At 40.0% G+C, this 288,358-nt stretch overlaps 8 protein-coding genes and 1 long non-coding RNA gene across 14 annotated transcripts; 2 read left to right on the top strand and 7 right to left on the bottom strand.

Annotated features, from left to right (window-relative positions):
- Positions 1 to 8,081: 8,081 nt before the first annotated feature.
- LOC133973513 (adhesion G protein-coupled receptor F5-like) lies at positions 8,082 to 20,316 on the bottom strand. 3 transcript variants are annotated; one of them, XM_062411428.1, is made up of 19 exons: positions 20,113 to 20,316; positions 19,854 to 19,925; positions 18,445 to 18,492; positions 17,761 to 17,820; positions 17,158 to 17,241; positions 16,078 to 16,190; positions 15,939 to 15,997; positions 15,603 to 15,745; positions 15,305 to 15,517; positions 14,853 to 15,062; positions 14,609 to 14,761; positions 14,358 to 14,536; positions 13,529 to 13,693; positions 12,011 to 13,411; positions 11,882 to 11,923; positions 10,539 to 10,598; positions 10,292 to 10,358; positions 10,123 to 10,215; positions 8,082 to 8,217 (listed from the first exon to the last, which is right to left on the bottom strand). In XM_062411428.1, exons 1-18 carry the CDS (start codon positions 20,234 to 20,236, stop codon positions 10,145 to 10,147), a joined length of 3,264 nt encoding a protein of 1,087 aa, XP_062267412.1. In that variant the 5' UTR covers positions 20,237 to 20,316; the 3' UTR covers positions 8,082 to 8,217; positions 10,123 to 10,144. The 3 variants fall into 3 exon arrangements, with proteins under 3 accessions (XP_062267412.1, XP_062267411.1, XP_062267414.1); XM_062411427.1 differs by lacking the exon at positions 8,082 to 8,217 and having other exon boundaries at positions 8,576 to 10,215; XM_062411430.1 differs by lacking the exons at positions 8,082 to 8,217; positions 18,445 to 18,492; positions 19,854 to 19,925; positions 20,113 to 20,316 and adding an exon at positions 18,143 to 18,199 and having other exon boundaries at positions 8,576 to 10,215.
- A 2,093-nt stretch (positions 20,317 to 22,409) lies between these two features.
- On the bottom strand, positions 22,410 to 25,644 carry LOC133973895 (receptor-type tyrosine-protein phosphatase H-like; the record flags this gene model as incomplete). Its single annotated transcript, XM_062411975.1, has 7 exons — positions 25,592 to 25,644; positions 24,778 to 24,932; positions 24,349 to 24,609; positions 23,843 to 24,103; positions 23,337 to 23,426; positions 22,831 to 23,091; positions 22,410 to 22,663 (listed from the first exon to the last, which is right to left on the bottom strand). Coding segments are annotated over exons 1-7 (1,335 nt in total), but the record flags the coding sequence as incomplete, so codon positions are not given.
- A 152-nt stretch (positions 25,645 to 25,796) lies between these two features.
- On the bottom strand, positions 25,797 to 30,229 carry LOC133973894 (receptor-type tyrosine-protein phosphatase H-like; the record flags this gene model as incomplete). Its single annotated transcript, XM_062411974.1, has 9 exons — positions 30,213 to 30,229; positions 29,101 to 29,255; positions 28,672 to 28,932; positions 28,166 to 28,426; positions 27,660 to 27,920; positions 27,154 to 27,414; positions 26,725 to 26,985; positions 26,219 to 26,479; positions 25,797 to 26,050 (listed from the first exon to the last, which is right to left on the bottom strand). Coding segments are annotated over exons 1-9 (1,992 nt in total), but the record flags the coding sequence as incomplete, so codon positions are not given.
- A 4,642-nt stretch (positions 30,230 to 34,871) lies between these two features.
- Positions 34,872 to 42,891, bottom strand: LOC133973893 (uncharacterized; the record flags this gene model as incomplete). Its single annotated transcript, XM_062411973.1, has 13 exons — positions 42,840 to 42,891; positions 42,611 to 42,775; positions 42,210 to 42,359; positions 41,718 to 41,888; positions 41,480 to 41,524; positions 41,245 to 41,385; positions 40,759 to 40,923; positions 39,721 to 39,749; positions 36,808 to 37,048; positions 36,382 to 36,639; positions 35,877 to 36,137; positions 35,371 to 35,631; positions 34,872 to 35,125 (listed from the first exon to the last, which is right to left on the bottom strand). Coding segments are annotated over exons 1-13 (2,193 nt in total), but the record flags the coding sequence as incomplete, so codon positions are not given.
- Positions 42,892 to 45,872: 2,981 nt separating this feature from the next.
- On the bottom strand, positions 45,873 to 47,495 carry LOC133973514 (uncharacterized). The gene is made up of 5 exons (XR_009924573.1): positions 47,398 to 47,495; positions 47,270 to 47,321; positions 46,731 to 46,883; positions 46,486 to 46,650; positions 45,873 to 46,019 (listed from the first exon to the last, which is right to left on the bottom strand). It is a non-coding gene; the product is annotated as an uncharacterized LOC133973514 (long non-coding RNA).
- An 18,932-nt stretch (positions 47,496 to 66,427) lies between these two features.
- On the bottom strand, positions 66,428 to 109,137 carry LOC133973892 (uncharacterized). Its single transcript, XM_062411972.1, has 29 exons — positions 109,085 to 109,137; positions 107,907 to 107,961; positions 100,383 to 100,434; positions 97,154 to 97,306; positions 96,912 to 97,076; positions 96,259 to 96,411; positions 94,277 to 94,441; positions 93,011 to 93,151; positions 91,621 to 91,791; positions 89,722 to 89,892; positions 89,218 to 89,358; positions 87,827 to 87,997; positions 87,323 to 87,454; positions 85,973 to 86,137; positions 77,009 to 77,062; positions 73,407 to 76,667; positions 73,004 to 73,116; positions 72,865 to 72,923; positions 72,525 to 72,670; positions 72,227 to 72,439; positions 71,659 to 71,868; positions 71,415 to 71,567; positions 71,164 to 71,342; positions 69,806 to 69,970; positions 68,288 to 69,688; positions 68,159 to 68,200; positions 66,816 to 66,875; positions 66,575 to 66,641; positions 66,428 to 66,498 (listed from the first exon to the last, which is right to left on the bottom strand). Exons 1-29 carry the CDS (start codon positions 109,135 to 109,137, stop codon positions 66,428 to 66,430), a joined length of 8,082 nt encoding a protein of 2,693 aa, XP_062267956.1.
- A 5,326-nt stretch (positions 109,138 to 114,463) lies between these two features.
- tnfrsf21 (tumor necrosis factor receptor superfamily, member 21) lies at positions 114,464 to 154,335 on the bottom strand. The gene is made up of 6 exons (XM_062412052.1): positions 153,751 to 154,335; positions 145,404 to 146,079; positions 140,953 to 141,525; positions 128,874 to 129,139; positions 119,703 to 119,967; positions 114,464 to 117,373 (listed from the first exon to the last, which is right to left on the bottom strand). Exons 1-6 carry the CDS (start codon positions 153,775 to 153,777, stop codon positions 117,144 to 117,146), a joined length of 2,037 nt encoding a protein of 678 aa, XP_062268036.1. The 5' UTR covers positions 153,778 to 154,335; the 3' UTR covers positions 114,464 to 117,143.
- Positions 154,336 to 168,916: 14,581 nt separating this feature from the next.
- On the top strand, positions 168,917 to 223,229 carry cd2ap (CD2-associated protein). Of its 4 annotated transcripts, none has more exons than XM_062410795.1 (19): positions 168,917 to 169,256; positions 181,113 to 181,270; positions 186,518 to 186,695; positions 189,360 to 189,460; positions 190,185 to 190,311; positions 190,988 to 191,166; positions 193,406 to 193,493; positions 193,927 to 194,021; positions 195,658 to 195,756; positions 196,807 to 196,860; positions 199,883 to 199,919; positions 201,689 to 201,751; positions 207,440 to 207,590; positions 207,896 to 208,005; positions 209,753 to 209,868; positions 211,887 to 211,970; positions 215,923 to 216,200; positions 217,241 to 217,304; positions 220,087 to 223,229. In XM_062410795.1, the coding sequence occupies exons 1-19, from the start codon at positions 169,253 to 169,255 to the stop codon at positions 220,126 to 220,128; spliced, it is 2,028 nt and encodes a 675-aa protein (XP_062266779.1). In that variant the 5' UTR covers positions 168,917 to 169,252; the 3' UTR covers positions 220,129 to 223,229. The 4 variants fall into 4 exon arrangements, with proteins under 4 accessions (XP_062266779.1, XP_062266781.1, XP_062266778.1 ...); XM_062410794.1 differs by having other exon boundaries at positions 168,918 to 169,256; positions 209,750 to 209,868; XM_062410797.1 differs by lacking the exon at positions 195,658 to 195,756 and having other exon boundaries at positions 209,750 to 209,868.
- A 30,343-nt stretch (positions 223,230 to 253,572) lies between these two features.
- Positions 253,573 to 278,901, top strand: opn5 (opsin 5). Its single transcript, XM_062411945.1, has 6 exons — positions 253,573 to 253,690; positions 267,761 to 267,880; positions 275,482 to 275,652; positions 276,560 to 276,894; positions 277,002 to 277,246; positions 278,645 to 278,901. Exons 1-6 carry the CDS (start codon positions 253,573 to 253,575, stop codon positions 278,709 to 278,711), a joined length of 1,056 nt encoding a protein of 351 aa, XP_062267929.1. The 3' UTR covers positions 278,712 to 278,901.
- Positions 278,902 to 288,358: the final 9,457 nt, after the last annotated feature.

Below are 288,358 nucleotides of genomic sequence, written 5' to 3'. Positions count from 1 at the left end.
ACCAAGACAGGCCAAAGTGAACAATATTAAGACCAACATGATGTTTAACTTAGGACATCAATTGTTTCACCATTGAGATTTAGGCAAATTTAAAACACTAGGGGGTGCTAGATAAGTAAAAAAACATCCAGATTAAAAGTTTTTTTCAAGTTTAAAAGTTATTATAAACGGAAGTACTAAGATGTATGTACCTCCTGGGGGCTTCATTACATTTTTTTACATTACATTACATTTAGCTGACGCTTTTGTCCAAAGCGACTTACATTTTTTAGAACACTCAGCATTTATGAGGGGCCATTTTAGGGGTTCAGTATCTTGCCAAGGACACTTAAGGATGCAGATGGGAAAGAGTGGGATTCGAACCGGCAACCTTCTTGTTGCAGAACACCCGCTCTATCCCCTAGGCCACGCTCTCCCTTCAAAAATATTTAGTGTGCAAGTAATCTTTAATTTCAGCTCTTCAATCCCACCATCCACTAGGGATGAGGAAGAGCAATGGTGATAGCAGCATTGTGGCACAGATGTAATACTATTAATACTTTTCTTCTTCTTGAGTGAAAAAGAAAACCTGTGCTGTAGGTGAATCTGGTCCAGGTTGTACTCCATTATGTTAACCAGCCTGAAGTTGCTGACCTTCCCCATGTCGTTGATGCCAATATGAGAGATAAGGCCTGCTTTGCTATTCCTCGCTGGGAGTAGTAAAATGGGAGAAAAGGGCAATTCCACGGTGGCCCATCGCAGCCGAACCAATGTATCACAAATCGGTGTGTTTTCGAGTTTTCCTCAAGGTGACTCTGAGAGCCTGCACCAGTGGATGTCCAACATGAGGAGACAGAACAGGACTCCAACAAGACTGAACACTGAGTGTCATAACTTATGCAGTGACTCCAGGTACATACTTGTTTTCATACCTTACAAACAATCAAAGCTAAAATAATGTGGAAGAACTCCATACTGCATCGTCTTGGTAGTGCACTGTTTAATTCAAATACAGAGTTGAATATCCACAGAATTGTTAGGACAGAAACTTTGTTCATAAGTAACACTTCCTCTACTATAATGCCATACTTCGATGTTTCCTGTCATTTTATTAGGTCCGGACGAGCCTGAAAGACACAGCTGTGCTGACTGTGTTGTCTCTTATGGGGAATTAGAAAAATAAAACAATTGGTTTTTATCTAAAGTATATCAAATCAGATTGTGAAAGATAATACTTTTTTTTAACAACCATAATGAATATAGAAATTAAATCTATTATCTATGACACTTAGCAATGATTGCCCACTCTAAACAGTTGCAAGCCATCTTTAGTTGAGGGAGAAAACGTGTTGGGCAGATGAAACTTGTGCAGGTCGTCCTCGTGTTGACCAGCCTGAAGCTGCCGATCTCCACCATGTTGCTGCTGAGGACAGATCCGGTGCTGCAGTGCTTCATCTAATGAAAAGAAGAAACTCACTATAAAATCTCTTATGCTGTGTATGTTCCAGCAAAGACTGGTTCTTACAGTTTATTCTGTGTTCAGCACCACAGATTTCAGACAAAACCGATTTACTGGGCTCTGGGTTTGTACCCTCATGGTTGAATGCACATATTGTAAGTAAGTTTGGATCAAAGTGTCAGCCAAATGAAATGTAATGTACTGAAAGAAATGAAACATTGTACAAATAGATAACATGTCTTTCTACCTCATCTGTAATATTCAAGGTGATAATCTCCCACAGAGCTGTTGATAACAGTCCACACCCGGTCTCTCCACTTCCCTCAGTGTGAAAACGTAATTATATAATTAATATGAGAACTGTTTACAACACTGGTGTGTGGAGATTATAATCTGTCTAATTCACTGTTAAATTCCATAAAAGGCTAAAGAAACGAGGTGGCAATAGTAATGGAGGATATACCAGCCTGTAGCAGAACATTTGTGAAACATAGTTACTATCACATGAACATTTGTGAAACATAGTTACTATCACATGTAGCGTATTGATATTAACTAATTAAATTAAAATCAAGTCACAACCAAACAACTCTGTAGTTAACTTGCTTCAATCTGTTCATTAGACGTGTTAAATAAACGGTAATTATTATAACAATTGCATATTAAAAACCACTTGAGGCATGTTAGCATATGATTATGATGATAGATAAAGCAATAGGTTTTGTTGTGTAGTTTCAAGGTTACTTACCTCTAGTGAGTTCGTAAAGATCGCTACCAGCCGGAGCAACTACAGCACAGCGCTAACCTGTTAGCAACGTCGGGTAGCATGTAGCCTAGCTCCTTAGCCCTGAGCTAACCTGGAAACGCTGAGCTCCGCTCGGCTGTCAGTCTTCACTCGCGCTCCTCCTCCTTGCCCATTGATTCGTTAGCCAGGACCGAGGAGGAGTAAGCACCGGCAAGATGGCACCGGGGGAACGCCTCCTACTAGCCTCATTCTCACTCTGCAGAAACCAATGGGTGACGTCACGGACCCTCCGTCCATTTATGTGCTGATACAGGAGACCCACATGCAGGGTCTGTAGGCGGAGAATTTAAAGTGGGATGGGTAGGACGTATATTCCATAGCTCATTTTCGAGTAAACGTAATGGTGTTTTGATTTTGGTTCACAAGAATGTAAGTTTCATTTTGTTAAAACAAACTAAAGATGCAGAGGGAAGGATTATCTGTGTGGAAGCAGTGGTTGAGGGGGTGCCTCTTGTATTATGCAACATAGATGCACCTAATAGGGGAGATCCCAACTTTTTCCACGAGGTAAATAAATTACTGGGAGATACTGAGGGTGAAATTGTCCTAGCTGGGGATTTCAACGAAGTTATGGATCCAATACTGGATAAGAGCTCATTCAGACCTCCTCTCATGACCAAGGAGAGAGAAGCCTTACATATGTTGAGTAGAGATGTAGGACTAATGGATATATGGAGGCTGATAAATCCAAATGTAAAGGATTTTACTTTCTTCTCCCACTGCCACAAAACTTATTCTAGAATAGATTTCTAGTACTTCCTTGGCAGATAATGTGGCTAACTGTGACATAAAAGCAATCTCCCTTCCAGATCATGCACCGGTCGAGTTGTTTATTAAGGCCAATCTAAAAACTGAAAGGAGATGTAGATGGACACCTTAACTTTTAATAAGACAATAGGAGAAGATTTGAAAAGCTTTTTTGAAATCAATATTGGTAGCACTGAAGATATAACTACTGTGTGGGAAGCCTCAAAGGCATATATGAGAGGAAAATTTATAGCACAAGCCGCTAAAAAGAAAAGAGAGAATGTTACCAGGATTAAAGATTTGGAGAAGGAGATAAAAGAGAAGGAATTAGACCTATCGAAACACTTTTCTAACGGGAAATTTCAAGAACTTTGTAAGCTTAAATACTCTCTACATGATATTTATAATAAAAAAGCAGAATATGCTCTTTATAGACTGAAAACAAACTTTTATGAAGGTGGGGGAAAAATGGGGAAATTATTAGCCAGACAGTTGAAGGAAAAAATCTTTCTAATACCATACCAGTTATAAAACAGGGGGGTGCACAATTTTTTGATGCTAAAGATATAAATAGAATATTTCAACAATATTATGAGAAGTTATATACATCCTCCATGTCTCCTAGTGCCCCACAGGAAGATATGGAACAGTTTCTCCTTAATATAGACGTACCCAGGCTCCCACCTCAGGAGGCAGCTGATTTGGAAACAACTATAACTTGGGATGAAATAAGGAAGGCAATTTTTTCAATGAAAAATGGGAAGTCACCGGGTTATGACGGGCTACCAGTAGAATATTATAAAACATTTGCAGATATTGTTATACCGGTTTTACAGAGGGTGTATCAAGAGATATTTGATAAGGGTCGTATATCTCCAACTTTTAATGAAGCGGTAATCTCACTAATTCCCAAAACAGGTAAAGATGCAGCAGATCCCTCCAATTTCAGACCTATCAGTCTGCTCAATCTTGATTGTAAGATTCTCACAAAAATCTTAGCGACACGTTTACAATTGGTTTTACTGAGCATCATTCATTCCAGTCAGTTTGGTTTTATGAAAAATAGAACTTCAACTGATAATGTTAGACTCTTGCTACACCTAATGTGGCTGAGTAAATCCCAAAATACTCCTATAGCTGCTTTCTCCCTAGATGCAGAAAAGGCCTTTGATAGGGTGGAGTGGCAATTTCTGTTCTCCACCCTATCTCATTTTGGTTTCAACTCCAACTTCATTAAATGGATAAAAATGCTGTATAAAGAACCCAAGGCGGCAGTGAAGACAAATGGAATAATCTCTCCCTTCTTTAATCTGACCCGGGGAACTAGACAGGGATGTTCATTGAGCCCATTACTGTTTATCATCTTTTTAGTGATTTTAGCAGTGTCTGTTAGAGCACACACTGGGATAAGAGGTGTAAGGGGAGGAGACAATGGATATAAATTATTAGTATATGCTGATGACATTTTAGCAGTAGTATCCGAACCTTTGACTTCGCTGCCACATCTGATGGACACCATCCAATCTTTTTCAAAATTTTCAGGCTACTCCATCAACTGGAGCAATCCGAGGCAATGCCTCTCTCCAAGTCATGTATTTCATCTATGGTGGAGAAGTTTAATTTTAGATGGGTACGACAGGGAATGAAGTATCTTGGCATCAAACTTCATGAGGATATAGACGAAATAGTGGCACTTAACTTTAACCCTTTACTTCAAAAGATGAAAATAAACCTTGATAAGTGGGGAGAACTAAAACTGACATTGTGGGGGAAAATGTATGCTATAAAAATGATAATTGCCCCGCAATTCAGTTATGTGGCAATGATGATACGGATCAATATACCATCCACCATCTTTAGACAATTGGATGATAGAGTAAAACATTTCTTATGGGTTGGAAAAAGACCACAAATTAAATTGAGAAAGTTATATGCACATAAAGAGAAGGGAGGGCTGGGCCTGCCAGATCTTAGATGGTATTATTTAGCTTTTGAGATGGCTAAAATAGCAAGGTACTGGCAGGCTGCAGAGGGTGGGACAGCTTGGATGAGGGAAGAAAAGGAAAATATGCTCGCCTTTCCAACCAATAGAAGTATTGTCACAAAGAAGGTCTAACATTACAAATCCAGTACTTTTACATTCAAGGGATGTTTGGGTCAAAGTACATAAAATGTTTAAACTTACACATACTCTACAAAGATATTCATCATTGTGGGATAATCCCGATGTCTGCATTGGGAAGAAAGCCATGTATTGGAAACAGTGGCACGCTAGAGGTTTAAACACCATCAATGATCTATTTGAAGATGGAGTGTTTTTGTCACATGATAAGCTGTTGCAGAAATTTGATTTGGTGGGAAACGATCATTTTTGGAAATTTTTGGAATGAGTTGCATTACCTCGAAGCCATACAATATTACCGATAATATGATGAGCGATTATATGAAACTTCCACTCAGAAAACGAAAAGCCTCACAATTTTATAAAATTGCTAATTCTTCTCTGGGCACTGACTCTGACCAGTTAAAGATGATTGTGGCAGAGGGACCTTGGTGGAGAGATTAATAGTGATAAATGGGCAGGACTTGTGGCTGATTGTGTTAAATATGTGAGAGAGGCAAGGGGAAAACTTACACATTATAAGGTATTACATAAATACTATTTCACACCATCCAGACTGTATAGGATGAAACTATTGGGTGATGATCTGTGCTGGAAATGCAAGGAGGAAACTGGTACTTTCCTCCACTGTATGTGGGAATGCGTTTTGATTAGACCTTTCTGGACTCAGATTCTAAATATTTTAAGTAACTGGCTTGGAGCAGAGATTCCCCTAAGTCCAGAGCTCTGTTTACTGGGGGACAAGTCTCAATTACCCAATATCACCAAATATAATTTTTCTGTTATTTCGGTGGGTACAACAACAGCTTGCGGAGTTATCTTAAGACATTGGAAGGTGTTGTGCAATAGTAGGTAGACTTGACGTTGGCTAATTATTAATAATCATGAAATATGATAATATTATTTATTAAAAAAATTAACCCTAACTTATCGTAGAGGGGCACCACCCTGGTAACAGGAACCAACGAGTCAATCTATAAATATCTGTGTCATAATGATAAATGTAAAATCAATAATCTCAATATTTAATATTAATAATTATTTAATTAACAGTGAAGGCTGCTAAGTTCGAGCACAGGCAATCATAATCCAGCTGCAATCACATACATATGCACAAATAATCACAGACTAGAGATACTTTAATTACAAAAGCATTTATTAAAGGGGAAATAAAGTTATAATGTTATTCAATGATTCATCATTTTAACAAGCTCCGATATTTCAAAGATAAACACAGCAGCAGCACTCATCACAATTCAGAAAATACATGTAAAACCGGCGGTCTACCTATGTATGTCTGTCTCGGTGTGTGTGTCTGTCTGTGTCAAAGTGTCTCTGTGTGTGTGTGTCTATGTGAAATAAAGTTAGTGTTATTTAATGATTCATCATTTTAACAAACTCCCATATTTCAAAGATAACAACAGCAGCCGCTTATCACAATTTAGAAAAACACATGTATTCATCTATGTGTATCTGTGTGTGTGTATCTGTCTGTGTCTATCAATGTGTCTCTGTGTCTGTGTGGGTGTGTGTGTGTGTGTGTGTGAGAGAGCGAGAGAGAGAGAGAGAAAAAGAAGGGGGCGTGGCGATGACGCAGTCACGTGGTGACATCACATCTAAGATGGTGGCCGATCATGATTTGTGGAATCAAGGCCTAAAAACTCTCAAAATGGCGAATTCACTACAAAACAAGATGGCGGAGCCGTTATGAATTTAGAGCCAGAATGGGAGGAGAGGGAGAGAGGAGGCGTGGCAATAGAATCAAAATGGTGGTTTAACTTGCGTTATTCAAAATGGAGTCTATGTTAATGACACCATGTGGCCGGAGCTCACGCTGGTGGTCGTCACATGAATTACACCAAGGGATTTTCAGACAAAGATAATTCTTTGTCTCTGCTTTGGCGTTCGGCCGCATGGCTTCCAGATGTGTCCAGCCTCTCTGAATATAGATTTAACTATGTTACATGAACTGTATTCTAAATACAGATCGGATGTGTGTATAGGTCGGTTTAGAAGGAGAGAGAGAGAGAGAGAGCATACAAGGAGAGAGCAAACATCAGAAACATCGTCAGAGACAACTTCTAGCAAAGCAGGCAGTCCAGTTACGTGAGATTTATCTTTTAACAGATGTAAATCTCCGCACAATATCTCTGACGGTAACACGTTAAGAGGAAGCGCCGGTTTGTTACCGCGCGCTTCTCAAAAACACAGTATACAAAGGAACCGGATGTGACGTCTCGGCCAGCCGTGTAGCACGGATAAAAGCAGATCAGCGATCTACAAACAAACATACTATTGATGTCTCAGTGGTTTTATTCTACCTGAGAGGTCCTGCCTCCTTGAGGTGCTGGTCATGGGATGATGCTGGCTTTAAGCCAATTGAGTGTCAGAGTTGGACCTCAGTGGGCGGGGCTTGGAACTCAGCGGGGGTCCTGAAGGCTCTTCAGGACATTTTCCAACCACCAGGGGGAGATTCTCAGGGCTGCTGGAGAATGTTTTCCCTCCAAAAGTTTTACAATCCTCTGTCCTCACCGTCGGCTCCAGTGTCTGGTGCTCAGCCTCTGGACTGTGGCCCAACAAAGGCGCCAGAAATTCCACAGGTGAAAGAATGGGTATGTGCAATGACTGAAACTGCATCCTATGAATGTATGCTTAGTAGATTGAGTGATGACAGGGAGGAGGGGGTGAACCCTTGGGACAGGTTTTGGAATTACATAAAGGTAAATAATGATCCCCACTAGGACCCTGGTTTTATTGTTTTGCTGTGTTTTTCCCAAGTGGGATCCTGTAGTACTGTATACCTCAGCAACATGTCTATATGATGTATGCTATATCATGTATGGTGGTGTGTGCAGGTATGCAATGAAGGTATGAGCGGATATCATTATGTACTCACTTTGTTTTGTAATAGCTGCCTATTTTTGAGACAAATATATGCGAAGTCTGATATTCAGCTCCATTACTCATCCAAATGTACAAACGTTTTATTTATAATCCAAAAAAGATTTTTCCTTGCCCGTACAATCATCCTTCCGCCAAAGGGGGAAACACGCCTTCTCCCGAACTGCCACATCTGCCTTTGGCTCGCTGAGCTTGCATGCTCCTCTATTGACAGACAATGGGAGTGGACTGTCAGTTTATATTCTAGCACGTTTTCCTCTGTTTGAGATTAATTAGCAAGTTAAATTATTATTTGATTTACGGATATTGTCAGCGTGTTCGTTTATCCCAAATATGAGAAGAGCCGGTCTGGTCTAATTCAAGTATTTATTAGAAAGTAGTGCTGTCAAAAGATTAAAATATTTAATCACGATTAATCGCATTTATGTCATAGTTAACTCAAAATTAATCGCGATTAATCTCAAATTTGTATCTAGTCTTAATGTCCCTTCATTTATTTGTTCCCCATCATTTTTTTTTTTTTTTTAATGCTCTATCAACATGGACAAGTGGATTGGCTTGCTTTATGCAAATGTTTTATTTTATTGAAAAACAACAGTCAGGCCTCTCAAACAGACAAGCAACAAAATAACAAACAAACAAAATGCACAACAAGTGTCGGCCCACTTTGAAACAAATTAAACACAGAACTGTTTAGGGCTATTTGAGTCCTCCCCATATTTGTGGAAAATGTATGAAATAAGAAATACCCTGTTTTTAAATAAATAAAAACATATAGCTGCAGCCTAATAGCTTAAAAATATATATTTTAGTTGGCGAAATATTAAAACAAAAAGCGAGAGCAGGTCAGACCTGAGGCAAACACAGATACTGAAGCTCAGTAGAAACCAACTGCAGCTTCTGCTCTGATCAAGAAGCTGAGGCGCTGATCTCTGATCAGCTGAGACCAGAGAAACTCTGTGTTTTCACTGTTTCCATTGTCAAGAAGCAGTCAGTCACTGAGCTCTGATCTCACTGTTTCTCTCTGAGCGAGTGCGCGGGGGCAGGGGGCGGGGCTACGGTGCGCTATCTGGAACCACTCACACACACACACACACACACACACACACACACACACACACACAGAAACACACTCGCCCACTCCTTGTACTTCATGACGGCCTGATACGATGATGTTTTAAAAAATTACTGTGACTTAGTCAACCACCAACATGCAAAAGTGTGTGTCACACGGCGAAAGCGTGAGAGTTGGCAGCTCTGCGTTAATCTCGCGATAACGGCGTTAAAATGGGTTTGCGTTAACGCCGTTAATAACGCGTTAAACTGAAGGCACTATTAGAAAGCAATGAAAAGTTTAACAGCATAGCTATAGGCACTCATGCGAAGCCTCAGCTAACATGAACTAACATGAACAGGTCAAAAATACTTATCTCTGAGTGACAGGTAAAGTCAACATGTGGAACTTCTACTCGCTTCAAGCCATTAACAGGAAGTCTGGATGACTCTTTTAACATTACTCTGTAATAATCTGTTTTTATTAAATAATGTAGATATCTGTACAATGTTAATTTACAACATATTTTTACAAACAGGAACAAATATTTAGAAGGCAAAAAGCAAAAAACTTTGAGCAAAAAACTGTGTCCAAATTGTTATACTTTTGAGGGAATATTCAAAAATGTTTAAAGAATAGTGCCCATTGATCTCTAAACTATTATCTGATTTTAGCAAATCTATCAGTTTGATTTAAGAGCAATACCCAGAAGGACAACATGAGGGCTATGTGCACCAACATATCCATTTTTTAAATAAATAATTAGTCATGGGTGTTAAGAATGTAAAATAGTTAATAAAATTAGTATCTGCACAAGCAGGAGTATCCAGTGGGTAGTAAATAATTATTCACCAATGATGCTCTGGGGATTAAAAAAATTATTAATTATTTTACATTAAAAATGTTTGAAGGAATGTCACACTGAACATTCCTTCAAGCATTTTTAATCTTTTAAAACCTCACTATTTTGTTACTGATTTCATAACTTCTGTTTCTGACTTTACAGAAAATTCATTATATCTTATAGATATTTTGAATGATCAAACAAATGTTACCTATACAGCTTGTAGCATTGATTCATATATTACTAAATGACTCCGTTGCACCGCTGCTGTTTGTGTTTGTAGCTTGTGAAACGTGGTAGACATCTGAAAGACAAACACATTGTTGATAAGACAACACATTCAAATAAGCAGTAAAGCTGCTAAATGTGAAAAAACTTACTTCTTCTTCCTAGTAGTCTGCCAATAAAATTATTTCCACTCAAGGAGGAAATGCCAGCACCTGTACTCTAACATAGAAACAAATAAAATGTAAAGTCATTGAAGAAAATATATGCTCCAAAATGTAACAAATTCTGGAGCATATCAGTTCTGTAGATTCAACAACATTTGGGATGCATTGAAATCCAGAAAACCTGAAAACATTCTAAGCATTTGAAAAGCGAAAAACGAAAAAAGTCAACACTTACCCTCGTAGAATTAGAGCCAGTGCTTGTTCGAGGTGATTTCCTTCCGAGGAGAGAACGAGTCTGCAGGCAAAATCAAAACGATGGCAATGCCAAAATTAACAGTATCTAGTTATCAGTTATGCTAATACTTAAAGGGATAGTTCACCCAAAGATTGGAATTGAAACAAGGTCATTTACACTGTGGTTTTAGCCTTAATGTCTCCATGTGATTCATGCATGAACGTGGCTCCAGAGGAGGATAACAGAAGACATTAAGGCTAACAACCTGGTGTAAATGACGCCAATTTGGGTCAAATTTGAATGTTGGGTTTTTACAGACATTTGGATGACAACACAGGAGCAGTATGGAGGCATATTATGTTTATTTCTGTTGTGGAAGTGGTCACCAGTTACTTCAATTCTATTCGATTTGGGTACAAGGATGTAGCCATGACACCCCTCCATTGTCATAGTGGTGAGTAGATAAGGATTGAATTTCAATTTTTGGTCAAACTTTCCCTTTAAGAGCAGTTAGAGATTTTTACTTGCCAAAAGTATAATGAAAGGATGGATAATACTATATGTATATGCGCATAAAGTGTGTGCTAAACAGCCATCACAAAAAAGTGTCAGAGCATGAAACGATTTATAATTACAACCTGTCAATGTTGTTGATGATGTATCATGGTGCTGATAAATGGATTGTTGAATTTCTATGGTGAACACCGCCATATTCCCAAAGCTAATCTAAATGCCCACTGCCTGTAACACTATACTTTGTGTGCAGAAACAAGAATAGGAGGTGTAAAAATTACCTGAGTACAAGCTATGGTCTTAAAGGCTCAGTGTGTATTATTTAGTGTCATTTAACATTGAAGCTGCTTATTGCAACATATCCCTTTCAAAACATTTAGGAGAATATACGGTATCTTCAAGCATTATTAAACATGATAGGGATTGGATTGTCTTTTCTGGGCTACTGTAGACATTTGGAGGTACAACATGGCTGATTTAGACGTAATGCTTAAATAACAAAAACACAAGGACACCGTGTTTGCCCAGAGAATGTATAGAGTTGAAGATAGAGTGGTATAGATCTTCTGTGAATAATGGTATGTGTACACAGGAGGTGCTTTAGCCTTTTGTAACTAAACAGCTTTATCTAAAACAACCTGTGGCACAATGCCCTTGTATTGGTTAACTAGTTATACACGCACAAATGCAACATAGAGGCCTGTTATAGGATTCAAATTAAAAAATCACACATTGCCAAAAGGTGCTTCTCCTCTGCTAACATGCTGCTAATGCTACCTCCTGTGTACACATGCTCGGATATATTATTGGCTATTACAAAATCAACATACCTTTGAATCGAGTAGTACCCCAAACAATAAAATGAAGAAACCCTGAGAAAAATCAGACATTCACATTTCATAATGATCAATATGAAAGAGCACAAAAGCAATGCCTTGAAATTCAGTGGTTGTAAATACCTGTAGTGAATTGAAGAATGCAAAGGCATAATGGATTGCTTCATTTGTGGATGACACCATGGTTCCCACACCCAAACCCCAGGTCAATCCAAATAAAGGAGTCAAAATGACCAGACATCTCGTTATGACCACCAGCGTGTTTTTCTCATCAGATTGTGCAGCGTCTCCCACACCTCTTTTCAGCATTTTGTATAAGACCCAAATTACAATTAAAATGTTGATGAAAACTATGGTCAAGGCCGGTATCACCATGGCCAGGAGAGCTTTTGTCTCAAACCAGTTCAGCCAACAAGCCTCGGATTTCCTAATGTACCCATTACCTGGTGCTGTGACAGCAACAGTAATAACAGCTATAATTAGAGGACAGCCGTATCCTAAACAGAAACCAATGGCCAACATGATTGACTTGGACATGTACGAGAAGACCATGACCGTCCTGTAAAAGAGCAAAAGGCCTGACACGAGCATCCAAAAGAAAAGAGCAAGGTAGAAAAAATGCATAAAAAATGTTGCCGTGCTACATGGTCCAAGAGGAAGTTCGTAGTCCCCCCCTGGGTTTTCAAGGGGATTGTTTGCTATAGAGGCACCAATGATGAAGCAGATATCAGCAATCAACAGAGACAGGGCGGTATTTACGATGGAAACGTGACGCATGAAGGCAGTGCTATTCCTGGTAATTGCTTTCCAAACATACCCTTCAATAACTAGACATATAACCAAGCTTGCCAGTGATATTCCAACTCCAACATAAGTGATTATATCCAAGGCTTTTCTTAGAGATGGAGGGATGTCCGTTGCCATCAGAATTGAGAAGGAGGTGAGGTGGTTACAGCTGCAGGTTACTATGTTGTTTATGTCGGAAACAAACTTACATCCCTCATCATCCCAAGCACCAATATTGTCAAAGAGTGTGAAGTTCCAGAAGACGCACTGCGGGTGCATTGTCAAGGAGCTGTTCAGCTTGTCGTAGCTCAGAAAGACATTCTGAACCTTCACATTTGTTTTGACAAGCAACACGGCTGCATTGATGGCATTATCACTGGCAGTTTCATTACTGGTGGTATTGAAGGGGCTGACGTCAAAGGTGGAGTTTCGTGTCGGCATAACAATATTAAGGGTTGAGAGGAGGATGGTGGTAATATAAACATTGCTCATGCTGTTTGTTGTAATGTTTAGGACGATGCTGGAGTTCAGGTCAGCCATGAAGAAGTCATCAAACGTCATTCTGTTTAGCAGGATCCGTGGAGTCCTTACGGAAAACTCTCCTTGCAAATCACTGGAGAGACTCTCCAATGAAGCCAACAATTTCGAGCTGGAATTGCTGGTCTCATTTGCATTCAAAATTACCCAAGACTCTCTTGAATCTTCACCTATGATGACATCAACAGTGTCTAGGATATTCTGTAGATCAGAAGACAGGTCTCTGTGAAAGTCCACCCTCATCAAAATGTCAAATATTGCATTAGATTAAATAATACACATTTACTAAAAGAATACAAAGTGTAAGGTTAAACTTACCTGCATGACGGTTTCATCGACAGCAGTTGAAACATTTGCAACAGTGTTTAGGATGTCAACAATAGCTGATATGGTTGCAGTTGATTTTTCAATGTTCTGTTTTTCTTTCTGGACAGCTTTACTTATCCTCCCTACAAAATCTGGCACTCCCTCCTTGTCCAAAGTCTGAAAGAAAGAAAAACTGCTAAAGCTTTTGACACAAACATTTTTGTGAATTGGAAGGGATAAATATTTTCTATATTCAGATAAATAGAACAAAAAATATGTGTGTGTGGGTGTATAAGTGTGTGACCGAATCAAACCAAACACAAAGATCAATCAGGTTTTAGTAATTTGGGATTAGTGTTGGTATAATCCTGAAACAGCTGCGGTAATAATAAATTTAGTGGAAATGTGAGTGAGTTGTAACTCCACTTCACTCCCAGACACTGACAGACACACAGATGAGAGAAGCTGCAACTAGCTAAACGTTGGTGACATTCTTAAAAGAACTCACAGGTAAACGCAATCACCTTATCAAGGTCAGCAAAATTATCTACATCATGTTTATATATCGTACGATTAGTCTATATATACAGGTTTAATCCATCATAACATTTTCTAAATATCAAGACACAAATTTGGGTGTTCAAAGACTGTCTTAAGGAAACGGTAATATGACACATGCGTGTTGAGAGGGCTGTTGATCATTTAAGTAAGATGTTGGAACTTGTCTAAGTTTAAAAACAACCTGCATCCTGTGAATCAAAATGAGCTCCGCAACCCCTAAACAAAACATCAGTATCATAAGCAAATAGGAAGCAGTTTGATGGATCAGTAGCTCACCTACCTGTGACTCAATCAGTAATTCATTGATTTCTATTACAATGCAGGTGTCTTCGACCAGTTTCCACTCGCCCGTTTCCTGGCATTCCGCCAGCCTTCTTCCTACTTGACCTATATCACACTCAATGCTTGTTCGGTCTTCTTCAAGACCTGTCCCATACTGAGTGTCATTGCATCTGAAATCTGATAGAGTTCAATAAGCGATTAATGATAAAGAGAGGAAAAACAGCGAACAAATTGTGTAGTTGCTCTTACTCTCTTTGAAGATCGTCATTGTCGATGTCATTTCATAATTTGATGGGTTATCCACCCTGCATGTAAAAATTATTTGATCTTCCCCTGAACCACTGCAGCTTTCTAATTTGTAATCATGCTTGATGCAGTTGTCGTCTTCACCGGTAACAGAATCTGAAAATTGAAGTGTTGTTATAAACTTTTAATATCTTTCAAAAAATCCATAGCATGGTCGGAATGAGGAGTTTCCAGCATCAGTCCTTACCTGAGGTCAACTGGTCTTTGCCTTGAGACCACTTGATTGTGTAGGGACGCTGCACACAACACTTGAGGGGTTGTATCTGTCCAGTTACGCATCTAACATGAAATTCACTCCTGAGACGCACAACAGGAGCTTTTTTGATGTTGCCTTCCATTACAATTCCTTTTTGCTGGAATTCCAGGTTGTTTTTGTTTAGAGTACAACTGTAAGGTCCTATGATCAAGAGAAAAAGATATCACTGAACGCATTATAAAAACAAAAGAAAAAAAATAAAAATCTAAATGGTAATACTCCATATCATTCAGGAAGAGAGCATGCCAGGTGGGACTGGACTTACTTTACCAACCAATTTGATCAATGATGCAGTAGTAGCGAATACAATTTGTATAAGTTGATTATACGTTTAAGTTTATTGTTTCCTTATTAGTTAAAAAATTAGGCCAGCTCTGACTTACCACTATCAGCAGGAATCACTTTCTTAACTTCAAGCATTGACATAGAGTTGGAAGTAGTTATTTTAAACCTTCCACCGTCTTTAATTTCCTGTCCATTAAATGTCCATCTGGAACTGGAAATTAGTCCCACGCTAAAGCTATCTGGAGGCTCACACTTCAGGTACAGGCTGGCACCAGTGTAAGTGAGCTCTGGAATGATGATTGAAGTTGAACCTTTGGATAAATCAGAGTTGAACAGTCAAATTCATCTAAGTTAAACAAAAGTAGTAAACTACTACTACTCATTTTTCATACTTACTTTGGTAAATTGCAGAAACTGCGCCAATGACAGGAGCAATGCGACTATTTATTGCTTTACGGAAGTTTTGATTTTCAACCAAGATTTGATCAAAGTCAACTTGTGTCGTTTGAAGAACATATTTTGTAATAATGCTTCCTTCGCTGTAAGAACAGAAAAGCAAAGATGTGATGTTGGGTTTATCTATACATTTTAAGGTCTTGACTTTCTATGTAAATGCCTTAAGATAATGTATATTAGGATTTGGCGCTTTACAAATAAAATTTAATTGAATGTGGAGTGGGCTTTGACTTTGGCTTCTCAATTTTTGTTAATGCTTGAATTCCCACACTGTACCTGAATACTGTCACAAAACCTCCTCTATATCCTGGGATTCCTCCATACTCCTCAAGTATCTATTGGAGAGACATGGCAAGTGATAAAATATGAACTGGAGATGACAGTTCACATTGAATAGTGTTAACATTAGACGTACCACTGCATCGATCTGTGACTTCAAATCTTTGTAGACGGTACTTGATGTATCACTTAATTCTGGTGTGTAATCCTTGTCTAATCTCATTGACATTTCGACTTTGAAAACTGTTTCTGTGAAAAGTAGATGAAAAACATGAGCAAAGCTACTGATTAACATTTCATTTCTTGCAATGCAAAGACACGGATAAACACAGGAACCTTTTTAAAATATGTTGGTTGTTCTAGAACGAAATAAGACTCATTGTATTATTTAGATGCAGGGCCAGTGCAGCTCAGTGGTACAGTATCATACAGCTGTTTATCTCAAAATTACTCATATCCTTTAATACAATTTATTTTCTGCAGCAAGTGACAACTGGCCCTTTGTAAATGCAATTCAATAAATGAGCAGGTAGCTGAATATTCCTCTTTTTTCTTAGTAAAACAAACATGCAAATACTTAATGAAACGTGGGAATAATTCATGCTCAAATTATTACTTTCTTGATTCTTGTCGTCCTTGGTATGTACCCTCAGGGTTGAATGCACTTATTGTAAGTCGCTTTGGATAAAAGCGTCAGCTAAATGTAATGTAATGTAATGTAATCTGTTCAATTTTTCAACCATTCAAATGCTGCATTCATCCATTCACACGTGCATTAAGAGGCGGTGGTCTAGTGGCAGAAACTTGGACTATGGGCAGAGATGGTCTCTGGTTCGTCTCTGGTTTGACTTCACGGAGAGACAACAAAAGACGAACCTGGATTGATCTGTCCAAAAATCCAAGAGTCTCCCTACCCTGTCTAGTGCCCCTGAGCAAGGCACCTTACTCCCCCAACATCTGCTCCCCGAGCGCCGTACATGGTCGCTCACTGCTCTGTGTTTCCTGCACCAGATGGGTCAAAAGCAGAGATTAAATTTCCCTATCTGCATGAGTTGCTTTTTTTTTTTTTCACACTTCATTCAAACACTGGGGAAAATTGGGGTTCATTGTCTTGCTCAAGGACACGATCAAATGCATACTGAAGGAGCCAGGGATTGAACAGCCAACCGTCCAGTTAGTGGACTACCCGCTCATGTCACTTGTTTATAATACACACCTGTTATGGCTTTGGTGGTTGGTGTTAAGAATGCTGTAGTATTCCTAGTTGTTGCAACAGTTGTTGCAACAGTTGTTATTGTTACTATAACAAGGAAGTTAAAAAGACAGCACGACAAGAAACATTATTAAAAAAATCTGTCACAGACTGAATCGGAGTGAACATGGCTAAAACGGTCTTAAATGTACTGAACTGACATTCACAGAAAAAAAATACACAGCAGTGAGTGTTGTTACTATGCACATATTCCACACTACTTTTCATTTTGACTGTTTTGAATTTTAACAATGACTGACTCATTATTTTACATAATTTGTATATTAAAGCGATAATTTAAATGTTGTTGGTGTTGTTATAACTATGGTGCCCACTTCAATTTGATGCAACTGTGGAGACTGATAATTTTATAATTATCTGTACAATTATGTGTTAAACTGGAAAACAAAATCGGACAATTTGACATGTTTTAAACAGCTGTTCAAGAATTATCCTCTCCATTCTTTTAAAAATGTACTCAGTTGACGGTGGAGGGTGAAGTTATATGTGTTGCATTCAAATGTGTTGTAACAAACAAAGAAGAGTCATCTTTTCTCAAACACTCACTTTGCACAGGTGTTGTAGCTGTAGAAGTGTTCATAACTGTTGTAGCAACAGGTGATGAATCTGCAAAAAACAACTCATTTATAGGAACTTTTGGACATTTGCTAGAGCAGTTTCAGTGTAAAAAAAATGACATTTTATTTTAATGACTATGTTGTTCAAACTCAGGTGACTAAATGTATTTTTTAACAGTTAGTTGTTACAACTGGTGTTGTTGGTACTGTTGTGGTGTTAAAATCTGTTGGAGCAGATGTTGAATTAAAAGGACATTTGAAAACCAACAACTAATACCAGTTGTCAGTGTTGGTAAAAGTAAATCCGATATAAGAGGATATACTACAGCTGAAAATTTAGGGCATTTTTAAAATTATAAAAAATCACTGACTTGTTACAGTTGGTGTTGGAGCTGTTGTCGTGGTCATATTTGTTGTAGCAAAAGGTGTGGAATCACATAACACATAAATTATTCATCCTCAGATTATTAAGTGTAAGGTTTTCGCCAAGTTAGGATATAGCCATATAATAAATGCCAACTATAAATTGAACACTAACCACAATGTATTAAGAGAGACCACTATTACCATGATTGTTCATCCATACATTCACGGAGCTTCTCTTTATTAAGAACACTGCACTATTACTGAGTTGAGCCTTTGTTGCTGGAACAGGTAGTTGTTGAATACTTACTTGTTACTACCGTTGTTGATTTGACTGTTGTGGAGTTAACATGTGAATCTGGGGGGAAATGTACAATTAATTATATTTCACTGTGGTTAAGACAAATGTCAAGTTAAGTTAAATCCATAAAGATTACTGTAGGATTTTAATCAGTGTTTTCCCTTACATCAAAAAAATAAACACCACTTGATTTTGGTGACGGTACAATCTATAGAATGAGGATAATTTACAGATTATCCAAATATTAAGGACATTTTGGAAAAGTGCTGTGAACTTATTTGAAAGCAATGACTGGTTACAGGTGTTGTTGCAGCTGTTGTTATGTTCATGTGTTGTAAGTGTTGAATCGGCAAAGATCATTTTACAAACATATAAATGTTTTATGAAACATGGGAATAATTCATGCTCAGATTATCTGTTCAATTTATCAACCATTCAAATGCTGCATTCATCCATTCACACATGCATTAAAGAAGCTCTACTATATGATGCATTTTTTCTTACACACCACATTCACACACTGGGGCAAATGGGGGTTCATTGTCTTGAAGGACACGATTAAATGCATACTGAAGAAGCCAGGGATTGAACAGCAACTGTCCAGTTATTGGACGACTTCATGAAGTCAAACACGGCCCCCCTTGTTATAGCATAGTGGGACACTTACTTGTTACAGATGTTTTACATATCTGTCATTTTCCCAAAATACTATAGAAACCAATGTTTAAATGGGAGATATCATGCCCTTTTTACCACAAGTTGATATGGCTCCTTGGGGTCTTAATGAAATGTCTGTGACATATTTTGGTCAAAATATCACAAGGATCATTTAAAACAGCACTCCTCAGATTGACCTGTTTTGAGTGCCTGTTACTTTAAAAGCTAATGAGCCAGCTCCCCCCCCTCCACGAGATTTGAAGAACGCCCGGATTTTGGGCTATTCATTTCCTCCGTAGAAATATGGCTACTGGAGACGAAGATACAATCTTGCAACCATATCGTTTTGAGCCAGAGTCAGGCGGGCTGAAGCCTACCTGCGTCGGTAGACATGCCACATACACAAAGTAACGTGTAGAAGCACTACAAAAGTGGAATTGTCGTAATATGTCCCATGTAAGTCTAGATCACTTACAGCATTTCACAGCATGTTTACAATAGTCTAAAATTACAACATAAATTATTTGTTTTTTCATTTTCAAGCATATATGTATGTTGAACTTGGTGAATTGCTCTTTTGTTGGATGTCATGTGCACAGAAACTTTATTCAGTGCTTCTCCTAGTTGTGTGTTAAGGGGCCACAGACAGCACCTTGCTGAGTACCCCGGGGAAGGAGGGGGTAGGTGCGGTCGCAAAGCGTATGCAACATCAAATGGCAGTAATTATTGTGTTCACACACATACTTCATTATAATACCTACCTGTTATGGCTTTGGTGGTTGGTGTTAAGAATGCTGTAGTATTCCTAGTCGTTGCAACAGTTGTAGTTGTTACTAAAACAAGGAAGTGATGAAAAACGAAAAGACAGCACGACAAGAAACAATATTCAAATACAATTTTTATCTTCAAGGAAAAATGCCTGATCAAAAATGCGCTCTAAATAACTTAAAAAGTTAGATTTAACACAGTGTCGTGTCCTGGCTTTAATTTCCCGGCTTTATAACAGAAACTGTCTCTTACCAGTGAATGCAGAGATGCTCACTCCACTGCTTCTGACGTTTTCAGACACGGTGAAAAGAGTGAAGTTGTATTTTTTCCCATTTGTGAGTCCTGAGGCTACATGTGTAACTGGTTCGTTTCCCATTTCAGCATTGACGTTTATTTCTCTGTCACTGGACACAAGTACATATGTGAGGATGTTTTCCACTTTTTTCCACTGCAGGGTGACACTGGTCTCATTTTGTCCCACTGATTTAAAGTCCTCTGCATTAGGAGGAGCTGGAAGAAAGCAAAGAGAAATTAGTCCTTGTAAATTTATAGTGCATGTGTCTCTATTGAAAAATCCCTGATCTAAAATGCACACTAAATAACTTACTTAATTTGATATTGTACAGAGTTGTGTCCTGGTTTTTGTTTACCGGCTTTATAACAGAAAATGTCTCTTACCAGTGAATGCAGAGATGCTCACTCCACTGCTTCTGACTTTTTCAGACAAAGTGAAGAGGGTGAAGTTGTATTTCGTCCCATTTGTGAGTCCTGATTTTACGTGTATAACTGGTTCGTTTCCCAATTCAGCATTGACCTTTATTTCTCCGTCACTGGACTCAAGACCATATGTGAGGATGTTTTCCACTTTTTTCCACTGCAGGGTGACACTGGTCTCATTTTGTCCCACTGATTTAAAGTCCTCTGCATTAGGAGGAGCTGGAAGAAAGCAAAGAGAAATTAGTCCTTGTAAATTTATAGTGCATGTGTCTCTATTGAAAAATCCCTGATGTAAAATGCACACTAAATAACCTAAAAAATTAGATTTTGTACAGAGTTGTGTCCTGGTTTTTGTTTGCCGGCTTTATAACAGAAAATGTCTCTTACCAGTGAATGTAGAGATGCTCACTCCACTGCTTCTGACGTTTGCAGACACGGTGAAGAGAGTGAAGTTGTATTTTGTCCCATTTGTGAGTCCTGAGGCTACATGTGTAACTGGTTCGTTTCCCATTTCAGCATTGACGTTTATTTCTCCGTGACTGGACAAAAGTACATATGTGAGGATGTTTTCCACTTTTTTCCACTGCAGGGTGACACTGGTCTCATTTTGTTCCACTGATTTAAAGTCCTCTGCATTAGAAGGAGCTGGTAGAAAGCAAAGATAAATTAGTCCTTGTAAATTTATAGTGCATGTGTCTCTATTGAAAAATCCCTGATCTAAAATGCATACTAAATAACCTCAAAAATAGTATTTTGTACAGAGTTGTTTCCTGGTTTTTGTTTGCCGGCTTTATAACAGAAAATGTCTCTTACCAGTGAATGCAGAGATGCTCACTCCACTGCTTCTAACTTTTTCAGACACAGTAAAGAGGGTGAAGTTGTATTTTGTCCCATTTGTGAGTCCTGATGTTACGTGTGTAACTGGTTCATTTCCTATTTCTGCAGTGACGTTTGTGTCCAGTCCGTCACTGGACACAAGAACATATGTGAGGATGTTTTCGACTTTTTTCCACTGCAGGGTGACACTGGTCTCATTTTGTCCCACTGATTTAAAGTCCTCTGCATTAGAAGGAGCTAGAAGAAAACAAAGAGAAATTAGTCCTTGTAAATTTATAGTGCATGTGTCTCTATTGTCGATAGGTTGTATTTTAGTCTTCTGATTAATAGGAACCATTGTGCCTTTAAATACATGCAATTTTTATTTTCAAGGAAAAATGCCTGATCTAAAATTCACACTAAAAAAACTAAAAAAATTGATTTTGTACAGAGTTGTGTCCTGGCTTTTGTTTTGTTGCTTTATAACAGAAAATGTCTCTTACCAGTGAATGAAGAGATGCTCACTCCACTGCTTCTGACGTTTTCAGACACGGTGAAGAGAGTGAAGTTGTATTTTGTCCCATTTGTGAGTCCTGATGTTACGCGTGTAACTGGTTCATTTCCTATTTCTGCAGTGACGTTTGTGTCCAGTCCGTCACTGGACAAAAGAACATATGTGAGGATGTTTTCCACTTTTTTCCACTGCAGGGTGACACTGGTCTCATTTTGTCCCACTGATTTAAAGTCCTCTGCATTAGAAGGAGCTAGAAGAAAACAAAGAGAAATTAGTCCTTGTAAATTTATAGTGCATGTGTCTCTATTGTCGATAGGTTGTATTTTAGTCTTCTGATTAATAGGAACCATTGTGCCTTTAAATACATGCAATTTTAATCTTCAAGGAAAAATGCCTTATCTAAAATGCACACTAAATAACTTACCAAATTTGATATTGCACAGAGTTGTGTCCTGGGTTTTGTTTGCCGGCTTTATAACAGAAAATGTCTCTTACCAGTGAATGCAGAGATGCTCACTCCACTGCTTCTGACTTTTGCAGACACGGTGAAGAGAGTGAAGTTGTATTTTGTCCCATTTGTGAGTCCTGAGGTTACGTGTGTAACTGGTTCATTTCCTATTTCTGCAGTGACGTTTGTGTCTAGTCCGTCACTGGACACAAGAACATATGTGAGGATGTTTTCCACTTTTTTCCACTGCAGGGTGACACTGGTCTCATTTTGTTCCACTGATTTAAACTCCTCTGCATTAGGAGGAGCTGGAAAAAGCAAAGAGAAATTAGTCCTTGTAAATTTCTAGTACATGTGTCAGTATTGAAAAATCCCTGATCAAAAATGCACACTAAATAACCTAAAAAATTAGATTTTGTACAGAGTTGTGTCCTGGTTTTTGTTTGCCGGCTTTATAACAGAAAATGTCTCTTACCAGTGAATGCAGAGATGCTCACTCCACTGCTTCTGACTTTTTCAGACACAGTGAAGAGGGTGAAGTTGTATTTTGTCCCATTTGTGAGTCCTGAGGTTACGTGTGTAACTGGTTCATTTGCTATTTCTGCAGTGACGTTTGTTTCTAGTCCGTCACTGGACACAAGAACATACGTGAGGATGTTTTCCACTTTTTTCCACTGCAGGGTGATACTGGTCTCATTTTGTCCCACTGATTTAAAGTCCTCTGCATTAGGAGGAGCTGGAAGAAAGCAAAGAGAAATTAGTCCTTGTAAATTTCTAGTGCATGTGTCTCTATTGTCGATAGGTTGTATTTAAGTCTTCTGATTAATAGGAACCATTGTGCCTTTAAATACATGCAATTTTAATATTCAAGGAAAAATGCCTGATCTAAAATGCACAATAAATAACTTACCAAATTTGATATCGTACACAGTTGTGTCCTGATTTTTGTTTTGTGGCTTTATAACAGAAAATGTCTCTTACCAGTGAATGCAGAGATGCTCACTCCACTGCTTCTGACGTTTTCAGACACGGTGAATAGAGTGAAATTGTATTTTGTCCCATTTGTGAGTCCTGAGGTTACGTGTGTAACTGGTTCATTTGCTATTTCTGCAGTGACGTTTGTTTCTAGTCCATCACTGGACAAGAGTACATATGTGAGGATGTTTTCCACTTTTTTCCACTGCAGGGTGACACTGGTCTCATTTTGTCCCACTGATTTAAAGTCCTCTGCATTAGCAGGAGCTGGGAGAAAGCAAAAATAAATTTGTCCTTGTAAATTTCTATTGCACGTGTCTCTATTGGCGATAGGTTGTATTTTAGTCATCTTATTAATAGGAACCATTGTGCCTTTAAATACATGCAATTTTAATATTCAAGGAAAAATGCCTTATCTTAAATGCACACTAAATAACTTACCAAATTTGATATTGTACAGAGTTGTGTCCTGATTTTTGTTTTGTGGCTTTATAACATAAAATGTCTCTTACCAGTGAATGCAGAGATGCTCACTCCACTGCTTCTGACGTTTGCAGACACGGTGAAGAGAGTGAAGTTGTATCTTGTCCCATTTGTGAGTCCTGAGGTTACATGTCTAAGTGGTTCATTTCCCATTACTGCAGTGACGTTTGTGTCCAGTCCGTCACTGGACACAAGTACATATGTGAGGATGTTTTCCACTTTTTTCCAGTGCAGGGTGACACTGGTCTCATTTTGTCCCACTGCTTTAAAGTCCTCTGCATTACGAGGAGCTGAAAGAAAGCAAAGAGACATTAGTCCTTGTAAATTTCTAGTGCATGTGTCTCTATTGTCGATAGGTTGTATTTTAGTAATCTGATTAATAGGAACCATTGTGCCTTTAAATACATGCAATTTTTATTTTCAAGGAAAAATGCCTGATCTAAAATTCACACTAAAAAAACTAAAAAAATTGATTTTGTACAGAGTTGTGTCCTGGCTTTTGTTTTGTTGCTTTATAACAGAAAATGTCTCTTACCAGTGAATGAAGAGATGCTCACTCCACTGCTTCTGACGTTTTCAGACACGGTGAAGAGAGTGAAGTTGTATCTTGTCCCATTTGTGAGTCCTGAGGTTACGTGTGTAACTGGTTCATTTGCTATTTCTGCAGTGACGTTTGTTTCTAGTCCGTCACTGGACACAAGAACATACGTGAGGATGTTTTCCACTTTTTTCCACTGCAGGGTGACACTGGTCTCATTTTGTCCCACTGATTTAAAGTCCTCTGCATTAGGAGGAGCTGGAAGAAAGCAAAGAGAAATTAGTCCTTGTAAATTTCTAGTACATGTGTCAGTATTGAAAAATCCCTGATCAAAAATGCACACTAAATAACCTAAAAAATTAGATTTTGTACAGAGTTGTGTCCTGGTTTTTGTTTGCCGGCTTTATAACAGAAAATGTCTCTTACCAGTGAATGCAGAGATGCTCACTCCACTGCTTCTGACGTTTTCAGACACAGTGAAGAGGGTGAAGTTGTATTTCGTCCCATTTGTGAGTCCTGAGGTTACGTGTGTGACTGGTTCATTTGCTATTTCTGCAGTTACGTTTGTTTCTAGTCCGTCACTGGACACAAGAACATATTTGAGGATGTTTTCCACTTTTTTCCACTGCAGGGTGACACTGGTCTCATTTTGTCCCACTGATTTAAAGTCCTCTGCATTAGGAGGAGCTGGAAGAAAGCAAAGAGAAATTAGTCCTTGTAAATTTCTAGTGCATGTGTCTCTATTATCGATAGGTTGTATTTTAGTCTTCTGATTAATAGGAACCATTGTGCCTTTAAATACATGCAATTTTAATATTCAAGGAAAAATGCCTGATCTAAAATGCACAATAAATAACTTACCAAATTTGATATCGTACACAGTTGTGTCCTGATTTTTGTTTTGTGGCTTTATAACAGAAAATGTCTCTTACCAGTGAATGCAGAGATGCTCACTCCACTGCTTCTGACGTTTTCAGACACGGTGAATAGAGTGAAATTGTATGTTGTCCCATTTGTGAGTCCTGAGGTTACGTGTGTAACTGGTTCATTGGCTATTTCTGCAGTGACGTTTGTTTCTAGTCCATCACTGGACAAGAGTACATATGTGAGGATGTTTTCCACTTTTTTCCACTGCAGGGTGACACTGGTCTCATTTTGTCCAACTGATTTAAAGTCCTCTGCATTAGCAGGAGCTGGGAGAAAGCAAAAATAAATTTGTCCTTGTAAATTTCTATTGCACGTGTCTCTATTGGCGATAGGTTGTATATTAGTCATCTTATTAATAGGAACCATTGTGCCTTTAAATACATGCAATTTTAATATTCAAGGAAAAATGCCTTATCTTAAATGCACACTAAATAACTTACCAAATTTGATATTGTACAGAGTTGTGTCCTGATTTTTGTTTTGTGGCTTTATAACAGAAAATGTATCTTACCAGTGAATGCAGAGATGCTCACTCCACTGCTTCTGACGTTTGCAGACACGGTGAAGAGAGTGAAGTTGTATCTTGTCCCATTTGTGAGTCCTGAGGTTACATGTCTAACTGGTTCATTTCCCATTACTGCAGTGACGTTTGTGTCCAGTCCGTCACTGGACACAAGAACATATGTGAGGATGTTTTCCACTTTTTTCCACTGCAGGGTGACACTGGTCTCATTTTGTCCCACTGATTTAAACTCCTCTGCATTAGGAGGAGCTGGAAGAAAGCAAAGAGAAATTAGTCCTTGTAAATTTCTAGTACATGTGTCAGTATTGAAAAATCCCTGATCAAAAATGCATACTTAATAACCTAAAAAATTAGATTTTGTACAGAATTGTGTCCTGGTTTTTGTTTGCCGGCTTTATAACAGAAAATGTCTCTTACCAGTGAATGCAGAGATGCTCACTCCACTGCTTCTGACTTTTGCAAACACAGTGAAGAGGGTGAAGTTGTATTTCGACCCATTTGTGAGTCCTGATGTTACGTGTCTAACTGGTTCATTTGCTATTTCTGCAGTGACGTTTGTGTCCAGTCCGTCACTGGACACAAGTACATATGTGAGGATGTTTTCCACTTTTTTCCACTGCAGGGTGACACTGGTCTCATTTTGTCCCACTGATTTAAAGTCCTCTGCATTAGGAGGAGCTGTAAGAAAGCAAAGAGAAATTAGTCCTTGCAAATTTATATTGCATGTGTCTCTATTAGCTATAGGTTGTATTTTAGTAATCTGATTAATAGGAACCATTGTGCCTTTAAATACATGCAATTTTTATTTTCAAGGAAAAATGCCTGATCTAAAATTCACACTAAAAAAACTAAAAAAATTGATTTTGTACAGAGTTGTGTCCTGGCTCTTGTTTTGTTGCTTTATAACAGAAAATGTCTCTTACCAGTGAATGAAGAGATGCTCACTCCACTGCTTCTGACGTTTTCAGACACGGTGAAGAGAGTGAAGTTGTATCTTGTCCCATTTGTGAGTCCTGATGTTACGTGTGTAACTGGTTCATTTGCTATTTCTGCAGTGACGTTTGTTTCTAGTCCGTCACTGGACACAAGAACATACGTGAGGATGTTTTCCACTTTTTTCCACTGCAGGGTGACACTGGTCTCATTTTGTCCCACTGATTTAAAGTCCTCTGCATTACGAGGAGCTGGAAGAAAGCAAAGAGAAATTAGTCCTTGTAAATTTCTAGTACATGTGTCAGTATTGAAAAATCCCTGATCAAAAATGCACACTAAATAACCTAAAAAATTAGATTTTGTACAGAGTTGTGTCCTGGTTTTTGTTTGCCGGCTTTATAACAGAAAATGTCTCTTACCAGTGAATGCAGAGATGCTCACTCCACTGCTTCTGACGTTTTCAGACACAGTGAAGAGGGTGAAGTTGTATTTCGTCCCATTTGTGAGTCCTGAGGTTACGTGTGTGACTGGTTCATTTGCTATTTCTGCAGTTACGTTTGTTTCTAGTCCGTCACTGGACACAAGTACATATGTGAGGATGTTTTCCACTTTTTTCCACTGCAGGGTGACACTGGTCTCATTTTGTCCCACTGATTTAAAGTCCTCTGCATTAGGAGGAGCTGGAAGAAAGCAAAGAGAAATTAGTCCTTGTAAATTTCTAGTGCATGTGAATCTATTGTCGATAGGTTGTATTTTAGTCTTCTGATTAATAGGAACCATTGTGCCTTTAAATACATGCAATTTTTATTTTCAAGGAAAAATGCCTGATCTAAAATTCACACTAAAAAAACTAAAAAAATTGATTTTGTACAGAGTTGTGTCCTGGCTTTTGTTTTGTTGCTTTATAACAGAAAATGTCTCTTACCAGTGAATGAAGAGATGCTCACTCCACTGCTTCTGACGTTTTCAGACACGGTAAAGAGAGTGAAGTTGTATCTTGTCCCATTTGTGAGTCCTGATGTTACGTGTGTAACTGGTTCATTTGCTATTTCTGCAGTGACGTTTGTTTCTAGTCCGTCACTGGACACAAGTACATATGTGAGGATGTTTTCCACTTTTTTCCACTGCAGGGTGATACTGGTCTCATTTTGTCCCACTGATTTAAAGTCCTCTGCATTAGCAGGAGCTGGGAGAAAGCAAAAATAAATTTGTCCTTGTAAATTTCTATTGCACGTGTCTCTATTGGCGATAGGTTGTATTTTAGTCATCTTATTAATAGGAACCATTGTGCCTTTAAATACATGCAATTTTAATATTCAAGGAAAAATGCCTTATCTTAAATGCACACTAAATAACTTACCAAATTTGATATCGTACAGAGTTGTGTCCTGATTTTTGTTTTGTGGCTTTATAACAGAAAATGTATCTTACCAGTGAATGCAGAGATGCTCACTCCACTGCTTCTGACGTTTGCAGACACGGTGAAGAGAGTGAAGTTGTATCTTGTCCCATTTGTGAGTCCTGAGGTTACATGTCTAACTGGTTCATTTCCCATTACTGCAGTGACGTTTGTGTCTAGTCCGTCACTGGACACAAGTACATATGTGAGGATGTTTTCCACTTTTTTCCACTGCAGGGTGACACTGGTCTCATTTTGTCCCACTGATTTAAAGTCCTCTGCATTAGGAGGAGCTGGAAGAAAGCAAAGAGAAATTAGTCCTTGCAAATTTATATTGCATGTGTCTCTATTAGCTATAGGTTGTATTTTAGTAATCTGATTAATAGGAACCATTGTGCCTTTAAATACATGCAATTTTTATTTTCAAGGAAAAATGCCTGATCTAAAATTCACACTATAAAAACTAAAAAAATTGATTTTGTTCAGAGTTGTGTCCTGGCTTTTGTTTTGTTGCTTTATAACAGAAAATGTCTCTTACCAGTGAATGAAGAGATGCTCACTCCACTGCTTCTGACGTTTTCAGACACGGTGAAGAGAGTGAAGTTGTATCTTGTCCCATTTGTGAGTCCTGATGTTACGTGTGTAACTGGTTCATTTGCTATTTCTGCAGTGACGTTTGTTTCTAGTCCGTCACTGGACACAAGAACATACGTGAGGATGTTTTCCACTTTTTTCCACTGCAGGGTGACACTGGTCTCATTTTGTCCCACTGATTTAAAGTCCTCTGCATTAGGAGGAGCTGGAAGAAAGCAAAGAGAAATTAGTCCTTGTAAATTTCTAGTACATGTGTCAGTATTGAAAAATCCCTGATCAAAAATGCGCACTAAATAACCTAAAAAATTAGATTTTGTACAGAGTTGTGTCCTGGTTTTTGTTTGCCGGCTTTATAACAGAAAATGTCTCTTACCAGTGAATGCAGAGATGCTCACTCCACTGCTTCTGACGTTTTCAGACACAGTGAAGAGGGTGAAGTTGTATTTCGTCCCATTTGTGAGTCCTGAGGTTACGTGTGTGACTGGTTCATTTGCTATTTCTGCAGTTACGTTTGTTTCTAGTCCGTCACTGGACACAAGAACATATGTGAGGATGTTTTCCACTTTTTTCCACTGCAGGGTGACACTGGTCTCATTTTGTCCCACTGATTTAAAGTCCTCTGCATTAGGAGGAGCTGGAAGAAAGCAAAGAGAAATTAGTCCTTGTAAATTTCTAGTGCATGTGTCTCTATTGTCGATAGGTTGTATTTAAGTCTTCTGATTAATAGGAACCATTGTGCCTTTAAATACATGCAATTTTAATATTCAAGGAAAAATGCCTGATCTAAAATGCACAATAAATAACTTACCAAATTTGATATCGTACACAGTTGTGTCCTGATTTTTGTTTTGTGGCTTTATAACAGGAAATGTCTCTTACCAGTGAATATAGAGATGCTCACTCCACTGCTTCTGACGTTTGCAGACACGGTGAAGAGAGTGAAGTTGTATCTTGTCCCATTTGTGAGTCCTGATGTTACGTGTGTAACTGGTTCATTTGCTATTTCTGCAGTGACGTTTGTTTCTAGTCCGTCACTGGACACAAGAACATACGTGAGGATGTTTTCCACTTTTTTCCACTGCAGGGTGACACTGGTCTCATTTTGTCCCACTGATTTAAAGTCCTCTGCATTAGGAGGAGCTGGAAGAAAGCAAAGAGAAATTAGTCCTTGCAAATTTATAGTGCATGTGTCTCTATTAGCTATAGGTTGTATTTTAGTAATCTGATTAATAGGAACCATTGTGCCTTTAAATACATGCAATTTTTATTTTCAAGGAAAAATGCCTGATCTAAAATTCACACTAAAAAAACTAAAAAAATTGATTTTGTACAGAGTTGTGTCCTGGCTTTTGTTTTGTTGCTTTATAACAGAAAATGTCTCTTACCAGTGAATGAAGAGATGCTCACTCCACTGCTTCTGACGTTTTCAGACACGGTGAAGAGAGTGAAGTTGTATCTTGTCCCATTTGTGAGTCCTGATGTTACGTGTGTAACTGGTTCATTTCCTATTTCTGCAGTGACGTTTGTTTCTAGTCCGTCACTGGACACAAGAACATACGTGAGGATGTTTTCCACTTTTTTCCACTGCAGGGTGACACTGGTCTCATTTTGTCCCACTGATTTAAAGTCCTCTGCATTAGGAGGAGCTGAAAGAAAGCAAAGAGAAATTAGTCCTTGTAAATTTCTAGTACATGTGTCAGTATTGAAAAATCCCTGATCAAAAATGCACACTAAATAACCTAAAAAATTAGATTTTGTACAGAGTTGTGTCCTGATTTTTGTTTTGTGGCTTTATAACAGAAAATGTATCTTACCAGTGAATGCAGAGATGCTCACTCCACTGCTTCTGACGTTTGCAGACACGGTGAAGAGAGTGAAGTTGTATCTTGTCCCATTTGTGAGTCCTGAGGTTACATGTCTAACTGGTTCATTTCCCATTACTGCAGTGACGTTTGTGTCTAGTCCGTCACTGGACACAAGTACATATGTGAGGATGTTTTCCACTTTTTTCCACTGCAGGGTGACACTGGTCATATTTTGTCCCACTGATTTAAAGTCCTCTGCATTAGGAGGAGCTGTAAGAAAGCAAAGAGAAATTAGTCCTTGCAAATTTATAGTGCATGTGTCTCTATTAGCTATAGGTTGTATTTTAGTAATCTGATTAATAGGAACCATTGTGCCTTTAAATACATGCAATTTTTATTTTCAAGGAAAAATGCCTGATCTAAAATTCACACTAAAAAAACTAAAAAAATTGATTTTGTACAGAGTTGTGTCCTGGCTTTTGTTTTGTTGCTTTATAACAGAAAATGTCTCTTACCAGTGAATGAAGAGATGCTCACTCCACTGCTTCTGACGTTTTCAGACACGGTGAAGAGAGTGAAGTTGTATCTTGTCCCATTTGTGAGTCCTGATGTTACGTGTGTAACTGGTTCATTTGCTATTTCTGCAGTGACGTTTGTTTCTAGTCCGTCACTGGACAAAAGAACATACGTGAGGATGTTTTCCACTTTTTTCCACTGCAGGGTGACACTGGTCTCATTTTGTCCCACTGATTTAAAGTCCTCTGCATTAGGAGGAGCTGGAAGAAAGCAAAGAGAAATTAGTCCTTGTAAATTTCTAGTACATGTGTCAGTATTGAAAAATCCCTGATCAAAAATGCGCACTAAATAACCTAAAAAATTAGATTTTGTACAGAGTTGTGTCCTGGTTTTTGTTTGCCGGCTTTATAACAGAAAATGTCTCTTACCAGTGAATGCAGAGATGCTCACTCCACTGCTTCTGACGTTTTCAGACACAGTGAAGAGGGTGAAGTTGTATTTCGTCCCATTTGTGAGTCCTGAGGTTACGTGTGTGACTGGTTCATTTGCTATTTCTGCAGTTACGTTTGTTTCTAGTCCGTCACTGGACACAAGAACATATGTGAGGATGTTTTCCACTTTTTTCCACTGCAGGGTGACACTGGTCTCATTTTGTCCCACTGATTTAAAGTCCTCTGCATTAGGAGGAGCTGTAAGAAAGCAAAGAGAAATTAGTCCTTGTAAATTTCTAGTGCATGTGTCTCTATTGTCGATAGGTTGTATTTAAGTCTTCTGATTAATAGGAACCATTGTGCCTTTAAATACATGCAATTTTAATATTCAAGGAAAAATGCCTGATCTAAAATGCACAATAAATAACTTACCAAATTTGATATCGTACACAGTTGTGTCCTGATTTTTGTTTTGTGGCTTTATAACAGGAAATGTCTCTTACCAGTGAATATAGAGATGCTCACTCCACTGCTTCTGACGTTTGCAGACACGGTGAAGAGAGTGAAGTTGTATCTTGTCCCATTTGTGAGTCCTGATGTTACGTGTGTAACTGGTTCATTTGCTATTTCTGCAGTGACGTTTGTTTCTAGTCCGTCACTGGACACAAGAACATACGTGAGGATGTTTTCCACTTTTTTCCACTGCAGGGTGACACTGGTCTCATTTTGTCCCACTGATTTAAAGTCCTCTGCATTAGGAGGAGCTGGAAGAAAGCAAAGAGAAATTAGTCCTTGCAAATTTATAGTGCATGTGTCTCTATTAGCTATAGGTTGTATTTTAGTAATCTGATTAATAGGAACCATTGTGCCTTTAAATACATGCAATTTTTATTTTCAAGGAAAAATGCCTGATCTAAAATTCACACTAAAAAAACTAAAAAAATTGATTTTGTACAGAGTTGTGTCCTGGCTTTTGTTTTGTTGCTTTATAACAGAAAATGTCTCTTACCAGTGAATGAAGAGATGCTCACTCCACTGCTTCTGACGTTTTCAGACACGGTGAAGAGAGTGAAGTTGTATCTTGTCCCATTTGTGAGTCCTGATGTTACGTGTGTAACTGGTTCATTGGCTATTTCTGCAGTGACGTTTGTTTCTAGTCCGTCACTGGACACAAGAACATACGTGAGGATGTTTTCCACTTTTTTCCACTGCAGGGTGACACTGGTCTCATTTTGTCCCACTGATTTAAAGTCCTCTGCATTAGGAGGAGCTGGAAGAAAGCAAAGAGAAATTAGTCCTTGTAAATTTCTAGTACATGTGTCAGTATTGAAAAATCCCTGATCAAAAATGCACACTAAATAACCTAAAAAATTAGATTTTGTACAGAGTTGTGTCCTGGTTTTTGTTTGCCGGCTTTATAACAGAAAATGTCTCTTACCAGTGAATGCAGAGATGCTCACTCCACTGCTTCTGACGTTTTCAGACACAGTGAAGAGGGTGAAGTTGTATTTCGTCCCATTTGTGAGTCCTGAGGTTACGTGTGTGACTGGTTCATTTGCTATTTCTGCAGTTACGTTTGTTTCTAGTCCGTCACTGGACACAAGAACATATGTGAGGATGTTTTCCACTTTTTTCCACTGCAGGGTGACACTGGTCTCATTTTGTCCCACTGATTTAAAGTCCTCTGCATTAGGAGGAGCTGTAAGAAAGCAAAGAGAAATTAGTCCTTGTAAATTTCTAGTGCATGTGTCTCTATTGTCGATAGGTTGTATTTAAGTCTTCTGATTAATAGGAACCATTGTGCCTTTAAATACATGCAATTTTAATATTCAAGGAAAAATGCCTGATCTAAAATGCACAATAAATAACTTACCAAATTTGATATCGTACACAGTTGTGTCCTGATTTTTGTTTTGTGGCTTTATAACAGGAAATGTCTCTTACCAGTGAATATAGAGATGCTCACTCCACTGCTTCTGACGTTTGCAGACACGGTGAAGAGAGTGAAGTTGTATCTTGTCCCATTTGTGAGTCCTGATGTTACGTGTGTAACTGGTTCATTTGCTATTTCTGCAGTGACGTTTGTTTCTAGTCCGTCACTGGACACAAGAACATACGTGAGGATGTTTTCCACTTTTTTCCACTGCAGGGTGACACTGGTCTCATTTTGTCCCACTGATTTAAAGTCCTCTGCATTAGGAGGAGCTGGAAGAAAGCAAAGAGAAATTAGTCCTTGCAAATTTATAGTGCATGTGTCTCTATTAGCTATAGGTTGTATTTTAGTAATCTGATAAATAGGAACCATTGTGCCTTTAAATACATGCAATTTTTATTTTCAAGGAAAAATGCCTGATCTAAAATTCACACTAAAAAAACTAAAAAAATTGATTTTGTACAGAGTTGTGTCCTGGCTTTTGTTTTGTTGCTTTATAACAGAAAATGTCTCTTACCAGTGAATGAAGAGATGCTCACTCCACTGCTTCTGACGTTTTCAGACACGGTGAAGAGAGTGAAGTTGTATCTTGTCCCATTTGTGAGTCCTGATGTTACGTGTGTAACTGGTTCATTGGCTATTTCTGCAGTGACGTTTGTTTCTAGTCCGTCACTGGACACAAGAACATACGTGAGGATGTTTTCCACTTTTTTCCACTGCAGGGTGACACTGGTCTCATTTTGTCCCACTGATTTAAAGTCCTCTGCATTAGGAGGAGCTGGAAGAAAGCAAAGAGAAATTAGTCCTTGTAAATTTCTAGTACATGTGTCAGTATTGAAAAATCCCTGATCAAAAATGCACACTAAATAACCTAAAAAATTAGATTTTGTACAGAGTTGTGTCCTGGTTTTTGTTTGCCGGCTTTATAACAGAAAATGTCTCTTACCAGTGAATGCAGAGATGCTCACTCCACTGCTTCTGACGTTTTCAGACACGGTGAATAGAGTGAAATTGTATTTTGTCCCATTTGTGAGTCCTGAGGTTACGTGTGTAACTGGTTCATTTGCTATTTCTGCAGTGACGTTTGTTTCTAGTCCATCACTGGACAAGAGTACATATGTGAGGATGTTTTCCACTTTTTTCCACTGCAGGGTGACACTGGTCTCATTTTGTCCGACTGATTTAAAGTCCTCTGCATTAGCAGGAGCTGGGAGAAAGCAAAAATAAATTTGTCCTTGTAAATTTCTATTGCACGTGTCTCTATTGGCGATAGGTTGTATTTTAGTCATCTTATTAATAGGAACCATTGTGCCTTTAAATACATGCAATTTTAATATTCAAGGAAAAATGCCTTATCTTAAATGCACACTAAATAACTTACCAAATTTGATATTGTACAGAGTTGTGTCCTGATTTTTGTTTTGTGGCTTTATAACAGAAAATGTATCTTACCAGTGAATGCAGAGATGCTCACTCCACTGCTTCTGACGTTTGCAGACACGGTGAAGAGAGTGAAGTTGTATCTTGTCCCATTTGTGAGTCCTGAGGTTACATGTCTAACTGGTTCATTTCCCATTACTGCAGTGACGTTTGTGTCCAGTCCGTCACTGGACACAAGAACATATGTGAGGATGTTTTCCACTTTTTTCCACTGCAGGGTGACACTGGTCTCATTTTGTCCCACTGATTTAAACTCCTCTGCATTAGGAGGAGCTGGAAGAAAGCAAAGAGAAATTAGTCCTTGCAAATTTATAGTGCATGTGTCTCTATTAGCTATAGGTTGTATTTTAGTAATCTGATTAATAGGAACCATTGTGCCTTTAAATACATGCAATTTTTATTTTCAAGGAAAAATGCCTGATCTAAAATTCACACTAAAAAAACTAAAAAAATTGATTTTGTACAGAGTTGTGTCCTGGCTTTTGTTTTGTTGCTTTATAACAGAAAATGTCTCTTACCAGTGAATGAAGAGATGCTCACTCCACTGCTTCTGACGTTTTCAGACACGGTGAAGAGAGTGAAGTTGTATCTTGTCCCATTTGTGAGTCCTGAGGTTACGTGTGTAACTGGTTCATTTGCTATTTCTGCAGTGACGTTTGTTTCTAGTCCGTCACTGGACACAAGAACATACGTGAGGATGTTTTCCACTTTTTTCCACTGCAGGGTGACACTGGTCTCATTTTGTCCCACTGATTTAAACTCCTCTGCATTAGGAGGAGCTGGAAGAAAGCAAAGAGAAATTAGTCCTTGCAAATTTATAGTGCATGTGTCTCTATTAGCTATAGGTTGTATTTTAGTAATCTGATTAATAGGAACCATTGTGCCTTTAAATACATGCAATTTTTATTTTCAAGGAAAAATGCCTGATCTAAAATTCACACTAAAAAAACTAAAAAAATTGATTTTGTACAGAGTTGTGTCCTGGCTTTTGTTTTGTTGCTTTATAACAGAAAATGTCTCTTACCAGTGAATGAAGAGATGCTCACTCCACTGCTTCTGACGTTTTCAGACACGGTGAAGAGAGTGAAGTTGTATCTTGTCCCATTTGTGAGTCCTGAGGTTACGTGTGTAACTGGTTCATTTGCTATTTCTGCAGTGACGTTTGTTTCTAGTCCGTCACTGGACACAAGAACATACGTGAGGATGTTTTCCACTTTTTTCCACTGCAGGGTGACACTGGTCTCATTTTGTCCCACTGATTTAAAGTCTTCTGCATTAGAAGGAGCTGGGAGGAAACAAAGAGAAATTAGTCCTTGTAAATTTGTAGTGCATGTGTCTCTATTGTCGATAGGTTGTATTTTAGTCATCTTATTAATAGGAACCATTGTGCCTTTAAATACATGCAATTTTAATATTCAAGGAAAAATGCCTTATCTAAAATGCACACTAAATAACTTACCAAATTTGATATTGTACAGAGTTTTGTCCTGGTTTAGTTCCGTGGCTTTATAACAGAAAATGTCTCTTACCAGTGAATGCAGAGATGCTTACTCCACTGCTTCTGATGTTTTCAGACACGGTGAATAGAGTGAAGTTGTATTTTGTCCCATTTGTGAGTCCTGAGGTCACGTGTGTAACTGGTTCATTTCCGATTTCTGCAGTGACGTTTGTTTCTCCGTCACTGGACACAAGTACATATGTGAGGATGTTTTCCACTTTTTTCCACTGCAGGGTGACACTGGTCTCATTTTGTCCCACTGATTTAAAGTCCACTGCATTAAGAGGAGCTGGAAGAAAACAAAGAGAAATTAGTCCTTCTAAATTTATAGTGCTTGTGTCTCTTTTGAAAAATCCCTGATCTAAAATGCACACTAAATAACCTCAAAAATAGTATTTTGTACAGAGTTGTGAACTGGTTTTTGTTTGCCGGCTTTACAACAGAAAATGTCTCTTACCAGTGAATGCAGAGATACTCACTCCACTGCTTCTGACTTTTTCAGACACAGTGAAGAGGGTGAAGTTGTATGTCGTCCCATTTGTGAGTCCTGATGTTACGTGTGTAACTGGTTCATTTGCTATTTCTGCAGTGACGTTTGTGTCCAGTCCTTCACTGGACACAAGTACATATGTGAGGATGTTTTCCACTTTTTTCCACTGCAGGGTGACACTGGTCTCATTTTGTCCCACTGATTTAAAGTCCTCTGCATTAGAAGGAGCTGGAAGAAAACAAAGAGAAATTAGTCCTTGTAAATTTATAGTGCATTTGTCTCTATTGTCTGTTGGGCAAGAGTCCCTACAGAACTAACCATGTGGTAGGATCCACACACAATGGGTCGTAAAAGCGTGGCCTTTGAGCCAAGATGAAGCCAGCTAAAGTCTCCCTCTAAGATCCAGCACGGAGATTGTATCTTCTGGTGTTAACTTAATCCCTGGGGTCTCCCCAGAAACCCCTGCTCTGCTCCTGGCCCCTCCCACTCTCCTTTGACCTCTGACACTCAATTGGCTAAAAGCCAGCATCATCCCATGACCAGCACCTCAAGGAGGCAGAACCTCTCAGGTAGAATAAAACCACTGAGACATCAATAATCGCTGCCATTTTTACCCTGCTCTGAAGACATCACGAGGCCCCTTCGGGGCCTCCCAGCTGTTTTAGTTGCTAAAGGGGGTAACCTTAACTTCTAGTTTATCAGCCATTTTCCCTGCTCTGAAGACGTCAACAGACCCCTCCGGGTCTTTCCAGATGATTTAGTTGCTAAAGGGGGCAACCAGAGTTATTTTCTTTCATTTCTTTTATTTTCTTTTATCTTAAGTTTGATCTTACTTTGATAGAGACTATTTTTGTTTTTAACTTGAAAAGGCCGTGCACAGGAACTCACTCGCTCGCTGGCCGAGCTCAGAGACTTTCTTTCCAAATCCACAGCTGCGTCAACCGCTGCTCATCCCTGCAGAAGAGACGAGGCCGAATTCCGTTCCAAGAGCAAGAGAATTCGCTCTATTTCGGCCCAGCGCTGACCTCCGTTGCAACCACGAGACCCACCGGAGCACCGCTTAAGAGGCCAGGACACTGATTTGTTTTCCAGGAATCCGCCCGCTCGCTCGCATCCTGAAGTTTAACGACAGATTCACTGGACTTCCGGGAAATCTGCGCCCCACGCGCAAGCAACACCGCGGAGGTCACAGTAAGAGGCTTTATTGTCTGGGCAGAGACTAGTTTAAATACTTAGCGTGTCATTTGTTTGATTGTATGTTTGTTTGTAGATCGCTGATCTGTTTTTAGCCGTGCTACACGGCGGGCCGAGACGACACATCCGGTTCCTTTGTTTACTGTGTTTTTGAGAAGAGCGCGGTACAGAGCCGGCGCTTCCTTGTTGCGTGTTACTGTCAGAGATATTGTGAGGAGATTTACATCTGTTAAAAGATAAATCTCACGTAACTGGTCTGCTTCGCTGGAAGTTTGTCTCTGACGATGTTTTGAGAGCTTTCCTGATCTCTCTCTCTCTCTCTCTCTCTCTCTCTCTCTCTCTCTCTCTCCTCCTAAACCTGTTTTTACACACGTCCCGACCTACATTTATACATTTCATGTTACATGGAGAAATCTAGATTTAACGAGCATTTATACATCTTGACGCCATTCGGCGCCAAAACCACGAGATAAGTAATCTCTTTGTCTTAAAGATCCCCTTTGTTAAGGTCAGTGACCGGCAGCCATTTTGCTTTTCGCAACGTGGCTTCACTAAGGTAACCTCCATCTTGAAAGTACATGAATGTAACATCACCTTGAATTCGGCCAGAAGACGTCACCACGTCATTACGCCATAGCCACTCCCCTTTCTCTTTCTTACACACACACACACACACACACACAGACAGGCAGACACACACAACCACACACACACATAGATACTCCGTATTACATGTGTGACAATTGTGATAAGTGCTGCTGCTGTTACCATCTTTGAAATATTGGAGTTTGTTAAATGAAGAATCATTGAAATAACATTAACTTTATTTCCCCTTTTTAATAAATACTTTTGTAATTAAAGTATTTGTATTTCTGTGATTATTTGTGCATATGTATGTGTATAAAGCTGGATTACTATAGCCTGTGTTCGAACTTAAAACCCTTCATTGTTTATTATATAATCATTAATACTAAATATTGAGATTATTAATATAACCTATATCATTGAGACTGATATTTAAAGATTGAATTGTTGGTCCCTGTAACCAGGGTGGTGCCCCGCGACAATAAGCAATGATTACAGATTTGTATTATTCTTAATTGATAATTTTATTGTTTTCATTAATTATTTTAACTATTATTAATGGATAACCGTATCATTTCTAATTAAATGTGTTACTATTCTTAATTAATAGCTTTATCATTTTTTGATTATTTTTAAGAAATAATTGTTATTTTAATAATCATATTTCATGATTATTAATAATTATGTCGATAGGTTGTATTTTAGTCCTCTGATTAATAGGAACCATTGTGCCTTTAAATACATGCAATTTTAATATTCAAGGAAAAATGTCTGATCAAAAATGCACACTAAATAACTTACCAAATTTGATATTGTACAGAGTTGTGAACTGGTTTTTGTTTGCCGGCTTTATAACAGAAAATGTCTCTTACCAGTGAATGCAGAGATGCTCACTCCACTGCTTCTGACGTTTTCAGACACGGTGAAGAGAGTGAAGTTGTATTTTGTCCCATTTGTGAGTCCTGAGGCTACATGTGTAACTGGTTCGTTTCCCATTTCAGCATTGATGTTTATTTCTCCGTGACTGGACAAAAGTACATATGTGAGGATGTTTTCCACTTTTTTCCACTGCAGGGTGACACTGGTCTCATTTTGTCCCACTGATTTAAAGTCCTCTGCATTAGCAGGAGCTGGGAGAAAACAAAGAGAAATTAGTCCTTGTAAATTTATAGTGCATGTGTCTCTATTGAAAAATCCCTAATCTAAAATGCACACTAAATAACCTAAAAAATTTGATTTTGTACAGAGTTGTGTCCTGGCTTTGTTTCATGGCATTATAACAGAAAATGTCTCTTACCAGTTAATGCAGAGATGCTCACTTAAGCATATGTATGTTGAAAAGAGCCTTACTAATGATTATTATTTACTACTTTGGTTACTACAGTTACTGGGGTAGTTGTGGGTTTAGTCGTGTTCTGGAATGTCGCATTAACATTTGATGTGTCTGAAAAGTATAAATCTGTGTTTTATTAACAGTAAAAAAGACAAAAGTACTTCAGCTTTCAGTGTAGGATTCTCTCTCAGAGACACTGACAAATTAATTTTACCAGTCTGCACAGCAACTTGATGGATTGCTCTTTTGTTGGATGACCTGCAGTAACTTTATTCAGTGCTGCTCCTAGCAGTGTGTTAAGGGGCCACAGACAGCACCTTGCTGAGTACCTCGGGGAAAGAGGGGATAGGTGCTGTCGCAAAGCTTATGCAACATCAAATGGCAGTGATTATCGTGTTCACACACACACACTTGATAATAATACATTTCTGTTAAGGTTGTGGTGGTTGGTGTTAAGAATTCTGTAGTATTCCTAGTCGTTGCAACAGTTGTAGTTGTTACTAAAAAAAGGAAGTGATGAAAAACGAAAAGACAGCACGACAAGAAACATTATTGAAAAACTCTGTCACACAGACTGCATCGGAGTGAACATGACTGAGAGAGGAAAACAAGGTGACTCTGTGGCCTTTAGGAATATGGTGTGGCATAAAGACAAGTCTGGAATACGATAAAGTCGTTCGTACCAACTGGCGGAGTTGTTGATGGACAAATCAAGACATCTGTATGAAAATAGAAAACATTAAATTCAAGTCTGTCAAAGGTAAGTAAGGCATGAAGAGTTTTAAACCAGACTTCCAGGTTCTTACCTGTCAGTGGCTGACAATGCTGTCCATCAGCAGGGATGGCATTGATGCATCCACATGTGTTGGAGGTGATGTTGTCACAGGATCCATACACAAAACACTGGTCACATGACCAACGATACTGATCCTCACATCTGCACTGGTAACCACTGCTGCTCCGAGAGCAAACTGGAGACAGAAAATATATTGAAAATCATGTAATCATGTACTGGACTTAAATAATTCCATACTATTTCATAATGAACTGGTATCCTGCAATTTTTGTTAAATCGTAGTGGGGGATGGTTTCTAAAAACTGAGTATGGCACAGCAAAGCCCCAGCGAGAATATTTTTCACAAGCCGCTATTGAACTGAAAGCTACCACAGGATATCTGTCATGTATGGAAGGGGAAGATGAGGTGAGGTGTATTCAGCTGCAGCATGCAACTTCACCACTAGATATCACTACATTCTATACACAAAACCAGTTACTAAGGTGTAATTGTCACCTGTGGAGATGTTCATGTCAGGGACTTGTGTGTTGTTGCTGATGCTGACTGGGTAACTGATGTTTCTCAGTCGGTCTATCACTGTAACGTCTGTGGTGTTCAGCTCAATTGTAATAATATATTCATAGACAACTGGAGAAGCTGCAGAGACAGAAAAAAGAAACGTGAATCACTTGTGATCTGTGCTTTGGTTTTCATATAAAGTTTCTGATTTGTGTTGCTTCCTCAGTCTTACTTGTTTGTGATAGAGTGGTCGTCGTAACTGGACAAAATGTAAAGTCTATGGAAAAAGAGAAAGAAAAGCAAGAATAGAATATGTTCAAATGTAGCCATAAGCATCTGATGGGAAAAGATTAAGATCATTTTAATTTTACTGTAAATGGTAAAAAGACGTGAAACAAATAACAATTACTCATAGAAAAGGAGTTTATTTGATAATTTGTCTGTTAAAACAATTTGATAGAGCTGCTTACTGTATTGGTCAACAGGCTGACAATGCTGTCCATCAGCAGGGATGGCATTGATGCATCCACATGTGTCGGAGGTGATGTTGTCACAGGATCCATACATGAAACACTGGTCACATGACCAACGAAACTGATCCTCACATCTGCACTGGTAACCACTGCTGCTCGGAGAGCAAACTGCACAAACAAACATAGATCTGACTTCTTAAAGAACAAAGTTTGGGGATTAGGGGCTTAGCATTTTGTGACCATGTGTTAACTGTCGGGTTAAATCTTTACATTTTACTGTCTTGAGGTTATGATTTGGTGCTTAAAATTGAACTGAATTAAATAACTTTATTTAAGTTCATTCATTTTTTTGCCATCAATTTTTGTGAAGCACTTTGTTACCTTGTTTAGATGAGTGCTATACAAGTACATAACAAATAAAGTTATAGTCAAAACATGACATTTAAGAAACAACTGCAACAAGAGTGTGTGTGCAGATGTTTTTCCTACCTGTAGAAATGATGACATCAGAGATTTGCATGTGGTTGATGCTGATTGGGTAACTGATGTTGCTCAGAATGGTCCTCAGTGGATTTATTAATCCAACATCTGCGATGTTCAACTCAACAGAAATGAGGTATGTATAAACAACTGGAGGAGCTACAGAAGATAACAGAGCAACATGGGAAACTTAAGTTAGCTTCTTCATGTTAAAAGAAAAAACATGTAAGCTCTAATAAAATGGGTCATAAGTAAAAATGATTCTTGATCAATTGATCTGATTTCATCGAGTAGCATCTACTCTGCCAAGAAACAAATACGAAAATATGGCAAGAGTTTTTGATATAGAACAAAAATATCAAGATGATGTTAAAATGTAAAAGTGCACAGAATAAGCGTTTAAAGTTCACCTGTCTTTGGCTGGCAGTACTGTCCACTGGATGGAATACTGTTGATACAGCTGCACGTGTCATAAGTGATCTCATCACAGGCTCCGTATGTAGCACAGTCCGTAGAAGACCAGACGTACTGGTCCTCACATCTGCACTGGAAGCTGCTTCCATTTAGGTAACAAACTAAACACACAAAAGCAAAAGCATTCATTGTTGAACTAATGCTTGTGTGTTTACCTTCACTCACCTGTGAAACCCAACAGGGCTTTTCTGTTGACACACAGTGGCGATAAGGACATTCACTGAGGTTCAAGTATTGACATTGAGGCTTTAAAGCTAATTGAACAAGGTTTGTAGCTGTTACAGAGCAACGATCTGGCTGCAATGTCTGGACCATTTTAGAAATGGTTTGTGCAGGACCACAGAGCCTGACAAAATAAAGGTGTGAATGTCTATGTGGTTACAGATTGCACTGTTATTTTGGGGTTCACTTATGATTGGAACCCCCAAGACAGAAGTTATACCAGGTCTGAACAGAGAGTGCTACTTCATTCTTGTACTTTTCCATTTTTCAAAGTAAAATACTGCACTTTTTACTTCACTGCCCATTTGACAGATATACTAACTTTTTCTTAGATTAAACCGGTAGTTCCACACCATTTAGCTTCTGTCAGACTCAGATCTAAGACTTGTTGACTTAAAAAGTTCCCTCAAAGATAATTTACCCTCTTAACTTCTTGGATGGTTTGGATAGAGGTTAAATAATTCAATACTTTACAAAACACAAAGATAAGTAAAAGGTTCCGAGAAATAAATTCGGATTTGTGATTCAGAACTTAGTTTTATATTCTTTTGTCTAAAGTTGATCTTCTCACAGCCCTCAGATCCATCTGTGGATCTTCTTGAGGAGTCTGAGCTTTAGAGGAGACAAAGCTATCTGACTGTATGTAAAGTGGGTAGACTGTCGCTTCATCTTAATCTGCAACCAAAGTAAAGTGCCACCTACACATTGTCGTAGAAGTATTATTTTACAATTTTTTCATATGATTCTGTGCTGAGTTGGAAGGAGATTAAGTGATTTAAGACTCAAATTTAACCACACACTGAACCTGATGGGCAAAGACAAATTGAAAAACAGCATTAAAACAGTTTGAAGGCATCTGTAAGGTCAAACTGAAACACTGAAACTCAATTGCTATTCAGGGCTTTGGGTAGTTTGAGATCAGCTCTTTGCCGCAGTTAACTCTGAAATCATTCCATTGATTCAAACGTCACTCCCAAAATAGTTGTCATACAACTTCCTTAGTATATTTTATTTAAGTAAATGTAGACTAGATATGGTGTTCAGAAATTAGGCCCTAAGTGATCTATTGAGAGTTCCTTATTTTGTTAAAGTAAAGGTTAAAGTACAGCATACCGTGAGAGGCAGGGACATTCCCAGCTTATAAGGAAGTGACTGTAATATTCTGCATAACATGTTGCCATGTATGAATCCACATCCTGTCTCATTCCACTCAACATACAAATTGAAAACAAGGATTCAATTTCACCAACAGAAGTTTCCCTGCAGAGGACGGACACACATTGTCCACACATTTTTCTCTTTCTCAGTTACCATATATGCTGTCCTCTCTTCCTCCTGGTTTGACCAAAAAAGGAAGCAATTGGTGGAGCCTGTTTAAATGCACAGGTACAATAAACCAGACTGGACAAAGAGCTGCATCAGCAAGGGGCAGGGGGGGTATACTACATCACACAAACTTACTCAGATGGACCTGCTTCTCTTTGGCTGGGTGTCTGATGTCAGATGGTAGAGATTATTATACTACATGGCTGTTTTTAGCCAAAACAACCAGCTCAAACAAATCCTCATCTTCTCATGCTTGGCTTGCAGAGACACATGCAAACATGCATATTTGGGCAGTGTTTGTGGTGAATTAGGTGTCAGCTTCACAGCCATCATCTCTAAGTCACCACCAACCTTGCCAGTGTTATTATCAAAGAAAATGTCCTTCAACAGATTCCTTTTTAGCTGAACGTTTCCAGCTGTAATAACCGGCAAGGTCAGCTTTTTTCATCACTGCTTCACCCTAAAGCAGTAAGAATTTTACCAATTTCCAATTTCTCATGGAAAAGCCAAAATTCAGTTCTATAGTCGCCACAATGCTTGTCAATGATGATACAACTACAAGTTTTTCCTTCACCCAGAGTGTGACCGGACAGGCACACAGCCTGCACGGGCAACTCTGAGTTTGTCTGTTTTTGTCCTCCAGATATCTAAAGTTAATAGGTGAAGCATTACACAATAAACATAATGTCATTAAAACTGTAATATCACCTTTTATCTGGAAAATTCCAACGTGGATTTTCCTAAGCAAAACTTAAGCATTGTTAAGACATGACCTCAGACAAGATCTGTGGATAAAGTCTGAAGAACTGGGGCGGGAACTTAACGTGCAGTTTTCTTTTCACACCTGCACAATGTGCACAACATTATCAAATTCTCTGCATTATTGAGACGGGGGCAGGAAGTGACGTATTAATTCCGCTGCGGAGATCACATGATTTTCTTGACAATACACAGACACACGTGTCGGCTCTTATCACAACACACTCTCACGACAACTTCGTTGGTGTCTTCTACGTGTATGATACACAGAAGACATGTAGAAGATTTGTTTCCGTTTTCCATTTTTTTCCTTTGCTTCTGTCGCGTCATCAACCCCCACCCCCCACTCGCTCTCTGTAAATCCAGCGGAGGCTTCCTTGCTGTGCTCTCACATCGGATTTTCACGACTTTCTACAGACTTTATATTATAAGGCCAGACAGAGAAAGTCCACAGATAATCTCTCACTCTGACATTTGCGTTCACATTTGAACCTCCAGAGTTCAGTGCATATCTGAGAGCAGCTTTATTGAATTTACTTTCAGATATTGTAATACTTTAACTCAAAACCCTGCATTTTTACTCTGATATACCCAGCTTGTACTTAGACTTCCAGCTTCAGCTCTTCTCCTCACATTCATGCTTTTTCTGTGCACATGTGAAATGCATGCTCTTTTTTTTAAGTCTTTCAAAATTCCCCAACTAATAGAATGTCAGGTGTGGTGCTAATGAATCAAATTGCCCAGACTTTAGAATAAAGATACATAACAATCTTATAACAACACACATCTGACTAAAAAAGGAATTTAAAATCATGGAACACCCTGCCGTTCGCGCCTTGATTGAGCTCCCATTGGAGTTCAGACCAGAGGGAGCTCCGTTCTTACCTGTGTTGATGTCGATGTTTGTGACATTCACAATGGGACCCAGGACGAAGGAGAAGCTGTTGTTGATCAATAGGCTCCTGAGGTAGTCCACTGTCGCAACATCTGTCACGTTCAGCTCCACCTCCACGTCGTACTCGACCTGAGTTAGCAGCGCTGTGGAAGAAATACATCACAGAAGGTTTCCTTTGTAAAAACATTACTGTTATTATTATCTTAAAGTGGAGCTACCAGCCTTTTGGTCAAATCATTCACATTGCATTTCACACATTTTGTGCCTGGGTGTTGGCTTGGAGGCGGTGCCATACACAACCACAGTTGTATATTCAAAAGGAAATATGAATGGGAATATTGTTAAATCTATAGTCATGTTCATAGAGTATGGCAGCCTAAAAAAAAGGTCCCAGAAATTCCACTGGTCACATATATTTATATGCCATGTAACACAGATAACTCATACACTTTTGTGTGTTGTGTTTGCTGTTGTGCTGTGTGTCTGTGTTCTGCTCTACAAAGTCCCGGAATCTGGAATAACTGCATTTCTATGTAATAAGTACTATCATGTCAATATGATGCTGACTTCATTGTGACTGAATTTAACAAAGAAATCAGGTTTGATTACCTGATATCGGCTGACAGGACTGGTTGCCGGGCGGAATAGCATTGATGCATTTACAAATGCTTCTCCATGTGCGTTCACAGGCACCGTATGTGACACAGGTGCTGTAGGGCCACGCAAACTGTTCCTCACATCTGCACTGGAAACCAGAGTCAGTTGACGAACACACTGTCAGAAGAGAAGAAGATTTTCGAATCACATACCATTAACTTTGACTTCATGTTTGTTATGGAGTTACTTCCACTCACCGGTTGTGATACTGATGTCCGAGATCTCCGTTTGGTTATCGATTCGTATGGGAAGATCAGTAGCATTCAAGGACGAGCGAATCAGCTCAAAGGTTTGTGCATCAGAGACATTCACTACGACATCAATGCTGTATTTCCACTGGCCTGTTAGAACTGCAAGGATTGAAGTTTGAAAAGAAAGAGGACAGATTTGAATGAGAAGAATGATACTGCTAAGACGTTTAGCTAAGATTAGTATAAAGCCTGTAATCAGACCCCGACTTTGTTCAAATAGAGACTATTGAGGGGTAAAAAATAAATGAAATATGAGGGACATTTTCAGAGAGTTAACACATTGACAGGTGCAGGAGAAAAGGTGTGGCGACAATTCCCAGAACGAGGAAGCTACTACCCAGTGAGTGACTTTCTGGTTAGCATACTTGGATAATTATGTGTGATGGGTTGGGTGGCATGTGTCATGTAGTTATGTGTGACAGGTAGGGCTCGATAGAAATTTGATCTAAATCTGAGGAAACATAACATCAAATCATTGGACTCACCAGCTCTTCTCTGTCTAGTGTGAGGTAGGAGTTGCTCTTCTTTATTAAGTTCCTGAAGAAAAAAAAAATAAGACATCAGGTTCAAATTACAGCTTTGTGTTCTGAGTTGCTAAACACCCCCGACCTACCGGTGTAACCAGACATGGAAATTCAATGAAGTCCCATGTTTCAAAAACAGCAAGTGTCACGAGAAGGGCACAGATGGTCAAGCCGTTCTTAGATATTGCCATTCCTTCGAGAAAGGCAGAGACAAATCAAGAGGTTACACAGGGTTTCCATCCACATTACTTGCTTCATTGTTTTACAGCCTGTTGTTACAGAGAGTAGACAGGGAACATTCATATGGTCATAACTGCCCTATAAATGAACCACTGAACAAAGAAAGGGTAGGTCAAATATAAATGCCTTGAGACACTTCTACTGAATAATGATCTTATTACATTGCCACTTGTCTCTCCTTAAGCCTTGTCATTTAACATGTGGGCATGGTCGGGGCCAGATTGAAACCATGGACTTTGAAACACATGGAAATACAATACATAGATGGACATGTAAGTTCATTAACTAAGATATGGTTCGGTTCCAGCCCAACTTACAGTGTTTCTACTGTAAGTTGAATCGTGCAACTTTTGTGCTTGTAATCACTGAAATTAATTTGTTGTGTCACTTAAATGAATGGCAATTATTCCAACTGTGTTGATTTGTTGCATCCGTAACATCACATTTAATTCACACTGTGTAGTGAAGTTTAACATACAGAGTGCTGAGGTTAACCACACTAGCTGCTGCTGGGAGACGGCTAATGCTTCCTCATAACAAAGGGACCAGTAAGAGACAGACAGCTGACACAAGCTAGACCCCATACCTCTGAGCAACGTGATCCATAGGTCCATGAATTATTCCCTGAGAAATCAAGGGACTTTTTGAAAAACATCTCTTGATGTTAAAGAAAGTAACATAAGAAAAAACTCTGTATCCAACCCCTGATTTGGCTCCACACCAAAATATTGTAGGCTTGTTTTTTACCCGTATACAACATCCTCCCACCACCGAGTTTTAAGGTTATCTATCCAGTAGGTTGTGCATAAACTTTTTAATTTAGCACTAATAAGCAAATGTTACAGTGTACACACCTTTAACGGCTAGTCCTCTTCAAGGTAACTTTAGCATCATAAACAAAGTAGCTCCCATAGTGCTGCTAGTGTGCGTCATCAAAACCCAGCACAACGGCTCAGATGCCTAAGATTGATTATGTAAAAGACCCACATATGTTCACAAATGGACAAATGCACCAAGATACTTAGCACCGGTCTTCTAAAGAGATTACATCTACTTGTGTCGTGTGTGCTTCTAGTGGCACATTCACTTTCTGTGGTTTATGTTAAAATACAACCCACAATGAGGTACTTCAGGGAGGGACAAAGACATAATGTGTGGCTCCGCTGACCTCAGACACCGGTGAAATATCATTATAAGTTATTAGTGTGAGGGAACACAAGTCGGTTCACAGGTGCAGAACTTAACAAAGAAACGACTGTCACACGAGCACAATAAATATTTTTCTAAAAGCCTGATTTGTCTGGAGAACAAGAGAATCTGTCTGTTGAGGTCCAGACATAACGTCTTCAAGACGTCCTGGACGTCACTCACTCAACCTTAACACATAACAGGTTAAGGTTATGTGTTAAGGTTTATTGTTTTTATAGAAACAGAGGAAGTAAGGACTTTATCTTGTCACGGACATTGTGTAAATGTGTTATTTAATGTCTCCTTTCACACACTGTTAAAACTAAAAACTAAATGATTTGATTATCTTTAGCTAATTTTGTCACAATAATCTTCCAATTGATTTAGCTATTTATGAGAGGTTTCTAGTGATGCTACCTAATCTCGCACTTTTCTGCTGGGACAAGTTACCTTTTGGCAAGGCAGGAGGTCTGTCCACAATTAAAACTCATTAATTATCAACCCATTTTCAAGCTGTTTGGTTTGTTACAGATATCAAAGGTGTATGTGTGTCACAATGCTTGGACGTATTAAAAATGAAACCTTTCATACAAAGATAAGTGATCATTTGTAGATGATAACTTGTATGTAATATTGGATTAATTTCACCAAAATAAGTGGGTTTTAACTACATGAAAAATGGCTGCCATGGTGATATTGAAGATTTAGTCATACTGTAATATATATTATTAGCTATATGGGTGTTGCTTCCCTACTTATGGGCATATACATTCTACTGGACTTATAAGCAACACTTTCATTATTATTTCTGTTATTCTGCCGGGGCCGATATGTTGTCCCAGTCCACCCCTACAGCAGTGCATGTACAGTATAATGACGAGGGAAATAGAGTTCACTGGCTGCTATAGTTTTATGGTACATGTTAGATTTAACTAGTCATCTTAAAGAACTGAAAATCTGAATTTGTTCCCCGATGAGCTATAACTAGACAAGTTGCGTCTGTAATCCCCCTGTTAATCACTCTCTTACTAACAGACTGTCAGTTGTTCTGTATGATTGTTGTACAACAGTCTCTTTGGTTGCTTTTGAGCCGATTCCCTTTAGTTAAAACAATTCAGAAAAAAGCGAACCCTAACATCTCTAATGCAGTCCATTATTTATAAACACTACACATACTCAAAAACAGGGAGACAATGTAATTGTTATGAATTTTAAAGGAGTGTGAATATTATTTTGACATCAAATATATCTTTAAATGTATGTACATAAATACAATCTCTAATGTTAACATGATCTATGTTTTTAATCTCGAACACTGTTCGCCTGGCATTCATATATACATGTATATATTCTTTCTTTCTTTCTTTATTATTTATGTCTTCCTTGTTTATATCTTCCTCATTCAGTCCTAATCTGTGATCTCTCCCTTCCCCCTACCTTCTTCTATGGTCTGTTCTTGAATCACTTAAGGTGTGTTACTGAATTTTAAACCTAGCTTATTTCTTTTTTAACTGTCATTGTGGATAATAGGTTTATCCAAATATCTGTTGAAACGGTTTCAGTATTGACAGATTTGAATGTCAATGAACCAATTGGTTTACTTCATCATTCTCTGGCAGAAATTTACTTCAAAGGATTGTGATTTTTTTAATAATAAAAAAATGTAACATTGCACTGCCAGATAAACAATAATATAGTGAGTGCACTATAACCCAACTACTAGAAATATTGTACAAGATGATTCTTATTGACAAATAAATTGTTTATTTATGTTAATGTCACAGAATATTTGACTTTGTTCAGCAAAAACAGTGCAGTCAAAGTTAACCAAGATCAGTTCAGCTAACAGATTTACTATTAGTTTGAGATTCTTTTGAGTGTTGCTTCTGTTATCTCACACACTCAACAACAAACATTAACCCAGCTTTGTTGTGCCCAAAAAAACACTGCAGAAAAAAAATACTTCCATCTGTTCAGAAAATAGGTCAACCTCTATATAACTTGCACCCTCAGGGAAACAATTCCAGAGAAACACCAAACAAAACAAGCAAAGGTATAAATCTCTTACCATATATTACGTTTCCTCACTCTTTCCACTTCAAACACGGAGACCGTAGGAGCTGCACAACCCGTATGTTGTACTAGAGTTAACTAAAAAAACTTCCTGAAATATAGTAAGGGACCGGGCTGCAGTGGCTCAACAGGTTTAATCATTCTTTGAGTTTCCTTGTTGGATTATGTCAGCATTTCTTTTCTTTGTCCTGTGTTTACCTGTATATGTATGTGTGAACCAAGAATAATAAATGTGCAGGAAAACTGATAGACCTGTAAATGCATGATCAAAGATGAATGTATTTAGGTTTTTTCTTTACAGGTTACAGGACAGTGATCCATTGTTCAACTCAGTGGAAACTAAATTTAAATCCAGATAAATCCTCTGTGGGGGTAGCAGATACACTCTGTATGTAGAGCTGTAGACCTAAATAAGCACACCATTATTATTTATGTCTAATTAGGGTATTTAGATATTGCTAGGAAATCACAAAAAGTGACTCCATCCATTGGTCATCAGCATGAGTGGAAAAAAAGCAATGTGCTTCATTATTCTTTCAAAATATTAGCAAGCAGGTTACATACAGTTTAACTTACTGTGAAATGGCATTCAAGCATTCAAGACAAAATCATTAGCACTTGCAAGGCACTGAGAGGGGGATGGAGAACCTACGGCCTTTGTTCCCTATCGGGTGGATGTCTGTAAAGTCACAGTTAGGGTGAAAGGAAAAAGTGACGTAGATATTAACTGTCATAACTAATAAGCATCAGCTCAACTATCAGGATCTGGTGTAACTCGTGTAAGTGGTTTGCTAACATTCTAACAGTTAATTTTCTAAACTATAGAAGAAAACCTCACCATGTTGCATTTAGATGCAAACAGAAACCCTGATGCTTTTTTATTTTTACATTTATTATTTAATTCTGTCTTTCATGTACATACAAGTGAAAACACCAACATCGCTGAGTATGAAGTCCATCCATCCATGCATATATCCATTTTCAATTCAGCTTTGCCTTCTATGGGCACAGGGTGAGCTGGGGCCAAATCCAGCTGACATCTGACACCGACCTGGTCTCCTGCTGTGTTTGCGCAATCCCAGCAACTGATTCCATAACTGCTGTGCACAATTGTAATCACACGGAACAGGAGCTGGAGGACCTGCTCTGCAGGTTTCTCATCACCTGCTGTAGGAATTTGTTGCCTCTTTAATGCATTTTTGTCTCGCTTTAGTCAGTTACTAGTGTAATTTAAAACTACAACTTCAACCAGAGCAAGTCATCTCTGGTTCTGTCAGAGGGGTGGCCCCACTGTGACAGCTGAGTTTGATTCTTCTATGCAAACGGTCAAATAAAACAATGCTTGGATGGATATAACTTAAACTTTGAATTATCTGCAATATTCAGACAACCTATAAAGTTTGAATAATACCTGTAACTGAACATCATTGTGCCATTTTTCATAAAGGAGCAGTATTATGAAAATTCAACTTTTGTAGTGCTTCTACCCTGCTTCTAATTTGGGTATCTGGCGTGTCTACCATCCCAAAAACTCTGGAAAAAAACTACTCCCGCGATTTGTTGTGGTTCCTCTATATCAGAAACTATACGATAGAGTGCGTTGAATGGGAATACGACCAGAACTGACGTCACAGTCGGTGCACATGGCATAGCCCCCCCCCCCCCCCCTCACCCTGGAGGCGGAGATCTGGTGGAGGAGGAGACCAGGGTAAATTACGAGCCACAGCATCCTCCTCCACTCAAGGCGGCTGGTGTTAGCTGGGGAGCTAGTCGAGGGGAGACGCTAACCAGACAGGGAGCGGGGTTAGAGGCGGAGGAAACAGAGCCTGCGGTCGGGGTAAGTTAGAGCCACATCCCCCTCCTCAGCTCGGGCTAGCTGGGTGATGTCCGCGGGCTGCTGGCTCCATGTCGGCAGCTCACTTCTGGGGGACGTGTCGGTGTTTGTTTACGTTTAGCAGCAGGGAGCTAACGCTAGCTTGCTGTTAGTTTGTGTTTAAAGTTGCAGCACCTTCTGGAATGGCTGCTTGTGCACGTTTTTACAGCCCACCCGGGAAGCAGCGGAGATCTGGCCGAGAAGCAGATCCTGTGGTCGGGGTAAATCACAAGCCAAAGCCCCCTCCTCAGCTCGGTCTCGCTAGGTGATGTCGTCGGGCTGCTGGCTCCATGTCAGCGGCTTGTTCCGGTGGACCTGTTGGTGTTTGTTTACGGTTAGCAGCAACCGCCTGACTGATCACCCCACGGACAGGGGAGTGTTGACAGTGTGTGTCTCGTGGCGCAGTGAGTGTCTTCAACTAGAAAAGCTGTTGTTTTGTTACGGTAATTGACGGTGAAATGTAAGCTAGGTGGCGTTAGCCTCATAGCAAACAGTGCCCGGCTTGCCGGCTGGCTTCGGCAGCCGGCTGCTCGGTGGCGGGTTGGATCCCTGCTGTACCCGGGCGGCTCACTGCGAGGCTGGCGATGCTCCCGCTGACTTCACACACCTGACAGCCGGACACGTCTCACCGGCTAAGGGTTCCCCACGTCTGCAGGGTATGTCTCATTTTCATCCTTGATCATTATCGATCTGTGACAAATCTCCAGCCTGTATGTCCCCTGTGTGTTTCCTGCTACGGTTAGCAGCAGCGAGCTAACGCTAGCTTGATGTTAGTTTGTGTTTAAAGTTGCAGCACTTTCTGGAATGGCTGCTTGTGAACTTATTTACAGCAGTATTGCATGTGGAACCCCGGCCGGGAAGCATCGGACTGGGAGGTGGGGGGAGATATCCCATTTCGGGTCCGGAGTGGAGGAAAAATGCTCTCGGAGTTGTAGCTTGTGTGTGTCGCCCCGGTAGAATTACGGCTATAAATAGAAAACAATGCACTCCGAGGCAAACCCGAGTCGTTGCTTCTGTGTGTGTCGCCCCGGTTGAAACCGCAGGTATAACTTAAAACAGCTGTTTGTGGAGCTTTGTTAGAAAATAGCACAGGAACGTGTTCCAGGACCTCAGATGCACACAATCTACATCATTAACTGAGCCAACTGTATATTTAGTTTAATACAACAATGCTACGCACATATTAATAAATAATGCTGCAGATGATGCTACTGAAAACAAATTTTCATATTAATGAACGGCTGACCCTCCTAGATCATTTTAGGTTTTACTTCACTCCTGATGCTGATGGGGTCTAACCCTCTTGTTATTGATTACTTCTGAATGTTTAAACAATATTGGCTGACATATGTAGTGGAGAAAAGTGAGAAGTACCTCAAAATAATTCTACTTAAGTAATCTACAGATACATGAAAAGTAAAACTAAGAACAGTAACAAGGTAAATACCCAAACAAGCAAGCAGACCATCAAGAGAAAGTATGTTCCATTTCATATAAGTAAGGAAGATTAAGAACAACATGCCTGAAGCCATGATGAATCAAATCAAGTGTGCACACAAGAAAAGAGAAGCATTTCTTCCTTTCTAGACCCTAATGACCAGCTCATATCTGACAACATGTCATGGAGCCACTGGGTACTCATATATCTAGCTTGCTGAAACTTGGTACTGACATTAGTCATTATTTCTTAGTATTATACCTCAATAAGCTGCTGCATTTAAAGGTCTCACACTTGAGGATAAAGTACAACATATGTGTGTTGATAAGCGATCTCTGCATACCGGCTGATTTCAGTGGACACACAAAAAACTTGGGTTGAGAGTCATGTGGGTGCAGCATCCGAGATGGCCGCGTGTTAGGGTGGCTCTTGTCCTGCACATGCTATTTTTGGAGTTATTAATGTAAAACGCATATATTTAAGTAAGAAGAATACTTTCGGTCAGGGAAAGGATTAGAAGACATGGCGACACCGAAATTTTTAAGAAACCCTCCGCGCTCGTCTACCCGGAAAAGGCCGACACATGAAGTCAACCTCGAGGACGCTGACGCTCCCTTTACAACCATGAACACATCAGATAAGTTGGAAACGCTAATTGCAGAAATTTCAAAGATGAACGACACACTGCAAAACGTTGCAACCAACGTTTCCGCTATTAAAGAAACAACGGCGGAGCTGAATAACACGGTGACGGCCATGCAGGAGAGGCTGGGCGAGGCCGAGGTGCGGATCACACACCTGGAGGAGACGTCGGAGCAGCTGCTGAAGGACAAGGGGAGCAAGGATAAACAGACGGAACAACTATGGAACCGAGTACAAGCCCTTGAAAACCACAGCAGACGAAATAATGTGAGGTTGGTGGGACTAAGGGAGACCCTTGGTACTAATGGGACGCTGCTTGATTGTGTTCGAAAGATTCTGGCGGAGGGACTCTGTGTTGAAACTGACGGGGAAATGGAGATAGAGAGGGTGCACAGGCAACTGGCACCGATGCCGAGTACAGATCAACGCAGCCAAAGTAAAGCAAGGATTCGTCTGGGAAAAATGTCGCCTGTCTATGTTTCCGGACATTTCTAGAGAGCTGGCGCAGAAGAGGAGAGCGTTCACAAATTACACGAGCTCGACATTAGATACACACTGGCTTTCCCCGCAACGTTGCACTTTAAATGGAGAGGAAAAAACGTGAGCTGCAACACTGTCGAAGCCGCGGAGAAAGTCATTAATGAGCAAAGATCGGGAGGAGCTATGGACTGAGATGAATGGAGAGGGGTGAGTTGCTGTTTGTACTCGATATGAGATTATGCGTTTTGTACTGAACTGAATTGACCCCTGTGCGGGCCAACCAAGGGGCAACATCCTGGGCTGAGCGATGAGGCTGATACGGAAGTGTAAAAAGCTGCAGTTCACTGGGTGGCCACTTGAGGCTGGCTCCAAGAAACAGAAAGTCTCATTGACTCCCATTTTAAAATACCCAACTTTAGAGCAGAATTAAACCTGTTTACAGCATGGTTCAAACGTTGGTTTTAGTCTCAATTGCAGGATTCTTCCTTCGTGACAACTCTGAGGGGGGTGAATTTTTTTCTAACTCCCCCGTTTAAGCGATATTGAGGTTTACGCATAAACCTCAATTACGCATAAATAGGGGCGTGGTCTATTGATTGACACCTGGGCACAGGCTACGATGCGGGCACAGCTTGTCACTAGCCGCTCGTTAGCTCCCCTCAAGCCACCTGCTAGCTGCTCGGTCCACTCATCGGTTCATGTCGGCGGATCCCCGTCGATGCACTCGACACAAACCATGGCTTGCTGTGCAGTCCATTGTACTAACAGACCGTCTCACAGCTCTGTTGTCAAGTTCTTCCAGTGAGTGAAATCGATTTTTATTTAATTAATATATTAGAACCGTAGCAATACTTAGCAGGTAGTGTTGCACACGATGTATGGCTTGTTAGCTTATGTCGAGATTAAGCTAATGTTGGTTAAGCTTGTGCTCCCCGCATAGACTGTAGGTTCGCCGTTGAGCAGCACAGCCCGATGCGGTCCTGATACTACATTATGGAGCGTGAATGCTAGTCACAGTAAACCGGTGCGCATTCTAGACATAGTGGAGAAGTGTTTCAATGAAGAAATGGAGATTATTAGTTAAAGCAGTTTATGTTGGTGCGTCATATAAAACTACTGCGCACATTTGTAAGCGTGGTCACAGGAATAAAAGCTTAAATGATGCTATATTATCTCTTTAGCATGATTTTTTTTTTATCGAGGCTAACTCTATTTGTTAATATTAATGCTATATACATCTGGGTAGATGATGATAATAATAATTATATATATATTTGTATCACTTGATGTGTCATTGTGTGGTTTCAGTAAATACAAAGTTTGTGATCCATAATTGTCCACTTTCAAACTCTATTAAACTTATCTCACTTGTGTGTTAACGTGAATATGGCATAAAATATAAACTATATGAATATTAAATAACTTAAAATATAAGTAACAAATGGGCCCATAATAACACAAAAAGAGGCAATGCAACAGATGGATTATGTGAACTGGGATATCTAAAAAGACTGAAGTTATTGACATTTTATTGTTTGCATATACGTAAGTATGAAGATGGTAACCTGACAGATGTGTTTTTTTTTTCATATTTTTGGTTTGTGTAGTTTTCATCAAGGTGACTCTGACAGCCTGCACCAGTGGATGTCCAACATGAGGAGACAGAACAGGACTCCAACAAGACTGAACACTGAGTGTCATAACTTATGCAGTGACTCCAGGTACATACTTGTTTTCATACCTTACAAACAATCAAAGCTAAGATAATGTGGAAGAACTCCATACTGCATCGTCTTGGTAGTGCACTGTTTAATTCAAATACAGAGTTGAATATCCACAGAATTGTTAGGACAGAAACTTTGTTCATAAGTAACACTTCCTCTACTATAATGCCATACATCGATGTTTCCTGTCATTTTATTAGGTCCGGACGAGCCTGAACGACACAGCTGTGCTGACTGTGTTCTCTCTTATGGGGAATTAGAAAAATAAAACACTTGGTTTTTATCTAAAGTGTATCAAATCAGATTGTGAAAGATAATACTTTTTTTTAACAACCATAATGAATATAGAAATTAAATCTATTATCTATGACACTTAGCAATGATTGCCAACTCTAAACAGTTGCAAGCCATCTTTAGTTGAGGGAGAAAACGTGTTGGGCAGATGAAACTTGTGCAGGTCGTCCTCGTGTTGACCAGCCTGAAGCTGCCGATCTCCACCATGTTGCTGCTGAGGACAGATCCGGTGCTGCAGTGCTTCATCTAATGAAAAGAAGAAACTCACTATAAAATGTCTTATGTTGTGTATGTTCCAGCAAAGACTGGTTCTTACAGTTTATTCTGTGTTCAGCACCACAGATTTCAGACAAAACCGATTTACTGGGCTCTGGGTTTGTACCCTCATGGTTGAATGCACATATTGTAAGTAAGTTTGGATCAAAGTGTCAGCCAAATGAAATGTAATGTACTGAAAGAAATAAATTAGATTAGATTAGATTAGATTTCTTAGAACACAGTCAGCACAGCTGTGTCGTTCAGGCTCGTCCTGCAAACATTGTACAAATAGATAACATGTCTTTCTACCTCATCTATAATATTCAAGGTGATAATCTCCCACAGAGCTGTTGATAACAGTCCACACCTGGTCTCTCCACTTCCCTCAGTGTGAAAACATAATTATATAATTAATATGAGAACTGTTTACAACACTGGTGTGTGGAGATTATAATCTGTCTAATTCACTCTTAAATTCCATAAAAGGCTAAAGAAACGAGGTGGCAATAGTAATGGAGGATATACCAGCCTGTAGCAGAACATTTGTGAAACATAGTTACTATCACATGTAGCGTATTGATATTAACTAATTAACCAAATTAACCAAACAACTCTGTAGTTAACTTGCTTCAATCTGTTCATTACACGTGTTAAATAAACGGTAATTATTATAACAATTACATATTAAAAAACACTTGAGGCATGTTAGCATATTGTAACGGACTGGGTTTATGGTTATGTGCGTTTTTGACGTTGTCAGTAAAACACTGTTCAAGAAGTATTCTGATATCCTGGGGTCAGGGGTGGGACATGTGATTGCTTGGACTGATAGGATGGGGTTGTTCGGGGAAGACAGTCTCTTATTGGCTGTTTGTGTTGATGAGCAGGAGTTAATGAGGAAGTGGGGTTGGTGTCGAGGTGAACGAGAACGGAGTGAAGCGAAGAGTGACATGTCCATGTAAAGATTAATAAAAAGTGTTAAACTACAAAGAAATTCCTTGTCCTCTGTAAGTGAGGACGTTACAATATGATTATGATGATAGATAAAGCAATAGGTTTTGTTGTGTAGTTTCAAGGTTACTTACCTCTAGTGAGTTCGTAAAGATCGCTACCAGCCAGAGCAACTACAGCACAGCGCTAACCTGTTAGCAACGTCGGGTAGCATGTAGCCTAGCTCCTTAGCCCTGAGCTAACCTGGAAACGCTGAGCTCCGCGAGCACCGCTCGGCTGTCAGTCTTCACTCGCGCTCCTCCTCCTTGCCCATTGGTTCGTTAGCCAGGATCGAGGAGTAAGCACCAGCAAGATGGCGCCGGGGGAACGCCTCCTACTAGCCTCATTCTCACTCTGCAGAAACCAATGGGTGACATCACGGACCCTCCGTCCATTTATATATACAGTCTATGGGGCCAACGAGAGGCTTTTCCTGACACGGACCGGGCTCCATGGGAGCGGCGTTAATCCCACGGACCTTATGCGTGTTATCCTTTTACTTTTATTTTTATTTTCTTTTTTCTTTTTTCAGCAGCGAGGAGCGTTCAGCACTCGGACTCCGGTTGAGTTGTAGTAGCCGGACACCTTATGTTTCAACTTTATGTGCAAGCCCAGTTTGCATTGTTATACTGTGGTTTTGTTATATGTGTTCAAAAACAGGCAGGTACAGGGTAATGACTGGTTATTATAAGGAGCCAAAAATGGTAACATTTTCTATTACGAATGGTTGCAGACATACATTTAAAGCACAGAGTACTTATCTCATCTTCCTCCTTTGTCTTTTTGTTTCCTATTGATCTTATTATTATTATTATATTATTATTATTTTATTTAATTTTAGAATGAAAAACATGACTAGTAGACCAATTAAGTTTATTTCTTGGAATATAAATGGATGTAGCAGCCCTATTAAAAGGAGGAAGATATTATCATTTTTGAAAAATAATCAGGCAGACATTGTGCTGATACAGGAGACCCACATGCAGGGTCTGGAGGTGGAGAAATTTAAAGTGGGATGGGTAGGACGTATATTCCATAGCTCATTTTCGAGTAAACGTAATGGTGTTTTGATTTTGGTTCACAAGAATGTAAGTTTCATTTTGTTAAAACAAACTGAAGATGCTGAGGGAAGGATTATCTGTGTGGAAGCAGTGGTTGAAAGGGTGCCTCTTGTATTATGCAACATATATGCACCTAATAGGGGAGATCCCAACTTTTTCCACGAGGTAAATAAAATACTGGGAGATACTGAGGGTGAAATTGTCCTAGCTGGGGATTTCAACGAAGTTATGGATCCAATACTGGATAAGAGCTCATTCAGACCTCCTCTCATGACCAAGGACTCATGACTTACATATGTTGAGTAGAGATGTAGGACTAATGGATATATGGAGGCTGATAAATCCAAATGTAAAGGATTTTACTTTCTTCTCCCACTGCCACAAAACTTATTCTAGAATAGATTTCTAGTACTTCCTTGGCAGATAATGTGGCTAACTGTGACATAAAAGCAATCTCCCTTCCAGATCATGCACCGGTCAAGTTGTTTATTAACAACTTGACCGGTTGTTAATAAACAATTAACAACTTGGCCGGTCAAGTTGTTTATTAACAACTTGACCGGCCAATCTAAAAACTGAAAGGAGAGGTAGATGGACACTAAACATTGGCTTAATGTCGGACTCAACTTTTAATAAGACAATAGGAGAAGATTTGAAAAGCTTTTTTGAAATCAATATTGGTAGCACTGAAGATATAACTACAGTGTGGGAAGCCTCAAAGGCATATATGAAAGGAAAATTTTTAGCACAAGCCGCTAAAAAGAAAAGAGAGAATGTTACCAGGATTAAAGATTTTGAGGAGATAAAAGAGAAGGAATTAGACCTATCGAAAGACTTTTCTAACGGGAAATTTCAAGAACTTTGTAAGCTTAAATACTCTCTACATGATATTTATAATAAAAAAGCAGAATATGCTCTTTATAGACTGAAAACAAACTTTTATGAATGTGGGGGAAAATGGGGAAATTATTAGACAGACAGTTGAAGGAAAAGATCTTTCTAATACCATACCAGTTATAAAACAAGGGGGTGCACAATTTTTTGATGCTAAAGATATAAATAGAATATTTCAACAATATTATGAGAAGTTATATACATCCTCCATGTCTCCTAGTGCCCCACAGGAAGATATGGAACAGTTTCTCCTTAATATAGACGTACCCAGGCTCCCACCTCAGGAGGCAGCTGGTTTGGAAACAACTATAACCGGGGATGAAATAAGGAAGGCAATTTTTTCAATGAAAAATGGGAAGTCACCGGGTTATGACGGGCTACCAGTAGAATATTATAAAACATTTGCAGATATTGTTATACCGGTTTTACAGAGGGTGTATCAAGAGATATTTGATAAGGGTCGTGTAGCTCCAACTTTTAATGAAGCGGTAATCTCACTAATTCCCAAAACAGGTAAAGATGCAGCAGATCCCTCCAATTTCAGAACTATCAGTCTGCTCAATCTTGATTGTAAGATTCTCACAAAAATCTTAGCGACACGTTTACAATTGGTTTTACCGAGCATCATTCATTCCAGTCAGGTTGGTTTTATGAAAAATAGAACTTCAACTGATAATGTTAGACTCTTGCTACACCTAATGTGGCTGAGTAAATCCCAAAATACTCCTATAGCTGCTTTCTCCCTAGATGCAGAAAAGGCCTTTGATAGGGTGGAGTGGCAATTTCTGTTCTCCACCCTATCTCATTTTGGTTTCAACTCCAACTTCATTAAATGGATAAAAATGCTGTATAAAGAACCCAAGGCGGCAGTGATGACAAATGGAATAATCTCTCCCTTCTTTAATCTGACCCGGGTAACTAGACAGGGATGTTCATTGAGCCCATTACTGTTTATCATCTTTTTAGAGATTTTAGCAGTGTCTGTTAGAGCACACACTGGGATAAGAGGTGTAAGGGGAGGAGACAATGGATATAAATTATTAGTATATGCTGATGACATTTTAGCAGTAGTATCCGAACCTTTGACTTCGGTGTCACATCTGATGGACACCATCCAAACTTTTTCAAAATTTTCAGGCTACTCCATCAACTGGAGCAAATCCGAGGCAATGCCTCTCTCCAAGTCATGTATTTCATCTATGGTGGAGAAGTTTAATTTTAGATGGGTACGACAGGGAATGAAGTATCTTGGCATCAAACTTCATGAGGATATAGACGAAATAGTGGCACTTAACTTTAACCCTTTACTTCAAAAGATGAAAATGAACCTTGATAAGTGGGGAAAACTAAAACTGACATTGTGGGGAAAAATTTATGTTATAAAAATGATAATTGCCCCGCAATTCAGTTATGTGGCAATGATGCTACGGATCAATATACCATCCACCATCTTTAGACAATTGGATGATATAATAAAACATTTCTTATGGGTTGGAAAAAGACCACGAATTAAATTGAGAAAGTTATGTGCACATAAAGAGAAGGGAGGGCTGGGCCTGCCAGATCTAAGATGGTATTATTTAGCTTTTGCGATGGCTAAAATAGCAAGGTACTGGCAGGCTGTAGAGGGTGGGACAGCTTGGATGAGGGTAGAAAAGGAGATATGCTCGACTTTCCAACCAATAGAAGTATTGTCACAAAGAAGGTCTAACATTACAAATCCAATACTTTTACATTCAAGGGATGTTTGGTGTTAAGTACATAAAATGTTTAAACTTACACATACTCTACAAAGATATTCATCATTGTGGGATAATCCTGATGTCTGCATTGGGAAGAAACCCGTGTATTGGAAACAGTGGCACGCTAGAGGTTTAAACACCATCAATGATCTATTTGAAGATGGAGTGTTTTTGTCATATGATAAGCTGTTGCAGAAATTTGATTTGGTGGGAAAAGATCATTTTTGGAAATTTTTGGAAATGAGGAGTTGTGTTACCTAGAAGCCATACAATATTACCGATAATATGATGAGCGATTATATGAAACTTTCACTCAGAAAACGAAAAGCCTCACAATTTTATAAAATTGCTAATTCTTCTCTCGGCACTGACTCTGACCAGTTAAAGATGATTGTGGCAGAGGGACCTTGGTGGAGAGATTAATAGTGATAAATGGGCAGGAATTGTGGCTGATTGTGGTAAATATGTGAGAGAGGCAAGGTGAAAACTTACACAGTATAAGGTATTACATAAATACTATTTCACACCATCCAGACTGTATAGGATGAAACTATTGGGTGATGATCTGTGCTGGAAATGCAAGGAGGAAACTGGTACTTTCCTCCACTGTATGTGGGAATGCGTTTTGATTAGACCTTTCTGGACTCAGATTCTAAATATTTTAAGTAACTGGCTTGGAGCAGAGATTCCCCTAAGTCCAGAGCTCTGTTTCCTGGGGGACAAGTCTCTATTACCCAATATAACCACTTGTAATTTTTCTGTAATTTCGGTGGGTACAACACAGTGTTAATTTCGTTGACGAAGACAATGACGAAATATATTCGTTAACAACCCTTTTTCCATTACGAAGACGAGACGAAGACGTAACGAAAACGGATCTTTGAAAATAAAAACTATGACGAAATCTATTTTAATTTTCGTTGACGAGACGAAAATGTTGGTGGATGACTAAGTCACAATAATTTTTAAAACATCATCGTATCAGGAGCGGGCGAGTGAGTGTGTCTGTGTGTGTCTGTGTGTGTGTAAGCCCAAGATAGCGCTCCGGTCCGTAGCTCCGCCCCCCGCCCCGTGCACTCGCTCAGAGAGACACAGTGAAAGCAGAGCTCATTCTCGTGGAGCAGCCTCTCAGTGACTGACTGCTTCTTAACTATGGAAACAGTGAAAACACAGAGTTTCTCTGGTCTCAGCTGCTCAGAGATTAGCGCCGCAGCTTCTTGATCAGAGCAGAAGCTGCAGTTGGTTTGTACCGATGTTCAGTTTCTGTGTCCGGCTCCAGTCTGACCTGCTCTCCCTTTTTGTTTTCACATTTAAAACTAAATATATATTTTTAAGCTATTAGGTTGCAGCTATATGTTTTTATAGAAAAGGAGTTTAATGTGGCTATTAAATGTGACTAAAACTAGACTCAAACTAAGAAGGATAAAAATGACTAAATGTGACTAAAACTAGACTAAAATGGAATTTGTTTTCGTCAACTAAAACTAGACTAAAACTAAGAAGGATAAAAATGACTAAATGTGACTAAAACTAAAATGCATTTTCGTCAAAAGACTAAGACTAAGACTAAATCAAAAATAGCTGCCAAAATTAACACTGGTACAACAACAGCTTGCCGAGTTATCTTAAGACATTGGAAGGCGCCAGAAATTCCACAGGTGAAAGAATGGGTATGTGCAATGACTGAAACTGCATCCTATGAATGTATGCTTAGTAGATTGAGTGATGACAGGGAGGAGGGGGTGAACCCTTGGGACAGGTTTTGGAATTACATAAAGGTAAATAATGATCCCCACTAGGACCCTGGTTTTATTGTTTTGCTGTGTTTTTCCCAAGTGGGATCCTGTAATACTGTATACCTCAGCAACATGTCTATATGATGTATGCTATATCATGTATGGTGGTGTGTGCAGGTATGCAATGAAGGTATGAGCGGATATCATTATGTACTCACTTTGTTTTGTAATAGCTGCAAATGTTTTATTTTATTGAAAAACAACAGTCAGGCCTCTCAAACAGACAAGCAACAAAGTAACAAACAAACAAAATACACAACAAGTGTCGGCCTACTTTGAAACAAATTAAACACAGAACTGTTTAGGGCTATTTGAGTCCTCCCCATATTTGTGGAAAATGTATGAAATAAGAAGTACCCTGTTTTTAAATAAATAAAAACATATAGCTGCAGCCTAATTGCTTAAAAATATATATTTTAGTTGGCGAAATATTAAAACAAAAAGCGAGAGCAGGTCAGACCTGAGGCAAACACAGATACTGAAGCTCGGTAGAAACCAACTGCAGCTTCTGCTCTGATCAAGAAGCTGAGGCGCTGATCTCTGATCAGCTGAGACCAGAGAAACTCTGTGTTTTCACTGTTTCCATTGTTAAGAAGCAGTCAGTCACTGAGCTCTGATCTCACTGTGTCTCTCTGAGCGAGTGCGCGGGGGCAGGGGGCGGGGCTACGGTGCGCTATCTGGAACCCCACACACACACACACACAGAAACACACTCGCCCGCTCCTTGTACTTCATGACGGCCTGATATGATGATGTTAGTCAACCAACAACATGCAAAAGCGTGTGTCACACGGCGAAAGCATGAGAGTTGGCAGCTCTGCGTTAATCTCGCGATAAAAAAATTAAAGGCGTTAAAATGGGTTTGCGTTAACGCCGTTTATAACGCGTTAAACTGAAGGCACTATTAGAAAGCAAACAGCATAGCTATAGGCACTCATGCACAGCCTCAGCTAACATGAACTTACATGAACAGGTCAAAAATACTTATCTCTGAGTGACAGGTAAAGTCAACATGTGGAACTTCTAATCACTTCAAGCCATTAACAGGAAGTCTGGATGACTCTTTTAACATTACTCTGTAATAATCTGTTTTTATTAAATAATGTAGATATCTGTACAATGTTAATTTACAACATATTTTTACAAACAGGAACAAATATGTAGAACGCAAAAAGCAAATGTGTCCAAATTGTTATACTTTTGAGGGAATATTCAAAAATGTTTAAAGAATAGTGCCCATTGATCTCTAAACTATTGTCTGATTTTAGCAAATCTATCAGTTTGATTTAAGAGCAATACCCAGAAGGACAACATGAGGGCTATGGGCACCAACATATCCATTTTTGAAATAAATAATTAGTCATGGGTGTTAAGAATGTAAAATAGTTAATAAAATTAGTATCTGCACAAGCAGGAGTATCCAGTGGGTAGTAAATAATTATTCACCAATGATGCTCTGGGGATTAAAAAAATTATTAATTATTTTACATTAAAAATGTTTGAAGGAATTTCAAACTGAACATTCCTTCAAGCATTTTTAATCTTTTAAAACCTCACTATTTTGTTACTGATTTCATAACTTCTGTTTCTGACTTAACAGAAAATTCATTATATCTTATAGATATCATGCCCCACAATACGCGGAAATCACGGAAGATTTAGAAGAACGAATATGGACCAAATAGAAGAGCACTTGGCAGAAGAGATCCGAAAGTATGACCACTTGTATAACCCGTCACTGACTGGCCGATTTGTCCGCCAGAAATAGGCTATGAGGAGCCGGAGTGGCGATGTAAATAAACATTCGACGAAGAAGAAGACGTCTCTTCTTTGTGTGTTTTGTTTTCGAAAAAAAAAGTTACTCCGCCTAGTGTTCTGGCGGTGAATTGCGTTGCAACACGCGCAACACGTTTAGGAAGCATAAACCAAAACGGATCCGTCGATGCAGCTGCTTGGCCTTCCGCGGTTGCAGTCGCAGGACTATAATTAGGCCTTAAGTTTTACCAGTCAACACGTCCCAATGACACCCGTGGTGATCAAGCGAGGCTTTAGGAGCTACCGTAGGTGACTCTCACCCACTACTACCCTGTAGAATACAGGATGGAAGCAGCAGCAGGAACAACAAGGAGCATTCAGTTCCTCATCCAGACTGCACCTGACAGTACGGGGTGCAACTGGTCCCGTGCTAAACGTTCCACCTGAGTGCTGCTGTCATTTACTGATTTCTCTAATGAAACTACTTAAATTACTGTCAGAGTAATTAAATACAATATTTTTGGCCATACCACATAGAGAAGGGGGCGCCAAAAACTCTGCCTTTTTTTTATTTTATTTTATTTTTTGCTCTGCGCAGTTTTTGGCGCCCCCCTCTGAATGGCGCCCTAGGCAACCGCCTATGTCGCCTGTAGGAAAGACCGGCCCTGGATTCATATATTACTAAATGACTCCGTTGCACCGCTGCTGTTTGTGTTTGTAGCTTGTGAAACGTGGTAGACATCTGAAAGACAAACACATTGTTGATAAGACAACACATTCAAATAAGCAGTAAAGCTGCTTAATGTGAAAAAACTTACTTCTTCTTCCTAGTAGTCTGCCAATAAAATTATTTCCACTCAAGGAGGAAATGCCAGCACCTGTACTCTAACATAGAAACAAATAAAATGTAAAGTCATTGAAGAAAATATATGCTCCAGAATGTAACAAATTCTGGAGCATTTCACTTCTGTAGATTCAACAACATTTGGGATGCATTGAAATCCAGAAAACCTGAAAACATTCTAAGCATTTATAAAAGCGAAAAAAGTCAACACTTACCCTCGTAGAATTAGAGCCAGTGCTTGTTCGAGGTGATTTCCTTCCGAGGAGAGAACGAGTCTGCAGGCAAAATCAAAACGATGGCAATGCCAAAATTAACAGTATCTTGTTATCAGTTATGCTAATACTTAAAGGGATAGTTCACCCAAAGATTGGAATTGAAACAAGTTCATTTACACTGTGGTTTTAGCCTTAATGTCTCCATGTGATTCATGCATGAACGTGGCTCCAGAGGAGGATAACAGAAGACATTAAGGCTAACAACCTGGTGTAAATGACGCCAATTTGGGTCAAATTTGAATGTTGGGTTTTTACAGACATTTGGATGACAACACAGGAGCAGTATGGAGGCATATTATGTTTATTTCTGTTGTGGAAGTGGTCACCAGTTACTTCAATTCTATTCAATTTGGGTACAAGGATGTAGCCATGACACCCCTCCATTGTCATAGTGGTGAGTAGATAAGGATTGAATTTCAATTTTTGGTCAAACTTTCCCTTTAAGAGCAGTTAGAGATTTTTACTTGCCAAAAGTATAATGAAAGGATGGATAATACTATATGTATATGCGCATAAAGTGTGTGCTAAACAGCCATCACAAAAAAGTGTCAGAGCATGAAACGATTTATAATTACAACCTGTCAATGTTGTTGATGATGTATCATGGTGCTGATAAATGGATTGTTGAATTTCTATGGTGAACACCGCCATATTCCCAAAGCTAATCTAAATGCCCACTGCCTGTAACACTATACTTTGTGTGCAGAAACAAGAATAGGAGGTGTAAAAATTACCTGAGTACAAGCTATGGTCTTAAAGGCTCAGTGTGTATTATTTAGTGTCATTTAACATTGAAGCTGCTTATTGCAACATATCCCTTTCAAAACATTTAGGAGAATATACGGTATCTTCAAGCATTATTAAACATGAGAGGGATTGGATTGTCTTTTCTGGGCTACTGTAGACATTTGGAGGTACAACATGGCTGATTTAGACGTAATGCTTAAATAACAAAAACACAAGGACACCGTGTTTGCCCAGAGAATGTATAGAGTTGAAGATAGAGTGGTATAGATCTTCTGTGAATAATGGTATGTGTACACAGGAGGTGCTTTAGCCTTTTGTAACTAAACAGCTTTATCTAAAACAACCTGTGGCACAATGCCCTTGTATTGGTTAACTAGTTATACACGCACAAATGCAACATAGAGGCCTGTTATAGGATTCAAATTAAAAAATCACACATTGCCAAAAGGTGCTTCTCCTCTGCTAACATGCTGCTAATGCTACCTCCTGTGTACACATGCTCGGATATATTATTGGCTATTACAAAATCAACATACCTTTGAATCGAGTAGTACCCCAAACAATAAAATGAATAAACCCTGAGAAAAATCAGACATTCACATTTCATAATGATCAATATGAAAGAGCACAAAAGCAATGCCTTGAAATTCAGTGGTTGTAAATACCTGTAGTGAATTGAAGAATGCAAAGGCAATATGGATTGCTTCATTTGTGGATGACACCATGGTTCCCACACCCAAACCCCAGGTCAATCCAAATAAAGGAGTCAAAATGACCAGACATCTCGTTATGACCACCAGCGTGTTTTTCTCATCAGATTGTGCAGCGTCTCCCACACCTCTTTTCAGCATTTTGTATAAGACCCAAATTACAATTAAAATGTTGATGAAAACTATGGTCAAGGCCGGTATCACCATGGCCAGGAGAGCTTTTGTCTCAAACCAGTTCAGCCAACAAGCCTTGGATTTCCTAATGTACCCATTACCTGGTGCTGTGACAGCAACAGTAATAACAGCTATAATTAGAGGACAGCCGTATCCTAAACAGAAACCAATGGCCAACATGATTGACTTGGACATGTACGAGAAGACCATGACCGTCCTGTAAAAGAGCAAAAGGCCTGACACGAGCATCCAAAAGAAAAGAGCAAGGTAGAAAAAGTGCATAAAAAATGTTGCCGTGCTACATGGTCCAAGACGAAGTTCGTAGTCCCCCCCTGGGTTTTCAAGGGGATTGTTTGCTATAGAGGCACCAATGATGAAGCAGATATCAGCAATCAACAGAGACAGGGCGGTATTTACGATGGAAACGTGACGCATGAAGGCAGTGCTATTCCTGGTAATTGCTTTCCAAACATACCCTTCAATAACTAGACATATAACCAAGCTTGCCAGTGATATTCCAACTCCAACATAAGTGATTATATCCAAGGCTTTTCTTAGAGATGGAGGGATGTCCGTTGCCATCAGAATTGAGAAGGAGGTGAGGTGGTTACAGCTGCAGGTTACTATGTTGTTTATGTCGGAAACAAACTTACATCCCTCATCATCCCAAGCACCAAAATTGTCAAAGAGTGTGAAGTTCCAGAAGACGCACTGCGGGTGCATTGTCAAGGAGCTGTTCAGCTTGTCGTAGCTCAGGAGGACATTCTGAACCGTGGCATTTATTTTGACAAGCAGCACGGCTGCATTGATTGCATTATCACTGGCAGTTTCATTACTGGTGGTATTGAAGGGGCTGACGTCAAAGGTGGAGTTTCGTGTCGGCATAACAATATTAAGGGTTGAGAGGAGGATGGTGGTAATATAAACATTGCTCATGCTGTTTTTCGCAATGTTTAGGACGATGCTGGAGTTCAGGTCTGCCATGAAGGAGTCATCAAACGTCGTTCTGTTTAGCAGGATCCGTGCAGTCCTTACGGAAAACTCGCCGTTCAAATAACTGGAGAGACTCTCCAATGAACCCAACAATTTTGAGCTGGAATTGCTGGTCTTATTTGCATTCAAAATTACCCAAGACTCTCTTGATTCTTCACCTATGATGACATCAACAGTCTCTAGGATATTCTGTAGATCAGAAGACAGGTCTCTGTGAAAGTCCACCCTCATCAAAATGCCAAACATTGCATTAACTTAAATAATACACATTTACTAAAAGAATACAAAGTGTAAGGTTAAACTTACCTGCATGACGGTTTCATCGACAGCAGTTGAAACATTTGCAACAGTGTTTAGGATGTCAACAATAGCAGATATGGTTGCAGTTGAGTTTTCAATGTCCTGTCTTTCTTTCTGGACAGCTTTACTTAGATTCCCTACAAAATCTGGCACTCCCTCCTCATCCAAAGTCTGAAAGAAAGAAAAACTGCTAAAGCTTTTGACACAAACATTTTTTCAACATGCGAAGTTCTTGCATGGACATACAGTCCCATACAATACATCCAAGTAACTATTAAAAAATATATATTAATGTTGTCATTTTGATACCATTTTACCACTGTTACAATGATAATGAAACAGCATAAAGATACAAGTGCCGCTTTTCATAGAATAATCGTTCAGACATTTTGAATCAAAAATATCCAAATAAATAAAACATAAATGAAATAAACGACATACAACCCAGAAAATAAATAAAATGTATTCTCTGGCTCTGTTTACAAATGTTTTTATGAATAAGTATTGGCACAGGATACATCGGTAATAGCTCGGTAAAAGGGATGGGAAGGTTATGCTTTTGATGAGCTTTAAGGGTTGATTTGTATTAGGCTCGTTTTCCAGTGTTTCCTCTCGGATTGTGTCTGGGTGTATTAGTGTGTGACTGAATCAAACCAAACACAAAGATCGATCAGGTTTTAGTTATTTGGGATTAGTGTTGGTAAAATCCTGAAACAGCGGCGGTAATAATGAATTTAGTGGAAACACTGTCTTCCCAATTTTTGTTACCACTGTTCTTTAACAAATTCTACAGGTCCCCTCGTTCACCTGGATCGGCTCTCCTCTCTCATGAAGCATAAACCCCAATTCTTTTTCACTACATCTCATTTCTGGTTCACCGTCTGTTTCGCTCAGCATGAGTGAGTGTGGGCGGGACCAGTCTGGGGCATGTGAGTGAGTTGTAACACACAGATGAGAGAAGCTGCAACTAGCTAAACGTTTGTGACATTCTTAAAATAACTCACAGGTAAACGCAATCACGTTATTAAGGTCAGCAAAATGATCTGCATCATGTTTATATATCATACGATAAGTCTATATAGTAATTATTATGACATGCTTACATACAGCTTTAATCCATCATCACATTTTCTAAATATCAAGAGATAGGTTTTGGTATTCAAAGACTCTCTTAAGGAAATGGTAAAATGACACATGCGTGTTCAGAGGGCTTTTGATCACTTAAGTAAGATGTTGGAACTTGACTAAGTTAACCAAAAACAACCTGAATCATGTGAATCAAAATGAGCTCAGCAACCCCCATATGAAACATCAGTATCGATTAGCAAATAGGAATCAGTTTGATGGATCAGTAGCTCACCTACCTGTGACTCAATCAGTAATTCATTGATTTCTATTACAATGCAGGTGTCTTCGACCAGTTTCCACTCGCCCGTTTCCTGGCATTCCGCCAGCCTTCTTCCTACTTGACCTATATCACACTCAATGCTTGTTCGGTCTCCTACAAGACCTGTCCCATACTGAGCGTCATTGCATCTGAAATCTGATAGAGTTCAATAAGCGATTAATGATAAAGAGAGGAAAAACAGCGAACAAATTGTGTAGTTGCTCTTACTCTCTTTGAAGATCGTCATTGTCGATGTCATTTCATAATTTGATGGGTTATCCACCCTGCATGTAAAAATTATTTGATCTTCCCCTGAACCACTGCAGCTTTCTAATTTGTAATCATGCTTGATGCAGTTGTCGTCTTCACCGGTAACAGAATCTGAAAATTGAAGTGTTGTTATAAACTTTTAATATCTTTCAAAAAATCCATAGCATGGTCGGAATGAGGAGTTTCCAGCATCAGTCCTTACCTGAGGTCAACTGGTCTTTGCCTTGAGACCACTTGATTGTGTAGGGACGCTGCACACAACACTTGAGGGGTTGTATCTGTCCAGTTACGCATCTAACATGAAATTCACTCCTGAGACGCACAACAGGAGCTTTTTTGATGTTGCCTTCCATTACAATTCCTTTTTGCTGGAATTCCAGGTTGTTTTTGTTTAGAGTGCAACTGTAAGGTCCTATGATCAAGAGAAAAAGATATCACTGAACGCATTATAAAAACAAAAGAAAAAAAATAAAAATCTAAATGGTAATACTCCATATCATTCAGGAAGAGAGCATGCCAGGTGGGACTGGACTTACTTTACCAACCAATTTGATCAATGATGCAGTAGTAGCGAATACAATTTGTATAAGTTGAACTCTGAATAATAAATTAGATCCTGCCTTGAGGGGCAAACTCCAAAGGAAATCCATACACCTTTGTGTGGCTACCTCCGGAGTTCAAGTCTGAGAATGTTTTGTTTTAATAAGTTGTGAAGAGTTCATGTTTATTGTTTCCTTATTAGTTAAAAAATTAGGCCAGCTCTGACTTACCACTATCAGCAGGAATCACTTTCTTAACTTCAAGCATTGACATAGAGTTGGAAGTAGTTATTTTAAACCTTCCACTGTCTTTAATTTCCTGTCCATTAAATGTCCATCTGGAACTGGAAATTAGTCCCACGCTAAAGCTTTCTGGAGGCTCACACTTCAGGTACAGGCTGGCACCAGTGTAAGTGAGCTCTGGAATGATGATTGAAGTTGAACCTTTGGATAAATCAGAGTTGAACAGTCAAATTCATCTAAGTTAAACAAAAGTAGTAAACTACTACTACTCATTTTTCATACTTACTTTGGTAAATTGCAGAAACTGCGCCAATGACAGGAGCAATGCTACTATTTATAATTGCTTCAGGGAGTTTTTGATTTTCAACCAAGATCTGATCAAAGTCAACTTGTGTCGTCTGTATAACAAATTTTGTAATAATGCTTCCTTTGCTGTAAGAACAAAAAAGCAAAGTTGTGATTTGGAGCTGTTGGGTTTATCTATACATTTTAGGGTATTAACTTTCTATGTTAATGCCTTAAGATAATGTATATTAACATTTGGCGCTATACAAATACAATTTAATTGAATGTGGAATGGGCTTTGACTTCCCGATTTTTGTTAATGCTTGAATCCCACACTGTACCTGAATACTGTCACAAAACCTCCTCTATATCCTGGAATTCCTTTATACTGCTCATCTATCTGTGGGAGAGAAAGGGTTAGTGATAACATATGAACTGGAGATGCAAGTTCACATTGAGTAGTGTTAACATTAGACGTACCACTGCATCAATCTGTGACTTCAAATCGTTGTACATGGTACTTGATGTATCACTTAACTCTGATGTGTAAGTCATGTCCAATCTCATTGACATTTCCATTTTGAAAACTGTTTCTGTAAAAAAGTAGATGAAAAACATGAGCAAAGCTACTGATTAACATTTCATTTCTTGCATGCAAAGACACGGATAAACACAGGAACATCAAAATATTTTGGTTGTTCTAGAGCGAAGTAAGACTCATTGTATTATTTAGGTGCAGGGGCCAGTGCAGCTCAGTGGTATAGTATCATACAGCTATTCATCTAAAAATAACTCATATCCTTTAATACAATTTCTTTTCTGCAGCAAGTGACAACTGGCCCTTTATCAATGCAATTTAATAAAAGAGCACATAAAACAATACCTGTTTGGTTATTAGTTGTCGTAAGTGCACTGGTGGTAGTGGCCGTGGTGGGGGTAGTGGTAGTGATAGCAATCGTAGTCGTGGTGGTAGCCGTGGTAGCAATCGTAGTAGCGTTTGTGGAAGGTGTAATGGTCTTGGTAGCAGCCATAGTTGTGGTGGGGTTGGGGGTAGTGTTAGTGGTAGCAATCGTAGTCGTATTTGTAGCCGTGGGCAAGATAGCAGTCATAGTTGTGGTGGGGATGGTGGTAGTATTATTGGCAGCAATCGTAGTTGTGGTGGTAGGCGGGGGAGCCGTGGTAACAATCGTAGTAGGGGTAGTGTTAGTGGTAGCCGCCGTAGTTGTGGCGGTAGCCGGGGTAGCCATGTTGACAATCATAGTAGTCGTTGTGGTAAGGGTACTGTTTGTGGTAGCCATCATAGTCTTGTTGGTAGCCTGGGTAGCCATGGTAGCAATCGTAGTAGTGGTAGGGGTAACGGTCGTGGTAGTAGCCGTAGTTGTGGTGGAGGGGTTGGTAGTGTTAGTAATAGCAATCGTAGTCGTGTTGGTAGCCGGGGTAGCCGTGGTAGCAATCGTACTAGCGTTTGTGGAAGGTGTAATGGTCTTGGTAGCAGCCATAGTTGTGGTGGGGTTGGGGGTAGTGTTAGTGGTAGCAATCTTAGTCGTATTTGTAGCCGTGGGCAAGATAGCAGTCATAGTTGTGGTGGGGATGGTGGTAGTATTATTGGCAGCAATCGTAGTTGTGGTGGTAGCCGGGGGAGCCGTGGTAACAATCGTAGTAGGGGTAGTGTTAGTGGTAGCAGCCGTAGTTGTGGCGGTAGCCGGGGTAGCCATGGTGACAATCATAGTAGTCATTGTGGTAAGGGTACTGTTTGTGGTAGCCATCATAGTCGTGTTGGTAGCCTGGGTAGCCGTGGTAGCAATCGTAGTAGTGGTAGGGGTAACGGTCGTGGTAGTAGCCGTAGTTGTGGTGGGGGAGTTGGTAGTGTTAGTAATAGCAATCGTAGTCGTGTTGGTAGCCGGGGTAGCCGTGGTAGCAATCGTACTAGCGTTTGTGGAAGGTGTAATGGTCTTGGTAGCAGCCATAGTTGTGGTGGGGTTGGGGGTAGTGTTAGTGGTAGCAATCTTAGTCGTATTTGTAGCCGTGGGCAAGATAGCAGTCATAGTTGTAGTTGGGGTGGTGGTAGTGTTATTCGTAGCAATCGTAGTCATGTGGTTAGCCATGGTAGCAATCATAGTAGCATTTGTGGTAGGAGTAATGGTCTTGGAAGCAGCCGTAGATGTGGTGGGGTTGGGGGTAGAGTTAGCATTTGCAATCGTAGTCGTGTTGGTAGCTGTGGTCAAGGTAGCGGCTGTAGTTGTGGTGGGGATGGTGGTAGTATTATTGGCAGCAATCGTAGTTGTGGTGGTAGCCGGGGGAGCCGTGGTAACAATCGTAGTAGGGGTAGTGTTAGTGGTAGCAGCCGTAGTTGTGGTGGTAGCCGGGGTAGCCATGGTGACAATCAAAGTAGTCATTGTGGTAAGGGTACTGTTTGTGGTAGCCATCATAGTCGTGTTGGTAGCCTGGGTAGCCGTGGTAGCAATCATAGTAGTGGTAGGGGTAACGGTCGTGGTAGTAGCCGTAGTTGTGGTGGAGGGGTTGGTAGTGTTAGTAATAGCAATCGTAGTTGTGTTGGTAGCCGGGGTAGCCGTGGTAGCAATCGCAGTAGCGGTCGTGGTAGGGGTAGTGGTCATGGTAGCAGCCGTAGTTGTGGTTGGGATGGGGGTAGTGTTAGTGGTGGCAATCGTAGTCGTGTTGGTAGCAGTGGTCAAGGTAGCAGCTGTAGTTGTGGTGGGGGTAGTGTGACTGGTAGCAATCTTAGTCGTGGTGGTAGCCATGGTAGCAATCGTAGTAGCATTTGTGGTAGGAGTAATGGTCTTGGAAGCTGCCGTAGATGTGGTGGGGTTGGGGGTAGAGTTAGCATTTGCAATCGTAGCCGTGTTGGTAGCTGTGGTCAAGGTAGCGGCTGTAGTTGTGGTGGGGATGGTGGTAGTATTATTGGCAGCAATCGTAGTTGTGGTGGTAGCCGGGGGAGCCGTGGTAACAATCGTAGTAGGGGTAGTGTTAGTGGTAGCAGCCGTAGTTGTGGTGGTAGCCGGGGTAGCCATGGTTACAATCAAAGTAGTCATTGTGGTAAGGGTACTGTTTGTGGTAGCCATCATAGTCGTGTTGGTAGCCTGGGTAGCCGTGGTAGCAATTGCAGTAGCGGTCGTGGTAGGGGTAGTGGTCATGGTAGCAGCCGTAGTTGTGGTTGGGATGGGGGTAGTGTTAGGGGTAGCAATCGTAGTCGTGTTGGTAGCAGTGGTCAAGGTAGCAGCTGTAGTTGTGGTGGGGGTAGTGTGACTGGTAGCAATCGTAGTCGTGGTGGTAGCCGCTGTGGTAGCGGTAGGTGTAATGGTAATGGTAGCCGCCGTAGTTGTGGTGGGAGTGGGGTTAGTGTTAGTGGTGGGAATCGTTGTCGTGGGGGTAGCAGTGGTAACAATCATAGTAGCGATCGTGGTAGGGGTAGTGGTCATGGAAACAGCTGTAGTTGTGGTGGGGGGGTTGGTAGTGTTAGTGGTAGAAATCGTAGTCGTGTTGGTAGCCGTGGTAGCAGCTGTAGTTGTGGTGGGGCTTGGGGTAGTGTTAGTGGTAGCAGTCTTAGTCGTGGTGGTAGCAGGGGTAGCCGTGGTAGCAATCGTAGTAATGGTAGGTGTAATGGTCGTGGTAGTAGCTGTAGTTATGGTGGGGGGGTTGGTAGTGTTAGTGGTAGCAACCGTAGTCTTGGTGGTAGCCGGGGTATCCGCAGTAACAATCATAGTCGTGGTAGCATCCGTAGTTGTGGGGGGGTTAGTGTTAGTGTTAGCAATCGTAGTTGTTTTGGTAGCCGTGGTATACGTGGTAGCAGCTGTAGTTGTGGTGGGGCTGGGGGTAGTGTTAGTGGCAACAATCTTATTCGTGGTGGTAACCGGGGTAGCCGTGGTAGCAATCGTAGTAGCGGTAGGTGTACTGGTAATGGTAGCCGTCGTACTTGTGGTGGGGGGTTTGGTAGTGTTAGTAGTGGGAATAGTAGTCGTGGGGGTAGCCGTGGTTACAATCGTAGTAGCGGTAGGTTTATTGGTAATGGTGGCTGCCGTAGTTGTGGTGGCGGGGTTGGTAGTGTTAGCGGTAGCAATCCTAGCCATGTTAGTAGCCTTGGTCAAGGTAGCAGCCGTAATTGTGGTGGTAGTTTTAGCAATCATTGCTGTGGTGGGGACATTCGTAGTAGCTGTGTTACTAGTATTTGTTATTATGGATGTTGGTGGAACGTCTGGTGTTGCTGAGCTAATTGTGGTGTTTTGGCTGGATGCATTAGTAGCTGGAAATATATTCAATAGGACAATCAAAAGCAGTCAGTGCTGTTACTATGCACACATTTCACACTACTTTTCATTTTGACTGTTTTAATTTTAACAATGACTGACTCATTACTTTAACATAATGCGCTATTTTAAAGCGTTAATTCAAATGTTGTTGGTATTGTTATAACTGCATTCAAATGTGTTGTAACAAACAAAGAAGAGTCATCTTTTCTCAAACACTCACTTGGCACTGCAGCTGTTGTAGTGTTCATAACTGTTGTAGCAGCAGGTGTCGAATCTGCAAAAAATAAATCATATATAGGAATAAAAAAAAACATTTTATCTTAATGACTGCTGTTCAAACTCAATCTGATAGATGACGATATACTACAGACAAAACTTAAGGACATTTGTCAAAATATTTAGAAATCACTGACTTATTACTGTTGGTATTGCAGCTTTTGTGGTGGTCATATTTGTTGTAGCAATAGGTGTGGAATCTGGAATGAACATTTAACAACACATAAATTATTCATTCTTAGAGTTTTTGGCGCCCCCTTCTCTATGTGGACAAAAATATTGTATTTAATTACTCTGACAGTAATTTAAGTAGTTTCATTAGAGAAATCAGTAAATGACAGCAGCACTCAGGTGGAATGTTTAGCACGGGACCAGTTGCACCCCGTACTGTCAGGTGCAGTCTGGATGAGGAACTGAATGCTCCTTGTCGTTCCTGCTGCTGCTTCCATCCTGTATCCTACAGGTTAGTAGTGGGTGAGAGTCACCTACGTTAGCTCCTAAAGCCTCGCTTGATCACCACGGGTGTCATTGGGACGTGTTGACTGGTAAAACTTAAGGCCTAATTATAGTCCTGCGACTGCAACCGCGGAAGGCCACGCAGCTGCATCGACGGATCCTTTTTGGTTTATGCTTCCTAAACGTGTTGCGCGTGTTGCAACGCAATTCACCGCCAGAACACTAGGCGGAGTAACTTTTTTTTTCGAAAACAAAACACACAAAGAAGAGACGTCTTCTTCTTCGTCGAATGTTTATTTACATCGCCACTCCGGCTCCTCATAGCCTATTTCTGGCGGACAAATCGGCCAGTCAGTGACGGGTTATACAAGTGGTCATACTTTCGGATCTCTTCTGCCAAGTGCTCTTCTATTTGGTCCATATTCGTTCTTCTAAATCTTCCGTGATTTCCGCGTATTGTGGGGCATGAAACCGGAAACTAGACTCCGGACGGGATGTAGTAACCTGACCAATCATAAGCCTTGCGGGCTGCGTGAGGCTCGCGTCGTTTTGTCGTATAGTTAGAAAAATTGGCGGACGCACGCAAGCCGCCAGAGGGCTCGAAAGGGGCGTGTTGCGTGTCTTGCGTGCATGCGTGCGTCCGTGCAACACGAGTATAATTTGGCCTTCAGAAACTCCGCTGGGCAGTGAGGAGAGACACTCGCGCACTAGGTGGGCGGGGCTACATTCGGCTGTATAGGTGTTTATTTTACCTGCACGTCGTCTTGCAGGCGGGTCGCGATAGTATATTGTTTTCTTTACAGTGTGTAGTTCAGCTCCGACACACACAGACTCTGTAATTCATGTATTGTTATTGTGCCTTATAAAGACCAGTTATAAGCTAATGTTCAATAGGTCTATATTGTAAATGTTTATATTTCTTTATGAGTGATGATGTATATTAAGATGTTTGGAGGAAAGAGACACCATAATAATCGAATGTATGTTATATGCACTTAAAAAAGGCAGTTACACTCAAAGAAATGCTTGTACTTGAAATTGTGTTTAATTTGAATAAGATGCAGTCTGGATGTGGAACTGAATGCTCCGTGTCGTTACTGCTGCTGCATTCATGCTGTATTCTACAGATATACTTTAATTAGATTGATTTAAAAAAAATGTATCTAACATTAGGGTAAAATGAGGCAAAAAATTGAGGTACGAACCTCCTTGGTGTTGTCAGAACATGCTAGCACATTGAGGCTTATGGTTAGAGTGTGTGTGTCCAAGCAACTTCGACGAAGAAAGAAATAATTTTGTAATAAGTTTTCGTGTGAGGGGGGGGGGGGGGCGCCAGGAGTGAAGCTTGCCTAGAGCGCCAAATGTGCTAGGGCCGGCCCTGTATGAAACAATGCTACAAGCTGTATAGGTAACATTTGTTTGATCATTCAAAATATCTATAAGATATAATGAATTTTCTGTAAAGTCAGAAACAGAAGTTATGAAATCAGTAACAAAATAGTGAGGTTTTAAAAGATTAAAAATGCTTGAAGGAATGTTCAGTTTGACATTCCTTCAAACATTTTTAAAGTAAAATAATTAATAATTTTTTTAATCCCCAGAGCATCATTGGTGAATAATTATTTACTACCCACTGGATACTCCTGCTTGTGCAGATACTAATTTTATTAACTATTTTACATTCTTAACACCCATGACTAATTATTTATTTCAAAAATGGATATGTTGGTGCCCATAGCCCTCATGTTGTCCTTCTGGGTATTGCTCTTAAATCAAACTGATAGATTTGCTAAAATCAGACAATAGTTTAGAGATCAATGGGCACTATTCTTTAAACATTTTTGAATATTCCCTCAAAAGTATAACAATTTGGACACAGTTTTTTTGCTCAAAGTTTTTTGCTTTTTGCGTTCTACATATTTGTTCCTGTTTGTAAAAATATGTTGTAAATTAACATTGTACAGATATCTACATTATTTAATAAAAACAGATTATTACAGAGTAATGTTAAAAGAGTCATCCAGACTTCCTGTTAATGGCTTGAAGCGATTAGAAGTTCCACATGTTGACTTTACCTGTCACTCAGAGATAAGTATTTTTGACCTGTTCATGTAAGTTCATGTTAGCTGAGGCCCAGAGTATAAGGTTTCAGCCAAGTTAGGTTATTGCCGTAGAGTAAATGCTAACTATAACTGAACACTCACCACAATGTACTAATAGAGACCTCAGTAACCATGATTGTTCATCAATTCATTCACCAAGCTTCACTATATTAGGAACACTGTACTATTACTGGGTTGAACCTTTGTTGTTGGAACGGGTTGTTGAATACTTACTTGTTATTACTGTTGTACCATGTGTTGTAGCCATTGTTGAATCTGGGGGGGAAATGGACAATTAACAATATTTCACTGTGGTTAAGACAAGTTGGTCAAGTTACGTTAAAACCATAAAGATTACTGTAGGATTTTAATCAGTGTTTTTCCTTATATCAGAAAAATAACACCACTTGTTTTTGGTGGCCGTAAATTCTATAAAATGAGGATAAATTACAGACAAATATTAAGGACATTTTGAAAAATTTGCTGTGAGGTTATTTGAAAGGACTGACTGGTTACAGGTGTTGTTGCAGCTGTTGTGGTGTTCATATGTGTTGTAAGTGTTGAATCTGCACAGATCATTTTACAAACATGTAAATGCTTAAAGGGGACATATTATGCCCTTTTCACCACAGTTGATATGGTTCCTTGGAGTCTTAATGAAATGTCTGTAACATTTTTTGGTCAAAATACCACAAGGATCATTTAAAACAGCACCCTTTTTACTCTGTCTAAAACAGCCTTCCTCAAATTGACCTGTTTTGAGTGCCCCCCCCCACTCACCGCCCGCTCCCCCTCTCACCAACAAACCCCCCCCCCACACACACACACACACATTCACACACACAGACACACACACACACACACTCATACATCTTAAATCTCTCTTTAGCATATTTAAGGTTGTTAAAATCATTTTAAGTCATTCTCCTACACATATATTTCTGTATGCGTTTGTTATGTTCTTCATTGAAGCTACAATTTTCAAACTACTACACCTCCTGATAAAGATTAGCCTGGATGCCAGACGAACTTAGCCCCGCCCACAACATTTGAGGTCGGGAAGCTCGGTCTGGAGTCGCTCCGTTGGGGAGAAATTATGCCCGGTTCGAAATCATCCGGACCAATCAGATTGTCAGGGCGGGCTTCATACGATGATGGACAGATGATCAACGGTAACGTTATCAACCACGTCATCAAAGTGCCCTTGGGTTGAATTCGTTTTCAACAAACATGCCTGCCGCTGGAGAGCTGAGATGTGTAGATGCTGCCATTGAGTTTGTTTTAGAAGACATCGACAGCGCATTCATTTTTAAAGAGGAACAGAGAATGTTGAGGCGACGCCAAAGCACCGCTCTAATCCCTATCGTTCCGGCGCTTGGCTGTTCACACCGGACACTGAAGTGACCCTGAACCGCCGGGCAGCTCTAATAATATCACCCGTTGATCCAGTAGATTAAAAGCACTTACTTGTTGCTCCAACATTAAGCAACAGCGTCCCAACATTTGTCTTTCTTGGTGTTGACTTTATACAACATGTTCCGAGGATCATACAATTCACTGTACTTCTCCACTTCAATTATTAATTTAATGTCATCCAAGTTGAAGAACTTCGCTGTTTGCTCAGTTAAATGTCGGGTGTCGGGGGTAAATTACATATTCTCCAATCAAGCCTATGTGGAGAATACGTAGCCCCCTCTCTCTCTCTTTTTATCTGTATCACTGCTTGTGTGTCTGTAGTGGATGGGCAGAGGGGGACATTTACTAATGTCATTGGTCAAATTAAAACTCCAGGACAACAGAAGGGGACTTCAAAGTATGGGATGCATATTTGATCATTTATATCATATAAGATATGTCATCAATATAGTTTAAAATCGTTTTTCAGTGTGTTTCCTGGTGTGATACACTCGCGTCAAGCGCAAAAAATGAGGCAGCCTTGGCGCAGCGCGGTGCTTCAGCCTCCAGTGTGACCAGCACAAAGATTTAACATGGGAGTGGATGGGAGCCAGCTGTTATTTAAGGCTTGGCGCTGCGCTGAAGCGTCGCTTCGGCATCACTTCAGCGTCCAGTGTGAACCCGGCGTTAGTAAATAACTCACAATGCATTGCTTAACATACGTCACATACTATGTTGCTCTGATTGGTTGTAGGTCTATCCAATTGAGCGAAGAGGATTTTTATATCCTGGTCAGTTGAAACACCCCCCATAATCACAGTCCAATGGAGCGGTCTCAGACTCACATTCTGACTAGAATTGTGAGTCTGACAACGTCAGGCTAGATAAAGATGTGCATTATTTAAGTACATGCATTAGATATGTGTTTATACACTATAATTGTGTTTTTATTCATACAGGGCATATATTCTGAGCGCACACACATCCAGTTTCACGTCTTAAATCTCCCCTTAGCATATTTAAGGTTGATATATGCATATTTAAGGCTGTTTGTTGTGTTTCTTCATTGAAGCTACAATTTTCAAACTACTACATCTTCTGATAAAGATGAACATTATTTAAATACATGCATTAGATATTTGTGTATACACATATATCTACACTTAAAATATGCGCTGCTGTACTCTCAAGCCCCGATGAGAGACCTGCTAGCCGCTGAGAGCTAGTTCGATTTGACGGTTCTCGACGTCTCAGTCTCAGGTTGTTGTCGCGCCCTCACTCCCGGAACCCCTCACACAGACCCGGGTCTGTCCGGGTTCCCCTCCGCGGGGTATGACGGTCCGTGTGCGGACATGAAGCCGAGCGAGCAGTGGAGGCTTAGCTCCGGGCTGCTTCGTTCAGCTGCTAACAACATTGCTGTGCTGCATTCAGGATAACTCGGATATCCCGACCTCATGACAAATAGCGAACATGCAATAGTTTTCATCATTATTTCTAACAAAGCTCCACAAACAGCTGTTTTAAGTTATACCGGCTGTTTCAACCGGACGACACACACAGAAGCAACAACTCGGGTTAGCCTCTGAGTGCATTGTTTGTGTATTAATAGGTGCTGCGTCTACCGGGCCGAAACGCACACACAAGCTACGACTCCAAGAGCATTATTCCTCCACTCCGGACCCGAAATGGGATCTCTCCCCCCACCTCTCAGTCCGATGCTTCCCGGCCGGGGTTCCACATGCAATGCTGCTGTAAGTACGTTCACAAGCAGCCATTCCAGAAAGTGCTGCAACTTTAAACACAAACTAACAGCAAACTAGCATTAGCCCACTGCTGCTAACCATAGCGGGACACACACAGGGGACACACAGGCTGGAGATTTGTCACAGATCGATAATGATCAATGATGAAAATGAGACATACCCTGCAGACGTGGGGAACCCTACGCCGGTGAGACGTGTCCGGCTGTCAGGTGTGTGCAGTCAGCGGGAGCACCGCCAGCCTCGCAGTGAGCTGCCTGGGTACAGCCGGGATCCAACCCGCAACCGAGCAGCCGGCTGCCGCTGCCGCCGAAGCCGGCCGGCAAGCCAGGCACTGATTGCTATGAGGCTAACGCCACCTAGCTTACATGTCACCGTCAATTACCGAAACAAAACAACAGCTTTTATAGTTGAAGACACTCACTGCGACACGAGACACGCAATGTTAATGCTCCCCTGTCCGTGGGGAGATCAGTCTGGCGGCTGCTGCTAACCGTAAACAAACACCGACAGGTCCACCAGAAGCGAGCTGCTGACATGGAGCCAGCATCCCGAGGACATCACCCAGCGAGCCCGAGCTGAGGAGGGGGCTTGGGCTCGTGATTTCCCCCGACCACAGGCTCTGCTTCCTAGGTAACACCCGCCGCCTCGAGCTGATGAACGTGCTATGGCTCGTAACGTAACCCGGTCTCCTCCTCCACCAGATCACCAGGGGGGGGGGGGGGGGCTATGCCATGTAGACGACTATGACGTCAATTCTGGTCATATTCCCATTCGACGCACTCTATCGTGTAGTTTCTTACATAGAGGAACCACAACAAATCGCGGGAGTTGTTTTTTTGTTTTAGTTTTTGGGACGGTTGATATGCCAGATACCCACATTAACGTGTAGAAGCACTACAAAAGTGGATTTTTCATAATATGTCCCCTTTAATCAAACATGGGAATAATTCATGGTCAGATTATCTGTTCAATTTATCAACCATTCAAATGCTAAATTCATCCTTCACACATGCATTAAAAGAGTGCTAGTATATGTTGAATTTTTTTCTTTCACAATATATTTACACACTGGGGCAAATTGGGGTTCATTTTCTTGCTCATCTTCCAATAATACAACAGAAACTTTTATTTAAGTCTAAATCACTTAAAGCAGTGATTCTCAAAGTGTGGGGGGGCGTGATGTCACAGACAGTGGCGAAATGCAAGTGGCTGGACTGACACAAACAAATCAAATATTATCATTTGAACGTGAGTTGCACGTACGCTTCTGAGTATAAAAGTAACTGCAGGCATGGTCAGCGCTCATCCTCACTGAGACAACACCCTGCAGAGTTTGTGAGATTGCTTTTGTTTCCTCTAAAATTCAGATATTAATTACTCTATAAAAACTATTTTTAAAGACTCACTCCTTCCTAAGTAATACCTTCCTGCACTTGCACCGGGCTATTCATAGCCTAATCTAAGTTGTAATTTGCTCCACAGTCTTTTTAGAAAGCTCGTAGCCCCAAGAGCTAGCCTTCTAGCTAGCTAACTTCTTCCAACTGCAGCTAGCCCTTTTCTCCTTAACACCTGTCTTTTCATCTTCAATCATCACCTCAGCTACGGTGCCCACTGGGGAACCCTCCGTTTGCGCGGGGTGCCCCTTCCAGCGGCTTCTAATAAAGTGAGTGTTGGCAAAACTGTTTTTCATTTTTATGTTGAGGCGGCGGTGTTGTCGGCAGCTGCTGAATGTAACTAATAAAGTAACTTGTTATCTAACTTAGTAACTTTTAAAATCAAGTAATCTTTAGGTTACTAAGTTACTTTTAAAACAAAGTAATCTGTAAAGTAACTAAGTTACTTTTTTAAAGTAACTGTGGCAACACTGGCTAGCACAGCCTTATTCATTATTCGTGTGCAAGTCGCTCACAGCCACACATACAAACACACTCACACGTTGCAATTAGAACTTTATTAACTTCACACTGTGTCAGCAAACAAAAACAACTATGGACAAGTTTCTGATTGATAAAAGTCAGGCAACCGATGCGCCAGTTGCGAATCCAAAGCTATTTTGCAGTCTGGTTTCGCCGTAGAATTGCAAAGCTTGGCAAACCCCATACAATTGCCAAAAAATTTATTTTATTGGGGTCGCAAGACAGAATAATAATAATAAATAATAAAATAGTAATAATAATTATCTGTATGGGCCTAACAATAACAATAGCCTAAACCTTGACATGTCAGGCTTATCAATAACAATATGCTATCTATCTATATATGGTGGTGTAGTTGAGGGCGGCGGGGGGGTGGGGGGCCCCAACTACCCCTAACCAGCTTGCAAAAGTTTGAGAACTCCTGTCTTACAGCATTTAACAGCATGTTTACCATGCAGTCTAAAATTGAAACGTAAGAACTAAATGGTTTTTCTTAATGAGTCATTTTCAAGACTTACTAATGAGTTTTATTAACTACTTTGGTTACTGTGGTTGCTGGGGTAGTTTTGTTGTGTTCAGCACTGTCATATTAGCAGTTGGTGTCTCTGAAAAGTACAAATCTGTGTTTTATTGACAGTAAAAGTACTTTGGCTTTCAGTGTAGGATTCTCTCCACGAGACACTGAGAAATTAATTGAACCAGTATACACAGCAACTTGGTGGATTGCTCTTTTGTTGGATGTCCTGTGCACAGTAACTTTATAAAGTGCTGCTCCTAGTTGTGTGTTAAGGGGCCACAGACAGCACCTTGCTGAGTACCTCGGGGAAGGTGGGGGCAGGTGGGGTCGCAAAGCTTATGCAACATCAAGTGGCAGTGATTATCGTGTTCACACAAACACACACACACACACACTTGATTATAATAAATACCTGTTATGGCTGTGGTGGTTGGTGTTAAGAATGCTGTAGTATTCCTAGCCGTTGCAACAGTTGTACTTGTTACTAAAAAAAGGAAGTGATGAAAAATGAAAGACATCACAACAAGAACGATATTAAAAAACTCTGTCACACAGACTGAATCGGAGTGAACATGACTGAGAGAGGAAGAAAACTCTGGCCTTTACGAATATGGTGTGGCATAAACACAAGTCTGAGATATGATAAAGTTATTGATGGACAAATCAAGACATCTTTATGAAAATAGAAATCATTAAATTCAGGTCTGTTGAAGGTATGTGAGGCATGAATAGTTTTAAAATAGACTTCCAGCTTCTTACCTGTCAGTGGCTGACAATGCTGTCCATCAGCAGGGATGGCATTGATACATCCACATGTGTCGGAGGTGATGTTGTCACAGGATCCATACATGAAACACTGGTCACTTGACCAACGATACTGATCCTCACATCTGCACTGGTAACCACTGCTGCTCGGAGAGCAAACTTGAGACAGAAATATATTGAAAATCATGTAAATAATGTGAATATTTCACACATTTGCAAGACGTAGACTTTATTTAAACACATTGACAATATTAAATGGTGCAGAGTTTGAAACTCCTTTCAAATTTACAAGATAGATAGAAAACAAATTACTTTGTTCTAAATCTTACAAATGAAAATAGATTAGGATTCATTCGTGTAATGCACCATTTATCCTATATATCTAACAGGATTTAGATAATTTAGTAAAAAAAACATGGGAAAAAAAGAGATGAGATTTTAGACCTATGCAAAGTTTGAAAACAAATTGGACACACACAAGGTCATCAGATAATGCTGAAAATTCCTGACATATACACGTCCCCCTGAGTTCACATGTACTGGTAGGACCCGTCTGTAAACACAGGTAAAGCTACAGCATGAATGAGATTAGGTTGTTTAAATCTAGAGAAAACATATGTTTGGAGCTGCCACTTACATAATACAGGATGAAAAACATTGAGTTTCATAACTAGAAGCTGGTGCATTTTGAAGTTAGTTCTCTTTATATTAAAGGTTCAGTGCGTAACATTTAGGTGAAAGGGATCTAATGGCAGAAATTAAATACAAATTAATCCTATTGATGTTTTCACTCATGTTTTCATCTATATTTGACCAGTTGATAATTTTTACCCTAGAATAAACCCTTTATACTTAATCACATTATAAATGTACATTGGGAGCTAATCCTCTCTACAGTTGCTGTGATGTTTGTTACAGTGGCCCAGGATGGACAAACTAAACTCCTTTTGAGTTTTTATGACAACTGAAGGCTACCACAGGTTGTCTCTCATGTATGGAAGGGGAGGGTGAAGTGAGGGGGTTTTCAGCTGCAATGTGCAACTTCACCACTACTGGTCAGTAAATTCTACACACCGAAACCAGAAGTGCCTTGTGCTAAAACTGATTGCAGTGAATGACAATGGCTGCTCTTGTCCTCACTACCTTATCATGGATCTTATTATATGACAAATCCGGAGATTAATGAAGGAAAAGTAGGAATTAAAACTATAAACTTATTTTATTTTGAGCTGAAGAGATATTTGTAGAACAAACATGAATTCAAGGTGTAGTAACTTCTCCACATTCACTGTAAAGTGGCAGAATGTGTTCATACTAAACCAGTTACAAACGTGTAATTGTCACCTGTAGAGATGTTCATGCCAGAGACTTGTGTGTTGTTGCTGATGCTGACTGGGTAGCTGATGTTTCTCAGTCGGTCTATCTCTGTAACGTCTGTGGTGTTGAGCTCAATTCTAATAATATATTCATACACAACTGGAGAAGCTGAAGAGACAGAAAAAAAAACGTGAATCACTTAAGATCTGTGCTGTGGTTTTCATATTATGTTTCTGATTTGTGTTGCTTCCTCAGTCCTACTTGTTGGTGATGAAGTGGTCGTCGCAACTGGACACAATGTAAAGTCTATGGAAGAAGAGAAAGAAAAGTAACAGCAGAATAAGTTCAAATGTAGCCATAAACATCTGTGTTCATTTAGTAATACTTGAGAAAAATTAAGACATTCAATATTATAATGTTAACCTTAAAAAGATGTGAAACAAATAATAATTACTCATAAAAAATGTTTTCGCCAAAATAAGAATATATTTGATAATTACTTGAATAAAACAATTGGATATAGCTGCTTACTGTATTGGTCAACAGGCTGACAATGCTGTCCATCAGCAGGGATGGCATTGATACATCCACATGTGTTGACGGTGATGTTGTCACACGATCCATACATGAAACACTGGTCACATGACCAACGATACTGATCCTCACATCTGCACTGGTAACCACTGCTGCTCGGAGAGCAAACTGGAGACAGAAATATATTGAAGATCATGTAAATAATGTGAATATTTTACACATTTCCATCACGTAGGATTTATATAAACAAATTGACAATATGAAATGGAGCCAAGTTTGAAACTCGTTTAAATTTGCAAGATTTAGAAAACAAATGACTTTGTTCTAAATCTTATAAATGAAAATAAAACAGGACTCATTTGTCTAATGCACCATTTATCCTACATATCTTACAGGATTTAGATCAGTCAGTAGTGTACACATGGAGAAAAAACTTTCATTTCTAAAATGCAAAGATCTTGAAAATCTGGAAATGAGATTTTAGAACTATGCAAAGTTTCAAAACAAATTGGACAAAGACAAGGTCATCAGATAATGCTGAACATTCCTGACAGATACATGTCCCCCTGAGTTCACATGTACTGGTAGGACCCATCTTTAAACACAGGTAAAGTTAAAGCATGAATGAGATTAGGTTGTTTAAATCTAAAGAAAACATATGTTTGGAGCTGCCACTTTCATTATGCATGATGGAAAACATAGACTTTCATGACTAGAAGCTGGTGCATTTTGAAGTTAGTTCTCTTTATATTAAAGGTTCAGTGCGTAGTATTTAGGTGAAAAGGATCTAATGGCAGAAATTAAATACAAATTAATCCTATTGATGTTTTCACTCATGTTTTCATCAAAATTTGACCAGTTGTTGTATTTTACCCTAGAATGAACTCTTCATACTTAAATACATTATATATTTACATTGGGAGCTGTTCCTCTCTACAGAGGCTGCCATGTTTTTAACAGTGGCCCAGGATTGACAAACTTAAATCCTTTTCAGTTTTTATGACAATTGAATGCTACCACAGGTTGTCCCTCATGTATGGAATGGGAGGGCGAGGTGAGGGGGTTTTCAGCTGCAATATGCAAATTCACCACTTGATGTCAGTAAATTATATACACTGATATCATGCCATGTGCTAAAACTGATTGCAGTGAATAACGATGGAGAGCTGCTCTTGTCCTCATTACCTTATCTATGATCTTATTAAATGACAAATATTGAAATTTCATAAAGAATAAAATAAGTTTTAAAACAATAAAGTTATTTTATTTTGAGCTGAAGAGATATTGGTAGAACAACTATGAATTCAAGGTGTAGTAACTTTTCCACATTTACTGTAAAGGGGAAGAATGTGTTCGCACAAAACCAATAACTAACGTGTAATTGTCACCTGTAGAGATGTTAATGCCGGAGACTTGTGTGTTGTTGCTGATGCTGACTGGGTAGCTGATGTTTCTAATTCGGTCTATCTCTTTAACGTCTGTGGTGTTCAGCTCAATTGTAATAATATATTCATAGACAACTGGAGAAGCTGCAGAGACAGAAAAAGAAATGTGAATCACTTGTGATCTGTGCCGTGGTTTTCATATTATGTTTCTGATTTGTGTTGCTTCCTCAGTCCTACTTGTTGGTGATGGAGTGGTCGTCGTAACTGGACAAAATGTGAAGTATATGGAAAAAGAGAAAGAAAAGTAACAGCAGAATAAGTTCAATTGTAGCCATAAGCATCTGTGTTCATTAAATAATACTTGAGAAAAATTAAGACATTCAATATTATAATGTTAACATTAAAAAGACGTGAAAGAAATAATAATTACTCGTAAAAAAGGTTCTAGCCAAAATAAGAATATATTTGATCATTGGTCTTATAAAAGCATGTGATAGAGCTGCTTACTGTATTGGTCAACAGGCTGACAATGCTGTCCATCAGCAGGGATGGCATTGATACATCCACATGTGTTGGAGGTGATGTTGTCAAAGGATCCATACATGAAACACTGGTCACATGACCAACGATACTGATCCTCACATCTGCACAGGTAACCACTGCTGCTCGGAGAGCAAACTGGAGACAGAAATATATTGAAGATCATCTAAATAATGTGAATATTTCACTCATTTCCAAGACGTAGACTTTATTTAAACAAAGTGACAATATGTAATGGTGCCAAATTTGAAACTAATTGTAATTTACAAGATTTAGAAAAAACAAATGCTTTTGTTCTAAATCTTACAAATGAAAAATAAAACAGGACTCATTTGTCTAATGCACCATTTATTCTATATATCTAATATGATTTAGATCAGTTAGTAGTGTACACATGGAGAAAAAAACGTTCATTTCGAAATGACAATATCTTAAATATCTGGACTGAGGTTTTAGAACTATGAAGAGTTTCAAAACAAATTGGACACAAACAAGGTCATCAGATAATGCTGAACATTCCTGAAAGATACACGTCCCCCTGAGTTCACATGTACTGGTAGGACCCGTCTGTAAACACAAGTAAAGCTACAGCATGAATGAGAGTAGGTTGTTTAAATCTAAAGAAGACATATGTTTGGAGCTGCCACTTACATTATGAATGATGGAAAACATAGACTTTCATGACTAGAAGCTGGTGCATTTTGAAGTTAGTTCTCTTTATATTAAAGGTTCAGTGCGTAGTATTTAGGTGAAAAGGATCTAATGGCAGAAATTAAATACAAATTAATCCTATTGATGTTTTCACTCATGTTTTCATCTAAATTTGAGCAATTGTTGTACTATGCCCTAAAATGAACCTTTTATACTTAAATACATTACATATTTACATTGGGAGCTGTTCCTCTCTGCAGAGGCTGCCATGTGTTTTACAGTGGCCCAGGATAGACAAACTAAACTCCTTTTGAGCTTTTATGAAAACTGAAGGCTACCACATATTGTCCCTCATGTATGGAAGGGGAGGGTGAGGTGAGGGGGTTTTCAGCTGCAATATGCAACTTCACCACTTGATGTCAGTAAATTATATACACTGATACCGGAATTGCCATGTGCTAAAACTGATTGCCGTGAATGACGATGAATGGCTGCTCTTGTCCTCACTACCTTATCTCGGATCTTATTACATGACAAATACTGAAATTTAATAAAGAATAAATAAGTTTAAAACAATAAAGTTATTTTATTTTGAGCTGAAGAGACATTGGTAGAACAACTATGAATTCAAGGTGTAGTAACTTTTCACCATTCACTGTAAAGTGGCAGAATGTGTTCACACAAAACCAGTAACTAACGTGTAATTGTCACCTGTAGAGATGTTCATGCCAGAGACTTGTGTGTTGTTGCTGATGCTGACTGGGTAGCTGATGTTTCTCAGTCGGTCTATCACTGTAATGTCTGTGGTGTTCAGCTCAATTTTAATAATATATTCATAGACAACTGGAGAAGCTGAAGAGACAGAAAAAAAAACGTGAATCACTTAAGATCTGTGCTGTGGTTTTCATATTATGTTTCTGATTTGTGTTGCTTCCTCAGTCCTACTTGTTGGTGATGAAGTGGTCGTCGCAACTGGACACAATGTAAAGTCTATGGAAGAAGAGAAAGAAAAGTAACAGCAGAATAAGTTCAAATGTAGCCATAAACATCTGTGTTCATTTAGTAATACTTGAGAAAAATTAAGACATTCAATATTATAATGTTAACCTTAAAAAGATGTGAAACAAATAATAATTACTCATAAAAAATGTTTTCGCCAAAATAAGAATATATTTGATAATTACTTGAATAAAACAATTGGATATAGCTGCTTACTGTATTGGTCAACAGGCTGACAATGCTGTCCATCAGCAGGGATGGCATTGATACATCCACATGTGTTGGAGGTGATGTTGTCACAGGATCCATACATGAAACACTGGTCACATGACCAACGATACTGATCCTCACATCTGCACTGGTAACCACTGCTGCTCGGAGAGCAAACTGGATACAGAAATATATTGAAGATCATGTAGATAATGTGAATATTTTACACATTTCCATCACATAGGATTTATATAAACAAATTGACAATATGAAATGGAGCCAAGTTTGAAACTCGTTTAAATTTGCAAGATTTAGAAAACAAATGACTTTGTTCTAAATTGTACAATGAAAACAAAACAGGACTCATTTGTCTAATGCACCATTTATCCTACATATCTTACAGGATTTAGATCAGTTAGTAGTGTACACATGGAGAAAAAACTTTCATTTCTAAATTGCAAAGATCTTAAAAATCTGGAAATGAGATTTTAGAACTATGCAAAGTTTCAAAACAAATTGGACAAAGACAAGGTCATCAGATAATGCTGAACATTCCTGACAGATACACGTCCCCCTGAGTTCACATGTACTGGTAGGACCCATCTTTAAACACAGGTAAAGTTAAAGCATGAATGAGATTAGGTTGTTTAAATCTAAAGAAAACATATGTTTGGAGCTGCCACTTTCATTATGCATGATGGAAAACATAGACTTTCATGACTAGAAGCTGGTGCATTTTGAAGTTAGTTCTCTTTATATTAAAGGTTCAGTGCGTAGTATTTAGGTGAAAAGGATCTAATGGCAGAAATTAAATACAAATTAATCCTATTGATGTTTTCACTCATGTTTTCATAAAAATTTGACCAGTTGTTGTATTTTACCCTAGAATGAACTCTTTATACCTAAATACATTATATATTTACATTGGGAGCTGTTCCTCTCTACAGAGGCTGCCATGTTTTTAACAGTGGCCCAGGATGGACAAACTTAAATCCTTTTCAGTTTTTATGACAATTGAATGCTACCACAGGTTGTCCCTCATGTATGGAATGGGAGGGCGAGGTGAGGGGGTTTTCAGCTGCAATATTCAAATTCACCACTTGATGTAAGTAAATTATATACACTGATATCATGCCATGTGCTTAAACTGATTGCAGGGAATAACGATGGAGAGCTGCTCTTGTCCTTATTACCTTATCTATGATCTTATTACATGACAAATATTGAAATTTCATAAAGAATAAAATAAGTTTTAAAACAATAAAGTTATTTTATTTTGAGCTGAAGAGATATTGGTAGAACAAATATGAATTCAAGGTGTAGTAACTTTTACACATTCACTATAAAGGGAAAAAATGTGTTCACACAAAACCAGTAACTAACGTGTAATTGTCACCTGTAGAGATGTTCATGCCAGAGACTTGTGTGTTGTTGCTGATGCTGACTGGGTAGCTGATGTTTCTCAGTCGGTCTATCTCCGTAACATCTGTGGTGTTCAGCTCAATTGTAATAATATATTCATAGACAACTGGAGGAACTGCAGAGACAGAAAAAAGAAACGTGAATCACTTAAGATCTGTGCTGTGGTTTTCATATTATGTTTCTGATTTGTGTTGCTTCCTCAGTCTTACTTGTTGGTGATGGAGTGGTCGTCGTAACTGGACAAAATGTAAAGTCTATGGAAGAAGAGAAAGAAAAGTAACAACAGAATGAGGTCAAGTGTAGCAATAAGAATCTGTGTTCATCTAGTAATACATTAAAAAAATTAAGACATTCAAGATTATTATGTAAGAATTTAAAAGACTTGAAACAAATAATAATTACACATAAAAAAAATGTTATCGCCAAATAAGAATATATTTGATAATTACTTGAATAAAACAATTGGATAGAGCTGCTTACTGTATTGGTCAACAGGCTGACAATGCTTTCCATCAGCAGGGATGGCATTAATACATCCACATGTGTCGGAGGAGATGTTGTCACAGGATCCATACATGAAACACTGGTCACATGACCAACGATACAGATCCTCACATCTGCACTGGTAACCACTGCTGCTCGGAGAGCAAACTGCACAAACAAACATAGATCTGACTTCTTAGAGAACAAAGTTTGGGGATGAGGGGCTTAGCATTTTGTGACCATGTGTTAACTGTCGGGTAAAATCTTTACATTTTACAATCTTGATGTTATGATTTAGTGCTTAAAATCTGCACACACACTTGTGTGCAGATGTTTTTCCTACCTGTCGAAATGTTGACATCCGAGATTTGCATTTGGTTGATGCTGATTGGGTAACTGATGTTGCTCAGAATGGTCCTCAGTGGATTTATTAGTCCAACATCTGCGATGTTCAACTCAACAGAAATGAGGTATGTATAAACAACTGGAGGAGCTACAGAAGATAACAGAGCAACATGGGAAACTTAAGTTAGCTTCTTCATGTTAAAAGAAAAAACATGTAAGCTCTAATAAAATGGGTCATAAGTAAACATGATTCTTGATCAATTGATCTGATTTCATCGAGTAGCATCTACTCTGCCAAGAAACAAAAACGAAAATATGGCAAAAGTTTTTGATATAGAATAAAAATATCAAGATGATGTTAAAATGTAAAAGTGCACATCAAATAAGCACAAAATAAGCATTTAAAGTTCACCTGTCTTTGCCTGGCAGTAGTGCCCATTGGATGGAATACTGTTGATACAGCTGCACGTGTCATTAGTCATCTCATCACAGGCTCCGTATGAAACACAGTCCGTAGAAGGCCAGACATACTGGTCCTCACATCTGCACTGGAAGCTGCTTCCATTTAGGTAACAAACTAAACACACAAAAGCAAAATACAAAAAATATTGAAGTCAGACAGCTTTGATACCTACTATGTAGACCAGGTTGAGTATTATGATTAAAATGAGTCAGTACTCGTCCTGTTTGGGGTCATTACGGTCACTGAGCAGGCCTGAAACTCAAGGATGTTTTTCATTGTTGAACTAGTGCTTGTGTGTTGACCTTCTCTCACCTTTGAAACCCGACAGGGCTTTTCTATTGACACACAGTGGCGATAAGGACATATTTTGTATTTTGGTGGCACAGACACTTCCAGTTTGGAGTTTTTCACTGAAAAATTCACTGAGGTTCAAGTATTGACATTGAGGCTTTAAAGCTTATTGAATAAGGTTTGTAGCTGTTACAGAGCAACGATCTGGCTGCAAAGTCTGGACCATTTTAGAAATGGTTTGTGCAGGACCACAGAGCCAGAACAAATAAAGGTGTGAATGTCTATGTGGTTACAGATTGCACTGTTATTTTGGTGTTTACTTATGATTGGAACACCCAAGACAGAAGTTATACCAGGTCTGAACAGAGAGTGCTACTTCATTCTTGTACTTTTCCATTTTTCAAAGTAAAATACTGCACTTTTTACTTCACTGCCCATTTGGCAGATATAGTAACATTTTCTTAGACTAAACCGGTATTTCAAGACCATTTAGCTTCTGTCAGACTCAGATCTAAGACTTGTTGACTTAAAAAGTTCCCTCAAAGATAATTTACCCTCTTAACTTCTTGGATGGTTTGGATGGAGGTTAAATAATTCAATACTTTACAAAACACAAAGATAAGTAAAAGGTTCAGAGAAATAAAATCGGATTTATGATTCAGAACTTAGTTTTATAATCTTTTGTCTAAAGTTGATCTTCTCACAGCCCTCAGATCCATCTGTGGATCTTCTTGAGGAGTCTGAGCTTTAGAGGAGACAAAGCTATCTGACTGTATGTAAAGGTGGTAGACTGTCGCTACATCTTAATCTGCAACCAAAGTAAAGTGCCACCTACACATTGTTGTAGAAGTATTATTTTAGAATTTTTTCATATGATTCTGTGCTGAGTTGGAAGGAGATTTAGTGATTTAAGACTCAAATTTAACCACACACTGAACCTGATGGGCAAAGACAATTTGAAAAACAGCATTAAAACAGTTTGAAGGCATCTGTAAGGTCAAACTGAAACACTGAAACTCAATTGCTATTCAGGGCTTTGGGTAGTTTGTAATCAGCTCTTTGCTGCAGTTATCTCTGAAATCATTCCATTGATTCAAACGTAATATTTGTCATGCAACTTAATTTGTGTATTTTTATTTAAGTAAATGTAGATTAGATATGGTGTTCAGAGATTAGGCCCTAATTGATCTCTTGACAGTTCCTTTTTTGTTAAAGTAAAGGTTAAAGTAAAGCATACCCGTGAGAGGCAGGGAAATTCCCAGCTTGTAAGGAAGAGTCTTTAATATTCAGCATAACATGTTGCCATGGATGAATCCACATCCTGTCTCATTCCACTCAACATACAAATTGAAAACACAGATTAAATTTCACCAACAAAAGTTTCCCTGCAGATGACGGACGCACATTGTTCACACATTTTTCTCTTTCTCAGTTGTTTTATATTTTGTATTAATGTTAAACACCGTCTTAGTTTGCATTTTTGAAAGTTGAGAAATACGTATAAAGATACGTAACGTTCCCATAACAACACACATCTGACTAAAAAAGGAATTTAAATTTATGGAATCCTTGCAGTCTGCGCCTTAATTTGATGAAACAGGCTACCATGGAGTTCAGACCGGCGGGAGCTCCGTTCTTACCTGTGTTGATGTCGATGTTTGTGACATTCACAATGGGACCCAGGTCGAGCGAGAAGCTATTGTTGTTCAATAGGCTCCTGAGGTAGTCCACTGTCACAACATCTGTCACGTTCAGCTCCACCTCAACGTCGTACTCGACCTGAGTTAGCAGCGCTGTGGAAGAAATACATCATAGAAGGCTTCCTTTGTAAAAACATTATTGTGATTATTATCTTAAAGTGGAGCTACCAGCTTTTTGGTCAAATCAGTCACATTGCATTTCACACATTTTGTGCCTGGGTGTTTGCTTGGAGGCGGTACCATACACAGCCAGAGTTGTATATTGCAGTATTACCTAACTAGAACCTCAAAAGGAAATATGAATGGGACAATTGTTAAATCTATAGTCATATTCATATATGCAGTGTGGCAGCCTAAATTATTTCCAAAGGTCCCAGAAATTCCACTGGTCAAATATATTTATATGCCATGTAACACAGGTAACTCATACACTTTTGTGTGTTGTGTTTGCTGTTGTGCTGTGTGTCTGTGTTCTGCTCTACAAAGTCCCGGAATCTGGAATAACTGTATATCTATGTAATAAGTACTATCATATCAAAATGATGCTGTCTTCATTGTGACTGAATTTAACAAAGAAATCAGGATTTGAATACCTGATATCGGCTGACAGGACTGGTTGCCGGGCGGAATAGCATTGATGCATTTACAAATGCTTCTCCATGTGCGTTCACAGGCACCGTATGTGACACAGGTGCTGTAGGGCCACGCAAACTGTTCCTCACATCTGCACTGGAAACCAGAGTCAGTTGACGAACACACTGTCAGAAGAGAAGATTTTCAAATCACATAAAGTTAACCTTGACTTTATGTTTGTTATGGAGTTGTTTCCACTCACCAGTTGTGATACTGATGTCCGAGATCTCCGTTTGGTTATCGATTCGTATGGGAAGATCAGTAGCATTCAAGGACGAGCGAATCAGCTCAAAGGTTTGTGCATCAGAGATATTCACTACGACATCAATGCTGTATTTCCACTGCCCTGTTAGAACTGCAAGGATTGAAGTTTGAAAAGAAAGAGGACAGATTTGAATGAGAAGAAGATCAATATAAAGACTCAACTCAGACCCACACTTTGTTCAACAGAAAAATTATAAGGAGATCCCGAAGAGGAGTCGCAAAGAACGACCGAGAAACGGACGGAGGAGCAGACCGAGAAGACGACGACGGTGATCACGAAGATGACGACGGCGACGAAGACTACGGCCCAGTGGGTGATGCTGCTGCAGATTCGTCATCCTTGGAGGAAGAAGAATGAGCAAGCGAGACGAGAAGCGTAAGATGAGACACGGGCAAATTTGGGGTCGCGCGAGAGGTCTGGGATGTGTGGTTGGCGCGGCTCTACAACCCTGGGCCCGAAGTGACCGTGGACTAGCAACTGGTTCCGTTCAGACGTTATTCTTTCTTTTTTTTCTATTTTATTATTATGTTATGTTATTGTCATTTAGCTATAGATCTGATCATTCTGGGCCGGGTAGTGGGTCTGGAGCCGGTCCTGAGTCAGTGAGCTCCAGGACCCACGGACCACCTCCACTGCCCATGGGGCCATGGTTCTCTGTATTGGATTTTATTCATTCTTGACCCCTAGCAGGAGCTCCTGTATCCCTATGTGGGATTTTATTCATTATTGACACCCAGCAGGAGCTCCTGTATCCCCATCGGGATTTTAGGATCTGTCCGGGGGCCCCTCTCACCAACAACAGCGGCCGAGTCACAGTGCGTAAAGCTCGGATAAATATCCAGCTTCAGCTTCTCTCATGAGCTCCAAAGACTAGCCTGGCCTCTCTCAACACCCACAATGGCCGATTCAGAGTGCGTACTGCCCTGTAGGTACACATGCCCTGTGCCTCCATTCATTTTGCCTATTTCATGAAATTGCACTTAGTGTCGCCAGTAACCAGGTTTCTGAATGTCTTCTCTCGAAGTTGGAACAACAGTTTGCAGCCAACGACTCCTTGTCTGTCTGGAAAGGCCTTCGTGTGATCACCGGTTGTAAAATCAAATCCCCCCACTCTGTGGAAGACCTGAGACTTGCAAACGAACTGAATGACTTCTACTGTAGATTCGATAGACAATCTCAACCCCCCCCCCCTGCATTTATCACACCTCTTCTCCCCAGCCTGGACAAAGACAATAGCCCCCCCCCCCCCCCCCCCCCCCCCACAAAATGGCCCCAGAATGCCCCATCCCCTCCATCCCCCCCATCACACATCCATCCCCCCCATCACACCCCATCACACCTCTCTCAATTCAGGAGAGAGATGTAAATAAGCTCCTGAAGAGACTGAACCCCCGTAAGGCAGCTGGACCAGACGCTGTCTCCCTCTCAACACTAAGGCACTGTGCGGATCAGCTGTCTCCAGTGTTCACAGACATCTTCAACACCTCCCTGGCTGAATGTGTTGTACCCGCCTGCCTTAAAACATCCACCATCATCCCCGTTCCCAAGAAGCAGAGGATCACAGGCCTTAATGACTACAGACCAGTCGCCCTGACCTCCGTAGTGATGAAGACCTTTGAGCGCCTCGTGCTGAGCCACCTCAAGACCATAACAAACCACCTCCTCGACCCGCTACAGTTTGCCTACAGAGCCAACAGGTTCGTAGACGACGCAGTCAACATGGGACTCCACTTCATCCTCCAGCACCTCGACTCCCCTGGCACCTACGCCAGGATCCTGTTTGTGGACTTCAGCTCTGCATTCAACACCATCTCCCCAGCTCTTCTCCAGGACAAGCTGACACAGCTGAGCGTGCCTGAGCCCACCTGCAGGTGGATCACTAACTTCCTGACGGACAGGAAGCGGTGCATTAGGCTGGAGAAGCTTGTCTCTGACACCCGGACCATCAGCACTGGAGCCCCACAGGGTTGTGTGCTCTCTCCTCTCCTCTTCTCCTCCAGCCATCCCTCTGTAAAACTTCTGAAGTTTGCTGACGACACCACCCTTATTGGATTAATTTCCAATGGGGACGAGGCCGCCTACAGAGAGGAAGTAAACAGCCTGGCTTCCTGGTGCAACCAGAACCACCTGGAGCTGAACACTTTAAAAACTGTAGAGATGGTAGCAGATTTCAGGAGGAGCCCAGCTCAAACCGTCCCTCTCACCATGTGCAACTCCCCTGTTAAAACAGTTGTGTCTTTCAGATTCCTGGGGACGATCATTTCACAGGACCTGAGATGGGCGGAGAACATCACCTCCATCATCAAGAAGGCCCAGCAGAGGATGTTCTTCCTGCGGCAACTGAGGAAATTCAGCATGCCGCGGAAAGTGATGGTTGAGTTCTACACAGCCATCATTGAGTCCATCCTCACCTCATCCATCACCGTCTGGTTTGCTGCCTCCACTGCCAAGGACAAGGGCAGACTGCACCGGATCATCCGGTCAGCTGAGAAGGTCATCGGCTGTGACCTGCCGGCTCTCATATATCTGTTCCACTCCAGGACCAGTAAGAGAGCAGGCAAGATCATCGCTGATCCTTCCCATCCCGCTCACCACCTGTGAGCGGACTCCCGTCCGGAAAAAGGTTCCGGGCCATCAGGATTAAAACCTCGCTTCACCTGAACAGTTTTTTCCCCATGGCAGTGGGGCCCCCTGCATCACACTGACTCCGCATCACATTGACTCTGCTGACCCCCGCCACCCCCCACCCCCCATCCACCCTTGCACATAATTTATAACTCTATATTACTGGCACTATTATCAATCTCTGCAGCTTAAAACCTTTAACCTTTAACTGTATATATATATATATATATATATATTTTTTTTTATATTGTTATATTGTTCGCTATTGTTGTTTTTAATTTGTTGTTTGTAAAGTGCACCAACCACACCAAGGCAATTTCCTGTATGTGCAAATATACATGGCAATAAAAGAATTCTGATTTTGATTCTGATTCTGAGGGGGAAACCTGTACATCGCAATGATCAGCATCACTATTTTCTCGATCCTCTCGTTCGACATGTTTTTTTCTAAATCAACACTCATATCTTAGGCTGATATAAAAGTGGGCTAAATGTTCTCATCTAAATCTGAGGAAACATAAAATCTATTCATTGGACTCACCAGTTCTTCTCTGTCTAGTGTGAGGTAGGAGTTGCTCTTCTTTGTTAAGTTCCTTAAGTAGAAAAAAAAAAGAATTACAGCTTTGTGTTCATCCAAGCACAAGTCCCATATTTTCTTTTGAGTTGCTAAACACACCCGACCTACCGGCGTAACCAGACATGGAAATTCAATGAAGTCCCATGTTTCAAAAACAGCAAGTATCACAAGAAGGGCACAGATGGTCAATCCTTTCTTAGATATTGCCATTCCTTTAAGAAAGGCAGAGACAAATCAAGAAGTTACACAGGGTTTCCATCCACATTACTTGCTACATTGTTTTACAGCCTGTTATTACAGAGAGTAGACAGGGAACATTCACATGGTCACAACTGCCCTATTAATGAACCAATGAACAAAGAAAGGGTAGGTCTAATATAAATGACTTGAGACACTTTAACTGAATAATGGTCTTATTGGTCTTGTATTCACTGAAATTAATTTGTTGTGTCAATTAAATGACTTTGACTGGCAATTATTTGTTGTTGCATCTGTAAAATCACATTCAATTCCCCTTCTGTCATCAAGTCTAACATACAGAGTGCTGAACCACACTTACTGCTGATGGGAGACAGCTGATGCTTCTGTAACCGGTCTATCCTTTTATGTCAGATACCTGCGTTTGGTGTCAGTTTGTGAAGTAGAAGACCAGGACTTTATTTTTGGCACAGGACTTTTATGCCTGCTGAATGTTGCTCTGTTAAGTGTTTTAGCAGAAGAAAAGAAACAGTGTTGGTCATTCGTCTTCAGTACATGCCGCTCTCGGCCAGCTCCAATGCATTCTGGCAAGAGCCGGGAAAATAAACACAATCTCGTCCCGCGACCAATAGAGGGCGCCAAACCCATTTAAAACACTCAATACAATAAACAGCAGTGATTAACAAAAACTGAGGGATATTTGGTGGAATGCAATATTAGTTTTAATACCTGCAACACTTCCTCATAACAATGGGACCAGTAAGAGACGGACAGCTGACACAAGCTAGACCCCAAACCTCTGTGCAATGTGATCCATAGGTCTATGAATTATTCCCTTTGAAATCAAGGGACTTTTTGAAAAACATCTCTTGATGTTAAAGAAAGCAAAATTAGAAAAAACTCTGTATCTAACCCCTGATTCCGTTCCACAGCAAAATATCATAGGCTCTTTTTTACCTGTATTACATCCTCCAACCACCGAGTTTTAAGGTTATTCATTCAGTAGTTTTTGCATAAACTTTTTAACTTAGCACTAATAAGCACATGTCACAGTGTAACTTTAGAATCATTAAACACAATAGCTCCCATAGTGCTGGCAGTGTGCATTATCAGTATCAGTGCAATGGCTCATCAGCCTAAGATTGATCATGTAAAAGACACATATGTTCACAAACGGACAAATGCACCAAGATACTTAGCACAGGTCTTCTAAAGAGAATACATCTACTTGTGTCGTGTGTGCTTCTAGCGGCACAAACCCTTTCTATATTTTGTGTTAAAATACAACCCACAATGAAGTACTTCAGCGAGGTACAAAGACATAAAGTGTGGCTCCGCTGACCACAGACACCGGTGACATATCATTATAAGTTCTTAGTGTGAGGGAACACCAGTCGGTTCACAGGTGCACAACTTAACAAAGAAACGACTGTCACACGAGCACAATAAATCTTTTTCTAAAAGCCGGATTTGTCTGGAGAACAAGAGAATCTGTCTGTTGAGGTCCAGACATAACGTCTTCAAGACGTCCTGGACGTCACTCACTCAACCTTAACACCTCCACCCTTACTTTCATCATTTTACAAAGGGACGTGGTTTATTGTTTTTATAGAAACAGAGGAAGTAAGGACTTTATCTTGTCACGGACATTGTGTAAATGTGTTATTTAATGTCTCCTTTCACACAGTGTATGATAAATTAAAAACTAAAATGATTTGATTAGCATTAGCCAATATAGACACAATGACCTTCAGATTGATTTAGCTATTTGTGAGAGGTTTCTAGTGATGCTACCTCATCTGGCACTTTCCTGGTGGGCCAACGCGCCTTTTGGCAAGGCAGGAGGTCTGTCCACGATTAAAACTCAATAATTATCAACCCATTTTCAGGCGATTTGGTTTGTAACAAATATCAGAAGTGTATATATGTCACCATGCTTGGACGTATTAAATAATAAACCTTTCATACAAAAATAGGTGATCATTTGAAGTTGATAATGTCGTAACTTTTCTATAATGTTGGATTCACTTCCCCAAAATAAGTGGGTTTTAACTACTTGAAAAATGGCAGCCATGGTGATTTTTAAAGATTTAGTTCATACCGTAATATATATTATTAGCTATATGGGTGTTGTTTCCCTACTTATGGGCAGGCTACTGGACTTATAAGCAACACTTCATTATTATTACTGTTATTCTGCCGGGGCCGATATGTTGTCCCAGTCCACCCCTACAGCAGTGCATGTACAGTATAATGACAAGGAAAATATAGAGTTCACTGGCTGCTATAGTTTTATGGTACATGTTAGATTTGACTAGTCATCTTAAAGAACTGAAGATCTGAATTTGTTCACCGATGAGCTATAACTACACAAGCTGCGTCTGTTATCCCCCTGTTAATCACTCTCTTACTAACAGACTGTCAGTTTGTCTGTATAATTGTTGTACAACAGTCTCTTTGGTAGCTTTTGAGCCCACTCTCTTTAGTTAAAACAATTCAGAAAAAAACGATAAACATCTCTAATGCAGTCCATTTCTTATAAACACTAAACAACAGGGAGACAATGTAATTGTTACGAATTTTCAAGAAGGAGCGTTTATATTAATTGACATTATGTTTCATCAAATTTACATAAATGTATGTACATAAATACAATTTCTAATGTTAACATTATCTACTATGTCTTTAATCTCGACAGCAGGAAAGTGTATATACATGTATATACACTTTCTTTCTTCTTATTTATGTTTTCCTTGTTTAAATCTTCCTCATTTAGTCCTAATCTGTGAACTCGCTACCTTCTTCTCCGGTCTGTTCTTGAATCACTTAAGGTATGTTACAGAATTTTTTACCTAGCTTATTTGAAACTGTCATTGTGGATAAAAGGTTTATCCAAATATCTGTTGAAATGGTTTCAGTATTGACAGATTTTAATGTCAATGAACCAATTGTTTGACTTCATCATGCTCTGGCAGAAATGTAATTTAAAAGATTGTAATTTCTTTAATAATAAAATTAATAACAACATTGCACTGCCAGATAAAAAATAATATAGTGAATGCACTATTTCCCAACTATCAGAAATATTGTACAAGATGATTCTTATTGACAAAATTTTTTTTATTTATGTTAATGTCACAGAATATTTGTCTTCGATCAGCAATCACAGTGCAGTCAAAGTTAACCAAGATCAGTCCAGCAAACAGATCGACTATTAGTTTGAGTTTCTTTTCAGTGTTGTTTCTATTATCTCACACACTCATAAACAATTATGTTTGAGCTTTGCTGTGCCTAAAAAAACACTGCAGTAAAAAAAATAAAAAATACTTCTTTCTGTTCAGAAAATATGTCAACCTCTAAATAACTTGCTCCCTCAGTGAGACAATTCCTGAGAAGAAACAAACAAAACATGCAAAGGTATTAATCTCTTACCATATATTACGTTTCCTCACTCTTTCCACTTCACCCGTTCTCCCTAATGTGTTGAAGAAACACGGGAGGAGCTGCACAACCTGTATGTTGAACTAGAGGAACTACGGAGTGCCTAAAAAAACTTCCTGAAATATAGTAAGGGACGGACTGGGCTGCAGTGGCTCAACAGGTTTAATCCTTCTTTGAGTTTCCTTGTTGGATTATGTCAGCATTTTTTTTTCTTTTTACTTGTTTTAATAACCTGTATATGTGTGAACCAAGGATAAATGTACAGGAAAACTGCTAGACCGGTAAATGCATGATCAAAGATAAATGTATTTAGGTTTTTTCTTTACAGGTTACAGGACAGTGATCCAGTGTTCAACTCAATGAAATTGACTGGATACAGAATAACTCTGTATCTGGATGTAGAGCTGTAGACCTAAATAAAGAAACACACCATTATTATTGATGTCTTATTAGGGTATTTGGGTATTGTTTAGATATTGCTAAGAAGTCACAAAGAATGACTCTGTTCAGTGGTCATCAGCACGAAGTGGAAATAAAGCATTGTGCTTCATTATTCTTTCAAATATTAGGCAGCAGGTTACATACAGTTCCATCACTTAACTTACTGTGAAATGGCATTCAAGCATTCCAGACAAAATCATTAACACTGGTGAGGCACTATGACAGGGGTGTGGACCCTACGGCTTTTGTTCCCTATCGGATGGATGTCGGAAAGGTCACAGTCAGGGTAAAATGAAATCGACACGTAGATATTAAGTGTCATAACTGATAAGCATCAGCGCAACTATCAGGAAAGAGACAAGTTGTGCTTTTCTGATGAAGCAAAGTTGATGCTCTTAGGTGGAATTTGTGTGCTTTCCCGAGATCGCACCATGACAGAAACGATCAGCAGCGAGTGTGCTAATCGCCAGCAGTGCATGTGACGACTGTTGTGAGGTTTGAAAAATGTGAACTCATTGTTGAAAAAAGCATCTGCCTACTAATTCCTCAAATGTCTTTCTGTCTGTATGTGGAGCACATATCTTGCAAACCATTAATCTTATCGGCTTCACACTTGGCACCTGTGTTGTTACAGTTTTTCACAATTGTTAACACACGTTTTTCAAAACAACGGCTTTCTCAAAACTGCACACAGAAAACTGAAAACCTCACACACAAAATGCTAAAACCTGACACTCCCTTTGCAAGATGACTCTTTGATATCAAAACTCTTACCTGTTCACAAAATGGAACTCGTGTTTTCATTTGGTACACAGCCATATTTTCAATTGACACACACATACCATTCATTGAGTACACACAACTAAGCATTTGCTTGCACACTACCAAGCATTTACATCACACCGCAGTGCAAAACTGAAAACACAATCATCAAAATGGAACACACCATATGAATAACAATGACTCTGGAGAATAAGCTATTTCTCCTTTTGTAAAATGTCTCAGTGTAGGCCCACTTTTTTCATAGTAAAACATAAAACAGCACACAAATATGCAGCATAAAAAGGTTTATTTCGGTACACACAGAGAACAGTATAGTACTGTAAACCGGCCTACTCAACCCCCCCCCCCCCTTCACAAAAATTACAGTTTTTCACAATTGTTGACACACGTTTTTCAAAACAATAAAGGCTTTCTCAAAACTGCACACAGAAAACTAAAAACCTCACACACAAAATGCTGACAGGCCTCGACACTCACGTCGCCACAAGCCCTCCTCCATGGCCTGGAGCAGTGGGACCCGGTCCTGTGGGTTCCGTTCATATTCCTTCCACCTCCAAGCTGACAATAATTCCTCAATGGGATTCAGGAAAAGAGAATAAGATGGAAGGTATAGAACAGACAATTGTGGGTGGTCCTGGAACCACTCACGCACTTGAGCAGCCCGGTGGAAGCTCACATTGTCCCAGATGACAACATGATCGATCCACTGTGGGTCATCTATCTGGCCAGGTGGTACCAGCAGGTCATGCAGGCCATCCAGGAAGACGAGGAGATGGGCAGCGTTATAGAACCCCTATGTGGGCAAGACGGTGCAAGATCCCTGATTCATTGCATCACACATTGTGATGTTCCCACCACGCTGGCAGGGGACCTCCACAATGGCCCCCTGGCCAATGAGGTTTCTGCCCCGTCGCCTCCTCTTCACCAGGTTGAATCCCACCTCATCAATAAAGATGTACTGGTACAACTCATGAGCTGTGTCATGCTCCTGGATCCACTGACACAGACAGCATGAGAGCGCAAGTTACAGTATGGACACAGAGAGGTCAACACAGTGGGTTACAGTGAGACACTGTAGAAAAGGAACAATATTGGATTACAGGTACAATACATGCATGTGTCAGTGCTGAATGTCGGTACTTACAAGCACAAACTCTCACTGTAACTCCTTCATGCCTGTGTTACGTTGAAATAGGACCCTGAACACTTGTTTCATTCACATGGCAGTCCTATGAAGAATACGTTCCAATGTAGAGAGGCTGACGGTCTGGACGTTTCTAAATGTAGCATGGCCAGCCAGGATCCTTGTCTGAGTGTGATAGAGTTGTTCTCACGAACCATATCTACAATTTCAGTCTCCTGTTCGGCTGTGTAAATGAGGTGAAATTGCTCAACAGACCTGAATGTTTAGAGATTTGAGTATTTGTGTGTTGTAGGTTGATGCTTTGAGATTTTACAACAAGGTAATGTGTAATTGACATCAGATTGTAAAGAATGAAAGTCAGTGTATAATGCAGATAAGGGAGTGTGAAGTAGTGCCAAATTGGGTCGAGTGATTGGTACATGAAGTGAAGGTTGTGCAAATTGTGCCGAATTTTCACCTTTTGTGTGTTAACAATTGTGAAAAACTGTAATGGCCCGAGGACGCTCAGTGACCAACTAATCTAACTAATTGAACATCTCTTGTTCTAAGCCTGAAGTACCTCCAGAGCTTTAACTCAGAACAAGAAAAACAAACATCCTTAAAACAGGCTCTGTGACAGTGTTACCAATTGTGGAAAAAAACTGTTATTTGTCTGTTATAAGTCCAGGCAGGAACTTTATAATTGTCGGTAAAATCTAACTTGACAAACAATATGGTATCAAATTCATGCAATCTTTTGGAGACAGGGTTGTACTGGTGTAGACAGAAGTGGGATGGCAGAGAAAATCCTCACAAAGCCCTGATACACTGGATTCATTTGGAGGAGAGTTGGGGTTGATTTCGAGTTGAGGATTTGGTCAGGGGCCAAATAATTTAGCTGGAAGTCCATTTTTGACCAATCAATTTGCCTACGAGTGGTCTTAAGGCCGGCGCATGCTTCTGCGTTTTCATGGGCCCGCAAATACAAGAGCCCTTCCGGGCACCTTACACTTAAGTATCCCTTCTTACATGCTTACGTGCGTTGCCCATTTTTTCTAACAATACACAAAGCTCCGCGGAACCTCACATAGCCCCAAAGGCTGTGATTGGTCTGCTAACTACATCCTTTCCGGAGTCACATTTCCGGTTTCATTCCCGATAATACGGTAGAAACAACGGAAGATTTGGAAGAACGAAAATGGACCAAATAGAAGAGCGTTTGGCGGAAGAGATCCGATAGTATGACCACTTGTTTAACCCGTCACTGACTGGCGGATTTGTCCGCCAGAAAAAGGCAATGAGGAGCCGCAGTGGCAATGTAAATAAACAGTCGACACATATTGTGTGGGTTTGTGTTTAGCGAAAAAGTCACGTGACCGAGACAAGCGTCTTAACATGCGTAAATAGTCATAACGGAGAGGATCCGTTCATTTTCAAAATAAAATGCCTTTCAGAATCAGATAATAATGTAAGTTGTTTATTCTTTCTGTGTGGCCCGGTACCGAATGACCAACGGCCCGGTACCGGTCCACGACCCGGGGGTTGAGGACCACTGGTCTAGAAGAAAGAACAATCTACATCAGGAGCTTGTGGCAGGATTATCGTGAATCAGAAGATCAATAAGGCCAACAAATACATTATGACCACTATTTTAGAAAACAGAGCGTCTGTGGTGTGTCGTCTGCAAAGAAGATTTCATATTTTGAGTAAGAGAACATATTTAATTGTATTGATGTGATTCTTTTTCTGAAGCTTCTAAAATGAGAGAACAAAAATGTTGGCTTGTACTTCATATTAGGAGTAGTGTGTATATTATTTTCCCCTTTTTTCAGGCGTTGTGTTTTGTTCTGGTGCAGCTCGTGTAAGTGGTTTGCCAACAGTTCTACAGCTCATTTTTTAAACTATAGAAGAAAACCTCACCATGTTGCATCATTACCCCTTGCCTTAAACTGTACTTCATGTGTATCAATTCCTAAAATATATTTTTTTTAATTATGGCTATTTTTTTTTATTTATTCATACCCTGCAATCAAAAGGCACAACAAATCATAGTGCCATGCCTTGCCATGAAAGTATTTTGTAGACCTTAAATTCTATCATTCAAATTCATAAAATAAATGCGTGGACAGAGGACAAAAAGTTTTTGGGGGGGGTTTGTTTTATGTGTCTGTTGCACCTACCTTTAGAAAATGGCTTCAGTTAAATGATGTAATATTAACAAATAAAAACATGAAATGAAAATGAAATGAAATGAAACATGAAAATCAAGATGGCCATATTTATTAAACATAATCAAAGAATCACACAAGCTTGCTAAGTTCACAGACTAGACTTCTGCTTTTTTTTAGCGTTTAAAAGAGATTGCTTTTCAGAGTTGGCATCCCCCAACCAGTTTCTCCTGGGCCTAAAGATCTGGCCACCAATGCTGAATAGCCTCTCTACTGGAGCGCTCGAAGGGATTGCTGTGTTATATTTGACAAACAGCTTTGTCAGTTTTGGTAAGACTATTTACTCTGTTGAGTCATCATTGGTCTGTGCATCCAGGTATATGTTCACCTCAGACTTTTTGACACTTGATGGGCGGTTAAATTTGAAAAAGGATGACCTTTTGCTCTCAGATCCACCAGATGACTGGACCTGATTAGAGTCATTAGCTATGTCAACAGATTGAAATTCTTACTTCAACATCATGGGATATTGGAAGCGCTTAATCTCATCCTCCACCCAGTCCATCTTGAATGCTGGCAGTAGTATAGCTGCCAGTATGTTTTCTCTCTTTTCGAGCATGCTTTCAACTCTTGTAGAGAGTGACTGAATCATGTTCTGGATGAGGGGACGACATGCATTAAACCTTGCGTTGTCGTAAACTTGAAACTCTCATCCAATAGGCCATTCAAATCATTCTTCAGCTGGACAATAGTGGGAGCCAGGAACCCAAGGAATGTTTTTTTTGTCCCCCTGAAGGATGCTCAGGGCAGAGTCTAGGGGGCTCATCACATTCACAAACTTATGTATGGAGTTGATTTCTTCTGGAGTAAATCGACTTAGACCAAACTCATCAGAGACAGTGTGCAGGAGGAGTCTGTCATATTCAGGATCTGTAGATCCGTGGAGAGGCAGTGGACTAGTGGCAGAAAAATTTGACTATGGGCCGAAAATCAGACTGGATGGTCTCTGCTTTGACTCCACGGAGTGACAACAAAAGCATACCTGGATCGACAACACCTGGATATGTTCAAAAGTCCAAGAGGACTCTCCGTACCCCACTGTCTAAGTCCCCCTGAGCAAGGCACCTTACTCCCCCAATACCTGCTCCCCGGGTGCCGTGCATGGCTGCCCACTGCTCTGTGTGTCCTCCTGTGTTCACAAGGTGGGTCAAAAGCAGAGGACAAATTTTCCCCCATTTGCATGTCGTGTGTCTGTGCATGTGTGTTGGACCAATACTGTAAATGTATCTTGTATCTTGTATCTTGTAGATAGACTGGCCTGGGGTATCATAGTTGCTATTTTAGACAGTCGCTGCATGGAGAGGAACATAGAGTTCCAACGTGTATCATTTGGTGTTACCAGGCTTTTCCTCAACAAAATATGAGGCTTTTGGACTTCTTTTCACACTGTTCCATAGATCAGATACCTTTTTCTGTGTCTTTGGCAACCAGGTGTGAGCCATACACCTTCTGTGAGGTGGACGGCAAGGATCATCGAAATCTGAGAGAGGTGCAGGCTCCATCCCATCATCCTTATCTGAGCTCTCACTAGCAGGGCCAGATTCATCTGATGCATCATCTTCAGTTGCTTCATCAGCTGCATCAGTAATGGCAACACTCTCTCCAAAACAGTTGAATGCTTTAACAAAATTTTAAGCGTTGTCCATCGAAGCGCACACAATTTTGTTTTGAATTTTAAACTCCTTATACACATTTGCCAACACTTTTGCCAGTACAACTTATGTGTGTGCTCCTCTGACACGGCGGCATGCAAGGACTGCTGACCTCTTCTGTGATATATCATTTTTGTCAAGCCAATGAATGGTAATGCCCATAAATCCTTTGTTGACAGCTGACCAACAATCTGCTGTTGTGCAAACATGGTCAACATCCCCTGAAACTGCCTTCTTGAAGGCACACGTCTGCCTGGTTGCAAACCATTCACTGGTCTGATGAAGGAGGGCATTTCCACCTTACTCAGAGGCTGTAAATCTCCAACAAAGTAGTAAATTATTAGTTTGTCTCCCTGTTGCTGGGAAATCATACCCTTGAAGGCTGCAGACAATGTAGTTTGGGTCATTGGGGCTGTTGGCAGAGGGACTTGGTCTTTTTTTGACCTTCAATTACTTGGAGATAACTTTTTAGGCTAGCTGGATGCTTCAGCTCCACATGCCGTTCTAAATTAGATGCGGACGAGGCTGACGTCCGGACTGGCTTTTTCAGCGCAGGAGGACACAATTTGCACAGAAAGGTGAGATTTTTACTGTTGAAATCTTTATCAGACAGTGCAAGCATTCGAATTAGACAACGTCTCTCCTCAGGAGAAGGAAAACATTCCGTAACTTTTGGGCTAGACCTCAGATAATATGAACATGTTCACCGTTCAAATTCATGCTTCCTCAAGACTGATAACCTTTTGTAGATTATACTGCAATTCACTGAAAACAACAGGTTCCATTCATTAAAGTGGAACTTTACATTAAGGATATGCATCATGTTACAGTGATACAATGAATGTGATCTTTCAGATAAAAGTATCACACAAACTGCCAGAATAGTGATTTGTCATCAGTGTGTGATGAAAACGGCAAGAGAAATGATTTTGTGAGATGACTTTTTGTTAAAGGATATTACTGATAATGTTTTAAAGTCAGAGAGTCAGACCGGTGGCAATTAGTTTAATCCCTTAATCAGGCCATCTGACACCGACCTGACCTCCTGCTGTGTTTGCTCGAACCCAGCAACTGATTCCATAACTGCTGTGCACAATTGCAATCACATAGAACAGGAGGTAAAGAGCTGGAGGACTTGCTCTGCAGGTTTTTCAGCATTTGTTGCGTCTTAATGCATTTTTGTCTCGCTTAGTCGGTTACTAGTGTAATTTAAAACTACAACCTAAACCAGAGCAAGTATCTCAGGTTCTGTCCGGTTGGTGGCCCCACTGTGACAGCTGAGTTTTATTCTTTTATGCAAATGGGCAAATAAAACATTGCTTGGATGGTTTCAACTTTGACTCATCTGCAATATTCAGACAACCTATTAAGTTTTAATAATACCTGTAACTTAACATCATTGTAACATTTTTCCTAAAATAAACTATAGGAATGTAATGATAACGGCGGTAGATAAAGTACTTCAACATTTTACTGAAGGAAAAGTACAATTAAATAGACAAAAAAAGTACAGCATTCTTAATTTTCAACTTGAGGATAGCAAGTAAGTACTTTAAGTATTGAAAGCAAAGGTACTTGCTTAATGAATACTTTTCTCGAATGAACACAAATGTACATCATTAACTGAGCCTACTGTATATAAAGTTTAATACAACAATTCTACAGACATATTAATTAATAATGCTGCTACTGAAAAGACATTTTCAATTTAATTAACGGCTGACCCTCCCCCTAATCATTTAAGTTTTTCTTTCACCCCTGATGCTGCTGGGATATACCCCCTTGTTATTGATTACTTTTGGATGTTTAAACAATATTGGCGGACATAAGTTGTGGTGAGAAAAGTGAGAAGTACCTGAAAATGAATCGACTTAAGTAAAGTCAAATACATGAAAAGTACAACTACCACATTAACAAGGTAAATACCCAAACAAGCAAGCAGACCATCAAGAGAAAGTATGTTCCATTTCATATAAAAAAGGAAGATTAAGAACAACATGCCTGAAGCCATGATGAATCAAATCCAAACACAAGAGAAGAGAAGCATTTCTTCTTGTCTAGACCCTAATGACCAGGCTCATATCTGACAACATGTCATGGAGCCACTGGGTACTCGTACATCTAGCTTGCTGAAACTTGGTACTGAGATTAGTCATTATTTCTTAGTATTATACCTAAATAAGCTGCTGCATTTAAAGGTCTCACACTTTAGGATAAAGTACAACATTTTTGTGTTGATAAGCGAGCTCTGCAGACTGGCTGATTTCAGTGGACACACAAAAAACTTGAGTTGAAGAGTTGCTGTTCACAGTACAAGAATAACAAGGACCATGAGCAATGTGAATGACCCTCTGCCCTATCTCAGTGCTTAGATTGGGAAATGAAACATTTGGGGCTGCATTTACGGCTCATCCTACTTATGCAGTTGTAATACATTATAACACACAAACGCCCTGGGGAACCCCTGTCTCATCAGTAGTCTTTAAAACAAATTAAATGATTAATTTATTTCACAAAGAGATGCACATTTTATGTGTATTTCACTAAGCTGTACATAGATTAATTAGCTGCTATCTGATCTTCAACATGGCTGACAGAAGTTACATCATTATGTTACATGCACGCCCTCTATTCTGCTCTGTTAGATAACCTGTTCTTTGGGAATTGCTGGCAACAGAAACATGTTGTCATGCTTTCAGTAAGGCCCCCCCCCCCCCCCACACACACACAGACAAGAATCTTATTAAAAAGCGTCTACTGTCAGTGTAACTGAAGACAAACTCCTCTGCTGCACATTGTAGAGTGAGAGATCTACAACAAAGAAAAAACACAAGAGAGGAAAGTTGAGTGTGTTGATGCTAAGTCAGAGAAAGAGTCAGAGAGAGCAAAAAAAGACTGTGAAGAGCATTACAAACTAACGTTAATTTCGAATAACTCATAACAAAATTATAACAACACCAATCAGGTATATTAACATCACACATAATCAAATAAACAGTCTTGCTTAGCCACCGGCGCAGGACGTTGCGTGCATCGTGGGGCCTGGGGGTTTCCGATGGGCATAGCAGCACGCTTTGACCCGCAGCTGAGGAGGAGCAGGAGCATCGGCCCTCCTCTCGGTCGTACGCCATCGACCGAGCTATTTCTCTGTTTCTTGACAGGAAGGTCTCTCTTTCTACGAGTCTGGTGGTGGTGGTGGTGCCCTGTACTTATCCTTCTTTTTCTTGTTCTTCATCCTCCCAGGATGACAAATATGTAGCCGCATCAGCCACTGGGTCGTAGTCTTCGAAACTGTCTGGTGCAAGTTGGGATGTGTTTCGAGTGAATGATCCAGATGCCAGAACGGGGCCATGATCAGAAGGCGGTTCCTGAGACTACGAAATGATTAGTTCACAGCAAAATATAAGAAGACTAAAGATGGTGGGGCCGTCAAAGGGGGAAACACGCCCTCGCCCGAACTACTACATCTGCTGATTACTCTGACACAAAGAGGTTATTTTCACTTTGTCTATAAGTGATTGTAATAATGAATACATTTTTTGTCAAAAGTCAAAAAGTTCTTCGGTGGCTACTTTGGAATAGGATTAGGGTTATCATGTTTTATCTCGGCCAATCCTGGACAGGACATAGCAGACACCTAGGAACAATGTACCTGCATATTGTTTAAATACTGTAGAGACGAAGTGCACATAGCTAAATTTGAGAGAACCTGTCCAGCTTGTTCAGTAGCAGATCGAAAAGTCAGCTCCACATAGTTGCGGCTAAGATTAACAAGAATTTACTAAAGACAACCTGGCTTAACTCAACACGATCAAAAATCAAAACCAAACAGAGCATAGCTAGATGCATTACCGCCATAGGAGGGAGCCATCTTGAAATCCTGAAATGAGAAACAAGGAAACAACAAGGAAACAATGATTCCGACACGTGGCTCCGGGCCACCACACAGATCGTGACATTTTTGCTGCTCTTGTATGGAGACATGTCTCTTATAGGAATCTTTGGCATGAACATGAACTGGTTCCAACAAGGCGATTATCTTGTGCATACGAGATATTTAAAAAAAATCACCTGAAAGGATTTTAGGGGCTCCGTAAACTTATAAGCATAAATGATCCGATTTTTTATCATGTAGAAGAATCTGAAACAAGTGACAACAGCACACAATATTATAACAAATGTTTTTTGAGTTTTAATAGTTTGATTTTAAGTGGTTACATAGTAGTAAACATACTGGTTATACACGTGAAATTTTAATGCAATCATCCACTCCATCTCACATCATCCCCCTCATCCTCTCAGACCACCTTAGAAAACAAAGAGCTCTCACTGAACCACAGCGCAGTGGAGAGAGCAAGTTCACACACCCTCATCTTCATCGTCACATCATCGTCCACAGCAGCACAGCCTTCACTCTTCCTCATTCAGTCTGGAATACTTTAAATAGTCGTGAGTCCCCCCCCCCCCCTTTGTTGCCAGGCTAACCGGTGAGAGTTCACGTCGAGCACCACAGTATTTTTGATTGCTACTGACTAAGTGAAAACAGTTGTATCAATTCGCTGCTCTCGTCGTGTTGCCTGTAAAAACCTTGATAAGTTTTTTTTTTCTTTTGGTGGAGCTTTTCAGTTGTACCGTTACTTGAAGAATGGCGAACATGGAAGCAAGTGAAGGATGCATCACTTCCTTCTCGTTTAAATCAAGTACCACGAGTAGTCTTCAAGTAGAGTATGGAGTATGCATTACATCCCAACCAGGTTGTCTCGTAATGCAAAGCAGGGTGAAAAACATCTGAATGCCCGTGAAAACATGACGTAAAAGTCAAAAACGCCAACAAATAACATAATGAATCCAAATAAATGTAAAAAAAAAAAGGTTACAACAGAAAAGTTAGTTAACAGCATTTCAGAACTAAAGAAAGAGAAAATTAACGACACAGAAAATACGTGTCTCCAATAGAAAATAGTTAGTGTCATCATTACATTTGAACTACAGAGAGCATGTAGCAACATACAACTTGCTATAGCACTGTAACCCTCAGACACGGGAATCTGATCCAAAGCCACGCTGACGTGAAGCCCCAAATGGATCAAGAACACTTCATCAACGCTACGTTTGTTGAGGTGCACAGGGATGGCGAGCACAGGTGTGAATGTGCGCACTGGTGGAAATATAGATGGCTGAAGAATTAAGGGAAAGACCTGGAGATTAAGTGGAGAAACTGGATCACAGTCAAACACCTACGCTAAACAGCGCTCTCCACCACCATCAATACTGACGGAATAGGATTTAGGAGGATGGTTATCATCTCTCCAGTCGTGAGTCCAGATACAAACCCCTCACTCACTAAGACACTTCATGTTGGTTTTTCCTTTGATCGCTCAACCACCTGTATTCACTGAATACTCTCCATGATTGCGACAGCGTTGAAGCTTCCAAAGCAACATATCTAAAAGGGTGTAGACATATAGCTGTGGTTTCCATAGAAACAGGCATATTTTGTAGCCTTTTTGTCCAAAAGCAAAGAGATCAGGGCAAAGACATATATCACGATTTTAAATAACGTAAATATCACTCCAGTATTAAAATACTGAATTAATCTGACATTTGTGTCATATGTTTTTGATACATGTCTTTGGTTCCAGCACTGTAGGTCAGCTCTTTAATCTTTAACGCTGCTGCCTGTTGGTCAAGCAAAGTGGTTATCAGCTAAGGCTACGTCCCCTTCCACACTAGCACACCTGAAAATGCATGTATCACGCGGCGACACATGTACACTGGGCATGTGTGTACCGGTGTAAACATGAAGCATTTGGTTGTAAGTGGCAGAAAGAGCTACGTTATAAACAATGAAGTAAACAATGGTGAAAAGTAAGAGCAGGGGTTTCTTTTCATGGACCGATGATGCATTGGAACTTTTACTGAACATCCATGTTGCGTTCTACACTGGTACCAGAAGCTTATGTCCGTGGTTTTATTCTGAAAGAGGGTCATGCTATACGAGCCTGACGACTCGATAAGGAATACATCGTGATTGAAAAGAACCGCAGAATTTGCCCCAGAATTTTCAACTGGACCAGCAGCATTTCCAAACTCCTCAGTTTTTGCGTAGTAAGGGTGAACGCCAGGCATGTCCACAGAAGATCGGTTGGAGGTACAGGCAGAGCAGGAGGGATGAGGTGAGGGACAGCAACAAGCTCAGGCACATGATTTGTGGATCAGTTCATTCCTCGACAAAATATCTGTGAATGTGTATTATGAGAACCTTAAATACCCTTTGAAACCAAAGAGTAATACCAGTGTCATTCAGAGTTGTAGCTTATCTACTATTGTCTGTGTTAGCATATTCCTTGCCATCACTTACTGTGATGATGACTGTCATGCTATTTAAATCTGTGTTAAAGGCAAGAGAAGCCTGATTGAAGGATTGGCACAACCAACAAAAACACAATGATGTTAATCTTTAAATATGAAGGCATTGAACAATTCAGAAAGTGCTTTTAAAGAATTGTATCAATGGAGTCGATACATGTTCAGCTCCTTTTTAACCAAACTTTTCATAAATTCAGAGGCTCTTGAAACTCTATTAAGGTCAGAATACTTGTGTAATACACCTTGATTATTGACCCTGTGTCACAGTGGAGGTGTTTTGGAGGAATAATATTGTGTACGAACAAGACAACAGAGGAGGGACACTGGAAGGTAAATAGGGACAGATCATGCGACAGAATGCAGGGCAAGTCCGACTCTGTCAGATCAAAGAACTGATCTGAACAATCCCACATCTGACTCATACCCTTACACGGAAATTAATCCTGCACTGATTCATTACATCTGTGTGCTTCTCTCTTCCCTTCCTCCATTATAACAGGTCTGGTAGGTGGCTGTAGACCGAGTCCAGCAGCGTCTGGCTGGCCTCCTGGCTCTTGACTCCGGCAATCTCAAAAAGGCGATCCAGCTTGTCCTCGGCGTCCGGGATCTCCTCGATCACGTGCAGCTCCTCTGGGTTCAAGATGTGCAGCATGTCGTCAAAGATGGGCTGTAGGTCGCATGGGTCCAGACGCACCTGCCTGAGCACAGTGTCTTTCTTCTCTGGAGGGAAAACAGAGAAGAGAAATAGTTGTTGAAATAGCTGCTATAATAAATGTCTTTATAGCAACAAAAGATTAAAGATTCAGTGTGTAGGATTTAGTTGCACCTAGTGGTGAAGTTATATATTGCAGCCAACTGAGTATCCCTTGCCTCACATCCCTTTTGGAATGTTTAGGAGAAACTGTAATGGCCTTCAAAGTATGGAAAAATCTCTAAAGCCAGTGTTCGGTTTGTCAGTACTTGGCTACTGTAGGAACACGGCGGGCTCCATGGAGGGGGACCTGCTCTGATGTAGATGTAAAGGGATAATTCTAAGAACCCATACTATGTACCTTGACTTTCATAATGAGTGAATATTCTATGTATGTTCCTAAGAACTAACATGAACAGGTCAAAAATACTTATTTCTGAATGACAGGTAAAGTCACCATGTGGAACTTCTACTCGCCTCAAGCCCTTAACAGGAAATCTGGATGACCCTTTAACCCATTACTCTGTAATAATCTGTTTTCATTAAATAACATCGATTTCTGTATACCGGTAATTTTAAGTTATAACATATTTTTACAAACAGGAAAAAATATGCAGAATGCAACCTTAGAGCAGAAAAAACTGGGTCCAAATCTTTATACATTTCAGGAATATTCTGAAAATGTTGAAAGAATAGTGCCATTGATCTCTAAACTATTATTTATCAACATAAAAATATAAAATATCTGATGTGAGCAAATCTTTGATTCAAGAGCAATACCCAGGAGGGCCACATGAGGGCGATTGGCACCAACAGATAATGTTTGAAATAAAGGCAGCTGCTGTCGCATAATTTTCATGAGGTCTGAGTCACAGTGAGCGTCAGAATAATTGGTCATGGGTGATAAGAATGTTAATTAGCTAATAAAATCAGTATCTGCACAAGCAGGAGTATTCAGTGGGGATTTTAAAATCTATCAAAATTATCTCTACAGGTCAGTTGATACACGGAAAGTTGTCGGCAAAAGAAAAGTTACCTCAGATGAGAAATGGTGTGAAAAGGAAAGTGTCCCTCAGGTGTGACTTACAACTGGTTTGTCAACTGAAACTCTGCCTATTAAAATCTCTCTTCATGGGAAAACTCAAGACACATTTTTTCCTGTGTCATCATCTGAGTTGCCTCAGGTATAATAACATTGACTGTTATTAATGCTAGATGAAAGGAAACACTGTGTAGCTATTTCTATTTCCTTGTGGGCTACAACATATAAGATCACATACTGAATGTTGCTCCGACATAAAAACATTTTATATCTCCAAATGAATTTGATATCAATCAGACACACATTGCACACGGGAGAGTATGAACACACTCACCATCAGTCCCCATCATAGGTCATATCACTACTTCCATGTTATACTATGCTATTAATAGCGGAGTGACTCTCTCAGTGTCAATATGCTGCTTCTAAATGTTGAATTATTCACAGGATTATTGATTCATGTTTTCATAACTCAGAGACATTTTCTTCCCCTTTAACTGCAGATGAGTTTTATCTTGTGTTTTTTCCTCCTACCAGAAAAAGTCTAAGGTGTCGGCTGTTAGACATTAACGTCCTTTTTAAAAAAAAAATTTAAGTAGCGAATTTGAAAGCACTAAAATGTTACTCTTACCTATAGCACTTTGTAGTTTTTTATTTGTGGAGAAAAGTGTACTTTCTAGATTCTTGTTGTTCTGGGTTTGTACCCTTGTGGTTGAATGCACTAATTGTAAGTCGCTTTGGATGAAAGCACCAGCTAAATTAAATTAAATGTAATGTAATGTAATATAATCTCGTCTATATCGTCTGTATGTAAACCATCTACAATTGACTGTGTCTTCTTTTATAAAGAATGACCTCTGCCAAAGAGATTATGTTTTCAGCCATGTCTATTTATTTATCAGCAGTATTTACACAAAAAAGTACTGACCTAATTTACATTGAACTTGGTAGAGGAGCGACAGGGAAGAATCCATTCCATTTTCAGGTAGATCTGGATAATTTACGATGAAGATATTTTTTGTTCTCTGAAGTCTGGTGTATATTGTTTGACATAATCGCTGATGAAGGTCTGTTGATACCTTTCTAGTCTTATATGGACTTAACACAAGACACACATTCAGTTTAAACTTAAGTAACTAGATTATACCCCTGAATATATTTTGGGTTGGAATTTAACATTTATAGGTTCAGTGTGTAAGATTTAGGTGAAAGAGATCTATTTTAAAGTGCACTGTTTCTGTTGAGGCCAATGTGTATGTATAAAGGTTCGGTGCCTCGCAGAAGCAATGAGCCACTCCTGTTGATTAGTCTCTAACCTTTGGTAATAAAGGAGCCGTTTCTGCTGAGGGCGGAGTCTTTGCTGGAGGTGGAGTCACAGCGCAGCAGAGGCTCCGATTCGTCTGGGAAGAAGCCTTTGGTGCGGTCTGACGGCGACTGCTCCACACCCACGCTACCACTACTGCCGCTGCCACCGCTGCGGTTGCTGCCACCTCCAACGCTGCTGGGAGAATCCAGCGCCTTGTGGGCCGGACTGAGGCTTTTGGTTACATTCACCGAGGTCATCAGCTGGTTGATGTCAAACTGTAGGTGGAGACAGAGAGTGGGGAGGAGTGGACCATGAAGAAAGGTGGAGAAGGGGAGAAGGGAAAGGAGAAACATCAACGTTTGATTTACCACAGATGCATCAGGCTCATGGAGCACATGAGCTTCTGTCCTGCATTTATGAAACACTAACATCATTGTACTGTATCTCTGTTGTCTCTCAGGCTGCATCCATCATACACAAACTACTGTTTTCATACAAAAACTCTGCCCACACAAGAGTTTTGGCTCTGTATGAGCTTTAATCCTAAAATGCTTGAAAATTTGCATCGCCGGACAACAGGACTGTTTACAGGACTTGCTTGAATAACAGCTCATCTTCTACTCATGTAAACAGGTCTATCATTGTAAAATACAGAGTTTAACTGCACAACAGCTGTCAGCAAAGACAACAGGGTCCGCAACACTTGAAATTGATTATCCATGTAGCGTTAATACATTCTGCATTGGTAGCTGAGGCTAATGTTGGTTGTTTTGTTCTGAAAGGGGGTCATGTGATAGGCGCTTGACTAATCAGCCACGCCAAGACTGAAAAGACCCAATCGGCAAGCGGTTGTGAGTGTCTGTGTCATTGTCTCGCAATGTTTCTGTTTCTGACCGTCCAGACTAAATCGCTGCCCCGTATTTCTCGAACTACGTAAAACCGACCCAGCAGTAGTAGCCAGAGAAGAGGGGAATTCGTAGCAGAGTTGATGCGTTTTCAAGCGATCACGAAATACTGTGTCTTTAGCCTGATTCTCTCAACTCTTCACCCCACATGTACTTTTTCTATCCACATGTCCTTCTTCTTTTACTCCTATTCTCAATATTCAATCACTCTTTTCTCTCTCTTTCCCTCCTCTTCCCCCTTGAAACTGAGGAAGAGTGTTGTGTTGATTTCATTGAATGAATATAACTTGCATATAGAGGTACGTTGCCTGTATTTTGTCTTCATATATATATTCTTATAACTCTCTTTTTTTACCTGTTATTCCTTTACCTTTGTTTTCCTTTCGTAAATGTTTTATCTTTTTGGCTTCATATCCTGTCATTTGCCTCTACCACCATCACTTACTGTTTCTTCCAAAACTTGCTCCTTTTCTCTTTTTTCATCTCTCCACTCATCCTTATGAAAAGTTTCATCTTCCTCCTCCTCAGACACATTTTCTCTATTTCTCCCCCCATCTCCCAGTCTTCTCCTGTCTTTCTTTCTCTATATTGTTGCAAACTCCTCTCTCTCTGTCTCTCCCTCTCTCTGGTGTGGTAATGAACCTGTGGTTTGAACCAGTAGCGACTGGTTTGGGGATGAGATCATGAGACCACGTCTTGTTTTTCTCCACATGAACCCACTCTAGCCTGAAGGTCAAAGCACTGAAGATGTTATTTCACTCACCACACACACTGGAAATGAAAAGAGAAAGAAACTTTTTTTTTTTGTCTGATTGTTTCCTGTTCAGTATCAGGTCTGTTGAATGAGCTCCAACAGGACACAGAATCGCTGGCGCTGTTCTCCGTCTCTCGTGTTTTCTTTCTCTATTCCGTAATGTCTGGGTCACCGGGCTGAGCCTGTTTCTGACAGAACAAACACGCTCTGTCTCGCTCACAAAGGAATGCGTACATGCGTGCACAGACACATGTGCACACGGTGACAGAGGCCGTGGACTGTCACAGAGCAGCAGATGCAACTGGAACGATTGTTTTAAGTGAGCAGAATGCAGAAAAATAAAAACACAGACCCAGAGAGGGCGACAAATTCAGCAGCCTCAGGGGACAGGAAGTCGGTGGAAATGTTAGAAACATATTAGGAAAAAAAAAATCTAATAAGCAACGTGGCAGAGGTCTAAACGTGTTCAAAACTACACATGTTGTCAGCCAGTTCTCAGAAATTCTGTTAATTGATTTTTTAATTTCCTATTAGTCCACTACTTGCTTAACAGTTGGCTTCCAAAGTCTGAATTTAAATTTGATTTAATTCAGCTATCTCAGCAATGCATTTTCAGCTATCAGGATTTAAAATGATACTCACTTCTCTCTTTATTTGATCACATTAAAGTTTAATTCTACTGGCTCCGCCAGTAACATCTTGCTTCACATTCTTCCTATAGCTGGACCCCATACTGTGATATAGGGCCTGTGTCCAAACACCACAGAGAAAAAAAAACACTGTTCTATGCAATGAACGCTGCTTTCATTTAATTACCCTGTGATTGAATAGATAGTTCAGCCAGTCGCAGAAGCTTTAAAACGATCGTCCGAATCCGGAAGAGAGCAACAAGGAGGAGTCATTGCTGAATACAAACACAGAGTTTGTGCCACTCTATGGTTTCAGTGTCTTGCTAAAGAACACAACGGAAGGGAGAGTGAAACTCACTTTCCCCAGTCAAGAACAGTTCTCGAACTTCTCTTCTTAACATTTACATAATATTGGAGCACAAGTCCTTCTGGTTAGTGGACAATCACTTAAATCCCTTAGCCACAGCCGCCCATCATCAGCTACAATCATTACAGCCTCAAATGTCAGCATTTTACAGGTTAAAAAACAGGGTTTTATCGTCACGTCAATCTAAAAGTTTCATTGTCTTAGCTGGTTTATGCCCAAACTAGATGTGAAGGTGTTGTAAAGGCCAAGAAACATCAAGATAATGTTTTCACTTAGTCTGCGTGGGGGGAAAAACAGGTGAAATTGTAAGAGGTTTCCATAAAATGTCTGTGTACATCATATATGCATATGATTTCAATACATGTAACTGTGATAAAGTAATAAAGTGGCCAACCAACATTGGCAGTTGCATGTGTCTAATATAAATTGCTTTTGGTAGATTCACTTCTAGTCCTAGTCTGAAAATCCAGGACAAGGTCAATTTACCACCATCTATTTTTCCTGTGAGTAACCTTTGATTTGTGTTATATCTTAGTTGGTGGCATCATACGGGGTGAGGCAGTATGATATACAGGATGTGACACACATTACCAGCCCACTGCCACGTGAAAGCCCTGTCCCTTCACTGACCACCCAGAGTGAGCACACTGCGTACTCGTCTGCCACTTTGTCTGAGGCAACACGGACTCTGATTACTTTATACTGGCAGCATGGGCTGCTAAGGATGGAGGTGCAGCAGCACTGTCAGTATGTATGTATGTATGTGTGTGTGTGTGTATGTTTGTGAGAGAGCGAGAGAGAGAGGTAGAAAAGGTCCAGGCAGAGTTGCTGACTACCCCTGTCAGCACAGCACAAAGGGTCTGTGGGGGACGCGGGGCTCACACACACACACACACACACACACACACACACACACACACACACACACACACACACACACACACACACACACACACACACACACAAACAAACAAACAAACAAACAAACAAACAAACAAACAAACAAACAAACAAACACACACACACACAAACACACACGGCACACGGCACACAGCCCAGCACTCATATGTCCACACACATCCAGAGTCAGCCAGCCTCACTGGCAGAGCAGGCAGACTGCTGCAGTGTGAAGGGCACAGGGGACAGAACCACACAAGGGTCAAACTTTGATTAGTTAGATCAAAACTGTCAGAGCAAAGAATCTGACCTCGGCTTTAATGACTCCCCACACAGGCGAGCTATTAACTAAGTTGCCGCTAAGTTAGAACCTCAGCCCAGACCCACGGTTAGAGACTCTATGATGTCACGGTGCATTCAGCCCTCACCACTAAAGTAGATTTTCAATGGATAAGTCTGGGCCCAGACGACATTAAAGCATACCTAATGTCAAATACACTCACAAACATATGCACATAATCTTTCTGAATTACCTTTAATAGAATAGTCGCAGTTTCTGGGAAATCTCCCCCCCCCCCCCCCCCCCACACACACACACACAAACACAAAGTAATGGATGTGGTTTCCATTTTACAATCTTATGGGGCTCATTGTGGAAGCCACTGAAAGACATCTAATGGGACCTGAATCATTAACACCCAATTAGGGCAGAAATTGCATTTGATTGTGCATCATTGTGGCAGCAACAGGGGAAATGACTACTGTGGGCTGTATGTTTTTGTGGAGTCACTTTGCAGATGAGAAGACGTGGAAAAGCAAAGAGGAGGGAAGAGGACAAACACGGAGGGAATATGAAAGATGTCTGTGTGCGTGTGTCACTAAAAAACAGATTCCATTTCAGTTGTATAACACAAATTAAAACACGCTTATTCTTGAGCTTATTCTAAACGTGGCAGACTACATCATCTTTTGCTAGGTGTCCATCATTAGAGGATAACTGTAGTTTTCCCCACATACTTTTCCTGCCAAGTTTTCAAATTGGATCCCAGGAGATTAAAAAAGGCCTCAGAATTATAGTTGTTGCATCCACAAGGTTTCAACAAGGTCCTAGTTCAACTTCCCCTCATCTCTACACATCTTATCCTCACTGTAATGTACATGATATTTAAAATGAAATGTAACCATATACAACATTATACACTGTATCTACAGTTGTCCACTAAGCAGAGGTTTGGTAGTTCAATCCCAGTCACCCCCCCATTTAACGTGCTGAAGTGCCCCTGATGACTGTGTCGCTGGTGCGTGATCTGATAGATTGCTAAGTGATTAAGTGCTGCACATACATGCACTACAAATGTGCATGTGAATAGACCTCAGATCTGCTCCTGGAGTAACATGAACCTGGACACTGCTGGTTGATCAGACAAGTGATTTCTGCAGTGTCAACCCACTCTCTGACTTTTAGACAACTTTGCAACTTAGACAACCTGATCTGGACTCTGCTTTGAGTTGATGAGGACTAAAAATAGAACAGTAAAAAAAGAAAATCACCATTTTCCCCTTGTTGTTGTTGTGTTTGTGACTCTTCCCTCAGGAAGGCAGCTCCATCTGCTGCTGTCTTTGACACGAGGCATCTATCAACCATACACAGGGGCTTTATCAAAATGAAACAGTATTGCTGCTCTTTATCACTTAATCATGATTAAGATGCCTTGAGCCTGGTACAGCGGTGTCTCTATTTTTTAGATGAACAATGAAAGTTGCTAGTGTCCTTTCAAACTTTGGAAGATTTATTGCTGCTAATAGTTGAAAATAAATTTGATCCAATGATACAGAGTGTTTAAATTAAAACAGGGGCCAGACGTATCCGTAGCAGAGTAGATGCATTTTTAAATGAAAACTTAGTAGTGTGGATGTATTCTAGGTTAAGTGGAGGGATGAGACATTATTTGGTGTTGTATGATGGTGTTGCTGACACAATTTTGCTCTAAATTTCATATCCTTAGTGAATGCACATGATCTGGTTCCTCAAGGTTTTGATTTGACATCTATAGATATACTTTATATGTAAGCAGAACTTAAGTCCAGACATTTTGTTGAAATCTCCACATAGGTACTTTGAGGTGATTCAGCTCACAGTGAGGATAAGGAGAAACGAGAGCGAAAGTCAGGGGAATCACGTTGAATCTGTCCCTCTTCTTTCAGTTTCCGGCTTCATCCGCAGCTGACATCAAATTTGAAACATCCATCAGACAGCTGACGCTCGGTTGTTCCAGCAGCGACACGGATTTCCTTTTTCTTCAATGACAAATAGTGACCTTATGTAACAGATGCATCGACATTTTTCAGTCACAATGACGTGCTGTGAAACGAGTCAGCGACCCTGACCTTTTGAATGGCCAATATGTAACTGTGACAGACCTGTAGGTCTGTCACAGCCACTTTGTTTTTGTCTTTGACTATAGTTGTAATCAGCTGTCCCCATTCTGATCCAACTTTAATTATATTTCCACACTTGCCTTTATGTTTAGCCTTTACTGATACTAAGGTACCCATAATAACCCTGTGAGCCACCAACCTCCAGTCAGCGCAATGCTCATTTTCAGAAACAACACCTCCAGAGGTATAACATTACAAATTAACTTGTGTGACCCCATGTAGGACTGGTTTGGCCTCAAACCGGGACAGCTGGACCATTAACTGCATGTCATTCCTGTCCCACTCTCGGCCCCCATTTCCTGTCTGTGCATCACTGTAACTATCAAATAAACCTTAAACACCAACTTTGATATTAGGTCCGTCCTCTCAAAATCAAGCAGTTCAATCTGTGTGTTCCCTGTTTATTAGGCTGGGACTGTGTGCATATATTGAGTTTCCCACAGAGGGTGGTATCATCTCAAGTGTATTTCTGTCTTTAACGAGGGGGTCCTCAGCGAAGGCCCTGTTCGCCATTCCATTGGCTACAGAGTTTACCAAGAGTTTGCCTTTCACACATGTACAACGCAGCAGGAGGTTCTCTGCAGAGACGCTTTCACAACAACAACGTCTCCTCTACATTATTCAGGCGAGAGGTGAAGCAGCTAGGTGCAGCAGACAGAGGCAGGAGGTGACATAATAACATCGCTGAGGAGATCACGTGATTTTCTTGACAACACACAGACACCAGTGCCGGCTCTTATAACGTGTGTGTCACCTCTTGATCAACCCCCCCCACTCGCTGGTAATGGATCCAGCGGTTGATCCCCTGCTGTGTTCACACATGGGCTTCTCCTGGGTTTCTAAATACATTTTATCAGGAGAACCAGGAGGAGTAAAGTCTGCAAAAACTGCAGTGTCTCACTAGGACATTTGTGTTCACACATGCACCTCCTACGGAGAAATATGGAGGAACTGGAGAGTTCGATGCGTGTCTGAAAGCTGATTTAAAGAAACATTTTTATAGGTGTCCTTTCTCCTAGTTCTGATCTTGCTATTTCATAAATTTTCAAATTTGTTATCCTTTTTTCATCTGTAATTTCATTTTATTGTATTTGTGCTCTATGATGTGTAACTCAAAATGTTATTTTCCTATTGCTTTAATTACAAAGCACTTTGTTAAAGTTAATTCAAGGAGCTATATAAACCGTATTATTATGACAGCCCTGACCTTGAAGAGGTTGGTCAAGGGCACTCAATCGATACGAATCTCTAAGAAATTAGAAGAAAAAAAAGAAAGAAAGAAAAGTGGATGGTGATGAAGGATCCAGTGTGTCCCCAGTGTTTGTGGTTTTCTGTGTGTGTGTGTGCGTGTTGTGAGGCAATTACAATAGGATACTGATACCAGGCAGGGCATGAGGGGCCAATGAGTGAGATTAGTCATGCGAGGCGTTTACTAAATTACAGGCGTCTGGCTGCAGACATGAACCAGACTGCTTTAATGTCAGCATGTGTTATGGAGGCTGAGCTCGGCCCCTATAGAGGCAATTTATAGAAGAGCAGAGACAAGCGAGGGCAGAAGCACTGTTTGTTTTGAATGTCCATGCAATTTGTCTCATTTGTCTCTGCACTTTTGATCATGACTTCTGGGACATGTTCAAATTGACATTGACGGCATGGGCTAGGTGACATCTACTTGTGTTTATTCGTTTTAATCACATGCAATTACACATCTGAACACACAGCAAAATGTATGAGGGGAAATGTTGACAATCAATGTGCAGGGCTGGTTCCGGACCTCCACCGCTGCGTGCCTACAGCTCTAGTTTGTTCCATGATTCAAAAGGTTCCTTCATTTTTGACCAGTAGGAGGAAAACTAATCAGAGTTTAGAAGGTGAAGTCAAAAATGGGAATGTAATCTTAGCACAAAACTAGCCGGTGAGCTGGTCGTGAAAAATAGAGACAGAATTATAGTAACAATTGTGCATGATCGCGTGAAATGTGAAAAAGGTTAACTGCTCCAAAACATCAATCCCAACAGCTCCCATGTCCTGAGAATGACAATGGCAGGACTTTGCTCTGAAAACATACTATGACCTCAAAAGGACAGAAACTTCCTCCCTCGCTAACTCACTTATCCCAACAAAAACATCCCAAAACTCTTTATAGGACAGAGTCTGCAGCAGTAAGTGTAATTACTGTTTAAGCAACAAAACCTTCTCCTGAAGACAGCTGTTGCTTTAATGCAAGGAATGCAGCTGAACCCCAGGGACTGGCTTCAGCGGGACACACCAGAAAGCTTTCCTCACAGATTCGATTTCAGAGGGAGAGATTCAGGGAACACAGTGTACTGAAGCTTGTGCTAGTGATGTTGATGGAGCCGGAGATTGAAAAGATGTGGAGACAGCAAAGGTCATGCTTGTTTTCCTGACGCCAGTGTCGTAGTATTTGAAACAAGGATTCATGATTCCACTTGGACTTGAGAACCGATGGCGACAAACACTGACTCCATTTGGACTCGGATGATGGAGACTAATAGGTTTTAGCTAATAGGTCTCAATAATTTCACATAAGATAATATGATGATAACAATAATAAAATTGTATCATTATTTAATGTCGTGCAATGCTACAAGTAGTGTCGTATGTATAACATCAGTTAATGATGTATTAACAGATGTCCTGAATCATGCACTGTGCTTTCATGGATTTGACATCAAGATCTTTGCCCACCAAGTCTGTGTTTTACACCCAAAATTGTGGCAAATTTAAAATATCACATTGTGTCAATCACAATGACACACCAACTCAAAAATATCCGTCTGTAATTTAAGTTTTCGGAGCAGGTTCGATTTACTGCTTTATTCAAAATTCGCTTTATTCCTTACGAGTTCTCAGGATGGAGGTTTCCTATTCGTTTAACTTTTTTCAAGAAGTGAGAGGAGCAGAAAATAATTTCCATTTTTATCTCCCACTGTCTTTTCTTTGGAACAAATAGAATGAAATGCATCAGATAAGAGTGTGCATTGTTTTTGTGCATGATGATTTTGATAGGATGACGCACTACCTAAACTCTTCAGACTTGACTTGGACACTTCTTTGGAAGATTCAAGTTTAGGTACTCGACTGCAACACCACCTGACACTCTTCTGAATAAACGTGTTAATGTGTTCAGTAGAATGTCTTGTCCAAAATCATAATCCAACCAGCCTACCTGTGGGTTGTCCTCCATGACACAGCGGATTTTCTCAACTACATCGATGCGGCGCTGTCGGTGCAGGGCATTGATCAGCTTGGCCAAGTTGGCGTCACTGTCCCGGATGGTCCAGTGCTGCAGCGCTGCGTAAGCCCTCTCGTGATCCGATGAGTAGCCATTGGAGAAGGCTGCCACCTCACGCTCCGTGGCGTTAGCAAGCGACTGATAGATATCGATCCAATGGGTACCCACGTGGGCCGCCACCAGCTTCAGGATATCCACCCCTAAGCAGAGAAAGAGAGGGAGAAAGATATTAGAGCAGTGGTTCTCAACCTTTTTTCAGTGACGTACCCCCTTCGAAGACAAAATTCTGCCGAGTACCCCCTAACCAGCGCAAAGCATTTTTGGTTGAATGAAAGATGTAATGTGATTTATTAAGCCTTGTAACTAGACACATTCAAATTTAAAACTCCATCAATGTCCATAACATTGCTCATTTGTAGTGGTCTCTCTTGAACTATTTCGAAATAAAAAGATATAAAAATAACTAAAGACTTTTATTATTATCTCAATATAAATAAAGATTTGTGCACATCAAAATAATTATCAACTTAAAGTGACCTCTTTTGGGATCATAATAAAGATATGTTCTCAAACTGAACTCATGAACTTAATTATAGCTAAACACTTCTTCCCAAAAAATAAATCATTAACTTAGTTTTAAATAAAAGATTAGCTCAAAACATATTTTTTTAATATTTATCAGCTTAAAATATCTTCTTTAAGGATAGAAAAGAATACTGACAGGTAGCTTGTTTCCGTTTGCTTCTGGGAGGCTTTTCGCATCGTGTCTTGAGATGACCTGAATTCAGAAAGTTTCCTCTTAAAAAACTCATGTGGCTTACCAACATGACTTTCATGTTTTGTCTGGAGATACCGCTGAAGATGTGGTGGCTTAATGCCACTGTTGGCTAATCTCTCCCCACAGAAAAAACTAAAAGTGTAAATAACCCAATCTATGTTATTGTTAATATTATTGAAGTGTCTTTCTGTTATTTTATTGTGAAATATTTGCTCGCTTAAGGTCATACAATTTTATTTCCACTTTTGAATTACATGCTTTTATTTTGAAAGGGTACCGGTAGAGACGCGGACTTCTTGTTATGAATCATTAACTTCACAATGTAAAACTTTTACGTTATATCGCCCCTCCGAAGAGACACAAGCTCTCACGGTGTTGTTTAGGGAAGGCTCTCTGCTCTGGTTTCGCCTTCTTTGGCGCTTGTCCCTCTGTGTTTCAGCAGTATTGCTGCTGCACTTCAACTCGACTCCATTGTTGAAGTTTTCAAGGCAGGTGATGACAGGTGATGACAGGTGGCGTGTGCCAGGTTGGGTCAAACCATCGGTATGGGGGAGACTCTGTTTTTTTAAGATAATTAAATTGAAAAGCCTACTGAATATAAAATTTAGTTCATGAACTTACACTTATATTTTATTGAATATTTGTTAAATAACAATTTTTTAAGGATTTTTGAATGGATGCTAATTTTAAATATATTAAAAAAAAATCTCAAGTACCCCCTGGAGTACCTTCAAGTACCCCCAGGGGTACGCGTACCCCCATTTGAGAATCACTGTATTAGAGGATCCAGGTGTAAAAGTAAAGAAAGAGGGCTTGTCATCATTCTTTAACCACTGCTAAGTAATTCATTGCATTAAAAAGAAAACAAAATGAGACTCTTGTGATTTCTGGATTCCTTCCTTATTGAAGAATGTAGGCCAGCAGCTGTGTACTGTGTTAACCAACAGGATGCCACAGCAAACAAACTGCCTTAAGTGTGCTCCATGCAATACACCATAGTTCTCTTTCTGTCATTTACCCTGACCATCTGCATATGTGTGTATGACTGTGTTTTGCCCTATTTTTCTTCCAATTTAACCTTTGGATATCATCGGGTTCTCTCATCTCTTCTCTCATCTCATAGAACATCATCTAGAGCATTCGCTCCTATAGGGGTTGCAGGATAAACTGAGTGGCAGCAAGATGATTAACAAGGCTTGAGAGTAGGCAAACAATTTACAGTGTGCTCCAAAACAATGTTCTGTTAAAAAATGTCTCTCATTCCACAAGATATTCAAATGAGATATGAATATTTGTGGCTGGAACAACACTATGTGAAATTAGGCTGCAACCACACTTTGCTTCACTGGTAAGTTAATGTTATGTCTTTGGTGGATCTGTTGAAGGTTTCTTCAGTCTAACGTCGTTACTCAAGTGACATCACTGGTGCCTGACTCCACATGAGTTACATAGTTGAGCTTAAACCATACTAGAGACTAACAGTCAATACATCATGTCCACAACATTGGTTCAGGGCAAACAGACCTACATTGAAAGCAATGACATAACCCAGAGGATGTATCCTGCTGTCTTTTGCAATCCCATGACGTCTCCTCCAACATGAGGATGAAATTTGATCCATTGATTTTGGTAAACACATTCATGTCCAGCCTGAAAATGAAATGCAGCAGCTTTTCTGTTTCAAGTTTCGTTTGTGTAAGTTCACACCACCAACTTTCAAGGAAGGCCAGGCCTTGAAAACAGAAGTCACATGGACTCAGTGACAAGTGTTGACATGTGCAAGCAGTACAAGAGGTCAAAGAATTTATGGGGAGCGGTCAAAACAATCACTTCACAAGTTCATACTTGATGGACAGGTCGACACTCGATGTTATTTATCTGTGGGTGTTGTTTATCTGTGGGTGTTGTAGTGTAACTGAGGAGTCATCGGCTAGGTCACATTGAGCTTTTTCTAAATCTGTGGTAGTTATATACTAACAACACTGAAGAATGATTAGCACTTGTCTTCACTGACCCCCGCCACAGGTAGTCTTTGGGAAAAGCTGCTAACTCAGCCACTCCCTATCGCATATCATCCACATGTGAAGTACCTACACAGGCAAGTATGTGAACAATTACATTCATGTTATGGTTATTAAATGGCTTTGAGACATTATATTTCCATTTAGACCATATTTTTATTTTCCTCACAATCTCTATTGTGACACCAATATCACCATTTGTCAATTTGTCCTTTACCATGAATAATAATTTTCCATAGCAGCTCTCCCTTTCCAACATTCTGCCGTCTGTTCTCTCTGCTCCACTTCCCCTGACTGTCATGGGACTCAACGGTGACTCGACTGGAATTATAAACGCTGACTCATCTGTTGGTCAAGCACAAATATAGAGGCTACCTTGCTTCGTTCGATGTCAAAAATGTAGTGCTGATGCATGTGCGAGGGTGAGTATCAAAGAAAATGTGTAGTATTACGGAATTTGGCTCATGATGAAGTACATGGAAAATTTGGTTACTTTTTACCTAATTATCTAAATTGTTTTTATGTGTGTGTGTGTTTCCTCAAGGTGGTTCACATATCAAATTACCTTTTTTCTGATCTCTGATTAGATGATCTACAGTATCTAGTTGTATCTATATTGCAATATAGTAAGTGCTTGTTTACATGTATGCTTGAAGAAGGACCAAAAACGAATTCCAGAAACAGCTAGGTAACCAGTTTTTATGAGGCTTTTTGGCATTTTTACACAACTGAGATTTAATAGCTGTGTCTCAATTCAGGGGAAGCATCGTTCGGTACCTTCGGCGTATTACTGGCTCTCCAATTTTAAAGGCTTCTGCCAAATGGCGACAAATGCTTTCTTCCACCCCTGGGCAATGTTGGATCCAACAGATGGTACATTTTTCAGGGCGAACCTATCCCAAGATTCATTGCATGTTTGTGACAAAGCTAATGAGCTAGCTTACTGTAGCTCACGGTGTAATATAAGCGCAGGTCATGATCATTGACTATGATTACAGAAATATTGCTTGATTTACAATATTCTTAATTACATAATCTACCAATTGTCATTGCTGCTCCCTTTATTTCTATCAAACATTTTCTCATGTATAAATACTATAAACATTGACACACCTTTCCATTATGTAAAAAAAAAAAAATCCTCTAACCAATGTTGTAAGTCTTGTAATTAAGTTGATGTGTTCAGTTACATGTGACATCTATTGCACTTCTGTTCGTCCTGGTTGAGGGATCCCTCACATGTGGCTCTCTCTGACTTATATAGGTTTCTCTGAGCTGTTTCTACCTTGTTGAGCCCTATGTGACACATATGCGAATACGAGCTATACAAATAAAATTTGATTGATTCATGTGATTGACAAGCTGGTCACACAAATCCACGGTAGACCAGTCGGTATCATTTGAGTTTCAGTTCACGTCCACGGCCCCTGAATTTGGACACAGCTCATGTGTTTATTGTGAGCTTTAGAGCTGCGCTGCAAGGTCTGATACGTTTGAAGAAAGCCGCTTAAGAGTCTGCACTTTGAATAATGTATCTCCCTGGAGTGGCGCCCTCTGCATTTGAGATTAAGGCTTGGTTAGTTTATGGCAAGGTGTAGGAGAGGTAACTGGCTGGGATTAAAGTAAATTTTATCTCAGATTTAGTGAATGGGAAACACTCACAGAGAAATCGTCAACAACCTTGGACCCTGTGCTAATCTAAGTTAGCTTGCTAAAAGTAAGTGGCATTGAATTGACAATTTTTTTTTAAAGTCATCATACCTCTGTCTTCCTCTTCTCAGGTATTGTAGCACGATCTGAATGACTCTTGTAATGTGTGGCTGTTACACTTCTAGAGCAACAACACAGAATTAATTCCTCTTACTTTTGATAAAGCTGAGGCCTGATTAACGTCTACTGCAGCAAACATGGTAAGTGCATAAATCCAGGATGATTCAGAGAGACTGGACCAGAGAGATTAACTGGATGAAAGCCAGTGGTAAACATTCATGATGTCACTCATGAAACACACACACGCGTACGTACAGCACGCATAAGCCGAGAGCTAAGTATAAATATGCATGCGAAGTCTGCACGCATGCTTACACAGACATTACATGCAAAATCCTTGCAACCCCCTTACTGTCAATAATCACCTCAAAACCTTGGCATAACCCTTAACCTTCACTCAACATAAAGCTTATCAATTTTAACTCCATCCCTCATCTTCAACCTTAACTAACTTATCAATTATTACTATCCATATATATAAACCGAACCTTAATCCAAATCCACAGCACTAATCCTAAACTGAGTCTTTGTAGAAGTGAAAACCAGCTATGTTTGACCTCATTCCCCAAAGTGTCCAGACCACACCCACCCACCCACACCCACCCACACACACACTGCTCTTACTCTACAGTAATATACCTAAGTGAATCCTCGTGGGACCTAGGACCTTGCGTGCCATCCTTCTGGCCTGAGAGTCTGTCGTCTCTGATCCACATTACTGGCCATAACACACTGAGACAGAAGAGATATCCCCCTGCTCTGCATGCCTCACTGCCACTGGTAGATGACCACATTTAAATGACCTATATAAGTCTTGTGATGATTTAGTTTGTCAGCCTGCATATGTGTTTGCATGGGAAGTAGTTGCATCCCTGGGTTCTTTGTGTGTAAAGGGTGTACAGATGCCAGTGTTTATAGAAAACTGACATGTCAAACTTTGATATTCTATCACAGAGTTGCCTGGAAGGCCCAAACTGATGTCAGTGTGATCTTTGCAAGTATAACAGTGCATAATTAATTAATAATTAGTGCCTTTTTCGGTTGATATTTGTGGTGTTGGAAAGTAACACTGAAGTGTCAACTCCATCCTACACTCATTATGGAGAGTCACTTCTTGTTAAAGACAAAGTGCAGCAGCTTATTATGACCTGGATAATTTGACCAAATGAATTTAAATACAGATTCTGTCATTTTAGGTAGTTCTTATGTCGGTAGGACCTCAATAGTGAGGCCCCACTCTCCCATCAATACTGCTGAGTTAAGGTCCTGGAGCTGGGGTGAGAATTGAAAACTGTAAACGTCAATTCAATTAGAAAACATCCAAAGGGGACAATTACCAAACACAGCTGGCCAACCGATGGTGTAACTTCAGACAGTCATGATGCACTTGACTGGCCAATGTTGGGACTTTTCACAAACTCAACTCACTCAGTCAACGACATTTTGGAATGTAGCACTGGACTGCGTGACCGGTTCAGCCAAAAATGTTAACATTCTGCTGTATAGAATATTTTTAGTGTAGTTGCCATATGAGTTGTGTGTGTTACCATGTTAACACTCAGTAATTAGCACAAAACACAAAACTGAAGCTCATGAGAATGTCTATGGTTTTACAAGTTTAAACCTCTACACAGTGGATCCCTGTCGGTAAGGGAACGACAAAGGTGTCAGAAAAATCTTTTGGCAAATTAAATAGAGCTCTTAATTGTAATGACAAGATTACATGGAAGTACCAACTGAACAAAAACCAAAGACATCTGTGGAAATGATAAGGTTTGCTGATGCTTCCCCTCCTCTATCGTTTCTTCTAACACATGAATTGTGGCCAGAGATAATGTGTTGCCTCCCTGAGCATAGAAAACTGTCAACAAGACGTTGGAATTTGATCTTTAATTTTGTTCTCAGTGTTGAAATGTGGAATCTGTGGAAATCAGTTTGGCATAAGAGATAGCTGAATTAATAACTGTGACCTTTTTAGCCTTAACGTATCCAACACATAAAATTAACTGAAACATGTTAACAAATTAATGATGGTCATAGAGGCCCCAAGCCCTGTCTTTCTTCTTATTTAAAGAATAATAAGGTTTTGTTCAAATCAAAAGGTCAAATGAGGGGAAACATGCCCTCTGGATCCAACAAGTGTTCTCCCCTCTGAAGCCTGTTATAGTTTGTAACATGATGTGAAGCAGGGCGCCATGTGCGTCAGCATCTTTACAAATACAATTTTGTTAATCACATCACATAGTACTCTCAGGTTTGCTACAATTTGGGAAAACACAATGTTAAATTGGTGAAATGTGTGCGGGATCACAACAGGCGCTTTATACCTACAACCAGGCAACAACGCCCCCCCAAGCTCCGCTCTTCACAATCAATCCCAGGCTGAAGTGAGAGCAGACTATCCCGGCCCACCCTGGTACTGCACAGAGCAGTATATTCTAACACGTGGCTCCCTGCTGGGCTTGGATGTGGAACTTGGCATTGGATGTTTAACGAGAGATGATGTTGGGCAGGTAGAATGTTCTTTTCCTTCATGTGTTCCTCTGCAATCTACATCTTACTTTGGAAATATACGTTGTAAATAATATGGCTGAGACCACAGTAATCCCGACCTACCCCCATCTGATGTACTCTCAAAGGAATCTAATGGTGGTTTTCCATGTTTGAGGCTATTAACTGCAAACTGCACACACTTTACATTTCTGCTGAACGTTTTCCTAAGTGTAGCATAAGGGTTTGGATTGATTTAACTGGGCTGCCTGTGTTTTTCATAAAATTTCACTCAGGTGGGCAAATGTGTGATATTGTAGGTCATCTTCATTGTGTGTCTTTAACTACAGATTGCTGCTTGTCATTGTCAGTGTGTTGATTATTCCACCTCTGTGTGTTCAGTAACTGAGGGAGCACAGAGAGTGGTGGCCGGTGGCTCAGCTTATCATAGCACATACGCACTTACACTCTCTCACACAAACACATGCATGCTCACAATCTCTCACAAACAGACACACACAGTCACACACAAACACACTTACAAACACAGTTTCAGAGGTGAAAGTGAGGAAGAGGTGTCCTCTGAGTTTGTGTCTCTTTCTGTCTTTCACTAGGAATTTTTGATTCAGTATTTGACACAAGTCATTGGACTTCTTCAGCCACACTATTAAGAATTAGCCAATATACGCTTGTTGAATGTGCTAATCCTGGACCATGGAATTTATATAAAGATGGTAGATCTTTTATTGGCTTCACCAATAAAAAATTAAGCCAAGTTATCCCTGACACAAATTCTCCAATCTTGCAGCGATCACCTCAATTGGAGCCACATCCAGTATAGTTGCAAGCTGCGTTATGGAGGTCCCGCTGTTACATTTGATCGATCAATAGTTATTCTCAGCAGTCAGTAAAGACATTTTCCCTTTTATAGCATCAAATAACAAATTTAAACTTTCTTGAAAAAGTCTGGACGAAAACATACATTTGTGTCACAAGATTTACCTGGAATGACACACGACCAACTTGGAGAAAAATCTATTTGCTAGAAACTTAGACTTTTTAGTCACTAACATATAGGAGGTGTGGTTTATGACCTATAATGCAGCCAGCCACAAGGGGGCAATTGAGACGTTTTGGCTTCACTTTTGGGGAGCTGTCATGTCATCCATCCGCCTTTTGTTTATTCAGTCTGGTTTACAGGCAGAAATATCTAGCACCGTCTATCATGGCTCCAGTATGTGTTTTGTTTGTCTTTGTGGTCTTGATGAGATGCATAATTGGGACATAAGGGTGCACACTTTATGGCATTCTCTGACTGGAGGTATTTGTGGTCATCCACATAGTCGAAACAAATGAAAAGTCTGATGCTGATGTTGTTTGTGCTGAGTACAACATTTTAGGGCAAAGGTGGTTACAACAGCAAGGTCAGCTTATTGTAGCCTTAAACTAACCTTTATACAACCTTGTTGTGATTCCCTTTCATTTCATTTGAGTGCAGCACTCTCGTTACAGATAAACAAAAAAGTCTTTCAGATCCTGTGCAATAAAAATCTGGCCTGTGGCCCTGGAATGCCCCATTCGGTCCTGCTGTGAAGGAGTAGCAGTTTTCACTACTTCCTGGCGGGTTTAAAAAATCGCAAGTACTGTATGTGTGTGATCTGCGCTTTGACATTTCCCTTTCTTTTTTTCCTTTATTGCCCCTAGTAAAGGGGCATTACAACCTTCAAGGGGAGCCAGCTGTGCACCTTGGAAGGATTAAGAAGCTATTTTGTTTTATTTTCCAGAGATTAAAAAACATTGTAAAGGGGTTGTTTGTGTTGCATGTGCATACATACATCTCCAGATAAATGCATACACATGGGCACAGAATTACCCAATCAAAACACACATACCTTACAAAGAGACACACACATTTAGTTTTATCTAGTTATATTTCCATAAATATTTACCGGTACTGGCAGAAGTTGGAAAAAAGTAATTTTTTAGGGTGGCAGCATAGGTGACAATTAGCATTATTACATAAATTCTTTAGTAGCTTTAGCTTAAGTCACGCTGTCAACAATAGTACTGGCAACATCCTCTATGAACATATCTGTATAAGACAGAAGACGTTTTTTTATCAATTCAAACAAAAAATTATCCATTCTGCCACAATCAGGCTAACAACTGTAGATTGAGAACATGGGCACGCACATCAAAAATAGGTAGGTACAACAAAATACACATAATATTGTACAATTCTAAGGCCCTGTTCAGACTTGGTATCAACAACCGTCTTTAGATGTTGTTGTGGTCAGATAATATAGATCTGACCACAAGTCGATAGCATAAAGTTTGTGGTATTAAAATGCGTAACCAATGTCTTGTATGTGTGTGTTGGTGTGAGTGAGAGAGAAAGAAAAGGTGATCAAGTCAGGAGGGCCTGAAAGAAATAATATATGTATATATATATATATATATATATATAGCCTGGATGCAGACCATTATATTAGTGAAAATAAAATAACAAATAGTCCAGAAAATCTGCCAGAATTCCATCGCAAATAGATAATATTTTTCACCCAATCGGCAAACCTTAATGCAAAGTGGATAGCACAAAGTCAGTATACCAGCTTTTGAGAGAGAACCAGTTTTGAGACTTGAATCCAAAACAATGAGCATAGAGACACTAAAATGATCCATAAAGCTGAGAGGAAATGCACTGTCAGGGTTTACTTTTTTACGTGTTCCTCACTTCAAATAAAGCACTTTCCCATTACCACTGAATTGTTCATACACAGACTATCTATTACTGCAGCTTTAAGAACAACAGTTATTTTGATTAGGGATTTGAAATCAACATAGCTGCAATGGACAGTGGTAAAAGCTTAACTTTATCCTTTAGGTATCTAGTCTAACAATACACAACTCCTCCACTATCTCTCTCTCTCTCTGTATTTCCTTCTCTTTATAGCTCTTTTTACTGTCCGATTGACCCACTAATGTACTTTGCCAACCAAGCAACAACCCCAGTGCAGCTAAAACCAGATTATTCCAGTTCTCTGTGGTCAGTCACAGAGGGAGCAGGGAGAGGGTGGTGGGTGGCTCAGCTTATCATAGCACATACACACTTAGACTCTCTCTCACACAACACACACACTTACACTCCCTCTCACACAAAAACTCACACATACACACTTACACACAGACACACAGTCTCAAAGTGGAGAGTCAGGCGGGAATTGTCCCCTGAAGTTCTTTCTGTCTTTCACTGTGAAATCGAGAGCTCAGCTGTGGGGCAAAATGTTCACCACTCGTTGATAGCCACAATGTGAAACAAACAGGACAAAGAAGTTGAAAGGGGTGCCAGTGGTAATAGAGTGAGAGAGGAAGAAGATAAGTGAAAAGGGGATTTTCGAGAATGAAAAAGGAGGGCAGATAGTAACCCAACAAAAACAAAACAAAAATGAGACAGACTTTTAAAGAGCATATAAAGAGAGATAAGATAAAGTCAAAAAAAATTCAAAGTAAAAAGGATGAGTTCTGTGAATGAGAAGAGAAGGAAGACGGGAGGAGTTGAATGAAAGGTGAAGTGCATGAAAGAAAAAGAGGACAAAAGAGCCAGACAAAGAAGTGAGAAAACAATAAGAGAAGGTAGAAGGATGACAAAAGAGGCGCCTGAAGACTTGGTGGCTTGGTGGTAAACAAGAGAAGAGGAGAGGAAGGAGAACCTGAGATGAAGTCGGAGAACTGAGAGCAGTGTGGAAACCTGAGTGTGTGTTAGGGCCAGACAGCAGGGTGGTACTACAACAGGGTCATGACCTTGATTGTGTAACCACTGCCCTCATCAGCATGTGGGGCAGAATTGATTGGATAAGAAACCTGCATTAGTGTGATCAGATCAGCAAATGGTTCTACACTCCTCAGGAGACGGACTAATGTGTGTCAGTACAGCAGAACGAGACACGGTGTGCAACTAAGAATCCACAACCTCCCGTATAGCAGATGCAGGACATGAGATGAGTCCTGAGATTAGAAAAACACTGGAACAGCTGAGATATGATACTCTCTCTGAGGGCATGTCACAGTGTTTGTTTATGTTATATCCTTTTTTAAAACACAATAGTTCAGAGATCTGGCTCTTTTTTGACCTATGTACACAGTTAAACACAGCTAATTCACGTATACTTTACACAAGTTCAGTGTGAACAAGAGGCACAGTTTATGTAAAAATGCCCCGTGACCTGATGTTGTAAGTGCTGTATTTAAATTTAACAAGAAAGGTAAAAAGGCAGTTTTTGTAGTACAGCTTAAACAAAAATGAATAAACATAAAATGTTCAACAATGAATGGTCTGGTGTTGTGATGAGTGCTTAGGTTGCAGGCCTAAGAATGTCAGCGTCACTTTCTTGCGTTGTAAGCTAGCTACATTTACTCACTAAATAGCCAGTCTCTGGCTACAGACAGAGCCCACCGACAGCTTCACAACTAATAACAATAACTGGGGGGCAAACTTGATCACTAGAAGTTTCCACATAGAATTTAGTCGTAGGAGGCGGAGCGAGATTTGAGGGAGCTGCCTTGTAGTTCTCTGTTCTCGCTCTATTTTCTTCTTCAGACAATGATTCGTCGTGGCAGCAGGCCTCCATCTGATTGGCCTAATATTTGACATGCAGAGTGTGAAGGCATTTTAATGCATGCTGTTTAATCAGTCTTTTGTGATACATATATCGCACAAGTTGTTATTGCGATGATGATAAATTTCGATATATCGTACAGCCCTACAATCATCAGAGCACGGAAGAGTTCCACCGCCCTTGGAAAACATTTTATTGGTAGCTTTTGATGGACAAACACCTTACTGACATTCCTTGTTAGTGTTTCATTAAATTTGTCACCAATCTGAGAATCAAAGGAAGCTTACACTCCTTATGTAGAACCATTCTTTGAGAATCCAAAGAGAAAGCAGACTAACCTTGGCCGTTGGAGTAGTAGATCCACTTCTCCTTGACCTGCATTGGAGGCTGAGATGGTTTCTTCTGAATCGCCTTCTCAATGATGCTACTTGGATCCTGCACTGGGCCCTTCTTAAGCACCCGAGAGCTCCGCTTCACGCTACACACCACAATTACAACCAAAACCAGCAGCAGGAGCAGCACTATCATCCAGGGCAGGTGTTCATTGATGTCAAAGTGATTATGAGTACTTGGCCTTGGGGACCCTCTACGCGTGGGCCTGTAGTAGCTGGAGATACCACCTCCACTCCCCTGCTCCGCAACCTTGCTGGTACCTGTCCCAACTTGGACTACCTCAGCAACCTCAAGACCCTCCATTGCCTGCTTGTTGGGCCCTGGCACAGGGTCAGTATTGGGTTGTCCCCTCTGGTGCTCACTATTCATTGGTTGCTTTTCAGCTGGGGGTGGTAGAGTCCTTGGGGGATCAAGCTTTTGGGGGATGGGAGTGCCGGGGCGACTTAACCCCTCTGTATAGTGGTTTTCCCTTCCCGGGCTTTCCCTCAGTGGCATGGGTGCTGACTGGCTGTGGATGCCTGTGATAAAAGAGACAGGGAGATAGATGGAGACAAAGATAGAACAAACAAGATGAGGAGGTATGAGAGAACACAAAGAAATAAGATAGTACATAGGTAAGAGATGAGAGACACACAGACATAGAGAGAGGGAATACAATTCCCTCACTCAAGAGATTTGCCCAACCCAGACAATGAAAACAGGAGGCATCAGGGGAGGGAATACTAACACTATAATCTGGCCCACAAACGGAAGAAGTATTCACTTCATAATTGGAGTCAGTCCAATTATGAAGTTCTATAATATGAGCATTTTCTTAACACATATAGATTATCCCTTCAAAGCATCTTGGGTACATTCCCATCTGTAATTGGAGCTGTCTGCTTGTGATAAGATTACCTAAGAAGCGTATTACTGCCAGGTTTGAACAGGGCCAAATTAATAGAATAGATTTTCATGTTTTTCAGCAGAACCTAAGCAGTGGAAGAGGAGGCCATTGAGTATCAAAGTGTTCATTCTCAGATTCAGGTGCTTCGGAAATGAACATTTCAAACACACATATTTGTATCTAGATTTAAAGATGCTATGATTTTTGGAGGAGGTAGGTCTTCCAGACCTTGTTAAAGAGACAGAAAATGATTCTGCTGACCAATTCAATTAGGCAGCTTGTAAACGATAAGCAGGTAAACAAAGAGTTTTAATTACACTAGTGAATACGAAGGTTCAACGTGAGTTGGGTGACTATAGTTTGTTGACATCATCATTACAATTATCTATGTGTCTTCCCTTAACTGCAATAAAAGCATTTATCTGCTTTTCCTCCTCCTGCCATGTTCTGCACCAGCTGTGCTTATAATTTCACAGCGGATGAGATCTGAGTTGCTCACCCTACAGTGCGTTCCTTAATTAATGTTGCACAAAGGTGATTACAATCAGACTCGGGCATCAATTGAAGGACTAATTAAACCACAAAAACATAGAGGTGAGAGGGATTTTGGTCAATTTGGCTACCGATTTACAGCCAACTAAGTCTCTTGGAAAAGAACACTTAGGACTGTTTGACATAAACTTAAGCTGACATTTCATGAGCAGTTGATACGAGTACTGTAATTAATCTGTATTGATACAGATGTGGCTGTGTGCTTGTACTGGTGCAGTATAATGGCACTAGATCATAAATGACTTTCACCTGGATGTGTGTTAATCCGGGTAATCCTTTTATCAGCAGGCAGGTACACAAACTAAATCTAATCCCCAAATTAAAGTCTTTAATTGCCTTTATCTAAATATCTTGAACAATGAAAGGTCAGACTGACATGAACACCGGAGCAGGAATATGGCCAGTTTTGAGCAGTCACTCATTTTTTTTATAAAACGTTACATTAATGTGATTCATTTAGTTAGAAACAATGGTTGTAAGGGATTACAGTTTGTAACTGAGTGATTACATTACCGTTGCTAATTTCAATAAAGCTTTGATACTTTGATATCACGTCAGATTGTTTGCCATGTTACTGTTTAGCTGTGAGACTGGTCCAGTAACATGTTAGCATGGTGCATTGGGGAGATGGAAGGAGGAGGTCAGCCTCTTCCATGCAAGGAGACATGCAGCTACTCAATATTCCAAATCTTTCATGTTTTAAGGTTGTGTGGGCATAACTGTCTGGTTAATGTTAGCCATGGTCAACTGGTTTTATTGCTGTTTTGTCAACAACACAGGCATCACATTTGGGGTGTGGGATCACTAAATAACCGTCTACACACTTATTCCCTGCTCCTTTTCCTCCCTTCACATGGTGATCCTACCCATTCTCCACTAGTAAAACAGGTGAAAATGAATAGCCATGAGTATGTAACACCCCCAGTCGCCCACCCCCACTTTCCCTCTTACAGCACAGACAAGGTCAAATTGACTGTGTGGGAAGCCATCGATCCCCTGCCAGTACAAACAGCAGTGACAGTATTATAGGTGTCAGTGTTGGGAGGAGGGGTACATGGATGGTTGATTCTGAGAAATTGGCGGCAGACTGACAGACAAGAATGACGTAAAAACGGTAATAGATGACGAAGGAGGGCAGACAACAAGAAGACAAAGGGGAGAGGGAAGTATTTGTCACTTTCTCGGAAGGAGGGAGGGGGCGGTGGAAAAGAAGGGTCACAAAGGAAGAGAGAAATACCCATAACTCCTCCTAACTGCAAGTAGTAGCATTCCTGAGATAAGGAACTACAACCACTTTGTTTCCCTGACTACAAATGCCCTTCACTTTGTGAATTACCAAAGGGAAATTGTGTGTGTCATTGATGTGGTAATGCTACAACGGCAACTTTAGAGATAAAACACAGCTGTAGACATCAACAACAATCTGTGAGAACAAGTCATTAAAAATGTAAGCTGTGGCTTCAGAAAGTATTCAGACAGATGCATTTCTTGCATACTTAATGGATGTTGATTTTAAAGTGAATACAAATTTCATTTGTATCCATTCATTTACACTAATTAATTCAATAAATAGTAGAACTCCCCTTTGGCAGCAGTACTTTTGTATAAAAGGGATATACGTTTTCATAATTTGTATGTTTTCAAAAACAATCTATAAACATATTTTGAGTGAAGATGTATGGACATTTTATCATTTACAATTTAACCTACAATGTTGTGAATAAAGTGTAGTGGGTCTGAATATAATCTGAGGCCAAAAAATCTTCAGCTCTCGTTTTAAATCAACAATTCCTAATGGCAATGAATGGCAGAATAAATTGCTGTTGCAAAGATATTATAAGCTGTTTCTTTTAAACTATTGTATACAGTATTAAATGCCATTAGGTGTTTCATTAGCACCATCATCTCAGTACAAAGCAAATGCTTCCTGTTCCCTTTTAGTTCTCAGCCAGTTCATTCTTACAGTCCACAACAGATAAAAGGGACCCTGAGTACCAAAAAAAGCTGTGCTCCTTGAGACATCATAGCTTTAAAATTAGACCTTCCGCCTTGGTCCCATTTAACTTAGCGGCTCATCGGACCATTAATTTAGACTACTAGACTGTTATTTGACCAGGGAATAAAAAAAAAAATTCGGACCTGTTCACCTTGAAGACAAACGCAATATGTGAGCATGTGTTCCTGTTGTTTTTGTCTGGAGTGACAGGGGCTTTTTCAGAGGTCTTGCTATTGAGGAACACGCATGAGCAGTTTGACCAGCTACCATTACAAAGTACACAGAAGCTCGGATTATAAAACACAAACAGAGAGTGACTTCATTCTCTGTTCAAGACGTCTTTACATCAGTATCATTTTCGGCAAAAATAGTAGCTTGCTGTTAAAATCTTTTACACATATCCTTTAAGAAAACAGCATAAATAAAGTTTATGACACTGGTGCATGGAGCCAATTAGCCTAATTTAAATTGAAGACTGGAGGAAGAAGGATAAAATATGCTCTAAATGTCCATCTACATTTCAACCCCCTAACCCTAACCCTAACCCTTTTTATTAAATAGTCAACACATAAGATGCAACGTACAGATCAGTGCAATTGAAATAGTTTTGAGCCACAACTAAAGGCAAGCTAGCATTTTCCCAATGCTACTACTCTTTTTGGCTAAACTAGGTTAATCGCTTATCATATTCTCAAATACACAAGACAGAGAATAATCCTTCTACCCAAAATGTTGACCTATGGTGCAGACAATGTTAAAAATGAATGGAGAAGGTACATTCATACTTATGCTAATAGCTGTTAGCTCAATTCATTATATTTCGGAGGCTAGCCGATTCCAAGGCCACTGTCTGAAAATGTCTCTAAAAATACATGACACATGTACTATATGGAAATAGTTGTATACTGCCTTTAACTAAATGGTAAAAAAAATAAAAAGAAGACTATGCTACTTGCTCTCACCTTCATGTGCAGGTCCATTCAGGGACAAAAACGAAGAAGTTTGGCGTTCAAGCACATCCTGTGAAGGCCCAGGCGAGGTCAAAACAGATGAAGATAAAGAGGACGTTCCACAAACGTTATCTGTCTCTCTAGTCCCTGGTGTGAGCAGCACCAGCCCCTGGCCCTGGCAGTCTGTGTGGGTTCGGCACTTCACCAAACTCGAACGCACATCTGAAAAAGTCCCCTTGGTACATGCTTTACAGACCACATTCTCTGTTGAGCTGCCTCGTTTTTTTACCCTTGTCCCCACAGGGCACAGTGAGTGTGGTTTACACTCTGCACTATCCACCGACAAGTAGCTGTTGGGTGGACAAACGCATATACGGTCCTGGATGGTCGTGCAGCTGGCTTTCTCAAAAAAGCCTGTAGGGCACGGAACCCGACAGCGATGGCATTGCTGGACTCCATTCTCGCCCCGTGTGAAGGTGCCGTCAGGACACGGGCTGCACTCCCTCACAGCTGTGGGGGAGCAGTGTAAGGAAACGTAGGTGCCAGCCGGGCACTTGTCGCAGACCAGCTGTGTGCCTGAGCCGGGGTCTGTATGCTGGTAGTGACGGGGAGATAGGACGAGCTGGTCAGCAGGGCTTTTTGTGGTCAAAACTCGGGCTGAGATGTCAATCACCACTGTATATAAGAGCTGAGTGGAGAAGAGAAAGAAACAGTAATATATTAAAGGTATACTGGGCAAAGCAACTACTGACTGGCTGCCACCTGGTGTGCTTCATTTATGGTTTGAGTCCTGTTGCATTAGAAAATATTAAGAAAGCATTTTGTAATCTTATTTCTGCAGATTGATAGCAACTAGTGTGGATGTTTGTAGGCAAATAATATAAGGTAAGGGAAAATATACATTTTCACTGGAATCTAGGTATTTCTGTTGGATGGTCAAATTTGGCCCCCAGGCCATTCATTACTTCACATTGTCTTAGGAGATTTCATTCAAAGATAAAGAACAGGTCAATTAAAACAACATTTCCGAAATTATCGTAAGGGTCATAAATGCTTCTGAGTATCATTTACAAGTTCTAAGACATTAAGCACACAAAATATAGGATCAAGTAATTTTTTTGCTCAAGTGTAGTAATGGATAAAGAGTCAAGAGCAGACCAAAGTCAGCAGGTCTTTTAAAGTGAATTATCCAGACAATGGCAGTAGCTGTTAAGATACCACCACAGCCAGAGGGTCCAAGAGCGCCATATCGCAACCCCATATTCGCCCAATTTACCCATAGTAATGTTTGAGGTTGGGTTTATACACTTCTAGTCACACATTAACACACACACACAAAACTACAGCATGACATCATCAAATCCAAAAGGGTTTCCTGACCAACAGTGAGTCAGCCTTAAACACCCAGGCCAATGTGGAGTCACCAAATTCATAGCCGGGTGTGCAGTGTGTCATGTTACAATGGTTCTTGTAGGTCACATTTTCAACACACCGCATGTGGTCGTTTAGTATGAAGCTGCTTTGATGGGATTTATGGGAGAATTTCCTCTATCAGATCCCCAGTTAACCCAACATAATTGCATTTACTCAATTGTCTGACTCACCCTGTCCATAAAGGTTAAGTGTCTAACTCACTGTACAACCACAACTAAGAATTTAACACAGACACATAAAGTTGGCTTTCTATAACTTTTTTCAGGCCCCCCCTCTCACCTATGCTGGGAAGCCAACATCTCACTGGGTTTAGGGGAATAGGCCACACATGCCTAACGTCACACACACACTTTGTGTATCACATCAGGGAAACGATATCAGGCTGTCTGACTGATGGAGGACTGTCTCCAATAATGCTACAAGGCATTCTTTATTTCTCATGTTTAACAATTAGTTTGGAGAAATTTAAAATTAGTTTTTCCACTGCAATTTGTGAAGGAAAATTTAACATGTAATATTACGTTTTATTGGCTAAATCACAAATAATATGCAGTGGTTTTGCAAAAACATAAAATCTAAACAGTATTTCAAATATTTTCATCATGAGACATGTGGAACAGCGCTTGCAAAGTTAGACAATAAATTTCATAAATTATTCAATTATTTCCTGGAATTTTCCAATTCTGAATTTTAAGAGAAATCTGATACTTGGAATTGTAGTTAATTTTTCTACTGATCAAAACACAAAACGTACAGGGTTATCCCCACGTCATACCAGTGCATTCCATTTCCTAAGAGAGGCGAGATTGGATTGGGCATAAATGGGCCACACATATGAACTCCTGTTTACTTTGTTACGATGTCTCTAAATTATTTGTAATTCATGGTTTGAATGAAATCCACTGCATACAAACAAATAAGATCATTTAGGTTTTTAGAGAAAGCATGACATACAAAACTCGTAATTAGAGAGAAAGGAAGAATAACTCTACAAATAGGGATAAGGCTGCCCATTCTTCTTGCACTCCATTGTCCTTTCACCACACCACCAATTTGGCTCATTGTGTTCATTCTCAGAACCTCATCCATAAACATCAGACAATGTTCTTCACGTGCTGTTCATAATCGGACACTATCAATGCATTCATTCACATCAAGGTTCAAAGTGAAAACATTGGTGGGAGGTGCCCACAGCCCTAAATGGGAACATTCTGCCTGTTATGGGACAATGGATGGTGCCCCTGTGGCTCTTTCTGCTTGTTTGTAAAATGTAATGCCCTGAACTACCCCATAATCCAGGTCTACTGCTCACAATTTAATGTGTGGATCAGGGAGGGAGGTTATGCTTTATTAAAAAAGAAACCTTTCGTACATTTACCCATGGCACGGATATGTTTTTCTCTGGAGAAACAGGCTCATTAAAATATACTACCCAGCTGCTAATAGTAAACAAAAAATGTCCTTCATTACGAATGCTTGGGTTTTACTAGTTTGACACATGCACCTGTCTGTGACAGAACTATTAGTGTTAGCCGATATATAAGCATTATATTCAATCTGGTTACTGATCAGACCTCTCAAAATAGAGCAACGCTAACACAAGAGGAAACAATTATACCTAAAGGAAATATGTGTTATGAACAGTTATTATGGTATGACATTAATAAAACATTTACTCTAGTGGGAATCAGTTACCAAACAAGTCATAGTAGCTTCCACTTAATATATTTAATACCAAAGAATGTTCAAAATAATGTTCATGTAATGATGATAAGAAAATGAAAAACGTTTAAATGATTAGTACACTTTTTGGCTCTTTGCCAATAGTCTCAATGACATTAAAGGTTAGAATCACGTATAGATTACGTGTACCAAGAAAATACTTCTGGCTACTAAACAGATTCATAGATTGAACATTATTAATGTAATGTTAAGATTTCCCAATGATATATGTTTTTATGTTTGATGTTATATGTTCCACTAAATAAAGAGCTGTATACACCAAGCTTACATGTGCTATAGTTCATAGAATAGAAACATGCGAAAGAGCTATTTTCATCTCATCTTGTGATGAAGCTAGTCTGGGCGCAGACTGATCTCAGATGACCTGGCTCGTCTGTAGAAAAGGTTTTAAGCCAATGAAGATAATTACTGCAACGGCTGCTATTCGGCATGTCAGGGAGGGAGTGAGGTAAGATAACAGCAAGAAAACGAACGTTCACAACTGGTCTGAGTGTGTGTCTTTCAATGGTTGTACCAACAAACACAAATACACAATCACATCTGTCCCTGCATTTACCACTAGGACAACCGACACTGTCTATAGCCACTGCAGAGCCACTTCAGATCAGCAGTGCATGAGTAAATTTTCGGCCTAAGTACTGCCAGCTTTCCTCTTTATTATGCCAGCATTGTCTCTCAATCTTGCTGCACTGCCCATAAACCTGAGTTCCACCAGCCACTGTGTAGGCTCCTGAACCAGTGACTAGGAAACAATGGTGCAGCAACAGGGATGAGAACCAACACTCTGCCCCTGGCAGACACATGGTGAAAGGTGTGTTGTGTTTTGTTACAAATGAAGATCAGTGTTTGAACGATGCCTTCTAGATTAAAAAATAAACTGGACGTCATGTCAGTTATCTTGGGCTTGGAGAGAGCCATCTAGGGGTGTAGAGTTTGAAACATGGACATTTTATATGTTGCTTTTGCGACAGATAATCTGTCTTGAACGAGTTTACCACCTTATAACCCCTGTGATACTTTGTGTGTTTGAAACAAAGCCACCTGTGTGTGTGGCAGGTGATATGAGGTTCTGTGTACCTACTTGAATTTGACAGTAATTCATGATGCATTATTGGTATTCTACTTGGTAGAAGACTGTTGTGCAAGTCTATACATCGGACACCAAATTCTTACGAATCAATCCATTTTGTCTCAGTACGTCAAGCTAGCTAGCTCAGACAGAAACTTTATAACTTTCAACTGAGGAAAGTGAAGGGCTACAGAGCTTGTGGTTGATATTTTTCTTAATAGTGATTTACGCTCTCAATCCAATAAACATATATATGTACATTTATGATGATACAAACTTAATGAGGGAGAATTGAACTGCTAATTTAAATGTATTATCATTAAGAGCTACAATGTCATTGTAATACAGACAGTGTTTATCTAGTGTGTGCCTTGAAAGTAATTTTATCGACAAGTTATTGTTTTGTAACTGTGATTGTTCACGGAGATGGTAACAGAGGTTAACTTGTGCTGAACCTTTGTGGTCTGTTCGCCAAAACCATCAAACCCTGCAGCACCAGAAGGTTACGTACACGCCTGCATCTACTTGGGCGGAAACACAATATTAAGTTGCATTTTACAGTGTGTGTGTGTGACGGAGTAAAGAAACAGATCACAGGGTAAAGGAAGAGATCTAAGGGTGGAGACCTTGGGTGGTCACTGGTCAGACAGCTCTTGTTTTCATCTCAATGGCAACAGAGTGGCACCACTGCAGGGCAGGTACTTGTTGTTGAGCTTATCCACCCATAGCATGCACGCACGCAAACACACACATAATGAAACAAACACCTCACCCCCGCAAAAGGCCTGTAATACTACCTCCAGCAGCAGCAAGAAGGTCGGTCCAGAGACACAGCAGGGATAGCATTTTTGTAGATCGTACAAAAAACATATGATATCTGACTACTCTCAGATCCTAGAACTACAACATTTAAATTTCTCAATATGTTGAGCTGGGCCCAGGTAGAGCTGAGGTGAGGTGAACAGGCAGCAACCACCATCACTGAAGGTGGCAGGCTGACACACCTGTCAATCAAGCCATCAAGGCTTAAACTATTACTTAAAAAAATCGTACACTTTAGCAAAAGTAGGCTCTCAAAGGTAGAAATACAAAGTAAAGACAAATTTTGCTTTTCATTTCGCAACACATTATTTCAAATGTTGAAATTAGTGTCTAGTGTCCATGACAGGAACTGCAGTTTAAAGAGGGGATCCACAACATCCAGCTCAATTTCTGTTGTCATGGAGAGCGACATGCTGGATTTGTATTATGGGAAATGTAGATTCCAGAATTCTAAATAGCTACAATATCCTTTTATAGTGGTTTTGTATTGTGTTCTGTTGGTGTTTTTTACTAATTCTTTGCTGCTGTCAACCTGCTGCTTCATTTTATATCATTGCATTATATAATTACAGTTTATATAAATATCACAAAAAGGATTAAGTAATTAGTTTGATAGATTATTGGGTAATCAGCACAAACAATCAGTAGCGATTGCCCCACAGAGGGCAAATGAAACTTGAGATAATGAGCAGAAGCACATTTTAGCGTTTTCACATCTTAAAATAAGCGGTTCACACGCACGTTGCAAGACACCTGCCTGCCACCACATATAAGCTGTCAAAATCCAGAGCTGTCGGTCTGACAGACTTGTGATATGAAGCTGCACCAAACGGCACGGCAACACAAACTGAACTCATCCTGTGACAAGACATGTGATCAATGCTTAGCAACAAACTGAACCACAAAGCGGGAAGTGGACAGAGGCCTGACAGGAGTTTGAGATGGTTCTGTGCCTGTGCATGTGTTTGTGAGTGCAAGTGTGTTGAAAAAAGGACTGCTCGATTATGGAAAAAATCCTAATCACGATTATTTTGGACAACGATTATTAATTTATTCGTCTAATTGCACAGCCCTAGTTGAAACCCATGTGTTACCTAAAGGGATTTGTGTATACAAATATTTGGTTCTAGGTGGGATGTTTGTGTATGCGTGTGTGTGGTAGAAGACATTAAGCCGCAATTACTATTCAATTAAAGTAGGGCTCACCATAAACACACACACAGACACAGACATGCACACACTAGCAGATGAAATATCACAAAATACACACATGCCCTCCTATGTGCACTTACCCCTCCCCCTACACAAATACACACACATGTCAACCCAAATGCCTGGCAGCACAGCAGCACCTGTTGCTGTGTGTCCTTGTCTCTTCCTCATCTCAGCTCACAGAGAGAGACTCTGTTTGGATTCAGTCGCGCTGAATTTATCACTGACAATAGGCAGCGATGGTTATTTGTGTAGAGGTTAATGACTGAGGCAGGACGTACCAGGAGGACCTGAGCTCATCCAAACACTGGTCTCCACAGCCTTTAGGCTCCCCGGTTTGGAAATATGTCCATACATTGTATTGGTAAAGCGAGTGTATTTGAAATTACAGCAGGTTATGTATCTTCAAAGTGTGTAAAGCAGATACTGCAGATGAAACAGATTGAACATAGCCAGTGGTTTAAGTTGATTACTATTTTTGTGTTGTGTTTGTGTTGCAACTAAATAGTGCATCAAGTGTGAACTTAAATGGCCCTCACCGACTTTCCTTTGAATGAACATATTTCATATATGCCGTGGCACGATTACGGGAGGTGATCCACAAGTATCACAATCTATTCTTTAAGGAGTTTTTTTTACTTTTGCCACAAAAAGTGTGATATCTATGGACACACACAATTTTAACGCAACTCTAAAGGATGCCTGCAGACGGACCCTCTGTAAACAAGTATATGGATATGATAACATTCATTGACCCTTTGAATGACTGCAGAAGAAGCCTACACCTAAACCTCAATCATCCGCTGTGGTTCTCAGTCAGCAGTATAGACTGTGTATAAAGATGAACGACATGTCTCCACTATCCAGATATGAAGCATAAATATACGAGATACACATGTGGCTATCTTATATGTACTGATGGCATATTTTTAGCCAGGGTCTGTGCAGTGGTGATCGGGGGATGAGCGACAGTGTGCGGGTTCATGACCAGCTCTGCAGCTCAACAACAGGGGGCGATCAGTTGTAAAAATAAATGTGTGGCCGTAAACAAACTTTGTTATAAATTTAAGTGAAACTAAACCCCACATGCCAAAGCTCTCTGCATAGTTATCACCCTGAGGAAATGCTTTGTTGATGCATCGACAGTTTGACAACAAATTCAAATCCATTTTGAAGATAATCCAATTTTTCTTTTCTCAATGCCAAAAACAAAACAAACTCAAACCTTAAAAATTCCATTAAAAAGTCCTTAAAAGAGAATGAGACGCCCGCTAGACACTGAGAATCCTGATTGGACGTCAACAGCCAGACTTGACCCTCTGTTTACTTAAGTCACAGCTCGACTTGGCCAGGGCCCTCCTGCTTTGTGAGAAGACAAAGGGACAGGCTTCGTGCCTGAGCCTCGTCTGACTCACGGAGGATGGTGAGACTTTGATCTCTAGCAGCTACTGACACAACTATGTCAGCACAGATCACAACATAGTGACTATACTGGCATGAAAAAATCCATTATTGACACTAAATGATTATTGAGTAATTTATACAAAATAAAACAATGCAGGAATATCTAATGATATCATAATAAAATATTCCTTTTCCCTTAAAAAAAAAGAAAATGTGCATCAGGATTTGATTTCTTATTTATCTAAATAAACTAAATGAAGCTAAATTATTTTCTCTCCCTTGCTTGTTTACTTGTGAAATCTGACCATGTCTTTGTTGTTACAGTCTCCAGATAATAATCTGCATTGACTGACATTCCCAGTTGTTCACAGGGTAAACAATAGGCTGCTGAGTCCCATCTCTTTCTCCATCCTTCCACTGGAGTGCTCACCCACAGAAAGGAATGATTTACACTGATGAGATGTTGAATCATGAGGAGAATAAATAAATCTGCCTGTCTTGGGTTTATGATACAGTCAGACTTGGAAACATTTGTTAAGATAGTTGATTCAAACTTCAGTCTGGGACGGGGGAGGACGAGAAAAACAGGCACTGGCCCTTTAAAAGAGGGAAACCTGCTGGATGAGAATACAGACGAAGAGCCAGGGTGAATGAAATGAGGTGCGGGTTACTCACCACCACCGACACACACATGGCAGACATGGTCCTGGTTTAAGAGACAAGGATGCTGAGGTCCTTGTCGGAGTTGTCTGCTGGAGAAACACTTCTCATCAGTAGATGTTTCTCATCATCCTCCTCCTCCTTCTCCTCCTCCTTCCTCCTCCTCCTCCTCGGCTTGCTGGAGGAGAGCAGCTGATGCGGCGTCAGGCTCTACCGCAGTGTCTCACACCGGTCTGCGGCGCCAGGTGCGCGGGTATCGGTCTCAGGTAGTCCCGCACGAGGGCCTGGTTCACGCGGAGCGCCGCGATGTGTGCCATAGCACTGACGGATGAGGGCCACTGTAGGACCACCGCCTCTCCCCGTTTTGTCCTGCGCTGTCCGGGCTGGTCTCAGCGCTGCGCGGCTTCCTCCTCTGTGTCTGTGCGGCTCTGCGGAGCTCACCGCTACAGCCGCGGTGACGTATAGACTCGGACGGGGGAAGCTGATGACGCGACGCAGCCAATGGCGGCGCCGGGAAGAGCAACGCACGTGTGTAGGACCCCAGCTGCATCTAGAGATAGAGGGGGGCATGTGTATGGACTGTGGCGTATGCAACATGTGTTTTACTGTTGTCCCCATTTTAGACCTATTTGGTCTTGAGTTATTTCATGTATATGTACATACAACAAAGATACGAAATAACCAAAGAAAAAAGGGGGAAATTACACCTTTAAACAGGGTTTAGAGTAATTCCTATTATTATTATTATCAGTATTTTGAGATAAGTAGATATGCAAATGTGTGGTTGGATGACAAATAGATAGATAGATGGATAGAAATGAGGATGGATGGATGGATAGATAGTAAGATAGAATGATAGATAGACAGAACGATAGATAGATAGAATGATAGATTGATAAACAATGACTACTCCATGCAAGCACAAGTTAGTCATGGAGTTCTGCAAGGTTCTCCCCTTGGACCGATACTGTTCACCTTATATATGCTCCCTTTAGGCAGCCTCATCAGATAGCACCGCGTTCACTTCCATTATTACGCAGATGACACCCAGCTGCATATCTATGAAGCCTGATGAATTTCATCACTTTGTTCAACCTCAGGAATGTCTCAATTACATTAAGGCCTGGATGACCCAGAACTCAGAGAAAACTCTGTCTGACCAGATAGTCACCTTGGATGGTATTAGTTTGACCCCCAGCTTCAGTGTTAAGTTCGACCAGGAGATGTGATTTGACTTACACATAAACAAGTTATCTTCTCCATTATATCTATTTTCTGTACTTTATCTAACCATTGTACATTGTATTACAGCTGAGTTTTATAACCAAACCATAAGCTGAAGTCTTCTGGACACACGTATAAATCACATTGATGAGCTTCATTTTATAAAATCAATAAAGGTCATACGCTGATAAAACGATCTGAAGTAGCCTGTGTTTTTACAAGATGGCCTGTGCTCTCCGGGGTTCTCTCCAAGTAGAATATTAGGGTTCAAATATGTGGGGCTAGATTTCATGAACAAGCTTTGGATTTATTTATGCACACTTTGTAGTTTTCATTCTCTGTGTCATTTAACTTGTGTAAATGGAAATCAAACAGTATTTATGGTTGTGCATAGACCAGTAAGAGTTCCCATGCAATCATCCTTCTCTGTCTGAGCCTTTTGCATTGATGATTATGGCTGATGTACACAAATAAGCAAGACCTCCTCAAAATAATCACATTCCGCTTTCAATTCTGAAATTCTAAGTTTTTAACCAGTGTCCCACAAATGTCAGCATCACAGTGTTCTAAACGCACTTTGCTGTTCTCAGTAATGGAAGTCAACATACCCCTTGCTCTAAGAAGTAATAGCTTCACCAACAGCCTGCCAAACTTATTTGCCTCCGCTGTGGAAAGGAGTTCACTTTTATCCCTGGGAGGAACATAGATGCAATGAACTGCCCTTTGACCTACTGTAATGTCAAATGCTACTGTTGTCATTTCATTGTTCGAAAGTGAACAAGACAACAGTATTTGGGATTTCACTTTAACTGGAAAACTGGTCAATTTTTAACCACTAGTCATTATATCCTGAATTTCTAAAGTCCAACTTAAAGGGGGCAGAAATGCTATGATGTCACTTTTACTGATGCTGTAAAATTGCAATAGATGACATATTTGGCCACTTGAGGGCAGCATAACAAGCAGTAAAGAACACAATGAATGGGAACCCATTCATTCAGTGCTGAATGAAATGTCTGTAATTTTGATCTCTCAATGCTTCCCTATCTTCACCACTATAATTCTTAATTTAGTCCGTCTACCACGTGATGTGTTGGGCAGAAAACGGGGTTGATGAGAGGACGACTGAACCAAAACACTGAATCTAATGATCAATAAACAGACTAGTGAGCTCTACGAATCAAATATATGCCTGAGGGCTAAAAAACTGCTTTTGTGAAGCAGCATCAAGCAGCATGATGCAGCTGTGAGAAAGATGTTTGTAGTTTCTGGTTAAGCAGAAAAAACACAACAAGCTTGAGCATGGTAAGGTGTAAAAGAGGTTGGAGGGTGTTGTTGGTTTCTCAAACCGTTCAGAATTTAACAGCGGAGATTGAAATTTGTTTTGTCTTGCGTTTGACTAAAAACCAAAATCAGTTCCCTTTCGATGGCACTCTACCATTAACCGGAACTTTACGACTTTTGGGGAAAGAAATTATTCCTCTTTCTAGATGAGAATATGAACACTCTTCTCATTGAGTACGTTTTCAACATGAAATTTAGTCAGCCACTTTAATTTGTTGAGCATTAAATGGAGAAATAGCAAGCCTTGCTATGTTTATTTTTAAAACATAGCAGAAGATGGTCTTCCTCAGTTTGGGTTTTGATGAAATGTCCAGCCACTAGCAGATGTCAGATAACATCCCATTAGCTCCTCGAATGCTCTTTTAGTTCACTGTCTTTAGTAAGTCTATCCATTTAAAAGGTAAAAGGGAATTATAATTACTTCTTACAGTTTGCTCTGATTTCCTGTCAACAGATGCAACAGATTGCAATGGGATACATTGTACAGTTGTCTATTGTCTTTAATCTGCATCCATTATTACATTTTTTTTGCTGACCAAAGCTCACTAAGTTGCTTTTTTTTACCTAAAAATAAAAAAAAGGAAAAAGGTCCAAAAAAATAACAAAATGTGAAAAAAAATAGGTACACAGAAATTAAACTCCGGTCTCTTTTCATATTATTATGTCATTTTACTATTTCAACAAATAGGAATTTTTCCAAATCCTAACAAGGTCTGTGTGTTAGTGAGTTACCAAACAGCAATTGAACAACGAAAATAACTACTTCATAGTGACCTTCTTTGAAGGTCTTTTACCTTTGACCACAAAAATCTTATCAATTCATCTTTGAGTCCAACTGATCCTTCTTACCAAATTTGAAACAATTCCCTCCTTTGATATGTTCTTAAAAGTGTAACACATGAAACACTTTCATCTTGTTTAATAAAATGTTGAACTCTTTCTTCATCAAAGTAGTATTATTTTACCAAGGGGTTAAGCCATGCAGCTTGCAGACATACTTTTGGAGCAGTTATATGGATATACATGTATTCTGATATGCAGACATGATGACTTGGTAGAAAAGAAAAGATAAAAACAAGCAGCATCTGTGGTGTTAACAGTTTTAAGTGATGATCCAAGACACAATAACAGCCACCTGCAGTTGGCTCAGGTTTCTGCTGGTCTGGTCTTTCAATCAGTTACCAAATGTGTGAGTCACTGTCCCATATGTGTCAGTGGAGCAAACATGAAGGCTGGAGCCAGAAACTCAGTCATCTGTTCCGAGAAGTCAAGCTGTCATCTATCTGGTTACCGACCAGGTGTCGAGATACCCAGACACCACACGAGTGGAGATGTGGCCCATCAGGCGGGGCGTTGGTAAACAGTCTGGGTACGAACATGCTGGCCCCATTGCAGCCTCAGACGTTGCTGCAAATAGCAGCAGCAGATGAAGGAGCAGTGCACCATCTGCCCTGCACGTGGCGCGGGAAACAGTGGGCACAGATAAAGAGAAAAGGGAGGGAGAGGGGGAAGAGATAAAGGGACGAAACATGCTGCTTTGCTTTTGCTAGTGGGGTGGGGGATATCAGTGGGTTAGTCGGGTGAATAAGTGTAAATCCATGAAAGTTAAGAATGAGGTGGATTCTCCAATATTAGGCCCTGATGTATAGAGGAGTGTCTAAGGAAGGCGGAGAAAGTGCGACACCAGAGCGCAGGATGCTTAAGATACTCTGCACATGTCCTGACCAACAGTGCAGCAGGCTGATGCTGCAGAGCTGACGTTCAGTTGGCAAAGCAGCCTGAGTAGCTCTCGGGCCACACACGCACACACTCACAAATCCTGTAGTTACACTCACTGGAGTCGCTTTATATAGAGCTTGTGTAAAAACAGGGAAAGGGGATTAGTCTGTGTGTTTGAAAGATTGTGTGTGTGTGTATGCGAAAAACATGAAAAAGTGAGCAAAGGAAGAGCGTATGCTTCCACGCATGAGTGTGTCGACGCTCACTGCTGTTGTGGTTTTACGACTCCCTCTTTAATCAGACGCAAACACACAAACACAAAGCCCAAATCCTCTAAGCCAGCGTAAACATACCACAAACAGCAGCGCAGCCTTCACACAAACATGCAACTGGGCAGATATTTTAATCACTGCTGTTGATGTTGCTTTTTAAAGGATACGTCAGGGGTCTTTTATTTTCATAGTTTTCATTAAGACACTGGTAAAAAGAGGTTAGATAATAGAGATAAGGAAATAGCGATACAAGGTAAAGTAACTACTCATCTCATTCACTCTTTATCTCCAGAAGTACTGCCCTGTGGTTGTTTGCTTCTGCTAACCAGTGCAGTTTCAGACCCTCCATGTGTACCTGACATAAGGCATTCACAACAATATGAGATTACTGTGACCTTTGACCACTGAAATCAAAATTGGTTCTTGTTTGAGTCCAAGTGACAACTTGTGATAACTTGATAACTACTATCGTCTTTAAGAGTCTTCAGAAGTTTCAAGGTCACTCTGACCTTGAATGCTGTTCTTTCAAACCCAACATATAATCAGTTCGTCTTTTGATCCAACTGAACGTTTGTACTGAGTTTGAAGACAATTCTCATGGCGGTGCTGAGATGTTGCATTTGCAAGGCAAAAATGTGTTTTGTAGGGTCACAGCAACCTTGAACTTTGACCTTTGACCACCAAAATCTATTCAGTTCCTCCTTGAGTTTAATTGAAGATTTGTGCAGAATAGGAGGAAATTTCCCTGAAGCATTCTGGAGATATTGTGTTCACAAGATTGAGATGGATGGTCAGCCCGACAACATAAAGTGTCCTTTAGCTGGGTTTCACCAGTATGGAGACATTTGAAAACTATTAAAATATCTACATTTATTTAAGATATCCATCTCCCACTTTCATTTGTGTATCTTGTCTACTTCTGCTGTTGTTACATATGCAGCCGCCTTTCAGGGGCATCTATAAAAGAAGGTTCCCTATAGAGGTTTGTGTGTGAACCAAGTTGTTTCAAGGACCCCCTCCTCAGAAAAACCCACAATTCATCGGATGGTCAGAGTGATGCTTGTTGTTTTGAGGCTTCAGCAGCAGCTGTCACGTGGAGTCCCCTGGTAACAGACCATTCTCCAAACCAAATGTCCAACAAAGGAGAGGAGACACTTCCCATCCACCAGGGATGGTCTCCAGAATTCCGTCAGCTGAACTATTGTGTTCAATAAACCAGGTTGCAACTCTTGTTTTATTTTAGACATGTTTCCTTTGTATAAATACCAAGATGAATCAAAGAGTTCATATTGTTATAGAGATATATAGAGATATACTTTATTCATTTTTGGCATGTCATTTTTAAGCAGGGCCCTGGGAAAAGGCCAGATTTGAGGACGTAGCTAAATGTTTGAAATATGAACCATGGGAATGTACTATTGTAAACAGTTATGTCACAGGACTGCCCCGAGAACAGCTTGTGCTTCTTAATGCATAGGGCGACCTTTTCAAGTTTGTGCACGTTAGAAGTTAGGGATTGTGTACTAAAATGTGTGAAAGGACAAATAACAAGCAGCATTTACCATAACAATGGCTCTCTTCTAGTCGATTCCAACTAAGTCATGGCCATTGTGAGCCAGTGTGCACAACAGCATGACCTGGAAACTGAATGATAGATTTTATTAAACTATAGCACTCAGTAGAGCTCTAGCTCCATCAAGGCCAGCCAGTTCCCTTGTTAAACCACATTTAAGTTCACTGAATATAGTAATAATTTGGACTTGCACCTGTAAGGCCCTCCAAATATAACTGATTTGTTTCCCATGAATTATTCACTTAAAAGTAGTGAAAATGTAAAAAAAATGCCCTTGTAAGGTTTATGTTTATTTGATAGGCTCTATCTTGGCCCACTTCCCCTCCATTCACTGAGGTCTGTATTGTAGTTATGTGTGATCCTGCTGGCAAACAACCAGCAGAGCAACAAATGGAAAGAGGTAAAAAGGAGAAGCTAGCTGCTCATGCAAAATGTTACTCCATAAGGTTATATTTTGTTATTTCTACTACTGATAATAATAATAATTCAAAAACAACAATAACATGGCTTTATTATGATACATTACGTTCATATTATTATTGTTGTTATTTATTATTGGTATCATAATTATCACTGTTATTATTATTATCATTACAAATGAGAAAGAAAAGTAATTAAGGTCAAATTGCTAATCGTATACTATGGTTAGCCTGACCTCTGTTGGAAAAACATGGTTACTGCAAGTACATCAAACGTCACTCCACAAATATGAAAATCACTAGTTGCTAGTTTTTGCTGCTCATAAAACACATAACACATGCGCACTAACACACACAGAGACATTTTTATACTTTTATATTGTATTATTTGTATGATTATGAGTATAAGTATAAAGCATGTAAGTGCTCGGTCTGTGCTAGAACAGGCTTTGGCCTCACAGAATAAGGACATGCTTTATTTGATTAAATGTATACAACTAGACTCATTATCTGGTTACGTACCTACCTCCAATTAATAGGATACACAGGACCTGTTGTAGTTGTTGGCAAATACATGATAAAGAGATAGTATAAGACCACTACATTTTCCTGTCTTATAAGCTGTTCATGAAATGTTTGTATACACATTATTAATTCTGAAAGTTGTGTTTTATCACATTTTTTATGCTTCCTTACATCGATTCATTTTTTTAATAGCATTGTTAAAATGACGGATCTAACATACTTATGTTTTGTTTTTCATTCATTCCCACAATAGACTGGAGGTTTTAAATAATAGTACAGCTCAACCTGTCAGTGTGGCCTGTAGAAGTGTTTCATTTGTTAAGCTCTGAATTATACAAGCAGTGTCAAAATGCAGAAAAGAAAAAGGAATGCAGTTTCAGATTTTACCCACTAGGTGGCTCTGGAGTACACAACACTGAGCAACAGGTGGTGGGTTTTGTACACGAGTGACTGAACCTTTAACATACAGCTGATAAAACTACATACATGTAAGAGATTGGCAGTCATTCCAGTGACTGCCAATCGCATGTGTTTGTCTGTAAAAGGTTACAGGCCGCATCATCTTCTATCTTCAGCTCATTTGTCTTTGCCTTTGCTTGCTCAGACATTCACAAGACAGTCAAGAGGAAATCTTCTCACACTGTGACACTTCTAACAGCTGCTCCCCTCACTGCGAGTGTCTCTTCCCAAGGGCTCTTTGACTGTGGCTCTTCTACACAGAGACCGTTACTGATGAGCCTTGTAGAGACACATGAAGAACAAAACTAAGTAGGTCGATCCAAATACAAAGAAAATAAACGGCGACGCTTATATGTAAGACAGATATTTGTCAATATCAATGGATTATTTGCATTAATATCTCTCTAAATATGTTGAACAATATGCAGTCAATTATATCTATTAAATTTGAAATGTATTCGTTGCAGGCTACTTCACACATCTTCTGGTGAAACTTCTCAGAAAAACTAAACAAGATAAGGAATCACCCAAGAATAAAATGTACACTAACAAATTAATAAGTATATAAATTGGGATTTAATAGGATGCTCTCCATGAAATAAGTTTACACTAATAAAAGGATAATTTATTTAAAAAAGTATGTGTGGGTATTACAGGGCTCTTTAAAAAACATGTTTGTGTTTCCTATTTCCAATTGCAGTAGCTTCAAACTACACAATCTTCTTGCAATCGGGGAAAGTATGAATAAAAATGATTACAAACTCCTTCAGATTTCTTCCAGAATGTAGAATATCATGTTTTTCCTGCATGTAGACAGGTTTTACACATTTCATCATGTTCAGCTGACGGCTGTCATCCCCACTATTGTAACTTGGGTTAATTTCAGAGCTCTTTTCAGGAATGATGTCTGAGACATCATTAAAATATGATTCAGCGGCTAAACGTGTCTCTGTTATCTTCAATATTTAGAAATAAATTATCCACATTGAACTTTGTGGATTTTTATTCACGTCAGAACCTGAAGAATAAGAGTGTGAATGTTGACAACAAATCAATCAATCAATCAATCAAATTTTATTTGTATAGCCCATATTCACAAATTACAATTCATCTCATAGGGCTTTAACAGGGTGTGACATCCTCTGTCCTTAACCCTCAGCAAGAGTAAGGAAAAACTACAAAAAACCCTTTTTAACAGGGTAAAAATATGTAGAAACCTCAGAGAGAGCCACATGTGAGGGATCCCTCTCCCAGGACGGACAGAAGTGCAATAGATGCCACGTGCAGGAGAACATCATCAATAATCAAAGTCTCTAGCAGCATTGATGAAGCACAGTCCATGCTCAGCAACCATCTAGACCACGATCCACCATCCAGACCAGACGCCACTTCAGTCCTCAGTCACCGTCCACCGCCGCCCACCAGGAGGACCCATCACAAGCCACCACTGCGGTCCTGGTCCACCGCCCGTGCCCAATGCCAACGCGACACAGGGTCCGCCACCAGCACCACGATCAGCCCACATGACTCAGAATCCGCCACACTGGATCCAACACCGCGACCCCCGGTGCGCGATCCACAAACCGTAATCCATGGTGCGGCCACAGAGGCCCTGGATCTGCGGGTGATAAAGCAAAGGGATTCCGGGGAAGGGGGATAGGGATGGAGAAGAGGAAGGAGAAGCTGGAAAGAGAAGCTCCGTGTGTCATGTGTCATAAAATAGAACAAGTAATGTTCTGGCGCACTAATTAGCTCTAACTATAAGCTTTATCAAAAAGGAAGGTTTTGAGCCTACTTTTAAACGAACAGATGGTGACTGCCTCCCGAACTGAAAGTGGTAGATTATTCCACAGCCGAGGGGCTTGATGGCTAAAAGCTCTGGCTCCTACTCTACTTTTAGAGAATTTAGGGACGACAAGTAGGCTTGAATTCTGGGAGCGGAGTGCTCTAGTGGGTTTATAAGGTATTAACAGCTCTTTAAGGTATAAAGCCGCTATATTATTAAGGGCCTTGAAGGTGAGGAGGAGAATTTTAAATTCTATTCTAGATTTAACTGGAAGCCAGTGTAGCGATGCTAATATTGGAGAAATGTGCTCTCTTCTCTTTGTTCTCGTCAGGACACGTGCTGCAGCATTTTGGACAAGCTGTAGAGTCTTTAACGACTTCCTGCTGGAGCCTGATAATAATGAATTACAATAGTCCAGTCTCGATGTAACAAAGGCGTGGACTAGTTTTTCTGCATCTTTTTGTGAAAGGACATGTCTAATTTTTGAAATATTACGCAAGTGGAAAAAAGCAGTCGTAGAAATTTGTTTTAAGTGACTATTAAAGGATAAATCAGGATCGAAGATCACTCCCAAGTTCCTGACTGTTTCATTGGAAGCAAGGGCAATGTCGTCTAGCGCAGCTATATCATTAGATAATGCATCTCTAAGGTGTTTGGGGCCAAGTATTATAACCTCTGTTTTGTCTGAGTTTAATAAGAGAAAATTGCGGGTCATCCAGGTTTTTATGTCCTTGAGACATGTTCGAAGTTTAGTTAATTGATTACTTTGTTCAGGTTTTGTTGACAAATATAACTGGGTGTCATCCGCATAGCAGTGGAAATTTACCGAGTGTGTCCTGATAATGTTTCCTAGTGGAAGCATATATAATGAGAATAAAATTGGGCCGAGCACAGAGCCCTGTGGAACACCATGATTAACTTTGGTGCGCACGGATGACTCATCATTAATTTGCACAAATTGGGAGCGATCAGAAAAATACGATTTAAACCAGTTAAGGGCGGTTCCATTAATGTTAATTAACTGTTTTAGTCTTTGTAATAAAATTTGATGGTCAATTGTGTCGAATGCTGCACTGAGATCTAACAGAACGAGGACAGACACAAGTCCCTGATCTGAGGCTATTAAAAGGTCATTAGTGACTTTTGCCAAGGCTGTCTCTGTACTGTGATTGGCTCTAAACCCCGATTGAAAGTCTTCATATATATTATTTTCCTGGAGAAACTCACACAGCTGATTGGCTACCACTTTTTCTAAGATTTTAGAAATGAAGGAGAGGTTAGATATTGGTCTGTAATTGGCTAAAACCTCTGGGTCTAGGGTGGGTTTTTTGAGTAGGGGTTTGATGACAGCTATTTTAAAAGACTGTGGTACATAACCTGATGATAATGACAGATTGATAATGTTAAGTAACGAACTCTCAATTAGGGGCAGAATGTCTTTAAGTAAGTTGGTAGGAATGGGATCTAAGATACAGGTTGTTGGTTTAGAACCTGAGATTAATTTGGTAAACTGATCACGGGTGATCAGAGAGAAGCTGTCTAAGTAATGGGTAGGATTCTCAGCCGTTTCTGAGATCTCTGTTGTTGGGAGGGTATTAGTGCCAATTGAGGGCAGGAGATGGTTGATTTTATTTCTAATAGTTTGAATTTTATCATTAAAAAAGGTCATAAAGATATTGCTATTTAGGGATGGAGGAATACTGGGTTCGGTGGAGGTGTGACTCTCTGTCAGCCTGGCTACAGTGCAGAAGAGAAACCTGGGGTTATTTTTATTCTCTTCTATTAGTTTTGAATAGTAGGCGGCTCTTACTTTGTGGAGAGCCTTTTTATATTCTTTAACACTATTCTTCCAGTCTATGAGGTTTTCAACATTGTTGCTGGAGCGCCACTTCCTTTCTAGTTTTCTTGATAATTGTTTTAACTCATTTGTCTGGGAATTATACCACGGAGCTAATTTACTATGTTTGACATTTTTCTTTTTTAGAGGCGCTATTGAGTCTAATGTTAATCGTAATGAGTCTGCAGAGCTATCGACGAGGTGGTCGATCTCAATGGAGCTCAGGGTTTTAAAGAATTTGTTGTTTATATCTACTGCTAATACGGGTTTAAATGTAATTGGGATTATTTCCTTAAATTTAGCTACAGCACTATCAGGTAGACATCTAGAAAATTAATTTTTTATTAGTGGCATATATTCAGTTATTGAAAAATCAAAGGTTATTAAATTATGGTCTGATAGAACTGGATTGCGCGGAAGTACTGTTAAATTTTCAATTGCGACACCGTACGATAATACAAGGTCAAGTGTGTGGTTACCACAATGAGTAGGTTTTTGCACACACTGACTGAAACCAATAGAGTCTAGTATTGAAATAAATGCTACGCTAAGGCAATCTTTATTATTATCAACATGAATATTAAAGTCACCAACAATAATAATTTTATCGGTCTTTAGGACTAAGTTTGATAAAAACTCAGGGAATTCCTTTAAAAATTCAGTATAAGCCCTGGGAGCACGGTAAACTACGGCAAATATGATTGGCTGTTGGTGGCTGTTGGTGGTTCCTGGATTGGCGTGGAAGACTAAGAACCAGACATTCAAATGACTTGTAGCTGAGTTTAGGTTTAGGATTAATTGATAGACAAAATTCTCTTTTGACAAATGTGCCGTCAAAAGAGAATTTCCCAGATGTTTCCCAGAGCAAATGGCCACAGCTGTGGGTTTCCATAATGCACTTGGATGGCCTTTTTCCCACTGTGTCATTCATACAATCAAACAATGAGCCAAGCTCTCTCTCCCTCTCTCTCTCTGTGTGTTTGTGTTAGTGTGTGTTCATATGCGGTCCAACAGATTTGCATAGAATTTGTGTTCACGTTTCTCTGTTGACATTGTTGCTTAAATGACCCTTGTCAAGATGAATTTGGCCTCGACTACTTCCTCTTTTTTGACAATTCATTCTGCGGTGCAATCCAGAGTGGGCACCGTGCCCATTGTAGACAGACTCGTTGCCCTGTATAAACGATTGGAGTACAGTTTTTGTTTTTAGGATTTAAAAACTTAAAAGTTTTCACACCTGAAGCCAGAAACTAGTGAGTTAGATAAACACGATGAGACGTTTTAATATCAACATGTTTCAGTATTAATAAGGAGTTAATAGGGATGTCATTATAACTTTACGACATATATTGTTTGATTAATTGATTAATTGTATTTGTTTAAATTAAAATGTGTGATAGTATTTGTTATTTTTTGTTTAAATCATTATTAGTCATATATGTGTGTATATGTACAGCAGGTTTCACTTAATTTCCTTCCTGGCGCTCACGTTGTTTGGGGTGTGGTGGAGCTATTTCTCACGGCATCTTGAACCTATTGTTCTTATTTTAGACCTTTTCAAAACTCGTTGCGTCAAGCAGAAATACTGAGGACAAAAGAGATGGTAATTATGTATGGTTCTTTTTCCTTGATGCTAGCTCTTGATATCATGTAAGATGGTTATTGTGAAACGTGTAAGAAGCTGCACCATGGGCTGTAGCCTCAGCTGACATTTGTTTTTTTATTGATCTACAGAAAGTCCCACTGATGTTCTATTTTTCACGATTATGATAATTGAGTACAGTTTATGCCTTTCTTTATAGTTTCCTGTTTTAATATATCTGTTTGTAGTTGCAGATCTAAGCCAGCTAAAATAAAATAAACCGTATCATAAAGTAGCATATCATGCTGTGGTATCGTACTGTCATAACATATTGTATCATGTGGTTTCATATTCCATTATATCACATTCTATCGTTGTATCCAACATTTTGATTTGTAGGTTAACGTGTTCATAGTGTATTGATTTTATTATATCATATAATTATTTTATTGTATCATATCCTATAGTATTGTATTGTGTTGAGTTGTATTATATTGTTTTGTAGTGATAGATTACTTTATTCATCCCTGAAGGGAAATTAAGTCGTCATAGCAGCCGGTATATTTGAATACAATAAAATACAATACAATAGAATAAAATAAAAAAATAAAAAATATTGAGGTAGAAGAGTAAACTGAAACACAAGATAAATAGGTAGATGGCAAGATGATGGTAATAGTACTTTACATTACATTACATGTCATTTAGCTGACGCTTTTATCCAAAGCGACTTACATTTTTAGAACACTTAGCATTTATGAGGGGCCATTTAGGGGTTCAGTATCTTGCCAAGGACACTTAGGCATGCAGATGGGATAGAGTGGGATTCGAACCGGCAACCTTCTTGCCTATCCCCTAGGCCACACTCTCCCCCTAGTACTGATGATGGTAATGTTATTGTTAGACAGTACACAAAAATAGCACAGTACATGTAGTATACAACACAACACAATATACATTCAAACATGATAGTAACCATACCAATACAACAGCAGTACACAGTCACTGTGGCAGCAATAGCATATACAACAACAACAGCAACACAACAATAACAACATGTACACCTGTACAAACACGTGCACATAGACCCACATATACAAAGAACACACAAAGAGTACGACACAATATGACATGATACACAGCAGAGGTACAAATGCAAGTATCTGACCACACAACAGACATAACAAAACACAATGAGTGCAAGAACATGAAGACAGAGCGTGCAAAAGACAATACCACTGCAGAAAATGAAATACGTTATCAATATGAGTGTATCATATTGTATGGCATCTTATCGCATCGGAGGGTAGTGTATCATACCGTATCGTAGCGTAGTGTATCATATCATATTATATTGTAGCGTATCATAACGTATCATAGTGTATCCTATCATATCATATCGTAGCGTACTGAGTGTTTCATATCCTATCGTGTCATATCTTAGCCTGGTGTATCAGCTGGTTGAGGGGCCTCTTTGGCTCCTGGGCTTTGGAACAGTTTTCTTTTAGGGAACCATCAAAGCAGCTTGAAAAATCCACTCTCACCATCTACAACATGTAAACAACCACACTATCAGTCAGGTGGGTGAAACATCTACGTCCGTTTTACATACAGTCGCCTACAAGTTGTGGTTGGCTCTCAGTTGTATTTTAAAATCGATCACACCTCAAAACACATAATTATAGTTGAACACCTATGGTAATTAATGCTTATTTTTATTGATTTATTTAGAATTTCATTTTATGAATTATCCTTTGTGTTTACGCCTACTCACTTACTCTACAATTACTGATATAACTCCTCAATTAATTTGTCAAGGCTGCTCTATTCAGCCCAACATTTGCTTATGAATACATACTTTAAACATTGACACACTTTTCCATTATGTTACAAATTGTTTCTTCTGATCAAGGTTATAAATACTTCTATATTGCACTTCTGTTCGTCCTGGGAGATCTCTCATATGTGGCTCTCTCTGAGGTTTCATTCCCCTGTTAACAGATCTTATTTTGGTAGTTTTTCTTACTCTTTATGAGGGTGGAAGACCGAGGATGTCATACCTTGGTAAGCCCTATGGGACGAATTGTGATTTGTGAATGTGGACTGTACAAATAAAATTTGATGGGTGGATTCATTAATTTTGGCTGTCTCCTTGTATTTGAAAATAACAATGTGCCTTACTGTGCATAAATAATAACGAAAATGTGTTATTGGTGATTATGTAGAGTGGATTCAATTTCCATACAACTCCAATGGCTAATAATACAAAATAATCAATAAGTGTCACTAAAGTTGGGAGCAGATATGTGTGTGCGTGTGTGTGTACACTCAGACACACAGTTACTGTACCTGCTGACTGGGCCAATAATTAAACAGGGGGGTCAACATTCCTCTCGCGGGACTGTCCCGCCTGAAGCATCGCGAAGTTTCCTGCTTCTCTCCGGTGTTTCTGAGGCGGCAGCAGGCGGCAGACGGCGGAGGAGCCCGGTCCAAGAAAGGTGGAGACTCCTGCTCAACTTCCTGCACAGTAATCTTGAAGCACCGCCGAGAGAAGTCAGGAGGCGGGCGGAGCTGCTGCTGCTGCTGCTGCTGCTGCTGCTGCTGGGACAAGGGCGAATGGATCCACGGCTCATTTGACGTCTTTATCTCCGGCGACTCGATACGAACTCACCTTGCGGGTGTTTGGACCTAGCTACCTGGCTAGTCGCTAGCTAGCAGCGGAGCGGCTGGACGCGCGATTCCCAGCGTCTGATAGCGAGGCGGTGCGAAGGGCAGGAATGGGTAAGTTTTCCATGATGTGGCGCTTGTGTTGTTTCTGTCCGCCGCCTGCCTCCCCCCACCCCGTATTCCTTGCTCAACGCATTTAAACCAGGCGAACCCGAGAGAAGCGGTAGAGCCCAGCGTCGGCGTCTTGGACCGTGCTCTGCGCTTTCTGACAGCAAGGTGTTGGAAGTTAGCAGGCTAGCCGTGTAGCCTAGCGAGCTAGCCGCCTGGTTAAGTGGAAAACGCCGCCTCCATCCCTGGTTCTGGCTGCATTTCTAGCTAATGTGAACACGAGCCACCACAGAGCTGATGTCAACACGGCCTCTGCAGAAACACTCAGGGTCCTGGAGGAGCCTGGAGCGGAACACTCCATTTCCCTGCTGCCTGTGGGTTTTTAACTTAAATAACTCCACAGGACAGGAAAACTCCCGACTTAACTTCTTCCGATGGCTTGGATCCACTTCCCCCCGTTTGTCTTGGCCCACGCAAGGAACAGATACGTTTTATTTAGCTCACTGTGTCGTGACTGACATTCTTTCCATGACTCTGACGTTTCACTGCAAGTTTCCCACACCCAAACCCAAACATGCCTTGCTTGACCTCACTTATCACTGGACCAGAATGAACCACGTGTCTGATTCTGACCTGTGACCCAAGGTTAATCTGATTGTCCAAGTGATGGAATGGCAGCATCACAGATTCAGGTCCCTGTCACTGTCAAACCTGGGAACTGTGTCGTTGATAACCCAACATGAGAGTCGGCAGTGGGTGGAGGCGGCTTGCTGTCACACAGGTTGTGGTCATGCAGAGGAACCACTCTGATCTCAGGCCTGAAATAGCAATGCAAACCTTCTGTTACTGTATCTTGTGACATCTTGCTTACTGTGTCTCACTCAGTTTGCCGTCTGTGGGTTGTGTGGTTTGTATGTCGTAGGACTTGTTCAAGAAACCCGCTATGTTGCAAAACAGGTTTTCACAGCTCCGATCGGCCCTCGGAGGTGTAAAACTGCAGACAGAGAGAAGAGAAGCTGCTGGAAATATAGCTGTTGTGCATGAACTCTTGTCAAACTGCTGCTTGCACTCGGTCTTGAATACCAGAGTTACAATCTAGGAGAAGCCTGAGACTGCCAATATTAAATTGCACCAACAAAGCAGTGCAGAGGATTATTTGTCTACAAGGTGAGGTGTATTAAAAATAGTAACCCTGGAGGAGGACTGATTAGATCTCATTAAAATGACAACCACTGCATTTGCATCAGAGTCAGGCTTCTTCACCAGTCCATTTACAGGACAATAGGTTCATACAAGTTAGTAACGTGTTATGCTGGTGTTTGGTATGTGTCTCCTCAGGTAGCTCAGTGCTGAAGCTACCTCAGCTGTGTTTGAACACGTCCAGGCTGTGTGTGAGAGACCCTCGCATTCTGTTTGCTTTCCCGTCAGCTCAGTGTAGACTTACATGCTGCCTGCTACAGGTTGATAAAGTAAAATCCACAAACTGGCTCTGTGGAGCCTGGCATGGTCCCCACCTCTGTGCCTTTAGCTGGTTAGTGGGTAATAGTATTATAGAGAAAAAATGAGGGTACAGAGAGAGAGGGAGAGGGCTTGAATAATTTGAAGTGGGGACATTGACAAATTCGTGTGGCAACATGACACCCCAGTGTTGTGTTGTATTTGCCAATTTCACTGTTGTATTTCCACAGAAACCAAGGGCTGACTGGTGGCCTCAATCAATATTTACTAGGATGTGGTACATGTTGATTTCCTACCTCACGGATGAAGGTCTGTTAAAGTAGCCTGGTTATCTAGTGATCAAATGTTCATTAACTAAAAAAAAACTCTTTAATAGATGTATATTATTGCACTACATGTTTACAGAACAGAAGTCTTCATAAAACTGACAAGTTAATATATGGGAGATCATATTTACTGACCTGTACAAATCTTTTCAAGGTCTCTTCAAATGTGAATCAGTGCTGCAGGAACTCAGGTGTAATTATCATTGCCACCCTTTCAAATATTTTTGTGACTTTTTTTTAATTCTCATTTGAACAAATGCTTTTGACTTTTCCCTGGATGGTGATTGAAAGAGCACATGAGGCAGAACTTTGTCTCATTCAGCTTCACCACTGCGTGAGTGCAAGTGGCAAACATGCTCGGGCTGCAACTAAGAATTAGCAACGATAATCAATAAGAATAGATTGATAAATTGTCAGATATTGTCTTATTGCAGATATGTTGGCCGATGAGTCAGAAGAAACTGCAGTTGGCCTCCTACAGAAATACTAAAATAGGTGTGAAGTTGTGCAGTGATGGTGCCTCCGTAGCTGTTTTCTGACTTGCACTGAGATTATCCATATGTGAAAACACAAATGTCCAATTCAGTTGTTAGGGTTGAGCGATTTTCAAAAATCTTCATAGCATAACAATAAGCCACCGTCAGCCTAACAACCACGGTTTCACAGGGGAGCATACCGTATCAGTAAATGCAATAAAAGTAGAGCTGTCATTACTTCATTCTCACTTCAATGAATCCAGTGTGAGTTTACAATTGTGTTCTGTGAAACAGTGTGTCGGTGGGATACTGTCTGTAAGCGACTGCCAGAGAGCAAGCTTAGTCAGGAGGGGCTGAATAAGTATACATTTAAGAATGGCATAAATCATTATGTTGTAATCAGGGTTGATATCAAACAAATCAACGTTTTAATTGATTTGATCACAATTCTAGTATTGGTCAGGCTCTGTTATCAATTAATCTGCCTATTTGTGCTTTAATTGTGATTTACACAATGAATCAAAGTCGTTGACACTTTGGTTGTCTGCTGTTGTTGATGCACTTGGACAACAAATGGCAGTCAGTGGTGCTAAGTGTGCTCCTATTATATATACAGGGTAGTGCCAGCTGTTACTGTTTCCACATAGAGCTCTTGGTTTTATAATTCATGAATCAAGGCAGGTTTAATAACTAATGAAAATAGAGATTGTTTGCCTTTGTCAACGTAGCTTCGAGGTATGTGTAATGTTTGGCAGGGCGTTGGTAAGCACACATGCTTAGCTATTGGATTCGCACTGAATGAGTAGGATTATTCAGGCTTTCATTTGGACAAGCAACAGCTCTCTCCTCACCGTCTCACTTAATTTCTCCCAGCAGCCCTTTGCCCTTCGTGTCAGCCACCTCTCGGAGCGGTGCGAAGGAATGCAGTTATGGGTTTCCTCTGCTCTGATTGTGACTGAGAGAAGCACAGAGAGCACACTGATTTAGACAGTCTGCCTGGCAGTCAGCTCGCCTGCGTGGCCTTGAGTACCCCCCCCCCCCCCCCCCCACACACACACACTCTTTTTCTCTTCCTTCCTTCCTATCTCGCCCTGCCTCCCTCCCCCTGTAACATCCTCCTGTCTGTCACTGGCTTATATAAGACCCTTATTGTGCAAAGTCTTTACCTGGAAGCAATTTGTGAGGAGAGGAAATCAATAACCCTGGAAGTTCCTTGCAGACACAGACAGGAAGTGTGATCACTTTAATTTGAGGGGTTTCCACACTTGAAAGCAAAGATAATAAATACATAGATGACTGTGACAAAAAGCATGAGCTATCTGTGGAAAGGCTGAACTTGTCAGTGTCATTGCTGCTCATAATAAGTAAGTAAGTCCCTCTCTTGTCAAACATGGCAAGCGTAGTATATTGACTCTGAGAGAAGAAAGATCACTTGTATCTGATAAGAGCAGCAACCGTTGAAGCAAGACCAGGCATGATGGAGGTATGCTGGAGAAGCAATAGGCTCACATTATCCAACCATAACAAAGCATACAGGCAGCAATACAGTGTAACTCCTTTAAGGTTTGTTACACTAAGGAATTTAAATTCCCTTGCTGCCTTTGAAAATGTCCGATAAAAGAACGTATGTTGTAAGTTAAGAAATTATTTCAAAATCACGTGTGAAACTAACTGAAAGTCAGTTAATGTAAGATGTTACTTTGAATCATCACATTCACAGAATTTCTTAGTGTCAGTTGTTCATTTGACATAAGTACTGCAGTGCCAGTTCAAAAACTGCCTGTTTGGAATGGGTTGTTTACTTGGCCTGTGGTAATGCAAGTTGCAGCTTTCTCTCTGAATCTGTAAAAGTTACCCACGGTCATTGAGCCATAGGAAGTAAGGACCCCCTGCTGCTGCACAAAGAGCTGGTCACTTTTTTATTCAAAGTTCTGTGAAGCTCGAACCAGTATACAGAACCCCGAACCAGAGAATCAGTTGTTGTTGCTGTGATTGCAGCCGTTTTCTTGAAAGCAGTGTTTCAATGATCAACAACGTAACTTATTCTCAAGTGCGTTGATCATTCCTAGCCGCCAATTCTACAGAGGGTTGTTCGCCTGTTTATTCAAAGTTTACTAAACACCAAGTGTGAAGCTGACAAGATGAATTGTTCTCATGATGTGTTAAAGAGACAAACATAACTCAGAGCTGCAGCTCTATTTAAAGCTTCATGTGATGAGATGAGTCAACACTGAGATCTGTATTCACTCAACTTACATATATTAAGTTAATTCCCCAATTCTATAATTGGAATCATAATAAAACATATTTGACCACTTCAGGTTTCCTCTTAAAAAAGAATGTTCTACTCTAGCCTGGAATAGACAAAGCAAACACTTGATGGCTAGAGGTCCTTTGGCATTTGTACGATACTTCAAGGCCACCTTAGCTTCTCCTACATATTTTGAAGTGGAAGGTGAAAGGAGCTTTATTCAGTTGCTCGCTATCTGCAACCTATCCCCTAGTTGCCATTAAATCCTTCACACTATAGTTGTCTGAATTTAGGTTTATGGAGTATGAGTATGTTGCCGCTGTATGGTGTAGGAAAAATGACATGGTGTTTGCATGATCTGGATATTTAAGGATTTCAATTGAGATAAGAGGAAACATTTTCGTTCGGGAGCTGTCACGAGTTGGCAGCAAGCTGTGGACGGAGCGTACATCTGCAGAGGAAACGGTCCCTACAGGATCGCAGTGAACATGCATCTGCTCAAAATGCTGTGGAATGACGCCTTCAGCTTTGATCATCCCACTGTTCCCCTAACTTGCCCATGTGTCTTAGCTGCAGAAAATATGCCAGGAATCCTCTGCCACCACTCCCCAGAGCCTAGGTGTCATGCCACATTGGTAACAAGAAAAAAAAGTCCTGCTGTGTGTCTGTTTATTTCCCCTTTTGCTCCTTCGGTCTGTCATTATCAGTCACTCACACATCAGAGATCTCTTTTAAATAATCAGGCAGGAAGTGTGGTCTGTGTTAGTCAAAGATGTGTCTCATGGTCTTTAGACATTCTCTCTGTGTATTGTTGGAGCCAGACCCAGTTTTTTTTCCTTATCTCTGTATCATTCAGCAGAACGGTGTTTAGGCTCGTGAATGGAAATATATTTTTTGCCACCTCATATCTTACTCCATATCTCTCAGTAAATATCAAGCAGGAGAGTCTCTGGAGTTCGGGGGTTATAACTCATGTTTGTATAACGTTAATTCTGTCTAGCAGCAGCAAGTCACAGGGAACTGGACTCGATGTTTAACTACTTATTTAATATCTTTTGCTCAACACTTTTTAACAGTTGGATCTTAATATTCATCAAATTTCAATCGTGACAAACCAAGCCAGGTTCATGAAGTTAAGCAAAAACACCAACCATGTTTGTCTGTGTGAAGGAGGTTAACTTTTCACCCCTGTCCATTTGTTGGTGGTTTGTAAGCAAGATTACACAAAAATAACTAAATGTATTTCCACGAAACTAAAAGGAAGGGTGTGGTAAGTTTCAAGGAAGAACTATTTAGGCTGTGTCAGATATCTCATGCATGCAGTATTATGCAAATCATATTTACATAATAATCCAGAAATATATTCAATCACATCAAGAAAATTATTCAAAATCTGAGGCATGCAGATTACAACTCCTGACACTGTTTCCAGGAGCCTTCAGGGGACACAGTAGCGTAAACTGGTCCCCCCTCCATCATAAGGTTATGTATATTCATGTCTTTCTTAACCAGTCTTTTGGCTGTTGCTCTACTATCCTCTGCTTGACAGCACACCATTTAGCTGACCATAGCTCTTAGCCTTTTGACCCATTTCTGCATGTATGCCAGGATGACACAGCATCTCCCACAGAGTGGTTCTGGCTGCTGCTGGGCCCTGTGATACTGTTTGTAAAAGCTGTTTATATGCTTCAATAAGGTCTTCACACTGGACTGGAACCAATTCCTTTTGAGTTCTCTAATATGTTTGATACCAGTACCAGGATATAAGCATCATATTGTTCTGCTGTATAGTCTGACATGACACATTTCGACGAGTAGCAGGCCTGCTGACCCACATCCCCTGTTAACACAGAGCTAGCCAGGAAGACATGCATGCAAGCGTCCTGCTCAGGCATTGAACACTGGTGGCTTTAGCATTATTGTAGCCTCTTACCAACTTGCTGTGAGTGTAAGCTTTATGGGTATTTAAAATAACTGGCTGTATATACCTACTTTGGTTGGAAATCTTAATAATAAGCCAGTATAAATATCACAGTTAATACACCACAACTTTTCCTGGTACAAATGCTATGACTACATGAACAAAGTAATCCTCCAACCATAGCCCAAACCAGAGGTTCATTCCTGAATGATGGCTCTTATGTGATTTGATCATGGATAGCTGTAATTCAGTTTACTCTATTGTTGTTGTGGTTATTATCATTTAGCTTTTTCACTGAAATTTCTCAAGAAAATGTTTTTGCCCTTCAGGTCCCTTCATAAGTCAATAGAACTATTTAGGCCAGAAATCCCCTGCTGCCGCCTGAATGCAGCAAACTGCTGCCAGGAAGTTTGTTCCCTCTACGCACGAGCGCAGACACACACACGCAAACCACCTGTATGCTGACTGTGTTGACTGTTTTAATGCATTTAGAAAGGCATTTCCTCTGAGGAACAAACCAAGAGGACTTTGTCCTGCCAATATTTCACAGGCCAACACCTATCACTGACTACCCTCATTCAGGACCAGAGGCCTAGTTATTGAGGGAGATCATCTCATCTTGCCCTCACAAAATCATATCCATAATCACCACACATTCCGACCCCCTAATTGGAGAAACCTAAATTGTCCTATATGTAACTTTGTTTTTAGTAGTTTTTTAACATTAGGGATGGGCGTTCGATTAAATAGTCTTCATCGATCGTCGGGAGAATTAATGACAAATTTTCGATTAATCATTAATAATTTCAAGTTAAAAAAAATCACTATTTATAGGCTATAATAAAATGCAGTGAAAAAACAGAGCGTGTGTCCTCATTGAGATCTTTATTACAAGATGAACAAAATATGCGATGCCGTAATCTTAAGCAGCGGAGCCGACAGCTAGAAGCCGGTGCTACTAAACACAACTGACCCTCGTTTTTCTTTTCTCCAAAATAAAATAATAATAATATAAAAAAACATCATGTTAATCAACAACTTAACCACAAATGTATAATACTTACGTCTGACAGGTTTTGCCAAATGTAACTCAAAACTATCATACAAGGCACCGAGTCGAGAAAGTTTCATAAAAATAACCAGTAAGTCACATACAACCTCAGCCGACGAAAAAAATTGCTCTGAGGGGACTGACGTCCCCGTGATACACAGGTAGCTCTGTGCTAACTTGGCTAGCCTGGCCGGGGCTCCGGTGTTTGCGCTCCCCTCGTCCGTGTCAGACAACGCAGGCTCCTCGTCTCCCACAGTCTCGGGGATAGCTTCGCAGTATTGGCAGTGAACCAAGTCATTTTTTAACTCAAAATGGTCCCACGCTGCACTTCGCCATGACCTCTTAATGTTTACTTTGGAAATGGAAATACATGTTAACTCGCAGCCAGTCGCAGGCAACTGAGTAGGCCTGTGGCGTTTTTTTCAAACACTGCCCCCCGTGGTCAAATGTGTAAATAGCGAATTTCTCGATGAAAAAATAATTACATAGACGAAATTCTTAATGATCAATTAATCGATCATCGATTAATTATGCCCATCCCTATTTCACATAAAAACGTTAAAAAGATGTTTTAAAATAAAAAATATGAAGAAAATTACCCAGAACTCTTTATTGTTTTGTGTTGGTTTCCCCTCTCCCCAAGACCATAATAACAATAATTAAAGAAAGCCATTATCCTGTGGTATTTTAAATATGAGTTGAGTGGGAAAAATCTAGACTATAGTGTGGAAGAAAGTGTAGATCAGTGTGTGTGGAAGTGATTTAATTGGTAGTGATTTGGCTGCCCTGCGGTCCTCAGGCGGGGCGTGTTTGTGTTGTCGCTGAGACACTGTAATCTGTGTGGTTGCACAAAAGTCCCTCTGCTTCACGTCCAATCAACTGGAAGATGAGCGCGGCCTATGTGCTGCCTTAGCTCAGCTGAGTATGACTCTGCTTGTCAGTGCTGCCTCCTGTTTTCTTAACAACGGCTGAGCAGACCGTATCTCTTCCTGTGGTTACATGGGCAGATAGTCCTAAATTGCTGTCTGGGGGCTCAGCTCCGTTGTTTATTTTCTGTGTTGCTCGGGCATGTGTGTTGTTAATTTTCTGTGCCTCATGAATCTGGACTGTTGGTTCGAGTGTTGTGATCGGAGTTGACATCGGCTAAGGTCTTATCTGTGTTGATGTGCTGTGCTGATGGGCCAGAAATTGGTGCAGAGGGAGTTCAGGGTTATTAAGAACCACTGGACAGCCGCAGGACTCATAACATAGTGAGTAAAAGCAATTGCTACTCACCCTCCTGGCAGTAAATAGTTTTCACTACCTGATCCATAATTACATTACATTACATTACATGTCATTTAGCTGACGCTTTTGTCCAAAGCGACTTACATAACACTCAGCATTTTTTTATGAGGGGCCATTTTAGGGGTTCAGTATCTTGCCAAGGACACTTAGGCATGCAGATGGGAAAGAGTGGGATTCGAACCAGCAACCTTCTTGTTGCAGAACACCCGCTCTATCCCCTAGGCCACGCTCTCCCTGGTCTCCATCAAACCAGAGCTTAGGAACTTAATTATCCCGTCCAGCACCATATATATACAGGCTGGTTCTTATGACCATGTTGGACACCCTGTCGTCATAATTCACTCTTCGAATCTGCTACAGTTTCAGTTTTGCTGCTGCAATATAAAAAGACCCGTTAAGCCGACTGCCAAAGACTGGTTGGCTATTCATTATGTGTTCCTTCAAACAGCTCTGAGATCATCCTTAAGGAAGGAGCACTTACAACATTGTAATGACTCAAGTGCCAAACGTTGTGGAATAAAGGAAGCTCTTAAAATTTACTCTGGGAATGAATGAAACAATGCACCAGTCAGTCAACAGAAACATAATTGCCAGCTATTTGATAATTGATTAATTTTTTCTGCTCATTTTTAAGCATACCAGCTACAAAATCCCCAAACATTCTCTGTAGTTTGTTGTCTGTTTTTTATATCATTGCAAACTTAAAGCTCTTAGTTGAGATTGATGGATTAACTGAACTGAAAAAAACTGAAAATTTCTTTGCTAAGAGGCCTTGAATAGTGGGACAAATATTTTGTAGTTGCCGGTTCAATCACTAAAATGCATTGAGTAGAGGAGATAAAGTAGTAAAAGCTTTACTTTTTCCAGTCGTCTTGATGCGATGCAATGTTTGTATTGAGGCTGCAACTTATACATTTCTTTTACCATTTCTGATGATTATCTTGTAGTTAAACATCTGAAAACTCAATATCACAATTTATTAGAGCCTACTATGAGGTCACCACATGTCTTGTTTTGTTCGTCCAAAAGCCAAAGAGCAACTAATGATTAAAAACAACAGAACTGTGGGGGTGGGAACTCCTTTCTTTTGCCTTGCTGTTAAATAAATAATAAATAATAAAGTCGCCAACATCCATGAAGATTTAACCATCCTCAGAAGTCAGGCCTCGGCACTACATCTGCCTAATGTAGTCACTCCAGTGCTGAAGCATGTTCAATGCAAAATCAACAACTCTATGCTGTGTTTTATAGCACTTCGCTACTGTGGTCAGCCTCAAGAACCACTTCTTTGTCAGCCCCACTAATATGCTTGTGACCTGTCCAGGGTGTATCCCGTCTCTCACCCAATGTCTGCTGTGATTGGCTCCATCTCCCCCTGCAACCTTCTAAAGATAAGCTGTTTATATAATAGATGGATTTATATAAAATATTTTACAATCAGTTAACAGTTAGTTAATTATGGAAATACCTAGTCAGCAGTAAGACAGTGGAGCTGGCAGCCAAGCAGGCTCTATTCTTCTGTATATGCATCTGCCTGCCCTTGAACTGCATGGCTCTTCTCCTCCTCTTGATCGTATACACAGTGTAATGTATAAAGACGTTGGCTCAGGCTGCTCTCTTTGGCCCAAGGTTGATGAAGTCAGAGGCTTAGACAGATGCATACACAAACACACGTTCCAGCAGTCAAAACTGAGCCAAGTCATACAGCAGTTGCCTGACCAGTCTAGTGAAGTGCTGAATGACTCTTCCCAGGTGTGGGTGCATGTGCGTGCTACACTGTACCCTCATCTTTTTTGTTTTGGCAGGCTTGGTGTGAAGCCAGTCTCTGTTTTAAATGGCGACGTCTGTGATGAAATGCCTAACTACCAGTTTGTCCTCTGCAGCACGCTTATTTTTAGAGGCTGCTTAACCTGCTGCACTGGTAGCAGTGAGGCTGCCTGTTTACCTCCGTCTCTCACTCTTTCTCTCATTGTAATGAGATGTGGATTGCCAGGGCTAAACACCTATCATTATTCATAAGTGTGGTCATTCAGTCATTCAGCAGGACTTATTGCCAATTATTTATTGTTTCATGTTCAGAGTTGGAAATGCTCTCTCTGAAATCCCCGCGCTCACACTCAAATATACCCTGCTGGTGCTAGATTTCCTTCGCTCCAGCTTCAGCTCTTCTCCTCACGCAATTTCTTTGCACATGTGAAAAGCCTTCTCATGGATTTTTCCTTTGCAATTGGATTTTTAACAGAGATGTTGGTGCAACAACTCTTTCAAAATTCCTTGACATACAAAATGCCTGGTTTATTGTTGACGAATAAAATTGCCCATCTTTTTATTCACTTTTGCTGTTGGTGCTGTTACCATAAAATACAGGTGGGGGGACAGGGCAGCATGTATTTGTTTTTATAGTTGCTAGCAACAGTGTTCCCATGAAATAAAAAGACATTGTGTTTCGCCACTCGATGTTGGACAGCGATCTGCTGAAGCCATGAAGCTGCCGTGCTATTTCTTCAGGCACCCCGACAGGAAGCCGGTTTAAGTCAGGGAGTGACGTAAAGCTAACACCACACAACGACGGCAGCTCATTTTAAAACTTCAAGAAGTGTTCCGCAGGCATAGAAGCAAAGTAACTGTTAGGAGAAGAGCTAAAGATTTGATTGCAAATTCAGGGTCTGTTCCTTGAACACTCTTGAATAGAGATAGCATGAGAATAGTCACTTTAACTGCCAGGAATATAAAAGCACATTAACAAATAGAAAAGGAAATGTTTTGTTGTTTTATCTCATTATTGTTTCTGAAAGAAAATGGTTAGAGATATAACTTATTACTTATATAATATCTTTATCGCAAAGTCATGATGTTTTATTTAATTCTCTGTTATTGTTTTTCTTATCTCCCCTTTCTTTTCCTAAACTTCCTCATCTTATCTCTCCCGTCCCATGGCCCTCCTCTGTCTGCCTCTCCCTTCTCCTTACCCTTCCTTGTTTCTCTCCTTTTTCTCCTTGTCTGGCTTCCTCTGCACCATTCTTCCTCCGGGTTCCTTCCTCTCTCTGTTCCTTTTCTCTGTTTGTTTCCTCATTCACCCTCGTCCTGAGCAGAGGTTGTTGTGGAGTACGAGTATGAAGCGCTCCATGAGGACGAGCTCACCCTTGGAATAGGTGACATCATCAAGAACGTGCGGTACATAGATGAGGACGGCTGGATGGAGGGGGACCTCAACGGGAAAAGGGGGCTTTTCCCTGACAACTTTGTGAAGGTGAGAATCGCTCCCCTGTTTTGCCATATGGATCATATCTCATACTAAGTTGTAACAGAGTTTTTCCTGTAGTATGTTCTCCATGCACTTCCTGGGAGCCTTTTAATGTTGGACCATTAAGGTGAATCATTGGAGCTGTGAGCAATAGTAGACCATAGTGGGCTACATCGGTTTCAGTCAGGTGACGATGAACAGTATGTGAATTAATAGATTATATTAGACTTTTCCATAAACCCGTTTCTCTCTACTGCTTTGGTTTAAGGCAATTCTTTGTGAATTCAGGGTGAAATCCTGATGTGATATTCAAAGATAGGTTGTGCTTAAACACGCCTTTACTCAGAGTTTGTGTATCCGTAAACAATGACAAATAAATTGGTGGATCTGAGATTATCCAAGGTAAAAAGTTTGTTAGTAAGCAGGGTTATGCAAATACTGCTGGAAAGATTACCATGCAACTGGGTGGAAGAACCCATTGAATTTTGGTGTGGATCGGATCAGGGGCTGGATCCAGGAATAGCTTTTCTCTGTTTTTCAACCTGTTCTTCCACATTTTCCTTAATTTCTCAGAGAATAATTTATTGATCTTGATGAAAAGTGGCATGTTTAGCAGAGTGTGTGCAATTTGGTGCAGATCCAAATGATACCCTGTATTAAATGAATTTTACTGTGGTTTCAGAAGGGTTTATTGGCAGAGATATGCTCTCTGAGTGACCCTGTAGTTATTTAATTGTTTCTAGGCAGCTCTTCATGTGTGCCGTGTTTTCCCCCTTGGTCTAGTAACTACTATTTACACCGAGCTAAAAGCATGGGGTTGTGCAGTCTGATGCTTGTTATGAATAATGAATCCACTGTCAGTGGTTGTTAAAGAAAACTAGGTTTTAAAATTGTATAGCTCTGCAAGATCATCTTTACATTTTACATTAGATTTCATTTAGCTGATGCTTTTATCCAAAGTGACTTACAATATGTGCATTCAACCAGGAGGGTACAAACCAAGAACAACACGAAACGATTCAGTATATCTTGCTTCAAAAAAAGCCAAATTACAATGTGCTACATGAAAGTGGCTTATAAGTGAAACTTTTTTTTATTCGTAAACATTGTCATCAAAAGGTATGATGATTAACACACTTTAATTTACTTTAGCACCTAACCCTATTTTATTACTCCTATTTCCACTCAAAGCCTGTCCTCCAGGGTTTAAGAGGGATCCATAATAACACTTTTATACTTCAAGCCTTTATGTGTTGAGTGTAACAAGTAGTCAACCCGTCTCTCAAACAGATCCAGCAGACACATAGGATCTGTGAAGAAAAGAGCTGAGTCATCTGTTGTTATGATTTGATCTAGCTCTTGAGGCACCCAAGTATGTGAAATCATCCTTTTCTGTGCAGGGTGTTTGGGCAGCTAATGCACTGTGAAATGATTCACTACAGCGATATCTCCTTTCCTGGTTCCTCGCTCATCTCTACTGTTTTCCCCGTCTTATAATCCTGCGTAGTGAGATAGGTAATCTGCTAAGTAGCCTGGCCCAGTCACTGAGCTTGGATGGCTAATCCTCTAAGGAGCCAGCTGGCTGTTGAACTTTGTTCCCGACAACCCTGCAGTCATCTGAGATGTTGTATTTAATCTTCCTGCTTTTATTTGTTTGGTAGCTGAAAGATCAGGGGGCATGAAACATGCTGCAGATGGTAAGGACTGTAACTGTTAGTCGGGATTGTGGCATAAATTTGTTTTTTTTATTTATAATTGTCATCAGGGGAAGATCGTATTCATTTAGAGAGAAATGTCTCTGTGATTTGATTGATAAGTCCTGTTCAAGGTTTTTTTGTGAAGGTTTGGAGTCTTTGTTGATAAGCTGGTCCAAAAAGCGTGTGTGTGTGTGTGTGTGTGATGCTTTAGAGAATATCAAATTGTCTTGGATCATCATATAGTTTGTCCAGCAGAGTGCACTCCAACTCCACTGTTTACATCACTGTCTTCAGCACAGGTAGCAGAGTGTGAATCACAGCTAAGCAGACTGTGGCACAGACTGAAGCTATGAAATTGCTGACTATTGTGTAAAATACATTGCTGGAGTGTGAACAATGAGTCTGAGAAAATGTTTAGGTGGAAGAATATGAAGCAATATTGCCTGATATATTGATATCTATATATTCCACTCTCTGAAATCTGTATCGGCCTCAAAAATCGACAGTTTATCCTGTGCGTGTATGATTTGATGGGACTGTGTGTTTATGACACAATGAAGGTAAACAGCGGGGGATTTACATCTAACATCCAATAGCTTCATTATTATTTCTGCTGATGGTGATAGAATGGGTTCTTTCTAATTAACACCCTTGATGTGTGACAGTTGTAAGTGTAAAACATTTAGTAGATGTGTTTATACAGTTTTTATACAACACACCACCATACACTGTATGGTGGTGTGTTTTCACACTTTCTTAAAGCCCCTTCACACCAGTATTGTCAATGAACCACAAACAGATACTGAGAGGGGGAAAGGAATTGTGTAATTTTCTGCATCTAAAGCTCATGTTAATTTCAATGAAACTGTATATTCACACACACACAGCTGGACCTCCTCTACAGTAGAGTTGCAAAGTGAACTGGTTTATGTTTTAGCCACACACACACCAATCTCTTTGATTAATATGTTGATTTTGTGATTTACAAAAGACAAACCGACTTGGGGGGGCTCTTTCTGGGACCGGTAACTTGTCACAACAAAAGCTTAGTCCCCCTTTTAGTTCAGTCTACACTAAGCGATAAACAGGAGAGAGCTGAAGAGTGTAGGATAGGCTCAGTTAAAAATGTATTGATTCCATAACCTTTAAACGTTCATATAAAGATATTACTTTGCACCTGGTTGTAGTGAGAGTGGTTTGAAGACCATCACAATTAGAGTTTTTAATATGCAAGTTCTAAGAACAGTCTGAGTCCCCTGGTTTTAGTGGAAGGCACTTAAGCAATTATTGAGTCCATAGGGATAAAAGGAGGATTGTGCATGTTAACATCTCCAAAAGAAACAGACTGGGACCTGCTCATGTTGTTTAGCATTAATTGACATAACAGTTGATAACAGCTTTTTGAACATAGAATCTGAGCAGAACATTCTGAGCTGGACACGGTGGGGATCAGAAGCAGCACTGAAAAGAGCAACTGACTGTGATATTGGAGAGGACACTTTTAGCCCTATATATTATTTGGAGAGTTTGTATAACCTGTTTGTTGAATGCTGTATTTCAGTTGTAAACATTCAGAGGAGGCACAGCGGTCGATCAACAAAGGACTCCGAAAAACACTGATTGTTTGTTTGAACTAACTTACCTGTACGTGTACATGGATTGTTAGTGTAGTAGTCTGCCTATATATATGTCTAACATTGTGATGAGTCCATTATGTGTACTTTGTACTTGTACTTGTACTTCTCATACAACGTCTGTCTGTCTATCACCAATATAGAGCACACACAGGTCTATATTGGAGCAACTGCACAAATATTACAATAGAGATCATTTTTGTGTTCTCATCAGAGGATGCAATGGATAAGAGGATAGAACTCATTCCATCCATGTTTTGACAGGCAACACAAACAGCCAATGATGATGAGAATAGCGCCGAACCAGTCATGTGGCTGGAATAGAGTTACAGCTACGTCAGGTGAGGTTGACGCATACAGCACAGAGCGTAATAGGAGCAGCAGCAAATGTGCTAATGTTCGGGCTCCTATATAGAGGTGGACGACACTGCATCGATGCAGTGACTGAACATAAGCGAGTCATGTTTTCTGATACGTTTATTGATTTAGCAGGTTTCCACTTTTGAATGATTATAATACAGACCCTCATTAAAAGGTTGAATTGCCTCTGTCTGAGTCTCTGTCGGAGTCTGGTTTCCTCCTCACTCCCCCGCTGACCTGCGCTCGCTTTACACTTTAACAATAAACACCATCACTGATCACAAGTTATTAGGACATGTACAGGACTGATGTTTACTTTATGTTTGTTTTCACTTTACAGTTAATAAGACACACTTTTTAAATCGGCTAAACAACATGAGACGTAATGTGATACGCAAACTATATACATACATTCCATCTGAAATCCTGACAGTAGTTAGTGAAGGTGTGACATGGACTTTGTGCTGTAGTCAGGGAGTTTCCCAGGCCACGAGAACGCAGCGGCTGATTCACCGCCTGACTGTGACATGATTGGGATCATTAGCAACAGCTAGATTCAGCATGAGTGGGCTGTGTTTAGTACAGTGCTGCACTGGCACTGACACTTTGTGAATCTGTAGCTCATCAGAAGGCTGATTGATCCACACATTTCAATTCACCATTTAATGTGTTCTGATTTACCTTGTCTCACATTTCCCCATTCCATCTAACCAAGGTCTGACAACACTATTAATATATCAGGTGTTAGCCTCCTGCATGTTGTTTATTTCTGTTGCAAATCAACTTTTAGTAAAAAATTGAGATTCATTGTGTTTCTTGTTAATGTGGCAAAACAGTTTCTCTGGCCACATCCAGAAGAGGTGTGGACCGCCACGCTGTGTTGAGTGCCTGCAGTTCTAATAGGAACACAGGAAATAGTGGGATTATATTTTGCCGTTTTCCAGTTATGATCTGCTAAACCAGTATTCATATCTTCCCATTCGGAATCTGTGAATCGTACAATGTGTTTTAAGCATAAATGTCTGCTGATATCTTCTGACGAGGTGCATTCAGGGACTGTCGGATATGCCAATGTCAGCTAGCTTAGCCATTTCCTGTAGACATTTACGAATTTAACATGTGTACAGTGATTTAGTGAAGATTTCAAAATATCAAGATGTGTATCGCGATATAGCCTAAAAATATTAAACAATTTTGGGGGGCCATATCGCCTTGACCTAAGGGGAGAATCACTTGACTTCGTGGAAACTATAGTAAACAATGCATTCCCAACAAAGATCACCAATAAATAATAAATATCCACTTTTTGATTTCAAGTTAAAAAATATCTATTGGTTAATTATTTAAATATCAGAAATATTGTTAGGTGTAGGTAAAAAAAAATATACAAGTATGAGTAGTTGTGGAATTAGGTATATGTGTATATTAGGAATGGAAGAGTGGAAATCAGAAATGTGAAATTGTTTGTTTGACATTTAAAATCTTAAAATTTTACTGTAAATGAAGACAAATTGTAAAAGAAAATTCTTAATGTATCTTATATGTGTGTGTTTTTTATGTAGGAGTTGAAGAAGGAATCCAAAGAGGCCAAGGAAACAAAGAGTGAGCCTAAAGAGGAAACCTCTCAGCCTCAGAGGAGAGAGAAAAGCGCAGGGAACGTGGCCAACCTGGTCCAGAGGATGAGCACAATCGGCATTCCAACTGGAGGCTTCCAGCCTCAGCCACCAGCAGCGGCCAAAAGTAAGAAGATGTACTTTTCTCTGTGTTCACATGAAGTGATTTATTAAATCAGGCCTTCACAGTATCCAGAAATGAGTTTTTAGGAACCTTCATCAGTTTCGGATCATAATGAAACAGCTGTCCTGTATATTTATATTTACATGGGTCTTTCTAGGACAACTACTGTGTTGCAACTAACTGTGGGACAGCATTTTCTCCTTTCCTTTCATAAAGGATGTTCCTAAGTTTTCCACGCCAAAGGATATAACTTAGGAAGCATAAGAGATCTTTTCCTCTACCTCTTATTATAGCGGTTGCTGAAATACTCCCGGCTCATTTCACTTAGTAAGGAAGGTTCCTGCGCAAAATAGATTTTTTTTAAGTAAACACTCTTCTGAGTGCTATCGAGTTGTTATGGTGTCTTCCGTCTTTCTTCTTTTCTTTGCGTTTTCACTTTAGCCTACAAAATTTAGCTTCACTATACTGCCCCCTTCAGACTGAACACTGACGAATCATGTCTTCATATTTCCAGTATTTTAGCATCAAATTGTGTGACCTACCTACTTCTTACCACAACTGTGCACATTAGACTAAATCAATTGTTATTGACTGGAACATTAGGTTAATTTACATAAGTATTACATTTTTTTTTATGTATATACTTTTCCTACAATTTCTCATAACTCCCCAGCTAGTAATTTGTTACCTGTGTCTCCTGCGTTGGAGCTCCTGTATCCTCTCATGCAAACATATGCATGTACTCTGTGTGCAAACCTCCTCTCTGTCCAGTCTTGTTTGAAGATTCTATCATGGATGCTGCTTTTTCTTTTCCTATTCCACCTTAGCAGTGCTCCAGACTAAATCTTTACATTGGTTTCACCAGTGTGCCTAACTTTTTATTCAGCATTCAGCCCACAATTTTTTACTGTGCTTTTTTTGCATGGCAAAATACACCTATTATTCCTTATGTTGATATATATTGGTAATTTCTTATGGCGTGGGTATCGCCGTCTATTACCCAAATCTATTCGATTCTGATTCACAAAGTTTCAAATCGATTTTAGATTGGATTCATATTGATTCAGTTAAGGATATATATTGGTACATTTACAATACCAATGTTTTCAAGGTAGGCCTGTCACAATTACAAATTTTGTTGGGCGATATTTTGTCGGGGACATTATTGAGATAAGTACAATTATTGTTACCATTGTGAAACCGTTTTAAACTACCTGTATATCGGTATTATTATAGCATAATCCTGCAAGTACATCCTGTCAAAGAGCAATAAATTTAATTCTGAAGAATATTCAGCCTGATATTTGAATTAGAATTACAAATATTAAGATATCCTAAATAAATAAAACATAATTTCAAATAAATATTAAACATTTGGCAGCCTGGGCTTGTGAGTGTAGACTCCGCAGATGAGATGAGGGAGCGACTTGAGTCGATCAAATGCAAAGACAGACCGGCTAAATGTTTGGTGCACCAGTCAGACCAATGACCTTGTTTTGTCTAAACGTCGCCATAATAATGGTCACTGCTGAGTTTTGCACCGGGTGGAACCACGTAAAGGAAATGTTTTTTCATTTACTCAAGATGAACTTTTTTCACAGTTAGCACTGGGGCTCCTTACTGAAAACATTAGCGGGCACCAGCACAAAATTAAGTGCAGCACTTACAACGACATGCAAATCAACACTTTACAAGGAACTTCCTCTTACAGTAGGCCTCTGCTTCCCCTCCCATTGGATCATATCTCCCTGAGGACCACTAGGGCCTGGCACCTCTGAAGGACAACCCTTGTATTCTGGCCTTTTAGCTCGTTTGCCCTGACTAAACCTTATCTGTACAACCTCCTTAGCATTAAACTCCTTCAAGCCATTTCCCTCAAGACTTATTCTAATCATGTCCTCCACTGTGTCCACATCTGACATCAGATTTAATACTCTTCCAGGGATATATCATTCTGAAATTGTATTACTATTCTGCACTTTTACTTTTGTTTCTTTAAGTACATGCAGATTAGGGCTAGGTATTGCCAAATCAATTTGATTCAGATTCCTAATTTTAATTCATTAAACTCTTTCAAAGAGCAATAAACTTTTAATTCTCAAGAGAGTTCCGTCCGATGTTGTTGAGGCTGTTCATTGGGTGTGCGTGAGGATGTGTGGGTGCATGCTGCTAGTCTGACAGACACACAAATTCTTGCTCATTACCGGCATTTCACGTGATGGCCTATACGATGATGATGCAAGTCAAATTTAGTCGGACTGTATCCAAAAACATTTGCAAAATGCCACTAAATGGTCGCAGTCTGATCGTTTATGCTTGTCAGTATTTGTATGTGTCTATAATCGGTAGCTGTGTTTGCTCAGCAGGGTGTGTTTGCTGCCTGCCAAAGGATCACCCTTGCGGAACCGTCCCGTCTGGGGTGGAAGTCTCGATCGTCCTCCCACTTCCTTGATTTGCACCTTGCTTGCATGTCACCTGTCCCAGTCCCAGTCCCAGTCCCAGTCCCCCGTCCCGCCTCTTTATCATTCTAACGTTCAAATACACTTCAGCCAAGCACTCTCCCTGTGAGCTGAAAAAAAAAAAAAAAAACAGTGTGGTGAATGTGTGAGACCACGCAGCAGGTTGGTTGACTAACTGGTGTTCCTTGGGCCTCCTTTGTTTTCACAGAGCCGAAGAGAAGACAGTGCAAGGCGCTTTTCGACTATCAGCCGCAGAATGAAGACGAACTAGAGCTGAAGATTGGAGAAATCGTAGACATCATTGAAGAGGTACTTATCACCCTTACTGACTATTATAGTTCGTAATTGTCTAAGGAACTGAACCAGTGTATATTAAGTTCCCTGTCTAATCTAATACTTTCCTTTTGAAAAGTTAATTAGAGTTAATGTTCCTGTGACATCTGCGCTTTTCGTTTGCTGACCTGCAGTGTTCAGGCTAAACAAGCTTCACTGTTATACTACACATACTGTATGTTATGCCTCTGAACACTGAAGATACCCTGACGGCATCTGTGGTGGCGGCAAGTCAGAACAAGTGAGAGTTGTGAGCAGCAGAGAGCACTTTGAGTCTAGGTGCAAAGTCATAAGTGCTAATAGGTTGCTGTAAAATGTTTTATATGTGTGTGCTGAACTACTCTGAGCAGTAAAGCAAATCATTAATGTCATTTTGCTGGATGAAATGGATTCGAACAGGCAGGTCAATTTCCCCATGATCACATTTTCTTACTGTATTAATTGCAGGATAAAATGTTGGGATGAGTTTTCTAAAGCATTTATCTATCCATTGGTTCATAATGAGGTTTTACAGAGTTGTATAGTGGGATATGTGCATAATTAGGTGCATTGGGAGCATAGTCGAATTTGAAATAGTCTGGCTGTTGACCAGAGAAGCACTGGACCTAAGAATCACCACTTATTAACTTGTTAGTGGTGAAGAAATAACATAGCTGTTGTTGTCGTTATCTCATTGCTCCAGTTCTTTTCCTGTGTGCAGGTTGAAGAGGGCTGGTGGAACGGTAACATAAACGGCAAGTCGGGACTGTTCCCCTCCAACTTTGTCAAAGAGCTGGATGCCATGGGAGAGGACGGGGAGTCAGTCGACACGCCAGCAGATGAGACTGGTAAGGACAGAGACTGAAAACAAGCCAGACTTCTTTAATGGGAAGGGTGCAGCTCGGTTGGCAAAACACTACAGAAGGAATACTGGAATTTTTTTAATGTTTGCTCTGACACGATAGCAAACAAAGCTCAGGGCTGTTGCAAAGAGACGGTTTTTCTTGTTATTTAATTCTATTCAGATTAAATTCTAGTCTTTTTAAATGTTTCAGATGATATATATTTCACAGTTTTCCCTGTTGTTGGTTAATCATTATTAAATCAAGTATTGGAGCAGTTTGGACGGGTTGCAGCCCAGTTGTAACAAGCGTCAACAAGAGCTGACTTTAATTTGCTAAATCATTCGTCTGACTAAGAGCTACTTCTTTGCATGTGCATGTTAAGGGATCCAACAAGTGTAATAAAATGTTTTCCGTCAGAGTTGTGGTAAACTATTGCCATTCATGGAAAGTGCTGAGCTTTTAGTATTCTTGTCATTCAGGATGTGACGCTGTAAATCTTTGGTTGTACACTACAACAACTCTAGCACCCCCTGGTGTCCAAAAAAGGGGATAAAAGTTTATTCTCCAGAACAAATCCTCTTACTTTATCACTTTACTGCAGTAGGAAGGAAACGCAATAAAATGTGACACTGGTGGATTTATTCACCCTCTGTTGCACTGTGTCGTCTCTGCTCCCCAGATGGAAGTGGAATCGAAAGCACTGCCACCCCCACATCGCCTCAGGCCACCTCAGGGAATGGAGTTATTGCTCAGCCCAAGAAGATCCGAGGTATCGGCTTCGGAGATATTTTCCGAGAAGGGTCGGTCAAACTTAGGGTCCGTCTGCCCAGCCCTGAAAAAGAGGAAAAGAAGGACAGAGTAAGTGTGATGCTAACTCAGAATCTGCAACAAACATAATGTGAAAGGTGAACATGAAAAAGAATCGTCTTACGTCCCTATATATGTGACAATTTGACATTATGTATTATATGAGCAGTGTTGAAGAAAGAAAAGGCAATCAATTTATAGTAATTGACCATTTAACATTAAAGAGGGGAGAGACAGAGAGAGAGACTCACTCTGTCTGTTCAGCACCACAACACAAGCAGCATAGCAGTGCTCTACAGTAAAGCATCACTATTTAACTGCTGCTGAGCGACAGCGCCCTCTGTTGCCACATTAATTAATTCTGTGGTGAGCTGCAGCTATAATAAACACACCAAACTCTGTTCAGAATACTTCATATTGAATCGGTGACTTCAATACTTCTCTCGGGAGAGCAAACCAACTCATCAAAGTTAAACAGAGTAAAGAGTTGAAAGGAAAGTGGCTCAGTTCTACCTATTCCAACTCATTTTACCGTTTCAAATCTGTAAATTTAATGAAAAAAAAGATGCATAGTGTTGCTATAGGGCTTGTATCCAGGCGGGAGACTCGTGCCACACAGAACAAATTAAAATTCAACATGTAATATAACTGTATATGCTATTTAGTGAAATTAATACCTGTTGCATCCAGAGTACAGATTTGAAACAAATATGTTTTGCACGTAGACCTAAAGGCCAGGTGCATAAAACTCTGTGGAGATTTATGGACACCGGCATAGAAATATGCATCTTAAATGCGTATTGTTATCATGGTCACTTTTGTCTGTTCTGTTTTGCATGAGTTTTATTTTCACTTCCACAATGAATGTGACTGAGTATGAATATGAGTTATTTGCAGCAGTATCAGTATCATCTGTCTAAGACTGAGTGACCTAGCGTAACTGCATCTCTATGGTGTATCTGTGTCTGTATTAGGTACTTATGTATTGTTTCCTGATATGACCTGACACACATTTAGCCGAAAGTTCTGTTTGTTTATGCTGAAGGAACAAACTCAGATTCATGTGAAGGTTCTGTTTGTTGTGAATACACTTGTTTGTGTTTTTACCCCTGCCATCGGCACATATATGTACTGGTCAAAATGCAGATGGGAAATAACAACATCACCTGACACAGTACTTAAGACTGAATCTTGCTTCTGTCAGGTCTCGTTTTTCTCAAGAGTGAATTAGACATGTTTAGATGGACACCAAGATTCTGATACTAACTCAACTAAGCCAGTAGTCTGAATTAGAAAATGTCATGTAAACAGCATTTTCTGAATTACCTGAATAAGGTCATACTTAGAATAAGACATGGAATATTCCAATCCTAGACGCATCATGTAGACTTATATACGTTTTAATATAATTATTAACAATGTTTAATGTCCAAACAAGAAGTAGGACATACTCTCGATGTGAGCCATTTTCAGACTTTTCTATGTTACATGTTAACAGGAATATTGAATATTAGCAGCTCATGTAAAACTGAGCAGCTCATGTAAAACTCCTAATTAAAATAATGTCTTGTCTTAAAAATATTGCTGTCCATGTAAATGTAGTCACTGTGCCTAAATTCTGAATCTTGGGTTTCTACCTTTCGCTCTTTGTCTTGCTCTGCTGACATATATATATATTAGCTACATGTGATAACAGAGGTCAGTAGTGTTCTGACATGACATAGTGACACGCAGCAAACAATAACACAGACTCACAGCTTTATTAGATGGCTCTTTACTGAAAAGCTCGGCTTGTTCTCTCTTCCCAACAGCCGTCACACTCTGGTTTACCCCTAAACACGACTTCCTTCAGTCTCCTCCTTCAGTCTCCTCCACTCCGCACATACGTCCATGTTGCTTGCTCCCACACTTCGCTTTTCACATATCGTTGCAGTAAAAAAAACTGTGGATATGCAGCATCCTTCTTGTCACCTTACCATTGTGCACAACTTGAAAGTGACAGCTTACAAGTTGTACAACATTCTTGCAACATTCCCCGCTGGAAAGGTGCCCCCAACCCCCTTCCCCCTGTGTTTCACTGCTTTGCCTTTTGTTTCAGTAATTACTCTTTCAATCAACAGCATCATTTATAAGAATTTCTCCTTAATAACACTGAGTCATGTTTTCCGACGTTTCTACTCATTCCCTTCCAACACAAGCTGCCTCACACACAGGACTCCTCCACATGAAGCCACATATCACACCCATGCCCAATGAATCATTTCCATGTGTATGCTTTGCTTCATTTTAGCCAGTCCCATCATTACCATCTGCTGCAAAGCCCGCCCTCCCCAACATGACAGACTCGCAGAGAGCTGACGGAGACGGCAAAGGCAAAGGTAAAAGACTGTGAAAGTAGTGGAAAGGACAATTTGATTTGTGAACTGTGTCTTTAAATGTCAGTAGACCATCGCTGTGGGAGACATTTTTTCTGTTTGTCCTGTCTATGGTATGTGACCTTTGATTAATTGTATTAGCATCTGCCATTTGTTCAAGCTCCAGTGTTAGGTGTAGATATAAGGGGGGAAATATATCTCTCTGGCCCTATGGCAAAGCCAGTTATGTAACATAACTAAACTGGATATGCTGATGTATTTATGTTTGGCAGATATGATCTCCACATTCCTGAGAAAAAGCCAGATTTTCATATATACCATGATAAACCAAGATCTTTGGCTTCTGTATATGTTGGCACATCTATGTGCTTTTGCATGTAAACCCCTTAAATCTGCGGATCCGCCCTAAAAGATGCAACTATCTTGGTTTCCTCAGCTAAAGAGTACTGCAAGGTCACATATGCCTTCGAGGCCACGAACGAGGATGAGCTGAGCCTGAAAGAGGGAGATGTCATCCACGTCCTGAGCAAGGTAAAGCTCTCCGGCCCTTCACTGCATTCAAACTGAAATGAAATGAGAAATCAGAACAGCTGGACTGATACAAAAGTTCAGCGAGGAGAATGACCTTCCTTAGGGGTCACCAGCAAACACGTGAACCATACAAGATGAAGGAATCACTGAGGTTCACTCTGATATCTTCTTATGTCGGTTACGTGCTTGTTCGCCACTGCAGATTGTAATTACAATTTGGCTTGAAGAAACAGTTGGCATTGGCCTGTCCATGCACTGCCTGTTGATAAGACTTCGCTTTATAGATGTGATCAGACAAACTGGGATTTTGACTGAAGATGATTTTTCCAGGTCGAGATCAGCATGCTTCATTTTCAGAACTACAGCAGGAGGTATTGCCTTTTGAAATATATATGAGTCTCACGATCGGCTGAGAAAAAAAAACATATTTACGAAAGATGATAAATATATATATTACTAGTGGAAAACAGCAGAGTAAATGTGTTTTTGGTGTCCAACTGCTTTCATTTTGAGCTTGAAAAATCTAATTTATAAAAACACTTCATAAAACCCCTACAGGACCTCCCCCACCCTCTCCTGACAGAGGAAAAATAAATGTTTTACTTGCTTCTGTGTCTTCTTAGATTCTAGTTAACTGTGTCTACGTTTAAACTGATACAGACTGTTCAATCAAGTAGGTTTATTGTACTGAAGATGGTTTCAAAAAATATATTCACTCTGTAAATGGGAAGATGCTGGAGTAATGACTATTCCTAAACCAACGGTATAAATCACGACACGTTTCAGGTAGTTTGAAAATCAATACAAAAGACGAGGTCATGAATATTTGGGCCGACTGTGAAAGAAACCTTTTTTTCTTTTTACCTCTTTACTCTTTTTCTTATTTTGTAATTTAAATTGTGTTATATGATACATTAGTGCCTGGTGTCTTGCTTAGAGCTTTCTCTTAGTCCCTGCTCTAGTGTCTCATATGTCATTAAGAAGTGAACCATTACAAGTGTACACGCTGAAACACAGATTCTGAGCATCACGACTGGTCTCACCTCAGCACCCTCTGACATGTGGCTGATGTGTGATGACTCAGGGTTTCCCCCAAAAATGTATAACCACATTTTTTCGGAAGCCTACCGCCATCTGGTGGAGACTGTACAATATGCCTCTAGAATCACCTGAAGTGCTTGTTAGGAACAGGTTTGTACTGTACTGCACAGAGCTGTTCTCGATGCTAAATTTAAATCATTCATAATGATTTCCTGCTTCTGCTCTGCAGCCAATCGGCTTTTAAATTATAAGGTGCTTTATTTTTTTCACCTTCTGAAGCTGCTTTAGAGATTTCCAACTTTGTTCAATCACAAAGAAATTAAGCTGATCTAAGTGTCATCCTTACGATATGAAGAAACTCCCAGACTATTTCCAAAGTTCCAGTGCAAAATTCTAGTCCGATTACTTTCCTCTGATGCACTGTGCATGTTTATTAAGATTTACACAGGACAATATGTCAAAAATACAAATACCTATTGGCAACTATTTAATAAAAAATTGTAAAAAATGTATTTCTTAATTCAAATCTAACTAAATACAATCACAAGCTTATTACTAAAGCGGTGTCACTCTTTTTCTGTTGGTCCTCTAACAGGACACAGGGGAGCCTGGCTGGTGGCGAGGGGAGATCGGTGGTAGAGACGGCGTCTTTCCTGACAACTTTGTGGTCAAGGTTTCTGAAACAGAGAAAGAGGTGAGATCAGAATCAGGGTAGGAATTTTGGCAGCTATTTTGGGAACTGATGCATTTGTTAACACGTATGTCATTTTCCAATGCTGGATGGGGTCTCAATCAAAACAATAACAAACCCTGGATCTGGTGACATCTTGAAATAATATGGTATCATGGGAATAAGTGTATCAGGAGCATTTTACTAGTGGAATTATTCAGAGCTCGCCCTCTCAGCAAAACGATCTGTAAAAAGAAAATCCTGAAAAACTTCCAGCATTTCTCTGGTGATGTTCAGGAGTCACAGGATGTCAGTTAGGGGCTGCAAACTGAGCCTTAAATTAACTGTATTGAACTTGTTTTACTAGTAAATTTTGAGTGGTAAACCTCTAACCAGAAATTTGTGGCTTTGATTCCAGTTTTCCCCATCTGCATTCCAAATGCATTTACATAATGAACTGGTTTTGAATTTTAGTCAAATGCAGTTTAATGTCGAAGTATTGAATATTTATTTTATGTAGTAGATTCTATCTCCGATAGGATGCATAAATCTTCGACACTCTTTATTTTTCATTCTCTTAAATGCAGAGGCACCATGTGTTGAGGTTGCTTTTCCAGCAGTTTAATCAGAGTGAGACAAGAGAAGGATCAAAACACTTTATTTCAACACTGACATCTGGCATATTCAACCTTACATCATCTAATCAATAATATGGAGCTGTAAGCGCGGCTTAACTTTTCCTCGTAACAAATTCAGACATCTCTCTTGATATCCTGGTAAGGCTTTTCCATGTGGGTAATAAGGCCTCTTGATAATAAGCCAGATGCCTTTTAGGGTAAAGAGCTTATTGCTGGGGCATCTTTAATAATCATTGAAGCAGCTTTTGAAGAGGACCTTCAGGTCGTGCTGACAGTGTTCGAGCTGACTGTGGAAGTGTTTGTCTGTTCCTCAATGTTCTTCTTGTTCACGTGAGGAACAATAAAGCACGATGAGGTGTCACCAAAGAAAATAATAGGATGTATTTCTCTGATTATGCACTATTATATTCTATGGGTCCCTGTGTTCATGTTTCAGTCTCCCGCATCCAGAGGGTCATTGAAATCATCCCCTAAGCAGGAGCCAGAAGAGGTAAGGGAGCCGCGCCCCTGTTCAAATAAGACCAGTAGGATGATTGTTGTTCTGCTGCTGTTGAGCAAAAACTTGATCACACACTTTCACTGAATTTGTTTGTCAAGCAATTAATAATCAAGAGCTGCTATGTGTAGCTCTGTTGATGAATGCACGTTATTGAGTCAGAACAAATTAAAACCGTCGGTAGTTAATTTCCTCCATCAGTCACACAATTGTTTATTTCTAATTAGGCTGTGCTCTTCATGATCAAAGGTCAACAATGACAATGGCCATATGATGACTGATTGAAATGCACTGGATCTACTAACTCTAACACCGATTTGTACCTAGCTCTACCAGTTCTTAGTATAGAAGGTAAGTCGAGGATCATAGTAGCACAGAGATCTATCGCCCTGATTCTTTAAATCACTGAGCAGCTACTGGGATTTGCAGTAGACGCTCCGGCAACTTGTGGTTGTCACGAGGTTCAGTGCTTTACTGAAATTAGTATTCCACAGACTTAGCGCTGCAATCTTAACAGAACATCAGACTCAGCATGGACCGATATATCCCATGCCATATAGTTGAACCGTACATTTCATTTTATCACCATGCCACAATGAAAGTCGACTGCAGACAGTGTAGTCTTAGTTGTTTTTGACGTCTTTTCAACAACCCGACCTCTGTTATATATCAAACATGTAGCCGTCCATCCAAACAGACTCAGGTGACAACACATGAAGCAGTTTATTACTCACGGTACAACGACAGGAGAACTTGCATCCTGGGAATGTGACTGTTTGTCAAGCCGTACCCACTGGGCTTATATAATATGATTGGATTGTAAATGACTCGCTTATTTAATGGCTGTCAGCAGTCAACCCATCAACGATGATTATTCACCCTGTAGGCTCTACGACTCTATTTGCTGTGCAGTGATTACAATGATAGTGCTCAGGATGCTCCTCACAACGAATGCACCTGTTGATTAAAATGAAATTCAGTATTTAACTGAATATAGTCAGCTATTTCATTTGAAATCTGTTTTCTATTTTACAAAGTTACAAGATCGTGTGGGTTTTGCAAGACCTCCTCTGTCCCACTTTCCACTCATACTACTGTTGTGTGACATGTGGGTTTTAATATGCAGAGAGGTGCACTGCTGGCTGCCAGGGATTCAGCCCTCGCTCTTAGAACAGTTAACCCGTGTTATACATTGAAATATTAGTAATTAGGTTTAAAAACTTTAAAAAAAGTACTTAAAGTGTAGTATATAATGCAACAGATCTAAAACTAGCTTTCTGAAAAATAAAACAGAAACTATGTAACAGACTTATGTTGCATTCAGAACCAAGTTACTGCGTTAGCTATCACTGCGTTACTAGCATTAGTATCGAGACATTGCATATTCTGCACTTCTCCTTCTAATACTTTATAAATAGTATTAATTTGTACCTTAGTTAATAACTGTGACAGGATATTCCATTGTAGCAGGTAGTGATTGTAATGCAACACACTAAACTTAGCTTTTAACCAAATAAATGTTGGTTATGATTATGTAACATTAATAATCAGGTTTCTTACCTAACAAGAGAGGCGATATGATAAATGTCAACGTGTTTGTCTCGTTAAAATGGTTTGTAATTAAGATAGTAAACATTTTTTAATGGCTTTAAAATTTAGTTATACTGGCTTTGTTTTGGTTTTTATGTTTCGCAAATGAGGCTGGCTTGTATTCATCCTTCTTTGGTTCCACAAAGGATATTTAATTTCTGTCTTTTTACAGAAGACATTTTGGCACATCCCTTCATTAATGTGTTCAGTGAATAGATTTTTAGCCCAGATGTTCCTAATCCACACAAAGTAGCTGATGAATTTCAAATAGGTTTCAAACCAGAAAGTCCCTCTGGGTTTATCATACTATCTAGTATGTTGTGGTCTACCTTGTTGACCTAAAAGTCTGCGTTTACATCAATAATGTAATGTTTTAGCGCCCTGTCAGGAATAATCCAACATAGATACAATACATACAACACACCTGAAAGCTCAATATCACATGACCATCCATATACACTGGGCATTTATGATCTGTCACTGCAGTGTTCCCAAAAGTCTAAATTTGTTGAGGCTCTACAACTTTAATCGCAATAATGCAAAATTTACCACTGTCTGTGTCAAATAGCTGTTACACGATGGTCTTTAAAAAGAACAGGCCCAGTGCTGTGGTGTGGTTGAAACCCTGACTGCTAAGGGCCAAAGATGTGTTCAGCTATTAAAAAACAGCCGTTCTAATTATTTAACTAGACCTAGAAAACACGACCGAGACATGATTCTGTCATGAGGTATACTGAAATACAAAGGTGTTATTCTGCGAAGCAAAAGCAGCTGACCGAACTTTTTCAGAGCCTGATCTCAACTCACTATGTCTCGGTTGCCTTTCGAACTGACCGTTGAAATCACTGTAGGAATAAAATAAAGATTAAAATAATTAATAAGTTGTGATTGCTGAATTGGCATGATTGCTGAATTGGCATTAATTGAACACAGACATGAAAGAATGGCTAAAGTCAATAGAATAAGGTCGTAACTAATTTGTTTTACAGTTTGCAGTATCAAGTACACAAAGTATTTATGGTGAATTAATGGATGTTAAATTATAAAAATTCTGGTTCTTAGTGGAAAGAACCCCAAAACATAAAATGTGATAAAAAAAAAAATTCCCCAAAAAATAATAATTTTACCAGGCTCAAAGTTAGACAGTGGAATCACATCATGATCAGATTTGTATAATGATATCTGATTCCTGTATAAAAATATACAATTTGTTTTTCACATGCCAAAAAATGTCAGGAGTATCAGGCATTGATCTCGGATATTATAATATTACATTTTTTTGGACCAAACCTAATTGGTCATCCATTCCTCCCTCCAGGTAAGGGTCTCTGTACTTGTGCTAGTAATTGTTACTGCATATTTATGAGTCATCCTCAACTTCAAATCCACACTGACCTACTTTCTTGTCTTTCTCTCTTCCGCTCAGAAACCAAAGAAGCCCCCTCCCCCATCAAAAAGCATCGGTAAGGAATATCTAACAACCTCCACCTCATTAAATATTATCAACTCAGTGGTGAGCGTGAGGGAAGGTTGCTCTTTGAGTGGAGCATGCTTGCTCTGCAACAAATATTCAGTTTATATTCAGTATGATATGCAGAGGTGCATTGGGCCTCTGATTCTAGTAGATTTTCACTTTTAGATTTAAGTTTAAGCACAGATATTGCACGGTCTTTTTCTTACGTAAAAGTAATTCCATCAGGGCTGATATCACCATTTTCGCTTATGATGGGTAAATACCACATGCTGTGTGATCGGTTATCAAATAACACGACAGAGACTACCTGTTGAAAAGAGCAAGACCTGGGAGAAACAGGTCCAGAGTCCCCTGTTCACACAACCAGAGTTCGTCTGTTTGAGATTCATTAACACACACTGGAAATGTTCCTTTGAGAGTTGTGGTGCCTTGTTGGAGCGTGCAGGACAAATGATGGAAATGTCAAGGACTGCACGTCAGCTCAAATTTACCTTACACTAACTTTTACTACTTTTACTGTGGAGTAGGGTAAATGTTGTTTAATGTCTGGTTCAAATGATTCTGACATTTGCGTTTCGATAGCCTTCAAACAAAGATGGACGATGTTAAGCCAAATAATGAATCTGATCTTCTTCATATTAGTGCATGGGACACGGACCAAACAAAAAATCAATTCATATACATTCTTCTCAGTCTAGTGCTCATGTTTCTTGTACGTTTGGCTTTAATTATTTATTCGAAATAAAAACAGGGTGAAATATCAAGATTAAGAGCTGAGACCCATATCATATCTGTCATATATAACATATGTTGGCCTAATTTCTGGATAGTGTTAGGATGTTGAGACATCCTTATATACCGTCTATGGTTCATACATAAACCTCCTCTGGGTCATGTCTAGCAAGGTTCAGGGGTGCAGTGCATGAGTAAAAGCAGCTTAGTACTGAAATAAGGATAGTGGAATTTAGCAAGAGCAACTTGGAGAGACATAACTCCCAAAGGTTTGAAATAGCAACCAATTCTCCGATCAGTGTCGATGTAAAAGAGTACAGAGAGCAAAGAAGTCTGAGACCTCCTGTCTAAACTGTACAAAGGAAATAGTGTTTCTTGTTTGCGTCACGTCAGAAATCAGATTACTGCTGAAAATGGTCAATAATCACATTACTTTGTGTGCATTTCAGTACATTAAGTTCAAATTCGGCTTTAGCAGCAGAATTCCTTTCTCTATTCTATTTAAGCACATGGGGACTCAAAACTTAAATGCCGAGTCGTGATTGAACCTGATACTTTGGGGAACCACCCCAAAAAAATCCCTGTCATAATTTTATACATAATCCTAAAGCATTTCTCATCTTATCAAACTCTGGGCATCATTGCCCTCATTTCTTCATGGTGGTTCTGTGTTAGGTTAAACGCTGCAGTGCTTGACATCTACAGTTTGCAGCACGCACACTTGCTCTCTGCACAGGAAGTAAAATAATTTGCATTCTTATCCTTCTCCCGCTGCAATGTGTTGCAGTCTGTCTCTGAGACCGTGAATGTGCACGACTTCCTCTATGTGTTGAGATTCTTCAACATGTGTCACAAGCCAAACCACAAAGGAATGCATGTGGGTGCACTTTGACGGCACAGGGTTTTGCGCCAGTTTAAGATAATAAAAAAAAAAAGTGTGTGTTCCTTCTTATTGTCTGTTGAGTCTTCAACCATTCGGTTCAGACAGATGAAGTGACTTTCTGTGGACCATGTTTCGTTTCTCAGCTCTCAAACCCGAGGTTCCCAGTGCCGACAAGAAACCTCATGCCATCAGGACAGAGGACAGAGGTATAATCCTTTCATTCCAGTCTCATCTCATCCTCTTATTTCAGTTTTGCTCTCTTTCGCACGTTACGCACATTTCCTTGCAGATTTGAAATACTCCGTTGGTTCTTGCACTCCACGGTTATCCTGGGCAAAATTTGTTCCAATCTTGTCAGTCTTTAGTCTTCTTTCTACTCGTTCTGCTCCTGCTTTCACCACATTTAACCATACATTGGCTCTCTAAGGTTCACTAAGCTGTGGACATTTCCTGAGGTGGCAGCCACTGCTCCATTTTCAGATCCTCTCACTGTGAGGAGAAGAGCCCACAGTCATATTAACACAGTATGCATTTGCACCCTCCATGGTCATTGTGCCATGTGCAACTCCGGTACTGCTTTATTGAGAATAGCATTACTATGGATTCAGAGCTGTTCGCACCAATGTGGTTTTAAAATGCGGTAAACAAAAATCATTTAATAAAACCGTCACTCAGAAAGGAGAGCTAAAAATATTGGTATATATTTATATATTGCATATTTTTGTAATTTCAGATATACTTACATTTTGTGGCCATTTAACTATTATTGTATGGGTTCTTTTCTTGTGGGACATAGTAATATGTTTTGTTCTTATAAAGCCTTAAATTCTTTAATCGATATTTTACAATTATGTATTAAAACAAGATGTGTACTGGTTTGGGGTCTATTTGTTCTAAGATTGCACTCCTAGCTGAGGTCGGACAGTTTTTCTTATTTAATACCATCACATGTTGTCATCTTGCACTCTCAAGTCATTGTTGGTTAGAAAAAGACAGATGTGCTGTCAATGCATTTTTCCATTTCACAAAGAATGTTGTTTTTTGGTGTTTTGTACTTCTATCTTTCGGAGGACCAGTTGGAGTTTTTAATCTTCAGGTAAAAATAGGTTTCGGTTAGTGTCAGTGTTGGTTGTTAGGTAATTAGTTGTAATGGATGAGGTTAAAGTTAGGCCGAGGGAATACTTGTAAATGAGTACAATGTGTGCGTGTGAGGGTTTCACAAGAACTTGAACTAAACTGCTCTGGTGTCACATCTTTACCCTTAGTTATGGTTGATTTTGCTGAACTGCTCTGTCAAAGTTTATACATTTAGTATCCCTATATTAACACTGTAAATGACTTGTCAATAAGGACAAAGGCAACAGTAAACAATTACACTGAGGCTCCTTAGTTGTTTAGTCATATTACTGACTCAATGTATGTCATTGTGTGTTACATTATCTGAATAGCAAATGTAATTGGAATTTGATTAAATCTCCAGACATGTTCTTGATTTCCCTGGGAGCACCCCTCATCGCAGCAGAACAACATCTTCCCCTCCTCGCAATCTGATAATATGTGGCTCAGCCCAGAAGCTATTAAAGCACAATGCCATTCAAGCATGTAATTCTTGATTATTTTTCTTATGTCCTTTTTTACTTGCAGCTCATGCAATGTCAGTGACAGTAACTCATCTCCGAAGGTTTTATCCCCACGTATGAAACAAGTGCATCCTTAGCCTCCCTTCCACATATAACATGCATGCAGCATTTAGAGCAGAAACATCACATCAGTGTCTGATTTGACACAGTTAATTTAGAAAAACAACTTCCTGCAGTGAATGTATATAAATGGAATAAAAAGCAGTGAATGAGTTCATCAAGGTTGATAAAAGCCCAATCCCATTTCACTCCTTCTCCCTATACCTATGGCCCAGGGGTTGGCAACCTTTACTATCAAAAGGTCAATTTTGCCCCCTCTTCCACCAAATAAATGTATTCTGGAGCTTCAAAACATATTCAATAACACAGCTTATAAAGCTTTATATATAGTTATACTCAGTGTTATGCCGGCCCACATGAAAAATTAACCTCAAAGTTCAGTTGATGCAGATGAAAATGCACTATTACACTTTCTTTGGTTCTATTTTTTATTGGGATGATTTAGGTGACAAACTTACGATCATGGGTTGAGTTATGAATCAATGGTGTTGGATCATGTCTGCGTGTCGCTCCGCTTGTTTTAACACGGGGTCCTGACTGAGCGTCACTTCTTGTGTTGTACTGAGCACAAAATGTAGACAAGTCTTTTTCACGCTGTTCAAATGCAGCCTCATAAACACTGGAGCGAATCAAACAGACACTAAGTTACTTCATGTACTGATCAGCTCCTGATAACTTGTGATGAGTGTTTAGCTTCATGTGAGAGAGCTCTGATCGCACTGCGTGTGTCTCTCTGCGTGAGTGAGTGTGCGGCTCTCATTTTCTGTATTTTCCATTTGATTATTTTTTCTTCTTGTCAGTCAGTTTTTGTTGTGTGAAGTGAAAATATATCTTTTTTAAAAGCCGGTTGTTGTCACTGAATGAGCCAATCACATGCTCAGGTCATTGATGATATGACTCAAACAGTGAAATAGTTCTATTTATATTTTGTATAGAAAAGTTTGTTAGTTTTCAAAAGATAAGAAAAGATAAAAAGCTAGTGTCTTTGGAGCTTGCAGGAAGTTAGTGAGCGAGGCAAAGACAAGACTGCCTCAAGCAGTTGTCAGGCAGTGCATATCTGGGTGTTTTGGGGATTTAGCTTTAATGAGATGGCTGATGGGAGGGGTGGTATGCATCAGTTACATATTGTAATGTGTAATCTGCTCTTGCTAGCTTTTCCAGTGTTACCAACCTGAGCTTTAACTGTGCACTTGCATCAGTGTTAATTTTGGCAGCTATTTTTGATATAGTCTTAGTCTTTAAACGAAAATGCATATTAGTTTTAGTCACATTTAGTCATATTTATCCTTCTTAGTTTTATTCTAGTTTTCGTCCATGAAAACTAATTACATTTTGGTCTGGTTTTAGTCACATTTAATAACCACATTAAACTCCTTTTTTTCCCTCCTCAGGCCCAGGGCCCCCCTGTGTTGTGTATACAACTGCATAATAGTCTAGCTTGCAGTACTTAGGTTGTACATTAGATACCCCCACTAGCATCAGGTCTATAGCGGGGGCCATCAAAAGAGCCCTTTTGCCCACTCTTCCCCCAAATAAAATTTGTCTGGAGCCGCAAAACATATTTGATAACAAAGCTAATAAAGTTTTTTATAAAATTATACTATACTAAACCATAGTTTGTTGCATTCATGAAATTATATAACGACAATAAAGGAAACTGACATTTTATTGCTATTTTTACCTGTTACAACAAAGAAAAACACCAAACGCTTATGAAGAGGAGAAGAAAAAACACAGGCAAGTGTCAGCCTACTTTGAAATAAATTAAACACAGAACTGTGTAGGGCTATTTGAGTCCTCCCAATATTTATGGAAAATGTATGAAATAAGAAGTACCCTATTTTGAAATAAATAAAATGTATAGCTGCAGCCTAATAGCTTAAAAATATATATTTTAGTTGGCAAAATGTGAAAACAAAAAGCGAGAGCAGGTCAGACTGGAGGCGGGCACAGAAACTGAAGCTCGCTAGAAACCAACTGCAGCTTCTGCTCTGATCAAGAAGCTGAGGCGCTGATCTCTGAGGAGCTGAGACCAAAGAAACTCTGTGTTTTCACTGTTTCCATAGTTAAGAAGCAGTCAGTCACTGAGCGGCTGCTTCACGTGAATGAGCTCTGATCTCACTGTGTCTCTCTGAGCGTGTGAGCAGGGGCGGGGGGGGGGAGCCCCGGGACTGGAGCGCTATCTGGGAGCACACACACATAGACACACACACTCGCCCGCTCCTGATACGATGATGTTTAAAAAAATATGGAGGTAATCTCTTTTCTTCTCATGGAATTTAAAGTAGAAAATCGTCTCCTCACCACAGACACTGCAGGGTCTTTCTCTACATCACTGGTTTAACCCTTGCTTACCTTGAAAGTTCAGATACATGTGCAGCTACATGTGCCCACTCACATCTTCGATTATGTGATTAGTCTTATTTCGGTCAGGCTCCTCCCCTCTGGACACCTCTGTGTCTAACTGTGTCATGCACTGCCTCTGGAAATCCTGTTTTTTACGCCAGTTTCTGCCTCCTCTCTTCCTCCTCTGTCTTCCAGGGTGTTGTCAGGGATGTTAGATCTTTTCTTAGAGTCCCATAGGATCTAATGGGACTAACTAAAGTTCAATGAAAAGGCAACCGCATATAAACGGGGATAACATGAAGACTTCACATTACAGCTATGTTCTGGAAAAATAGCTTATTATGGCATTTGGTGACTATAATGTTTTTAAATGATTATACATATTTTTTTTTTTGATCTTAATAGATTTATTTTCCCACAGATATGCCTTTTTTCCATTCTATTTTTGTTTATTAACTTAACCCTAACCCTATATATTTAGATCCATCCAAATATTTTTTAATAAAGCAGATGGACAAATAAATAAATACATGTTAACTATATGAAAGTGAATCATATTTTAAAATTAGTTATTTAAACAACCTGCTGTCTTTTCTAAATTATTTTACCCACAAGAAAATCAGTAAGTAACGTATAGAGTGATGCATACAAGAGCAACAATCAACTGCCTTCTGTGGCAGCACAGAGAGACCACACCACCACCTCGCCGGTGCAGTCTAAACACAGTTTTTCTCTCCACTTTGCCCTTTTATCAAACTGAAGCTGCTTATTTTGGAAAATGGAACGTTCAGTCGCCCATTCAATCCAAGGTCTGAGGAGTGAAGTGTGACCGTTTTTCTTGTTGATTTGGTCAGTGGGCGTTTCCAGTGATTGGCGGGACGAAGGTGAAGAAAATACATCTGTGTGATTTCAGGGTTTCAGTCTCCATTCTCTTAAGTGTTTTGAAGCCAAACATGTTATCTATTTCAAGAACTACTTAAAGTTGGAGAGCTATTACTATTGATAAGCTGTAGAAGATGTGAAGAAAATGTGGCATTTCGTGAAATGATTTGAGGAAAGTGACCGTCCCCTCCAGCACAGATCAGATTTTTGTGTCTAGTGCAATTTTTTGGTCTCAGTGCCACAGAAGCATAAATCATACGTTATGTAATCAATCCCCAAACGTACAGTATGTATTTCAAGATTTCTTTTGATTTCAAAACGTTTTATGTAAGTGAAATATTAAGGGAATTAAATGATAATCAGCATAGTTGTTAAATTCCTCCTTACTTAAGGTGCCTTGTGTCTACATTACACCAACTGCAACAAAAGCCCTCTTCTGTTTAAACATGACACGTTTGTGTCTCTCAGTTAACCATATTAGAATTCCGGTTATCTGTTGACACAAAGTCAGGCTGTGGGTGAACTGGTTGTCAAGAAGATGAGAAGTTACAGGGTTGTGTTACATTCTTACTGCTGTGGTGCAATTTTCATCATTTTTAGATCTCTGAGAAGTAAATTATTGTTTTCTTCAACCAGAACAACTGCAGATAGAACAAAATATCATGTAAACTGGGAAAAAACTGACTTTTAGTGACTCAGAATTAAATGATTAATATCAGTTACTCTCAATAACTGTTTGTAGTAGTAAAGTTGATTCCAGGTGAAAGGCGAAATTCAACTTTGTCATTTTAAATGTTTTCATGGCAAAATGACTCCTGTTGTTAAGGAATATTATATAAAAAATGTTCAAACTAGACTCTAAAAGTTTCTCTTTCATTCTCTACTTCTTTTTTTTTAATCATTATTATTATTATTCTCCTAACCCCTTTACCACTCTCCTCTCAACTCCTGCTTTCTCTGTTATAGTGGACAAACCAACGCCAGATCACAAACCATCCAAACCCGCAGCGCCCGTGGTCCCGCCCAAGAAGCCGATTCCTCCCCCAGGGAAAGGCAGACAGGGAAGCATCCCACCAAAGAGGCCTGACAAGCCTCTCACTCCCTCGCCAAACCTTAAGTAAGTCTATTATCCCTATGTCTCTCAGTCTTCTACCTCTATGTGTTTGTTCATCAATCGGAGCACTGCTTACATCTTTATCTACAAATAACCAGTGCTTTTCAGTCCATACAGCACTAGTATAAATCCCTAGTAATCATAGAAAAAGGTGTTCTACAGAAAGGACAGGGTCTATTATACATACTACATATAATGAGTGTAGCACAGCCTTTGTAAGACATGGCTTACTTCAAGTTCAATCATTTCATTTGGTTCCTTTTACATTTTTCTTCCATTTATTTTAATTTTTTCCCTTTTCGCTGCAGGCACAATGGAGAGGTGCCTTCCATTCGACCAAGGTCAGACTTTGAGCCATTATTGCCCACCAAGCCGAAAACGCTGTCTGGAGACTGGGGGGAAAAGTCCTCAGATATGGGTATGTACGGTCAAGTCCCTGTAAAATGAGGAAGTTCGTTTTGCCAGATTTATAGCAGGAGTCTTGATCGTTTTATTTGAGGAATACAAGGGATGAAGTGAGACGTCTGTGGCGTAAAGTCAATCTGTTTTTGGACCACATCCATTCAGTGTCTAAGTTCCACAAATATTGTTCCCTGTGACAACTGGGAGGCGATTCTCGTAAGAAAGCAAAGACAGATTGTTATTAATCTATGATCAATTTACCAATGTCAAAAACATGGCGTAGTGCTGGTCCGTAAACTTTCATTTTATACAGGAAGGAGACTGTAAGATAGATCTGAAATTAGAGATGATTTTTATTTGACTCTCATTCATTTCCCTGTATTTCCCTGTTTAGTTTGACAGTGTCTCTTCTCTAGACCACTTGGCTTACCTGCCTGTTATTGATTCATATTAATTTCTGTCGCATAGTATAGAATTAAATTAAGATTTTTTTTTAGCAATTTGACAATTGCAAAAGCAGGTTCTAATGTTTTAAAGTCGGTGTGTATGAGATTACTTAAACTTAAACACATTTTATACCTATGTTAGAATTTAAAAAATATCTTCTAGCAATATATGCTCTGATATACTTGGTTGAACATGTCAAAAGTATATCAAACCCAAAGACCTCTTGAACGGATTAATGACCTACAGGTTTTAGGCTAAGATACTTGTGACATCAAGGCAAATATCACTCATTAACTTCGCTTAACCGATCGAGAGGTCCTTCACATCAGTCCGTCAAAGATGATCTTGTATTCAGCTATCAGTTATTACATAAATTCACATAGATCAATCTCTACATTAAAATCCAAATTCAGAACAAATGGAAACCAGGAGGAGGATGTGGAGCTTTAATGACGTTGCCCCAAGTATTTGCCAGAAAGATGAAATACGTGATAAAGATTGAAAAGAGCCGACCTGACGGCATTTCACTAGAGAATTGTGTGTTTGTGAAGGATTTCTTGTGTTGGTGGTAGAGCACTGATAAAACTCAGTCTTATACACTGGACTTGGAACATGAAAATCCAATCACACCAACTGCAATCACAGGCACTGCTCTCTGAGGGTGGCAGTTTAACACTGGGTAGGTGCAAAGTGCTGCTAGGTTGCAGTTTTTCACTGCGGGAGTGACTCACTCTCATAAACAAACTTTGTCTTTACTTTAAGTTAACATACATAAGCAGGGTTGGGGAACTTTTTTCCTCTAATGAACGATCTAAATTTTTATGGCAATAATAAATTATTGGACACATATCACACATATTTCTATTGTGCGTTTTGATGAGGTGTCTGATGTCAGATGGTAGTGATGATAATGAGGGTGCTCACAGCTGGTTTTTGTACAAAGGAATCCTCACCTTCATTTGTTTCACCTGCTGAGGTTATTTTTTTGTATCATTATTTTATTTTGTATTATTTGTTTGTTGGTTTGATGTGGCTTGTGTAAGCTGTCCATGCTGGGACACAAGTGAACTCTAGTGAATAGTTGTAACTTAATCAAAAGCATTTCATCCAAACATGTCTTCAGCTAAGCATGTCTTCGCAAATTATAAGCACACTGGCTTCAATCTGTCCTTTGACCACATGTCAATTAGGTTGTGTATGCTTCCTTCATTCAGGGCAGAAATGCTCCATTAAAAATATGTCTTCATTTTTTGTCTGCATATTTGTCTCATCTATAAAAATAAATGTATAATTATTATTGTTGTTGTCCTCAGAAGATCTAATGAGTTTTGATGAGCTGTCATCTACCTCAGGGAAGCTCTCTCACCCCACTGCGAGCCGACCAAAGATGCCTGGCAGGAGGCTGCCTGCCCAGTTCGGTGGAGGACATTCGGTGAAAACACCCTAGCACTTGGCATTACTCACTCACTCACTCACTCACTCACTCACTCACTCACTCACTCACTCACTCACTCACTCACACACACACACACACACACACACTGTGGCTCACAATGATAAGATAAATCTTCACACATGTAGATCTCTGCAGTCCCCATATCTTGAATCTGTAATAAATCTATCCATCCATTATATTATATATTACACTTATCCTTTGAGGGTTGTATGGGCAGCTGGCAAGTCCGTATTAAAGTTCAATCTTTTTCAAGTAAGTTATACTTTTTGGGATGTTTGGAACAAAAATATTTAATCCCACCTTTTCCTACCACTTTTTATTTGACTGTAAACACCATATTTGCACATATCCAAATGACATCTACATCTTTTATAGTATTTTTTACAAAACTGCTGCGGTAATCTTTCCTATCAAGGAATGTTTTGCGAATGCAACGCTACCCCCATCTGTTGTCTAGCTGATTGTAAGCAGGCAAGAGTCTGGTTGTGATACACCACTATTAAAAAAAACCTATCACGCATCCAAAGAATAGGAATTATGTATCCAAAGTGTATTTTAAAATGTTGTAACATTCCAGATCTAGTGCCAGTTGGCAAAATGCTTATGTTGAACTAAACTGTTGAACTAATCTTTTAGCAAAGCTTTTTTCCCTCATCCATATTTTATGTCTTTTATGTAATTGATGTTTTCGGGCTTCAAATTATAGCTCGCACTACAAGAATATAGTCTGAATTGCAATTATTTCCTCTGTAACTATAATCAAATTTAACTTTTTGCTTTGGTCTGATTAATGTGCCCTCAGAAATCTGCCAGTTAAAGAAAGGAAACCTCAGTCTGTAACTTCACTCTAGATTAATGTGATTTGTTTGTAGTTTGAATGAGTCAGTGCAGTTACCTGCGTATTTCAGGAGAGTCTTGCTCTGTGGCTTTACACACATCATATCAACAGTTTAAGCTGATCAATTTGTAATCTCAGTCCCTGTAAGTCTTTGAGTTCTGCTTGTTAATAGCTGCCGTTACCTGGATATATTGAAAGTCAAACTTATTAAGAAATTTTAAAGGATTCATCTCAATATAAAATACTTACATCAGAATTAGTTTATTCAATCAGTGGCAGTAGCCGTGGGGCAAGTGCAGGAATGTCGCGGCCACGCTCAGCAGACTCTTTGTGACAGGCACACAGATTAAAGAGTGAAAGAAAAGTTATTATGTGAACTTGCAGGTAGGTCCACAACTGCAGCCAAACCGCAAACTATTTCTGAATTTCTCATTTGACAGTAAAAACTTAATGGATTATATCCTGACCTAAGAGCGAGGACATGGCAGATTGCTCTATTAATAGCACTGCAAATAACACTGGACAAAGCAAGACAAAATTTATAACAGTTATTTTATAATTCTGAGAAGTATCAAAAAATCTTGGTTTACTATGAAGTGTGACATTACAAATTAAATATGGGGCTCCGCCACAGTCTAGATAACAAATGGCAAACACTGCTTGATTCTACAGCCACATTTTTTCATTAACCATAATGCATCAACATTTATTTCTGCTGCTGCTGCCATCTTTTGTATATTGGATCTTATCCCACTCCTCTCTCAAATTGGTGTGACTCTCCATTGATATGCTTTCTCTGTTACAAGTTATTCATAGTTATTTTTCATCTCACACAATGTTGTTCTAGTTCATCACTAGCAACACATTTTGTTTGAGCACCGATCCACAATTCCTACACTGACAACCACTGCCTGACCATCTGTGACGATCTCTTATCACCTACCTTCATCTTTTCAAATCACCTTTCAGAGCAGTGACATGTGTTGAAATGTCAACTGCACTCGTCCGAACAAGTAGAAGATAAGCTATCACTGTGGATGGGCTCTTCTCTGAATGTTAGCAGACTATTTTCATGTTTTTTGTCAGGAAGCTGGAAACTGAAAATTCCATGAAAATATGAATGTAAGCTTAACAAAATATAACTATTCCATTGCAGCCCAACAAGGACGTGAATGTGGAAAAATTCTTCACGGTGGATGAAGAGGATGCAGCCAAACCAAAGCTACCAGATACCAGAAAGGTAACTCGTTTTTAAACATTTTCTGGATGTATCAACATTTATTTCCCAAGTTATAATGTTAAAACTGTAAATTGTTGCAGAGTCCACAAACATTGCAAACCGGTCTCGCTGTTATTTGGTTTAGCGAGATGGCGGTTGAGCTCTGACTAGCTGCTATTGCTAACTGGCAACATAAAATACAATGCCAAATATATAGTTTTGAGTACTTTAAGTCTACAAATCTGCATAAGTTAGCACAAGGGACACTTAGGGTTTGCAGGGCCAGCTTTGATTGTCAGGCACTATTTAACCAACAGCTTGTCGTCAGCTGCTTATCAATTATTGTATTGTCGAAATAAAAGTTCAATAAAAATTTCACATTCACTGCTCCTCGTTTGGAGCAGTGAATGTCCAGAGGAGCATTAACAGGCCTTCAAACTGTTGGAATTCTTTCAAAATCCTGGTTCAGATCACTGGTTAAAGCAAAGAACTAATGTTAGTCTTTTCTTGTTTCTTCATTCCAGTCTCCATTGACTTCATAACAACATTAAATTGGCTGGGACAAATAACAGCTTACAAGTCTGCCTTTGAAGTTGAAGCCAAACTAGAATAGCACTCAGACGAGCACATACATCCATACATCCAAGCTACACCAAATTTGTTATCAACATCTTTGGATTATTTGAGCATTGGACAGCTCCAACGTGTGAAAGCCCCATGAATCCACAATATTAACACTGGCCAGATTACAAGGACTTCAATTGATTTAGTTTTTACTAGTGCTGTCAATAGATTAAAATATTTAATCGCGATTAATCGCATGTATGTCATAGTTAACTCAAAATTAATCGTGATTAATCGCAAATTTGTATCTATTCTAAATGTCCCTTCATTTATTTTTTCCCCATCATTTTTTTTTTTTAATGCTCTATCAACATGGACAAGTGTATTGGCTTGCTTTATGCAAATGTTTTATTTTATTGAAAAACAACATTGCCAAACAGGGCACTACAAAATAAAATTATAAAGTGCACATTTCAGGTAAACAAGGACTCTTCTGCTCTGATCGAGAAGCTGCGGCGCTGATCAGCTGAGACCAGAGAAACTCTGTGTTTCCATAGTCAGTCACTGAGCTCTGATCTCACTGTGTCTCTCTGAGCGAGTGCGCAGGTGCAGGGGGCGGGACTACGGTGCGCTATCTGGAACCACACACACACAGACGCACACACACACTCGCCCGCTCCTTGTACTTCATTACGGCCTGATACAATGATGTTTTAAAAAATTATTGTGACTTAGTCAACCACCAACATGCAAAAGCGTGTGTCACACGGCGAAAGCGTGAGAGTTGGCAGCTCTGCGTTAATCTCGCGATAAAAAAATTAACAGCGTTAATATGGGTTTGCGTTAACGCCATTAATTACGCGTTAAACTGACCGCACTAGTTTTTACCAATGGGTAAAATATCACTGCAAAGCTATTCACATTGATTCACCCATGCCTGTCTCTGATCTTCCCTTCTCTCTATCGCATACTGACAACAGATAAATCTGTGTACTCACAGTGGTTAAAAATACCATCATTTTATTTTTACAAACAGAAATGACATACACATGTATTATAGAAAGCGAGATCTGATCTCAAGTGGCCACAGGAAACTCATTACCACTCAAAGGATCACAACTGCAATGATATCTTTAAGAAACTCCTCATTTTACAGCATCAAAAACATTTATAAAGGCTGGCCGATGAAAAAGAACAGAAGAGATCAAAATAGAAGTTAAGGCTGTGAAAAAATCGATCTGTTCGATCTCCCAACAGTTCACTGGGGACCGTTTCAAAAATAATCTGCAGAGAAAAGGGAAAACGTTTATGTGGAGGTGGAATATATCAATATTAGCTCAATATTAAGAAAATCTAATACAATATCAGATGGGATTGATAAGTATAAGTATATATTGTATAAATATATGTTGAGTGTAGCATTCAGCTTTCAGAGTCAAATAATTTAATACAAATAGTCCTATCAATCTTAGAGATGATTTTAATGTGCATAGCTTTAAGAAATGCCTTTGAAAGCATGAAACAGATCTCCGTTGTCCAGCGGTAGAACATTTGTCACCAGAGCAGCAGATAGTCCTTTCCCCACTCACTCACTTATTCTGCTTTGTATTGTAAACAACTGATACTAAACTTTAAACAATTACAGAAGAGAAGAAACCTGTGTTGGAGAAACAGATGGAAAATATAAATGGTTTTCTACCCACACACACACAGACACAAGTCAGCAAACATGCACCTGAAAGTAGTTTTCTGCAGTTTGTGTGTGTATGTGTGTGTTTATGTATGTTTGTGTGTGTGTGACGGAAGACGGCATGGGGCGAGGGAGACAGAAACAATCACCTGCTGTTCAGTCTTCCAGCACTTCATTAATTGCCCCAGATGTTATCTATATCCTGGATTAGTCATGGTTTACCAAGACTAATTAGACCTGACTGTTCAGCTGGGGGTACCGAGCATCTTGACCCTACTGTTAACAAGACACAAACACACACACACACACACACACACACACACACACACACACACACACACACACACACACACACACACACACACACACGCGAGGCAGACGCACACAGGCAGACAGAGCAGTCATAGTAAAGCCTGGTTTGGAGCTCTCATTTCCCTGCAGCTCAGACTACCAGAGGTCAATTTACAGGACATGCACTATTACCCCTATGTACTTGTATCGTTTTCAAAATGGGATTCTGACCCTTATAACGTTTACATCAGTGAACATTAACGAAGAGAGAAAGTATGTGCACCCCCCGGACAGGAGAAGCTGCAGCCATTGGAGTTTTTGGTCGAAACCGTTGGCTAACAAAGCAGCAATCACATATACAATCCAACTTTATTAGTCCAAAAGGCAATAATATTAACAAGACGAGCAAACAACAAGATACAGACAGGTACTGACAAGAAACCACTGACACAAGGACTAAGTAAAGCTGGTTTCAAAAATCCAACCAGACTTTCACACATGAACAGCGCAGCAGGAGATTCTCCAATCAGACACGTTCACAATAACAAAGAAGTCTCCGGTGCGTTCAGGTTAGGGGTGGTGCACGATGTATTGATTTTAATTCTGCTGCAGCGATCACATGTTTTCTTGTCAGCACGTGGCCAGTGTTGGCCATTATCCCCAAAAGCTCTCTTGACATCTTAGCCGGTGTCTGCCTCATGTATGGCACCTCTGTTTCACCCTGAAATGTTGCTTTTGTTTTTTACATTTTTGTATCCGTCACATCATAAACGTCATAAACACTTCCATTCGCTTGCTGTGAATCATGCAAAAAACTCCAGAGTACCAAAGCCATTCTGAAAGTCTCCAGTGGCTCCATTTTCTTTTCCCCTGTGAAGAAAAGGTTAATGCAAACCAATTGTCAATATTGCGGGTCCTTCATTCTACCGTGAACCATTTGTCCTGATGGATGTGATCTTTTCAAGGAAGACCGGCCCCATGCACACAATGTCACCCGATTTCTAAACAACAGAAAAGTCTCCGGAGCGTTCAGCAGAGGGGTGGTGCACGATGTATCGATTTAATTCTGCTGAAGCGATCACATGTTTTTGACAGCACGTGGCGAGTGTTGGCCCTTATCCCCAAAAGCTCTCTTGAAATCTTCGAAATAATGGTTCTTCAACCCACCAAAGCAGTTTTCCCCTGCCACACATTTTAAAAGTCTCAATGTACCCACTTGCTCACAGTAAATGCTCTGGATGATCTCTTGCTGTCTCCTTACATTAGCTCAGTCAGACATCAGTATTAACCAGGGGGCTGGCAAGAGAAACTCCGGAGAATGTCAGCAGCAACTCTGACATTTGTCTTCTCCCATACATCACATCCATATAAGACCTCCACACTCAGTCTACCTCTGTCTAACTCGTGTCTCTTTTTTCATCTCCACAGCCTTCCACAAACACCTTATTCCAGTCAACGTCTCTCCAAAAGCCCATTGCGGCAAACCCTGAGGCCAAGCCGAGCCCTGAGGCCAAGCCGAGCCCTGAGGCCAAGCCGAGCCCCGAGGCCAAGTCGAGCCCGGCAGCGCCCCCCCCGACCTCCAACAGCATTTCTCACAGCGGCCGAGGTCGGCTTGACCCTGAGGAGCCGACCTCCGAGCTGGACGACTTGAGGAGCCAGATGAAGGACCTGCTGATGTCCGTGGAGCTGCTCAAGGGCCAGCAAATGTAATGAGACTCGATGGGCATCAGAACAGAGTTTGAATATGTTGCTGTGAAGAGGAAATAGAGTGAATGTGTGACGGAGGGATTTGAGCTTGTGGACAAATATTGCTACTGGGGTTGTGTATCATTTTGATTTTTTCGATACTAGAGCTAAATCCATATTTTACGGTAATGCAAGCAGTGCCAGAATGATATTTTTTCTTTAAAAATGCTTATAACGATGGTCAGAAAAGCAAGATGTTTTTCATTACGTACAAAAATGTAATTTTATTACATTTTCTATTTAAAACGTTAACTGTTAAGACTTAAAGACCATGTAGAGCAATTAAGTTAGTTAGAAATGTGTTTTCACTGAAAGATTTTGTTCAGAAAGTCTTGCATAACATATTCAGATAAGTTTGTCGTCTTACTTCCTTTACGCAGAATTTGTTTAAAAAAATCTTGTTTGGCTGTAGGCATTTTGCTGCCTCGTCAACTTGAGTTGGAGGTAGCTTCCGACTTAGCTGTAATGCTAACTCTGCACTAGCACCAAAATTCCGCTGTGTAGGAACAGGCCCCAGATTTCAGTACCCAACCGTAGTTGTTCTATTTATTCACTATTATAGTGACTGTATAAGGTGTGACATGAATTATGAGCTGGTTTTGTGAACAGCATTCTCTGTTCACATCCATGCAAAACTCATTCAACAATCACTTTATTACTCCTTTTAAATTCTGTATAATTATATATCAGAATATGAGATATAAAGGTCTGAGCATGAATCATTGGGAGAGATTTACGGTGATACAAGGCTTCATGCTGAGCTGCTTTCTCATGCCTACAATTGACATTTGGTTTTGATGGACATTTAGCTTGCAGTGTTTTAGCATTTCCTTTTTGTTTTATGTTCAAAAAAAACATTTGCCCACTTTTTCTTTTTTTTGTTCATCTTCAAAGAAAACAGACAATAGTTACAACACAAACGTTTGAGCCTCATATATATATGCTGCAGCAGTGTACCCTAATGAGTCTGTAAGCATGTGTCTTTTTTCTCTTTTTCCAGGAAAGAGATTGCGGAGCTACGAAGAGAGCTGGATGAGGAGAGGATAAAACGTGTGACCCTGCAGGTAACATTGATCTCCACAGGAACGCATGCTGGGCTGTCTACATGCATTACTCTGCATTAGTTTAGCCATATATCGATGCTGATTTTTACACACGAGGACCCAAACAAGCACATGGACTTGCATGATCACAATTCCTGTAGCACATGCACCAATGGGCACATACAGTATTGACTTTTAAAGTCTATTGTTATTTCAAACAGCCAGATTGGAAGGGACAAATGTTGCACATGGAAAAGAATTTGAGAAAAAAGCTCAAACTTTACTTGTGAGTACAACTAAAACATGTTATTAACATACAGGAGGATACTGTTTCCTCTGTGCCTGAGTGCAAATTGAACCATGCCATCGCCTTTTTTAAGGAAATTAATTTGCTGGAGGAACATAATCTTCTTCCAGTGCTTTGGGGCCCTCAGGCCACGTGTTTCATTATTTTGAGATATATCTGAGATTCTCAATACACAATACAAAGCACTGTTTGTTAAAATATTCACTACCTCTCCTCTTCATGTTTCCGTCATACAACTCATAAAATATATCACAAAAACTCAACAGAGTCTGATATACTGTATGTATGTTGGGGTATTTTTGACCCTGTGAAATAATCGATGGATCCAAGTTTCCATGGGAATCTGAGATTTCTTTCCCTAACACTACACAAGTTACAGTTGGATATATATATATATCCCTTTGTGGCCATTTATCAGACTTCAAACTGACACAAAAGGCTCCATCCACCTTTAGGCTGAACCTAATGCTACACCGATGCATGTCCATGAGTGACCAAGTGAGTGAGTTACACCTCACAACAGACTGAATGTTGGACTCTTCCCTTTGGCTTTTGTTCTTTTAACAATGAACGATTTAAACAACTAAGTCATCAGGGAGTGCGACTCGTTTCTGTTGGTTGCTATCGCTACTCTGGTGTCAGGTGCTTGAGATGTTCCGCCTTTCATCCCTTGCACATTGTGGAAAACCGCTGACCGAAAGTGGCAACCTCCAGTGTGGTGCCAAGTTAACACAAGCTGACAATGCTAGCAGTCCAGTAGCAGTGCAGTAGAGACATAACCAAGAAGTCTACTTTATACGACGAAACTAGAAGAGTGCTTATGGAGCACAGATCCCTGCAAAGGCCAATGCCCTATCCAACTATGGTAAATAAAGTAGGAAAAAATTCCTTGATCCACCCTTTTATCCTGATCTACTCCAAGATTCTTTCTTGTGCTCCACCCCTCCATACACTGTCACGGAAATTGTTTCAGTAGTTTTTGCATAATCCTGCTAACAGACTGAGAAACGCTGATGAAAACATAACCTCCTTGGTGGAGGAAATGAGCAGACGACAGGACGACTTTTTGATCTACTCTTTGTGATATGAATTACTGAATTGCTGGAATTTCTAAGTGTTCACAATTTCTGTGGACAATTGTTGCTGATAACAGCCATGCCTCGTAACAGAATTTTCAGGATTCATTCACAAGAAATTAATAGCCTGGACAAGGAGATCGAATTGTATTATTCAAACCAATTTCTAAATGTTTTTTAGTTAAGATGGTGTGTTTTATCTCCCCTGAGATGAACAGCTCAGCCGGTATTAGTCAGCTCCGGTGAGACAGCAGCAGACGCAGCCCAGCAGCAGGGCACCGATACGAATTACATGACAGGAGGACAGAATGCCCTTGTGTGTGGAGCAGTGCTCCACACACAAAGATCATAGATTGGTTTAAAAACGTTCCTCTATCTCCATGTTCTCAGTGTAAAGTAGTAGTAGTAGACAAACCGGTAAAAAAAAGATGATAAAACATTATGAAATTACCATCCCTCCTAGTTTCATAGATTGCTCCTGGTCTGTTGCTGGGTGAAGCTGCAAGTATCTCAAAGAATGTGTTATGCAGCATCACAATCAGCTCCAGTCTATTGTTAAGGCACATAGAAGAGGAGGGGGAGGTGTGTTAGGTTAGTTATAGCAATTGGGTCCCTCTCAGCATGTGATGCCTTACATTCATATCAATATCATCATCGTGTCATGCTAACTTCAGTACGGTGCTTCTTTTTTTTACCTATTTTCCCCACAACTTCCCTAGTCGGTTTCTATTATCATTCATATAGTATGGGTGTGGAACCTTTTGCTTATCAAGGGCTGCTTCAGTTTTTATAACATCCTTCAGGGGCCATTCTAAGTTATTGAATATGAATACAATAATAACCTCTGTTATGTAATGCCTGGAACGTCTTCTCTTTGGCATCTGATGTCAGATGGTAGTGGTGATAATGATAATACCCAAAGCTGGTTTTGGCCAAAACAACTTGGACGTATGAGCTAGACTGAGAGAGATTCTGTATATTAGCATTCACTTCCAGGTCAAAAGACTTTTTATCGGCTCTGGCTATGATATGCAGTGATGGAAAAGTGACACCATGGCGAACGTACTAATCTTCCAAGAGAGTCAGGTGATAGAGCGCCTCAGTTTTTGGTGCTTTGGTGACGTCTTGTCTTGTCCTCAGCCTTTTTAATATTTAGTTTCAGTGCTCAAAGATACCTTGATAAAGATGTTCTAATGTAATGTAATGTAATGTTCTGCTCAGCTCAGGGTTTTACTCCAGGTGTGGCTTCATTATCATCTCCTCCCCTTATTCCTTTCCACTAAACAATCTGTTTCACAGCTGGGGACGTCGACTGCTAAATCATGAGCTCAAGCTGCTCTGGCAGATGCAGACCAGTGCTGATTTAATTTGCCCCAATATCCTCTCTGAGAGTCTGTGCTGTGCGTTTGTGTCCCTACAGATGGAGATAGAAAAGCTCAAGCGAACCGTCCACTCGACGTGAAGCTCGCGCAGCAATGACCAGCGGGCCTCGAGGCAAGCTTCTGTTTGGACCAACCAGAGAGCAGGAAGGTGGTGACAGACGGAGAGAGGGCGGAGAATCAGACCAGCCACCTTGAGCACAATCTCTTTTCAGTGATCTACAATAATAAACTCGCTCCATAATTGTAAGATTTACATTTTGCACATGTATTTTTTTTTTTTTTTTTCAATCTAGATGTTATTAAGTTCCAGATGTATATTTTACCTTCTTTTTTATTTCATTTTTTTTAATTTGCCAACACAAACTGAGGCCTTACTTCAAACTACTGTGCTGGACTTGTAACTCTTCTGCTCACGCTCTCTCTCCCCTTCACTCCACCATTCCTCGTACTCCTCAGGGAGGAGCTTCACTCTCAGTACTACTGACTTTGTATAAAGCAGGGGGCGCTTGTTTTCCACGCCTAATGTTCTTTCTCCTCATTTTTTTTTTTTATGATGCACAATAGTTGATTTTAAAACGTGAGAAAATAATTAATTTCATTTAACAACCTCGTATTCTCACGATAAACATTTTTTTTCTTTCTCATGCGGCGCCTGGCAGCAGTAGCCTCCACGGCTGCAGTGCTTCAGAGAGAGCGCTGTGTTCGTTTCTCTTTGTCTTTTATATGTTTTCTTTAGCATTCCTATCCAGGGTAACACTACTGTGCCTGATTTAAAAAAAAAACAAACAAAAAAAAGTAAATTCTATTAATTGTTTATAATGGGAGCTTAAATTTTCCACGATGGTGTCTGGAATATGTGCAGCATGATGATATTGTATATCTATATTTTTTAAGTCTACTGACATGTCTAGTCAAATGCTATATAGAGGGCCTCTTCTACGCGGGTCTCTTCTATTTTTGTGAGGTTTGGATTTGTTGAAAACTTTGAACTTTAGCCACACAGTCTGCAGGTGATGCAGATACATACACACACACACACACACACACACAAAGAAGTGGCGTCATTCCATGGTTGCTGAGTGACTCGTTGGTCAGTTCATGAAAAAACGGCTCTGTGTTTTTAATCTGGCGTTCATCCCTCTGATCCCTGTCACGGTTCACCCTGCCACTAACTCCTTCCTCCCTTCCTCCTTTGACTCGCAGGGAAATGATTTGAGAGGAGCCTTGTCTTCCTGCTCTGTATTGTGTTTTGTATCAGCTTGCACAGCACTCATCAGATGTCCTGAAGTCATTGTACATGCCTGTACACTAGTTCAACTGGAAGCATATTTTAAGAGTGTAGAAAGAACAATGACAAAACCTCACATCACCTTCTCCTCATCTTAACTCTAGTAGAGGAGCAAATGGTTATAAGAGCTCCACTATGTCGTTTTTTTTCACTATTTCGTCGGGCCCCCATCGCTAGCCACCTCCCGGAAGATAAAAAAAACGCATTAGCCTCGGCAAAAAATGTAGAACGCAACATGGATCATCAATTACAAAACATTACTGAGCATGTCTTTGCTAACACTTGTTGTGCAGATTAAATTCTGCAAAAGCAGTTGTTTTTTTACTTTTCTCCATTGCTACTTATTGTTTGTAGCCTAACTCTTTCTGCAATAACATGCAAATGCTTCCTCCTAAGGCCTGTGCATGCACAGTGTACGTGAGGGGTCATGTGATCTGCCTTTTTAGGCGGGTTAGTTTGGACAGGGATTAAATTGATATGCAGCCTAAACGCTTGTGTGGACAGATTTATTTTTTCACTGGAAAACAAATGTAGTCTTACGGATGTATTGCCACATCGAGCCCCCGTTCCCTGCAGATGGATATGCTATAATCCCCTATCTCTCCACTCATTCTTCAGTTTTTTCTTTAATTTGTCATCTATTTTGTGGGATGCATCGCCTAGAAGTTTGATACAGATATTCACTGGTTCATATTCATGTACCAGTGTACTCACACACCCTGGAGCACATTTCGACATCATTCCAGCAATGAATTATAAAAAATATAAATATATATAAAAACATGATAAATACAGTTGTGACCAACCTATGCCCTGAGGTTATTATACAGTTCAAAGAGAATAAACGTGTAAGTGCTGTCTTAGGTCGTGCTGTCAACAAACATATATTTTGTGTATGTTAAGCTGTTTGCACAGTGTTTTTTTTTTTTTTTGTCTTTCAGCACAGAACTGTTTGTCTTCAGGACACTAGTTGCTATAAAATTGTTCTCCTTAGCTTGTGAGCATGGTGTTTCGGGGCTGCAGAAATGTGGAGCGCGGTGCGATAGGAACTTACTCAGTGTAGGATGCAAGCTGCCCTCAGTAACATCTGACCTGTAGCCCCAAACTTTTGGCCTGCGGCTCTGTGCAGACATTAACCAGCTTATCTCTTGGTGTGGAGATGCATTTTGAAAAGCCGACAGCGGCACAGCATCGACTTCAGCCCCCAACAGCCTCAGCACGGGTTTGAGGGATGTTATAACTCTGAACACTGATCAAGAAATAGACTGCAGGGTCCTGTTCCAAGTTAAATGTCCTGTCGTTGTTTCACATCTACTTTTGTGCATTACTAATACTCTTCTTAGTGTTTTTTTTATTTTAAATTCTTACAGATACGTCACAGAGGTCTTAAAGAAGCGTTACTTTAATTTGAAATCATCCTCAGGCTTGGGTTTAAAGTGGCCTGTGTGTGTGTGTGTGTGTCTGTGTGTGTGTTTATATGTGTGTGTCTGCCCGCAAACGTAACAGTGTCCATGAAGTGCTGGACTGCAGAGTGCATTGACCAAGTTGATAGTATATTTTTGCCCTTAATGATGCAGCTACCATGCAGTGAATGGATGCCTGATGTATAACAAACACAACTCTCCAGCAACATGGCTTGGCGAAGACATAATTACAATGTGGGGGAACGAGGGACCATGGGGGGTTTGGGTGAACATCTTTTTGTGTAATATCTGTAATGCAGCTTAAATTCCACATATTGTACATTCCAGAGTTTGACACCAAGAAAATAAATCTGTGCACATTTATAACATATTTTCAAGTGATTTTGTTTACAAGAGCTGTATCCTTGCATGAGCTGAGAATCTTTCCAAAAAAAAAACAATAAATATCGTCTTTATTTACTGACTCAGACTGTCCTTGGATTTTTGGAAGTGTCATTCTTAAAAGTTTTCACAGCCTCACAACAGCCTTGAGCCTTTTTCATGCTTGGATTCCTGAAAATGCGTTCTTGGAAATATCGAGTGGAAAATCGACCGTTCAGGGGACAGAATGAGTTTCTGAGGAAGGGCAGCTCCTCACAGTTTTTCAATTACGCATGGATGATGTGTTCCATCTATTATTGTATCCGACATCTGGCTGTCTAGCCTGCTGGTTGCTATGTGTACCTTGTGCACTTATGTGTTAATAAGTGCACATGGTCTGTTCAAACAAGAGGATGTGGTTATATATACACATTCATCTATCTGTTTTATTTGTTCATGAGTAAATAAGACGCTCTGATCCTGCTCCATGACATCGATCTCATCCATCTCTTGACTCCTCTCTGAGCATCTGTAAAACCTTCCGATGGTTAATAAAGATGGAAGACGTGTCTCGACTTCCTCTCTCTGTCAATGACTGAAGCCCAAATATTCTGGATTCAGTTGCTGTCATTTTGAGCTTTTGATGCCGGAGTTGGTGAGGGAGTGAAAGTGGAGCCGCAGTATTGAGGGCCTGCTGATACATGCACCTGACCAATTGGGAGTCAGTCCCAGCTGTCAATCATGACAATGTATTTTCAGATCCCTTTTAAATTGTTAAATTTATCTTATATATGACCTTTTATTACAAGCCTTTTGTCGATGGCTTTAAAGGGATAGTTCACCAAGAAATGAAAATTCGCACATTATCTACTCACCCCTATGCCAATTGGGGGGGGGGGGGGGGGGGGTTACAGTTTGAGTCCATAAAACACTTTTAGAGTCCCAGGGGTAAAAGTGTAGCGCATTAGTGACCTATCTTCAGACGCTATAAACAAGGTAATTTATATCAAGTTTCAAGTCTTAATCTTGTATTGTGTTGATTAATAAATATGAGGGAGGGAGGGAGAGAGGGAGAGAGAGAAAAGACAACGACGTGCTCAGTGCAGCAGCCACGGCCTGTAGAAGCACAAACCTGGGCTGGTTCACATTGCACCTCCTGACAACATTGCCTATAGGTGCAGCACAAGGCAGAAACATTGTCTTTCACATGTCTTTGTCGGGCTGCCACGGCCACCTGGGAGCTCTCATTCATCTGGTAAAGTGAGTGCAGGGATTCACTTCTCTCTGACCTTTTCTCATTTACAGTTTGTTAGCGTAGTAGAGCAGCGGTAGCCTGCACATGTGCGCCCAGATCAAACCACCAGATCCCTTCTCACTCAGGAGGACGCAGGACGCTCACTTGAAAGGGAGAAGCGCTTTATCTGGAGAGTTAGGAGCGGTGCACGGGCACACGCAAGTGGAAAGTACTGTCCAGGCTGAAATGGTTAAAGTTGTGATGTTAGGACTTTGCCCTCTCTGTCACTGGATAAAGGGATGACATGAAGGAATGGACTGTAAAATCCATGTATACCTTGTTTTCTCTACCGCAGGAGGATTGGAGTTTTATCAGGCTTCTTGCTCAAACTTTTATTTTACAACACAAAGTAATTGTTAAACGCAGGTGCTGACATGGGAGAGAATCATGCAGAGAGGTCAACTAAAGACAAAAATATTTTTTTTTAATAATAGTTTGGTTTGCTTTATTGCATTTGTTGAATTAAAGCTACTCTTTTATATAACGTATAACAATATTTTGACAAATGATTATGCTTAAAGGTCTTTAAAGATTTGGGTGAAAGGGAACTATTAGAAGAGATTACATTTAAAAGTGATGTTTTAACTATTGTGTTTTATGTAGATTGCACCAATTTATGTTTTCTTACCATAGAATGAGCCCTTTGTATTTAAATACCCTAACCCTAACCCTTAAATACCCTTTATATTTACATCAGGGGTTGCTCTCTACGGAAGACGCCATGTTTTATACAGTGGCCCAAACTCGACAAACTAAACACCTTTTGAGTTTTATGACAACTTAAGGCTACCACAGGTTCGCTCTTCTTCGGCAGCAACAACTTCACCACTTTATGTCACTAATCCCTACACACTGAACTTTTGAATGGTTAATTGTCTGTATTTATATTGCACTTTTCAAGTCTTGGTGACCACCCAAAGCTCTTAACAATAGTTATTTCAATCACAGTAATTGCACATGAGATAATTACACTGTCACAGAAAGGGCAGCAGGTTCAGACTGACAGACTAACACCTAATGGAAGGAGCCTATGACGATGTGAAAGGTTAGTGAGGGAAGACTTTAATTTCTCTTCAGTATGATTATATAATGACCCTCAGTTTGACTCTGAGAATAATATAAGCATAATCATAACTTTAAATATATTTTGTACTATTAAAAAAAACACATATATATATACGATTTATCATTATATATATATATATGAATTATCATCCACTGAACAAACCACACAGATCTTGAATTAAACACAGAAGAAGAGTTCATCATTGGGCTTGAAGATCTTTGTGCTGCCTTCAAGAAGCTGAACCACACCATCTTTAACACTGCCTTAACCTCTTCATTATGTGGCCCCTGCTTGGTGGATGGCACTGTCATGTCACTGCAAGTAGGTTCCCGGTTCGATTCCCAATTTGGTTTAGATTTTTCCCAATTTAGGGCTCATATCATGGCATTTATTGCGTCCGTTCGGGTTACCAGTTTAATTCAAGATTCATTTTAAGACTTTCAGTAACTTTTAAAGCTCAACATGGGCTGGCCCCCGACATACATTTCAAAGCTCTTGACTCCCTTTAATCCACTCTTCCACATCAGATATTTAACAACTTACTTTACAGAGTCCTTTAAAAAAAAAAGGGTTACAATATTTAAATGATCAATTTGCATGAACTAGACCTAGGCCTCAATCTTCATCTCCCATGTTAATAAGAGTTGATGTGGTGTAAACATCCAGTTCAATATACTTTCTTTAACAACGCCTCAAGCACTGCGTGTTAATTGAATGTTCTTTTGCGTTCAGAAATCAGAAACCGCAGCTCCATACTTCATTCAAACACATGACATTACACAATGAGGATACTGTTTATATAAAAAATGCAACTGCAAGGCAGCCATTGGCGACAGAACTTGAGGAAAAGTTACTTGTGAGCTGCTTTGATGTCTTATTTGTGCGCACACAAACTGATTGTCTGGTTAGTTTACTGGCACAAAATCAGTTTGCTCTCTGGGACAGAGATTATCCAAAGTGTCTGTGCTTTGTTCTGCAGCCATTGGTTTCACCAAACGTGGAGAAGACAATGGGCTGATCCACGATGATGGAGTCAGAGGATGGAATCATCCTTTGAGTCGTCCGTCTTGCAGGTGATCATCATATTAAATGGTCCATGCGCACTTAGAAAAACAAGACAAAGACATAACTCAATCAATCAGTATATAAATGTGTAAATTTATCCAATCATGCATCTGTCCAACTCTGCTGATAGCAACACACAGTCACTTACTACAAGCTGGTGTCCAGCTCCTCATCTATGTGTCTCATGGTCACAAACGGGTGCTGCAGAGCCTCAGTAGCAGTGATCCTCAGCTCAGGGTCCATCTGCAGAAGAAGCTTCAGCAGGTTGACAAAGGCTCTCTGATCGATCATCTCTATGGGCTCCTGGATCTCTGCGTAAATCTGTATTTGAAACAAAAATGATCGTTCAGTTTATCTGCTTCCTGTCTCTCAGCAACAGAACTTGGCAGACGTCCGCTAACAAGAAGGTCGGCGGTTTGATTCCAGTCTCCCCCTTCCTCTGTGCTAAAGTGTCCTTTGGCAGTGTGTGATTGATGTGTGATGGAGAAAGTGCTTCACATCCGCCTCTGAGTGTGTATGAAAGTAAATACAGACCATTTGCCATTTTTAAGAAAAGAAACTTACTGTTTAAAGCTGATGGTCGCCACCTCTCTGGCCACATCTCTCAATTCCCCCAGTGTCCTGCCTGAATTCCAATGGGCTCTGCAACAACAGAACCTATATCAGATACTTCCTCCTAAAGGTGTCGACCATTTCAAACTGTTCTCTGGATACAGCTCAGGTAAAAGAAAAACAAGGCAAAACGTACCTTCATTCATCCATTTAGAGATTTCCCAGGACTTGTTCTCCTTGAAGAACCTACGGGTGTATTTTCCTGCATTGAGGAGGTGGTCATCTGGTTTGCCCAGGACATCGACCATGTTCCTCATCTGGAGAGAGAATATAAAGAATCAACTCAGCTTACATCCTACAGCAAGACTCTGGTTGGGTTTGGACAATTGTCTGTTGCTGTTTGTCAGGAGCTGTGGAGTCCAATCTAGATTTATTACATTACTCACCATCTGATACTGGCCGTATATACTAAACAGGTGCCTCCTGAGGTACAATAATGACAGAAGACACCCAAGACCCCACAGGTCGATCCTCGATTTCCTGTGTAAAGGATACAGAGAGCAGAGTGAGCAGTGCTTAGTTCTCAGCATAGTGGTCACACAATCATGCTTTTTGAGGTACATTTCGAAATGTGCATTAAGGATAGGATGTCTATTAGCTGATGTTGAGCTTATTCACAATGATGGAATCTCTCACACACACCGCATTTTGTGTGTTCTGTGTACGCTTTTCACTGAGACATGTACATTTTTATATGAAAAAATATAACACTAAACACTAAAAGCTGTAAACCTAGGGGAAACCCTGAAACGTGAATTGTTTCCTGCTCTACAGCCCTGAAATAAAGTAGCAGCTGTTCTAAGACATTTATTTATTTCAGAAGATAAACATCTACACCTTCAGGAGGAAAATGTCACAAATTGCTTGAGCCTTTATTGTGTGGACCAAGGCTGATTTATTGAATGTTTTTTTTTGAGTCCAAGTCAAAAGCAACAAGTAACAAACTCCCGCAAATGTAATTTGCATTCACATTTCCTTCACTTATTTTGAAAAAGTAATTAATTACACAACTTGTTACACTCCAAAGTAACAATAATTGTTACGACAGAGTAGACAGAGTTTTATTTCTGTAAATGTGCAATTATTTCCTCTCCTGACAGTTTTCCAGTACCACTGAGAGGTCTTGCCTTGGACCTTGCAAACCCAATGCTTACATTGAGTCAACTGTTTGGGACGTCTTTACATCATGACATTCATATTTGAAAAAGTTAACGCCCCTCTGTTCATATATGGACAATAGAGCTCAACGCACTTTTGTACCTACTGTTACCTCACAGCGCTACAGGCAATGCTGTGGACTCTTATTTGATAATTTGGTTTTATTGTCATTTCCACACATGTGCATGTCAACAAAACAAAACAAAATGTGTCTGTGGCTCAACAAGTAGAGTGGAACGGATTGGCTAAACTGAAACGAGATGGTCTGGTCTACTTATTGTATGACCAGGTTGTGCCGCCCTTACAGCCATCACCTAGCACCAGAGATAAGGACAAAAAAGTTCATCTGTTGATTAAAAGTGATAAAATATGTTGTTTTTTCATATTTGTACCATTGGCTGTCCAGTTGGGTCCTACATTTTCTGATGTTTACAACTTCGCTTGCTTTTGCCATTACCTCTTTGAAAAATAGTCTGATGGATCCACCTGGACAATTGACAGTAACTTGAATAATCTTAGTCATCTCTATCGAGTTAGAGCCATTTTGAGGCCAAAGGTCATCTTGGTCATCCCAACATCCTCTTGACGACAAATTTTGACTTCTGCCATCAGGAAGGAGGTAAACTTCCCCAGGGCTAAGGTCCAATTTAAGATCATTTGTCCCCTAAGTGGACTATATAAATAAGCAGGCCAAGTGATATTGCACACCAGAATTGTAATATAAAGTTGTAAAAAAGGAATAAGAGATTTTTAGTGCTCTTTTTATGTATTTCATGTACTTGTTATGATGTGTATGGATTGTGTGTGACTACTGTTTTGCAAACTAAATTGCTCCTCTGGGACAAAAATACTATATTAACCTAGGTAGACTCAAAATGACCCAGATTTGGGAGAACAATAGTGGTCCCAAGTTGACCATAGCATTGTTGGATAAATACAATATTGTTGAATAAAATCCAATAAAAACTAGAATAATGAAAAACTAAATAAGATATGAAAATATTAAAAAAACAACAAGAATGCCATCTCTGCCATCTACCCCCTCAGACTTCAGAGAAGAAACGGTACTGTCCGTTGCTTTATACTCTGTTGCTTTATACAGGCTGGAATCTAAACCAGGAGCCAGATGGTAGAACTTGAGCTGTGGAAATGAGAATTGACTGATATAAAAGATTTGGCTTTCATAACGAAACCTAAGAGTTTACTGCTGACGCTCATAATGAATTTAAACTCAAAATAACGGATTGCTGAAAAAGTTGAAACAAACGATATAGGATTTTGAGAAAAGAGTGAGACTCTTATCCACATTAAAGTTTGCCTGTTTGTAAAGTTAGAACAAAGGTTGCTGACCTTTTACAAAGCACCCCTGCATTGGCAAGGAAATGTAACTTTGCGTCTATCAAACTTTCCAGGTATTTGTATGTTTCCATAACCTGCACCTTGATGGTATAGTGCTCTGAGGAGCAGCGGGTTGAAGTCGAAGAAGTGTTGTAAATACATTCCTGTCATAGAAGGATAAACATTATGGTTCACGGCAAAATGAACAGAGAAAATGATCTTTCCCCTGAGTTTAAATGTTTATCTGATGAGTTTAAGTCACAAGCATAAATGGTTGCAACACTCTCTGTTTGTGTTTCAAAATAAAAGCACTCCTTCTGCATTTCTTTTGACAGAATCCATTCTTTTGTTTAAAAAAGTTTTTTTTATTGTGAAATATTTGCAGAAGCGGAAGATACAAGGCTTCATACTGTATAGTACTGGTATTTATTTGAGTACTCAGGACTACATACATTTTTATACAAGGAAAAAGTCATATGTATGGCCATATTCAAGGTAAAACATTGTGGTGCAGTAGCACCACCTCTGCAGAAAACATTGTTGAACCAAGAAGCAAAATCTTGTGCATTGAGCAGATGCTGTAATTATTAATTGATATTAGCGTGAATATTGTGCATTTAATAGATAAAGGTGCATACCTGCCTTTCTTCATGTATATTTATGCTCGTACATTGAGCCTCTAATAGAAATTGCAAAAAATAAAAAATATGACCCTCCTAAATATGTTTGTGGTAAGATGTCAGGATGGTAGATCTCGGCTTATGTTTGGAATTCAAAAGTGATCTTGGGATCGATAAGGCTGGTGACCACTGCTATGATGACATCTCCTCAGACAAGCAGTCATTTATCCTTCCTCTCTGGGTGCTGTGAGTTACAAAGTTAAGAATGGTAAATGGTCTGTATTCTCTAGTGTTTCACAGCAGCCGTCATGGGCAAGTCGGGGTTCAGTATCTCAGTATATAAGCCGCCCCACCAAATACAATCCAAAGCTTGAAACCATCTAGGGGAGGGACAGTCTTCCCTGCTGGGACATTGTTCAACTTGTCCAATTTCCTACCTGGAAGGGAGACAGAAATCTCACGTGTCAATAGTGGAGCTTTATTAAACTTTTCTTTATCAGTAAAGTGAAGAACAATAATATGTGGCTCTGGAGGGAGAGCAGGTCATCCACTAACCAGGAGGTCGGCGGTTTGATCCCTGGCTCCTCCAGCGCGACACTCAGCTAAATTCTTGATAAAAACAGTCCATTTCTATAGATTGAGTGTCTCTCATGCCCCAGAGAGGTCATGTGTAAGTTATTCTTGACATTTGGATGATCATGATCATTACAGTTTTTCCCAGAATGCTATAATTTATTCCAACGAGAGCCAGTAGTCAGGATCTGATTGAGCTATTCCTCGGGCGATCACAGACACGGATAGAAACATGGATCGGGGACAATCAGAACAGAAGCTCCATCTGAGAACCATTTGATTGTCCTTGACCTCAATTTCAGACCTTTGCTTAAAAAAGCAACGTTTGATTACAGTTATATGATAAATGGTCTGTATTTATATAGCACTTTTCTAGTCCTGATGACCACTCAAAGTGCTTTACGTCACAGTTTTATATTCATTCAATCACACACACACATTCATACAGTGCATCTATGTGCAAACTAGGGAAAACTGGGATTGAAGTGATCGCTCTATAACCATCGCCCCATATTGTTCTATGAATATTTAATACATGGTGAAGCACCTTGAGTGAATAAAATCAGCATTAATACAACATGGTCATGCATAACGTCATTGTAACACATAATATGGAATTCATTTGTACTGGTTTCCTGATGAGTTGCTGCAGAGTAACACATAAAATCCTGATAAAGTTAACATGGTCATTTTAAACTCATTCTGGCTAGCTACTCTGTCCTTGCATAATAATAATAATAATAATAATACATTAATATTAATTCTATATTATCATTCATTTGAAGTTTTGTTTGAGCCTACCTGATTGAATTTGCCATTTCATTCACCACTGAGGTTATGTGCTAAATACTCCACAGCTAGCAGAATGTTGTCTAATTGCTTGGTGCAGGACAGTGTGACTTTGACTCAGTGGCTTTATTGGTGTACAATATAGGCTATTTTGCTAAAGGCAATATAGGGATAAGTATATATATTGGGATATTACATTCACAGCAGGGATGTGATCTTCGATCTACCTTGTTTTAAAATGAACTCCATTCACAAAAACTAATTGAAATACCGCTTATGGCATTTGTGAGGGGCCGAGCAGGAAGACCAGAGAGCCACAGAATTTCTTTGAACGAAAAGTGTGTTTTTAATTCAGTTCCCATTACCAAAAAGTAAAAAGAAAATCTCACAATTGGTAAAAGGCAAATTATCCTCCAGCAACCGCTGGCGACCAGTTGACAGCATCACCACAAAAAAAGCAGCCCCCCTCGACTGAGAGATGGGAACATATATGGTGGCTGGTCAAGCCACTCAAAACAAAGAGGGGGATACACATAGACAGGCTAACGCTGAAAACAAACTACCGCCACAACATAACACCCCGTATTAAACCATACTATATTAACTAAGGAAAATGAATTAAATAGAAATAGAAAGCAATAATTAAAGATTTAACAATTACAAATAGAGATAAGCCAACCATGTCCCCTCCCATGATGGCAACAGACATGGTGCAGTCCAATTAGGACTCACAGCCATTTAAGGTGGTCTGCTGCAGCTGGGCTTCCTTTTGCTGAACGGCCAGATGACTCCAGAAACAAGGCCCCAGGAACTGGTAACTCAAAGAAGACTTAATTATCACAGAAAGAAAATATTTAACAAATAAAAGTATGTTGTATGAAATCAAAATGTGTTAAGTTATTTGTGGGTGCATGTGCAAAAACAAACAACTAAGCAAACTAGAAATCAAGTTACCATCATTTTTTGGAATGTCAGTGTGTGGTTGCTGGTGCGGCCATCACAGCATTACACTCAACATTGATAGCAACTAACAGTTGCTGCATTTTTAGATAAAGTGTGGACGGTAATAACTCTGACTCCTTTGGTAAGACCTCATTATAAGAAACACACCATGTGGCTTTTCATTGATTCAGCCTCTTTTTCTCCCACTCAAGCAATCACATTTTTACTTAGCACCTGCTCTGACAGTATCATGTTGTTTGGTCGTATTTCTTAACACTTAAGGTGCAAATAATGTTGTGCATTATACAATTTGTACACTGCCAAGAGGTTCTGTCAAAGAGTCGATAGGTTTGTTAAAAACGTAACTTAATTTTGAAGACTCTGCGTAATACTGTGTCATCAACGCCAGCATGTTCTGCCTATATATCCTGTGCATGTAATCTGTTAAATGTTTCAGACAGGGAAAGGCAAGAAAAATAATCTGACCTCAGAGGCTGCAATTATTGAGCAGCACTTCCCGATGTTAAAAGCTGCGGCTCCCCGGGAAGAGGAAAAATTAGTGTGTTCGAAGGCAAATTCCTGCTGGGAATCCTTAAACCTGCTGTGCAGCTGCGAGATCAGTGGCAGGGAAAAAGATTCATCTCCTAAGATGTTTTCAATCACGCGAAAAATCTCAAAGTGGACGCATGGGCCTGAAGTTGATAGCCAACGTCATGAAGCGTGAAGCACCATGGGCCAACACCAAAAAAGTAAGGGTTTCAAATTTAGAGTCAACCAAATAAGCTACGCCGCTAAAGTGTGTTTACTCTTTGTAATATTTTAATGATTATCAGAATCTGCAGTCCAAATGGAAAACAATGATCTCCATCCCCCCCAAAAACACAAAACACAAGATCGAATTATGTTTCCTAAATAGTTTGAGATCCAACTAGTAGTTAAAACAGGGTAGATCAATGTTGCTTGTATCTGGCTTCCTTAGCCCTGGATACATCCCTAGATAGAGCTCAGGTGCATGCATTTAATAACAGGCAGCGATTAACTAGTGTACAAGTTTTCCTTTTTCAGTCTCGGAGCAGGCACATACCCTGCTGACGTTCTCACTGTATATGTAATATGTGGTAAGCCAAATCTTTCATGGTACCATATTTCATCTCCATCAGTCAGGGCGATTTATTTGGAGCCAGCAGGGTCTCCGGTTCATCATGTGAGTGCATCGAGCTTGACCTTATCACATGATCATAAGCTGCTTTTGAAAATAATAAAAGCCTTTCACTCTGAGAGGTGGTGAACCAATTCAGTGGAAAAAGATTGAAAATTACACAACAGGAATTTCCTTATTAGAGAACATTTTGTAGTGGGTCGGGTATGACCTTTGTGTGGATGAAAGTGTTTTCGTGTCCATGTTTACCATCACGTCAACACTCTGGTCCTAATGTGTCAATGAGGGTTACAGCAAACGATTAAGATATAATATCTAACTGAGTAACCTCTGGGTAAAACCCGGAGAATTGCCAAAGAGTTTACCCGTGGTCTTCCTTTCACACATGCACAACACAGCGGGAGGTTGTTTTTTGCACAGACTGCAACATCGAATCCTCTGCATTATTCAGGCGAGAGGTGGAGACGCTGGGTGAAGCAGACAGAGACAGGAAGTAACATATTAACTCAGCTGATTTTGGAAAAAAATGTAAAATATTTTTATAAAATTCAATATGGACCTGGTATAAAATACAGTATATGGATGATTAACCTGTTGCAGCTGGGTAAAGGGACAGGCTGGAGCTCAGAGTGTTTTCATGTCACCTAGCACACCACCCAATCCTCTTGAACCAGGCAGATATTTGGTGCCCTAATGGTGCTCTGACAATCTTATGGTGAATGACTCATTGAAGCTCTCCATCTGTAGATGTCAGCACTCAGCTTCCCAACACGTAGCGTCACATGCATGCTGAATGTGTGATATGTGTGCGGGCGGGCCATATGGATTCACGCAAACCCTCTTAGTCCACCTCTGTTACCTGTGACAAAGTGGTGAAGTGCAAGATGAAGGTGAACAGGTGTTTCCAGTCTGGGCTGCTGGGTGAGCCACAGTGTTGATTAGACAGGTGCAAGAGGAGTGCGCACCAAATAAGTGCGTGCGCAAAGATTCATGGCACGTGCGCACCAGACGATTTTGTTCTCACCACCGTGCGTCTCTTTGTGAATGAGAAACATTCTAAATCGGGAGGCTCGTGTCCGCTCTGGGCATTTAGCATACCGCCACGCCTCTATTTCTCCATATAAGGACATTGTTTTGTCACGAAGAGAGCGGTGTGCCGAGCAGTTGAGGTTATGAGAGACAATAAACACAATCACGTTTACACCTGCGACACAACACAATACATTACGTGACGCGCACAGACAGGACATCAGGGTTAAAGTGAGGGGAGCGATCCGGAGACATGAACCGACATCACCGATCGATAGCTAAATACATATGATTATCAGTTCCTGTCTGAAGAGGGAAAGAGATGAGCACACACACACACACACACACACACACACACACACACACACACACACACACACTCCTGCAGACAGATGAGTTCCTCCAGCAGATTATGATTTACTGCGCAAACCCAAAGGCGTTGTCTTCCATTTTACCCAATGACTTCATTTTACAATCCTTAAGGATATGCATGTGCATACACTCAGTACAATGAGAGAAAAAAAAAGCAAATGTGGTTCTCCCCAATTTGGAAATCTGTCATGATTTTAAAACTCCTGTTATCTTTGTATTGCTTTTGCCAGAGGATGTTCTGGAAATATGCCTCAACTTCAACTGTCAACAGCTCATATCTGGGATTTCAATCACAAGGATGGCTGGAGTTTGACTGAGGCCTTCCTCTTGCATGTGATCTATGTTCCAAATGAAGTGGTGCTCTCTTTTTCACAGTTCACAGATCTGTAAAAAAAAAAAGATCTGCCCTAAGACTGAACCTCTGAAAGGATCCATTAAAGGTGTCAAGGCCAGCAGGAGTGAGTAAAGTGTACAGAAGGGACTGTGGTGGTGCATGGAGCCAAATGCTTCCATGCATGATGCTGCACGTCTCCTGTGAACTCATGGGGTAAAACACTTCTGTCAGCTGGTCCCAGTTACTCGCACCTTTAGAAGGAACAGGGACTCATTCCAAGAGAGAGAGACGTACACTGGAAATAAATAATGGAAGAAAATATGACACTGGAGTGGTCAGGTGATGCTGTGTCCCTGCACGTAAACGTATCAAGCGATTCAGGGCATTTTTATAATTTTTGTTTTATAATTAGTTTAAAATGTATCAACAACCAAATGTTGGTTTTTACTCTAAAAGAAGTGGATGCTAATTTCCCAGAATGTTGCCTGGAAGTACAATCCTGTGCTATATCCCGGGTATAATGTTTTTACTTCAGGATAGATTGTATCTGGATAGAGTGTGTCAGTGATCATTGCAGCTATCTACACAGGCTGTGTAATGTCTCACATTATCATTATCTACTCACCAGTATGCCTATGGAGGCCTGGGTGAGGTGTCCACAAAGCACTTCTGGAGTTTCAGGGGTAAACAGTGTTGCAGTCAATTCCAATACAATTTAAGTAAATGGTGACCACTTCTTCAGACCTACTAAAACAGCAGGATACAAACATAAAGAGGAGTTTGTATTTTTCTGTGAACTAACCCTTTGAAGTCCTTTTACCATTTACTTTCGGCCCCTGTGTAATGGGCTCTGAGTGCTGCCAGGGCAGACTGGCAACGTCAAACAACTTGTAAATAGACTTAGAACCCCAATTTCAAATGTTCTGAGGGAAAGCAATCACTCTCAGCCAAAGAACCAGAGCCATGTCTCCTAAACTCATTTCTTAGTTAAAGGGCTAAGTCAACACAGGACAAACTGTGTTCATATTGTAGTGGAGAGATAAGTATAAATATTAAGTAATATTAAGAGTATAAAAACTCTCTTTATTCATTGTAATATTACAACCTCCTACTCGAGATCTCTCTCTTTTAATTCAACGTGGCCCTGATACTCTGCCATGACAAATAAATCAATGTCTGGTAAAAATCGATTCATTATGAAACTGTAGCAGGTTAGAGGACATGTTGCAAGGTCTCATTTGTGTTACCGCTGCTAAATCTGAGTGATTGGCTCGTCAATGTGTCCACAGCATGTGTCTTATACTTCAAGCTGTCCCCTTGTAATCAGATTACCTGAGATGGATGTTGATGCCTGGTCTGCAGAGGGGCAGTGAGGGTTAGTGTAATCATACATGGGATTACTTGTTACTCATACCATATGTTGGGTCGTAGGCAGAAGGCTCTCGGGATGCCTGAGTTTTGTTTTCAGTGCTTGACTGCAACTTCGTGACTCTTCATCCACAGACTCCCTGCGCTGTTTGACATGAGTCTTACAAAGGTTTTTAAAAAAGGTTGGCGGTGCTTTGAATCGGTTGTAAGAACCGGTCTGTGGCATGATATTCAATGTTGGGCTTTCTGGTCCGTGTCAAGCTTTTTATTCCCAAACCACATCCATGTGACCGAAGCAGCCCCTCTGCTCAATCTGTGCCATGTTTACTCTCCATGTTTGCCTTCATGCAGATTTTCTGCTGGCCTCCATGTTGTGTGAAACAACACACACAGATGCAAATGACATGAAATATTGCTGTGACGAGTTATTTGCAGCACAGCAAAATAGAGTTATATGAAGCCACAGATGTGTGAAATGAAGCTCGGCTCAGACCCCATTCCACTACCATTCAATCCCCCCCAAGAACTGGAGGGAAAATCCTGTGTAGAACCTTGATTGATGCAGATGTTCAGTCCAGATTATGTGATAGTGTGAGAGATTCTCGCTGAAGAGCAGACAGGCTGTATTGACCACGTCTCCGCAATCGCTCTCTCATCAGGTCTCTGTTCTTCTGCAAAGCATTATAACAGATTGAGCAAGTTGTCACGCGTTTGATGGCCGCTTCCTCCTCGTGAGATTACGTCTCCTTTAGTGTGTGATGCAATCGGATGACAAAATGTGTCCAGGTTTTTAAAAACTGCCGTAGTCTGAGTCCGGCTCTTCACGTCCCTGCCACAGAATGACGTGACTTTCAGAAAATTGTTTGACAGGTGAAGAACGGAGCAGGAGATTGTTCGGGTAAACTGTAAATGGTTTTGTATTTATATAGCGCTTTTCTAGTCTTGATGACCACTCAAAGTGCTTTACAGTACAGTTTTACATTCACCCATTCACACACACATTCATACAGTGCATCTATTCGCAGCACTTAGTTGTTCTATGGGGGGGGCGGGGGGGGCATTCAGGGTTCAGGATCTTGCCCAAGGACACTTCGGCATGCAGATGGGTCAGACCCGGGATCGAATTGCCGACCTTCAGGTTGGAGGACGACCACTCTACCCCTCAGCCACAGCCGCCCAAATCGGGTCAGATGTTAAATGTGCAGAACATTCAGACAATGGGTGCAGCCTGGGTAGAGCGCGCAGGATGCATTTCGGATGTCACGTGTATCAGAATCAGAATCAGAATTCTTTTTATTTCCATGTATATTTGCACATACAGGAAATTGCCTTGCTGTGGTTGGTGCACTTTACAAACAACAAATTAACAACAATATCGAACAATATAAGAAAACAACAATATATACAGTTAAAGAATTACGTGCGGTTTTAAGGTGCAGAGATTGTTATCGACACCGGTGGCCCCAAAACTCTTTAATCTTGTTGTCTTCCCAAGTTAACATAATCGTCTTTATCTTCTGTGTGTATGGCACTTATTTTTATTGATTTTGACATTGGCTTTTTCTGCTGCCCCTGCGGAATATCTCTGGAGTTCAGTGCATGTTGGATTTTATGTTTCAGACGTCAGTCAAAGCATGTGAGACTTGATTCATAAAAAAGTCCATGTTGCACCAATTTCGATTTGCTTTCACTTTTCATTCACAAGTTTTATTAGAAGGCCATCCTCCCAGCAGTGAATTTTTCCTTCAAGTATAGACAGGTATGTCATTAAAATATACAGAAACCATTTCATCACAGTGGGCTTAGAAAAACCCTCGGTCAAATGAAAAATATGTGACATGATCAGAGAGACACATCGGAACTCAAATGTTGTGAAGCTACTTTCTGCTGTGGCCCCGTCGGTGGTGAAACAACACATTCACCCCAAATGACTTCATAAATTGACCTTTTCGATATAAGAGTCGAACCTAGAAAAACAACGTTGGAGCGAGGATGGCCCAGGAGGCAGACATGACACATAGAAGAAATCGCTTTTTTTTTAACACTGGCAACAGCCCCTATCTCCAAAATCCCTCAAATCTTTGCATGTATGGCACGTCCTTTTCAACCTGAGATACATATATTATTTTCATACCTTTATTTTTTTTAGTTGTTTTCTCACAGGGGCTCACTCAGATTTTTTGCGGACATTTCACCAGGGGGGGTTAGGAGGAAAAGATCAAGAACATGTCTGTAACAACTGACTTTGACATTTGTGTTCTTACATAAAAGCCCTTCAGGAAAATGTCCAGTGCTCATCGGGGCCTGTTTCAGAGCAGTGTCCACAGTCTGCTGGTTGTCAATCAAAATGTGAGACTGTTTCAGTGAAGAAATCTCTGGATGCTTCATTTGTAGAGATAAGGTTAGCTGCCTGTTGAGTAACTGAATACAAAATGTACTTGAATGTTATTATTTGACCATGACGCAGCCATTCCAGGGCCCTGAGCTTTGAAGGATTATTAAACAATAGGTAAAGTTCAGCGATTTGATGTGAGGTGATCATATATCTGAACTGAAACGTTGCATCCTGCAGTTATTCATCTAATTCATTAGTTTCTCCTTCACCGCTTATTTATTCGCCGTACTTCTTTAAATCCCTTTGTACAAAACGACCGTTTTATGAATGACGGGGACAGAGACCCGGGTGGCTTTTTATAGAGATCTCCCTGTGAGCTGCGACCGGCGGAAGAAGAAATAGTTCCAATCAAACTGCTAATATTTCAGCGTAGTTAATTTGATGTCGGGGCAACTTTCTGCTGTTGACTGTGCAGGTCATGGGACGCGTTCACTTCAAACCACAGACTTCAGATATTGACCCTTTCAATGCGAGGAGCGATCCCATAGGAGACCCGTATCGATCCGCCCATCACCCGTATATAAAGGACTGATGACCGGAGCAGCGCCCAGAGGCTGGATGCCGATGTCAGAGAGCAGGGAGACCCGGAGCCCGGAGCGTCTGCAGCGGCTCACAGCTGGAGCGGAGCAACCGCAGGAATACTCGGACCCACCGCACCTCGTTTGTTTTCGTCTCCTTCTGACGCTGGAGCTGTTTGGGAATTTAAACTGAGTTCGCTATGACCGATGTCCGCTGATCAGAGGGTGAGCGAAGCTTTACAACAACTCTGTTCTCCATGTGTTTCATTTTAATTGATTTGTTTCAAACGATCCCATGAGCTGAAGTTGGACCGCGGGGCTTCATTATTTTCTCTTCTATTCTAGAGAAGTTTAGGCAAATCAAAATTCCTCTAAGTCAAACAACTTGGTCTGATTTCCTTCGAATGTCGACCCTTTACTTCAATGCAGTTCTAATACTAATATTAGAGACAAATCTAAAATACTCAGTCTCTCGTTTCCAGTCACCAAAACACAGTATATTGGGTTGAATAAATGCTGCAGCTTTGCTTTCACATATTCTCCGGAAAAAGTAGTCAGACATATTTTAATGCACAGGTATCGAGTGCGATTCTATCAGTATTTGCATGCAGGTGTGTGTATGTGTGCGTGTGCGCGTGTGCGTGTGCGTGTGTGTGTGCGTGTGCGTGCGTGTGTGTGTGTGTGTGTGTGTGTGTGCGTGCGTGCGTGTGTGTGTGTGTGCTTGTGTTTTAATATTTGCTTTCCTGCTTGTGGTCCCACTGCTGTTTGTGTAAAGCTGATCATTTAAACTAATACAACTTCACATCAAAAAAAAAAAGAAAAAAGGAAATGTCCCTTTAAATATGCATTTTCTTCTCCTCTTGTGTTTGATTATTTAAAATTTATTTAAAATCGAACACAGTATGTAACTATTTAAAAGGGGACCCCTCTCTCTTGCCACTAAGCGGCTGACACATTTGATAGACAAGGCAAAATGCACAAATTAACACAAATCGGGTCTTACAATTTCGAGCCAGCATGTTGAATATAGGCTGTGTTTTCCATAACCTGAGGGTGTGTGTGTTTGCCAAAAAGTGAAATCACAGGGTACAGTATGTTTATCCAACTACAGTATTTAGACTACATTTTAATTCTTTCATGAGATTTCATTTGTGTACCAAAATTAATCAAGCAAAATATTACATATCAAGTTAATAAATGACACCCCAGTCTTTGCCTCACCTCCTCAGTCCGCCAGATATTCAATAAGACTTGCACCCTTTTGTATAAAAAGGCACGGGCTGAGAATATTTTGTTCAGTCTGCAGGTTTTTAATAGATTCTGAAAGACATACTTTATTATTTAGATAATGATCATAGAAAAGTACCAATGACTTTAGCAATAATTGATTTTATAAATGTATAATATGTAACTGTGGAGGAGGACATAGAAAAAATGGCCTCTTTGAATAGATAGCAGGTCTCAGCCTTGTTCTCTAAAAAGATCAGAGTGCAGCAGGTAGCACTGTATTCAACCAGATTGCATTTTTCAAAACGTTCTTATATATCATTTTTATAGTTCAATCACATAGTAAATGGACTTGATTTGAAGGACATTTAGAAGATGGTCATGTTTTGTTTGAAAAATCCCAGATGTTTTATAAATGTAGTGGAGTAAATTGTGCTAGTCATCAATTGTAGCGGCGTATAAGTATGAAGTAGTGTAAAACAGAAACAACACCTCATGATGTTTTACATGTTCTCCACTTACCTTGACAGTGTGATGCAACTGAAATTCATCATGATGCGTCTGGAGCTCCCTGCGACAGCATTTAACCTCCAGAGGATGATTTCCTGACAAGATAGAGCGCGGCACTCTGTCTCATTCTGACCTGTGTCATTTCTTATTTAGAAAGAGAGCAAGTGGGGTTCCTTGAATTTTGCATTAGGAAAATGCAACGCAGCTTAAAAGATATAGTTTGTCAATCGCAAATAAGTGGGAGAGGTGTGTCAGTCGCTTGAACTGCTGAACTTGGTGAGCTAGAAAGCCATGACTAGAGTTTTATTTGTATTTTCACGGTCTGCATGAGAGGTAGAAGTTGGTTTGTTTTTTTTGGTCTGTCGATAAGTCGTTGCGTCGCTTTAGATGTTGCTGTGGCAATGAATTATGCGATGGCTTTTTCTTTGTTCCTTTCAATAAGGAGGGTCCCGTGTTTTCTATGCTAAAGGAGATAAGCTAGGAAGCATTGAGGCTCCTTTCCTTATTTGGTGATTGCAGAGCTAATGTCGCAGAGTTAGAACCACACAATAACCAAAACCATAATGCATCTTGTGCTTGAACATCGTCTTATAACAAGTGGTTTTCATTCTAATGTGTCAATGACATCATCCTAATTATAACATTGCACTGTCCATATCTTAATATCAAAATTATATTAGGTTGTTGTTCACATTACAAATAACAGAATTACAACAAGCAAAATGTAAACAGTGCTGCTCACGTAAAAACTGGCTTTCCTGATAATAATGTAAATTCTTATTTACTTAACCAAGTTTCATTAGTCCAATTTCCTCTTAATGAGATCCAGTCTTATATAATAAAAATAATTTTCAGGTAAAACAGATCCTAGTGTTTCACTCAGGATGACAACATGATGCTGTACTATGGCGACATGGTGTTGCACGCTCGGCATGTGGTTGAGTGTAGAACGTGTGGTGGCTTGTATGGATTTACTTCACATTCATTTGAGAATGCTACTATGTTCACCAAACATGGTGGAACACATTTAGATTGTCAGAGTCATGCTCTGTTGAACTTAAGACCCATCAGAAGCAGACATGAATTTTATGCACCTAGGGAATTGGCTTTCATAAGGCTCATGAAGGCTCCTTTCATAAGCCCGGGCTATAATTGACCTCTCAGACCTCATCATGGAGATTGCAAACTCTCACCCTGAGTCTTTAGCTTTTGTCTTGGGAGATTCAACCTTGTCAGCTTGAGGAAAACATTGCCAAGGTATAAAGAAGAGATTTCCACGGGCTACCAAAGGTCAGAAAACACCTGACCAACCCTTCTGTGTTATTCCAAGGGTGTTTCACACAGTAGTGAGAGGGCTGCTTTGAGATTCCAGCCACAGCACCACTTCCCTCATCCCAAATTATCATCAGAGTCATTTTACCCTAAGGGGTGGAGGGGGATGTCAGGCATGGCCTCTCCAAGCAATGGACAAGTTGACTGATTGTTTTATGACAACAGACTGGTCTGCATTGAAGAAACCAAAGATAACAACTTCTTATCATTTATAGCCCAAGACCAACCACCTCTGAAAACATTCTGTAAAAGGTCCCTCAATGTTTGGATACATTTTAATCCCAGAGATGAAGATCTAAACCAACGGATTGATTTCCAAGCCCTCTCCACACTGCAACTGTTTCCTCTGGCTGAGAAAAACTAAATGCTTCTGAAAGAAAAATTGGTCCTGGAATCATCCTATTACAGAAAGATTACATTTAATTGCAGAATGTAAACCTCTTCCAGGAAATATTCTCCAGTCCCTAGAACAAATATCAACAGCATAACCTTAATATCCTCAAATTTAGCTACGGCCCAGTGTTACCAGTATTGCGAACCAGGACAGTTGGAATCGGGGAAACATTACTGTAGCATACTTTCTGCAACTGTGTTTAATGTCCTAATATAAACATTCCATCACATTCCACCATACAGACAGATATAAGCTAAAGATAATTTGATTTGAAGTTATGGATTTGGTAGAACCTTGCCCAATACACACCAAAGCTTTGGCCGGAGGAACATACAGTTGTGTAAAAGTATACAAGACTTTTCAAACGCTGGTAAAAATGGGTGAGTAGAAGATAAAATTATCTCAACTTCTCTACTTTATCTACATATAAAATCATGTCATTGTTTGTTTTGTACAAGTTCTATCATTTTACATTTTTCTGACACAAATAAGCCTCCATCTGAGGTTTTGTGATAATCTTCTGTTGTTTTTAATCACACTTCTCACAAAACTGTCCTTTAGCTTCACCTTTCGTATTTTGTTTATCACCACATCTTTTCACTGTTTTTTTATCAGCTTGCAGCATTCGCCTCTCAGACACAATAATCAAACAGAGACTATGAGGAAAGATCAAATGCCTTCCAATCCTTCCTGCCTAAAGCTTTAATTTCAGAGTGGCAGAAGTGTTACATGGGTAAAAGATTTCTTCATGTGCAGTTATAAAATTACCTTTTACTATGAAGTGAAAAACAAACACAGCGACAATGGAGGGAGCTACTGTCATATATTCACATCTCTTTCTCTGTCTGCTCATTTCGGTTAATTTCTGTTTAACTATGATCATTAATTTCTTTCCCCTGTGTAACGTGCTGCTTCGTTCATTTCAGTTCTCCACAGACATCCCGGTCATTGCCAACATATTACAGTAAATATACAATCTCTATATAACAGTCTCTTTGATGTAGGAAACATTTTGTATACTTGGACCTGTGTGTGTATGCAGGAACCAGAAAAACAGCTCTGCTTTAGATGTGTGATGTTAGATGTGACTGTAGGCAGTGCTCTCCCTGGGCATGTATGAATGTATGCATTTCTGCCCCAGCTGTTAGATGTTAGCCATCGTCTGGTCCTACCCATCATTTCCAGCCAAGAAATACCCCACTCCACAATGACATGTTATCAACTATGATAATTGATCCCCTTTTCACAAAGATATACCTGTACAATTGACTTTCCACCTAGTCAATTCCCTTTGTTATTGTTGCTAGAGACATATTATCTCACAGTCACAGCTCTCTTTGTGTGTTTTTGAAGCAATGTTAACATTAGGTGTTGCATGAGTACTCTGTGTTCCTTTATACATGTGACAGAGTTCAGGTTTTATGACTATTTAGCAGACAAGACGTTTATTGTAAAAGTTGAGGAGATATTTCTGGAACAACTGGTGCAAGCAATGTGCATCCAAATGCACATGTCTTGACCGAGCTTATTTGAAAAAAAGACCCAAAAGTTCAGGGCCGAATTTCATGGAGCAGAGGAAATTATCTGAGAATCATAGGGGGACAACAAAAGGATTGGGCATGGGTGGAGATGAAGAACTCAAGCAGGTGAGAAGGTCAGAACAGGGCTAGAGATTAGGACCTTTGACAGATGGCCCGAGGTCAGAGACAGAGCAGGAGATCTCAGAGCACAATGCCTAAACCTGACCTTTATGCCAGGGTAAAGGCAGGCAGAACCATATTGCAGGGTGTTTGCAACAGTAGGGATGAAGGCAAGATCTCCTCAGATACAATCAGGAGGACAACATAGAAGATCTGTGGATATCAATCAGTAAGCTGTTGGTGGAAGCAGACTCTCGCTGGAGGCAGATCAAGACACTGACAGCAAACATAGTCAGAGTCCGTTTGGAAGAACACTTGAAGGTTGATGGCATTGGAGGCCAGTCCCACAGTAGGCTGGTGAGAAGAAAGTATGGAAAGATGGCTGGCGGCAGAAGACTTCCTGCGGTACAGGCTGACAATTTTTTTGTCCTGTGGACCAAAGATATGTGTTTTTGATGTTATGTAAGTTAGGGTTTTGTCAAAAATAAATTGTCCCTTTCACGCAAAAAAGAGAAACAGATGGATCATTCTATACAGGCCCCATCTGTGCTCTCCCTGCAGCAGTAATTGCATACTGTATGTTTTACAGTTATTATACATGACCTGCGGTTCTAATTGATTAATAAAGTCCATGCATTTACAGGTAATTGTTATTCTCAGCAGGGTCTGCCTCAAAGCAAGGAAAAAACATTGATATATCAGAAAACACTTAAGTCATTTCAATTTCACAAAATTCCAAGAGCTAGAGCAGAAATATGTGAACACACTGAGGACTCAAACCGGAGCTGCTTGGAACATTTATGCAGCAGCTGTATCTGAGTAAGCAACAACACTTTTGAGCAGCAGCAGAGGAAATTATCCCACTTACAGGGGCGATTTGAGATAGAGGCCCGGGTTTTGAGGGAAAGCATTAACAATAACTGAGCATGACATGAATGATGCTCTCAAAATGAAGGGCCTTGCTCTTGAGTTAAGACAGGAAAGAAATACCATTTATAAGCTGTTGTGCAATGCTCTCTACACAGTTGGGGGAATGCAGTTAGCTGAGTGGCAGACATTATTCACTGACATACCCATAACCAATAAGCAGCTATGAACCCAGTGGCAAAGAACGGACACTTGTTGTATTTTAGCGTCATATAATAACCTCCTGTACTGTGATTTACAAATGTTGCTTTGACACCTTGACCTAAGCACCGACTATGATTATTGTTATTTCACAAATTATACGCTTAAGGTTTGTGCAGACAATCGCTTGCAAATCTTTTTCAACACAATGAGGACTCATGGAGGTCACTGGCTGATATTGGTTCAATGCCGAGGAAAACAGAACCTGTTGGAAAATCTTAGAAGTAGGTTTGAAATAAATTGTAAGCTTCAACATAGGTTTTTAAATCAGGAAATTGTTTTTTCTATTCATGCCATTGATTATAGTTCCCTACATTTGTAGTGGTCCTGACATTTATGCCAAAAGCTGAGATTATTTATTATCCAACATGATATGAAAAGGTTTTCTAATGTGTTTTCTGGATAAAGAATTGATCATGTGAGATTGGATAAAAACCTAATTCATACTAATATTTATTCCTAACTTTATTCACAACACTTACTTTAGACAAAGAAGGTTGGATGGACTGAATAAGTCAGGTCAGAGGGCTAAAGTGGCCCCTTAAATTGATGACCAAGTGTCTATCTGTGGATTGAAGTGGGAGCCATAAACTGAACTGAAATCAGCCACAAACAATTGATTGAGCTGAAAGAATGAAGTGACTTGGTCTTGTGATCTCCCAGAGTCATTTAATTCAGGATGCACAGGAATTCATGGCCTATACTTCAGACTCGATCATTAACGTCTTAATTGTTATGTCTACCTTTTCATACTCCAGGAATACAGCCAATAGAGCATTATGTCAGTTGAAATTTATCTTTAAAGATCTCGGAGCAAATCAGTATGGTTGCTTTTATTTAGAAATTTATGAAATGTCACCCATGGTGACAAATCAATAAGGAACACATCCAAATCTTCAGTTCCCCTCTCATTTATCGAGCCTCATTCTGCTAAAAACAATCCATCACCAAAGACAAAGAAAGTCATTACCTGGTGAACATAGCAACTAAACAGCTTGATATGTGTTTCCATTGGTTAAGACCATTTTAAGGGCTAAATAGTAAATATTTGCTTAAAAACATGTCATCTGTAATAACTGATTGCTGGCCACTGGGGGTAACGGACACTAGCAGCTTCTCAGCTTTAAGTTGACACACAGCAGACAATGAGCAAAAGTTCTGTCAGATTTAAAAAAGATAATTAGAGTGCTAGACCTTAGAATGTATAATTACACTTGCTTGAACATGAAGTGAGCAAGTGTGTTCTATTAGCTCATATTTGTATTAACGGTGGAGCTCTGACAGACCGGGGGGGAACAACAGAGTGCAGGATAAGACTTTGTGGTTCTGACAGCATCACAAAATCAATTTATTAGTGAGCTCTTTACCAGACAAGTGGTCTTGTAATCCATTTCTAGCCTTGTTTAGATTGAGTTTATTCAATTAAAGCAGTATTTGCTCGTACCACCTGCATGAGCGTGGCATTTTGCTGTTACAGAAGAACAGGAGCATGGTTACACAACACAACTGTGTTAGATCAGATTTGGTAACGAGAGCTCCGTGGCCCATTATGTTCATTATGCAGGCTTTGAAGCTCCTGCAAATTGTGCAAGGGTGTTGATGTTTAGGTCTTTGAAGAGAGTATGAAGCTAAACTGTCTGTCATTCAGAGAGAGACAGAAAAAAACCCATGAGGGTGAGCTGTGGGAAGGTCAGTCAGGCAAACTTGTGTCCGCTCCTCTCCAGGTGGCAGTTAATTTATCTCGTTTACTGAGCTGGGCAGTGCATGTCTGGATCTGTCAGCGTCTGACGTGCCAGTCGATTCCAGGGCTGTGGTTTGTGACTGTTTGCCTGATAAAAGTGAGAGTGAAATGCAACTTATTATTATGTTGGATAAACGGCAACAGGCCCAGCTATGTTACTCCTCATTGGAATACGTCATTTTAAAACAAGACGATGAATTATCTTGTCTTTCAGTCAAGGTTCAGTTTACAGAAGATATAAAGAAATGGATTAACATTCGCAATTGATAAAATACTGAATTAAAATGATGACAAGCTTTATATATGAGCAATATAGATTAAGATCACTTAGTTAATAATAAGAAATAGTGTTGTTGTCTATAAATTACAGGTGCTATGGTATGGTACCAACCATGGTATATGTACACAAATAGCATGTCTCATGAATTTGACTTTGATGAGATTCTCTGTTGTCATGGATGCAGGCTGTGCATTTGATCAATTGATTTGAGGATTTCTCAGGGGATAAACCTATTGCCACTGAATTCATTGTTGGGGCCAAGCCTAATCTATATTTCAGATTCAATATGATGACCAATGTAGCACAGCACACATTGTTTTTGAACAATTGTTTTGTGTGTCAACAGCTGTTGCAGTAATGTGAGGGTCCAAAAGTTAATTGCACAAATAGAAACAGGAGATTTAGAGCTTTCGAACAATCTGTGGGTGGCATGGTGCACGTTGGGAGGATACATGCATTTCCATATTACAGCCTTTTTCTACCCTACAGCAGATCCTGTTACCTTGTGTATAGATTTGGATGGAAGGTGCTTCCATGTGCACCCTCTTAAATTAAAGTATGAGACAGTCCAGCTTCCAGTGTAAACTGTGCAGTCCTTGGCATGGATGTCAATGCTCTTGCTCTCGTGTTGGTCCAGCTCATTGGATTTCTGTTTATACTCTTAAGATTGTCAGCCCAAGATGTATGTGCTAGTTTGGTGTCAAGGCAGAAAGAAGCGTGTGTCTTAATGGACACGGATCAATTATTGAGAGAGTCTTCTTTTAAACCATGACTAACACTTCTCTATAACCTCAACCCCTCTGACATTCACCACATGTATCCTATAATGTTCTATCTAGACTTTTATCTTCTCTTTTTAAACAGCTACATGTTATTATTACCTTAATGTAATATTGACACTTATCGCTCAAGTGTGCAGAAAAGGGGCACATTTGCATTGTCACAGCAGCAGAAGACATCCCATTAGTAGCATGGAGTTCATGCGTAAAGGAATATAAAAAATATAAATGTGATTAAACCGGTATATACAGTGTAAAGACATATATGATGTGTCAGAATATGTACAGCAAATGGATTGCACATAACCGCACAGAAGTATTTTACATATGAATATAGCAAAGTGAATATTGCAAAGTTGATAATTGTTAAGTTACAGTCCACAGTGGTGGTGGATGTAGTTTTACTTGGAGCAGAGCTGGTTGTACAGTCTTACTGCTGCAGGAAGGAACAACCTGTGATACCTCTCATCCAGTGCTGTGATGGTGCCCTGCAGGGGGTGGGACTGGTTGTCCATGAGAGACGACAGCTTCGCCATCATCCTCCTCCGTCCCACCTCCTCAGCTGGGTCAAGCGGGTATCCCATAACCGAGCTGGCCCTCCTAATCAGTCGGTCCAGTCCCTTCTTGTCAGTGGTTGAAATGCTGCTGCCTCAGCAAACTATTCCAAAGAACATGGCAGATGTCACCACAGAGTCATAAAAAGTCTTCAGGAGCGCCCCCTGCACTCCAAAACACCCCAGCCTCCTGAGCAGATACAGTCTGCTCCGGCCCTTCTTAAAGAGTGCACTGGCATGATTGGTCCAGTCCAGTTTATTGTTCAGGTGAACACTTAGGTACTTATATGAGGTCACTGACTCTGTCCCTTTCCTGGATGTTCACCGGTACCGAGGGGGAGTGTCTCCGCCTGCGGAAATCCACCACCAGTTCTTTTGTTTCCCCCGCATTGATCTGGAGGCAGTCCTGGTGGCACCAGTCCACAAAGTCCTGCGTCTGTCCTTTGTATTCCCTGTCATCCTCGACAGAACAACACTCACCGAGAATGCTCAGTGGCGGTTCAATGTTCAGTTGCAAGCTCAATTGGAATAATGTGACAATCAGTTACATTTGAATTCCAAGTTAATCGATAGACTGCAGAAGTCACATTAACGGTCAATATGTGATACTCTCTATAGGCAGCTGCTGAGTCATAGCCAGGCAGATAAATGATCCAGGCCAATATCTTCCACTTTTTGTGACATTATTTTACAGCTGATAGCATTGGTATACATTTGGGCTGAAAAGTAAGTAAGTGAAAGCGATAACTATAAGTACAGAAAATGCACAGTATTTTTCTTTAAGCTTATCTCTGGTGATAACAATACTGTCTAACTCCCCTCCTCAAGCGGAGAAACGGTATAGATAATGGATGAATGGAATAATTAAATATGAATTGAATAATACAAATAAAAATAAAGAACCACCTTACCGTAAAGTAAGTAAGTAAAAGCGATAACTCTAAGTACAGAAATTACAAACTAGGCTTAACAAATTTGGGGAAAAGTATATCTACTTTATAGTTTGTCCACCGGACATGAATGAGAAGCTGATCTTTCAACTGCAAAATGTCTCATTGAGTGTCTATCTTGGACTGGAATGTGTCTCAAGTGTCCACTTCACACATGATCTCTTGGGTTTGTACCCTCATGGTTGAATGCACTTATCGTAAGTCGCTTTGGATAAAAGCGTCAGCTAAACGAAATTGTAATGTTTTAACAATATTTATTGACATGCGTACAGAAAGTGATGTGAATGTTATATTCTTTTGGTGTGTTAGACCCCTATGTGATGTTATCAGGAATAGATGCCACGTGTAACTGAAAACATCAGTAAAAGGAGCACTTTCAACATCGATTTGATCGGAGTGATTGTCAGTAATGGTAGTCTGAGTAGACCTTTTGTAAATTAAGTGTTCTTGTTGAAAATAATAGCCTCCAATCAGCTGCCACCTCGATCACGGTCCACCACTGCTATCCATAATCAGCTGATGATATGATACAGGATGCGCCAATGTGGTCCCGATCAGTTGAGGATGCAGATGAAGTGATGAAGTTTTCTGCTGAGACTGAAGGATGGCTGACTGAGGAACGGACTGTGGCAGAATCTGATTGGCTGATCAATCAGCATAGAGAGTGTGATCTGAGATTGATTGAATGGGGGGTAAAGTCTCCCTGACGGTATTTACTCCGAGCTTCATTCGCAATCGCGAAGACCCAATGAGGTTTTTTACCTAGTTTAAAGATGTGTCGGATGATGTATGTGTGTTCGAGGGAGGGAGAAAGAAGGTGAGAGAAAAAGAATGTTGCTCATCTCTGCTTGAAAGGATCAGTCATTGTTCGGTTATCAGTGTTGATATTATGGCCAATAAAAAATAGACATAGGGACATGGCCCGGAGACGTCAGCTGAGTAGACGCTCCTTTGTGGACAGGGTCTAAGTGTTCAGAAGCAGAAGCGCTGCATCTTTGCCTGATTCTTTGAATCTCTAAATCAAATCTTAATATCAGAGCTGGCCTACAAACATCCACTTCTGGTATCAAAGAGTAGTGAGGTGAGATCCAGTCACAAGTGATGACAGACACATTCAGTTGTAGATGGACATGGCAACATGCGTCCCATAACACCTTCGAATGTGGTTTGAGTGAGGACATATTTGACTCACTATTGATGTTAGGAGCAGGTCTGAACGGGCCCTCATGGTTGATAATGATGAAAAAGAGGCGGCAGCCTGTGTGTGTAAAGGCCTCAGAACTGATTCATTGCACACTCAAACTATTGGCTTTTTCGATTGATCGGCACAATCAGCCTGAGGGCCAGCCCCGCATACTTTCCACAAATCACAGAGCAGTTTAAACGTCCCTGCTCATTGCTTCACTGCACCCTCTCTGCTGATTCTCTAAGGTAAACCGATCACTGTCTCTATAATGCAGCAGTATTCATCAATATTTCATCATATTACATGTATATAGAGATAACAGTGAGTATGTTGTCATGTCTCGGGTCTCTTCGTTCTATTACCAGTGGGAGAAGATAGGGAGGGTTGCTTTGAAATGTTTTTATTTGTTGGTTTTTATTTGTTGGTCACTCAATTATGTTTAAACGTACAAATGTGTATTTCCCCCAACATCTGCTCCCCGAGCGCCGTACATGGTCGCTCACTGCTCTGTGTGTCCTGCACCAGATGGGTCAAAAGCAGAGATTACATTTCCCTACCTGCATGAGTGGGCCTTTGCATGTCTGTGCATGTGTTTGGGACTAACAAATGCTTCTTAATCTTAATCTTAATTGGATTAAATCAAAGAAGTCTATGTTTTACAGAAGTTATCTTAGGATAATACAGTTCAGTACGTCAATAGGGTTAGGGTTAAATCATTTTTACCTTTATAAGTGAGTCCGCTGCTTTTCAAATGTTTCTTTCTCATCTGCTAAAGTGATTTCTTTTGATAATAAAAATGTATTGCTGACCTGCAGGATGCTTCCTGACACACAAGCATTAGTGAGGAACCAAGCAGCTCCATCCTGTGAGCCACAAAGATCCCTGTTATTATTCTATAACTCCCCTCCTCAAGAGGAGAAGCGGTATAGATAATGGATGAATGGAATAATTAAATATGAATTGAATAATACAAATACAACTACAAATAATTGAAGTTAACCCTGTTAAGGAATAAATTGTCATACTTATAAAAACATTGTTTCATGTCTTTTTAGATCTTGACGGACGTTTCTATTTTAAAAATGTTCTCCCAAGTCTGGAGAGCAACATCCAGTAATTCAACAAAGTAACTGAATCAACTCTTTAGCTGCTGCTGTAAATAAACACAAAAACAGATGATATCATATTTGTATTTACTTAACTGAACAAGGCTTAAGGTCACACTATATGCAGATTTGGTTATAAACCTAGTTCACTATTAGAGCAACATTATGCAGTTATTACACACAGATAAATCAAGTTGATGTAACTGGTATCTTGTTTCAGGTCAGTGCTTGGGACTGGGCAATCTGAGCTCTGGTCAAGACATTTGAGATTGATATGCTATCTTTTTAATCGTTCAGACTAAAAATCCAACAGAATAATTACTACTGCTACTCAGTGAAAGTTTCATAGTGTTTCCTTCACTGTCATAGTGGAGAGACAGTGTTAATGGCAGATGCTCTACTTGCTTTACTTGCCTTACTTATTTGAATATAAAGAACCAGCTAACTGTGGCAACACACGCTCTTCCCATGATAGGACCAACGACTTCAGGCATTTTGATGTGTCACAGCAGGTTATTTCTAACATTGGAGCTTTTCAGTCCATGAGATGTGGAAAAAGTGGATCCTCTGTTTTCTTGAACCTGCACAACTGAGTCAGACTCTAACATGAGAACACGGTCTCACACTTATCAGCTCATCAGTTAGCAACTCTGCAAAATGTGCTATCGCTGTCCCTTCTCGCGATAGAGTGACGTGAGGCAATCTCCTGTTGACACCTGTGACATCTGTTCCTGATTGCTGTCTGGGGGGGGGGGGACTTCATAACATAGAGCATGCAGGTTTGTGAAATGTGTAGGTGGGTACTGGCTCATTAAATATTGCCTGCATGCATAATTTAATATTCTACGCATTGCATGAATCGGTGGATATATGCAGTTTTTAGACCTGTTTATCTGAAACCTGTATGTGTTTGTGTGTTTTTTCAATTTGAAGTAGCTTCATTGTTTGAGACCTTTGCTCCACTTCACAGGACATTCCCCACCGAAGGAAGTGATGGCGAACGAGACGTGGCCCTCATACGCCTCCCATCATCTGCTCCACGGTGACCCTTTCGCCTCAAAGCTCTCCAGAGAGGCGGATATCGTTGCAGCTTTTTACATCTGTATCATAGGTCAGTCTCTTATTGTGAAAAATGCTTTTCTTTGTTGCTGCAATCCGGTTTAGTGCAAATGTTTTAGGGAGCTTAAAGAAAACAGATAATAGGAGTCTGTGACATGAAATGAGTGCGGATATCTGATTTAGGAAAACACATGACTTCACGTGCGGTCATTAAGACGGAGTTCAGGTTAACTTTGTTATGTGAGTCGGGGGATTTCTGCAGAAGCCGTTTGGCAGGACACACAGGAAGCTGTGTTGAGGCTTAGGGTTTATTTTGGCTGACTGGAAGGAAACATCACATCATTGGTCCACACACAGCTGTGCACAGTGTCTTGTCTTTAGCAGCTTCTTCATGTGTCTGAAATTGGAATGTGAAATACATTTTCACACCAGAAAGAAACTGTCCTACACTGATATACCACAGCGTAAACAGTTGGAAAGTGAACCCAGTATAGAGAAATGACCATTAGCTGTAAAATACTGTAGCTGACCAAGTGGTATGTGTTCAGCTAACTGGTGGCCACTAAAGCTGACTAGCACTGCAGAGGGAACAAGGACAAATGTTATAATGAAGCTAAATTCAATTATATTGCATTTGTAAAGCAACAAGGAACACAATCTTAAAGCACTTATCAGAATGTACTCAAGACCATACCATGGAACTATTACACTGCTAGTATAAGCGTTGCCTTCAAATGGTGCTTAACAAAAAGTACATTAAAAAAATGTGTAAATAAATAATGGCAGCAATTACAACGCTTTCAGCAGCAAATCAAATTACTGACTTTTCCTGGTATTTAAAGCCTTCTGAAGACGCTCCTCTGGAGGCAGGCAGCAGCTCAAATAGGAGCAATGTTGAGCCCATGCCTGGTTTCAGTGATAGTTCAGTACTGACTGGCCAACAGACACGACCACGTTGTCATTTTCCTATCTTTGATAAAAATTGGGAAGAGACACTATGTCTTTGTAGATTTTCAGTTGTTTTTTTCCAGAGTTTTGGGGTCGGTAGACAAGCCAGATACCCAATTTAACGTGTAGAAGCACTACAAAAGTGACATTTTCATTATATATCCCCTTTAAACAAAAGTAGAGTTCTATTTGTTCAAATCTTCAGAGAAGGCAGGCTGTGGCGGCAGGGTGCTGGCTCGCTCCTATATCCACGGGAACACAGAAAACAGCACGGGAAGGACACAGCACGGGAAAAACAAAGACGAGGGCGAGCTGCAAGGCACACGCGATGTCTGGGTTACATGGGGGGAAAAAACACAGATTAGTATCAAAACAGAAGGACACGAGAGCCGAGAGAGTCATATGCGAGTGGTGTACCGAACAAGACGGAATTATCTGCCAGAGTAGTGGAGTCCAAACCAGGGTTTTATGGAGAGGTTGATAAGTGAGTTGTCTGCTGCTGAGGAGAAACCAACAACACCCCCTGCCACACACACGACCTGCAGGGAGAGAACAGAACGGAGAGGGGGAGAGAGAGAACACCAAAAACACCAACATACAGAATCATCACACTCAGAGGTGTTATCCGATCAGAGGGATTTTTATGTAGATGTAAACCCCGATATATGAAAACTGCAGTTTACGTATATAACACAACAGGGTGTTAATTGCGGGTTGGAGCTAAATGCATAATGCAAAATGACCAGGTGGTTACAGGTTGCAGCCAATCATTGATACTACTATTTCGAATATATGCATTCAAATTGACTTCCATTTATTTCTTGTAACTGCATTATGTTTGGTGTTTAATTGACCAGATGTGCCATATCAGACTTTGGAAATGGCTTATGATCAGAAATCTATAAACTCAGAATCAATCATCTATTTTCAGTCAGATGACACACAGCATTTAGTTGGAATTGAAAAGCTGGAGCTGAAAAATTGGAATTCTGCCAGGAAGATTTGTCCCAGCTGGTTCTGGATCTGTGGGTCGACAGTGTCACAGCCTCTAGCGTCCCTTGTGGATTTGATACACATCCCGCCCCCCACAATGGTTTTGAATAGTTGCAGCAGCTGCTGACACAGAAAGTCACTGTGGCTTTAGCCATGTGCCGTTTTTATGTTTTTCTGATAAACCCTTTTTTTTTTATTTGGTTGGATGCATATCCTACTAAAAATTTGTTTCTAATAGGTCTCTCACATACATTTATAAGCTTTACATATGTCACAGTGCTAAAGTGTGGGTTAGTGGTTCCTACAACCCAGATTAATCTACATGATACCATTTGCTACTGCTTCTTATATTTAAAGAGTGGGAGAGGAATGAAAAATGTATTGCATTACAGTCTGATATCACATGGAAGGCCGGCCAACATTAAGATAAGACAGGGTGAGCTATATTTAATTTAATAAAACTGAACAAGGAGGTAATGTAGCCCAGACTGTATGTAATGTGTATATATGAAATTGTATGCTTGTACTGTACACCTAAACCATTGTCTGAGATACAGCTATGGTTTCTTTGACGAAATATAAATCAGTGGGAGCAGCTACCTGTGAACTGCCTTCTGCAGCTGATCTCACTTCCTACAGTTTTATTCTGTATATTCTTTTAGAACCTGCAATGGCATCATATATTTTTATAGTATAACACTATTGGCTCTGTAGATGCATCCCTCCCAGCCCAGCAGTACTTGAGCACACTGTTACGGCTGGCTCTCACACCGATCAAAATTATGGACTCAACACCAAGGAAGACTATTAATGCATAGAAGTTTATTGAAATAAACCCCTGAATAATTGCTTGTTTACCAGAGACCACGATGGTGTCTCCGCAGCACAGGAGAGAGGGACAGCCGAACAAAGGGCCTTTATATATAAGCTCAGCACACTAGGCGCCTGTCAATCAGATGATTAACCTCGTGGAAAGAAGGGACGAAGAAATTCCAAAACAAAAACAGGATATAACATCACACAGTGCCTCAGGAAATGTGTGTAAGGAACAAGATAATCCTGAAGAAGCTTCATTAAATCAAAGGCCTGACAAGAGAATGTTAATTTGCACGTAGGTCGGTGGAAACCCAGAACCTACACAAACACACACTCCCAGAAAGCCTTTTATCTGTCAGTGGGCTGAATGGAACTCTGCTGAGACACTGGCAGTTGAATGTAAATGTATTTAACGCATAGAATTAACGATTTCAGTTTTCCGTCGCAGTTATCATCTTGCTTCAGCTCCTCTGTACGAGCTCCAGCTGTCAGATCTTTGTTGCTCACATCTGTCTCAGTCTTGTACACTGTGTCGGCCTCCTATATAACCAGTGCACTCAGCCTGGATTAAAATGAGCAACATTGGATAAAGCATATTGTGCAGAAGGCAAACGGGTTGGCAGATGCTAAGAAACTAGCATCTGGGAAACTCAATCGATATAAATTGAACAGACAAGCTGACATATAACAGACTTGATAGACCAGATCCTAAATAAGGTAGGTAGTAATGATCGAACACAGAGGTGACACATGAGGGCGAAGCAATCACAGAAGCTATGACCAAAGACAGGTATTAAAAGGTCCTAACATTCTAATTCGAGAATATTCATCCAATATTCACAGCCACTTTTATTCTCTGAGAAATAATTGAAAATGTTGCAAAATGCAAGATCTGGCCGTGTTAAAGAAAATTCATAGAACTGCCCCCTGATCCAGATCAGCACCACACTTAAATTACTTTGTTCTTCCCTGCTCCATACAACATCCTTCCATCAAGTGTGTGGAATCACATGAAAAGTTGTGATTTAAACAGTAGGATTCAGGAATGTCACCTAGTGTTTGGATCTGCTATTTTATGAAATATATAGAAAAAGTGTATGACAAAAATTATTAGATTTTCTCTGTTGCAACATAGTCCTTCATTTTAATAATGCAGGAAACCTTCATCCAGGATGACATGATTGTGTTAATCTGCTGTCATTAATCCACCTCAATGTGTTTTCACTTTTCAATTTTGCAGAATTGATGTTGGAAATTGAATTCTGGTTAATAAAACACCTTTAACAATGTATGCATTACTGAGGTTAGAAAGTTCAATTATAGACTTCAGTAAAATACAGCAAAGTACAAGAAACTGACTTAGCATAACAGATCGTAACATATGTATATCTAAAGGTTGGGACTGAAACAACCAATTCATTTTAAAATCTGATCTGTGTAGAATGCCGACCTTTCGTGAAATAAATAAATAAAAGAAATGGATGAAAGAAACATAAATATATATCCGTCATATGTTCTACAAGGTTTTGTCCTCTTTATTCTTTTTATTCCCATCATCTCTTCTTCCGCTGGGAATTAGACCTGACATGTGAATTAGCATCAAAGCACTCAGCTTCTAATAGTCACATAACTATAGTGGATGGAAGCCCACTTTCATTTGATCATTAGTTTAGTCATTTTTCTTTAGCTTATGTTTTGGATATTTGTTTAAAGTGTGTTTTACATTTGGATGTAAACCTGACCACTAGGGACATTAGCATTGTCCTGATTAGAGCCTAGCATTGTCTTTGAATGAAGAAGCAGAAACATTGACCTGCCTGTTGCCAGAGGTGTAAAGTAACAAATTACATTTACTCACGTTACTGTAATTGAGTAGTTTTTTGAGTAGTTTTTGAAATGGGTAATTTTACTTTTACTTAAGTAGATTTTGACTGAAGTATTGTACTTCGCTACTTTGGAATTACATCCGTTACTGAGTAAAAAAAATAAAGATAGTTTAAGGCGCAAGTCAATTCTCACTGCAGTGGTATATCCTGCAGAGTGGATGACGTTCCCTCACGTGCACGTTCAACATATGAAAACTGATCGTAAAGTTCACTGTTCGCGAAAAATATGTGCGACATGCACAACAATGCACATGGAGCCACTGCAGAGCAGCTGCAGAGCCGCGGGTTCAGACCCTTGGCTCCGGAGAAAGAGCGATTTGTTTACTGCTCCGCCGTTAAAGTGATGCGGACGTCAAAACATTAGTTCGGCGGTAATATTAGTTCCACCTGGCATTTTCCCCTCCCGGTCGGGCTGTTGTGACTCCGCGCACCACACAGTTTGAGGATCACTGCGCTACACAGGGCCGGACCTAGCACATTTGGCGCTCTATGCAAGCTTCAACCCCCCCCAAACGATTTTCCAGAAAAACGGAACTGCAACATACAGATGGTATTTTGCCCTGTAAGACTGCATTTCTTTTCAAATAAACACAACAAAGATAACAACGACATGGTGCAAGCATTCGATTAGACACTGTCTCTCCTCAGGAGAAGGAAAACATTCCTTAACGTTTTAGCTAGACCTCAGATAACATGAACGTGTTCACCGCTCAAATTCATTATTTTGTCATTAAGTTTCGTTCAGTTCAACTTTCTCATAAAAATGAATGTGTTCAATGAACGTGTTCTTTTGAACGTGTTCATGCACAACACTGCCTGAAACTCAACACTGGCCTTCCTGCCTTGGCCGCCTGCGAGCTACTCTTCCGCTGTGCTGGATTGCTGTTCACTGCAAAGCGAGCCTGGATGAGTTTTTCTCACCTTGAAAGTCAGCTGCTGCTCAAATTCAACAAGAAATTTGTAGACTAGTGCTCTAAAGGTGGACCAAAGTTGAACCAAAAGTTTAAATATACAGTGGGACAGTTTAATGTTTGACATGTTTAATGTCATTGTACTTAATTAATTAAAAATAACTGTTTTTGGATTGGATTTATGACCCCTTGTCCTTTTTTGCACTGTATAGGAGCGGCCCCCATCAATTTGTTCGAAGTAACTAAGTAACTTTTACTTAAATTAACTACTTTTTTAATTTCATCAAAGTAATTGTACTTTTACTTGAGTACAATATTTCAGTACTTTTTACACCTCTGCCTGTTGCACATCTGCATTTTCCCGTTTGCCACAAAGGTGCAAGGCTGTGAAGGACATTGGTTTCCCATCACATCACAGCTTAGCTCATCTCCGGATGTCCCCATCGTGGCTGCAGCAGCCCTTGGCAGCAGCAGCATAACCAACAATGGGACGTGAAATAAAAGGAAGTGGATTATATCTTATCTATAAATATATATATAGATCAGGAGGCATATATGATTGATGGCTGCAGAGGATCAGCTGATCACTGCTCCATTAGTGTGTCAAGCTTTAGCCTCTATACAAAGGACACTATCTGCAGATAGGTTAAAGAGGAGCTTCACTCAATATGCAGGCAGAGTAAGAGGCAGAATGATGTACGTTGGGGTGCATTATGTTCTATCTATTTACATTTCCTGTGCATTTTTCCGAGGCTCCATGAGGAATAGCTCCTATAGCTCCATCTTGGCTGACAGCCTGTCTTTACTATTTTTTCCAGAAACATTGATATGAGTGCAAGGAAATGCGAAGATGCAAAATATGCTCATTGTGCTATTCATTCATTACATTTGGCCTTTTTTTGTTTAACTCTTCCCATAAATAATTGGAATGAATCAGGTTTATTTATTCCTGAAAAAGATGTTTGTGCAGATCAAACAAGCTGAATGGGAAACAGCTGACAGGACAGCAAGATCATGATTGAAAGATTAATTCTTTTGAACCCATGGTCACGTTTTTTTTTATTTAGAAACCTGCGAGGCAAGAAGAGAAAAGGTTTTCTCTGCCCTGCCTCTGTGCTCTTCAGAGGACAGAATATTGCTCTCACTGTGTTTATTTTAAGTCCCAAAATAAAAATTGACCTGCATCAATAGATTGCACGGATAGAAGAGATAAATGGTAAAAAGAATGCATTTATATAGTGCTTTAAAATTCTTTTGGACCACTCAAAGCCTTACTAATACAGTTGACATTCAATCATTGACACACATTCACACAGTGATTCTGTTTCTAGCTCTTTGTCTATCATTCATGGATCTCATTCATTCATTCACTGCCATAACAGTCATCAGGAGCTGTTTGGAGCTCATGTGTCATGCCCAAGGACAAGCTGGGTCTCCAACCAATCTTCCGATCAGCTAAAAACCCACTTTACCTCCTGAGCAGGAGCCCATCTGTAAGCCTGCTCTGTTATCAATGTTTACATTCCTCAGGGTGGGAAATTTAACACATTCTACGTTGACTCTCAAAACATTATCAGTATGCTGGAGGGAAATTGGATTTTTATGACTGTGTTGGCCAAAGCCATGGATAGAGGCAGTATGTTGTCCGTGTGTCCACCTGTCCCGTGTTTATGAACACAGTATATCAGGAATGTTGGCGGCAGTGTCCTCAGATTTAGCACAAATTTTCACTTTGAGAATATGATCCACTGACCTTGTGGTCAAGGGTCAGTGGATCAGGCCAAGAGCTGTAGTAGGACAGCCTTGAGGTTTCACGATTTAGAGCAGCCTATATATATATATATATACACACATATGTTTATACAGTGCCTTGCATAAGTATTCACCCCCTTGTACTTTTCTACATTTTGTCATGGTATAACCACAGATTAACATTTATTTCATCGTGATTTTATGTAATGGACCAAAACAAAATAGTCCATCATTTGGAAGTGGGGGAAAATATTAAATGGATTTCAAAATTATTTACAAATAAAAATCTGAAAAGTGTTGAGTGCATATGTATTCCCCCCCCTTTACTGTGAAACCCCTAAAAACAATCTGGTGCGACCAATTGCCTTCACAAGTCACATTTGCAAGTCACATACTTAGTAAATAGGGTCCACCTGTCTGCAATTTAATCTCAGTATAAATACACCTGTTCTGTGACGGACTGAGAGTTTGTTATAGATCATTTCTGAACAAACAGCATCATGAAGACCAAGGAGCTCACCAAACAGGTCAGGGATAAAGTTGTGGAGAAGTATGAAGCAGGGTTAGGTTATAAAAAAATATCCAGAGCTTTGAACATCTCACGGAGCACCATAAAATCCATCATCAGAAAATGGAAAGAATATGGCACAACCGCAAACCTACCATGAGGAGGCCGTCCACCCAAACTGAAAAGCCGGACAAGGAGAACATTTATCAGAGGAGCAACCAAGAGGCTCATTGTTACTCTGGAGGAGCAGCAGAGATCCACAGCTGAGGTGGGAGAATCTGTCCACAGGACAACTATTAGTTGTCTATTCCACAAAGCTGGCCTTTTTGGAAGGAGGGTGGCAAGAAGAAAGCTGTTGTTGAAAGGGAACCATAATAAATCCCATTTGGAGTTTGCCACGTGGGAGTCACAGCCAGCTTGTGGAAGAAGGTGCTCTGGTCAGATGAGACCAAAATTGAACTTTTTGGCCTCAATGCAAAACGCTATGTGTGGCGGAATCCCAACACTGCCCATCGCCCTGAGCACACCATCCAAACAGTGAAACATGGTGGTGGTAGCATCATGCTGTGGGGATGCTTCTCTTCAGCAGGTACAGGGAAACTGGTCAGAATAGAGGGAAAGATGGATGGAGCCAAATACAGGGAAATCCTTGAAGAAAATCTGATGCAGTCTGCAAAAGATTTGAGACTGGGATGGAGGTTCCTCTTACAGCTGGACAATGACCCTAAACATACAGCCAGAGCTACAAAGGAATGGTTTGGATCAAAGCTTGTTCATGTCTTAAAATGGTCCAGCCAAGGAACACACCTAAATCCAATTGAGAATCTATGGCAAGACTTGAAAATTGAGGTTCACAGACAGTCGCCATCCAATCTGACTGAGCTTCATCTTTTTTGCCAAGAAGAATGGACAAACCTTTCCATCTCTAGATATGCAAAGTTGGTAGAGACATACACCAAAAGACTTGCAGCTGTAATTGCAGCGAAAGGGGGTTCTACCAAGTATTGACACAGGGGGGTGAATACTTATGCACCCAACAGATGTCAACTTTTTGTTCTCATTATTGTTTGTGTCACAATAAAATATATTTGCACCTCCAAAGTATATACAGGGTGTGTGTGTGTGTGTGTGTGTGTGTGTGTGTGTGTGTGTGTGTGTGTGTGTGTGTGTGTGTGTGTGTGTGTGTGTGTGTGTGTGTGTGTGTGTGTGTGTGTGTGTGTGTGTGTGTGTGTGTGTGTGTGTGTGTGTGTGTGTGTGTGTGTGTGTGTGTGTGTGTGTGTGTGTGTGTGTGTGTGTGTGTGTGTGTGTGTGTGTGTGTGTGTGTGTGTGTGTGTGTGTGTGTGTGTGGGGTTTAGGCCTTATAGAAACACAATAATAAAGTAGACATGCAGCAGAGCAACAACAAACTCGGTCAAATTGAATTAATTTAATTTACTTAAATCCAAAATGTGGCTCAAGGCGCTCAACAATCTCTAGAACATCTGCTATCCTTAGAGAGACAACTCAAGCTGTCTCAGCGTTATATTTGATCATTTCTGTTATTATAATGCACTTCATTAAACATCCAGCTCCATTTTTATTGATTTGACTTATACAGTAGGAATCCACACTCCCTACTTCCTCTCCCTGGCTGACATACAGGACAGGGAGGCTACTGTTCCTCTGCTAGTCCATCGCTAGCTCAATAATTTTGCAGATATGGAGCTTCAGATGATAGCAGTCCCACTGCATGTGACAAAGCTTCCTATCAGTCCTCTGTACTCCTCTGTAATAGTCTCTAAATGAAGGCTCCGTCTTTCTCTCAATAAATTCCTTTAAATTTTTCAATACATTAGCTATATGAGTCTGGAAAGACTGATGTAAACTGTAATTTTATTGGTTCGGAGAAGTGCATAACCATGGGGTGGTAACTCTGTTATGGCTTCATAACATTTCATTATTTGTAAATCATTTTCTATTTACCCTTCAAATCCACTTCAAGACCAATATCCACCTCCCTTTAAGCGCTTGGACAGCTTATCATTAATCTTGCTTTAACTTTGTAAGCTTTGTAGTGCATTTCCTTTAGTTAGCTTTAAAGCTTTTCTGTGATGGAGTTATGACTCATTTACACATAAAGTCAACTATACTGTAAGATGTAGGTGAAAGGGATTTATATAAGGCGTTTAAATACTTTATATTTAAATGGGACCTGGTCCCCTCTACAGGAGTCCAGACTGGACAAATTAAACACATTTAGAGTGTTTGGGCAAGTGAAGGCTACCACAGGTTCTCCTTCATGTTTATACATGCAACTTCACCACTGGATGTCACTGCATTCTACACACCGAAGCTTTAACCTTGTCCGCCATTGTTGCCATGTTGTTTGTGTGTGTGTGTCCTTGTAGATTAGTCGGAGCAGCAGTAAAGACCTAAAAGAAAGAATTCGCTACAAAGTAGACAACTGTGTGTTTGCAAATTACTCTTTTCAAATTACACACAGAAAGTGTATTTATTACTTGTTCTTAGAAGGCTGAAGGATAAAAAATGTTAACCTGCACTCGCTTGCATGGTTGCATAATCGTGCAAGTTACACACGATAAACAGTGTAAAGCGTTACAGTGTAAGTACAATCTTAGTATTCTTGTAGAAAACCCTGTCAGGCTATCTGTGTCATTTCACATAGAAATAATGTTCTCGGTGTACTGAAAGAACTGGCAGATCACAATGAAGTCCACATTGTATATGTTGGTCTTGCCACGTTGCTGTATTCTGGTCTCATAGTTGAGCTCAGTAAATGAAACAGGTTTTACACAACTGACCATGAGGAAAGCTGTTATGTCAGGCCATTATATGGTTGCTCCTGTTTGTCATTATAAACAGAGTGGATACAGAATGGGGTCGATATCGGTGGAATTCTGTCATTCTTTTCCACTCTTATTTCTCTCCATCATTATAGCCTAAAGTCTCTTGTGTGCTGGAAATGTCAGGACCTTTTTTCACATTGCAGATTTCATGGCATGAATATGTTGCTGCCAGTGGTTGTCGAATGCCTTACGTGAATTGTTTACCCTAAAGCTTTTACTTGTCATGTTTCATTCATGGTGGGTCTGTAAACAACGCAAGAAAAGCAGCGGATTATCTAGGTTTATTTGCATTTGTAAAAGATCAAACATCCCTGCCCCTTTTTCACACGCACACTTATTATTTATTATCTTTAGTGACCTTTCTTGCCTTACTACACATGCTTCTCTCGCACACTTCCTTTTGAAATGAGTTGCATCCTTATCTGTGGCACGATAACACCATCGTATGAATGAGTGCTTTGTTTTGGTTATCAGGAGTGCCCCTCTGTTTTTTAATCACACTGTATCTTTAAAAACCAGTGGAAAAGGATTTCTAGGGAAATATAATAAGTTAGTTTTTTTCTGTTGTGGCTGAACTGAAGGTCATTTAAAAGCAAATCAACCAAAGGGCATAAGGAGCCTGATTCATTCCTCAGATTTGTACATAAAAAAAGAAAAGCGTCACATTTCTACAATATTGTCCACATTCTTTTTCATTGTTTTCCACTGGCTCTCTTTTAAAGATGTCATTTCCTGTGAGCTGTCAGTCAAGCTCGACAACCTCAGTCCTCGCCTGGTCCTCTCAGATGCACAAACAACAGTGAATAGACTCACTTGGCCTTTTAAACGCAATAACTGGCCTGTGTCTGAAATGAATCCTTGAAATTGTAGGCAGGTTGTAGTTGTGCACAGCTGTGTTTCTTGTCTGTGAAAGGTGACATGACGCATTATGGGATTGTTTGCAAAGAATTGACCTTGTACATTTTTGGACACTGAGCCACACTTGTTGTTATGTAGACATGTCAACATATAGACACACACACACACACACACACACAAAGAGAGAAAAAAGTCAACTCAGCACAATCACTGCAGCTGCTTACTAAACGCAAGAGAAACATCCACTTATAGATTCAACACGAGACGTGACACTCGTTATTTATCTTTCATGTGTTAATTGTGTAATTTTCTCTCTGCCTTAATGCCCTATAACAAGATGCACTGAGAGGCACAGTGATGGGGAAGATTTCCATGGCTACAAATTGCGAGCCTCAGGCCTTGGAGCTCATTGGCATTGTTATTGAGATCTTTGGAGCAGATCTGAGCAATAATTCTGTTGCACAAGCCCGAGCTACAGTTGTGCTTTCGCAAGAGAGTCACTGCTGTGGCTGTAAAAAAACAAGCTCATGTTCAGGATGATTGTTGTTGTGGAAGGAGACGGACAGAAATACAAAAAGTCCAGTACAAGGACTTAGTTTTTAATTATTTGTATAGGATTTATTGTGATTATTAAGAATCCCTGATTGTTTGCTAAGGTGGGGAGACATACACCCCCTGAAGCCGAGATGATATCCCGAAGTCTGTGAGTCAGTTGTCAGTCAGGGCATGTTCCTGTGTTTTGGGGGATTTTGCATCGGATGTATATATTCAAAGTGTAGCCTGCTCTTGCTAGTGTATCCAGGATTATCAACCCTGACCCTGGGCGGAGCTGTGGCTCAGGGGGGAGAACGGGTCGACCATATTCCAGAATCCTGAATCAGAAGGTTGTGTTGTATTACTAAATAGGAGGCACCACTTTGGTTTAAGGTACCAATAACAAATCTGTTGCTACAGTCTCTTGGTTATCAACTAGAAGTATCAATATTTGGGGAAATATCAGTAATGTAACAATCCAGTCGTCACACAGGGCAAATACATTCATAAAACCGTCACTGATTAAAGCACAACAGAATTTATCGCAACAATATTCCTATAATAACTTTAAATTATCAAACAACTCTTATCCAACTCCAGCTATCACAACAAGCAACCATACGTAAGCACAAGCAATGTATAATCTCATAGTGTGCATGCATGCATGCGTGTGTGTGTGTGAGAGTTACGTCAGGGCTTTTTACCTTGCTCCTCAGGTGGTCACGACGAGATGGTTTATTCAGGGCAGCAGGAAATCAGTGAAGCCGACTCAGATGGAGGAAAAACGTGATCTGTTTCATCCCCTGTTCTGTAATCCTGCAGGCAGTGAGAGAGATCAGTCGATGCTGGCAGCTGTCTCCTTGCAGACCTGAAGCGTATTTGGTGAACACAAACAGTCTTTTACTCGACCTGCGAGAAGAAGACTTGTGGCCTAGGCCTACATTTTAGGTTTGAAAAGGTTTCAGTAAAGCCTTCTCCTTCTGGCAGCATCATGAAAAAGGAATGGGAGGAAGCAGCCAGGGTCAGAGCAGGTCTCAGCTGCAGGTCAGGGTGGATCTCATCCACCCTGAGATACCCAATTTGAATTCAAGCCAACCTTCAATGGAATCGTTTTTTGCTATCTTATTCAATCTGTTTTTCAAGACTTTCTCCAGAGGTTGCCTTATGCACAAGAACAAAGCAGCAGGACAAAAACAGCAATTATCTGAAGGGCAGGGCTAGAGCAGCAGGCAGGGGCAGGATGTAACACACACATTATCTTGAAGTCATTGTCGGTGTCTTCAACAATGGTGGCTCCTAATTTTTTAATCCCGATATATTTGTATTATTTGTTTAATTTTTCTGTCTGTTGAGTGTTGTCAAATTACGTCAACACATCCACCTGCTCGAGGTGAACCCCACAGAGGTCCATTTTTGCCTGAATAAAGATGGAAGGATCTCTACAGTTCATCCACCCCCCCACACAGGAACGGCTTGGTTTCCTTGAGAGCTAAGAAGCGCAATTGCAATAGTGGAAAAGTTTCAGCAAAAGTTTCTGAATATAAACCAGCCATGCAGAGAAATACATCAGTGATTCATTGCCAGTGAAACCACTGACACTCCCCATGTATATAAAACGAGTTGGTTCCATCTCCAAAAGGCAGTGCTGTGAACATGACATCTGAGATAATCTCATGACGTCTTTAAGAGTCACGTACAAACGTCACCGGCCCATCATTGCATCGACAGACCAGAAACAGCATAGTTACACAACATTTATACACAGTTTCTCATACAAGCCATGCTAACTAGATGCTAGCCATCATCCAGGCCCGTTTTTAAGGTTACAAGAGATACACTTGTCAACGGATTCAGAGGCTCTGACAGTGATAGGACCTGCAACTTGCCCTAAGCAACACACCCACGGGCACATTTCAAAGGACAAAGACATTGTTACTTGTGCTATTAATAAATCTAGATAATGCCTTACAGTAGAGGCGATAAGCAAGCAATGTCTCAGTTGTGTAAATGTATGTATTGTAACGTGTGTAATGTATTTCATCAATCTTCTCTCTCTCTTCTCTCTTGCAGGAATAATGTCTGCAACAGGGAATGGCTACGTCATTTACATGACCATCAAACGCAAGACCAAGTTAAGGCCTCCTGAGCTCATGACTGTTAATCTAGCCATTTTCGACTTTGGCATTTCAGGTACTGTAAATCATAAAAAACCCAGCATTATTTTGTTGTTAAACCAAATGACACATTTGCACAATGTGATTTAAATTGTATAAAGAAATCAGTATAGGAGAGTTTTTATGAATAGATTTGTAGCTTTTTGACAACTGCAAAAAACACCACAAAAATAATTTTCCTCACCACCTAGCTAAAATTACTTTTCAGAAATTAACAACGAATCCATGTTTTGTGATTCGATTTTTTTTTTTATGTCTTTATGCTTCTTGTCCATTTTGCTTGGTCACTCAGATGTGTTACCACTTTGTCAGCTTCACAGATCATTCAAAGGTGAAAGTGATGAGATATTGGTTAATGGTAAAACAGATTGGTGCATGTTCTGTATGATCGTATGCTGGAAGTTTTATCTTCCTGTTGTTTCTCTTGAGGAGAACAATGGCTGTCAATAATTTAAATGTGATCATCTCTTATCACATCCCCCCCTATCTCCCTTTAAATTTAGATTTAGGTTGGAACGTGGATGTACACGTGTTCTTTGATTAAACCAGTTTGATCTAGATGGATTATGAATACACTAACTCTTTTATATATATATATATATATATATGTTATTGATAAGAGAGATGTGACGGTAACTAGATAGTCTGGTTGGATCTTTGGAGAAGTGGAATCATTCTGTGATTGTGGGATGTCTTGTGATCTGCCACTCAGGGTAGTTCGAAAGTTCCTCTTGTTACTGAGCAATCAGCCAAATCGGTTTGGTCAAGTCAATACTGTTGAGAAGTGAATTCACATCTTCCTTGCATCTCATTTCATTAACCTCCCTGTTTAATTCCTCTTCACATATAACTTCACAAGTAAGGGTTGCATTTTCATTATTCATTCACATGTTATGATAGGTAGAGGCTGTTAGAGGAATTAAATGCTTTTCTTTCCCTGTGCTCTTTCCACTCTTGATAAAAACAGGCTGTATATCTGTTGACTGCTTTTAAATTAACTCTTGTGTTCTTTTTCTATTTAATTAATTGTATTAATTGTTTAGCATTGCATCTCAAAATGTCATCCTCATGTATTTCAAACACGTTCTTTCTCCATTAATAACTTTTGCAAACCGACGTGTTTCTGCATGACTCACTTGTTAATTCATACTTCTATCCTCAAGTAAGCTTTGACATTTTGAATTTGAGGTTGTCCTCTGGCCTAACTGAATACTGTCACATTATGGAACCGATTTAACACAATTCACCTACAGCTACTAAAAAGGAACAGATTTTACAGGTAAAGGTCACTTTAGTTGTCATGGAGAATACTCCATTCACTTCAGTAATCATACTGTGTTATTTTGAAAGTCAGGAAAATACATAGTAATAATGGTTTGGAAAGTGTGTAGGCTAGCGTGACGCATGTTGAGAGCCGATCATTCATTAGTTGGTGCTCATAGGCCATTAAACAGAATCACAGCATCACAATTACTCAGCGAGTAATAAAGTGTAGAAAATACTTCATTTATTAAGGATGTTGACTTTCCCATCAGTTTTGGATGTACGCTTAGCAAATGATTAAATCTCTATATAGAAGTGTACAACTCAGCAGAGGGCAGATCGAATGAGATAAAGTACACAAATTCAAATTGACTTCAGTGCAATTGTGATGATCTGTGATGGCCTGTGTTGTGCCCATTTAGCCTTTTTGAATGAAATTAATCCTGCTTCCCTCCAGTGGGTTAAACATATTTATTAGTAGTGAAAGTGAAGAAATTGTTCATTCTGTTATTTTCCTCTTTTTCCAATATGTGAGACTCAGAGAGGAGATGTTTCAAGATCGTATGTAAACGTCTGCTCCGTGTGTATTCTGGTGTTGGTGCCCCTCAGTGTGGGATGCTGACCTGCAACTTGCTCTGTGCAAACACAGTTATGGTTAGCCGGGCTATCAGACCATGTGTTTCCCCTTGAGCTACTTAAGCACTTGACCTGGCTCACAATAAATGTTATTGAACAAGTAGGCTCTCTTCTCATGCCTTGTGATGTGGTTGATGTCATCATAATATGCTGAATAAGAGTTTTAAGAAAATAGACCATGCACCAGTTAAACAAGCATGTCCTAAATTTGTCTGATTCATGCTGTGCTGTTTTAAAAGACATTTTCATTAGCTATAGATTTATTCTGCAACACCATCTTCTTCATTCAGTCCAAAGTTTGAAAGGATTCAAATGTATTATTTATGTAAGCTCTACAGCTATTCAATTATAAACTCCAACTCACCCTTCAATTTCTTTCTTTCAATAATAATTCTCAATTAATCAAATTGATTCAGTTTGCTATTACACCTCACCTCACCTCAGACCCATCCCTCCTCTCATTTAAATCTTTAAATTAAATGTTCCAACATTTATATAAATATAGCTATTCCGTATGTACACACTAATCTTGGCAGAAGTGGTTTCAGATCCTGTGCACACTTCTAAATAGAACGATTTGCAAAGTGCCCTTTGTAACAATAGAATTATTGTTAGTAGTTCATGTTGCTCGGGGCAATGTTTTTGTGTGGGAGAAAGACCCAGAGTAATGAGAGCTAGTTAGGGGTGAATGTACTCTGAAGACTGAGTTAAACAGGGTCACACATGTTGTTATACAAGACAGGTGTTTACATCGTCCATTCTGTATGGTTTGGTGAGAACGGAACAGAATTAATCAGCCTGAAGCCATTATACTGTTACCATTGGTAATTATGCTGCTGTGTTGCTCTGTATGAAGGTGCAAATTCTGTAAGTCTTTAACTGAAGATGCCCAACCACTAAAAGAAACCTCTCTTGCTCATGTCACGATGGACAATTTGAAAAAATACTCTTGTAATTTTAGATATTTATGAAAAAATATGTTTAATTTCATAGAAATTGCGTAACTACTGCCTTTTTTTTTAACCTTGCATAATACTTGTTATCCTCAGTGTTATAATCCTCACTAATCCTCCTCTGGTTGACCTGTTCTCTCATCAAGCCTTTTATTAGTGTTCAACAGGAAACAAGGTGCTCTCTCTGATCATCATGAAAATTCTAATGTACTTAACGAAAGCAGTGTCATAAGCTGCCTAAAACTGGATAACCGTATTTCAAATCATGCTGTAAATTCAAAACAAAAACATTAATGAGATTGAATGAAAGTAAGATAGTGATAGCTGAGAATAAACCTTGTCCTGTTCTTACGTGCACAGAGCAATCCAGAACAGGCATTCTCCAGATCGAAGGATTTTCTGTCTAACACTGTGGTTCGGAGCTAATAATTGTGACATCCACTGTCCAGATAACCATCAAATCCAGGGTGGACATTTATAGGTCTCAGGTTGTGACCACCTCATGTAAACAATGGCACCAGGTCACCACTTTTTTCCTTGACAATTGAATCTTCAAAACTGTGAGCTCCTTTTAATGAAACCCACTATGAATATTGATGGCCCCAAGATTATTAATCATAATCCTACTTTTGGATTGAAATGATTTTTCAATATGAAATAAAAGAAATGTCTCTTCTTGCCACCTGCAGGCAAAAAGATTTAACGTGAGATTGCAAAAGCGTGAGAAGCTGATTATTCCTGCGCTCTCTGTATCGACCAGCATGACTTCTTCAAGTTATAAGAGTTCCCAAATCACCCATTTAAAAAGTAATTGTCCCCCCCCCCAAAAAAAAACTAGTAACTAGTGCTCGCAGACTTGATGCTAATAACTGCAATTAAACATTTGCGATTTTTGCTAACAAGTCTTTAAGATTACTGTGTAGGAGTGTCGGCCCACTATTATTTGAAGTATTATGTTAATTGAACGTAAGGATAAGCCACAGCAATGCAATTCAATTTAAGACGTGGGGGGGTTGCTCCAAAACCTAAATTGAATTTCTTTTGTTCTATTCAGGTGAGTGCTTGCTTGTGTGGTTCCGATGATAGTCCTGCTGCATATAACTCAAATGCACTGTGAGCTTAAGATCACGACTTGACGGACGAGCAGGGATGTTAAGAGGTAGGAGTTAAAGTTAAAGTTAAAGTAGCTTTATTGTCAATTTCTTAACATGTTCAGAACATACAAGGAATCGATACAACGTTTCCCACTCTCCCACAGTGAGACATAAAAAGTGCACAGGCACAACAGACATTTCCTAATACTAAGTAAACATACAGAATGTATGCAGCAGAGTAGAACTCAGGGTTCTATCGATGATGACAAGTCTTCAAGGTCCTGAAGCATCAAAGCAGAAACAGACAATCCCACTACCGCCACAGTGTAAAATAAGACAGTGTTAATAAAGTCAATTATTGTGCCAGCTGGCTTCAAGAATACAGTACAGAACAATATGTAGTAGAATAGAATACGATGACAAAAACAATTCAGTTTAAAATATTATTAAAGATAAGAATAAAAGTACGATTATAAGTGTGTTCTAAATAAGCAATGTCTTCCAAAAATGTAATTTTAAATCATCAGTCCACAAAATATCATCCCAAAAATGTATGAGTGGTTGTTTTTGATCAACAGTGGTTTGCTCAGCAACTCTCTCATGGATGCCCTTCTGTTCAAGAGTCTTTCGTTTTGTGGAATCATAAACACTGCCCTTAACTGAGGCAAGTGAGGCCTGCAGTTCTTTGGATGTTTCTCTTTTGAAACCTCCAGGGAGAATCCGTCTTGGGGGAGTTTTGGTTAGCCGGCCACTCGCATTTCAAGTTCTCACGGTTTTCAGATAATATCTCTGACAGTCGTTGGAGAGATGTTTACATTCAATAATTTGAATCATCATTTATCAAAGTTTGATGATCTGAATTATTTTCCTGTTTCAAATCCGTTTGAAGAGGGGAAAAGCTTTTCACAGCACTGGCTGTGTGTCAAGGACAAGGCAACAGTTATGTGACAGTCATGGTTCTCAGCATTTCTCTACCTTGACTGCAGTGAATAAGAAGCTGTACGTAAAGTATGTTGGTGTACTGCAAATTCCATTCTGCTTTCAGCATCACTCAGTGCTTGTAGTAGCCTCAGGTATTTGTACCTGAGGCTACCGCCTCAGGTAAATCTGCAGATTAATCTGCAGATTTATTGGTTGATTCTTCATAATTTCTTTTTCATTTTTTAAAAAGGAAATAAAGTTATGAAAATGTTAAAAGCACAGGAGTGAGGGCAAGTGTAAGATCTATTAAAGGCTGAAGTAAAGAGAAATGCTTTCAGTTTTCTTTTAAAGTGATTACTGAACTAGCTTCTCTGATGTCTAGCAGCATGGACGTAGTTCACAAATGCTGCAGCTACATGAAGTTCACCACTACCAAAGTTGATGGAAGTGACAGGGAGTGAGTCCGAGCTTCGCATGAACTCATATTCTCCCTTTATGTAATTATTTCATCAACAGGAGGTCGGAGGCTTATGACAACAGTGGTCGCTGTTAGCAAGCGGAGGCCTCAGGACAAACAAAACAGTTTGCCTGAGAACCAGGGCTGAAAGTTTCTGTGCCGTTATTGTTGTGATTCAGAATGTGTAAACTTGATTAAGCCTCCGGACATGTGAGCAATCATTAGTACACGGCGCACTGGGTTTTTCAGCGATTCCAAGAAACCATTTGGCTCATCGTGTCTCATGCAATCTTGCCTCCAGAGGATTTAGATGTTTATCTCTTTTGTGGTGCTCTTGGCTGGCCAGATATATGACTGTTGGCCTGTCTTGCTCTCTAGAAGATGGTTAGAGCCAGGTATTTGTGTTATCTGCAAAACAAATTTGATCATTCAGTGAGTATGTAGTGTTTGTTCTTCAGATTTAATATTTTAATGAAGTAATTATTGAAGAAATTACATTGAAGCAATTACTATGAATGTATTTTGATCAGATGATAAACAGCTGTGATAGAGGGAAGGGCTGCAACTGAGTCGTATCGTTGAATCCCTCTTGGAGATGTTTTGGTTAACCAGCCGCTACCGATTCAAGTTTTCCATGAGCTTTCTCCGTTTTCAGATTATAGCTCTCAATAAATTGACTAATAATTAACTTGGGTTACCTTTGTCTAATATTCAGTTATAATAATACGTGGAAAACTTGAAACAGGAGTGGCTGGCTCACAAAAACGATTCGCAAAATGGGACTAAGTTCCATCCCTTCCATTATAAAATACAATCAAAGTAATTACTTTGAATGTGTACAGCTATGATAGCGGGAAGGGCTGGAACTGAGTCCCATTTTGAGTCTCACCAAAAAAGTAGGATACACATTGAAAACAAAATATGAGTGCAGTCTTTGAACTCAAGTTGGACTACAAATGTTAAAACGAATCAGACAAATAAAAGGCAACAGAATCAGTTGACGTGTTGGGCATTGGTCGGTGGACGTGTGAGTCAAGAAACGGAGGCCTACTTTCAGGATGGAAGAGCAGACCACAACAGCTTCCACAGCTTTGCGTGCTTATCAATAATCCTTCCTCTCTCTGCTGTTTCTCTCTTCTGTGCTTTTTAATAATGAGGTGCTCAAGTTGCCTGTTGTCCCACGAGCTGTCACATGTATTCATAATTTGTATCTTTACAATCTGAAATAAGAGAAAGAGGCTCTTGTCATCAGCATTACAAAATACTGACCAGGGTTTTTTCTGCCTGTTAATGTAGATGAATATAAAGGTTTTGATGCAGTGTTTATACTTTGAATAATTACACATATCAAAACAGGCAAATGGTATTGAAAAGGTTTCCTTATTTATTTATTTTGTCATTTTTTGTCATTTTGTGTAACAAGACATGTACTGATACCTATTCGTCAAAACCAAAATGAAGAGCAGAATTTACCTTTTTTAATTTCATATTGAATAGAAGTGTGTCCCTGAATCATGAGAAGCATCTCATTTACAGTGTCGACACCTAAGATCTTGAGTTTCACTGCTGACACAATTATTAATGCTTCACCTATTAATGCGTTAAATTATGAAATGTTTCCGCTGCACATGTGAGCAAAGTTGGAATGACTGCTGTTCCATTTTTATGTTTGAAAGTCTGATTCGATCAGCCACCATTCAATTTCTCTATTATACAGTTTGTGTTTTGTCAGAGAACTGTTTAATTTGACCTCGACAAGAAAGTCTGAAAATCTGCTTCTCCTGATTTATAATCTGGTTTCATTTATTTGTCACCGTTCTGCATTTGGACTATAAAAACCTTGTAGTTGACAGTAGATAGGTGTCGCAATAATACAAACATCATTCAGCTAAACACTTACTGTTTACCAAAAGGCCTAAAGATAGTTTTAATACAAAACACTGATTCTATTTGTAATGCATGGTGAAAACATTGAGGCAATGCATGGTGAGAGGTGAGGAAAATAATTTCATTTTTAATAATTGTCGCCCATTGAAGAGTTAAAGTAGATTTTTTGTAGTTATTACTTAATAATGAATGTGTGTAAATGTGAGCGTGGTTCTTGTTAAACTAATGTGTATTTGAACCCCTGTCCTCTTTCTTCACCATTTCCTCTCTTGTCCTAAACCCCACTCTACGATTCTACCCATCTCTTCCATTCTCCTCTTCATCTTTCCTCCTATTTCTATCTCACACACATTTTCATTTACTTCCTCCCTCCTCATCTCCTTCCTCTCCTTCCGTGTCCCTGCAGTGACAGGAAAGCCCTTTTTCGTTGTGTCTAGTTTCTCCCACCGCTGGTTGTTTGGCTGGGAGGGCTGTCAATTCTACGGCTGGGCGGGCTTCTTCTTTGGTGTTGGGAGCCTCATCACGATGACCATGGTCAGCCTAGACCGGTATCTCAAAATCTGCCATCTCAGTTACGGTATGTCAGTAATTTCTTTACAAGGGTTTCAAACAATGAAGTTCCATGTAGACCGGAGGAATGCCCAAATTTGCATGGGTTGGCTTTTGAATTCGAATAAATATAAATTACTATCTAATGTGATAGAAATGTTTTGTCCTGATTTGCATATACAGTCACTGAGCCCTTTAATAGGTCCACCACTGGGTATTTCCTCCCTTTGACCTAAAAACAGTTCCTCGTGTCCTCGGAAACTTTGCTCCATGTTGATATGACTTAATCTCATAATTTCTAAAGATTTAATGCTGCAAATCTCCAGTTCTACCAAATCCGAGAAGTGAGTCCACAAAACACTTCTGGAGTTGCAGGGGTTAACAGCATTGCAGCAGAATCTAATACAATGACCTAACTGGTGACCACGTGTTCAGACGTAATAATACAACAGAAAAATCTCATGCCTCCATACTGTTCATGTGGTGTTATGTAGGTGTCCCTACACCTGGTGGAAACCAGTTGTAGGGACACCTACATAAAGCCCTGACAATCAAATTCGACTTGAAACACCATAAATGACACCAAGTTTTAAGCCTAAAAGTCCTCTTATATCTTGGGACGAGGTGTATTCAGGGACCGTCACAAATGCTAACGTGCGCTAGCTTAGCCACTTCTGATGGAAGCATTAACTGTGCCTTCTGTTGTCAAGAAATGATTTAAGTTTTTTTTTACGTTTTGGCTAATTGTCACGACAGTGAGAAGGCAGCAGTCAAAAACCTGGTCTTAGAGTCAGGATTAAAGATAGAAAGGAAAATGTTTAAGAAAAATAAGGTTGGAGTGAGAGAATTAAAGCTACTAAACTGTTTACATGTGTTTTTTAGTACCCATCTCATCCCTAGTACATCATCATTTCTCTCTTTTCTTTCCCTCTAAGGCACATGGCTCAAACGTCACCACATCTTCCTCTGCCTGGCATTTGTGTGGGCGTATGCAATGTTTTGGGCCACCATGCCCCTGATCGGCTGGGGAAACTACGCCCCTGAGCCCTTCGGGACATCCTGCACGCTGGACTGGTGGCTGGCACAGGCCTCTGTGTCCGGCCAGGCCTTCGTCATCACCATCCTCATCTTCTGCCTCATCCTCCCCACTGTCATTATTGTCTTCTCCTATGTCATGATCATCTTCAAAGTCAAGTCTTCTGCAAAGGAGATGTCGCAGTTTGATGCCCGGATCAACAACAGTCACAACCTTGAGATGAAACTTACAAAGGTGGGTGAGAGGCAGGAGGGGAGGAGAGGGGAAGAAAGTACTGCTTGTCCAGGAATCATGTTAAGGTCAACTTTGTGACATGAGTACTGCTTTGTATCCTCTTCCAGGTGGCAATGCTGATCTGTGCAGGCTTCTTGATAGCCTGGATTCCTTATGCAATCGTGTCCGTGGTGTCTGCGTTTGGTGACCCAGACTCAGTGCCCATCTCGGTGTCTGTCATTCCCACCTTGCTGGCCAAGTCCTCAGCCATGTACAACCCCATCATCTACCAGGTTGTGGACCTGAAAAACGCCTGCGCAAGATCCTCCTGTTGTGTGGCCCTGAAGAAACGCACGCATTTTAGAAAGTCAAGGTAAAGAGGATTATAATTGTTCGTCTTTATTGATGATTAATTATAGCTGAAGCACATTGATAGATCAGGCAGAGCACTGGAGTTATGTTAATGCTTCTCCTTCACCGGCTTATTCACAGCAGTGTAGCTTTCAGCATTTTCCATCAAATTGGTATTGTACAAACTTTTTCAACAAATGATCCCATGATAAAATTTCCTATCTATCTATCTATCTATCTATCTATCTATCTATCTATCTATCTATCTATCTATCTATCTATCTGTCTATCTGTCTATCTGTCTGTCTGTCTGTCTGTCTGTCTGTCTGTCTGTCTGTCTGTCTGTCTGTCTGTCTGTCTGTCTGTCTGTCTGTCTGTCTGTCTGTCTGTCTGTCTGTCTGTCTGTCTGTCTGTCTGTCTGTCTGTCTGTCTGTCTGTCTGTCTGTCTGTCTGTCATTGATGTGCCAATGTGGCTTCTATATGATTACAATACTTATCTTTAGCAAAATAAGCAGCAAACTGAGTATTTCCATCTTGAAACTACAGTGAACCAATCAGAATCTCAAAAGAAAAACAGATTCCGACTTTATGTACAGCTTGTTATAGACTGCAGCCAGGATTTCATTCATTACAGACATGTAAGAAACCAGTTATGTCATCTTCCAGTTTTCCATATTGTTTCACCATAGACCACTTGAAACGGCTGTTGATGAAAACCATGGACCCCTACAGTTGCTGCCAGTAGTTGGCTCGCAGGATAACGTTGTGTAACGAAGGTTATTCTACAGAAGGACTCTTTACCTTATCAATTAGTAATGCTGTGAATCCCACATTCTGTCACATCTGTCGTACATGACATTTTTATACATTTCATTCATGGCAAAAGTGACTTTTGGGGATTAATCAGGACCAGGATTCAATTGCCAATCTCCAGTGTCTCAAATAGATATATTTCAAAACAGAGGAATTTGAATAGCAGGGACAACCTTTGCTGCTTAAACCAAAGCTTTAACTGCAGTTGAAAGAAGAAGGAAAGGTAGTCGTGGCTTGTAAGAAGTAAGACGTCGACAAAAAGCAGATACAGCCAGATGTGCTGGATGAATGTGGACCATGCTGAGCTCAATTGAAAAATCCATCCCAGCTTTTGATTAAAAGCCACAAACCAAACTCATCTTCAAGGGCATATGACGGTGACGTGAAAACAGGCCGAATCCCAACTCTGCAGCTAACGCCATCATATGTGCAGACTCAAGAGCCTTCCACACAAACAGATTATATTGTAGTGTTTTGACCACATTATGTTAAGTTACGTAACAGGTATAAATCACACTGAACTAAAATGAATCTCAATTGATCGGCTTAGTTGGCGGAGCGTTCCCATCTGATGCGCCTGTTCTCTGCTGTTTCATGTTCCCCGCAGGTTCTGTACCATCTCTGGCTCATTAAAGGACAAAGCACCAGCCAAAGAAGCTCACATTGAGATGTGAGACAGACGCTTTAGACTGTGTGACCTCCTTACCTCGTCTACTTTGGAAAGTTTGCCTTGTTCCCTGACCTCTGTGTCCTGCACTTACCCAGTCACACGCTGCCTGACCTCATTAACTGTTCACCCTCGGTCTTGCTGCTTGTTTTTAATGCCTAAGATGGATTTACATATGCTTACCACAGTTCCCCACCTCCTCCTACTTGGAAACACATCTTCCCCACAAGGTTCTCCTTCATATGTGGAGCTGTGTTGTAATGTTCAGACGTAAAAACATACAAGTAATATGTTGTGCGAGCTCTTAGACTCTGTTTTTTTTTTTTTTTCAGTATTTTAGACACACTGTCAGTTTTGCTTTGAAAAAAGGAAAAATAAGTACTTTTGGCTGACTTGCTAGTGTTGGTCTCATAATACGCCTCGACTCAGGTTTTTGAAATTGAGAACTTTCAAACTAGTAATGTCACATTTGGAGATGTAGGGTTTTTTTGTGAAACGAACCTTGCAAAGAGAGTATATATATTTAAGCTTTAAAAATGTAATTTAAACCTTTTTCAACATGTTTTGAAGTGGAAGTGCTATTTTTGCTGTTTGTACAGGCTGTTGTCTTTTGTACCCTAACTCCTTGTACACAGTGGATATATACTAATGAACACTTTAGTAGGAACACCTAATTGTCAGTGCAATTGTCCAATCAACGAGCAAACATTCAGGTCAGAATCTTCAGGTTATGTCTATACCTTGCATCTGCATGTGGAGGAAAATGCGACTTCGGACTGGTAGGACTGATTTCTGCAACTGTTGATATTCTGAGATTCTCAGTTTCTGGAGTTTACAAAAAGAGAATCATCCAGTGAGCAGCAGTTCTGTGGATGGAAACACGTTGTCAATGAGGAGAATGGTCGGACTGGTTGGAGCTGAAAGTCAACATAACCACTCCTTCCAACTCTGGTGAGCAGAAGAACTTCTCTGAGTGAACGCGATCAACCTTGAAGACCCCATCAGGAATCCCTCTTGTGACCTGCATATGCTAGGATCCGGGTCAGGAGTTAACAGCATGAATCACTGGACCAGGCCGCCTGATGTCAACAGTCCAGGCTACTGTTGCTGCTGGTGGCAATGTATGGGAAATTATTTATTGGCACAATTTGGAGCCCCTAATATATATGGTGTTCTTAATAAAGTGCTCATCGAGTGTATATCAAAATATGGTGACTCTCATCAGCTGTTAAACTGCACAAGGAGAAGATAAGATTGCATTTCCATGGTATAGCTTTTTACATTTACAGAGGAGGTTAGGTTTTCTATCTGTCTGTCAGAGCAATTTCCTTGTAACTCTGGGGCAGGTAGGGCATCACCCGAGGTAGAACCGATTAAATGTTCAAGTGGATCTGCATAAACAAGTGGATCTAATAGAGCTCTTTTATTTTTTCAATACCATACCTTGGTGGAGGTATGAGCTCTCTGAGTGCCCTTCTTGTTAATTCTTTAGATGAGCGTTTAATGGTAAGATAAACAAGTTGAGGGTTAACACTTCACAAGACAAGAGACAGTGTGGGCACTTTAGTAGCAAAAACATTCAATACGCAGTGAAAGCAGGTTGGTGTTACACATAAAGTAAACAGTATATCTAATGAAGTGTTATCATTGTCGGATAGTTTATCAGGACAACCAGTACAAATCCAGGTGGCCTGCCACATACTTGTGGGCTGGATACATGAGAGTGATGACTTCAGAGGGGCTGTTTGGACCTGAAACGTTCATGTGACTTAAAGAAACAAAAATGCAAGAATATTAGCCAGTTCAACCATGAGCTGGCTGGCTACTATTCCCAGCTAATACATTACAAAACTGAGCACACTGACATTGGGTTTGAGAGACTTTTTTGAAAACATGTTACAATGGACGCAGTTCATAACGTCGTGTTAGTTTTTGCACTACGTACCTCTAAGAACTCAGACTAAAGGTTTTTAGAATTCAAGGGGACTAGCTTTGTTCAGGGACATTTATCTAGATGGAGAGCAGGGTGCTGAGCTGGGTGTTTGGTACTGGCTGGGTTGCAGATCCTGGAGAGCTGGGCGGGCAACAGAATAGTGGATTTAGCCAGACTGGAAGACGAACACAGAGCTGGCTGGGTACTGGTTCTCAGGGTTGGGTTTGTCGACGTGGCTGGAAAGTGGTTGACGTAAGAGGCAAACATGCTAAGATGAACCAAATGAGTGAGTGGGAGATCTAGTGAAGAGTGGTTTGAAACATCAGGGTTTAATGCTGCTTTCTAAAGGGGTCGTGTTTCTGAGAAGAATCCATAAGAGCACCCCCCCTCTAATTTATAAGCTTAGATCTCACAATTTGATGTAAGCTCCAAGTTCACAAGGTCTTAAAAGTTTGCTGCTGTTTTCAGAATTCTCAAAGGCCACACTGAATTAAATTTTCATTGAATGGTAGGTTTATTTATCATCATTTTATTGTCATGTAGTGTGATTTGGAATTTGACGATGAAAATGTAGATATTTCTAAACGCCTCATCTTAAATCCACTATTATGCCGAGTGAGGATGTGGCAGGTCGCACCCAGTATACAGACGCTCACAGTGAAAACAGTGAAAACAGCAGGAACACAAGAGAGTGAGGGAGAGGTAAAGCCACTACCTAACTGTTTTATGACTGCACGGTCCTGACCTTTTGCTGGCAAATGGATGCTCTCATTCGAGATCAAATTTGATAATGTCAGTATTATACTGAAAGTTTTGTAACGGTTGCTCTGTAAGATCCCCCTTCTCCTGCAGTTCACATAAACAAATAAGCTCATTTAGCCCGCATAACTTGACCTACTGACACCATCTATTATATGACCATTAACTTGCAGGTCTTGACAGTGACTTGAGTGTCTCTTAAAGATTTCAGAGTTATATCTTGCTTGTCTGTCTCATGCTTTTCAGTGCAATTAATTGCCTTGGGGGTTGATTCTCTGCTGAAACAAAGACTCACTCAAGAGTGCTCCGAAAGTTCACCAGTTGAGTTATCTGGAATGAAGCATGGGGAAATGTGAAACATCCTGTCTAATGGAAAGCTAGCTTGCAGCCGTAGGGTGAAGCAAAGTTCACTGCACCCATAACAGAGGTGGGGGCAAATAGGAATAAAAGATAGAACATGTTGTAGTGAATGTTGAAAGTAATCAAATATACTGGCTTTGATTCGTTTGCTGAAATGTTGGGTGATCAAAGTTACTTCAAGTCTTCTTAAGAATGAATGGCCTCTGCAAGTTCGACACCTGCTTTTGAAAAAAAACATTGTCAACACTGCCATTTTCTGCACAATTACACACTGAGTCACTTACATTATTGTGTCTAATGCAAACATTTCCAACATTCTTACTTGCTAGATTAACTGCACATGGGCTCTGTAATTAAAGTTGGGGAAAGACAGTGACTATGGCATAAAATACAAAAACTTTATTAATTAGAGCTGCTAGAGATGATTGAATGGCTCTGTACATATCCCTATCCTACACCCTTCTGCGTTAGACAATCTCATACCCACTTCAAGCCATGATTGGTGCTGTGTACCGAATTAAAGGCTTGGGTTTGGGAGGTAAAAGGATCCAACCCTGGCTCCACCAGTCCGCATACTGAAGTGTCCATGGGCAGGTCACTGACCCAGTGTGAAGGTGTGGTAGAAAAGTGCTGCTGTATGAATATGGCTTAATGTGACTTGTAGTGTAAAGCTTTAAGTCATCACTATGTCTTGAAAAGTTAATTTTCATTTGAACAACACTATGGGCAACACAACAAAGGGCTGTGTTGAAATGTATGTTTTTCCTGATTCAGCACAACTGCGCCTTAGGCAACTAAAAGACTTAGTTAAGCCTGAAACATGCTTCTGCGTTTTCACGGGCCCGTAAGCGCAAGAGCCCTTCCGGGTCCCTTACGTGCTTATGTATCCCTCCTTACGTGCTGACTGGTGTCGACCCCCTTTTCTAAAATTTACGGCAAAGCTCCGCAAGCTCACTCAGCCCGCAAGGCTGTGATTGGTCTGCTCTACATCCCTTCTGGAGCTGCATTTCCGGTTTCATGCCCCATAATACCGGCAGATATCAAGAAAGATTTAGAAGAACGAATATGGACCAAATAGAAGAGCACTTGGCAGAAGATATCCGATAGTATGATCACTTGTATAACCTGTCACTGACTGGCGGATTTGTCCGCCAGAAAAAGGCTACGAGGAGCCGCAGTGGCTATGTAAATAAACAATCGACGAAGAAGAAAGAAGGCGTCTAAGGTCGTCTCGACAAAAAGCATTACTCCGCCTAGTGTTCTGGCGCGGAATTGCTTTGTAAGACGCGCAACGGTTGGGGAAGCATGAATGAAAACGAGTCTTGCGCCACAGCGGCGTGAAAAGACGCAGACACAGTCGCAGAAGCATGTTTCAGGCTTTAGGGTTATGTGGTGACTATGGTCATGGTTGATAAATGTGTGAAGCTAACCATGTTTGGAACTCTGGAAAGCCAGACGTGCTGCACTCCCATCCTCCACCCAGACCTCAGCAGCCATCGATCATCTGTGTTATCTAAAGGGCACATTTCTGCCTGCTGTGGTTCTGACTATTGGCATCAGATGTAAATCCTGATGTGCCGATTTGTTCAGTCTTGACATAACTTTTGGCCATTCTGCTCGGAAGCTTTGTCTCCATTAATTGGTCAAATAACTTTTTTCCTTACTCTTGCTGAGGGTTACGGTCAGCCCTAACCCTAACCCTACACCCTGTTAAAGCCGAATGAGACAAATTATGATATATGAGCTACACATATAAAGTTGTATTGTACTGAACAAGGATACTTGCATCAATATTCTAAAACATTCTTGATTGTCCAGGGTGAAAAATTGATAGAGCAGATGACTAAAATGTAAATATATGTAGATATTCCACAAAAAAAGATTATATTAATATCAACTTGCAGTGCGTTGCATTTTCTCATAATATGGATCTTACTGAAGAGGTGATGCTCTACTTGCTGCTGAAATTCAAACGCCGTTGTGACGTGTGGCTCTGCCTTTTGTAAACATGCCTCATTGATCACTTTCTCCTCTGTGTGCCAGCACTCAGGCATGTCCTACTGTCTTAAACACCTGACTGGCTTCTATTATCACTGCAACCCAAGGTAGACAGACTCCACACGATGGATTTTCCAGCAACTCTTCAGTGCCACTTATTCACGTCTATATTTAGATTCACGTCCCATTTGTTGTGTTGTCTAATTTGTATCATTATAAATGTCTCCTCCTCTTTTGTGACACCTTATGAATACTAAAAAGGTATAATCAATTATTGTCTTTTGTGAACAGTCAATCTTCCTCACAGGGACAGTTACCAAATACATGTTTTTTATTTTAAGTGTGATTGTGATTTGTTTTGTCTCCTGCTGCTCAACTGCACTTTTGACACCATGTCTGATTACCCACAGTGCATAGAAAAGACATGATTTGATATTCACATTAGCAGCTGAGCTTTGGCTTGATTGCATAGTTTTATGAAGCACTCTTACGTGTGACATCAATTCCTCTCCATTGTCCACAATGGTAGGACATTTATAAAGCAATTTTAGAAAACCTGCTTTTGCAAACTAGCTTTTTGTGATTCGTTTGTTTGGTCGGAGTGGGATAAAAGTGGTTGCAAATGATCTGGAACCGTGGTGTCAATAGATTGTATTGAAAAATATTACAATTCCATGGTTTCTGTGGCCTTCAGAGGCCATCAACATGCTTCTGTGTGTGTTCTCCCGGTATATTATCCAACAGCAACATAACCAATACTGTCTTTGCTGACTATTGCTGAACGACCTGAGCATCTCAAAATCAGGCACATTTGGTTCACCACACAAAAGTCGATCAATCTCAGGGTATTGCACATGTGACACAAGCCATGATTCCTGATTCCTTGTGTGCATCTTTAGATGGACAATCTTGATTATAGAATTACAACAGAAGTACAGATTGATCGGTTATTGTCCACAGTTTCAGTATGATTGAGGGAAAAATCATACGTGTTGGGATCAAAATTCAGCAGCTCTTAAACTGTTTAACCTAATCGTGTTGACACCTGTACAGATGTACAATGTATTTTTACAATGAATTATTATATGTCTTACTAATGTGCACAGAAAGTACTTACACTATAAACAACAGATGTTTTTTGTGTTTTGGATTTGTCTTGTTAAGTCAGAGTCATTTGCATGTCTCCTAGTGTCTCAGTCCTTGGTCCCCCTGTATAACAGTGCTGCCCGAATCATTAAGCACCAGCTCTGTATTGTTCCAAAACCTCTCCACTGCTCAGACCCTCTACACTTCCAGCTTACAGCTCACAGCCTACATATAATGGCTCTGGGATTATTTATGTGCAGATTGATCACATGGTTTTCTTTAAAAATGTTTAAGTTCTTATTTGTTATCTTGGTGGGTATAATTATGTTTTGCTGGTCAGGTATTTACAAGGCCAAAGTCAATGATGAAATTAACTGATGTTTAGTTTTCCAAAAAGTACACTGTACTGTTTATTGTGAATCTGGGCTGATTCATCTGATGTTTATGCACAAAGAACAAAAACAGGCTGGGTTGAGTTTGCTCTCAGTTCAAAGGAAAAGGTTTGGTTTAATAATCATAAGTGGGGACTGATGCCTTAATACTTTACAGAAGAATTTCGTTTTACAATGAAGATCTTGCTCTAGAGATTATGAGTAAAGTGCAAATACCTCTTCAGGCTGCTCTGGTCACCTGACTGAGACCTGCAAGTCACACCCCCCTCAATGCTGAAAACAAGAGGGGTCGGATTCTCGTTGTCCTCTGTCTCAGGCTGTGGAACAGTCTGCCTCCTTTTTAAAGTCCGACCGGAAGCCCTAAAAATCTGTCGCTGTTATAAACTACACTTTCTGTGTTTTTGTCATGTTATGTCTCCTGCTTTAATGTTCCTTTAAATTAGTTTGTTCAAATTTTTATTTTCTCTTGCAAAGGACTTTGTAATTTAAGTATTGAGATAAATAAATGTATGAAAAAACTACTTAATTTACTAAAATCATTTCACATTGATTTGAAGTATTTGTCTATAAATCAAGACTTTCAGTTAATAACAATCTGACATTAAAACCACGATAAACATTTCTACTCAATTCAAATGTGCAGCTGAATCTGCTGCTCTGTATTTGATAGATTCATAATTATATCCTCTTTTTGCATTGACCTCACCCTAATCCTAACCTTAACCCTTTTGCATTGACGTCATCAGGAGGTTGCTGAAGTCCCCCGGTGGTCACATTAGGTAGGGATTAATGTGAAACTGCTTGAGAAAGGATGTGACCACAGAGTTATTTTTCATGTGACTTTCATAAGGTTACTGAGACAAATCATTCTTCAGTTTAATATTGTGACATATGATTTGGTGAAAACCAAATATTTTTGCTCCAACAGAATCTACTCACAGTGAGCCTCAGTGTTCTCCGTAAATCGAGCGTTTGTGTTATTATTCTCGGATCCATGTGAACATGAAAAATAACCTTCTTTCGAGTTTTTGGTCAGAAAGCTGAACTCAAAGCAAGCTCCCACTGTTTATCACAGACGGCCTGGTTATTATTTACCCTTTTGTTTAAATATTTGCTTTGATCTTGGATTAATCCATGGAATCAAACATGACCAATGCTAATATGTACAACAATCTTTTGTGGAAAAAATTTGTTCTGTATTTTCAATGTTTGGACAATGATGTGAAGAATAAAAGAATGAAAGATAAAGAATATGAGCATGTTTCGGGGAAATCTTAAATTTGTTTGTCTTTATAAGATGCACTGGTGCAATAATATATATTTCCCTTTGTCATGCAGTATCCTAACTTATCTTTGTATCTGAGATGAAACATGTATTTTATTCACCTGATCTGTCTTTTTTTAATTGTTGTACAGAAAAAAAGTTAAATCTTCAGTGATTGTTGACTTTCTGCTTCTTTTTGACAGCTGACATTATTACACTGTTTTCTTTGCTGACTTCGCCATAGACAGCAGTCAAACAAACCTGGACCTTTCTATGTTTTGTGCAAAAACATCACATGCATCAATGGGACTGTGCGACAAATGTTATGTGTATCACTACTTGTGTATCTCAAGTACCACATGCTGCACAATGACTGTATGTATATCACCACATATTTTGTCATGCTCTTGAATTAAGGTTAAAATAAAACAAAAATGTGCACATGAGTGATTGACATGTATTTCTCTCCATCCTGTGTCTCCGCTTTCATAACTTTGACTAATTGTCTTAAATTGTCAAAACTTTACTTTTCACTGTGAACATATAAACATAGCAACATCAGTATTTAGTGTTATTTCTGATGTAGTGTAAATCTATTCACAGTTTCCAACAATTAGAAACAGGCTCAGTTATGATCACACATTTTGTGATAAACACAGTATAAACCGTTTGAATTTGTTTTCAATGGCAGTATCTCTGTATTGCCAACCACACCCCACAATTGAATCCAAGTTCCTTGTGAACATCTGATGCATCCGTTATCCATATCAATCATCCTGTGATTGGCTTCAGCTCTCCCTCCCCAGTTCACATTGGACAAGAGGTGCGATACACCCTGCCCGGTGATCAGCGTATCACAGGGCTTTCAGACATGCACTGGAAAAAGTCCACAGAAACTCTTCAGGACATCCAGAGTTAATTTCGTGTCTGATAGTAGTTTAAGCAACAAACAGTAATAATATTCATTTTGAAACAGATCTTAGATGGAGGAAGCCAGTGCGGAGAAGTGGGTTGTTTGCTCTTACAATTTTGAACACGAATCAGAGATTATAAATATACAAATATACAATTTCATGCAAGGGAGATACCATTCAATGACGTGAGCCCAGACATGTTGACTGTAATTCTTGGAGGTGTCTGCACGGCTGAAGTGTGAATGTCTGCACGGCTGAAGTGTGGATCTCAGTCAGGTGAAAGAAAGTTTTTACCATGAAGGATTTCATGGTTATCAGTCAAGTTATCAGTCTATGGATGGGAGGTACAGTGAGGTGTTACTGCTTTAATATGATGGGAGATTTAATAGACTCCAAAAGAAGAGTATACAGGCCTAATCAATGTAGCTTTCTAGAGAATATTCAGAATTCTGTGCTCATTCAGCTCTCTTTACTTCTACACAGGAAACCCATGTGAAACACAGACACACCCACACAAATATATGTATATATATACTGTTTATACAAATATTTTCACAAAAACCTGTAAAAAAGAATATCAAAACTTTTGAAATAACAGCAACCCTGATCTTAAAAAGCATGAGCAAAAAATGCCTTAAAAAAAAAAAAAAATATATATATATATAAAGGTGTGTGTGTCTGTGTGCTCTTGTAAAGATTCCTTCTGAGGACAAGTTTGAGCCTACAATTAATGGAGTGAGGACATTTTAGCTGGTCCTCACTTTCATGACCCACCTTTAATGGACTGTTGGGGTTTGAGTGTCCTCACTAAGATGTACAAACATGTGTGTGTGTGTGTGGTTGTTTAATACATATTTTAACCATTTGTACATCTAAGCTGGAAAGATCAATGAGAAATTAAAGCCCTCAAAAAGCCAAATCATTTGCCTGGAAAATAATAATAATCCT

The sequence above is a fragment of the Platichthys flesus genome, chromosome 18 (genome assembly GCF_949316205.1).
Source record: "Platichthys flesus chromosome 18, fPlaFle2.1, whole genome shotgun sequence".
In the NCBI taxonomy this organism is placed as follows: domain Eukaryota; kingdom Metazoa; phylum Chordata; class Actinopteri; order Pleuronectiformes; family Pleuronectidae; genus Platichthys; species Platichthys flesus.
Note: the sequence above shows the minus strand (reverse complement) of the source record. Positions and strands in the feature narration are given on the sequence as shown.

What these genes read in the sequence shown, in the direction of transcription:
- LOC133973513 (XM_062411428.1), bottom strand. Translation starts at nt 20,236, where the DNA reads ATGGGAAACGAACCAGTTACACATGTAGCCTCAGGACTCACAAATGGG. An exon ending in GGTTTTGTGACAGTATTCAG is followed by an intron (nt 15,746 to 15,938) that starts GTACAGTGTGGG and finishes CTGTTCTTACAG; the next exon opens with CGAAGGAAGCATTATTACAA. An exon ending in CAAAGACCAGTTGACCTCAG is followed by an intron (nt 14,762 to 14,852) that starts GTAAGGACTGAT and finishes TTCAATTTTCAG; the next exon opens with ATTCTGTTACCGGTGAAGAC.
- LOC133973892 (XM_062411972.1), bottom strand. Translation starts at nt 109,137, where the DNA reads ATGGACTGGGTGGAGGATGAGATTAAGCGCTTCCAATATCCCATGATG. An exon ending in TCGATGAAACCGTCATGCAG is followed by an intron (nt 69,689 to 69,805) that starts GTAAGTTTAACC and finishes TCTGATCTACAG; the next exon opens with AATATCCTAGAGACTGTTGA. An exon ending in CAGACTACTAGGAAGAAGAA is followed by an intron (nt 66,499 to 66,574) that starts GTAAGTTTTTTC and finishes TTTGTCTTTCAG; the next exon opens with ATGTCTACCACGTTTCACAA.
- tnfrsf21 (XM_062412052.1), bottom strand. Translation starts at nt 153,777, where the DNA reads ATGTCTGCCATGTGTGTGTCGGTGGTG. An exon ending in TCATGGAGGACAACCCACAG is followed by an intron (nt 119,968 to 128,873) that starts GTAGGCTGGTTG and finishes CTCCACCTACAG; the next exon opens with TTTGACATCAACCAGCTGAT. An exon ending in CGGCTCCTTTATTACCAAAG is followed by an intron (nt 117,374 to 119,702) that starts GTTAGAGACTAA and finishes TTTTCCCTCCAG; the next exon opens with AGAAGAAAGACACTGTGCTC.
- cd2ap (XM_062410794.1), top strand. An exon ending in GGAAAAGTCCTCAGATATGG is followed by an intron (nt 208,006 to 209,749) that starts GTATGTACGGTC and finishes TGTTGTCCTCAG; the next exon opens with AAGATCTAATGAGTTTTGAT. An exon ending in AGCTACCAGATACCAGAAAG is followed by an intron (nt 211,971 to 215,922) that starts GTAACTCGTTTT and finishes TCATCTCCACAG; the next exon opens with CCTTCCACAAACACCTTATT.
- opn5 (XM_062411945.1), top strand. Translation starts at nt 253,573, where the DNA reads ATGGCGAACGAGACGTGGCCCTCATACGCCTCCCATCATCTGCTCCAC. An exon ending in TTTTTACATCTGTATCATAG is followed by an intron (nt 253,691 to 267,760) that starts GTCAGTCTCTTA and finishes TCTCTCTTGCAG; the next exon opens with GAATAATGTCTGCAACAGGG. An exon ending in AATCTGCCATCTCAGTTACG is followed by an intron (nt 275,653 to 276,559) that starts GTATGTCAGTAA and finishes TTTCCCTCTAAG; the next exon opens with GCACATGGCTCAAACGTCAC.